Source organism: Sphaerodactylus townsendi, linkage group LG04, assembly GCF_021028975.2.
Source record: "Sphaerodactylus townsendi isolate TG3544 linkage group LG04, MPM_Stown_v2.3, whole genome shotgun sequence".
Lineage (NCBI taxonomy): Eukaryota > Metazoa > Chordata > Lepidosauria > Squamata > Sphaerodactylidae > Sphaerodactylus > Sphaerodactylus townsendi.
Genome location: NC_059428.1, coordinates 88971113 through 89259470, shown reverse-complemented (window position 1 = coordinate 89259470; position 288358 = coordinate 88971113). Strand labels below are relative to the sequence as shown.

The 288358-nt window shown below is 41.9% G+C and overlaps 2 protein-coding genes across 3 annotated transcripts; one reads left to right on the top strand and one right to left on the bottom strand.

The window, feature by feature from the left end:
- Nucleotides 1-66755: 66755 nt before the first annotated feature.
- On the bottom strand, nt 66756-151944 carry LOC125431942 (pseudouridine 5'-phosphatase). The gene is made up of 4 exons (XM_048495185.1): nt 151896-151944; nt 125164-125382; nt 117611-117840; nt 66756-67132 (listed from the first exon to the last, which is right to left on the bottom strand). The coding sequence occupies exons 1-4, from the start codon at nt 151942-151944 to the stop codon at nt 66956-66958; spliced, it is 675 nt and encodes a 224-aa protein (XP_048351142.1). The 3' UTR covers nt 66756-66955.
- On the top strand, nt 151752-286477 carry STS (steroid sulfatase). 2 transcript variants are annotated; one of them, XM_048495184.1, is made up of 10 exons: nt 151752-151926; nt 181892-182068; nt 188733-188854; nt 192686-192808; nt 194178-194601; nt 201101-201237; nt 210946-211083; nt 213667-213826; nt 226929-227050; nt 286397-286477. In XM_048495184.1, the coding sequence occupies exons 1-10, from the start codon at nt 151913-151915 to the stop codon at nt 286426-286428; spliced, it is 1449 nt and encodes a 482-aa protein (XP_048351141.1). In that variant the 5' UTR covers nt 151752-151912; the 3' UTR covers nt 286429-286477. The 2 variants fall into 2 exon arrangements, with proteins under 2 accessions (XP_048351141.1, XP_048351140.1); XM_048495183.1 differs by lacking the exon at nt 286397-286477 and adding an exon at nt 244907-249425.
- Nucleotides 286478-288358: the final 1881 nt, after the last annotated feature.

The following is a 288358-nucleotide window of genomic DNA, read 5'->3' as shown; positions in this document are numbered from 1 at the left end:
CATGACTGGAAAGCCTGCATCTGGGGACATGTGACCACACATGTCCCTCTGGCAGGTACACATCTGGGTTCAGCAGATAAGCCTCCCCAGCTCAAGTGACAGAGCAGGGAATCAAATCCGGTTCTTCAGATTAGAGTTCACTTGCTCTTAATCACTGCTCTTAACCATGCTGGCTCAGAGGCATCACTCATTAATTTCTTTCCATGTTTTGTGATTCAATATACCCAGAAAAGTTCACCAGAAAATATTCATAATGTTTGAAGCTTTGCTGTTGTTGTTTATGATATACAAGTGTGGTGTTTTCTTCCTGCAGAAAAAAAAAATGAGGAGAAAGGTATGTGTGTGTTTTATACAACAGTGGTTTTTAATTAATTTTGAAGAGTTGGGAGAAGGTCGTTGCTTTATTTTATTTATCTTGCTAAAACACAGGTGCTTTTCAGTGAAAAGGTGACAAAAATAAATAGGACACTATTCTTCCAGGAAACCTATTTTTAGTTTTGCTACATTTATAAAGCTCAAATTAAATCTTTTTGTTTGTTTTGGGTTTTTGATCCAAGATGTACGGTGTTGCAAAATTTTCCATTCCAGAGAGAAGGCAACAGGAGCAAACACAATATGTGATGGAACAACAAAGCAGAATTGAGATTCATTGTGATCCTGATCTTACCCTCATAAGGCACTTAAACGCCCACTAAAGTGCCTTCTAATGTAGAGCTAGGATTCCTTGTAACAAATTAATAAGGAATATACAGTTAATGTAAAAAGAATCAAATTCTGTCTCAGAAAACTATAGATTATTTTCCATAATCCATGCTGTACTGTTTCAGAAGCTAACTAGGGGCAGAGGCAAGAACGAAAGGGGCCTTTCTTGAACAGCCCTTGATATATGTTCACATATTTTACTTGTTGATAAAAAGAATAAATACATAAGGAAGTCTGGCAGCCCAGTCCAGATGGGGAAAGGGGGACACCACAGTGCTCCAAGATGCCCAAACGCAGCACTGGGCACTATGTTAGTGTTCCCGTGCCACAGCCAGCCCCATCAACACAGCAAGGTGGGCCTCAGGTGTTCCTGGGGTTGGAGCCAACTGGAGCTGGCTTCCACCTGGTCTTTAGAGCTGAAAATGCTTTGTCCCAGGCCTTGGAGTTATACCACTTAAAAGGGTGGTGAAACTCCATTCACCCCAAAGGGTGGTGTAACTCCATTCAACCCTATGGAGGGTTTCAGGAGGTTGACTCCCCCCCCCCTTTTTTTTGCAGCACTCCTGCATCTTCTGAACGTTTTCTGGAGGTGGCACAATGGCATGGCAGCAGAGTTGTCCCTGGCCGCAGCAGCTTCTGGATTGGGCTGCCCATACAATAAGGTTGCACTTACCGAAAAATCTTGTTCATCCAGTGGTCTGTGCATTCATACATAGTTCTCAATGTAAGACTGTAGAGAAGCCATAAAAATGAACATTATGTTCAGCAACTTATTACAAAACTACAGATGTACAGGGAAACAGAGATGAAAGATCAAGTGTGCGTCTGCCAGGTTGTCCTGGGGATGTTATTGCCCTATGATCTTTAGTTGTAAAGATATAGTATTGGCATGAACATTTTGACATTTTTTGTCCAGGTATTCCCATTTAAGAATATGGGTTGGTTCTTGCCAGCTGGTCACAGATTTGGCCAGATCTATTGCTTACTATAGCTCTTGACCCATATAGCTTCTGTTGTTAGGTCTAAGCATCTTCAACAATGGTCAAAGGGGATCTTTTTTCACCAGCAGAATGCCTGGTTGAATACAAATCTAGAGTTTTTTAAGTCAGATGTTTTAGTCAGATGTTAAAATACCTTTTAGGCTCAGTTTTGTTGTGATTCCATGTTTTAATGTAATTAAGCCATTTTACATATTTATTAAAGTTTTTGAGTTCACATGACACATTGGTATCCTGATTGTATATTGTCATGGGGAAAAGACAGAGAGTAGACTTTAATTATCACCAAGGTTTTCATTTCTCCTTCAAAACTTTTTATGTTAAAAAAAATCAAAGGCAGAATTAATAAATACAACTGTAAAAATACTTCTTATATTTAGACATGAAGTTAATGTTGAAATAGTTAAATTGTTTGTAAAATCCAAGAGCGACATGTTTAAGCAATTACGACCTCTTAATAAACTGCCAATCCAACTTAAAATAACAATTTATTAAAAACACAACTAGTTAAGAGCTTCTTTTTTCCTTTTTAAAAATATCCTTTTGCTGCTATTCTACCTAAGCAGTTGACTGGTAGAAAAGAGCTTCAGAAATATAAAGTAGCAGCTTATGATGACCTTTCAAGACCTAAATGCTGCAGCAAATTAAAATTATGAACCAAATCCCAGATCTAATGAAAAAATATGTTCTACTATTCTTTCATTACAAAAGCACTATTTTTGAAATGAATTGTATGGAACCTAAGCTAAAATTAATTTTCACCCTGAAATAGTGAACTCTGGTTCTAAGAAAAATGGGCAGAAAGGGCCAATTTTGTCAATCACTCTTTGAAGAGGGGTCATTGTGTTAACATATAGTCTTGGTTTTCTAATCATTGATAAGTCAGCACTGTGACTCTTTCAGCAGACAAGTGGAAAATTAGATAATTTATTCTGTGGCCTCCACTCCTCCTTGAAAGGCTTTCATGAAAATCAGGCTAAATTTAATGGTAACATTGCTAGTTTACTTGTATATGGTCAAAAGCAATAAATATATAGAAAAATAGAAGCAGGGTCAATGGAACTGTCCAAAAAGAAGCATATGATATGATTCAGCACTAGAAGTGTTATGTGTGGCCATGAACTTGTTAATGTGAAGTTCTATTTTGAATCCTGGTGGGTTGTTTGCATGGTAGCAAGTGCGAAGTTTGTCTGCCTGTTCATAAACTGGAGGTGAAAAATATCACATTATTGTTTCTCAAATGTTGTAAAATCACACAGAGACTTCAGCACCGAGTATATGTTGTACAAAATCAAACTAAATAAATTTCTCTTGTCACATCACAATTTTTATGCTTTTCATCCAGATCTCTTCAGCAGTTTCCTATGTAGAAGAAAATTCCATATTTGCTGCAAGATTTACCTTAGATGTTTTGCATAAGGCAGCAACTCTACATAGATTTTTTAAAAAAAGGAGTCCAGATTAAGTACTCCCTTTGGAGTTTCACAAGACTTGCCAAAACACTCTTTGAAATTTTTGGCAGCTGCAGCAGGAAGTGGGTAAGTGAGCCCAGAGTGATGGAAGCATAGGAAAAAAAACCTTTGAGCTGATATTGACAGGAGCCGAAATCACTATATCCATGTCTATTTCCTGCTCATTGGCATACTCCTCAGCTGTTCCTTCTTTTCTTCTGGACCTATAATTCAAAGAAGAGCTAAAAAAAAGTCTACCTCAACTAACAACCAGGATATTTTGTCTGTTTTGCTGCTGGAGAGAGCCATGTGATCTCATTTGGCTGAGGGCAGGTATTAAATTATAATGCAATTCCCCTTTCTGTTTTTTTTTTCCCTTGAGAAAGGCAGCCAGGTATATTCTGGCTGGCTGGTCTGAGAATACATTTGTCAGGCACAGTTAACAACCAATCGAAGACCCAATTTGGGAGGGGGAGAACATGAGGTAGCTATCAGCAACGGGATAAAATCCCTTCTTGGAAAATTTGGAAGTGTTATCACCCTTCTCTATGACCCAAGAGACTCAAATCAGTGAGCCATATCACTCCACAACTTAATGAATGTGGGTGGCCTATTAGTTGAGAAGAAGACAAAAAACAATAGGGTTTCATACTCTGTAACAGAGCTTGATTCTCTGACCAGATTCATCCAAAGTCTTCTTCAGCTTTGATTGTTCAAAATACACTTTGTGACATGCAGGTACTATTAGGTCATCTTGATTTCTAATTCAGATTTATCACAACAGGCAGAATCTTCTTAGCATGGCTAGCAAAATCCACAGCTGGAATTTCTTCCCTCCATCTGTGATGGATTGCACAGAAAATGTAATTTTAAAATGCAATTCTGACAAAGCAAACTTACTGTTTACCTTCACAGTGGAGCAGGAAAGGCTTAGGAACAGAGGAGCCACCTGATTGGTTGTGGCCTCCTGCATTCTGATTGGCCAAGTAAGAGCATGATGCAGAGGGAGGAGGAGGATTTCTTCCTGTCACAGACATTCTAGACAGATTTGGGCTCATTCCGCACATGCAGAATAATGCACTTTCAAACTGCTTTCAGTGCTCTTTGAAGCTGTGTGGAATAGCAAAATCCACTTGCAAACAGTTCTGAAAGTGGTTTGAAAAAGCATTATTTTGTGTGTGCAGAAGGGGCCTTGAATTGGAATTGTTTGGTGGAGTTTACTGAAAGACCAGGTGAAAACTTCATAAACCAGGATAAGGACTTCTCCTAGAGAGAGAAGAGTTCTAGTAAATCAGTTTTTCTGGGGTATAGGCAGTGGTGGGATTCAAATAATTTAACAACTAGTTGCATACAAGCACCATTTTAACAACTGGTTCTGCTGAAGTGGTGTGAACCTGCTGAATACCACCACTGGGTATAGAGATTTGCTTTAAGTTTGCATCAGCAAAGAGTTTTGTTTGAGGGTTTTACCTGAGAGTAATGTGTATGCGGGTACTGAGTAAATGTACCTAGCTTATGTTAGGACCCTGTATGTGAATAGCCATTAGCCAGAACATCTAAACAAAGGAACCATACATTTTGTGAAACATCCTATGAAAAAACATCTGAGATAAACTGAATTAAGTAATCTTAAGTGCTGTGCCAGAGAAACCAAAACTATAAGTCTCTGGGCCAAGCTCTCTTGTGAACAGTGTAAATATATTTCTCTAGTCTCTTGCCTTGTTGACTAAGCCATCTGTCTCCAAGTTTAAATATCTAGTCCTTTACCATTTCCACTGCCTGTAAAATAAATCTATGTTCTTGTTTTAGTTTCCTTCTGCCTCAGCATATTTATTTAAGTGTGCCTAGTGTGGAAAGTGTCCAAGAAGGAAATAAAAATAAAATTCAACAGGCATCCCTTCGTCTTCTGGTGTGTGATAACAAGGCTGAGGGAAAGTGGCTGCCTACTTCATGCTACCATATTTTTGAGTCACCTCAGTCCTTAAAGTGAAAAGGTGGAGCAAAATAGAATCATTGTGAAGGCAATATGTTGTAGAAGGCTGAATTCTAGAGAAAGGGGTAGTTAACAGTAAAAAATCAGTCAGATAGTAGTGCATCTTGTGAGGTAGCTTATGCTGCTTTGTTTGTATGCCAGTATATTGTTTTCAGCCAGCCATGTTATAGGTGTAGACAATGGCATAGCAGATGACTTGTCTCATTTTCAGGAAAGGAGTTTCCACTCTGACACCTAACTTATCACAGACCCTTTTCTGGATGACATCTGGGCAGTTGCAAACAGACAGGGAATGTGACAATCTGAATCACCCTCAACACTGAAAGCCCATATGACAGAACTGAAATTCCACCTATTTTTGTCATCCCAAAGCATGAAGGGCCATCCCTAAGACATTTGTGAACTAATTATGTTTCTAATGAAGGTTGGTTATGTCCACAAGACTCAAGGAACAGACAGCACAGCTATCTCATTTTTCAGTAAAGCCAATTACTTTAAAGATCCATGTAGGTTTGCTAGGCCTCCTACTAGGATGGGAGATCTTCTGCTGGAAACCTTTTTTGCCAGAGGCAGGATATTTTTTTTAAAAAAGATTCAGCGGCATGTGCATTTTGATCTCACTTCTGGTGGAGACCTGAAAGTGAGATCAGTTAGTTCTAGGAATTCCTGGAAACACTATGGTAAAACTGTAGACCTAGAGTTACCCAACATCATATGTGCCATAATGTCACATCTGGGGAAAATCAAGAAGAGACATAATGGCACAAATGATACTATGGCCCTCAGGGTGCCACTCTCTAAGCTCTGTTGAATGATTGCCATACACAGCCTGGTAACTCTATCCAGGCATGTAAAGGCTGGAATTCTCACATTCACTGCAGCTCTGATTAAAGGATTCTTCTGACCTATGAGTTCTTATGTCATACCTGCCACAATATGCCATTCCTGGTATGAAGCAAAGTTTTTCAGAGTGGTCTTTTGCTTAACTTTCCTTGGGAATATAAGGGTTGGGAACCGGTAATGATCTCCCACTCAGACACTCTGGGTCCCCATTAGTGTGGAAAATGGAATACCGATGAAATAAATAATGTATAAAGTAATTCTAAAATAATCAAAAGAGGATGAAACAGTCAACCAGCAAATGTCATGAATGGTTATCATGCCCTTTGATTAATGGTCTTGGGCAGCCAAGTCATGAAAAAAATCAAATTAAAAAATAATAAGTATATTAAAGAATAACAAGACAAAGTCTCAGACCCATCTTGAGTAGAAATCAAAATTTAGTTGTTTTATGTGGCCTTTTGCTTGAGCTTACTATTTAAAAAAGAAAACAATTTATTCTTCCACATATGAAAATAAAAATAAAACAAGAATTCTAACAGCATTTCGTTAACTATCTCTTCCTGACAAATGGAAATGACTTCTTTCTTCCCTGTAAGCCTTATCCAAAGGAGGTGTCAATCTCATGTTAGCTTTGGCAGGTCTTTTAGGTGAAACATTGTAATTCAAGCTTCAAAAAACAGACAAAAAACCCTTTTGATAAGCCTGGCCTCAGTTCTAACAAAGTCACATCAATTATCCTATTCTAACTACGGGTAATCAACCAAGTAGAACAAATTATTGGTTCACCTTTATATTCAATTGAATGATGAGATAAAAGAAAAATCAGCTTTTTCTTCCATATTTTTATAAGCACATGTCAAAAATGCTTCAGACCAACTGTACACCAAGTTCAATTCTCTAGTGCTTTCAAGAGATCAGGTCTTGATGTGTTTGCAATTTTAAGCTATTCTATGGCAAAACTGCTTTATAAGTAAAATACAGGGAAAGCTGCCATTGTGGGCCACAGCAAAAGAGTCTGGCAGATCAAAACCTGCCACTGATTTCAAAGGACTTCGACTGAAGTAACTTAGTAGAGGACTGCATTGTTAGCTGGGTTGTAGACTCACAGTGTCAAACATATTTCCCCCTTTCAGTTTTTCTTTCTCCCTTTAACTAGGAGCTGTGAAGAGTAATCAAAAACATAATAAACAATGTCTGAAAGTTTTAAGTCCAATATAATGCAAAGTTCACTGGATAAAGGAGAAACAACAGTTGCATCTGATCATCACTGAATAAATTATTGTTTGTTGTTTCACAACTGGACTGTTTCATCCACATCTGAAAATCTAATTGCAAAATTAGTACTATTAAAACATTATAGCACTATATCCAACTATGTGTAAAGGCAACCCACATAAGAAAAGCAAAAAATCTTAAATATATAACTGAAGAGAAGACAGTTCCTCTCCAGACTCCAGTGCAAGAACCATACTTCAGCAAGCATGAACCAAATGGATCGTACTTAATGGCAGTATGATGAACAGAAGAATAAGACAACAACAAAAAGACAGAAAAGGTGCTTCAGGGAATAAATCCCACCTAACCCATGCTGTGGTAGGTCAAACAATTTAAAGACAGCCCTGTCCATCAATCAGAACATAAGATCTGAAACTCCCAACAGAGTTTTAATCTTGTCTTCACTCTAAACAGCTTGCTGTTAATTTACAATAAGGAAGAAAAGCTACTCCCCTTCTCAATTTATATGTCAATTGTTTAAGAAAACCAACCATGTATTGGAATGTAAGTTTAAATGAAAATAAAACTGTGTTCTATAGATAAATAAACGTGTTTCAGAACAAGGAACATATGTGACAATCTTTACCCACAATCTCTCTTTTGCCTGTACAGCAGGTATATCTGCTAGGACCTACCAAAACAAAATCTGCCCTACCACATGTTTGAGAATTTCACATTGTTGCCAACTGATGCTTGTGTCAAAACCCTGGAAATTTATGAGAACCCTCATGCCAATCAGCTAAGAAGTAGCTTGGTGGATCTCAGATTTAGGGCACATTTATCATAACATATGTTGTATACTTTTAATGAGTTAGGACTGTTAGATACTCACTCGTTCCATATGAATAGGAAAATATCGTATTTATTTATTATTTAGGGAATATTTATGCCACTTTTCCTATGAAATCTACCTGAGGCAGATTTTAAAATTACATAATAAAACATAATACAGTGGAACCTCGGTAATCATCTCCTTCAGTTTTCGCCAGTTTTGGTTTTCACCGGTCGCCCCTGCCTCGTTTTTCGCCTCAGTTTTTGGCTATGCTGTTTGCGTAAATTTACGCTTTTTTAGTAGTAATAGAGATTTAATTTATGCCAGTTTCAATGTAAATTCTCGCTTTTTGCATAAATTTGCTTTATGCGTTGTTTCTTTGTAACAGCATGTCACATAAACGGCAAAGCTTCGGTTTTTGCCAGTTTCGGTTTTCGCCAAGCGTTGCCAGACAGATTACTGGCGAAAACTGAGGTTCCACTGTATTTAAACTTATAAATGAAAACCCAGAATTAAAAACTCAGAAAATAAAAGAAAAATCATTCAGCAATGTAAAATCCATTTAACAATCAGATAAAAGTTTGCTATAATCATTTTAAAAAGATCAGCCCCTCCATTAGAACCTATTTAAATAATAACTACAAAAGTAATATAGGTACCAGGTGAATTTCAAGAGGAGAGCCATTCCATAAGCGAGGTGCCACTACTGAAAAATCCCTGTCTCTGCTTGCCATCTGCTTCACCTCTGAAGATGAGGACATAAAGACCAAGGCTTGTGAGTCAGATCTTAACTAACAAAATGAACAAAATAGGAGGAAGTCATGCTTAAATACCTGGCCTTAAGCTATGCAGGCCATTACCAGTAAAAGCCAGCACTCTTAATTGTGCCCTAATTTACCAATAAGCTGTATTTCTCTGTACCAAAGTATTGAGACAACCTTCAGCAGTAATTTACCAGAAGGTCAAATCGAAGACCTGCTTTGGTGCAGAGTGAGAATGGAAAAAAAAATCACTCTGGGGTATCTATCACCAGGAGGGGAAAGTCAGAACAGCCTGGTGTGTGAACAGGATATAGAATTTCATTCTTGGCCTCCTTTCATTATAAACAACTTTCCCCAGCAGCTCCAGAGCTTAGTTGCCAAAATGCTTTACATGAAAGCTGCCTTGCTCAGCTCAGTTACCAACCAATATAAGATGCTAACTTAAATTAATTCAACAATCTCATTCCTCTGTAGTTATTGTTTCACAAAATATCATGAAGCTTTTGAGACACAGTAAAATTGCTTCTGTTATCCATACTTGAATTTAGATTCTTGTGAATTTCCCACATTCCTTCCAAGTAGATGAATGCAAAGGAGGATCTAGTTTGACAGTACTCAAATCTCTGGCAAATTATTCAAAGAAGTTCTAATTACAATACAACATTGAAGGCAATCACTGCCCTCTACGCTTGGGACCAAGTCAGCACTGTGCATATCTGCTTACCTCAGTCTGCTATATGAAAATTCATAGTCAGGAAGTTTCTCTGATAATGTATCCACAGTAGCATGGGGCTAAATGTCTCTGGGTAACTGGTCACAAAGACACCTTTTTTTGGAGACATTAAAATGCAACTGTAAATCTGGGTTGCCTCATAAAATGAAAAATAAATGGCTTAATCAATGACTGTAAGATTGATAGCAATTAAAAAGTCTTCCCTTTTGTCAGCAGCATAGAAGCCTTTGCAGTTGTTGACTTTACATCCCATGCTTGCAACCTCCCTCTTTTGTCTTATGCATATCCTATATACTTTGAAAATATCCTCAGACCTAGAGCCATTGCATTACTTGCCTTCCCTATTGTGTGCCACTGAGGTCTGTTCTCAAGCAGATAAAAAGAAAATTAAATGTATTTCTGCTCTTTTTTTCTTACAGTCATAACAGCTGCCTGAAAAGAGTGGCAGTGAGTAACAGAGTTGAAGCTGAATCAGATGTAGTTCCAGGGAGAACTAATTATTGAAGATTCCTGAGCATTCTATGGGGATAACAAGAAAAAAATATGATCCTAAAGAAAAAAATATGTGAAGATGGGGGCAGAAAAACAGTTTAATCTTCTAGCAATAACATCCAATATATAAGAGGTGTTTGATATTCATTAAAAGAGGAGGCAGCTCATAATCAGTAACAAGAAAGTGATTAAACGTGTATAAAAGTGCAAGATTAAATTTGGCTTGAATAGGGGGGGGAAACCATTTAACCAGAGTTATGCCAACTTGCTAGACAGTTAATGAAATTAGTATGCTTCGAATGCAACAATTTTTTCCTGCTCCTGTAAGTCAACCAGCTATCTTCTGACAGGACTTGTAATATGTTGAATAGCTGTGAATTTACTCAGGCCTTGTTGCTGTTATTGTTGTTGTTATTAATTTGATTTAATACCCCACCCTCACCAGCTGACATACATGTTTAAAAATAGTAAAACAAAATCATTAAATAAGCAATTTAAAACATTCCCAGTAATATCCATGATGGCAATTTAAACATTTCCTCCATATCCTATTTCCAACTCACACCCTAACTGTATAAAATCTAAGGGTTAGTGGTGGGGACACCAGTTTGGGGGCCAGGATGACACTATGGACTGGCATGACAATTATAGGTCCAGCAGAATAATTTGGTCTTACAGTTCCATGTGAAATTGATTTATATCTCTCAGGGGGCTGATGTCTGTTGGGAGGGAATTCCAACAAGTGGGAGCCAGAAACAAAAAGTTCTAATCCCCTCCGGGGATGGGGCGGTATACCAAATTAAATAAATAAATAAAATAAATAAATAAATAAATAAATAAATAAATAAATAATAAATAAATAAAATAAATAAATAATAAAAAAAATAAAAAAATAAAAAAAATAAAATAAAATAAAAATAAAAAAAGGCCCTGGCTCTGGTGAACGACAGCCAAATGTCCTTGGGGCAGGGAAGAATAGCAAATTACTATCAGAAGATTGGAGGGTTCTCAATGAGTGATATGGTGAGATGTGGTCCCAAAAATACAGCAGTCCCAGACCACTCAAGGCCTTAAAGGTTAAAACCAATACCTTGAAAACGATCCAGAATTCAACTTATTGTTGAAGGCTTTCACGGCCGGATTCAACTGGTTCTGGTGGGTTTTCGAGGAAGCTGTTAATGGTTTCAGCCCAGTAGCAAACCCACTCAGAATCCAGCAGAATTCAACTGGCAACAGTGCAGCTGCAACTGGTAAGGTTAGTTAGAATCCGAATGTCCTCTCTCTCTCTGATGTCCCAGTGAGTACTGCTGTGGTCACATTCTGGACCAGTTACACTTTCCAGAGTAGTCTTAAGGATAGGCCAGCAGAGAATGAGTTACAGTAATATAACCCGGAGGTGACCATTGCATGGATCACTGTGACCACTTCTATAAGGGACAGATAGGGGGCAGCTGCCTGGCCTGATTGGATGTTAGTCCAAATGGGAGAGCTGACATTTGAAAACATTTTTGCACTCCTCTGAAAAATGTCCCATGTTTCAGCAATTTTGCAGGAGGTATGAAATGGAAATATTGACTGAAGAGGGAATATATTCCTGTTGCTTAGGTAACCAGACTTGTTTTTTCGAGACAGTGAAAATGTTTAGCTTCTGGCACTTTTAATTACGCCATAATATAATTAAGTATGATTGGTTTCATAGAAATATGATGTCATTATGCTAAAACAAACAGGGACACACAAGGAACTCCACCCAGACATATGCAAATGTGCCTTACCCTCCTTTTGAGGTGGACAAAATATATACTCCACCACAAAATATCAGATCTTATCTTGACATGCCTCTGAAGATGCTAGCCATTGATGTGGGCAAAATATTAGGAGCAAAAACTACTACGCTACTGCCAACCAACCTGGAAAACCCACAATGGCCAGTTGATTCTGGCCATGAAAGCCTTCAACAATACATTATATACAAGGACTTGTAGGGTCATTGTATCCTTTTACATATATTTATTCTTTTGCTACTCCTGGGAGCCCCCTATCTTCTCCCCATTCCCTGCTTCTCACTCACCAACCAGCCTTTATTTTATCTATCCCACAGTCTTCCATTTTATTTATTTAATTATTTTATTCATACCCCACTGTTCTCACTCAGGTGTGTTGTGTGATGGCCACTGCTGTACCCAGCCAAGTTGTGCAAGTTGTACAGAGGCTGCCATTTGAGCCCAATCAAATTGTGTGGCATCAAGTTATCCAGTATTCAACCAGTGCACCTGAATGAGTTATGCAAATTGTACGGTAACAGACTAACACACTTATCTCTTTGCAAGCATCACTGTGCTAACCACATAATCCATCATTAGCTGTAATTAGCTATTTTTAAATATGACACTGAAGCAGCTGCAGGGCAGGGGGAAAATAGTTGTAAAGCCCAGTTTTTAAAAACTTGGAGAAATGGGGAAGAATCCTGATATGGCCCATGACCTACTTTTTCAGTTAACATATGTATACTTCACTCTTCCACCAAAGCATGGTAATTCATAAGCTATTCATGGGGCACTTCAATGAGAGACAACTGGGAAGGGAAGAAAAGTAATCTCAGGACAATGCAGTATATGTTAAAAAGTACCCATTCTCTGTGTTTAAGTATGATTGAGAGTCAACGAAGACTGGCATTGCAATTTTCCTTCCAAAAACAGAATGCAGCAAGCATCAAAATGGTTGCCATAGTTAACTAAGAATGGTGTGTGATGCACAACTGAAATTCAAAATAAAACCTCTCACTAGTATAAGAAAAATGTCTACAGCTAGGACAATTACTATTGAGTTTGAATATTATTCAAGTACCAAACTGAATTAGATGGTGAACCCTTTTCCCCTAAAATTCCATCTAACTGTTGCTTTGAATATAAAATAAAATTAAGATGCATTTAACACAAATAGTCCTTCCATGAAAACTGTTTCAGAGGGTAGCCATGTTGGCTACCCTCTGTATAATAGCTAGATTTGAGTCCAGTATAACCTTAGAGATTAACAAATATTTTGGGGCATAAGATTCCCAGGATCAAATCTACCTTACCAGACTAAATGAGTGCTGACTCTTGAAAGCTTATATCCTAGAAATCTTGTTGGTCTCTAAGGTACTGCTGGACTTGAATCTAGGAATAATTCTGCATCTTAAAACTTAAAAAGAAAAGAAGGAATATTCATCTTGGCAATCAAGTAATTAATTTTCCCAGTGTAATTGGAATAAAGAATTTTGCATATATTTGGCCTAGGGGCTTAATTTAATTACCCAGTTGCATGCCTTCCAGTTCTTTGATGCTGTAATAATGTGTTGGTTGGTAAAGGTGAATATTCAAGGACACTTTCACAAAGGTTCTTCCTCCTGATAGAATGAAGGGACGATCAGCAAGTTGAACCCCTCTCTGCCTTAGATGAAGGTTGTAAAAATGAAATGTTTTACTCTTTGTTTATTTTAAAAACAAGTTGTTCTACATTGCCAGATCTTGATCTAACATAATGTTTATGTTGGATAAGGATACTGGAGGTGAAGAACACTAACCCTGAGATTCTACTCTCTAGTCCCCAAACATTCCTAGGATAAGAGACAATGTTTTGTATTTTGTAATGTCTGGAATTGGCTGCTGGCACTGAGAGGGAACTCAAAAAATTCTACATTTTTCCAGGGAAAACCTGGAAATTGAGCAGGAGGTTTGCGGGTGGATCAGGAGACTCACCTGGGCTAGAAGAGGCTGGTAGCCAGACCTTGAAGAAAGGTATATAAACACAATGTAAACTTGTATGAGATTACACAGGATCTGGAAATTAATTTCCCTTGTGTCAGTTTTGATACCTGTATAGATAATAAAACTTAACAAGAATTTCCATGGCTTTGTGTGATTATTGGCTGAATTGGTAAAATGGACACCCAGGCCTTTGGGGCCATCAGTTTTTCTCCACTGCCATGGAGGGGCATTCCATGTAGAAGACTAGAGATTAAATCCTGATATTTCCAGTTAAAAAGGTAGGCTGTGAGCTACTTGATCAGAAATCCATGTGTACAAGTTGAATTTTGGTGAAGTATATAAACTGTTAGCTATTATTTAATATGGATTTTAGGAGCTAATGGGGCTAAAAATGCTAAAAATCACATGCAGTCCTCACCTCAGAGTCAGACAGTTGCATTATCCTGTCTCATGTTGGATGCTTCAGGGACAGATGTTATAAAAAAACCCTCCACCTGAGAAACTAGAGGACAATTCCCAGTCAGAGTAGATAGTACTGACTTCGATTAACCAATGGCCTGGTTTAGTATTAGGTAGCTTCTTGTATTCACCACCTCCAGAACTGAGATGAACACAAGCCTGAAATCTGTATCCTTAAAAAGAATAACCTGTCTGCTTCAATAGTTCCCACTTATGTAGTACATGAATATACCAGTCTCTCCCAAAAGTGCTTGATAAAGCATACCCTTCCCTCCACATTTAAGCACTGGACATCCCTGATCAGGAATTGCGGGTGGATTGGTGGCCCTCCCGCGCGGTCCTGCTTCCCCCAAAGACACTACCGACACAATTTTAAAGTGGATAAGTAAATGGCCATAGCCAAAGGGAATCTTTATTAGCTTAAGAAAGCATGGGAGAATATAGATGGCGAAAGCATGTGGGGGTGATCCAAACCTTAGGCGCAGCACTGATTGCTGACCCAGGGCAAAACCCGATTCCTCAGCCCGCGTGCTGGAGGAATGAGCTAGCAGGCGAAAGATTGGAGTGAGCACAATGTCCAGATCCGGCTAAAATGCCCATCGCTGGAGGAATCTGACCTAACTTTGACAGCTTAAGGGCGCAAGCTTCTCAGCCCCCCACAGGGCGTTCCTTCCTTGAGCTTGCTCCACCCCCACCTCTTAAGGAGGTGTGCCAAAACAGGGAGCTCCCCAGCTCCCCTTTCCATCAGATCATCCCTGCATGCGCCCAACTCCACCAATGGCTATGACTAAAACAACAAGTAGCTACCATAACCCAACAAAGCAGGCGTAACCCGGGTGGGAGGGAAAATCGGCTTTCCTGCCAGGCTCCGACTGGAGCCTGACAGCCACGAGGCAGGGCCTTCCTTAAAGGCCCCCCTGCCACACCCCTTAAATGACGCTTCGGCGCTCGCGCGATGCGCAGGAGCCACCACCAGTAACGGCTCCACTCGGCTGGCCCTCCCAACGGGCCAGCCGCCGTTGCTGCTGCCGACCGCGCATGCGCCCGATCCGGTGCGCGCGCATGCGCGGAAGCCTTCACCGACCGGCCGCATTGGCGGCCGGGCAGCAGCCTCCCTTGTCAGGCCCCACCCCCGCAACGGCGGCTGCGGTAAGGCGCGGCCGCGCTTTATTTTCTTTTGGCCAACAAAATTGCCTGGATTCCAGTAAGCAGAAAAACCATGACAGGGATGGATTAATAGGAAACCAATTAACATTATTGCTGTAACATGGAAATTCCAAAAGGTAGCAACTGGATACTCTTAATATAGTACAGAAACTAACCTTTAAAAGTAACTGTACTCTTTGGCAGCATTTCTGAAAGGACATTTGCACCATTAAATGTTCTAGCTGTATAATATGTAGAAACATTTAGCATTTTATTACCAGTTTAAAATCAATCATGTCCTTCTCAAGACTAAAATTACTAATTGTTTCACTTAAATCTTTTTTAATTAGCCTGTAGAGTAATACTTTAATAATGCTATTTTAATTTAAATGGCATTTTTCAATGGTTAACAAAAAAAACCCCTAACAAGGTTTTGTTTTGTTTAAATTGGAACACACAGCAGACTAACATTCAAATTGCAGAAGTGACTCACACAATGCAATTGATTTTACAATTGGTTCAATTTATGGCTCAATACTAAGTGAAACAATTGAACATATGCTCACCATAGCCCATAAAATAGAATGGATCAGCACCTCAGTCAGCGTAGCTGGAGTGAAAATGTTTCAGGTCTAATTGCATGCAGAATCCTTTTTAGGTCCCATTCACTTTTACCTGAAAGGTGTGTGTGTGTGTGTTTTGTCATCAAGTCAAGTTACCACCATGATTTATAGTGACCCCATAGAGTTTTCAAGGGAAGAAATGTTCAGAGGTGGTTTGCCATTGTCTGCCTCTGCATCATATCTCTTATATACGTTGGAAGCCTCCCATCCAAATATTTGCTAGAGTCAAGGCTGAATGTGTGAGACTGATCCAAGTTTCCATGGCACAGTCAAGGCTGATAGTGTGACTGATCCAAGGTCATCCAGCACATTTCCATTGCAGAGTGGTATCATCAGGAGAGTATCTGGAAAACACCCTAAATTTTTGGTGCTGCTAGTTTTAAAAATCGTGCACCGGCCACAGGCCACATACAGGACATTACCAAATACACCTTCGAAATTCCCCCCATTGACTGCAATGGAGCCACTTCAGAGCACAGAATCTCTCTGCTCTTCAGCAAGTTCTATGGTGGAAAAAATTAATTGTTTTTTTCACCACATACTTCAATGGGGCTTGCTGTTATGCCCAGCTGGCTCTGTGCTGTATATTTTATTGGGGGCTCTGAGGGGGTCTTGCTCTGGGTAGGGGCACCTATTTCCTGCAGGGCTGTTGATGTGTCTCCTGAAAGGAATCAGCCAACTTTGCTGACATTTGGATGGCTGGGCATTGGTTCTCTAGACATCAGGATCAATTGGATTCTCACAGCATTTGCCCCTCCCATGCAAACTTCAGCAAAGTTGGCTGCTGGTTCCTTTCAGGAGACTCACCAGCAGCCCTGTTGGAAATTTGGTGCCTCTACCCAGAGCAATACCCCCAGCAGAGCCCCTACCCATTGAAATCTGTACCACAGAGCCAGCTGGGCATAACAGCAAACCTCACCCCATCCCACATCTCCCACTGCTTTTTTGTGCCACTGCGGCACCATGGACCATGGGATGCATGATTGTTGTGTTCACACATGTAGCTAAAGGCTCAGGCTGTAATGTGATGGTGTTTTGGGGGTGACAGTGCAAAAATCATGAGGATCCATGTTTTAAAGCATGTTTTTGTGCCACTGCAGTGCAACAGTGTGTGGGATTGTGATAGTTGTGTTCAAACAAGTACCTAGGGGCATGATCTGATGGTGATTTTGGGGTGACTTAGAGAAAAATCAGGAGGATCCACGAGGATCTGTGTTTCTACCACATTTTGTGCCACTACAGTGCCACGAAACATGGGATGCATGATTGTTGTGTTCAGACAAGTGGCCAGGAACATGAGCTCTGATGTGATGGTGATAAAATTAAATAAATAAATAAAAATGTTGGGGTGACCAAGTGGAAAAATCAGGAGGATCTATGAGTATGTGTTCTTTTTACCACTTTTTGGTGCCACTGCAGCACCATGGAGCATGGGATGATTTTTGTGGGGGATGGCAAGCAGGGACATGAGAGGGGAAGGTGAGGGTGGCAAGCAGGGGCCATGGGAGAGGAAGGCGGGGTTAGCAAGCGGGGCAGTGGAGAGAAAGGGAGGGTTAACAAGCAGGGGCAGTGGGAGAGGAAGGTCAGGGGTAGCAAGCAGGGGCACTGGGAGAGGAAGGTCAGGGGTAGCAAAGGGGCACTTGGAGAGGAGGGTGTTGGGTGAAAGCAAGGGCAGATGGGAGACAAAGGTGGGGCGTAGCAAGCAGGGGCAGTGGGAGAGGAAGGTGGGGTAGCAAGCAGGGGCACTGGGAGACGAAGGTGGAGGAGTGGCAATCTGGGGAAGGGGAGGGAGGGGAAGGAGAGGATAAGAAGCATCGAAAGCAGCATTGTTTGGCTAAATTCATTGTGGATTTGGGGAGATTTAAGGGTGAGCTCCCCATAAACCCCCCCATCCACACCAAATTTAGGCAAACAAAACAACGCTGCTTTCAGCATTGTTTAAAGGGAGCCCACGAGGCTCCCCCCCCCCCGAATCCATTTGAATGCCCGAATATGAATCGCGATTTGGGCATTCAAATGGATTTGGATTCGGCTTGGATTCGGTCCAAATCAGAGCTGAATTGGGCCCGATTTGGCTTTTTTGGCCATTCAGCCATGCGGAATCACCGTGCCTAATACAGACCAATCTTAAACACTACCTTGCATAGCCCTGCATGTTGAAATATGTGACCCAAGTACATGGAGAGAAACAGCACCCCATAGAAGCATAATGAGATTTGTCTGAGCACTCATGTGGGTGAAAGTATACACTACATATGAAAGCAGAGTGTACGATTTTTCCAATACATGGTGCCATATAAAACTACAAGTGTTGTTATTGTTCTGTTATGCACCTGTTTTAAAAAGTTTCAGATAACTGATGGGAGGGCTTTTAACGTAGCCGTTCTCCTTGCAGCACTTCTCAGTCTCAACAAGTGATGGAACACTTCCTTTAAAAAAAAATTAAAATCTTTATTGAATATAAAAAATATTACAAAATAATAACAAAATAAAGTATAACAGTTCAAACTATAAAGTAATTAATATCAAAAATATTTAAAAAGTGTTCTAAGCAAAACATACAAGAGAGCTAAAATGACATTTCTAAATGTTAACCTTAGAAATAATTCTTACTGTATACTTATAACTACCTATTATATCTCTAAATCTCTTCCCATGTCATGCATACAAAAGTAAGTGGTATCTAAGTCTACGTATCTTCTCTTAGAAGAAAAAAGTTATAAATTGACTATATAATTGTCTATAGTTACCATTTACAAACACATAGTTCTCATAATGATAGAGCAAAAAGCAATAGTATAAAGAATCATCATTACTATCAGCTATCTATGAGTTTCTCATACAATGTTTTATAATCATTATTTAACATGAAAGGAGAAAGGGAGTGGCGAGAGGTCAGGAAAATATAATTATTAATCATTCCCTCTGGTTCTCTAAGTATTTTAAATATAAGTCCCGATTTTATTTAAATTTCTCTGGGTCTTCTCTCAACTTTCACGTCAACTTATCCAGTGTCATAACATTCTTTATTTTCTTTTCCCAGTCTTCCAACGAGAGCACTTCCGGATTTTTCCATATTCTTGCAATCTCTATTTTAGTGATCGTTATTAGATATAAAAACAAATTAATATTTTAAACCACCTTTTCTTTTTTGGACAATCCTAACAAAACTACTTCAGGTTTTCTTCAATTTTTTTCAAATATCTTATCCATTTCTTCCAATATTGTCAGTCCCCTACTCAGACAAAAAAATGTTTGTGAGTTTTCAAGGATTTTATTGAAGACATGTAAGGAACAGAAGAAAACAGTTTTGGCGAAAAAGGTACCAAGCAGTTGATAATATGGATAGCATAATCCCCACCCCCACACGGAACAGAAAGGTCGTTTCCACACGGGCGGAATATGGCGGCCTGGGGAAGGCAAAAACGCCATCCCCAGGCCGCCATTCGCACAGGGGGCACAGCTACTTCGCAGCCACGCCGCCGTCGCGCTGCCTGCCCGGCACCGATCCGGCATTTTCAGAGTGCACCTGCAAAAGCATTACCAGATATTCCCCCTCCCAAGAAGAAGAAGAAGAGTTTGGATTTATACCCCCCCTTTCTCTCCTTCAGGAGACTCAAAGGGGCTTACAATCTCCTTGCCCTTCCCCCCTCACAACAAACACCCTGTGAGGTGGGTGGGGCTGAGAGAGCTCTGTAGAGCTGTGACTAGCCCAAGGTCACCCAGCTGGCATGTGTGGGAATGTATATGCTAATCTGAATTCCCCAGATAAGCCTCCACAGCTCAAGTGGCAGAGCTGGGAATCAAACCTGGTTCCTCCAGATCAGAGTGCACCTGGTCTTAGCCACTGCTCTTAGCCACTACGCCACTGCTGCTCCCAACAATATCATCCTGACAAATATTCTATTCCAATATTGCCTTATCTTATTGCATCACCACCATATATGTATAAAAGTGCCCTCTGTTTGGTTACATTTGCAACATCTATTTCTTTCTGGATTTTTTAAATTTTAGCAATTTTTACCGGGGAGAAGTTACATCTGTAGAATGTTTTTATAAAGTTTTCTTTTAAGTTTAATTGTAAAGTAATCCTAATTTGTTGTGTCTTTTGCAGGATTCCTCCATTCCTCCATTAATATCTTCTAATACCTTTGGCCCATTTTATCATCACTTCCTTTACTACTTCCAATTCTGTCTTATATCTTTAGAGTAATGTGTACATTTTGCTGACCAATTTTATATTATCTTTGCATAAGTTGTCTTCAAATTTGTTAACTGTCCAATGGTGCCCCCATTCTTTTATGTCTCTTTTGAAGACATCTCTCAGTTGGGTGTAACTAAACCAATTGTTAATTACACCTTTTTGTTGTAGTTTCATTTTATCCTTCATTTTTGTCTCTCTGTTCACTTGTTCAATTAAATCCTCATATCTGGGCCATCTCTCTTTATCTTGGAATTCTTTTATTTGCAAGGCTTCTGCCCTAGAAAGCCACTTTGGTATTTTATTATAAAATCTATCTTTATATTTTCCCCAAACTTTATGCAGGGTTTTCTTATTATATGATTATTAAATAATTTTATACTCTTCTGTTTGTTCAGCCACAAATAATTATGCCATCCTCTGGGTAAATCATGGCCTTCCAGTTCTAATAATTTTTTATCTTCTAATACTATCCATTCCTTTAGCCAAATTAATAATTCGCTTTGTAATAAGTTTGTAAGTCCGGGACACCTAAACCTCCTCTTTCTTTATGATCTATTAGATTTGTATATTTAACCTGAGTTTTCTTTCCATTCCACAGAAATCGTTGAATATCTTTTCTCCATCATGATGGAGCACTTTCTAAGGTAAGTCCCCAAATGGAACATGTGATTGCAAGCTGGCTTAGGGGCAATGGTGGGATTCAGCAGGTTCACACCACTTTGGCAGAACCGGTTGTTAAAATTATGCTTGTAAACAACCAGTTGTTAAATTATTTGAATCCCACCACTGGTTAGGAGACTCCTGATCTGACTGACAACATATGTTTTGTGTAGCCAGATCCTATACACAGTCTGACAGGAAACATCTCCAAGGATTTTTTTTCCTTCAGAGGTACATTTGTGATACCAAAGACAGGTAAACTGAATGTTGCCTTTATTTTATTTTTTGTTTCTGCTTTCAAATGTAGTGTTTACTTTTTCTCCAAGTGTGCTCAGACAAATCTCATTATGCTTCTATGGGGCGCAGATTCTCTCCATGTCCTTGGGTCAAATACTTCAACATTTAATATTGTACTGGAGTATACTTGGTATATTCTGTCCAGATAAACCTAGTCATGCTTGCTCCATTTATATTAACTGAATCATCAGCCACATTGATCTCAAGAAGAACTAATTTCTCTGGATCTGAGACAGTGTCTAGGAACTGCAGAATTAAAACTTTTCTTCAGTTATTTAAGATTATTAGCTTCTGCACTGAATTCATTGTTTCTACAACTGCCTAAAGTTCATTATAAAAGAAAAAGATTTCATTAAAATAGTGGACCAGTTTTGTATCTAAGGAAGGCACCCTTTCTTTGAAGAATTTGTACTTGAATGAAATCTTGATATGCATCAGTTCTTCTCAGTTCAAGTCTCTTAATACTACATTGCCCAAGGCACAAGGCTGCAGACTGTCCTGATGCAGTTGACTCAAATGTCATAATTTGTGTGAGACTTGAGAGAAACTTTTTCATGCTTCAGGAAGTACCAAGCCCCAGATAATAATCAGACTGAGTATAAACCTGCAAGCTGCCCTATTTGCAATAGAGAGAAATTATATTCGTTTATAGTCTAACCTAGACCCCATTCTTTACTTCCACAAGCATAACACTGCTTTCTGTTAATGATAGTCCCTTAGGGCCAGTTGCTTCCATTCATGCAAAGACAGTGTCCTTCAATTAGATGAAGAAACATCTACCACCAGAAGAACATGCTTCACAGCATAAGGCTGCTTCTGCAGTGGATAAAAAACTGCATAAACAGAAGTAAAGCATTGGAACATAGAATCTAAACAAAGCATCTTAGAACTCTTGAACATACAGTAATCAAATCTGACTATTTAGAATACATTTGGATCAAATGGTTTCACCATAACCATTCTATCTCCATTATATGATCCTGGACCCTACCAGCCTATCTGTCCTGCTATCTTTGACACCATATTAGAACTGTTTTGCCTTCCTTTGTCTAAAAAGATGTTCATTAAAAGAATGAGGTGAATCTCAGTTGGATAACATATTTGTGCAGGAAAAAAAGTAAATTTGAATGGCTGGAAGACAGCCAGGAGTGGTCTGTGTCTGCATAACTGAGTTCTAACTATACACTGTAACTGCTGGCTATTCTGGCCACCGAAAGAAAAAGTCTTGGTGCAAAAGGATAAGCAGAGAAAGCTGTCCACAGTCTCCATAACTATTATTCAAAGAGATTTCAATCTTATCAAAGTACACTAGCTTCTTTTCCCCTGGTCCTTACTTCCTCAGGGTCAGTTTGGCACTCCAGAGTGGTTTTTACACTCCACAATGTGACACATAAAAATAATATTGGTCTTACACTTTTCTTGTCTAGAATTACCCTGATGTAGCCTTACCACATCTCAACTTAATCTACAATCTACAATTTAAATAGTACTTCTGCTACTAAGTACACAAATTTGCCCACAACAGCAAAGGATATAAAAACACAGAACTAAACTGAAGTGGCATATATAAACCACTTCTGGTAGGTAGAAGAATGTGGCTATGGAAATCTAAACAAAGGAGATGTTACTTTATTTCCAAATTGAAAGATAAGCACTGCAGAACAATATAGTGACTTTTGAAACTATTAAAAATCTGCATATTCACTTCCAAAAATCTCTCATTCATCAATAGTGCTCTGCCTCATAGAAAGACATAACTGCATCTGAAACAGAGAAAAGAGACAGTTTCCCCTTTGCTTTTTTCCCTGCCAGTATTTCTCTGCCAAGATTAGTTCATTTCTTCCTGCTGCTTTTTTATTCAGGTAAGGCTGAATATAAGGCTAAAGTGTGAAGCTCTTGAAATGTGTTTGGTCAAACTTCCCTTAGGATAACTACCCCTTCCTGATATCTCACTAGTTCATACTCATCTGTCTGAAAGCTGTACAGTCCAAGTGACCAATTATATTGGACATTCCAAGCTGGAAGTATAATGACAACTTCAGGGCATGAAGACATATTGTTCTCCTACCATTATTGGAAGAACTGGTTCTATCAATGATGAAAGAGAATGCAAGTTGAACCTTACTCAAAATGGTGCTGAAATGGTACCTATGTATGAGGTACAAATCAGTTGCTTGTAACAACAAGAAAATCTCTCTTTCACCACACAATAGAAGGTCCAGGGTCAGAGAAGTGCACGAAAGGCCCTAACTGAAGGGATTTACATGAGGCCAAGCTATTGATCTATCAAGCTTAACACTGTCTATGCTGGCTGGCAATACGACTCTGAAGTCTGGAGAATGAAAGACCTTTCCCAAAAGATTTTGCCTGAGATCTTTTTCCAGTGGAGATACCAATGATTGAATCCGGGTGCTTCTGGATGCAAAGATTGTACTGAACTTCTGAGTAACCTCTCTCCCCTTTCCCAATAACGCACTTTTCTCTATGAGACACTGGGCAAATCAGTCATACTCTGCCACCACACATAAACAAGTCACAAGTGGAATAGGGCAATGTGCGGAACATGCATAAAGAGGAGCTGAAGATGCTTCTGCATAGTCTAGTGCATCAGCATGCATATGAAATATTCACAGAGTAGTGGGATGATGGGTTTGTATAACATTGGTGAGAGACATGCCTCTGCATTCTGACCTTGTGTTTAGTTGGACTACAGTGTGGTCAGAATTATAGAATTTACTTGTGTGTGTTTCACTGTGCATTAATCTTCAATATTTCCCAGACAGGAAAAACCACTCTGGAGTGCCAAACTGACCCTGAAGGACCAGGGGAAAAGACATTTCAGTAGAGAAAACTGGTCTAAGAACCATACAACTGCTATGTATTACCAGTTTCTATATGTTTTAAACTTGTTCTGACTGCATTATATTTCTACTTACATAGTCTTAGTAGACCACAAACTGAACATGAGTCAGCAGTGTGATGCAGCAGCTAAGAAAACCAATGCAGTTCTGGGCTGCATCAACAGGAGTGTAGTGTCTAGATTGAGGAATGTCACATTTCTGCTTTGTTTCAGATTTCTGTGCTATTATGCCTTGACCTGGATGGCCCAGGCTACCCCAATCTTGGAAGCCAAGCAGGGTTGGATCTAGTCAGTATTTGGATGGGAGACTACCAAGGAAACCCAGAACTACAACAGAGAGGTAGGTAATGGCAAGCCACTTCTGTACATCTCTTCTTTGACAACCTTGCAGGGTTGCCATGAGTCAGCTGCAGCTTGATGGCACTTTCAACCAGTGTTATTGTATTGCTTAATAGATTTCTCCTCATCCTGTTGTGTATTGACTGAACATTATGTAATTTGCCTTGAGTCTCAGTGAAAGAAAAATAAGTGAACATGCAAGTTTCTGTTACTGTAGCAATAACATTGTAAGTAAATATCTAAATATTGTTAATTTTTTCCATGTGATTACATCTGTACATATAATCACCTTGTTTGCATTGTAGGCTTTCATTTAAAAGTAATATCATTTTATGAGTTCACTCATAGGTCTTTCAACACTTTTCAGTTCTTAAGCAACTCACCATAGTGTAGTAATATCTCAAAAAACATAATTACAAAATACATAAACACAAAATACATAATTAACTGAGTACAGTTTTTAATTTTGCACTTAACTTTGGTGCACTTGCACTTAACTTTGGTGATATAAAAGTTTTGCTTTCTTTTCCATGAAGGTTTCACACATGCAATATTAGGAATCGAGTAACCTGTTGGCCTAGTGCACAGCGGAAGGACTAGGTGCCAACTCACCCTTGCTAGAACAGGAGGTAACTGCTTGCAGTATAAGAAAAAGAAACACTCAGACAGTAGATTTAGTTCCAACAGGAATACTTTATCTCTTGTTTCTCAAAGGAACAAAAATAACAATAACTATATCCACTCTCTACTCTGACAACAATCTGAGCCCGAACCTGAAGGTGAAGGAGAGGTACTGAATTGGGTATGCAGTCTTCTTATATAGTTTTGTCCAGCAAATCATTAGCTAGATGATCTAATCATCCTGGCCTGTGACCTTTTCACTTCTGCTGACTGTTACATGCCAATCTTGCAGACCCAGACAGAGAGAGAGCCTCCGACCTTTACAATTCTGCAATATTTACATGCCAATCACTGCAGACCCAGACAGAGAGGCTCCGACCTTTACAATTCTGCTGACTGTTACATTCCAGTCATTCTAGACCAGCATATGACCACCTTGCAATTTTCAATATCCTGACATAACCAACTAATGGGTTCTTGTTAATTATAAAGGGTTAAATCCAGTCAACATTAAGTCATTAATTTCAATGGGAGAGATTCAAGCAGATGCTTAATTCTTATCCTGTAATTAATTAAACCTTAAAGTATATAACATTTAACATTTAACAACTATAGCTTGTATTTTATTTAAACATTGTTAACAAATTTTAGGAATGAACAGGATATGAACGCAGATAAAGGGAAAACAGCACTGCAGTATAGGCACAAGCAAATGTGTTTTATTTTGATTCTTTTCATATTGAATTATATTTAAGTGATTTTTTTCTGTATTGGTTTTGTAGATTTGTATTTCATATGTGTTCTGTTCCTCAAGCAAAACTGTTTCTGGTGCCCTGTGCCCGGCCAGAACAGAGTGGGGGAGTCACAAGCAAGGTTAAACAGTTCAAACAAAAGGTTTAATATAGAAGAATGGAGACCCTAACTCCTCCCAGGATCTGTCTTAAAATAAAGTACTTGCTTGACTGGACAGTAGAATCTGTAGTGTTTGTTCTTTCGTTGGCCCTTTCCACACTGCGGAAAGGGTGCCCCTGCACCGGCAGGAATCCTGCCAGTGGAGGGGTGGCGGCCGTTCACACGGGAGTGTGCGAGCGGCTCCCGCAGAGGCTGGCGTGGGAGAGGCGGCTCCGCACAGAGCCGCCTCTTCCCCGTCCCTCCCACACTCACCTCGTCGTCCTGCATTGCCCTGCTGGACTACTAAGACCCGCCCACATTGCCCTCCAGGGGTTGGAGGACAGCGAGGGAGGGTCTCAGCAGTCCAGCAGAACAACACAGGACGACGAGATGAGGTGGGGACGATGGAGAAAATAGCGTGTTCCCGGCGGTGCCGTTCGCACCGCACCAGCGGGAACACGCTGTTTTTCAAAAACCTCCCTCCAGGAGGTTTTTTGTGGCTGACCCTAGACAGCTTGCGCCCTGGGGAGGAGGTGGAGGGAAGCCAGGTGAGCGGCTGCTAAGAAACACCTGTGCAAAGCGGGCACCTTAGGGACAGCATTTTTACTCGATCCCTAAAGGCGTCATATTTAGGAAGCAACGTGCAAGTGGAGAATGGCCTCTTGAAGCTGCTTTCAGGAAAGTCCACTTCTTTAAGTTCTTTGAGTCTTTATCTGGCTACTAGTCTCTGTAAACCTCAACTTTGTGCTCACAGAACTCCTTTGGCGTGGCAAAATACTTCTGCCTCCTAACTCCTTGGGCACCTGTACTGAACTGAATTGAGTTAAACAGGGGCATTGCTGGGAGATAACAGAAAGACTGCCTCTTGGGAAACTTCTTAAAGGGACAGGGGGTAACTAAATTTCCCTCCCTTTGGAGACTATACAGAGGACTAAACCCGTGCTATCTATGGGAAACTTATACTTAACAATGAAAATAATAAAGGCTCCTGTGGGGGCATAACAATATGCATGTACATGGCTTTTAAATTAATTTATATGCTATGAAAGGGAATCCTGAAGTATTCACAAGATTAGTTCCCACTTCCTTCTTTCTTGTTATGGCTTTCTGCAACCTCCTGTCATAAGATTTCCCCCTCCAACCCTTCCATAATTCAGTATCCACCCAAATTCATAGAACTGTCTCCACATCTATTTCATAATGCTGCTTCCATTCACCATCGATAATAGACATTGCTCAACAGGAGCAGAAAACAAAACCAACATGAAGAAGAGTTGGGAGCTTCTGTTTTGTAGTGTAAGCATTCCTGCAGAACTATGTTTCTTTCAGAGCAAAGCTGCCTCCTTGACCTATAAAAAAACTGTCCCATCTTTTCTGTTGTCAAAATATAGAGCAAGTTAATGGGCCACTCTGATAAGGAAGAGGAAAAGTGGATCCTTTTTCACATTTATTCCTATTGCTTGTACTCTTTCCTGGCCTTTTACAAGCAATAAAATACATAACAAGCCTTTTTCTGCAAGTGCAGAAATTTTAGAAGTTTTATTTGAACCAGCATCCAGACTTTAAGAAGAAAGGTGTTCTGCTGATAGGTCAGACTGTGATTGAACTAAATACATATTGTGAGGGTTCAGTATGGCACCAACAGAGATACTATTTTCTCTCCTGGTAGTTAGCTAGTTTTTAAACTTTACTTTAGAGCTGAGACTATATATAATTGTATGGGTTGACCACAAATAGTTTCTTGTCCATCCCTATCTATGTGAGACTGAAAAAAGTTCTTTCATAGTAAAATATTTAAGACAAATGGGGATAAACTGTGACTGCCGAATGAGAATCTAGCAGATGTGTTTGTCTGAAAGGTTTCAATATCCAGTATACACTGGAACAAATTTTCATTGACCAATTGTGTGTCCAGCAAATGATTTCTGTATACAAATGAATGAGACCCATAGAATCCATGGATGTTGGAAAAATATGTTCAATTAGTTCCATCACTACAGTCCTAATCTTGCTATATTTACTCAGAAGAAAGTTCCATTTATTTCAATAGTTAGATATTTTCACTGTGACAAAAATGTCACTTCAAGAAACTGGCCAATCTTTTCATGCAATGAGCAGCTGTATCACACACAAAGGTGTCAAGGTTAAAGACAAGTGCTAGAAGACTTATTTACATTGGATGAACTTATTTTTTGGACTGCAGCAAATCTTCCACTGCTAAATTCAGTTAAAGTCAATGGTATAGCTCACATATGAAAAAAACATGTGGGAAACAACTTCTCTCACTTTTGATGAAAACCAACCACAGATTAAATCCCATCTATATTTGAGCACATAAAGTTATGCACCATTACAATACACTGTTCTCCAAACTTACATCTGGGTAGCACAGCAAACCTAGGTAGCATAAACCTCTCAGACATCTCTCATGAATAATTAGAGCTGTTTTACATATTACAGTTATGAAATGGGCATAGGATTCTGGAATCCCTTCTGTCTGTGGAGAATTTCTTCAGGATCTAAATCTATATGTATATTATGCAAGTACCATGGACAAATGTGTTCAGAAAGTGCACACAATATAGTACAGATCTGCAAAACCAGCAATAAAAATACAGAACTGCAATATTCGATCGATAGATAGATAGATAGATAGATAGATAGATAGATAGATAGATAGATAGATAGATAGATAGATAGATAGATAGATAGATAGATAGATAGAACTGCAAAATATCGATGGATAGATGGATAGATAGATAGATATGGAATGTTAGTAACTAATGGAATGTTAGTAACTAATAAGGGAAATTAAAGGAGCAATGTGTGCATTCAGGCTCTCCTATCATTGCTACTTGTCTGCAACTCACACGATAAGTCATTAAATGAATCTTTCACCTCATTCCTAAGCTTACTGTAAAATTGCTGTTCAACCCACAAAGCAGCATTAACAGTGACTGGGCTATTGAGCACTTTCACTTCTTTTGTCCTGTTATGATGGTTTCAGGGTTTCTTTTAATTTACTGTGCAAGCATTTTGTACATACTTTTACTTTCAAAGCTGTATTTTCTTCTCAATCAGTTTGGGCAGAAAAAAATGCAAACATTGATGTGTCTTCCCTGGGAGATAACTGAACCTAAGGACATAGAGTGCCATAAAGATTTGCAGTCAGTATGGGAGACTATGCAAAATGTCTCAGTGCATCACAGTGAACTATTTAATGCTGATTATTGTTCCCTGAACATGAACACTCATGAACTACAAATATGTAGCAACCATTTTTGGTAATAATATTATGAACATTATAAATGAAATTTGAAAATCCAGCATATACTACTCACAATGTCTGATTTCTCTTGATGCAAGCACCTTATGTGGTCATACTGAAGATCTCTTCGCAGCGGTGGTGGTTAAGCATGGTGTGGCATGGTATAGTGGTTAAGAGTAGTGGACCCTAATCTGGAGAACTGGGTTTGATTCCAGTCCTCCCACATGAGTGGCAGACTCTTATCTGGTGAACTGGATTTGTTTCCCCACTCCTACACATGAAGCCTGCTGGGTGACCTTGGACTAGACACAGTTCTCTCAGAACTCACTCAGCCCAATCTACCTCACAAGGTATCTGTTGTGGGGAGAGGAAGGAAAGGAGTTTGTAAGCCACTTTGAGACTTCTTACAAGAGAGAAAAGCAGAATATAAATCCAAACTCCTCTTCTATTTTTCTTAAAATGAACTGTATTTCAAGTGTATTTACATCTGTGCAGCTGGCAGCGTTCATTATCAGCTAACAAACAGTTACAGTTGATACATGCCCCAAACTTATTAGGGCTGCTTTGAATTTGCAACTTTATAATGCAGTTCAAGGTGTTGCACATCACCTTGAATTTATACCAATTCTAGCAGGAAGTCATATATTGGAAAATATAATTTACTGTTACAATTTATAATTTACTATTACTATTATATTAGGAAATATAAGTTACAGAAAAAATAAGCTCCAAATAGATGCTATTCTCTGTTTAAAGTCAGTTTAAGGTTAGATCCCTTCCCCTTTAGAAAAAAAATAAGGACTGGCACTTGATGATGTGGGACTGACAGGAAAGAGAGATGTTTCTCTCTGTATGCACATAGGCTCATTTTGTGTTCATTCCATTGGTTGTCCAGCAAACATATTTGAATGTTGAGTTGGGATGCTTGTTAAAATGTAAGCTGTTTCAGGTCAAACATGGGGATGTTTAGCCATCACTAATTTTCAGTGGTAGCAACATAAATTATATCATCCTGGCTAGGTATAGAATAACAGATCACAAAATAGTAGTTTTACAGCCCAATCCAGAGCCATGGGTAGGTGGGGGCGGTGCTGCTACTGTGCTGACCCACCACCTCCAAAGACCATTTTTTGGCAATGTAGGGAGGCAAAAAATAAAACAAAACCTCCTCGCTGCTGGAAAGCTCTCAATTTGACTGCATGTACTTATACCTCCCAAAAAAATGGCATAAGTTGGAGTCATGGAGGCAACGCCAGGGTGAAAGCTGACCAAAGTCAGGTCTACCATCGGCCATGTCTCCAGAATGTCCCCACTATGCTGATGGCCAGTGGCAGCAGTGCAAATTGGAGGGCTGGGGTGGCTACCCATCAGCGAATGGGGCAAATGCCCTGTGGAGGGCAAATCCACTCACACGGCCCCATGCTTCCTCCAGGAGTTGCATCATCCCCCTCTGGATTGGGCTGTTAATAGTTAATCTTTAATTTAATTTTTTAATCTTCTAACACATCTGCATACACCTGTCACTCACTTGTCTCCTTCCACTGATAATCATTGACTGATGGAATATCAGAGAACTAAAGTGCTGAAGTATTTGAAATTAGAAGCAGTCTAATAAAGACATAGCATAAAGACACTTACCCTGGAGAAATTATGTCCTAGAATGCACTTGAAAGTTATATGCAAGTTGACCCACAGAAGGGAATTGCTTTAAACACTGCTCTGGGCAATGGTGTGACCTTAAAATGTACTGTAGCTGCATAACTTGCTTTGCATTTCTTGGAATTACTTGGAGGAAATTATGGCACTGACAAAAAGGATTTAGCTGGATTATCACTTGCTACTGTGGAATTCATAATGTAGAAGGGGGAAAATACATGAAAACACATGAGTAGCCATGCTGGATTAGCCCAAAGTTGAGTATCCTGTTTTCAACAGTAAACAGTCAAATGCCACAGAGAGGCAGTATAATAGCGCGATTCTATTAATTTGTAAATTTAGAAGGAAATAGTAAGTGGATGGACATTAAGGGGTGGTTCGTCATCTAAATATAGTTTTTTACCTAGAAATATGGAATTTTATACAGCCTTTTAAGGAAGTATTCTTTCTGAAAAACTGCATAATTGTCTTCATCATAGCCATAGACTTCTGAGTAAGCAATTATTTATGACATCTACATGACAATATGGAATGTAATATAATATGCAGTTACCTAAAAAGACAAATCTTCAACTCATTAATTATCCAGGTCTCTCTTTTGGTTGAAGAGCGAGGAGCAAACTTAATAATTTTAGTTTTAGTAAAATTTATAGACAATTTCTCATGCAAACCATCGGGATGGAATCTTTTCAGCATGTTTCAGTAGTTAAGATTGGTGGACTCTAATCTGGAAAACAGGGGTTTATTTCCCATTCCTCCACATGAGTGGTGGACTCTTATCTGGTTAACTGGATTTGTTTCCCTACTCCTTCACATGAAGCCTGCTGGGTGACCTTGGGCAAGTCACAGTTTGTTCAGAACAAGGTGTCCGTTGTGGGGAGAGGAAGGAAAGGGTTTTTTAAGCTGCTTTGAGACTCATTACAGGAAAGAAATGTGGGATATAAATCCAAACTCTTCTTCTCTTCTTCAGAACCCAAAGAAGACCAACCCAGGTTCAGGAAATTAAAACTGGGTCATCTGTATAAAGTAAAAGAGTAATTTTGGCAAATGAAAAGGATATTTTTTTAAAAGCTGGCAAATCAAACAGGTATGAATTAAGTAGACATGGTGCTAAAAGGCACCTCTATGTAACCCCCAGACATTGGGAAAAGGAGTAGTTAAATAACCCTCATTTTTACACCACACTTGGGCTGAAGAATCAATATAAACATTTTTAATGAATCACAACAAACTTCTATCAATTGTGGTCAGTTTCAGTTTAGTCCATACTTGGGTTCTAGATATAGAGTCAAATGCATAGGAAAGAACTATAAAAGCTGCATATATCCTGTTTCCCCGAATATAAGACAGTGTCTTATATTAATTTTTGCTCACAAAGATGCGCTATGTCTTATTTTCAGGGGATGTCTTATTTTTCCATGAAGAAGAATTCACATTTATTGTTGAACAAAAAAATGAACATTTATTATATACTGTACAGTAGTTGTCATCACAAACCAGCATAACTAGACAAAATGTGAATCCTATCAAGAATTTATTGTTACTACTTGTACCATTATTTCTATGTACAACCATCTATGGTACATTTACTGATCCCGATATTTATGAACACAAAGCAAAATTTATTCAATGACAGTCATGTCATCATCTTCTGGAACATCATCATAACAATCCAAACCCTGAATTTCCTGGTGAATTTCTTGTGACTCCATTTCTTTCAGAATCATTGACCCATATCTCTCATGTCTAGCAATAGCACTGTCCTTAAATGAGTACTTCTTGTCAAGGTAGCCTGATCGTAGTGCATTTGCAATGCAACTGTCAGTGATTTTCTCCCATGAATTCTTCACCCAAGTCACAACCTCTTGCAGTTTAGGCTTCACAAAGTTTCCACGCTGATTTCTCTCCATTCTGTTTTCAATGTAGTCATTAATTTCCATGCGCAAATTGTCCTTAAATGGCTTGTTTATTGCAAGATCAAGAGTCTGGAGATAGGCCGTCATTCCTGCAGGAATCATTATTTGATCTATTTTTCTTTCATGAAGAAATTTCATGTCTTCATGTGTGTGCTGGCTGCATCCCAGACTAGCAGACCTCTTTGGCTCCCGCGCATAACAAGCGGCAGCATTAAATCGACCCACTTCCTTATAACTGCTTGTGTGGCCCAGGCTTTTTCAGTTTCAAGAATAAAGATGCCTGAAACACGTTCAATCTTATCCTTCTTGCCCTTGGAAATTATTAAAGGTGGAACTTTAGTGCCATCCAGACGAATTGCCAAAATACAGGTAACCCGTGCACTTTCGTAAGCAGTGGAGGGAATGTACACTGAGGAGGCACCCCGCTGTTCAATTGTTGTTTGAGATGTTTGGCCCATAAACACTGCAGTTTCATCCATAGCAATCATGTTGGAAAGATTGTATTTAGAGAAGTCAGCATCATCAATAAAGGACTTGAATGCAAATGCATGTTTAATAATTTCAGCATCTTCCACCCTAAACAGTGTTGTGGATCTTCTTAAAGACAGTTCATTTCGCTGAAGGAAACCATCCAGCCAGTGTTGCGATGCTTTGAATTCTTTGGGGGCTATTTCGAACTGTGGTGCCATTGCAAGGGCAAATTCTTGAATCTGAGCCCTATTCACAACCAAAGCCTTTGATCTTCTGTCAACAACCCATTCACAGACCAGGTCTTCCAGTTCAGAAAATAATGGTTGCCGACCTGATCCACACTTGCGCTTTTTAGCATTTCCCTTGTCCACTTGTTGATTGAGGTTACCATAATCTGCTCGCCATTTTTGGACCAATCGGATATTCAACATCTTCTCTTTGCAGAAAGCAGTAAGATTTTTGCCCCAAGAGTCTTCCACGATCCCTTTCTTGAAGTCGAAGGAATAGCTCTTTCTTTTTGCAGTCATGTCTAGAGGTAAAAATATCCCAGCACTGTTTATTTCTTGTACTTTAGACTCTTCAGCAGAAAAGCAGACACCCCCTAAAGAATCAAAGTGACACACTGGTTGCTTGACTCACACACAGGGCCACAAAAAATAAGGGCTGTAAAGTACCTGGCTCCCACACACTGTCTGGAGACTGTAAAGATCTTCCACAGCAGTTCCAGTGCTAGGGACCCCATAGTGTTATCCAAAATAGGGCGAGAGAGAGCAAATTTATTACATGTTAGAGACCCTTCTCTATGTAGCAGTACTTTACTTGGCTGGTGTGGATGCCACCTCCCCAGGTCCCGCAGGTGGGATTTGTGCCTTCCCTCCTTCCCTATCTGGGGTGGTCTTGTCCCTGTCTGAGACCCCGGTTTTAGGGAGTCTGTCATTCAATAAGGCTGTTAGCCACAGAGTGATTGCTGTCCCACCCGTCTTCCAGACTGCAGGATGTCCCGGGAGTTGTTGAAGAGGCACCACCCAGGGTTTGCCTCTTCCCTAGATACCCTCCTCTTTTCCCCTCCTTCTGACTCTCAGGGCTTCCAATTCCCCCTTCCCTTCCTGGTAGCCCTTTCTTGCAGTTTCTCTCTGTTCTCTCCCTGTCTTGCTTCGTCTTCTCTCTCTCCCCCTTGCATTTCTCTCTCTTCTGTTTTGGCTCCCTCTCTGCTCCGTTCTCTTTCTCTTTCCTTCTGACTTTCTCCCTGCTCCGTTCACTCTCCTTCCTCCACCCCAGCGCCTCCTGCTTGCCCCCAAGCTGTCCCCTCCGGCCGGACTGGCTGCACGCCGCCAGCCTCCTCGTCTCATCCCGCCCGCTTTCTTGACAGCCCAGTGACCCTTCCTCCCCCTCTTGGAAGACTCGAGGGGCTTGGGCTGAGCTGTTGCTGGGCTCTGAAGTGAGCTGCAGGTTAGGGCTGCTAAGTCCTGAGAGGGGAATCCCGTCCGCCCCTTTCCATCTCCTGCATGAACAACCACACCCTAAACCTCAAAAGTCACTCTTTGCTTCTTCCAACGGGGCCTAAAAGTACGCTAATTCTCCCTACTGGCCTAAGCAGCGGTGCAAAAGCGCTGCAGAATCCAGCACCGCTAGGGAGCTGTTTGGTCCCCCTTCCCCACTTCAGCCGTGCATGCAGAAACCGACCCGGTGCGCCTTGCAAGCCGCGCGCCGGACCCATTGCCAAAACAAACCCCGGCCTGGGCCAGTCTTTCCAACCAACCCAAATGTGCCCAGGCCCGGGGGCAAGTTCGCAGTTTTGCATCTCCAGGCATCCCTTGCAAAAAAAATGGGAGGGAGCAATACCCAAGATCCTTCCAGCGCTGCTTGCAAACCGCAGGGCGATACTTGCAAGTTGCAACCCCCGGGCCGTTGTGGGGGGTGCAGGGAAAGGCTGCAACTTTGGGGTCTTTTTGCAAGCTGAAGCTTGCAAACTTGCAGGGTGTGGGGGAAGGAGGAGGAGGTGGTGGAGAAGCGGGCTGGTAAACAAGAGGAGGAAGAAGGAGCCCTGCGTGTGCTTGGTGAAGCTCCTGACCACCGCCTCTACGACCTCCCTCAGCACAACAGGCGTCCCTGTCATCATCCCTCCTGGGGAGATAGGGGCAGGAGCAGTGGCGGGAGAGGCAGCAAGGGTGGCGGAGGGGGCAGCGGCCGAGGCCCCAAGGTGAGCCCGAGCCTTGCAGGCGTGGGGAGGGGGAGAGGAAGGCAGCAGCAGCCCACTTGCTCCTGTGCCTGGGCGCTGCCATCGCTGCCGCCGGCGAGCCCCACCAGCCAGAAACAGAGGCTGGACTGGCCCTCGGGCGCAGGTTTAAATGCCCACTTGCTGCTCGGCCAGCTAGCTCTGGGGGCGGGCAGCAACGTCTCAAAATATTAGAAGGGTTTTTTTTAACTTACTAGAAGAAGAGGAGGAGTTTGGATTAATAAACCACCTTTCTCTCCTGTAAGGAGACTCAAGGTGGCTTTCAAGTAGAAGGCGAGAGGGAGAAAAGAGGCACGACGACCTTTCCCAACGTGCACAAAGAAGCTGCTCTTTCCTCGGTGGCCCGAGGTTTCTTTCTATGGGAAAGAAAGGCGGGGTAAAAAGCCAAACGTTGCTGTTGCTGGTGCACTTCCTCCAGGGGCCGCTCCACAGCTTCCTGCTCTGGTGTTCTGTTCCGTGGCAGGCAAACAAAAACTTTGCTACGCCTTATTTTCGGGGGGTGCCTTATATTGATCACTTCAGCAAAACCTCTACTATGTCTTATTTCATGGGTATGCCTTATATTCGGGGAAACACGGTAAAAAGCTCTTTTTTGAGTTGCCTGGCTTACTAACTATATAGGATAGAACATGACAGTGATCAAGTGTGCTATATCCTTTACTAAATCCCATTTATTCTGGGCCAATGATCTTGGAATTGGCCATCCAAGACTGAAGTCTGCTCAACCAAACTGCTGTACAGATTTTACCAACCATTGACAACAAACAAATAGGTCGAAAATTGTTAGTTATCCTTAGCTCCAGTTTACGAGATAGGAACCATTATACTGGAATATCATTCAGGGGAATCACACAAGTAAAATTCACTTAGGCAAAAAGGTTAGTCAAAAGAGTCACCTACCAGTTCATGTCATTAATAATACATTCTGCTGGGATGTCTTCACTTTCCAAGTGTAGAAACCTTTAGTAAGGTTCACTATCTCTGAACATAGAACTGGTGGCCATTCTGGAAAATCAAGAGACATTGTGTCATTTAGACTGTCATCATAATTCAATTTAGAACACAGATATGAAAAATCTGATAGTCTGAGCAGTGATAGCATAAGAAAAATCTACCTCTTGTTTTTTAGAGAAGAAGAAACAATCAACCAGAATCTAGAACAATCACTGTATCAAATCGCTTAATGAACATGTGCCATGAACTCATTCGGGCAGAAGCTTTCTTTTCCTTCAGAATGTGTTTATAAGCTCTCTTAGCAGCCAGTAGATCTTTGACTGAACTATCGGTCCAAAATTGTCTCATATGTCACGAATTATGAGATATTGATGCTTAGCAGTTGTACAAGCTCCATCAAACCAGTTGTTTTTTGTGACTACTTTACCAACAGGTATCTTAAGCAGGAACAGTGAGAAATTTTGCATTGAGCTTTGGGCTGGTCTTTTTCATTGAGCTTTGGGCTGGTCTGTCACCAATATGCGGATGACACCCAGCTCATTCTGTTGATGGAGAGGGGGGCAGCCTCTCCCCCTGCAGCTCTACAGCATTGTTTGGAGTCGGTTGCTGGTTGGTTGAGGCAGAGTAGGTTAAAACTTAATCCAACAAAGACGGAGGTCCTCTGGCTGGGCCGGGGGGAGAGACCGAGGGAACTCCAGCCGCCTATATTGGAGGGCGTCATTTTGGCCCCGACATCCCTGGCTCGTAGCCTGGGGGTCCGCCTGGACTCTGCGTTATCAATGGAGAGCCAGGTGGCCCATGTTACCCAGGTTGCGTTCTTTCATCTTCGCCAGGCACAGACGTTGGCTCCCTATCTCTCCCAGCCCGACCTGGCCACTGTGATCCATGCGACGGTCACCTCAAGGTTAGATTACTGTAACTCGCTTTATGCGGGCCTTCCCTTGCAATTGATCCGGAAATTGAAGCTGGTCCAGAATGCAGCAGCACGGCTTCTTACAGGTGGTGATTATTCAGACCATATCACCCCTGTGCTACACCGTCTGCACTGGCTCCCAGTGGAGTTCCAGATCATCTTCAAGGTGCTGGTAATAACCTTTAAGGCCTTACATGACATGGGGCCCTCATACCTACGGGACCGCATCATCCCTTATGTCCCACATAGGCCACTACGCTCAGCGGTGGCAGAACTGCTGGTGACCCCTAGCCCCGTGACGATGCGTCTGGCCTCGACCCGGGCCAGGGCCTTTACGGCTCTTGCCCCTGCCTGGTGGAATGCTCTACCTCCATCGGTCCAGACCCTGCGGGACCTTGGTGAGTTCCGCAGGGCCTGCAAGACAGAGCTATTCCACCGGGCGTTTGGAGAGGCTGGCTGCGGCTTTACTGCCCCCCACTGAAATATGAATTGAAATTGAGGCTGCCAATTTCCATCTTCTGTCATCTTGGTCGGGCCTGCTGTTGATTCCATCTGGGCCCGCCTGTTCCCTCCCTTTCTTCTTCTTATCTTTCTCTTCTTTTTTCTTTTCTTTTTAGCCTTGGGATCGGGTGCCTGTTTTTAAACTGTTTTAAACTGTTTAAACTGTGTGTAACTGCTGCTGGAGTTTAAAATGTGTTTAAGTTTTATGTTGTTTGAGTTGCTGTTGGAGAACAGCCATGTTGTGATCCGCCTCGGGCCCTCCGGGGAAGAGGCGGCCTATAAGTCAAATAAATAAATAAATAAATAAATAAATAAATAAATAAATAAATAAATAAATAAATAAATAAATAAATAAATAAGTAAGTAAGTAAGTAAGTAAGTAAGTAAGTAAGTAAGTTCAAAAAAGAAACCAATCCACTTCCTATGGTCAGTACTGCGCATTATCACTGTCTAAGTAGTCCGACCTTTCTTTGAGTTCAGGACTACTTTTAAAAGAGAGTCTACTGTTGGGGACCAGAGAATAGCTCTCAAGCCCCTCCCTTGAATTTCAACTGACGAATTGGACCTTTTTGCTAAATAGACCAGGTAAATAGAGAGTGACTATCAGAGGTGAATGGCCATCTTCCAGAAACTCCCCACTGCCAAAATCAATGATTAAAGGAAGGCCATGAGGCTTAAATAAACAATAATCTACAATACATCTCATTGAAGAAATGAAGGTAAACTCTCCAAGGAATTAAGGCCCATCCTTCCAGTATTAGGCCAAACTGAATAATTAACTTGAAAAATTGAATCCCAGCTTGGTTAATCTTTTGATCTCTAGTCTATCTGATAGGCTGGTGGACAATGGCAACAGTGACTTGCAGGTCATTCTAACTTGATTAGGCATTGAAGAAGAAGAAGAAGAAGAAGAAGAAGAAGAAGAAGAAGAAGAAGAAGAAGAAGAAGAAGAAGAAGAAGAAGAAGAAGAAGAAGAAGAAGAAGAAGAAGAAGAAGAAGAAGAAGAAGAAGAAGAAGAAGAAGAAGAAGAAGAGTAGTTTTGGATTTATATCCCCCCTTTCTCTCCTGTAGGAGACTCAAAGGGGCTTACAATCTCCTTGCCCTTCCCCCCTCACAACAAACACTCTGGCCGTTTCCGCACGGCCAAAAGCAGCGGCTTAGCGATGGCGTGCGTGCATAAATTGCGGCGCATCCCAAAAGCGTTCACATAGACGAAGCGGGCTGCGCGAGCGTCCGCAGCCCCGCTTAGAAATGTAACCGGTTACGCCGCAGGCGCTGCTTGAGCGGCGTCTCGCTGACGTTAGCCTGCGCACTTCTTGGCCGTGCAGGCCCGGCGCCATTTGTGGCGACAGCTCCGTGGCGGCTGTTAGCGCAGTCGTCGTCACATGGGGAAAAAGAGTGGTTTTAAGCGTTTTCTGAATACACCGTCTTCGCGCCGGTTTAAGCGTGCTCCTGGCCTTCTTTCGTTGCGACGACGTCATATTTTGCCCGTGCGGAAACGGCCTCTGTTTTTCCTTTCTCCTGTCATCTACAGAGCAACCTCTTTGGCACTGTTCTTACGTTCTTCCACTGCACAGCCTTACTCAGGCTACCATGGGATGTAACACCCATCTATCCTCATCCATAATTCTGTTCAACTCTTATTACATCTATTGAAAACAGTGGGCATCACCACATCTTATGCCAGTGAGCTGCACAAATCAATTGCCCATTGTACAAAGTAGTACTACTTTTTGCTGCTTTAAATTTAATGCCACTAAGTTTCACAAAGTGACTGATGTTCTAGCACTATGGGAGAAAGACAGAAGCTCCTCTATATCCACTTCCTCAATACCAAGCATAGTTGTATATCCCTCTTGTCATACTACTACTCAATTGCCCCTTCTCTAACCTAAAATGTGTAGAATTTAGCTTGGTTTTCAGACAGGCTCTCCTGTTACCAGAACAACCCATAGTTAGTGGCTTTGTCCATTAACTCTAAGCACCAAACGCTAATTTCAAGTATTTTGCCGTCAACTTCAGTATTGCCACTGAAGTTGATCACTTTTCTCTTGTCTTTTTTAAGAAAGGCAGGACTTCCCTGAGGGACCCTTTTTTCCCTATTAGAAGTCCCCTCTCCCAGTAGCCAGTGTTCAATATCTCTGGATTCCTCTCTGTTGTTATTGTGCCCAGTGCATTGTTTCTTCTTCCAGAACTAGCACAGGTCGCTCAGCTGTGTTCATCGGACCATTCTGCTCCAAGATCTGGTACAGTATTACCCTAAAAATCCCACCAGTTCCCTCCATCTATTCCATACCTATCCACTCAACAAGTGGTGAAGGGAGGGGGAGCTGCACCCAGGGCATGAGCTGCTCGCGTGCCTCCTCCTGTCCCCGATCCAGTTTTGATACACACAAACACACACACCATCACACACACCTGGGGACTTAACTGTTTGCATCTCTCACTGTGAAAACAATTCATTTATTGCTATGCTCTCTTTCCTCTTTTTAAATAGTTGCTAATCTATGAAAGGCCATGATCTGTTTTCTCATGATAATCTGAATACTATTAAGTTTACTCAGAAGCCTTTTGTGAGACACTGTGCTTGGAAATCTGAGTACATGATTTGGACTCACAGTCACTCCTGTCTGTTTATGTGTATAAGTGCGGTTAAGTCAAAGTCAACTTATGGCAACCCCATAGAGTTTTCAAGGCAAGAAAAAACAGAAGTGGTTTGCCATGGTTTTTCTCGGCACAACAACCCTGGCATTCCTTGGTGGTCTCCCATCCAATTATAACCAGGGTTGACTCTACTTAACTTCTGAGATCTAACAAGTTCAAGCTAGCCTGGGCTATCCAGGTTAGAACCACTCCTATGTACTTGCTTCCAAAGACTAAACTTTTAAAACACTGATTGTATAATATACAACTCATTGACAGCACTTTGGAATCTACAGTGGCAACCCATAAGAGCAGATAATTGACATGCAAATATACACAAACTTTTTTGCAAATTAAAGATTTTTTATCACACTTAGCAAGGACTTCGTGGAACCAGCACACAAGCCTAAAAAGAAAATTAAAAGAAGAATTGACCACATGTAAAAAGTAATGTGTCATCAGCTCAGATAAGCTAAAAGATGGAAAGACAGCAGCCCCTTTGAGATTACTGTTCTAAACTGGATGTTATCTACTGCTGGCCTAGTTTCAAGTAAAACTATACAGGGGCAGGCATTTCATACTGCTCAGTTCAATTCATTTATGAGCTATCTCTAAAGTACTCTGAACATTTCAGACAGTACTATGCTCTTCTCCTCACTTTTTTTCACAGCATGTTCTCTTGGGGCTTTAAAAATGTTTTAAGATTAGTGCTATGGTACCATAGTGCTAGACCATCATAACAATCCAATGTATCAATGCTGGTGATATATCCTGAATTGCTGTTGTCATCAATATTCAGATGCATGGAATTGCTATGGTGGTCTAGCGCTATGGTCAGTGGTGGGATCCCAAAATTTTAATAACAGGTTCCAATGGTGGTGGGATTCAAACAGTGGTGCCGCCGCACACATGCACCTCCAGTCCCTATTGAGCAGGGAGGTTGCTTTAGTAACCCCTTCTTGGCACTCAGAAAAAATTAGTAACCACTTCTAGAGAAATGGTGAGAACTGGCTGGATCCCACCTCTGGCTATGGTGCTTATCACACTAGTCTTAGAACACTGCTGAAAAAGGCAGTTGATGAGAAGATAATAGTTCTTTCAGAAGTATGGGTAGTTTGAAAAGGGCTGGTGAATAAAAAATTAAATAGTTGGGTGTGTAATCTGAAATAAGAGAAGATATTTTAGCAAAAGCAGTTGTGAGAGCCTCACCAAAAATATTTAATTATATGTCCAGAATCATCTTGGTTTGGAATGAGAAAATGGTGACCAGGCAGAAGAAAAAAGAGAATCTTAGAAATGCAGATAAATCAGGTTCATTAATAGACAAGGAACATTAATCCATTGAACTATTTTCTTCAGTAGAACCTGAACAACTAAATAAAATAATGACGCTATTTTCAAAAATAAGGGTTTATATAAGGAATCACTGAAAAGAGCAACATGACTTTCAGCTTGCAGTTACTCCAGTAATTTTAGACATTCTCCAGAAGTAGAAATATAACAGCTTTGGTATATAAATATGAAAATTTCAGCACTTTATAAAGTGCGTTTCCTGCCATCTTTTGAATATGCTGCCATTCTTTTACTGATGTACTAAAATTACAAAGATATTATACAACAAAGAATGAATTGAATAGTTTATGAATTTGGAGTACATATTTATTTTAGAAAATAAAAGAAACTGCAGCAGGCCTATGTTCAACACTAAACTGAAACACAAACATCCATATTGGGTTACACAATATGAATACAAGAAGAAGAAAGCTATTTTAATTTCAGTCAGAAAGAAATGAAAGTTGAAATGTGAAAAAAAGGGTATTGGTCAACCAAAAATGTGAGCACTGCATGACAAAATATAACTGCACAGAAACATCAGTGTTAAGTTTTGCTTCTGATTCATTATTTGACAAATAATCTACTGATTCTTTCCTACTGAACCTTCATAGGAACTAGTTTAGACATGAAGGGGTAGAAAACATCTGTTTGTCAGAGTGCTATGGAGACTTTCAGATTGGGAGAAGCTCACAGGATCCTTGGAGTTGTAAAGGCCTGCTCTCTGGATCTGAACCCTTACTAGCAGATGTGTAGTTTGGAAAAATGGAACCTGGGGCAAAATATGAGTTCTCCCCCCCCCCCATGGGCAGCTGCCCTCCCTCACCATGACCAAACAAAGTTTTTTTGCACCAGGGGATCTCAAAGTCACCATCACATTATAGAACATGCCCCAACTCACAAATCTGGGAAAATGTTGGATCCAGATTATTTTAAATAGATCCTCGTGAATTAATATGAACATATAGAATATATAGAAAATAGAAGTATAGAACTATAGAACATATAGTCTACAGGCAGTACCAAAACAATCATGCATCACACACTCTGTGGCGATGCAGTGGTGCAAAAACCTGTTTGAAAAGCATGGATCCTCAGGATTTTTTGCACTAAGCCATCCCAAAATCACCAGCCATTAGCCACATGTCTGAACACAACAATCACACATCCCATGCTTTGTGGTGCCACAGTGGCACAAGAATCTGCTTGAAAAGCATGGATCCTCATGGATCCTCGTGATTTTTCCACTTGGTCACCCAAAAATCACCTGCACATCACAGGTCACACCCCCAGACATAAGAACATAAGTACATAAGAACTAGCCTGCTGGATCAGACCAGAGTCCATCTAGTCCAGCATTCTGCTACTCGCAGTGGCCCACCAAGTGCCTTTGGGAGCTCACATGCAGGATGTGAAAGCAATGGCCTTCTGCTGCTGCTGCTCCTGAGCACCTGGTCTGCTAAGGCATTTGCAATCTGAGATCAAGGAGGATCAAGATTGGTAGCCATAGATTGACTTCTCCTCCATAAATCTGTCCAAGCCCTTTTTAAAGCTATCCAGGTTAGTGGCCATCACCACCTCCTGTGGTAGCATATTCCAAACACCAATCACATGTTGCGTGAAGAAGTGTTTCCTTTTATTAGTCCTAATTCTTCCCCCCAGCATTTTCAATGAATGCCCCCTGGTTCTAGTATTGTGAGAAAGAGAGAAAAATTTCTCTCTGTGAACATTTTCTACCCCATGCATAATTTTATAGACTTCAATCATATCCCCCCTCAGACGTCTCCTCTCCAAACGAAAGAGTCCCAAACGCTGCAGCCTCTCCTCATAAGGAAGGTGCTCCAATCCTTCAATCATCCTCGTTGCCCTTCTCTGCACTTTTTCTATCTCTTCAATACCCTTTTTGAGATGTGGTGACCAGAACTGAACACAGTACTCCAAGTGCGGTCGCACCACTGCTTTATATAAGGGCATGACAATCCTTGCAGTTTTATTATCAACTCCTTTCCTAATTATCCCCAGCATAGAGTTTGCCTTTTTCACAGCTGCCATGCATTGAGTTGACATTCCCATGGAACTATCAACTAAGATGCCCAAATCCCTTTCCTGGTCTGTGACTGATAGCACTAACCCCTGTAGCGTGTATGTGAAGTTTGGATTTTTTGCCCCTATGTGCATCACTTTACATTTTGCTACATTGAACTGCATTTGCCATTTCTGAGCCCACTCACCTAATTTATCAAGGTCCTCTTGGAGCTCTTCGCAATCCTTTGTGGTTTTCACCACCCTACATAATTTGGTATCATCTGCACACTTGGCCACCACACTACCCACCCCTACTTCCTGGTCATTAATGAATAAGTTAAAGAGCTCTGGTCCCAATACGGATCCTTGGGGGACACCACTCCCTACATCTCTCCATTGTGAGAACTTCCCATTTATACCCACCCTTTGTTTCCTGTTCCTCAACCACTTTTTAATCCATAGGAGGACTTCCCCTCTTATTCCTTCATTGCTGAGTTTTCTCAACAGTCTCTGTCTGAACATGTCTGAACACAATAATCCTGCATCCCATGCTCTGTGGCACCACAGTAGCACAAAAATGTGGTTAAAACACATGGATCTTCATGGATCCTCCTGATTTTTGCACTTGGTCACCCCAAAATCACCAGCTCATCACAGCTCATGCCCTTGGCAACATGTCTGAGCACAACGATCAAACATCCCATGTTCCATGGCACCACAGTGTCACAAAAACCTGTTTGGAAAACACGGATCCTCATGATTTTTGCACTAAGTCACTCCAAAATCACCAGGACATCACAGCTGAAGCCCCTGAAGAAGAAGGAGGAGGAGGAGGAGGAGAAGCAGCAGCAGCAGCAGCAGCAGTGTTGGATTTGTGAGACTGCATTTTAGCTTTTGTTTCCTGGAAGGCTAGAAGAGGGAGGGGAGATGAGCCAAGGGGCCCATCCTGACAGGATTTATATCCCCCCTTTCTCTCCTATAGGAGACTCAAAGGGGCTTACAAACTCCTTTCCCTTCCCCCCTCACAACAAACACCCTGTGAGGTAGGTGGCACTGAGAGAGCTCAGAAGAACTGCGACTAGCCCAAGGCCACCCAGTTGATGTGTGTTGGAGCGTACAGGCTAATCTGAATTCCCCAAATAAGCCTCCACAGCTCAGGCGGCAGAGCGGGGAATCAAACAGTGTTCCTCCAGATTAGAGTACATCTGCTCTTAAGCACTATGCCACTGCTGCTCTTGGCCACATGTCTGAACACAACAACCACCCATCCCAGGCTCCATGGCATTGTATTTGCCCAAAAACCTGCTTGAAAATCACAGATCCTCATGGATCCTTATGATTTTTGCACTCAGTCACCCCAAAATCACCACCTCTCAGGACAATGCCAGCTGAGTTAGGGGAGGAAGGGGGAGGGAGACAAGAGTTGGGAGGGATTGGAGAAGGTGGCAAGGGATGGCTAGGGGTGGGGAGGGTGGGGTTGGGGAGAGTGCCAAGGGGTGGCTAGGGTTTTGTCTTTGTGGCTTTGCAAAAAAAAAACCTTTTTCTTTGGGCTGCTGGTGAGTTGCTCTGTTTCCCCAATGGCTGCTTTCTCTCTCTCCTCTCTTCTGCTCTGCAGCTCTTACCAGTTTGTCATGACTCTTCCCATTCTTTTAAATCCAGCTGGCTTCAGCACTAGTGGTGGCTGGGGGGGGGGATGTTGGCAAGGGGTTGATAAGGGTTTTGACTTTGTGGCTTTGCAAAAAAAAACCTTTTCCTTTAGCTTTAGGCTGCTGGTGAGTTGCTCCATTTCCCCAACAGCTGCTTTCTCTCTTTCCCCTCACTTCTGCTCCACAGCTCTTACCAGCTCATCAAGACTCTTCCCATTCTTTTGAATCCAGTTGGCTTCAGCACTAAGAGTGACTAGGGAAGGAGGAGGGTGGCAAGGGGAGTGGCTATGGGTGGGGAAAATGGGAAGGAGTGGCAGGGGGAGAGAAATCTTCTGCCAGGCTCCCAAGGACTTGGCTGGCCTTTTGGGGTGGTGGAGGGTGGCGGGGGATGGCCTGTGGAGCTGCTCCGCAGGCCCGGGCTTCTTGCAGAGGTGGGGAGGGAGGCAGAGGAGGGTCCACAGAGCTACTCTGCAGGTTGGCCTTCCTTTGGGGGCCAGGGGGAGACAGGGGAGGGCCTGCGGGGAGAGGCAGGGGAGGGCCCTCTGCCCATCCTGCCCAGGCCCAGCCAGGCCAGAATGTGGGGAATGATTTTCTGTTTCCCATGTGACTCAACCGGGCAATTGTCCCCGAATGTCCTGGGCAATTGTCCCCGAATGTCCTCGTAGCTACGCCACTGCCTACTAATTAATATAAGCTTATCATGAGAAAGTAGCTATCCTCACAAAAATAATTAACACCTTGCTAGTGGAGAAGCAATCACATTTAACAAATCTTCTCTGACAAGGGTTTATACTGGTGATTATAGCCTTGTTTCCAATCTACCTTTTTTCGATAACAGAACAACTTCAGGTGAACTTAGATGAAGCATCTATCCATTTCAATCCACCAGGTTTTGGGCATGGAAATTGCCTTGACTGCTATGGTGTCCCAAATTAATTAGATTATGAATTATGTTTATGGGTTTAAATTAATTAGATTATGAATTCCAGGAGACCTAGAAACATCAAACGTAACAAAACCTAGTGGCTTGTGACCATACATTTCACCTGTACTTGGATAACATAATTCATTCTGTACTCGTTTCTGAGTTCAAATAAGTTTCTGGCTCTTATCTTCAAAGGTCTATGACTAGGAGTCCACATATTTGAAGAACTACCTCTCCAAACATGAACTGACCTATCAGTTGTCTACTGTTTGTGATTATTTTTCCATCCTAGAAAGAAACAAGCTTTTACTGTAGTCTATGTTTTCTAAGTTGCAGGAACAAAGATGTGGAATAGCCTGTTGGAAGGGCGCAGGAGAATTCCCTAAATGCCGGCTTTTCAAAAAATTGTTAGTGTTTTCCAGTAGTGCTTGGAACATTGTTTTCAAGAAAGTCTCTGGAAAAAATGGAGATTTGGGGTACAAGATGGACTTTTTTTTATTATGATGTATTATGTGGCATGTTATTATTTCTTTCTATTTATGTTTTTATTGCTGTGAATACAGTGACTATTCTTTCGTGAACCACCTTGAAACACACACTTCCAATTTGTCTACTGGTTCAGCCATAAATTAATTGGCTAGACTAAGAATAACCAGTCAGTCTCAGCCATCTCATATGTACTACTAAATACCAAACATTTATATAGAGGTTTTTTTAAAAAAAATCGAAGTAACGATGGGTGAATTCCATTCCAGCTCATTTTATATTCCACCTTGAATGATCAAATTATCAAAAAGCTGTTCAAAGTTACAGCTAAAATCTGAATACCCGGAGACCTCAGAACACCATGCCAAAGCCAGTGAAGTTATCAGATGTGCTATCAGACACCATCCTGAATTCCCTTCTCAGATATCCTGCAATGTTTGGGGAGCAGCAAGATGAAGTGAGATGCTTCAAGTATTTTCCTCCTTTTAGTGTTCACTGATCAATAACTCCTTGCTCCTTATGAACAGGGTAGGCAACTGGGAGCAGGAAGAAAAGGAAGTGAGGAATGTGGGAATTCAGGGTGGTATCTGTAACACCATGGCGTTACTGAAGATATAATTTGCTGTGACATTATGTTCCAAGTTTTCCAAGACAAAGGAGAATAAAGCAGCTGTGAACCTTAACTCACTTTGAAAGTGGGATTTCTGAGCTGCTGGTGCTTGTATTCTGAGCCAAGAACTTTGACAGCATCTCTAAATGTAAAGTATGAGGATAACTCCTCAACAGCAGATGTGGGAGATGGGTATGTGTGTTAAGGCTGAAAATGAAAGTAGCTTGCCTGAGGGTACCCAGTGATTGCATAACAACAATTAGATTTTTCATAACAACAACTAGATTTTCACAAGGGACCTCCTGATTTATCACTTGGTCTCTCAACACTATGCTGTGATAGTTAAATAACAATATTAGTTCATAGTTGACAAACATAGTAATGGTTACTGATCTAATTATGCAATTCACTTTGATCACTAAGGAAAAGCACAACAGACTTATCACCATCTTATCAGCACAGGTGGAAAAGCAAGGTTGGCTAGCAAGAATGCATGAAGTAAGTAGACCTTCTTCTTGGACCTTCTTCTCCACCTCCATTTAATTATTCATTCCTAACACCTATTTGCATGTACCAGGCGTGATATGCACATTTAGCACCCAGAAACAGTAAGATGAATTGCTCCACTTCAGAACTACATAAAATGGAATCTTTTTTATTTTAAATTTTAAAAATTATTTTAAATAGGAAGAGTTAGAATCTTTCTTTAGTTTTTCAGTTGTGGGAATTTTTCTTTACATATAGCAATATTCTAATATGTTATTACCTTCTTGCAGTGAAACAGTACAACCCAGACTCCTACCACTTCAGTCTACTATATATGTAGGCCTAGTATTAGCTATATAAAATTTAAAAAAATTAGACAATCACTAAATGGTTGCAATGGTTACCAAAAAAACCCTGTGAGTAACAAAAAACATGTGCAGAGTACTATGTAAACATTCAATTAAGATCTCCTTTTTTGTAATGAGGAGGAGAAAGTAGGAAAATATTGGAAATGTTAATGTGTACATGTGTTGTACTGTCATTGCTAGTTGTTAATTAGTATTTCTTTGAAATAGTTGAAAGAAAGGAAAGAACTATTATCTCAGGACACTAAACAGAAAACTGTCAAAAAGAGACTCCACACATGAAAAATACCCATTTTAATATGTTCCAATTAGTATCTAACTATTAGGAAATATAGAAACAAACAAAAAAAGAAAATAACTAGTATTATTTTCTCATAGTTCAACCCTGCCAGCTCAATGGGGAATTTCTGAGTGTGTAAGCAGCCTGCACATTTTTCAAGGTAGAGGCACCAGACTTTCAAGGTGGCTCCAGGAGGCCCCCCGGTAATAGCAACCAGGCTTGGTGAACTTTGCGTCTGGGGGTTCAATTTTATGGGGCCTCCAAATGCTTATTTTGTTTCCCCACTCCGACACATGAAGCCTGCTGGCTCTCTCTCAACCCACCTCCCCCACCCCCCACTGCCCCCAGAAGCAAAGTTCACCAAGCCTGTATGCTATCACCAGGAGGGCCTCCTGGAGCCACCCTGAAAGTCTGGTGCCTTTACCTTGAAAAATGTGCAGGCTGCTTACAAACTCAGAAGTTCCCCATTGGCTACAATGGAGCCACTGCTGAGCAGAGAATCTGCCAGGCTCTCCAGCAAGTTCTATGATGGGAAAAATTAATTAACTTTTCCCACCATAGACTTCAATGTGGCTTGCTGTTGTTATGCCCAGCTGGCTCTGTGCTGGAGATTTGGGGGGGGGCCTCTGGTGGGGGTCCTATTCTGGGTAGGGGCACCTAATTTTCCACAAGGCTGCTCATGAGTCATGACTCTCCTCAAAGGAACCAGCCAACTTTGCTGAAGTTTGGATGGCTAAGTACTCCTTCTATGGGCATAAGTTTCACCTTCTGGGTGCCCCCATAGCATTTGACCCTCCCAAGCAAACTTTAGCAAAGTTGGCTGGTTCCTTTCAGGAGACTCACACCAGCAAACCAGTTGCAACAGAGGCCCCTCTTTTAGTGTCCATGTCCAGAATTAAGATTTTGCATCCATCTTAGCCTGAACTGTTTATGACACAAATAGAGAAGTGATAGCTGGGGACATTTCAGAAACTGGCCCTCCTGATTTGCCATGGGCTTCCATGCCAACAATGGGAGACCACCAAGGAAATCCAGGCTTGCTACACAGAGACTGATACCATAGTGAATAAACTAGTGAATAAAATAAGAGAACCCCCAACATAAGCTCTGTGCTTATCTATTGCCCAGTGCTCTCCCAAGGATTATGAAAATGTGTGCAGCAAAATCAAAATGCAGTTCCAGTAAAATTCTAGCAGCCCACAGGCACTCCCAGCATAACAAAGGAGAAGCAACCTGCAATGCCCACTCTTATTTCTTTCCAGATGTAAAACAATGTGTTTTTTAAAATTCCTTTCTTCCTCTATATATTTTGCTGCCACCAGGAATTAAATTTCAAACTGCCTTATACTTTCTCTCAAAATAGTTGTCCGAGCTTAAAAGCAGTTCTGAAGGTCTACAGGGTCCAGAGGAAATTACTAGTGTGGAATTCCAGATTACATTTAACAAAAGAAAATTTTATTTATGTATTTTCTTTGGCTTAAATATTTCAAGAAATAATTTGTAATAAATAAAACAAACTGAGGCCACAACCTCTGTTGAGGTGACTTTCAGTTTACATCAATTCCCGCTCTCCTTTACATATTTAAGATCATATAAGAATTTGACTCCTCTTCTAGTCTCTCACGTTTAGTACAGCACAGACTCTCTCTCTCTCTCTCTCTCTCTCTCTCTCTCTCTCTTCACTACAGAATATTGTCTCTCTCTGTGTTCAGCACATAATATTTTATCTCTCTCAAGTTCTGTACACACACTGATTCAGTTTAGCTCAGGCTGACCCGCTATCAGTCTCCAGCACAGACTGCTGTTTCTCTCCAATTATGCACACACACACACACTGACTCTGCTGAGTCACTTTCCAGTGTTAACCAATCACCTCACTCTCTCATCCCCCTTTCACCCTCTTTTTTTTACAACTTACCTTTCAATTTAAAGAAACACACATTATTTAAAATATTACATGTACTATTGCTCAGAATGATTCCACTTGAAGGTAAATGTACCTCCACACATAAAATTCCACATAAAATTCCAGCAGCAATTAAGTCTAGTCTGCATATCTATTAGTGACATATGAACCTCCCTCCACCATCTGCAGATACCTAAATCCATGGATTAAGACCACACCATTGTTATACATATTTTACTGCAAACTTGGAGGACTCCCCAGGTTTGCAGAAAAATCTGAAATAAATTTTAAAAAATATAGCTGAGGGTGTAAATGCCTCCACATGTACAGACAGCATTTTCATGGTTTGAACTGGTAGCAGTGCCCACTGCAGAAATTCCCTCTAAGCCCAACTGCCATGCTGGAGGACACCAGGAGCAACTCTGGGCCTGATAATGGTGGATGACAGGAGTAGTTCTGTGCTGGCAGCAGATGACTGGAGCCACTCTCGGCCTGATGGAGTCAGTCATGTTGCCTGGGAGCAGTTAGAAGCTTAGAACAACTCCCAGCATCCTCTGTCAAGGTAGTCAGAACTGAAGCAGAGCTTAAGGTTGGTTGTGAGGCCTGAAGCTGCATTGGGGAAGAATAGATGGGATCACGCCCCCATATTGCTCATTTCATGGGCTATATATGCTATAATAAATTTCCCTTTTGTCCCTTAAGGATAGGAAAGGAGCATGGAAGTCCTCTGAACAATTAACCGCTTCCTACTTATCAGACAGTTCAGAGACAGACATAAGCTAATTAGAACTTAAACATTCATTCTACACCCAAGTAGTAAAGGGGTTTTTCTTTTCAGTTTCCAATTAACATTCAGAGAAAGTATAACTGAAATAACTACACATTTGTTGCAATCTGTGTATTCTTAGATAGGGTAAGTATATTGAGTGTATTAACCTAATATAAAATGAAAGGCCAGTACAAAATGGCAATACTAAAACCCTGGGTTCTGCCAGAGAATAACTTCACCTTGGGCTTTCCTTGAGGTGTTCTGATGTCCCATACCTTATCAAAACCATCTTTTCTGCCCTCCTGGAACCCACTGTAGTAAATGACCTATTGGCTGTAAAAAAAAACCCCATTGTAGAAAACCAGTTGCAGAAAAAATCTTTTTAGAAATCATGTTAGATATCCTCAATTGAAATTCATTGTATGTCAGTGAATGGGTACACAGAAGTAGCTATGGGTTTTTGTTCGGCTGAAATAGCAGGTACTAAAGAGTTAAATTATTTGCAAACCATCCAAAGCAAGACTTTCTAATAATCAAATACCACTCTCAAAATTCATTTATAGATCAGAGAAAGCACCAAATCAGAGAAAGCACCAAATCAGAGAAAGCACCAAAACAAGTAGGCAAGGAGGAACATACCATATATACTCGAGTATAAGCCAACCTGAATATAAGCTGAGGCACCTAATTTTACCGCAAAAAACTGGGAAAACTTATTGACTCAAGTATAAGCCTAGGGTGGGAAATGCAGCCGCTACTGGTAAATTTAAAAAATAAAAATAGATACCAATAAAATTACATTAATTGAGGCATCAGTAGATTAAATGTTTTTGAATATTTATTTCAAAGAAAAACAGTAAACTAGCTCTGTAAGTGGAAAAGAGGGTCAACAAAAACAATATGGTCTCAACAATAACTTTAAAAGTACAAAAACCTTAGTACAATCAGCAACCAAGCTAAAATGCAAGAGTTAAAATACTTCAGAACTGGATTCCTCCTCCTCATCTGTATGTCCAAATGTAACCCAACTTAGATTTTAAGAGGGATATTATCAGAAATGGAAAAGGAGTTCAAGTCTTTGACAGTGTGATCCCACCTTATGACCCTTAATATTCACCAGACTTACAACAAAAGAAACTTTAAATCTGTTTTCTGTTTCATAAACACTAGTGTGCAGTATAACAATGAAATATGGCAAACCAATACAGAAACAATAATCAACATATAATAGTTCTGGCCTGCTATGCAAAACAGACTAGCAGGGTCTCAGTCCTTTACAATTCTCTCTATCTGTGTCCTATGGCACTGTTGATGAACTTGCAGCTTTGCTGTTCTTTGCTGAGCCCTCTCTCCTTATTGTCAAGTGTAACGAACTTGCCCCACCCTGAAGGGCTGGCGTACAGCAGGCCAAAGGGAGAAGGCCTTAGCAACAGCCAGAAAAAGAAAAAAAGGCTCCACAAGGAGAGAACCGACCTGATTGGCTGAAAAAGGTCCAGTAACGTTTGGCAAGAGCTAGGGGGAGCCAGTGGGCTTACAGCACTGAGAGGAGAGTTGAGTGCTGATAGGAGTCGGTCAAGGAGAGCAGAGCAGAGTCTGGCAGAGAGGAGTCTGTCAGCTCTGGAAGAAAAGGATTCTGTCTCAGCAGAGTTGGCTGACAGAAGTCCAGTCCCTGTCTAAGCGGTGTATGCTTGACAGAGAGAGGAGGCCCTGACTGGGTGCAGATTGAAGTGCCCTTCAGGAGCCTGGCGGTTTTAAAACTGCCCAGACCTATCTAGTCTGCCTTGCCCCTGTGTGAATCACCAGAATCACCAGTCTGGGAGAAGCCGTCCAGAGGCAGTGAAGTTTACATAGGGACTGGGTGGGAGAGGGAGGCCAAGTGTGCCAGAATCTCCTGGGGCTTCTGGACTGTGTGCTTGGGTGTGATCAGTGGGTATTGGAGCAGTGAGGAATAGTGTCTGTGTGCGTAAGGGAATTTATTAGTTCAAAGCTAAATCTTCCCTTAAGAGACACCCGCGTGTGTCGGTGTGCATATGAATCTGAAGTAACATCTTAAGACAAACTTATTCTGAAACCAACAAGCGTTAAACCTCTCAAAGTTACCGGAGAAGCCTCTGTTAAACCGCAAATAAAAGTTTTCAGTTTTGTTCACCTTTTAAAACCTTTCCAGTCATTAGTATTTTCGTCTGTGTGTCTGTGTTCCCAGTCAGGGTGGTGACCTTGTGGAAAATCAGTATTGAGTGGGCTATATAGAGGAAAAATATTATTGGTGGCAGCGCAGAAAGCAGAACTTATATATGAGTGGCCGGCTTTCGTTACATCAAGCCTTCAAGGGTACCCCTGAACTATGCAAATACAATGTATTGTGTATCCCTCTGTGATACACCTCTGAAGATGCCAGCCACAGATGCAGGCAAAACGTTAGGAACAAGATCCACCAGACCATGGCCACACAACCCGGAAAATGCACCAGAAACAGTATGCAAATACAGTTCATAACAACTGAATTCTGTGAAGTTGACTGGCTTCAGCTATAGGCCTCTTAACAATTCTGAGGAAAATAATATTTATATAGCACTCATTATAACATTTTATTACAGGAAACCAAAATACAAACTAATGGTCAATCAATATAAACACAATATCCCCCTCTCAACAATTAATACAAACATTCTCATACCTGAAATATGCAAATACAGTTCATAATAACTGAACTCCTCTTAACAATTCTGAGGAAATTGAGCCTTTTCTTCCTTATATGGAAAATCTGAGGTCTTTAGCTCCCCCTAATGGACCCTGGGTTACACAAACAGAGTTTCAGTTATAGCTGGTGTCCGGCGCCCTGGGTGGGGTCCCAGCCGGGACCCCTGTTGCCAACCCGCCTTCCCCTGCCCGGATGCTGGAATTCCCGGCCTCACTCCCGTTGTCCGGGGAGTGGACTAAGTGGGACAGCCGCTTTAGCCACAGCTTGAGCCGGCTGCCCACAGCTGACCCAGGGCACGTAGGGAGCTTGGGAAGAGGACTGGGGAAGTTCCCCTGTCAGCCGCTGGACTGCTGGCTGCTTCTCCCCTCTCAGCTCCTGCCCCCTCTACCCAACCACCAACTCTTCCTTTCCCACTGTCCTTTTTCCCCAACGACTGGTCCTTTCCTGACCCTGGGCGTTCCCCTCGTCGTTTCCCTCGTCCCTTCATGCTTTCCTCTCCTCCTTTCCACGCACCCCCCCACACACTCCTCCCCTCCTCCTCCTCTGTTCTCTCCCCCGTTGCCCATCCTCTTCTGCTTTTTATCCCCTCCACTGCCTGCCTGCCGGATAAGGACCCCACCCCCGCACTCAGCCCGACAGGGCTCAGCTGGCCCGCTGGGCTCAGCTGCGGCTTGGTCCCATCGGCGCGGCGCTCCCAGCCGCCCAGGCTCCCGCCTGCCTTACCAGCCGGCGAGATACCGGGGAAACGCTCCTGTTCCCCGTCGCCCGGGCGGCCAGCCCTGGAGGGCTCCCGCGTCTTGCCGGCGCTGCATCGGTGTTCCCCCGCCGTCATCCTGTCCTGAGGCGCGGGGGAGGCGCCGGCCGGCCGGCGGCGTGGGCGCAAGTCCGGGGAGGGGGTGGGGGCTTCCCCTGCTCCCGGACAGCTGGTGTGAGGTTATCAGCACAGACTAGGGCACATACAGTTGTATATAAATACCATATATACTCGAGTATAAGACCCAAATATAAGCCGAGGGGCACTTTTTCAGCATAAACAATGTGCTGAAAAAGTCGGCTTATACACGAGTATATACGATAGATCAAAACAAACCCCACAGAACAACAGGCAACCATACTACTGCTTAGTCAAATGGTGAAAATAAGTATGAATTGTAAAGCCTCCTGCTTCATTCCTATTGTCCCATCAGTGTTGAAGACCAATTAACCCCTCTACCCTTGCCACTACAAATAACCAAAAATGTGCTTCATCACCGACTCATAGTTGTAGATTTATTTAAAAGTGATATTATCAAATTCGTGATGATTGAGTTTCTTTTTTCAAGTGCAAAATTTCTTTTGTGGCTTCCCCATACATGGGATAAAGTAAAGTTTTCTTTTTTTCCAACTGAATATTGCTATGTTTGGTTCCTGGTTTGGGATCAATTGCATACAAATAACAAATGATGCAAATGATGCAAAAAATCCATAAAATAAATGAATGAAAGTAGGATATTTGCTAAAGAAAATAGAAAGGAAGAAAATGATCATCCTGACCATACATGAAAAGGAAAAAAACTCTGTCCATCTCTGCATTTATGACATTTTTCACGGACTAATCTCTATTTGGAATACATTGGAAACCATCATTAGGAATAACATAGGGCCCATAGCAACTAACATTAAGTTGGCTGGTATATAAAATATCTGATATCCAAGGATTCTTCTAAGCAAGTTTGTCTTATCTATGTCTTCCCTCATTTTCCATTTATAGTATATATTGAAAAAGTTCTGTCTCTCTTTTTCCTTGAGAGCTACATAGCAACTTCCTCTTCTCTTCATTCAATGACAAACGTCAGCTATTAGCTCAGGCAGAAGAATCATTAGTGATGAAAAAGCTCATTTGTCATAGATATAATGCACTATGCATGTTTCATACATCTCATAAATCATCAATTAGTCTAAAGAACCAAAAGTCCTCACTAGAGAATAGCAAATTCACAAGTTGTTCTCTCATGGCTGGTTTAAAATTTAAAGTAAAAATGCAATAAGTGTATGAGTGTACACAGTCAAGTCTGCATGTTCAAGGAGTTTTATTGTCCCCCATTGCCACTGAATAATTAATATCTCTTGATCGTAACAGACCATGAAGATTAGTCTGGCCCCTGTCAATGGCCAGGGAGTAAATTGCTTCTCTGCTACTGCTTGAAAGAAGTGCCAGTTGCCTAGGTACTGCAGATGTCAGGAGAAGGATACTTTGCCTTTACCTAGGGGCCCTGGTGGGGTGGGTTTTTTAAAATATGTTTTTAAAATGACTTGCTTATATGTCACCTTCAGGATCATTTGACTAGAAGTAAAAGTCAGGCAGCCCAATCCAGTGGGATGGGGGCAGTTGACTTACCTATGTAGCCCCCACAGCCTTGAACCAGTGTGGATACCTACCCTTCTGACACAAGGGATAAATGCACCTGGGGAGGGTCAGATATGTGGGCAGGTGGGTGCCCCTCAGCCCCGTGGCTGCAAAAACCAGAAGTCCCAGCTGTGCTAGTTTCTGAAATGGACACCAGTATGGGGAAGGGGACTTTCCTACCAGTTTGCAGCCAGTTGCCTCACAGCCCTGACCCCAATGGAGGGCGCTCTGGAGGCAGGGAGGATTTTTGCTGTTTTCTCTCTCTTTGCATCTCTGGAAATCCCTCTGGAGGCAGTGGGGAGCACAGCAGAAGCACCATCCCCAGCCACCTCCACTATCTGGATTGGGCTGTAAATCTTCAAAATAAGCAAATAAATTCCCCAGGTCTTCAGTGAGTGCGAACATGACATTTAGATAGTATGGGCAAATAATTAAGGCCTTGTCTCACTTTAGAATTCCCCATGTAGAGATTGCTAAAATGCATCAGTAGTGCCACATGATGGCGTAATGTTTGCAAGTTGCTTACTATATGGATCAGCTTGAATATATAGTGGCCACTGATGTTGACAGTGGCTTGCAAACTATACCACTGTAGGCTATAATATGAGAATCAGCCCAGCTGTAAGCATGAATTATGTTAGTTTGAAAAGCAAAGGCTAACCTAGTTAGATTTTCTGCTTTTTTCAAAGTGAGCTTACAATGAACAAGGTGCTTGACTGCTTTTAAAATTGGGTTAATCAGGGGAATAAAATACACCTGGATTAAACTCTGATCATGTTTTAACAGTCTCCAAACCACTCCTACAAGGTAGAATATTACAGTGTTTGTTTCCAGTTTCTCAGAAACCAGAAAATATGGATGACTGTTGACTTGCCAAACATCATATTGATACTTAATTTGATTTATGGAACTGAATCCAGAACTTTTATTAGGTTTTGTTCCAATTTACCTTTACTTATACCTTAGCCTAGTTCTTAATTTTTAAAGTGCCTTCCCTCACTCAAGTCCTCTTTTTCACATTTTATACAATCCTTGTCCCACTCTTTCATCTTACACAGTTGTGATGTATGGAGCTCAAGGAACTGGCCACAGCTACTGGAGGTGCTCCCATGGCAACTGGAAATTGATTAGCCAGCTATAGAAGTACCATTCCAAAAATCTGGTCAGGATGCAGACAAAAATCTCTCTATAAAGCAGAAGCAAAAAAAGCAAGAGGACATTCAGAATAAGGTTTGAACATCACTTCTAGTCTACATCCTGTTTCTGAAGAGATGGAAACCTCTCTGCGACCTCTGATAAGAATTTCTGAGATTTATTGATACCTGCAGAACTTAATTTGGGCCCTGGATTATTTCCTTCATATTACAAAGGCCATCTTCAATATTTGTCAGGTCATATAAATATTCCAGATGACTCATTGCCTCACTGCCCCATAGGTACTGTAATCTACAACTTTTTAAAAAATTTAATGTGAGACTAATTGTTGATATTTGGATGACATTCTCAGTTGGTTCAGTTAACAAAACAGACATGAAGCCAATTATGCTGATTTTCCTTGGAAATCCATGGCCTGAATCAAAGGAAAACAAAGAATTCTACTACATTTTTCTGGAGGGAAATCACCAATCTTTAACCATTACATCACATTGTTTGCAAGTAATTTTTTAGTTCATTAGTACAATTTTTAAAAACAATTTCATAAAGACTTTTTTTAAAAAATGCTTACCTTATGTTTCTTATGCTTTCTGGCATTGATACTAAATGGGAGGGGGGTTACTGTAATATGGACAAGTCTAATCATTATTGTTACAGCACAGTGAATAATTAAATTCAATACTATGCAGCTTTCTGTTTCCTGAACATATTAAACAATTAGACGAAGATTAAGCGAGTGCAGGTATAAACATATTTTTTTCTTCATGTGACTTCTTAAGTCACAACATAATTTACATTGTGTGTGTACAGAAGATGTATGATCTTTTTTATTAATTGTATCTCAAAAATTAGGGAAATGCCAGTTTTTGTAACTTGAAAGTGAGTTCAAGTAAAGTTGAAAAGAAGTATGAAGAAGGATATAAAAAGAGAAAGACTGGTAAAATTTCTCAGAGGAGACTTGTGCGTAAAGGTGAACAGACTGGTTTCAAAAACCAACATATTTTACCTTGCTTTACTTTCTGACTCCCTCAAACATTTTCTTTTGAAGCTGTTTGCTTCCTACTTCAAAAGATGCTCTGGGGTGGGCTCAGTACAAGTGATGACAGATCTAATATAAAGACGAGAACTCAGTGTACTTTCTTCAGCTGTGATACAAGCCCAATTTTGAATTGACAGGCAAGGTTTTCCAGCCAATATATGTTGTATAAGTTTTTATCCTCCCCACACATTTTCTTTCTTACCTGCTATCACTATCGCCTACTGCTAGGTAGGAACAATTAATGAAGTGCCTCACAGTTGAACGGAACATCCTCCTGGCATTTCATATGTTTAACACATGTGTGGTCTCCTTTGCATTGAGCATATATTCCCTTGAGGTTCGATTCTTGGTTACACACGCAGTTCTCCCTCTTTGGCAGACACCTCATTTTCAGATCAGAAAATCCCTGCTGTTTCTGGAAGCTCTTAAAATGTGACTTTTTCACACTCTTCGCAGGAAAAGCAAAGAAGATCAGCATGTGTTAGGCTTTCTTTGGGCTTTTTCACTCCTCTCTTTTCCCCTACTCGTACAACACAAGTCTCTCCAACTCTTTGGACCACCTTTTCAGAATAATCAGGAGGGCTTTTTTATTCTAACATTGAAGGTTTAAACTCTGTAAAATTTATATGAAATTGCCATGGTCTGGCAAAGTAATGCTAGACAAAAGATGGCAAAAAGGGAGGGAGGGAGGGAGGGAGGGGGCAGGCATAGAAGCAACAAGAAAGCAGATAAAATGGCAGATCAGCTAGGAACATTTTGCAGGAGAAGGATCTGTGTAACAAAAAAAAACTGTGGGAAAACACCACAGCAAAACAATCAGCTGCAGGGGTAAGTAGTGCATGCATAATGGCCTCAGACATCAGACTACCAAGTGCTTTGTTAGGTTTTTGCAGGTGGAAGGAGAAAAGAGAAAATGGCAACAGTGTGTTTGATTCCCCACTCCCCCCACGCACACACACACACACACTTATATACCCACTGAAATTTGTGGAGGGGAATTTATGGAGGCTACTCATAAGCAACATGGAGGCAAAGCCCCTGATTGTTTTTGGCACTCTTGACAGTCAAATGATATTCTGGAGCTGCAGTGGCCAGGGATCAGGGCATTGGTGGCTTAAGAAACTACTATGTTTGTGATATTTCTTGGCTCTAAAAGCAGAACAGGAGTTTGACACTTCATCTGGCCTCACTCTCATCTCATCTCAGCCAGTCAGTGTGGGGATATACCACTGTGAAGGATAAGAACAGCTCAGAAAAACAGTGGCAGCAGGGACTCTTTTTCCCAGTGTCTGCAGACCTAGGGTGCCTGGATTGTTGTAATAGCTCATTGCCATGTATTGCAGCATACCTAGATTCCATGGAAGTGCCAGAAAGGTGCAAGGGAGTGGTTCCTATCTCCAAGATGGAGTGACCTGTGGGGTCATGTGATCAGGGCTGGAGTGGAATGGAGTCACCTAGGAGAGTATAAACATGAAGGAAAATCCACCATTCCTGGGCTGTACTGTCATTCCTCTCCAAATTGTTGCCCTACCCTTTTTACCCCACTTTATTAAATAACAGATTTAATATAATTTTTCTTGTTCATACAATATATATTGGTAAATGTCAGCAGCCATGTGTGTGTAGCAGAGTGTCGAAACCAGAAACAGGCCAAGCATACAAAAAGGCCTGTCAGCAAAATTAAATCACTGAAAGGATTAATCCAGCCAGCAGAGACTGGAAGCCTCATGGACATATCTTTGAATACCACACCCTGCCAAGGTTGCTACAATACAAAGGATCTAGGAAATTCCCTGCCATAAGGATTGCATCTCACTGCCTTTAGCAACCAACTCCTTTACAATTGCTCCTTCCCTGATCAACTCAAGCCTCAGCCAAATCTACATGACATATCTGGACAGAGACTCCTAAAAGAAACTCTGCCCAAGCCATTTAAGGCTACCCCTGATTCAATCACAATTGGTTCTACTGTCCCGACATTTGGAAGTAAGCTGCTAATTAGCTCAACCCAACAATACCAGCATGGAAATCCAAGAATTCCAGGAAGAGAGCTCCTTGCTCCTGCCCCAGACTATGCTATGGGGTATAAAAGTACAGCACACCACAAGTTCCAAGCTGGCGTGCACTCACACTCTCTCTGTCTAGAGCTCTAGCTTTAGCACTAGCTGGCTAGCTACCTAGCTCCTAGCAAGCTCGCTGGCTCATTCCAGCTCTTTACTAGCCTCTCTTGTGTCTAGTTAGTTTTGAGTCACAATATCATCCTTCACTTGGATTCACATGCTGGTCATATGAATCCTTCCCTTCTTCAAGAACTTTTCATCTGAACCTAGGTAACGTATAAGTCCCTGCTACTCCCCTCCTAATCTTTCCTCCAAACCTGTTTTTCCTCCCTGTTTATATTTCTCAGTAACTGTGTGTAAACTTCTCCACATCTCACTGTATGAATGTTTCTGCCAAAAACCTATAAAATATTTGAATTCATTTTGGTCTCCTGGCATTCTCTGTAGAACGTTTCAAGCCATTTTCTGGTATAGTTGTTCTAAAGATCCCTCCGCTAGCCTACTTCTTGCTGCCAAGCTGAGTTATTCCCCACCGCCATTTTTTAAATGTTTTAACTGTTGAGCTCGTGTAAAAGTGCCACAGGCAATCCAGGGGGCTGCATGGCCCCATAACCTCCCTTATGATGGAGGCAACAGAACGCCATTGTCAACTACCCAAATGCCCAATCAATGATCATGCCTGTCTGAAGGTGGACTGGGTCATAGGCAATGCAATTGGGTGGCTATCTTAAGGGTACAACCCCACCAAATAAGGGAGGAAGAGGTATCCATGGTCACCTGGTATGGATGTAAAGACATCCACTAGGTTGGGGGAGTTGTCCCACCCCCAACACAAAATTTTTACCTACAGCCACCCAGTCCATGTGGAAGCAATCCAAGCAAGTGTTCTCAGTACTGCTCAGTATTGCCAAGCATGATGCCTTCTCCACTCTGACTGTGCCACCAAAATATATAGTGCTAGCAATAGGTGAATAAGTTAAACCCCTAGCAGAAGAAGGAGAGGCAGAAAGGGCAGTGACTATGGAGAGACAGAGCCATGCCCCCCTTTGGAGCCAGTGTGGTGTAGTGGTTAAGAGAAGGTGTACTCTAATCTGGAGAACCGGGTTTCATTCATCCCCATTCTGCCACTTGAGCTGTGGAAGCTTATCTGGTAAACCAGATTAGCTTGTGCATTCCAACACATGCCAGTTGGGTGACCTTGGGCTAGTCGCAGTTCTTCGGAGCTCTCAGCCCCACCCTCCTCACAGGGTGTCTGTTGTGGGGGGGGGAGGAAAGGAGAGAAAGGGGGGCTATAAATCCAAACTCTTCTTCTTCTTTACCGACCCCCATACCTTGTGGCTGAGTCTCATGTCTGCACAGCCCCTTCCTGATGCCTGGTGCCCAGAGGGAAGCAATGTGGGACCTGGGGTTCTGAAACTTCTCTCAGTGCCTCACCCCACCTCTGCATTCTTTTGTGTGTGTTTGGCATGGTCACCCCAGCATCTGCTAGCAGCAATAGTTACCAGCAGTCTGATTGGTCCGAAGCTGAGTATACCCTGGTGCATAGTTTGATTTTGAAGTGTACCAGAGCTGTCCTTGCTATCACCAGCACAAGTTTGGCCACTGCACACCATTGTGCTTTTTGACACATGGTGGCAGAGTGGCTCTCTGCTCTAGGCCATCCTATCTGGATGGAGATGACTACCATGAAGCAGGAATGATCTGTTTGTCCCACTCTGGAAATGTGTGTGAGATCTCATAGACCACAATGTACTTTATGAGCTGATAGTAGCAGAGGGTCTGCCTGCAGCTGAAGCTGTCGGGGCTGTACAGCTGCACATCAAGAAGCTGTAGGGGGAATTACCGGTGGCCCTATGAGCCTCCACATGACACCCCATCCATGTGGCTCCCTTCCTGCCCACCTCCAACAGAGGTGGTCTGGGACTTAGCCTGGAGGCACCCTTGGCAGCACGGCTGGCTGCTGACATGTGAAGACACCCATGACTACACAAATTCTCCTTAGTATCTCCCTGTGCCCTTTTTGAGGTGTTTGTATCACTTGGGCAAAGAGCCGGCTTAAAATCTCTGTGTAAGAGGGATTGCTAGGGTCATTGACAACTTTGTCAACTGCCCAGTGACTGATGGCAAGGCTCAGTCCCTTTAAAAGTGGTGGCCAGTGTTGCATTAACCCCTGGAATGTCCCTTTCTGGTATCTTGGCTGTGATGAATGCAGGACTAGTACCCTGGACCTGCCATTCCTTGATAGGCTGTGATGGACAAGGCAGGCAAAACCAACCTGATGCAAAGAAACACCAGAGTAGAATGCCATGGTGCAGTTACTGAAAACACTGACACAGTTGTGGCCTCAGAAACCTAGCTACATGCTATTTTCTTGCCGCCTGGTCATTAATAGAAACCTTTTAAGAAACAGACTAGCGGTGCCTAGTTACACTGATAGCTGGCTGAAGCAGCACAGGCAGCCCTTAGGATTGCACTTTCAGTTACATAAACAAAAGGCACTGATTCATATTCAAACTCTTGGTTTAAATGGTCAGCATACTTATATGAACAAGCACAATGATGTCATAAGGGAGAGTGGAGGACTTAAAAGCTTAGAATTTCAGTAATATGGAAATACTGTTTTATCATCAGATGCTCAAGTAATTAATCAGTTTTACTGGATTCATCAATAACTGGGATTTGCTCATTAATAGAGCCATGTTGATTATGACTACTACTACAGGTAATATATCAGTGGTAAAAAGATAGCTCTGACCTAAGAAATTCTCTCCTTACTTGGACATTTTGGTCTATGTTAGTTTGGAAAGAAGTTCAATTCTAAACAAAACAAGATTTCAGGAGTACATTGAGTCTTAAGAACACAGTGACCTTAAAGAACCCCAACAGCATTTGTTTTATAATTGCTATCTAACATTTCTGAAAATGAGCATGCTGTTAGCATTCCTCTGCAACAATTTTGTAAGTGAGATCTGCCTTGGATTTTTTATTCCCCATCAAATTAAATATAAGCAGCATTAGTAATTATGACTTACTAGTGTTTGTGTCACCTAATAAAGTATTCAACTAAAACTGAAGTATTATGATAGAGACACATCCCAGAAGATAAAACACATCCCTGTTTTATATTTCTAAGCTCTTTCCAAGTATACAGTGACATTCATCAGGAACAATGTAATTAGTTTTTGGAACAATCTGTAGAAAAACTCCCTTCATATCTAATTTGTACTGATTTAATACACTGAAAAATGTATTTTTGTAGGCCAGTGGTTCTCAACCTGTGGGTCGTGACCCCTTTGGGGGTCGAACGACCATTTCACGGGGTCGCCTAAGACTCTCTGCATCAGTGTTCTCCATCTGTAAAATGGATAAATGTTAGTGTTGGGGGTCACCACAACATGAGGAACTATATTAAAGGGTCGCGACATTAGGAAGGTTGAGAACCACTGTTGTAGACAGAGAATTAAACACTGTGTTTGGAGAAGTGTGGCCTACTACCTATTTGCATTATCCTTGCCCTCTTGGATTATAAGATCTTGCTGAGTTTGCCTGGCTGATTCTAGTAAATATTACTTTAAGAAAGAGGATGATCCCCTGTGGCCATGGAAATTATCACTAGACCACATTTAAAGGGCCCAGTTGTGGATCCTGATTATTGTTTCAACCATTAACCAGTAATGAATATCTTCCTTTGGCAAATGCCTAGAAAGCAGAAAACAAACAATTTGTACTTCACTTCCAGAAGCAGTCTTGAACAGAAAGGCTGATGTGAACTTCTGTCCTCAGGGCATGCACAGTTTGAAGCTCTGTTTCTGAGGAAAGATTTTTGTCCTCAAATCCACAGTTTTCCAAATCATTAGCTGTGCACAGGTGCAAAACCAATCAATATGATGCAGAAGAAACACAAAGAAGTAAATAGTTCTATATACAGAATAAAGTCACATTTAATGTAACTATGTTCTGATAGATTTGAACAAAGTTCAATAAGCTCTAATTATGAATGCAAGGATGGAATATAAACACACTAGCACTGAAGCCCATTGAGCTGAACAATTCAATGTGATCTAGACAGTTCTAGACAACGGATTAACAGCACCCATCAAGGGAGCTAATTCCTCCTGCCTTTCCTCCTACCTTTTTCATCTGTTCTTTCCCTTCTTATCTGGGGAATTCAGATTAGCCTATGCACTCCCACACATGCCAGCTGGGTGACCTTGGGCTAGTCAAAGCTTTTCAGAGCTCTCTCAGCCCCACCCACCTCACAGGGTGTTTGTTGTGAGGGGAGAAGGGCAAGGAGATTGTAAGCCCCTTTGAGTCTCCTCCTCCTCCTCCTCGTCCTCCTCGTCCTCCTCGTCCTCCTCTTCTTCTTCTTCTTCTCCTCCTCCTCCTCCTCCTCCTCCTCCTCCTCCTCCTCCTCCTATACCTGTCACTCTCTATCCTGTTATCCTCCATAGGCACCCTCCATTTGCAAAGCTGGATCCTAGTTTTGCAAAGGGGGGGGGGAAGCACGGTGCCTGTGAGCATGGGGAAAAGTCTCAGCTCCAGAGTGCCCCTCCCATTTGCGAAGATGGATCCTGGCTTTGTAAAGGGAGGAAGGAAGCCCACCTGCCCAGTACACTGTCAGCCAGCCCTGGAGTTGCACCAACTTATTGGTGTGTGTGCATGTGTGTGTGAGCCTGCTAGGACATGTGAGAAACAGGCAATCTGGTCAACAGGGTTCTGTGGTGTTTTGCAGACTGTTTGTGGAGGGCATCTGGCAGTTGCCACAGTAGAAAGAAAAAATGAGGGTTAACACAGAAGTTCTTCTTTCCATACTCTTAGGTTCTTGTCCCTCATCCTTTGCGGCTCAGGTGGGTTAGCCGGCAGATGGACAGCAAACAACTTCCTTCTTTCCCTCATCCTCCATCTCTCCCTGGTACAGGCAGGCCTGTCCCTACCCTCCCATTTGCAGTTGGCAGCACCCAGTCCTCCTTAGGACTTGTCTCACCCTCTTCCCCATGTACAAAACTAGGGGTGTGCTTGGTGGCAGGGGATGGAGAAGCCTAGCCAATGCTACTTCTAATCATTTCATTTCAAGAGAAACCACCACATCCTGCTGCTTGGTTTGTGGTGTTGTTTTTTTACCAGTTTAGTGTAAGCCTCATCCCCAAGCCACGTGTGCATGGTGATTGGCTGGAACTGAGTCATGCACAGTGATTGGCTGGAAGTGAGTTGTCTACACCTTCTAGGTTTGCTCAGTTATATACAGAGATATGAAGGTCTGTATCCTTACCAGTTTTACTGTTCTGTATGTGGAAGGATGTGTGAGTATGTTTAGGAGGTTGACTTCATTGTTCTGTGTAGTTCCCTATTGATTCTTACTAATTAGCAGAAACAGAACTACTCAAAACAAAACATATGCAAATATCCACAATTTATAATATTTATTCAGAACAGAATCTGTGGTGAGTATTAAATTCAGACAACTCTATTTTCCATAAACAACACTGGAGATGTGATAACTGAACATATGCTTGTGCCATTAAATGTTTCTTTGAACTTTTTTTGAACCATACATATGGTGGATATGACTGAAACCAGCAATGTCCACAGAGCCTTTACAGAATATGGTAAAGAAATCAGTTTAAATTCTATAATGGCAATTTGGAGGGAAGAGAAGGAGGAGAAATTATATCTTACATGGCAGAATTCTAACAACAAAGGGTTTGTGAAAACTTGAAGAAATGTTTTATGTACTTTTGGAACTGAAAGGAAACAAATGCCAAATATAATTGTGAAAATAAAAACCAAAAAATATGAAACAGGAAAATAAAATTCTTATACAAGAAAGACAAGATCAGAGAAATACTTATGGGGCTGGTTATAATTATCTGAATAATGAGGCTAATACTACTATTTCTAATCAATTGCTTTCAAAATGCTTAAAACTACCAAGTATCAGGCATAACATCTTTCATTCAAGCTAAAAATGGAAATTTCATGTGATATGCTTAGCATACATTGAGCAGAAGATTGCAGAAATGTGGAATGTCAAACAAGGCAATAGAACAGAGATGTTTCAGAGCCCTTTTAGGCACCCAAAAGAGTTTTTAATCCAAGGATTTCTCTGTTTTACTTCCAGCAGTAGCTTATTGCACTGAATCAGAGGTGCTTCCCAAAATGGTTCTAAGATCTAGGAGTATGGAAGGGTGTTTCCGAAATGAGGAGGCTGTAATATACGCTCTGAATGGAGAATAAATGGTTACTTCTAACATTAATTATAAAATAGAACATATACTTGCACTAGGATTTGTGTGCACTCTGAATAAGTAGTCTCTCTCTCCCCACAACTATATGAAAACAACAGTAATCAAACACTGCTCAGGGAAATGGTGGTAGACCAAACAATTCTGGCTTAAAATGATTCATAGACTTAAGTACTAGAGTTGCTTCTTTTGTGAGATCTTTGTTCATTTTTTCATCTGGAACCATGACCACTTGCATCCCAGCTGCTCGAGCTGCTTTGACTCCATTTGGAGCATCTTCAAATACAAGGCACTGAAATTTAAAAGAAAAAAAAATCAAAGAGCTGTCACTGGGTAAGGTAAATTCAGATTTTCGCTCTCATGAAATAGCAATAAAATAGTGTTTTCCAAAGATGCCACGGTGAAAAAACTTATTCCACAGAACATTATTGCAATGCTATGATTAGAACTATGTATTACAGTTGTCAGTAAAAGCCAAGCACATTGCCACTAAAATGTTTTTGAACTTGTATTGATATATTGCTGACTTCTGAGCTTGAAACAAATGTTCAAAACAAACATTTTATTTAAGCCATTCTTATTGTTTATTAAGCAATAAATAAGCAACAGACCTATATTTTGAAAATTAAATGTACTCATTTTGGACATACAATATTGCTTCTTTGCATTCTCTTTGTTCTCTTCCCTCTAATTATGTCATAACTATGAGAATTTTATATCCACAGATATACATATTTAATCTACATTGTCTCAAACATGCTAGTAGAAGGTAAAGGTGACAATGAAGAGTGTAACTGTCAACTTTGCATTTGTACAATGGAAATACTCAGCAAACTCACCACACATTGCTAGCTTATATTCTACCTCTTCACTTAGTGAAACTGAGAAGTCTTGATCCAAACTAAGACTCTCTCCAAATAAACTGAATTTTCTGCCAGATAAAGGCTGCTTCATTCAGAGGAGATTGATTAGACTGGAGGAAGGCTTCAAACATTGCAGAGCAGAGTGGTGGTAGGGTTTGCAACCACCAGGAATGCTCGCAGAATGATTTCCACCAGAATGTGGCTTTCTGACTTTCCCTTTCCATTTAACAACATAAAATGCCCTCCAATATTTTGGTTGAATTTTGGGCTGCAATAGAAGTGGGAGGTGAGAAAGCTCCCAACTTAGGGAATGCTTTGCGGATTCAAGCCTACGGCTTTTGTAATATCAGTCTAAAATATATCCTTCATAATAGATAAAAACTTGATTTCATCAGTCAGAATCTATGTATATAAAAAGCTAACAGTAACTTTGTTAGTCACGCCCTAACACCGAAACGGCTGGACGGATCGCCCCCAAATTTTCACATGACGTTCCTCCCTGTTCTGGGCAAGTAATCGGACCTTCAAATCGCTGAAAGTCCATACCTGAGCCAGGTAAAACATCTTTTTCCTGGCACACCAGGCCATGAAGCTGGCTGTGTTTAACTGTCACCCTTAGAATGTTCGTGCAGCCTGTCTGTGGCCTGAGGGCTTGGTATGAGGGCTTAGAATGTTCGCGCAGATGGGCAGAGATGAGCAGTGAAAACGGTAAATAGGTAATACTGGTAGGTAATAGGAGTGGAAGTGAAACACATACACACTTTGCCATGTGCGAGGCGTCCAGGTGGGGTCCCCCCCCCCACTCACACGCAGGTAACTTTCACTCTCTGTGCCTCACCCACTGCCTTACCTTTGCATAATACACATCCAGCTCTCATCCCCTCACACACCCCTCACTCTGTCACTCCCTCACATCCAACCACCACTTACCCACTTCCTCACATCCATATTCGCCCACAGCTCTCTTTTACTAAAAGCTGAGCTGGAGTTTACTCGCTACTTTTCTTCTAAGAAAATCCTAAATGGGGTGGGGGAGTGAACCAACCCACTACTGGCTCCGCTTCTTTTGCACGTGGCCCTTTAAGAACCCAGGGAGCTGGCCTGCCTCTGCTGCCTGACTGGGATAGCCTCCTTGTCCCAGTTCTGCCTTACCCACGCCAGGACTGTGCGTGTCAACCAGCCTCATGGACAGCGGGATTCGCACTCTGGACAGTTCTGTTGTGGAATGGAAAGGGTTACCTTATACTAAAAAAACAAGACACCACCATATAACAATGTGAATTGAAAAGGGAAAGAGGGATTCCATTTGACCACCTCAAAAGTCTATGCTGCAGATCATTGGACCTGCATGGACATCTGTGTGGGTTGCAGACTGTGATGAGAAGGACAATTGCCACAGAAACGCGTGACCAGGCCCCGCTAGTTGTATTATATATTCTTTCTAAACATGCCTTGAGAAAATATAATCAAATGTGTTGGGCCAACAATCTTCTGGAAGTTTTATTGAATGCTATATTACAGGTACACCTGACTACAGCATTTGGAAGTTACAACAGATCCACGTATTTGAAGAATTCCATCCTCTTATCTACATTTTCAGTATTTCAGAGCTTTTATTTTCCCCATCCCTTATTTAAAATCCATTATGGCATAACTGCTTTTACAGTGGGCTTCTCTCTCACTCTCTGATTGCTTCAGTTAATCTCCTGATTTTTATACACATTTTTGTGCCTTTCATTTTCTTTTTACATTTCTTTTTTGAGTGTTTGTTTTACCAACCATTTCAAGGCCACTTTTATCCCAGTGTTTTTCTGGAAGTTGATTTTGGATCAGTTTCTTTCTAATGTGTAATGTTTCTATCTGTTTATTCAACCTACTGTCAGATGGCTGTTCAGTGACTGAACTCTCGTCATCATTAAACCACTCCTTTTCTGTCCCACTCCCTTTACCCCTCAAGACAAATTACTTCATTTTTTTAAAAAAGGTCTTAAAATATTGGGCCTTTCCCCACTTACCTTAAGCCCCACGCTACTCTCCTCAAGTAGCGTGGGGTCCCCTGGCACTCCCCACTACTGGGGCAGCAACAACGCAGCTGCCCCGACGCTGCCGCTGTTGCGCCCCCTCAGTGCATGGCATCCCTGGCGCTCTTGTGCTTGGTAACGAGCACCTGATGACCACGCAGAAGCGGCGGGGTCGCGATGGGGAGGCACTCCTGAAGCATGCACCAGAAATGGCGATCGCCGGCTGAGGGCCGCGCGCGCAGCATAGGGAAGTGCGTGGTAGAGTGAGGGAAAGCACCCATTGATATAATGCTTTAGTGTTATAGTGATAGTTTAAGCAGGTTCTCTGAATTCCTAGCATTCACTTTAAAAACAAATAGTCTATAGTTTCTTCCCTTGTGGAGATATAAGGAAAAAGACATGTCTGTGAGAGAAGATGCTAGAGACTTATCTTATATTTTTTTAAAATGCAAGTTGACAATTCAGAGAACCTGCTTAAACTATTATTATAAAACAATGTTGTACTTACCTGTAACTGCTGTTCATTGATTGGTCTTCTATGCAAGCACACATTGGAAGTGTGCATGTGAAGAGCCAGTGACAGAAAGATCTGACGCTTTTCTCTCCAGAGGGTGCTCTTACCATTAGGCATCCTCATGTGTTTCCTTCCCAACTATCATATGCCTAAAAGCAGAGTGCCCTCCCTTCAAGTTCTGCCAGAGTCACCACCATCTTTACAGTGAGAACTCAAGTGGGGCAGGAGGGAGGGGATGTGTGCCTGCACAGAAGATCACTTGATGAACAGCAGTTACAGGTAGGTGCAACCCTGTTTTCATCATCATGGCTTCTACGCAGCCCCACATTGGGATATTCCCAAGCTATACATAAAGGGAGGTGGGTAGAGTTCTCAAACCAAAAAGAACATAACTTTATTGAAAAGTAGAATATATAACAGCCTTCCCAATAGCAGCCTCTCTTCTTGCTTGCAGACCCGAGGCATAATGATGGATGAAAGTCTCCTCTGATGACTACGTCACTGCCTTACAGTCCCCTTAAAGCGACACACTTTTCAGGAATGCAGCTGATGATGATTGAGATCTGGTGGAATGTGCATGTATTCCTATAGAGCACTGTACCTTTGTTAACTTGTAAAACTCCCTAATACAACTAACAATTCCAACTAGAATGAGTCTGAGATGTAGCCCTTTTCCTCTATCTTTTCCTCAATGTAACACAAATAAAGATCTCTCTACCTTGAGTTCTCTTGGGCCTTGCAAATAAAACAGCAGTACCCTCCTAACATCTAAGCCAGTGATGGCGAACCTTTTCTAGACGAGTGCCCAAACCGCAATCCAAAACCCACTTATTTATCGCAAAGTGCCAACACAGCAATTTAACCTGAATACTGAGGTTTTAGTTTAGAAAAAAACGGTTGGCTCCGAGGCATGCGTTACTTAGGAGTAAGCTTGGTGGTAGTCGGTGGCTTTGCTTTGAAGCAACCATGCAACTCTTCCAACGGGTGAATTACGACCCTAGGAGGGATTACTCAGAAGCAAGCCCCATTGCCAGCAACCGAGCTTACTCCCAGGTAAAGGATTGTGCTTTAGTTCTTCATATGAAAATCAGTGGGGTTTAACAGTGCTTAACAGGCTTACCTACACTGCTTCCCCGAAACTAGGTCTTAGGTTTAATGCTAATAATCGAACCCAGTGGTCCAGGCCAGCCTGGATGTGTGTGGGGGGGGCACTCTGTTTGTGTGTGCCCAAAGAGAGGGCTCTGAGTGCCACCTCTGGCACCTGTGCCATAGGTTCACCACCACTGATCTAAGCTATGTAGCTTCCTCTCAGCCTCAGATATAGGGCTTGGAAAAAAAACTGGTAGGACCATATCCTGGCCCAAGTGAGACTTAGACACTACCTTAGACACTACCCAAGTGAAACTTAGATACAAGGCAGCCAATTCACTGACCCTTCTAGCAGAAGTGATTGCTACTAGGAAACACACTTTCATAGACAGATAATGTAAAGAGGCAGTTGCCATAGGTTCAAAATTTTAATCATTAACATAGTCAGCACTAGTGGCAATGACCATTGTGGAACAATAACAATTCAAGATGGGTACATGTTCACTGTTACCGAAAATGGTAGAGTCTGTCCCTTTTAGAGTGGGGGAATTAGCTAGGGCAGACCTTAATAGAGCAAGAAGTTAGGTAACCTCGAGATCTTGGTTGTCAACTTTTAGTGGGGTTAAGGTTTCACAAGATATCCATGGGGTGGTGCAAGGCAGAGGGTTTCAGCTTTGTCAGGAACTGGGGAACCTTTTGGGATAAGGCAGGCCTGTACAAAAGGGACGGGCTTCATCTTAACCAAAGAGGAACCAGGCTGCTGGCGCTCAACATTAAAAAGGTGGCAGAACAGCTTTTAAACTGATTCCTGGGGGAAAGCCGACAGGAGCTGAGGTGACTTCGGTTCGGAATACAGAGTCCATGGGGATGCAGACAGAGAAGGAGGTTTTTTTAAATCAACCACATACAAGTGAGGAACATAGCAATGTGATAAGCAAGTGATGAGTGTCTACAAAAGGCTAGAGGGCAAAAAACACATAAATCCCAGGTTAGGACAGGAGACAGAAGAGTATACAAGTGTCTCTATGCTAATAGTAGAAGCTATTAGACCTAAAATGGCTGGGAGCTGGAGTACAGAGTTTTGAAGGAGGACATTGATATAGTGGAGGCATCACAGAGACATGGTGGAATGAGAGGAGAACCAGTGGGATGCTTGTTATCCCAGGTTACAGAGCTCTTACAGGAAGGAGCCGATAGGACAGAGGCGTATTGGGAGTGGGAGTGGCCCTCTACATCAAAAGAGAGCATAGTGTCACATAAAATAGACAATGCAGGGGGAGCTGATTCACTCTACAGAAGCACTGTGGATATCAATACCAGGGGTGAAGCTATAGTTTAACATTAGGAATATATTATCGTCCCCTGACCAAAGCACAAGAGGATTCTGAGATGGAAAAAAAAAAAAGAAATTAGAGAGGCCAACAAAGCAAAAATGTAGGTGGTAATGGGTGATTTTAACTATCCCCATATAAACTGGAAAATGCATGTTCAAGTCATAGTAAGGAGAGAACATTCCTGGATATGCTAAATGACTGTGGCTTAGAGCAGATGGTTGTAGAACCAACCAGGGGAGATGTGATCCTAGATCTAATTCTATGTGGGACCCAGGACCTGGTGCGGGAAGCCAGTGTTGTTGAGCCGATAGGGAACAGCGACCACAATGCTGTCAGATTCAGTATCTCTGCATGCGAACAAGTGACAACTACTAATGTAGTTACATTCGCCTTCAGAAAGGGAAATTTCTCAAAGATGAGGGGGATAGTGCGCAGGAAGCTGAAAGGGAAAATCAAGAGAGTCAAAAATGTCCAAGATGCTTGGAGGTTATTAAAAACACAGTCTTAAAAGCTCAACTGGAATGTGTTCCACAGGTTAGGAAAGGCAGCGCCCAGTCCAAAAGAAAGCCACCATGGTTAACAAGGGAGGTTGAGGAAATTATTAGGGAAAAAAAAAGATGTCTTTTAGAAAATGGAAGTCCAACTTAACTGATAAAGAATACCAGAGAGAACACAAATGGTGGCAAAAGAGAAGCAAGTTAGCTGTAAGGGAGGCAAAAAAGGATTATGAGGAACGCATGGCTGTGAACATCAAAACCAGCAACAAACAGTTCTTCAAGTACATCAAAGCAGGAAGCCAGCAAGGGAAGCGGTAGGCCCGTTAGATGACAAAGGAACAAAGGGTGTGCTAAAAGATGACAGGGAGATTGCAGAAAAGCTGAATGAATTCTTGGCATCTGTCTTCACCCAAGAGGAGGTGAGGAAAATTCCTGCACCTGAACCAAGCTGCTTAGGAGGCAAAACCGAGGAACTAACTTGAAGATAGTGGTAGACAAGGAAGAAGTTCTGGCAGCCATTGATAAACTAAATGCTACCAAATCACCTGGCCCAGATTGCATTCACCCAAGAGTTCTTAAAGAGCTCAAGCATGAAATTGCTGATGTTCTCACTTTAATATGCAACTTATCCTTGAAATCAGGCTCCATCCCTGAAGACTGGAAGATGGCCAATGTCACACCAATCTTTAAGAAAGGGTCTAGGGTCTGGGGGGGACCGAGGAAATTACAGGCCAGTCAGTTTGACATCTGTTCCTGGTAAATTAGTAGAATCTGTCATTAAAGATAAAATTATAAAACATGTACAAAAGCAAAACCTGCTGAGAAAGAGTCAGCATGGCTTTTGCAGAGGCAAATCCTGTCTTACAAACTTACTAGAGTTCTTTGAGGATGTAAATAGGCATGTGGATAAGGGGGAACCAGTGGACATTGTCTGCTTGGATTTCCAAAAGGCTTTTGACAAAGTTCCTCACCAGAGACTATTGAGAAAACTCAGCAATGAAGGAATAAGAGGGGAAGTCCTCCTATGGATTAAAAACTGGTTGAGAAACAGGAAGCAAAGAGTGGGTGTAAATGGGAAATTCTCACAATGGAGAGATGTGGGGAGTGGTGTCCCCCAAGGATCCGTATTGGGACCAGTGCTCTTTAACCTATTCATTAATGACCTGGAAGTAGGGGTGGGTAGCGTGGTGGCCAAGTTTGCAGATGATACCAAATTATGTAGGGTGGTGAGAACCACAAAGGATTCTTGAGGAGGTCCAAAGCGGACCTTGATAAATTAGGTGAGTGGGCTAAGAAATGGCAAATGCAGTTCAATGTAGCAAAATGCAAAGTGATGCACATAGGGGCAAAAAATCCAAACTTCACATAACAGGGGTCAGTGCTATCAGTCACAGACCAGGAAAGGGATTTGGGCGTCTTAATTGATAGTTCCATGGGAATGTCAACTCAATGTATGGCAGCTGTGAAAAGGCAAACTCTATGCTGGGGATAATCAGGAAAGGAATTGATAATAAAACTGCAAAGATTGTCATGCCCTTATATAAAGCTGTGAGATGCGACCACACTTGGAGTACTGTGTTCAGTTCTGGTCACCACATCTCAAAAAAGGATATTGAAGAGATAGAAAAAAGTGCAGAGAAGGGCAACAAGGATGATTGAGGGACTGGAGCACCTTCCTTATGAGGAAAGGCTGCAGCGTTTGGGACTCTTTAGTTTGGAGAGGAGACGTCTGAGGGGGGATATGATTGAAGTCTATAAAATTATGCATGGGGTAGAAAATGTTGACAGAGAGAAATTTTTCTCTCTTTCTCACAATACTAGAACCAGGGGGCATTCATTGAAAATGCTGGGGGGAAGAATTAGAACTAATAAAAGGAAACACTTCTTCACGCAACGTGTGATTGGTGTTTGGAATATGCTGCCACAGGAGGTGGTGATGGCCACTAACCTGGATAGCTTTAAAAGGGGCTTGGACAGATTTATGGAGGAGAAGTCAATTTATGGCTACCAATCTTGATCCTCTTTGATCTGAGATTGCAAATGCCTTAACAGTCCAGGTGCTTGGGAGCAACAGCCGCAGAAGGCCATTGCTTTCACATCCTACATGTGAACTCCCAAAGGCACCTGGTGGGCCACTGCGAGTAGCAGAGAGCTGGACTAGATGGACTCTGGTCTGATCCAGCTGGCTTGTTCTTATGTTCTTATGGGAGAGTGAAATAAAGTTTAACAATTCTATTGAAAAGGTAAAAATAGTTAACATACAAGCACTCAATAATGAAAGAAACAGAGCAAGCACATAGTCCTAGGATGTATAGGGGATAGGTCTGGAAAAGCAGAAAAAATTGTGAGAAAGGGCTGTACTACCTTGAACAGGACTGGTTTGATGAACAGAATCCAGATATCAGTGCTGGGTTCCAGTAGAAAGAAGAAGCAACACATTGGGAACAATACAACAGACAGATAATTGTCTAGGAGATGTTGAACACTGAGTGTTGATCCCAAGAGGAGGACCCAAGAAGAACCCCCTACAACAAATCTGGAATGTCTGACCATCAATCAAGTGATTACAAAATTGTCCAAAGGATGGACAGGTATTTGCACTTACTATTCCTGGATGGGCAAAAATATCACACAAACCAATTCTGGAGCGGACGAAGATGGAGACGGGCATATAACATTTCCTTCCAGATTTTTTTGCCTATCAGGAAGTATCTGGAACAGAGTCCAACACTCAATTGCTCAGGGGGAATCAGATCAACAGTGCCTTTAAGAAGCAATACCTCCACCTCCTGAAGAACCTACAGAGGAGGATTAGCAGAGTAGAACTGGGATTCACCATCCTCAGGAAGACAAATCCATTCAAGAAAATCATCATGTCTTATATTAAAGACCCAGCAATCAGCAGTAATAGATTCCCAAGCATTGAAAAAGAGCAGTAATCTATCAAGGAAAACAGATGTCTCTAATCATGCCTTAGACTTAGCCTTGGACCCTCCCAAAGAAGGGGACTTGGACCTCTCTTATTATTTTGATAATGAGGGAACCATTTAACAGAACCAAGAGGATTGTAGGGCTGATGAAAATGGCTACAGTACCCTGAAGGTACTGAAATGAAGTTTGGTGGGTGATCAGTCAGCATCTCTCAGCCTAACCTACTTTACAGAGATGTTTTGTGGATAAAACAGAATAATCTTATGTACCTCTCTGTGCTCCTTCTAGGAAGGAACTGATAAAGGTGTGATGGATTAAATACATAGATAAGTCGGTTCACAAACAACATTCATCTGATTAATTTCCTAAATGTTATTTGTTCACATAAACAAATGACTTATCAGATGTTAAATCTGAAGGAAGATGTCTTCCTTAGCCCTTATTCAACCTTTGTTTAAACTGAAAACATGTTTAAATACTGTTGCCCTCTTGCACTGCCAAGTCGAGTTATTCCCCATTGCTACTTTAAAAATATTCTAAATGTTAAGCTAGGTAAAAATACTTCATAATACTCACTTGCAGACTGTGTTAAAATACTGTTCATTCAACAGTTTAATAATATGTTTTTATGTATCAGTGCATTACCAAGCAGGGGTTCTGCTCTTGATGGATATATGTAGTTTTTGCTCTCCACAGCTAAATGAACCATGGTCAGGAGTATCTCAAGGATGGAGAAAATTGATATACTGAAGTATTTTCATTCCAGATCAAAATTAACACTTTTTTTAACAGAACTTGAAATGACTCCCCCATGAATAAAAGTGTTTGCTATTCAAACTGTAAATGGTCATAACTGTGACTATCTACAGAAGAAATTCTCAGAGAAAAGGAAAAGAAATATTTTAGATAAAATCTAGAAGCATTTGAGGGTCCCCAACAGGGCATCCACCTTTTTGTAGCTCATTGACCAGGTAAAAATATGAGACCAATAAAAAAAAAGTATTGATACTACCTACTATAAAATATTTCCTAATGCAACAATGCACCCATAAAACATAAATCCTTCCATCTTTATGCAGAAATATCTGTTTTCATATGGGAATTTTCTCCCCAGGTGGAACATAGCATGCTCCCATTTCACATGGCTTCCTTATGATGCCTTGATCTTTGCAAACTCATAGGGCTTTTGGGACATTCACTTCTAAGCTAAAGGAAAATCTGCTTTGTTCTGACTTAAAGGGGAAGTGGCATTACAGCTATAGACAGAGCCTCTGAGTGAAAGCTGTGCCAGCAGCCAGTGGCATAAAGGCATAGCTTTGTGTTGCCTTTGAAATGGTGGAGCAGAACTCAATTTTTCTCTTCCTCTTTCAGCTCTGAGATATTTGCTTCAACAAAATAGGGGCAGGTCAGCTGCAAACTGTGTGTTGGTTATTGGGAGAAGGTGGATTGTCATCAGGCTGCAGGAGGGCATTTTTGTGCCCCTGCATGGAACCAGTGAATGCTTCACGGAGAATCGTTAAACAATGCAACTTATGATTGCACAAACTGCTTGAAATCTTTAATCAAGAATGGCAGAGAAATAATAAATAGTAATCATTAGCTGCATTAACAAAAAAAACAACCACCCAGAACTTTGTTGTATTCTTTCATTAGTTCATAAACAAATGCAAGATGTTTAGCAGGGGCAAACTTTCACTGAGCCAAAGAACTTCAGTCATCATAGGGCTTTTTCGCACACACGGTTTGTTCTTGATTTAATATATGTTGTCACGGTTTCTGCCTTTTTTTCGCACACATTTGAGCCATAATGTGGCCCGACCCCTAATCTGTCACTCATTTCAGCCTTTGTCTCACATTTTTCCTGTCACTCGATAATTGTGCAACTTTCTTGGATAAAACAGATTTCCCGCACAATCTGGTGCCTAGGTGCAAAATGCAACTGGAACAAGCGACTGCGAGGGATCACGCCCACTGTGTGATGTGATTTCCTCCAACCAATCAGGATGCGGTAGAGCTTGCCAGTTGTGCGCACACATTTCACTGTTTCGTTTCCAGCTCACTCTCCTCCCGCCCCTCCTCGCGGTCGCTCATGTAGTGCATTGTTTCCAACGCCGCCCTGATATCTCGAGATAGCGAGTTCTCAACGAAGTGGTACACTGAGATAGTGAAATCACGCTGACTTGTTAGCTCGTGATGATGGGGGCCAAGAGTCACACGGAACACGCCCTTGGACGGCACAACAGCCAATCAGAACTCTACTTTGTACTGCATTCCAGGGCAATGCAAAACCAAGGGGTTTCTGAAGCAACAAGAGCATCCACAACAACCTGGTGATGTGTGAATGATCTCGAGCGACGAAACAGCAACAAAAAGGTCAGGATGTCGATGCGGATTGCCTTAATTCAAGAACAAAGGCACAAAGGCACCTGGTGGGCCACTGCGAGTAGCAGAGAGCTGGACTAGATGGACTTTGGTCTGATCCAGCTGGCTTGTTCTTAACAAACCATGTGTGCGAAAAAGCCCATATACTACCAAATAATTTAGCCAAAGTAATTTAAATATATTGGGTTGGACCCAACCAGTTCTTCCAGTAGCATAATAATGAGCAGAGGATTTCCTTTAAAAATGGGACCAAGATGGCTAAAAAGCTTTATGGAATAGAAAATGAAATTCAAATTAAAGACATTTATTGGCATATAAAAAGGTTCCAATGAATTAAAATATTAATAGAATAAAATCAGTTCAATAAAATTCAAGGTTTAGGCATCAAGATAATGATATATTAGATTCACGACTTCTCATTTCTTGCTGCAAGAACTTAGCAACCAAGTCTATTATGTCCGTATCCTTGGAAGTAATAAAAAAAGATACCTTACACTCATCAGAGTGCCATTTCTCATACCCAAGCAATGGGGTTATGAACTTGGACTGGATCACCTGGTAGAATGAAAAGTACAGAAAAATGTGCCTCTGATTTTATATGATGCTGGCTGCAAAGGCATAGCCTAGCTGCAAGTAGTGTTTTCTGGAATCTCTGATATAATATTGCTGATTATGGCACATGAATGCCCTATGTTGTAGTGAATCAGTCAGATGGTAAAAATAGATCACTAACGATTGATTTCCCTAAGCTCCAGAAGGAAGTAGTTCTGGCTTGACTATTAAGTTCTTGAAACTCGGTGTCTAATAACCTGCACTTAATTATATCAAACACCAGTTTTTCCAAAAGGCAATATGAATCTAGTGAGATTCCTATCGATTTGATTTTGCTTTCAATACATTTAAGCCACACCATCCTTATACATAATTCCATAAGGGATGTAATGTCTGACGATGAACCTCCATCCAATGGGTGTGCAGGACTTACGAAGAGTGTCCTGTGTGGCCATTGATGGGTGACATTCCATCCCCTCCCTGCCAACCTTCCCTGCAACTATGGAGCATTCTCCCCTCCCACCACTCCCAATAGCCATGCCAGTCTGCTGGAGCAGCCACGCCTTGGCATCTGCTGGGCCACCAGCACATTCCTGGTTCCCCCATACCCCTGACAGCCAAGCTGGCCTGCTGGACCAGCAGTGCCTTGATACCCTGACCTGGGCCTGGCCAAGAAGCAACACCAAGTCACCCTCCCATCATTATCAGCTGCACTTTTGTTGCTAGAAGTCGTTGAATTGTTTTGAGGCACAGAACTGTGTGACACATTTTGGAACACCAAGAATTTTGCAAAGAAAACATATATCATATACCATGGGGTTTTTTTTTTGCAAAATTCAACAGCCTGATTAAAAACATTAATCCAGATGGGGATATCATAAAGTAGTTGGGTATCTAATTTGATGCTAACCACCCTAAGGGTTTCAGGAACATACTGATGGCTCTTAGTGTAGTAAAAACGAGTAATCACTAAAGCATGACTTTTAGTGATTTTAAACATAGATTCTCTATGGGTGGCTAATTAGCATTTATGATGGAATTATATGCTGAAATATTTAAACCACTGGACTTGTTCAGTAGTGGGACAAAGTAACTGACTGAAAAGATTGGCTGGATTCAACATAATGTTGTCTATACATCAAATGAAACAAAGACTGAATATTTTCTGATGAGTCTATATGAACTGTCATCTTTGCATCATCACTGAATTTTCACTTTGTTTTATTTTCAAGCTGAAAATTAAGAACATTTTCATTTATAATGCTTAATGCTACTATTAGCCTGGAATGAGACACTTGCAAATATGAATGCAGTACATGAAGCAGAAGAATATTTTAAAATGGAATGTTATTTCTAACTGTTGTGGTTCTGCACAGCACGAATAAAATGTCTTGAGGATGTTAAAAGAAGCATTTTGGAAAAGAACTACGCACAGCTTTTCCCCCCAAGATGTTTTTAGAACCTTTTATTTCTGCTAGTTTAGTGGGGGGTTTTTAAAACCCACTAAACTAGCAATCTTTTTTTCCCCAAGACGGGGTCAAGACATTTCCTTGCTGTGTGGAGAGCAGGATACATCTTATTTTTACCTCCCAACTTCTAACATATCTTATTTTCATTTTTCCCCCAGCTTGCAGCCACCATTCTCCCTGCTACCCACCATTTGGCGAAGGTTTCCCTTGGAGGTTTCCTCTGCTTGCAGCTCATCCACCCACCATTTATGTATAAAAAGTACACAAAGTTATACAAATAAAGTACACAAATAAAAACAACATGTGTTGTTTTTTCTTTTTTTGAGGGAGGTGTCTTCAAAGCTATGACGACTTGAAATATGCATATATTGCAGACTCTCGTTTCATGTTGTCATGGCTTTGAAGATACCTGATGGTGTTGTAGTTTCACCAAATGGCAGGTGACACAAGCAGGAAAAAATGGAGGGTACAAGCTATGGAGAAAACAGATATGAGAGCTGGTGGGGGGAAAGATGGGAAAAAGAACCACTTTCCCTGGCAACACTTTTTTTGTGGTGCAGGAGATTAAGAGCTCGTGTATCTAATCTGAAGGAACCGGGTTTGATTCCCAGCTCTGCTGCCTGAGCTGTGGAGGCTTATCTGGAGAATTCAGATTAGCCTGTACACTCCCACTGACGCCAGCTGGGTGACCTTGGGCTAGTCACAGCTTCTCGGAGCTCTCTCAGCCCCACCTACCTCACAGGGTGTTTGTTGTGAGGGGGGAAAGGCAAGGAGATTGTAAGCCCCTTTGAGTCTCCTGGAGGAGAGAAAGGGGGGGAAATAAATCCAAACTCTTCTTCTTCTTCTTCTACGTTATGCAAAAAAAGAACAACTCAATATGGTCCTTTTTAAAATGTCTGCAAGACTGTGATGTGTAGAAAGGACCTCCTCAGTTTTTCATTTGAATTAAAAATGCCACACAGATTATCCCCAACAGATTAGGCATCATTTATGATAATGTTGTGTTACCTGTTCAATCACAGTCCACTTGATCACTATCAATAATATGCATCCAACAAATATTGTCATGCTTTGAACAATTCCAGTCAACTTCCAGAAGAACTGTCCTGTCTGTGAGCTTGTTTTATGGAGGAACTGTCTTGCTTGTCCATTTGTTTAGTTAGAAACATAAAACCATGGTGTTTAATTTCTCACAGTATTTAATCGTGAGCAAAACATGATAAACTGCAAATACTAGGTCCTTTTTAATGCTTGTATTTCACAGAAAACATTATCAAGTTTGTTCAGAAACTTTTTCTCTAATCTGTACCATACAAAGAAACATACTTCAGTAGAAGGACCTAACTGACTTCAAAGCTTATTGTATGAAAGATAACAATGACTATGGAATTCAGTATGCATACTGAAAATGTGCACCTAATTCTCTGGAATTGGAGGCAATTAAAACACTTAATTACCAGAGAAGCTAGAAAAATGACACATAATTATAGCAGATTTTAATGTTACAACAAATAAATGAAGCCCTTTAGTTTTCTTTGGCCACTTTAGTTTTCTTTGGCCACAAAAGTGACTTCCAGCAATAGAATTCAAACTGAATTCACCATGATGACTGACTTCCTTTTTTGCCTACTAATCTCTTAATCGAGAAAAATGCACGTGAGAATGGTTTTGACTATGAAATAGACACATGATCTTACAAACAGCTTGGTTGAAATGTCTGTGTTTCTCTCACTGCTTAAATATTTGCATCAGATCCAGCATTGCTTCATTCTCTCTTATCTGCTTACAAAATTTATAAATTCACCTTTTTGCTAGCTAAGCTGGAAGCCAAGGCAGGTAGCAGCATAATAATCACAATAAAACAATTCTAATTATTTCCTTAAAACAATAAATAATTAACAAGCAGAACTTTAATCCTAAAATAACTATAATGATATACCTGAAAAGATACTCAGTCCACACCAAATCCTTCCTGAATAACATATAATGCAGCCTTTTTAAAAGGCAACCAATGTGCTCATTCCAGACTAGGGGCACTGAAAAAGTCTGTGTATTGGTAGCAGCAGACAACCAGGCTATAGATGGAACAAACTGCCCTGTTGGTATTCATTTTTATCCAGGTAATGAAGACATCAGTGAAAAGGTGATCTATGGATGGTGATTTTTTGATTAGGGCTGGGATACAAGTAGTAAGGGATGATAAATCTGAATTAAATTCTTCTTTAATGCTAACATTATAAACTGATTTTCATCTAAACACAGGAGAAAATGTAAATATAAACAAAAGAAATTTGTGCGCAGACAAAAAGAACAATGCTAATGTACATTTTGTTTCTTTAATTGCAAAGCCCAGGATCAATAGAAATCTAGCACATTTGTTTTGTTCTTACAAATACTAGAGGCACTTGACATACTATTCATTAATGCCATCTGAAGCCATAAATATGGCAAAGTGCCTTTTCAGTGAGCTTTGCAAATACCTCCTATACTATCACGCTGCCAATATTTATTGGGCTAAATAACATGGTTTGATGGCTATGAAGTTAGTTGAGATTGTTCTTGCCATTGGATATGAATATAATTTGTCTAGAAAGATTTAAATAATTTAAGAGAGCAATCACTAAGGAAGTAAAGTTGTTCTGCTTAGCATCCTCTCGAACTAAGCCATTTGTGAATGGTCCAACAAACGCGGAGAGTCTATCTTAGACATTCTATTAAGCTTTTACAAATGCACTGATCAAAGTTACATAGTGTTCACAATGATTTAACATTATGGCATCAAAACTATTTCTCAAAAAATATGTGCTTCTGATCCATGTTTAAAAAGTGATCTTAGACTTTTTAAATAATCTGAAATAAGTTAGAGTGGTTTGTCACTGAAGCTTCATTTAAGCATTGATTAATTAATTTTTTACAATTTGTTAGAATGGAGTATGGACATTAAACAAAATAGTCAACCAATAGTGGATTTTTTCCTTGGTGTCTCTCTGCTGCTATACCAACTAAATGAATTAGTTTGGTTATAATTTCATCACAATAAAGTAATTCCATGTGCATTTCAACATCACACAAAGACAACTGAATTGTGTTGGGTTGGCAATTGTAAATGTACATGGCACAGTGCCTCCCACAGATATTACTCCCAAATGCTACCCAACACCCCCTTTTAGAGTGGGGAATTAGAAAAGGGCAGACCTGGCTTCACAGGAAGTTGGGCAAACTCAGGCAGATTCTGCATGGGCCAAAAATAGCAGTGTGAAAATAGTGTAAACCCTTTTACACTGTTTTAAACCATTTAAAACCATTTTCACACCACTATTTTTGGCCCATGCAGAATTCGCCTCAGAATCTTGACTGCCAATGTTTTTTTAAATAGGGTTTATTGAGTTTACAAGTTATACATCAACATAAACAGTAACAGTGTTGTTTAAAATAGACAGTTAAGAAAAATTTTAATATATTCCCCTACTTGGGAAATTATCTTAATCTACAAACTTTACTTACAACCTTCAGACTTAGACTTCGTCCAATCGTTGATTCGTTTCTCTAAATCATATGCTCAATACTAGCCTATCTTTCCATAGTTGGTTAACTCATATAGCTAATTAACTTTTATCGCTATTTATATACCTTATACCAAACTGCCAATGTTTACAGAGAGTTGCTTTTGCAAAAAATCCACAGGAGAGCAAAATGAAGTTTAACATTAATAAACGCTTAAAAATAATAAACGAACAAGCACACAACTTAAGAACACTGTCCTCTCCATCTTCATTTTCTCACAACAGTGTGAGGTAACCCAGGCTGAAAATTTGTGATAAACTCAACATCATCCAGCAAGCTTCCCTGGTAGAAGTGGTGATTTAAATCTGGGATTTTAATCCAACACTATCCAGACTCTCCAGAAGAAGCCAGGAAAAGATAACTTTCTTATAGTTATTTAACTGAAATAATTTGCTCCAGTAAATGACATTCAGACTGAAACATGATTTTAATATAAGAGGAAAGTCATATCAACATGCCAGGTTACCCTCGTTTATCCAAATGGCTGACATAACAGTGCAATGACTAGCCATCTCCAGAACTTTAAAAAAATCTGGATGTCAGTTGTCAGTCAGTTGCTCAAACATACGCAATCAAATTCCAATATCTAGATAAAAAATGCCTCAACTATGTAGATATTTATTTATTTATTTGTTACATTTATATACCGCCCTCCCGGAAGGCTCAGGGCGGTTTCCAACAAGAATAAAAGTTTAAAACATCGTATATATAATTTAATTAAAATACATAAAATACTAAACTATAGATGGCTTCAGCTATTTAAAATGTAAACAATGTGTTGACCACATGATATATCATGTGAAAAATATGATTCGTCTTATGCATGAAGTAAATTTCATTAGCAAACTATGCGCTGGCATTATTGTTTGTTTTTAAAACAAAATTAAATTCTATTGTTAAATACCTGCTTATTAGAAATTTCCTACTGTTGTCTCATTGGTTATTAGACCAAACATTTCTTGCTATTGTTTCATGTAAAATCTATTATTTGGCGGAAAATATTGTTTGGAAAGTACATTATTGTGTTTGTCTACAGAAAGTTATTCTCTACAATTTTATATTCTTGACCTTGAAACAGATGAATCAAAATGTGTTCTGTAACTATGGCATTTCATTTTCTGTATGTATATATGTATATTTTTTAATACAAGAGGATATTAGCCAAGCCTTGAATGTAAACTGTAGGAAGGAAGTCACATAGAATTTCTGGCAGATATACCAGCTAATCTTCAAATCTTTTTTGGGGGTGGGGGGGTCATTTTCTTATCTCTTTACTTTTATAATGGTAAAAAGCTGCATAATTTCTAGTTTTTAGATAACAATTACTATCGGTCTTCAGTGTTTTTTGTTTTCTCATTACAAAGTCTATTTACTGACCTTCCCAGCACTTGTCTCAAATGAGATTTGCTCCCTTGCACGGGATTATTAAATTCTTACTCTGTTTTATAGTGTATTTGTATTACACTGTCTTTATTACCAGCTTGAAGTTAGTGAGCCATTAAGAGGGGGCAAAAAGTGCATTTCTGTCAGGCTCAAGGACAGAGGTTTTCCTTAATATTTACAAGGGCATATTGTAAGAAGGTACAAAATGAGAGGAGACACTTTAGCTAAAAGGTGTTAGGCAACTCATAGTAAAACAATAGTTTTTACATGGATCAACCTATTTTGAGGAGAGAATGTGAGAAACATGACTACATAACCCTCTCTTATAATGTTAGCATTCTCATCTTCTGAAAGAACATTTTCAACTTCCTTCCCCACCCCAGGTCTGGGGAGAGTCAGCATAATGTGGAGGGGAGTATTAGACTAAGACTAGAGAGATCTGGGATCAAAACCTACTGAGCAATAAAACTCAGAGCGAGTATCTTTTCTGGGGACCACACTGGAACAAGGCCCAGAAGGCCCAGGACATGGTCCTGGAGGAAGAGTTACCCAGTCTCCAGAGGCACACAGGGCAGCAGACAACAGTGGTGGCGAACAGTACTGGCAGCACAAGGCAGTTCATAGGGAAGAGCCCTGCCCTGGGCCAGTGGCTGTAAGGACTCCAAAGGTTGCACAGAAGAGGCCTGGAAGGCAGGCTGAACTGCATCCAGCAAAGCCCAATGCTGAGCAGAAGCCCAGGCCCTCAGCAAGTGGCCTGGCTCAGACCCAGAAGCCTAGCTGAGACTTCTGTCCTGGAGCAGTAACAGGGAGGAGGATGGGCCCAGTCTGGCCAAGAAGGAAGGGGAAGAGAAATTGGTCTGGATGAGGGCACTTACTGGCTGTGAGGGAAGAGCCAGGGGGAAGGACCAAGGTGGAACCCATACTGAGGGGAGGGAATAAAAGGGGAGAGGGTTTAATCAGCCAAGGAGGATGCTCTTATGTAGTTATGGTCTGACTCAAGACCTATTAGCCTTGAGAAAAGGGCCAGTGATGTGCAGTTGCACCCAGATGCCCTGTTTGAGGCCAGAGAAAGGGCTTCTTAGACCCTGGTGCACCCACAGCGGTTATGGGGCTCAACATATTTCTTAGCCTAGCTCCGTGGTGGCGAACCTTTGGCACTCCAGATGTTATGGACTACAATTCCCATCAGCCCCTGCCAGCATGGCCAATTGGCCATGCTGATGGAGGCTGATGGGAATTGTAGTCCATGAACATCTGGAGTGCCATAGGTTCGCCACCATTGGCCTAGCTTAATCAGAAGGTTGTTGTGGGACTAAAATTGGTCAAGGTTTCCTTTCCTTGTTGCTTCTTAAAAGAAGGTGGGATAAAAATATTTTAAAAATGAAATCAGTTCATAAATGACTGAGAGGTGTTTCCTTGCCTCCCCTCTTCAATTAGGCTTAGCAATACAGGAAAGCTCATGGTCTGTTTTATTTGGGTGTAATGAAAATGTCCTTTCAATTATCTAAGTCATTGAGTCCTAGAATAGGAAGTATTAGAGAAGCCTTGAAATGTTAGGTTTAGAGTTTAAAAAAATTATAACCAGCAGGCATTGACATAAACAGATAAGGAGCTAGGTCTTAAATCTGTAGTTTTTTTCTGATAAAAGCAACAGCAAATAAAAGAAAATGGCCGAAATTCTGTGGGCCACCTGGAACTAGACAAAGCCAATATACTCAATACTTTTTAGACTTCATGATAGTGGCTTCCATTGGTTTCAGGGCAGGGATCTGGATTTGTTTACTACAGCTGTTATCATCTTGTACTCTTATGATTTTTTACAAAGCAAGAATGTTTTTGCTGCCATATTCCTTATTTTCAGATTTGTACTTGGATCTTACCTACTTCTCCCTTTGGACTTGGTATTCAACACTGTCAATTTCTGGTACAGATTTTGATTTCACAATTTTATTCTGCCTGTGACACCTACTGATCTGAAGTAATGTACCTCAGAAATTTCACAATAAAATGGGTCTAATAAAAATGGATGAATGGTAGACTAGCCTTAGCTAATATAGATTAAAATAATTATTTTTAAGTTCTGAAAATTCATGTAGAGGGCTTATAACTCATTGTAAGATCCCTTCTTTAGCTAGAAGTGTTTAAAATTCATTTTAATAAGAACTGTATGATCTTTAGAGGTAAAGTTAATATCAAGGAACCATCATGGTTACTAATCACTATATGTAGGTAATAGCACTCACCTTCTTTGAGATATTAAAGTGTAGTAATAAGTAGAAAGATTACTACACCCAAAATAGGACTGATTTTTATTCAGTACTAAAACATAATCTTTCGTTAAGTTATAATAATGGGCAGCCCAGTCCAGATAGAGGGGGGTGAACACTCATAGGGAGTGGAGGAGAGTTGTGCTGACACGTTTGCATTCTCTGCTGGTGCAAGGGCACCCCCACTGGCAGAGTGGGCAAAGGTGCCAGCAGCCAGCCATCCCACAGCCCCACAGTAACAAAACCTGTAATTCCAGGCCACATGAAACAATGCCAGCATCTGTTCAGATGCTGATGGGGGGTAGGTCGGGGCATTCCTACATTACTTAGCTTCCACTGGCATTCCAGCCCAGGAACGACAGCCCCCAGACCTTTGAGACTTATACCGCACACAAGTGTGGTGCAAGCCATTGTCGGCAATGTGGTGATTCAGGCATCAGGAAGGATTTCAAGTTTCCTTCCCTTCTGCACCACCAAAGCCCCTTTGGAGGTAGCATAGTGCTGCCTTCACTGTGCCACCTCTGGATTCTGCAGTGCTCCCAGCCCAACTGGATTGCACAGTTAGCTTTTTAATATTAATTATGAAAGTTAAACTGAATATACAATGTCATGCTATTGAAGTATTTCCTATCCCTGCCTGTATAAAATATATCTGCTAATATCTGTCATGTGACCAAGGAAGGCAGCATATGATAGAGTTGTGCATGCAGAACCAGGTTCAATTGAGCTCATGGTGGGGACCCAGGTAGGGTGAAAAGGAAGAAAAGATGAGGCACAATACACTGTGCATGTACAGTGCTATTAAGTTGCAGACAATTTATGATATCTCCACAAAAGGCTTTTGATGTAAGTGAGAAGAGCAGGTAGTTTGCCATTGCCTTCTTCTGCAAAGTCTTCCTTAGAGGTCTCCCTTTCCAGTACTGACCCTGCTTAACTTCAGAGTTTTGCCGAGATTCTTTCAAATCTTCCTGGTTTAAGATATTTGGCTCAAAGTTTCCTCTATTGGTTTAAGCCGTGACATTGTTCACAAACTTGATCCTAAACCTCTAGACTCCTCCATTACATATCATAGCCAGGAGATGGTTTATTTAAATACACATTTTTGTGCTCATAGGTTTGTTCTTCACTATTTTGGGGCATCCTTCCATCTAGATTATTGCCTTCTTATGCCTTCCATTTGTCTGTCTCAAATTATTTCATAGCTTTTTTACTGACTTAGTAAAATGCACAGTCCACCCCGTTATGAGTGGTAGATTAATGAAGATCCCTTTTTTCAGACTGTTTCTGTAATTATTCTTAGGGAAGGTTGGTATATTGATGAATATTTTATTGATGAATATTTTCTGCTTAGCTTAAAATCTATCTTCTATCTCAAATATAGTGATTTCTGAAATATTCATTCCCCTGCCCATTATAAAATCATACATGTCAATAGTTTGCAATAATGTATTGTCGAAGGCTTTCACAGCCGGAATCACTGGGGTGCTGTGTGGTTTCTGGGCTGTATGGCCGTGTTCCAGCAGATCCTATGAAGATGCCAGCCACAGATGCAGGTGAAACGTCAGGAGAGAATGCTGCTAGAACATGGCCATACATCCCGGAAACCACACAGCAGCCCAGTTTGCAATAATAATTTATACAGGACCTGAATAGAGGAAATTAAGAAATGACAAGCTATTAACAACAAAAAATATCAAATGTCATACACATATTGGCTTTTTAATATGAAGTTTTACTCTGACTTTCTTGAATTGAAAATAGGTTGAACATTAGAGCCTGTGGAAAAGACATTCAACATTTAAAGATAAACTGTTTCAATAATGCTGTTTTATGAACAGTAACTTCAAAATAAAATTTCAGGCTTAATAGGCTCACACAAAACTGCTGAAACAAACACTGAGATATTAATACTCATTTTATTCTTAAAATCCACAAAATACAAGGTTACCAAGAAGTATCTTTCCTCTCACTTGTTTTATAGGAAAGGGGATGAGAAAAAGAAAGACACAAGATAGCGACCAGGATTTTAAAAAAACAGAACATGAAATATGGGGCTTCAAGTCCACCATATCTCCCTTTCTCCAAGAATTTCATAGGAAAACACTTTCAAAATTGAAAAACGTTTCCAAAAGCAGCAGTAAAAATATATATGAAACTCTTTCCTTGAATGTGATAAAACCTGATCTGTGATATCAAGGAGATGACCTCTGTGAAAGAATCAAAGACAAAAGAAAAGGTTTCATAGGCCCTTTCTGCACGGGCCATTTACGGCGCCCTGGGGATGGCAAAAACGCCGTCCCCTGGAGGGAGGTTTTTGGAAAACAGTGCATTCCCGGTGGTGCGGTGCAAATGGCACCGCCGGGAACATGCTGTTTTCCCCGTCCCTCTCCCACTCACCTTGTCGCCTTCGTCACCCTGCTGGCCTCCTAAGACCCTCCCTCGCTGTCCTCCGACCCCTGGCGGTCCGAGGGCAGCGTGGGCGGGTCTTAGGAGGCCAGCAGGGCGATGAAGGCAACGAGGTGAGTGGGAGAGGGATGGGGAAGAGGCGGCTCCATGCGGAGCCACCTCTCCCGCGCCGGCCTCTGCGGGGACCGCTCGCATGCTCCCGTGCGAACGGCCCCCACCCTCCACCGGCAGAATTCCTGCCGGTGCAGGGGCGTCCTTTCCGCTGTGTGGAAAGGGCCTCAGAAATTAGGAACTACATTTTGTATTTCGAATACTGAAGGGAAGAACAGGGAAGCAAGTGTTCATTTTCAGTCATATTAGAAGGAAAGCCATGAAGACTCTCTCCAGCCCGGGTCTGAAGACATAAATTCTATTGTCAGAAGGTCTACCTCAAGTCTAAAATTGAAATCATCTGCTGATAAAACCAAAATAAACTTTGCATGATCAAAGAACTCTCCATATTACCCTGTCACTGCTAAGAACTGCTTAGCTGGTTAACACTAGTGACTAGGTTGTTATATGCTGTAGTCTTCGTTATAGAAGAGGAAGTCACCATCTATGTCCACTTGGATCATTTGTTAGGTTAAAACTATTGATGTTGTGTTAAATGATGGTATTATTATGTTGGTATGTGTCGTTTATTGATATTCTTTGCTATGTGTACTTTTATGATTATTGTTACCTTGTTTACATTGTTACATTATATGCTAATGTGCTATGTTTATTGATTTTTTTCATTTTGTGATAGTATGGTTCTATTTTTACAATGTGTAATGTTATGATTTGCCAATTATATTCTTTTTTTTTTGATGTCTTGCTATTCATAATGTCATGCTTACCATGATCAACTATGCCTAACTGATGTTTATGTTATGATTACTGTTATTGTTACTTTCACTGTGCACTGCCCTGAGCCTTTTGGGGGAAGGCAGTATATACATTAAGTATATGATAGAATACGATATTTCTTTCTGCAAGACAAAGTAAATACAATACAATATCTTGAATATCAAAATATGAAAAGATAATTTAATACATCAATCATATGATAAGTCAATACAAGTTCAAGTTAGTAATAATATAATGTAACTATCTAAAGAAATGCTTGACTAACTAAATTAACTTGGTTGTTCATCTACTATTACTCACTCTATACTTCTATATAGAAACTCAAGCCAGACTACATAATGCAAATCAATCAATATGGGAGGACAGATAGAATAAACAAAGTAATTGGACTAGGATTGCAGAAATCGGACACAAGACATATGTATTAAGCATGATATGTTCAACCATGCAAAAATGATATTATGCAAGTAGAAATATAATGCAGTGAGGGCAAAGATATGGCAACAGAGAATATATATTAGTAGTAAAGTCCATAATCCTGTTCCTTCTATTCAAGTATCTTCCTCAGTCATTTTTATTATAATGCAGTCCTATTTCCTTTATTAAAAAAAAGCCTCCTGAACTGTTTTGTGTACATAGTTTATGGAAACTTGAGAGCATGGGAACCTTTCAGATCTCCTTGGGCAGGCCACTCCATATAGTGGGTGCTACAACAGAGAACACTTTTGAATAGGCAATTGATGGTTTTGCCTATTTGTAGGGTGGCACCGCTAGATAGGCTGTTCATATGAGAACTATTCTTGTGGCGACATAAATGTTTGCAGTTAAAAAAACTGAGTTACTAACAATCAATTATAGTCAGAATTATTTTTAATTAAAAATTTCCAGCTAAAATGCTCAATTAAATATTTATTAACATGCTTTGTGTGAAATGCATGCTACTGTTTTCATCATAATTACTATACAATATGCAGATTAAACGAAATTTGTTGCTGAAAAGCAGCATTTTGTAGACTAGCATGACATGGTTTAACCTGCAGTACACAGCTGCTACTTTTAACTAGAGCAAATCTTTCTGCTTTCTAACAAAGCTTCCACTAAGAATGGTTATCTCGTTTCCTTACAAGTAAATGGCATAGATATCTTCACTTACTACAATTACCACTAAAAAAGAGGGAAAAATTAAATCTAAATAAATATAAAGGAAGTCAAACAAATAATGGATTTTGACACTGTTAAAATGTCACTTTAAAAGTTTCATAAACATAAGATAAATAAACTAATAGCGTAATCTACTAATCTACTGAAATGGTAAAAGAAAACCCTATGTCCAAACACAGTAAAGAGCAGGATGGTTCTGCTGCCCCCTGCTGAAGCAACCCCTCTTATCACACACTTTTTCCCCAGGAAAGTTGTAGACAGAAATGAGCTAGGTTCTTTTTTACCCTTTTTCCAAATTTGGTGCATTTTACTTCGGGGGGAAGAATGAATCTTACACATTGCTGTTATTTGCAGCATAGCACGGTTTCTTGTTTTGCATTCTGCAGGGCCAGATAAAATCAACTTAAATGAAATAGAAAGCACTTTTTTTTAGAACATCAGGATAATCAAATCCTGAAGCAGAAACTGTAGAGACATGGCAGCAATCTAGATATCTTGACATGCAGGTCAGTGGCATTCTAAGCAACTTTCTGTTGTTAACTTGGAAGATTGAACTCAGAAGCAGTTATAAAACTCCCGAGGGAAGCTTACCAGCTTGAAGCATGTCAAGATGACAAAGCATTCCCTACCACACAATCTATTGACTGGACTTTTTTGGGCAAAAGGAAAAATACTGTGACAATAGCAAACATGGCGAAAAATTGTGATTACATATAGGTGAAGAGCAATGTTATTCTAGTTCACAGAAAGTGAGTCTGGATGTACTCAACTGTAGCTGCTGTTATTTTAAAAACAAACTTTTGCAGGCTGCAATCAGAAACATTTTAACTATAGCTAATGTTACAGAAGCTTTTTTTCCTGATGTGTGAATTCCTTTGAAAAATAGCCACGAGGAGGACACACTAATTTGAAATATGTCAGCAAATCTTACTTTCTTGGAGATTGGTGGTATAGCTGAAAAAGCCTAAATCATGAGCACTATTGTACCCAATAACAACAGCAAGTGGTACCCAGTGCTTTTGCTTTAGACTATGTCATGTAGATATAGCTCTATGGTTGTTTCCGCACGGAGGCGGAAGCAGCTGAGTCGGCGCATTTCGTGCCGACCCAACGACGCTGGGACCGTCCTCATGGACGGTCCCAGAAAAAGCTGGGACGACGGCGCCACAGAGCGCTGTCGCCCGGCCGACCCGGCATGTCCCCGGGCCTCCGGCACGTCGCCGAGGCCTGGGGACACGCCCCCCACCCTGCGCGCCTGCTCCAGCGTCGCAAGGCAGGGGGGCGTGTCCCCAGACCTCGGCGAAGCACTGGAGGCCCGGGGACAAGGTAAGTGCAGGGAGGGAGTGGGGGGGAGGCGCCTTGAAGCCGCTGCCATGCTTCAAGCTGACGTTCCCGGGAAAGTGTGCTTCCCAGCGCACTCCGGAAACGCGGGCTTCACGCCGGTTGGGCTGCGCCCCGTGTGCGAATGGCGGCCTGGGGACGGCGTTTTTGCCGTCCCCAGGCCGCCATATTCTGCCCGTGCGAAAACGGCCTATGTTTGTCAAGGCAAAGCAAACAACAATTTGCAAGGCTGTTTTAGCATGGGGAAACTATGTTGTGATTTTGATTGGGGTTGGACCCCTATTTGTCGGATCATTTATGGGGAAAACACTTGGGGAGTGCCACTTGTCAAACCCTGAGCATCATGTCTAGTTTGATCCTCACATAAGTCTGAGCATCTTCAAAGAAACATTCCTCTGTGTGAGAACTTATGTAGATTAGAAGCAAATAACTAACTAGAAAACTGTTAAAATGACATCAGTTTTTTGGGATGGTAGAAATGCCCACTGTGAAGAGTTTCAAAATTATTTTTCCAAACAGGACAAATGAGTAATAAAATGGCAAATGAGGTTCAGTGTAAGTAATATAATCTATATTGAAGCAAAATGTTGAACTAGGCATACATGCTAATATCTAAACCAAAATAAATCTGGGGAGTGATGGTAGGGTAGTATGGTATGTGGTAACAGTGAATAATACAACATTCATGTTAGGGCTCATAAGGAAATGCATATCAGCAGAGTTTAAAGCGGAGTCACTCTGGTAAGATGAGAAGGTCTATTAGTCTTCTTGCACTCACTGCAACCTCCTACCACACTTGGAAAAAATACTCTCTACTCAAGATATTCTTTCCATAGGAAGGCTTTTACTTTAGCAGTTCCAAAGTTACACAAGTCTATTCTATATAAGATTATAATACTATACAGAACTCTTCAGCTATAACAAAGTTGAACACATACTGAACTAAACTCAGACTCTATCTCAACTGAACTTAGCATAGCATATACAATACATTGCTTATACATCCCACTGGATACTTTTCCCCACCCCTGCAACAGCCTCTCATTGGTCTAGAGTTACAGTTGAACTAACCAATCATGTTAAAGGTTAACTGCTCCTTCGCCCCTAGACTGACTGTCTCCAGCCACTGGGGTTGGCAAACTTCTGCTAACTTAGAAGATGACCCTTTAAGTGAACTTTTCTCTGTTTTTATATATCATGACAATGCATTGTACATAAAATTGTGAAGAGAGAAAAAAGGATAGCTCTTCCGCAGAAAGGGAAAATCTTTTCTGAAACTGAGCACATCCACAGTTTGTCTAAGTACTTGTTTTAAAATGTAATTGAAAGTGTTCTAAAAGTCTGCTATCAAGGGCAGTTTGACAGACAGCAAAATTGTAGCAAACTTTACAGTACAGGCACAACACCTCTCCACCTTAATAAAACATCCTGATCTATTCTTCTGTTCGATTTGAAACTTGTTACAATTTCATTCCATACAGATGTGCACAGAGAGACAAAAACAAATCTCTTAGAAGAGGCAATGTCAAGTTCTGAAAGGTTGGTAGATTTAAATTTTCCACAGTTCAAAACACAACTGATGCTGCAAAGAGCTTATAAGGTCAACAGAAGGTTAGCATTTCAACATCTGTACTTTGTATGTGTGAGCTATTCAACCAATATTTTTATTTTTAGAGATTTTGCCAATTAAGGTAGTTTGTATTTTGAACTACAAATGTGAACCAGGCAAAGATCTGGAAACAAACCACAAGTGATTGTGATGTATTTGTAAGAAATACAAAAGGAGAGAAAGGGTTGTTGTTTTGTCAGGCTATGCATGCTTTTAATATTGCTAGTCATTCAGACTTTCAATTGAGATTTATTAACCTGTCAAAACAAAAAGCAATTTTACAACCTATACAATTGCAGTTCATTTTAGCACATTTATTGCTCTATAAAGAAAACATCCGGACTTGCCTTTAGCAAGACTAAACCCTTTCCCCCCCTGCCCGAAAAAATAAAATTCTGAGGAAGGAGACAGAGAAGAGATTGCCATCGAATGAGGAAATTCTCATGGGGATTATGCTGCCTAATTTGGGTTGGTGAGTGTTTGTCTTGAAGGTTCTGTGAAAAATTTAGAAGTGTTTCTTGATCCAGCTGCACTGCTGAAGAAGTAAGTTAGTATGGTGGCTAGTTATGCTTTATTCATTCAGTGGTTCAGGCACATTTGCTTCAGGTAAGATTCAAGACTCTGTTGGGAAAGCTGGGGGTGACAATTAACCAGCGCTTTATTGACTAAAAATGTCCTAATTTATGCCTTTTTATAAATTGCTTTCTCCAGCTAGAAACTAATACTGGCCAGGTAGATGTTTCTGCAGTGAGAGGAAATGCACTCTGCAAATGTGTCAAGTATTTGAGATTTAGCATCCATGAGAGGGATTGTTTGTGTCTCAAATTTATTTAGATCATCTCAAAGACTTCAGTTTTTGTCTGCCTAAGTATTATACATTGGCAACCCAATGTGGGTGAATTCCCCTCTAGAGCCAGCACACCCCTGCACCAAGATGAGGGCCATTCTACTGGCTCAAGGGGTAAATGCACCAGCAGAGGGGCAACTTACTGGGGCAGCTGGGTGCTGTGCAGCTCTATGGTGTCTGACCCATAAACTACCTCCATCGCTCAGGCCTGCCAGTGCAAAATGCTGCACCAGCATGGCTGGGGGCATTCTGGAGGGTGGGGTCAACCCTAGTTGACCAGGTTGGCACCCATGTGCTGCTAGAGCCGCCAGTGGAGATGTGCCATGATTTTCGTGGTGTATCTCTGTTCTCCTCTATGGGGGAATCTTCAGTGAGGGTTTTTTTTTTGGACTTCCCACAGTGCTGGAAAACCCTGTGGAGCTAGCGGGTGATGCCGAAATGATGCAATCCCAGCTGCTAGCCCTGTCTGAATTGGGCTGCAAGTCCTGTAGCTCTAATCTCAGATTTTAGGGGAGGTGAGGACAGGCACATGAAAGTGATTATTCACTGGTGAGGAAAAAGAATTCTGCACATTCTCAAAGTGTACATTCTTCAAGTTACAGACATGCTATGCAATTAATTATTAAAAACAGATATCAGGCTGAATCCATTCTCTAGAATGGACTTCCAGAAGTCAGGAAATAATTTTCCTTGCTGTTCTTTAGAAAGCAAATGAAAGTCAGTACAATTTAGGGATATGCAAAAAATTGATAAATTTGGGGTTTGGGTATATTGAACCTGAAAATTTTCAGAATTCTCAAATATTTCCAAATTCCCATATTGGTATTAATTTTTTTTTTCAGGAATCCAGAAAATGTCAGCTTCATTATAGCCTATGGAGATTCTTTTGGGGACTCGGGGGGGAGGGGGGGGAGGGTGTCTGTTTTTAAAGTTGCAGCACCTTGTGTACGTGATGAGAAGGGGCCTTTACTAGCAAGTAAATATTTTTAGTACTGGTTGTCACCAGAACAATTCCTCAGTAATTTAAGATGGTACACAAAGTACCAACTTTGGCCTTCCACCAAGAAGTAATGAATGAGCACAGCATATGAAATGGTTCAAGCTACTATATATTGTATATGGTATTCTGCAATTGAACTGAATTACATGTGGTTTACTTTCAATATCTGATATTAAGGAAACAGTACAGCGTGTTTCAGACATTAAGGTTTTGTTCACCACTGACACTAAAATCATTTTTATTAAAATGTAAAACATTCACCGATGAATTTCTTTATACTTGAAATGAAATGACCTTATACAATGAAATGACATTGAGCCTGAAGCACTTTTCCAGTAATTGCTTTACACAACACCCAAAATCACATACTGATTTTGCATGGTGAATCTAAGGCCGTTTCCGCATGGCAGCGGAAACGGCTGGGTCGGCGCTTCTCGCGCCGACCCGAAGACGCTGGGACCGTTCGCACGGACGGTCCCGGGAAGAGGCGGGCAGCCGGCGCCGCGGAGCGCCGGTGCTCGCACGACCCGGCTTGTCCCTGGGCCTCCGGCACGTCGCCGAGGCCTGGGGACACGCCCCCCTGGCCCTGCGCGCCTGCTCGAGCGGCGCAGGGCAGGGGGGCATGTCCCCAGGCCTCGGTGACGCTCCGGAGGCCCAGGGACAAGGTGAGTGCAGGGTGGGGGAGTCGGAGTGAAGCCAGTGCCGTTCGCTCGGCAGTGGCTTCACTGCGGAGTTACCCCAAAAAGAGCGCTAGGAAGCGCTCTGGGGAAACGCCGGCTCCAGGCCAGGCGGGCGGCGCGAGGGTGGCGCGGCTGCACTGCAGCTGCGCCCCTCGTGCGAATGGCGGCCTGGAGACGGTGTTTTTACCGTCTCCAGGCCGTCATTTTCTGCTCGTGTGGAAACGGCCTTAGAATCCACTATACCAATCACTTGTGTTTAAAACAACAGGGTGAAAAAGGCTGTTTTGATTTAAATTCTTTTTTCAGAAGCTGTATTTTGATTGCGCAAAGACATACATGACCACATTGTTCAGAAAAAGATAGTTTGAGCTCTTAACATAATTCAACTCTCTCTTGTTCATCACATATATCTTAACAATTTAGCTTGGTAGAAAGCCCCCATTATCATTTTTTGTAATGCAATAAAAACATGACACTGCTCTGTCATGGATCTACCAAATCTGGCTGATCTCAGTCTGCCATTATTTGTGGTTGCCAATTCATTTCATTTCATTCATTTATTAGATTTATATCCTACCCTCCCCCGAAAGGCTGAGGGCGGCTTAACAACAAACAAGTCAGACATCAAACATCATCAATCATAACTTATCAACAGCAAACAGCATTTCATGACATTACAGCAAAACATCAATGGAATCTTAACAGGAAGTGTCAATAGACATCATATAACAACAAATTGGAACACCATAACATAATATAAAAATAATACATCTTAAACAGCGAAAATATCCACAGGCATAATATTGAATTACAAAATGAACGAAGGAAGGAAGGAAGGAAGGAAGGAAGGAAGGAAGGAAGGAAGGAAGGAAGGAAGGAAGGAAGGAAGGAAGGAAGGAAGGAAGGAAGGAAGGAAGGAAGGAAGGAAGGAAGGAAGGAAGGAAGGAAGGAAGATGGTGACTTATCAATCCAAACTACAACAACATAACCTAGGACTAACATTTCTCTGTAGTGCCGGCATAGTAACTAAGACTAGTAACTAGTTTAAACAACATCTCCTCAATCCCCCCACACCAACAATACCCACAGGCTACTAGCGGTACAACTATTTACTAACTAGAATACTGACACTGGCCTAAAAAATACAGCCTAAATGCTAAGAAAAAGGAGCAAAAAATTCATTACAACTGATTAAAATTCTACACTAAACCTCCTAATCACAATACATCAGTATCTACAACTAGCTATACTAACTAAAAATAATATCCACAAACTCTGGAGGTGATTGTCTTTGGCTTTCCAACAAGGTCTGCTGCCATTGCCGCTGCCGTGTTCCTGCTGGACACACCCAGCCTCGGCTATTGAATGAAGATGTCTTGCGTGCTGTGTGGGGGCCTCTGCCACCGGTCCCCACCATTGTTCAAGAGTCTCTGACATCATAATGGCTCCTGAGTTGTCAAGCTGATTGGTTGCTGCCACAGTTCCAAAGTTTCTGCTGGTGGTGGTTGAGAAGTCAATGCAAGGGAGCCTCTGCCACTGGTTCCCCTCTCTAAAATTGCCAAACATGCCCGGCCATAGCTTGCCCCTCTTCCAGGCTTGTTTGCTTCCAGGCTTGCCAAAGATGCCCAGCCCCGCCTCTCCCACAGCTGGATGACTGTCGTCGGCACAGCCCAGGGGCTCCCGATGTCTTCAGAAGCACCCAGCTGACTGGTGCAGGTGGGGCCTCTGCCACTGACCCCCCTCCAAGCCCACCAAGCCAGGTAAACTCACTCTCAGGACCACCACAGCCCCAGAAAATTGCTCCATTCAACCAGCCGCAGCCCAGGAAAGCCTCTCCACTCGGCTAGCTGTCAGCCCCTGTTGGAAACTGCAAGCAGACCGAAGCAAAGGGGGCACAAACATGAGTGAGTCTGGCAACCCCATTCCACGATGTTCCAAGTCTGTTGTCCTCCTAGCTTACACTACGTCTATCCTTGACTTCAAAACAAAAATCCACCGGAACCTCCGCAAGTAGCAACTGGCTCAGGGCGCCATCTTTTTTCGGTTTCTGCCAGGGACCTTTCACACTCACAATCCTCTCACATTCTCAGAGGATTTATAGATGTGGATTTTCTCCAATTTTCTTCTTAATGTTGACACAAAAAGCCATCAGAATGACTGTTTAATTGTATCTGCCTTCTCCAGTACTTGTAATAATAATAAAAGCACATATCTGCAATGCACTTGGGTATGTGTGTCTCATCCTGTGGTATGGAGAGGAAGAAGGTCCACAACCATTTGTACCACTTTTACCTGCTTCTCTGCATTATACAATAATATGAAACACTTTTTAAATCCTCAGAGGATTGGGGGGAAGGGGACGGCTTTTATAATGTGCTGAACTATGGAGCAGGCAGATTCCGTACATGTTAATTTTGACCTCTTCAAAACTCAGTGTACTGCTGGGGTATGAGCACAGCTGGCTATCAAATGCCAAGACAGCCAGGGAGTAGTTGCAGCTCAGAGGTACAAGACAGGTAACATCTGCAAGCAGGTAGTTCAGGGGTCAAGACAGGTGGCGTTCATAGGCATAGGTCAGGCACTCCAGAGCCCAAGGCACAAACTGGAGGCAGAGGCTAAGGAGGAGTCTAGACACATGCTGCTTTCCAGGGAATCATAGCTGTTGCACCCAGACAGAGCCAAGGCCAAGACAAGGCTTACGTAAAACACCCTTGTCAATGAGGTCAGAATCCTGCTAAGATTTTATACTGTAATGCTGTATCTCTTCTGATGCTGATGTTTCCAGTTCGCAGAGCCTTCTGCTATATTGAGCTGCAATGCAGGCACTTCTACTTTTAATGTTTAGCTGCTGTTTCTGTCTTTGCCTTTTTTGAATGAATGATTCATTAGCTCCATTTGACCCTTCCTCCTGTGACTCTGCTTGCCCTAAGAGCTCATCTGGCTGTGATTTGTTTACCTCCTCAGCTGTTTTCAGAGCCTTCGCTGTTTGATTTATTTCTACTGCTTCTGGCTCCTCTTCCATGGGGCCCTCATGGTCAGAAGGCTGATTCACGACACTTAGTGTGATGTGAGAGCACTTAGAAAGAGAACCTGTATAGTGACCTGGCAAGGATTTGTACACACAAATAGAAATGTGTCCCCATGATATAGCATCTGCTTTGCATGCAAAAGACAGCAGGTTCAATACCCAGCATCTCCAGTTAAAATAATCATGTAAAAAGTGATATGAAAGATATATCAATATAAAAAGAGCCAGCAAATTGTTCCATATAATGGGCAAGCAAACAGAGTCAGAGTTTTTTCCTTGATGCTAGCTTCCAGCACTTATAACCAGAGGTTCATTGCTTCTGCAAATTAAAGTTCCCTTTACTCACAATGGCTGGTATCCATTGATGGACCAATCTTGTATGAATCTATCAAACTGCTACTGTAGTCATGGACTATCACTGCCAATCAAAATACATAATATTGACCATGACAAACCAATGATTTTACTCAATATAGGGCAGTTTCATGTGTTCTTGCTTGAACACAGACCAAAAATAAAAATGGTAGTCAGAATCACTTCAATTAGCAATGCTTAATTAAAACAGTACACCTTCTAATGCTGAATGTCAAGCAGTTGCTATGGAAACTATGGTACATTTACAAAGAAATGAAACTGAAATAAGCCTTAGCTAAATAAATGAAAGATTTACTAATTTTATTTCATCAGGTGCATCAAAAGTCATCCAGAAGCTTTGAAATATTATGGCTTGGTTTTGGCACAGTTGAAATTTTAGAAAGTAGACTGTTTTAAAGAGAAAGAACAGGAAAAGGAGAACAAAGAACTAGAATTTCTATTTAATACTAGCGGGCCCGGCCATGCGTTGCTGTGGCTCAGTGTGGTGAAGTGAGAAAGGGAGGAAAGGGAAAGTGCAGCTTTCCAAGAAGTTTGGCTTGTAAGGGTATCATGGCATAGAGTCCTCCCAGTGAAGCAGGCGTTTTGTCCAGGGCAGCTGATCGGAGTGGGCTGTACAGCAGGTGTAACTGGAGGAGATCCTCAGTCCTCACATGGAGGGTGGGAACCTGAGGGTCTGTGAGCAGCTGAGCTTTGTGTGTTTGGGGAGTTGTGTTCCACAGACTGCAAAGCAGAGTTGGAGGAGGGACAGGAAGCATAGTTTTGTTTCTCCCTGCTTCTGTCATTGCAGCGCAGGGAGCAGAGCAACCTGTGTCCGTGGGGGGGGGGGGTATCCGGCTGGGCTGGTGTTGAGGCTGGGCAATCCCTGCAGGGGCCGGTGGCGATCAGCTTCAGAGTGGTGGGAGGGGTGTTGGTGAGTGTAGCTGTGGCTCAGTGTGCCTCCCAGTGTGCTGTGGCAGTGCGCTGGCAAGGCGACACTCCCCTGTGGTGCTGGCAGCGGGCTGGGGAGCACGTTGGCAGGGGCCGGGGTGTTGAGGGGAGGGGAAGGGCCCATGAATGCGCTATCTGCACGGTTGGGTGAGTGGCGAAGGGCATTGAGGGAATCATCTGAGGGGGCGGGGGGGAAGGCCAGTTGGTCACCACAGCGATCGCCCCCGCCCCCACGGGCAGCGGCATCCTGGGCCCACTCTTGGCAGTGCCTCCTGGTGTGACGTGGCTGGGTGCGCTGGGCACAATGCGCACGCGCTGCCCATGGCGGCAAAGGCACATCGCCTGTCGCCCATTGCCGTGCAAGGCGGCCCCTGATTGGGCCCATGCTGGATTTGGAGGAAAAGATGGATTACCTGGTGCAGGGTGTAGAATGGCAAGTATGTGAATGTCTGGAAATATGGACGGATGGGTAAGCTGGTGCGTGTGAAAATTTCAGAGGCATTGGTCCAGCCGTTTGGGAGCTGACCTGTCACCCACAAACGCACAGTTAGCTTTTTATATATATAGATTAAAAATAAGCAATTGCTATCAGACAGTTAAGGTGTACTTTGGCATTGCAAAGTTTACCTATTCATGATATTTTTCAAAGAATACATACCTAGGAACATTACATTACTTTGCACAACATCCTGCAATGAGAAAATGGCAGACAGGTTTGTAACACTGAGCCAGGCTACATTTGATCATATTCTTTGGGGAGAGTATATTGATTTAAATTAAGGAAATCAAAGCCATCAATTTAAATAATAATCACTATGACAAAAAAGTAAATTTAAAGCAATTATATTAATGTAATTGCTGCACCATACCAGAGAATTACCAGCAGAAAATCAGTTTGTATTTTGTAGAAGTTTTCAACAGTGTAGATCACAAAAAGTAATGAACATTTTTAAAAGAAATGGATGTGCTTCACTGTCTGAGAGTTTGATGCATAACCTATACTCTGGACAAGAGGCCACCACTGGAACAGAATATGGAAAAACAGAATGGTTTTCAGTGGGCAAAGGTGTCAGACAAGATCATTCCTAGGGAGTGGAAAGCATGTTTGTTCCATTGCTTGCCTTGTTGTTTCTTGCCTGACTGACATGGGGCATAAGATGGGTGACAGTGTATATCCTGGTATGGAGGGTGGAACCTTTAAGGGCACTGAACCTGTCCCAGGTTTAGGAACATACTTTCACTTGGAGGTCCAGATGGGAGGACCAGTTATGCCAAATGTCTTTATTGTCAGCTTATTTTTACGCATCCATAACACCTCATCAGTCTGCACACTGAGTAAGTCTTTCCTTCAAATGATTATCATTTGGCATAGCAGTACATCTCAACCAGGAATGTCTTTTTGGCTGTCCATTGCCAATTTTTTTTAAAAAAAATTCAAATGTTAAACAAGGAAAAAAGCTTCAAGGAATCACAGGACAGGTAAACAAATATTATATGTAATGGCAAAAAGTAAAGAATTAGATTTAAAGTTTTAAAAGATGAGGAAAAAAAGAGGGCTAGCAGTATTTAATATTAAGTTATACTATCAAGCAGCTGGTCTGGTTTGGATTGTGGACTGGATAACAAACCCAGACCAGAGAGTAAAACAATTAGAAATGGCAGATCTGGAAGAAGGACAACATAATTGGTTGTGGTGGGTTTTCCAGGCTGTATGGCCGTGGTCTGGTAGATCTTGTTCCCATGGCTCCAGATTGTAAAAGTGTCATCCACAAATTGGAACCAAGTTTCCTAGGTGCTGTTTTGAGGGCTTGTTTCTCAAAATGTTCCATGTAAAAATTGGCTATCACCAGGCTGAGGGGGCTTCCCATGTCTACCCCATCTGTGTGCTCATAGTAATCATTGTCCCATTGGAAGTAGCTGGTTGTTAAGCCGTGTTGAAACAAAGCTGTGATGTTGTCAGGAAGACTACATAATTATTTATGGATAGAAAAGTCAATTAGGAGAAAAATACAGTGAAAAATGGAAGCCACGTAATCAGAGATGGATTGTTTTAAATTTGGAAAGCTACAATAAAAGAATCAGCCCTTCAATATCTCCCTTAATGTCACCTATAGAAGTTTATTATAAGAATGGGATGAAAAAATAATGATGTTATAACATATGGAGATATGATATATGTTTAAGGAGAAATTAAATCTTTGCAAAAGTAAAGGACAAAGACAAAAATTAAAATGATGATGATATTTTCAACTAGTTTCAAGACTAAGAAAGGAAATTAAAACAGCAAGAGATGTAATAAGGGGACTGACAATTTTAAAAGGTGATTACACAGTAAAAAGAACATTTAATAGGATGAATTTATAAACCATTAGTTCAATTCAATACAGAAACTAAACAAATGAAATCATGCATTGTTAGATGAATGCAAAACTTTGAGGTGGAAATATCTCTTCAACAAGGGAAAGTATTATGGACAAAAGTTCAAATTTACAGCCAGCCAAACATTAGCGCTAGGCAATACTTCCATTAGGAGAGCTTTATTCCAGCAATTTTATTTAAATAAATAGACCCCTTTTATTGAAGACATGTAAGGAACAGAAAAAGACAGTTCTGGCGAAAAAGGTGCCAAGCAATTGATAATATGGATAGGTGCTTTTTTATGTGAGCATTTGTAATTCTGGGAATACTAGTAGATGACTAGGTTTTCATGCATAGCCACTCAAGTGGAACCTCTCCCAAGTGATCATAGGGTTTTTTTAGTAAGGGCTCAGAGCACTACATGTAGCCTCAATGTAAGGAATCTATGAATGATTGGGGGGCTACTCTGCACCCCTTTGAGGAAGAATGTGAGAATGCCTAGCTAGTGAAACGCCAAGTACCTATTATGATAGCTATGACCACTACTTGCAGCACAGGCAGGGACGTAGGTATAGATTTTTTATGGGGGGGTTGGGGGGGGCCACTCCCCCACCCATCCTGGGGGTGTGGCCACACCTCCCCAAGCCCTGCCACCAAGCCTCAATGCTTATAAAAGCAGCTCTCTGAGGCTAAGGGCGGCAGACTCCCCTACCCCTAACCCCTACTCCTAACCCCTAACTGCTGGCTGGGCTCCCAGCCAGCAATCCCTTCTGCCCTCAACTCCAGGCAAAGGAGTAGCTAGGGAAAATGGAGCCCAGTGCAAAATCTGAGTTTTGCTCCCCCGCCCCCTGCCCCCAATGGGTGGCCACTGTGATGCCGGAATCCACCCCCAAACAGCATCACTTTCAATGGTGTTAAACTAGGGAGCCCAGATTCTCCTTTTAAATCCACCTTAAAGGGAGAATTTGGGGTCCCCAGTTAAAACAACTTTGAAAGTGATGCTGTTTTTGGGTGGATTATCCCCCACCCTGAAACAGCATCACTTTCAATGTTCAAACTGGGGGCCTCAAATTCTCCCTTTAAATCCATACCGAAGAGGGTGGATTTAAAAGGAGAATCTGGGGAAATTTGGGGGGTGCTTGCTGTCAGGGGTGCAATTGTTAAGCTAGCAGCACGAAATTTCAGGGTATCTTTAGGATACCCTCCTGCTTATACCACCCAGATTTGATGAAGTTTGGTTCATGGGGGGCCAAAGTTATGGACCCTCAAAGGTGTAGCCCCCATCTTCTGTTAGCTCCCATTGGAAACAATGGATGATGGGGCACCCCCTTTGGGAGTCCATAGCTTTGGGCCCCCTGGACCAAACTTCACAAAACCTGGGTGGTATCAGTAGGAGACTCTCCTGATGATACCACCCAGGTTTAGAGAAGTTTGGTTCATGGGAGCCAAAGTTATGGACCCTCAAATGTGTAGCCCCCATGTCATATTAGCTCCCATTGGAAACAATGGTGGATGGGGCACCCCCTTTGGGAGCCCATAACTTTGGACCCCCTGAACCAAACCTCACAAAACTTGGGTTATATCATCAAGAGAGTCTCCCAACAAATCTCTGAAATTTTGGTGCTGCTAACCTAAACCCAGCGCCCCCTGTAGGCCACAAATGGAAAAAACACTAAAAAATTACAAAAAACCCACAAACGGGGGTGGAGCTTTAGAGATGTAATGTGGGGGTTTGAACCCAAGAACCCTCCCTTACCTACGTCCTTGAGCACAGGGTCACACCTTGAACTGCTGATGGACCCTGACTTGGAGAAAGCATAATAGTTGATCCAGACCCAAGTTTACTGTATTGACATATTTGTAATGGCAATGCTTTTCATGTAGAATTGTAGTTTCATTAAGTGGATATTTTCCTGGACATCATGATGGTCTCTGTAACTTTCAGAGCATAGCCTAGGTCTAACAACCAGTTCCATTCAAGATCCACACAGTCAGTTGAAGCCACTCTGGATCTGGATACCATATTCGACTTTGTTGTTGCAGGCCTTGCATCACTGGAATGTGCCAGGGCTCTTGTATGAATAATTCAACTAGGAAAGAGAACCAATGTCTGTCAGGCCAACCTGGAGTCACAAAGTTAACTAACACTCACTCCTGGCATGTCTTCCTCAATGCCTTTGGAATCACTGGAAGTGGAGGGAAGACATACAAGAGGTCCCTGGATCGCAGAGAAGTTAGGGTATCATTTGGTCCATGGATGAAGGTATATGGAGAGTTGTGATACTAATCATTGGAAACCAAGGTAAAGAAGTCCACTCTTGCAAAACTAAATTCAATCTCGAGTTGCTGGAAGGCCTCCATCTTGAGAAACCACTCATTCTCATGTATCATCTGGCTGCTGAATCAGTCTGCTTGCGTACTGAGGACTCCCTGAATGTGCTCTGCAGATATCAACTGTAGGTGTGTTTCTGCCCATGAAAGAATGCTTTGTGCTTCTTGATGCAAACTGGAGGATCTGTATCCTCCCTGTTTGTTGATATGAGGCTCGGCAGAGATGTTGCCCATGATGAGGACATGTTGGTTTTTGATTTTTTCTAGAATTCTAGAAGAGTCTTCTTGATGGCTCTGAGTATCAGAATTTTGATATTCAGCTTCTTCTCTTCCTGTGTCCAGGATCCTTGGACTGGATGCCGTGGAAGTGATGCACTTCAACCTGACAGACTAGCATGCATGAAGATTAGCATGCGGGACGTCTGGATATAGGGTTATCTTCACCCTAGCTTGCTGATTTTGATCCACCAGATCAAGCTTTTCTCACTGGGTGCGGTAATATCAATTTCTTGTCCTTTTCTGTAAGATCTTCACCTGTTGAGGATAAAGGAACCGCAGAAGAGGTTGGAGTGCAGACAAGTCACGGAACTGATCCTATAAATGAAATTGTAAGTCCCAGGACATGGGCCAGTGACTTCAGCTGAATGGACTAGTACTTGGCTGTGGTCCTGGCTATATTGCACCTTAATGACCTGGTCCTCTAGCAGAAATAGCATGTTCTTCTGAGTGTCTATTACGACCTCGAAATGCTGTAGTCTCTGAGTCCGAATGAAGTTGCTTTTTTTCTCTGTTCAGGAGATAGCAATGAACTTCCAGGATCTGTTTTGTTTTGTTTATATCCTTGATGGTCTGTTCCCTAAATGATAAACATCAGGATGGTGTGTACATGTGTGTCCAAGATATGGGGATATGCAGATATGCTTCCATGAGATCAATTGAGATCATGAGGACCCCAGGATTCAGGGCCCCAATGATTGATCATAGTTTCCATGGAGAATGTTTCTGTGTCACACATCAATTGATATATTTGAGGTGGTAATGGCCCTCTAATACCCATTTTTCTTGAACACAGAGAAGAAGGTGGAGTAGACTCCTAAGCAACACTCGATTGGAAGAACAGACTCTTTATTTTCAGAAGATGTTCTATGGCACTTAAGGTCCTGGCATATATTTCCTTCCTTAAAGGATATGGGGTAGAAACAAAAATGGTCTGGAGAAAACCTGGTAAATTGTATGGATTAACCAAATTGTATGAGTTGCTGCACCCAACTGCGAATATAGCCACTGAGTTTGAAACTGCTGTAAACTTTTCTTCCATTGGTAAGGACCTGATGTCAGATTGGAAAGGTCAGAACTAAGATGGTCTGTTGAAGTGTGAGCCTCTGCAAAAGAACCCTCTGCAATTTGACCACTGTGTCCTTCTTTAGTTAGATCTGGAGTCTGGTAGTATAGGTTGGGAGCAAAGGGAGGTCAATGAAAATGTTATTCTGCCATCTTTCTATAGATTTTTAGGCATGGCTTTCTTTGTCTCTCATCTTGACCAGGATCATATCCAACTTGCTTCCAAATAGTCTGTCACCTTGAAAGGGGTAGGTCAAAACTGCTTACTTGGAGTGAAAGTCGGGTTGCCAGGCTCTCAGCCACAGAGAGCATCTGTGGTAGCTGTAATAGTCATTGATAGAGATGCAAAGGACATGGTGTCAAAAATACATTAGTGAGGAAGGTGATGGCCTTCAGTATACAATTAGAACCCAGCTGACCTTTTGTTGTAACTCGAATCAGTTGGCTCAGTTTTTGAGCCCAAAGTATAGACGTCCAGGAAATGAGGGCTGATGAAGCTGCCAGCTGCTACTAGTTATTAAACTAGTGCTTCATGGGATTTCTGAGAAGCACAATCAGCTACTCTATCTAGGGCCATGGTGGTGAACCTTTGGCACTCCAGATGTTATGGCCATGCTGGCAGGGGCTGATGGGAATTGTAGTCCATAACATCTGGAGTGCCAAAGGTTCACCACCACTGATCTAGGGGGCCCTTGATGGATCCGATTCCATCCTCTAATAACAGATCAGTGGACTATAGAGTCACAGTAAGAGCTGCAGCATTTCCAAGGCATAAGGGGCTAAAGAGTAAATCTCCTTAGTAGCATTTGAAAACTATCTGCTAGCCAATGGTTTGGCCCATTCAATTCTAACTAGCATTTCAAAAATACTCAGGATGGCAACCTGGGAAAAAACTCTTTGGTCCCACTGGATCTGAATTTTCTGCCTTTTACTTCCTCTCCCAAATTGGGTTCATTGGAAAGATTCAGCATCATGGTGGTTTTCGATGACAAGGACTGATATTCACCCCCATCAATCAGCTATCCTTCTTAGCGAGACCATTGACTCCTACTCCCCATGTTCACTGCATGTACTCCAGATTTTGGCTTGTGGTTTTTTTTGGGGGGAGGGCGTGGGGGAGAGACACTTGGATGCAATTTGTCACATTCCGTAAACTGGGCATCTTGCTTTTTATCTTGGGTGTTAATCCCCACAGTATTTACATTACTCAGCAGTATTCACAGGTGTGCTTGTGTTTGATTTCCCCCTCTCTCTCTGTTAGGCTTTTGACAACTCAGCAACCCTGCATATTTCCAGACTTTTCTCTAAGGATAAATCAGCTTCCTTCAGCAATCCCTTTCATACTCATGTGTCCTGAATTCCTGACACTATTCTGTCTTCTATCTGTGAGTCTTTAATATCTTCAATGTTGTAGCTGGCTACATTCATTTTAAATTTCGTGCAAAATGCATCAGTACAATTGATGCTTGATTCTGAGTTTTTTTTAAAAGCACCTTTCTACTATTTTATTCTTTCTGGGGTTGCAACTGACATCAAAGCAGGCCAATATTGTAGTCAGATTACACTGTGTTTGGGGAATATTTACATAATGTGTCTCACATATCTCCAGCCTTTTTTTTTTCTCCAATTGAGTATGAAAACAGTTTCACTTAGGAGCCTCATCTTTATCTGTCACTTCAATATTCAGGTACTAATTACACTCCCATTTCCAGGTCTTTCATGCCTTTCACGGGCTAAGTTTAAGACTTGGAAGCTCAATATCTCCAGTAGTTAGAGATCCTCCATTTCCCCTCTTTTCCCGCAGACAGTTTCTTTTCTCTCTCTCTCTCTCTGTTTTCAGTTCTACTCACTGATTTTGCTGGTCTCATCTAGGATTCAGTCACAGCTGCAACCATGTTTCAAAGTGTCATTTCTACATTTATATTAAAACAGTCTTTTAACAAACTTTAAATTTTATAATAACATTTACAGAGCTCACTCAATCTTGGCCTTCTCTCATTCTTCTCAGGCCCAACTGAGGAGAAACCGAAAGTGGGTGTTACATTGGTCCAATTCCTGGTTCCTCCAAGAAACTACAAAATTTCAGATGGCAGAAGAGAAATAGGAGCCTTTGTAAAATAATATCAAAGAAATGTTGGCAGAGTAATGAATGGCACAAAGCTGTACAAACTGATTGAGGCAGAGGCGTATCTAGGCAAACTGGGGCCCGCGGACAAAACCTGAGTTTAGCATCCCCTCTGGTATGGGCGGCCACCCTCCCCCGCTATGATCAAGCAATGATTTTTTGCACCAGCTCACAAAAAAAACCTCCCACCCCCAGCAAAACATACATGGCTCTCTCCCTACCAACTCTCTTTCTTAATTTTGTCCTCACATAAACCCTATGAGATAGGCTGTTAGTCTGAGAAGCAGCTCCAAGCCAGTGCAAGTGGGTATTAAGCATGTAAATCTCTCACAAATCACCCCCCAGCAAAACATTTACCAAACAAATGTCAGCATCATCTCTCAGAAAATACCTCCAGTGGAATCCACCCCCAAACAGCATCACTTTCAATGGTGTTTAAACTAGGGAGTCCAGATTCTTCTTTTACATCCACCTTAAAGGGAGAATCTGGGGTCCCCAGTTAAAACAAGATTGAAAGTGATGCTGTTTTTGGGTGTTTAAACTGGCCACCTCAGATTCTCCCTTTAAATCCATGCTGAAGGAGGTGGATTTAAAAGGAGAATCTGCGAAAATTTGGGGGGGGTGCAATTGCTAAGCTAGAAGCACCAAAAAATCAGGGCATCTTACTCTCCTGATGATACCACCCAGGTTTGGTGAAGTTTGGTTCAGGGGGTCCAAAGTTATGGACCCTCAAAGGTGTAGCCCAAAGCTCCTATTAGCTCCCATTGGAAACAATGGGGGATGGGGCATGCCCTTTGGGAGTCCATAACTTTGGATCCCCTCAACTAAATTTCACCAAACCTGGGTGGTATTGTCAGGAGAGTGTCCTGAAAATTCCCTGCAATTTTGGTGCTGCTAGCCTAATAACTTTGTCACCTGCAGGTCAAAAACTGAAAAACACTAAAAATTACAAAAAAAAACCCCCACAAATGAACCTGAATTTTTTGCATCCCCCACGTGACCAAATGAGGGTGCCATTTGACTCCCCATGTCCCTGGATTGAGATGTAAACAAGATTCAGGAACCAACATACACTAAAGAGAAGAGACAGGCTCCTAGCTATATCACTAGCCGAGAGAGAGACAGAGAGAGGGAGTCTGAGACTGGAACTTCTGAAAAGAAACAGGATATTGCCCTAAGAGTATCAATCTGGAGAGATATGGGGAATGGCATTTAACAGGAGACAAGGTGCAGACCTTACTATCTTAACTATTCTTCTGCTGCTCCGTGCAGGGTCTGCTTGGCTTATTCTAACCAGAAATAATTGAAATGTCCAGGAATTCAACATCAGTCCAGGATGAAAATCTGTGGATTTCCTGACTCTGAGTTAACAGGGGTGGGGTGGGGGCTTCCCAGAAAGGTAACAAAAAATGGTTACATCTGGGCAGGGTGGACAAAAGGGAACCAAGTTATGAAAAATGCCAAACCTATTCCTTTGTTCATCAAAAGAATTTCTCAGACCTCTAAGATGTATAAAATTGAAATGATATATTTGGCTTCCCAACTGTATTTATAAAGAATGGTCTGCAATCATCTTATAATTGTACTAATTCATGGCCTCTGCCTGCTAAAAACTAATACCCTATAAGATGCTTGGCCCCCTTCATGCAGTAAATATTTTGTTAGCATTAATAAATTGTGCTGCATTCATGGCTTTGTTGCCAACATAGGAAAATTAATATAGAACAACAAGAATAAATGCATCTCACATAAACAGCAGGCAGACAAGGAAGGATGAAACGTGGAGGCCCAACTATTAGACTGCCTTTAAAAGCAAGTTTTTACAATAAGGAATTAATTTGTTTTGACTTAAAAATTAAGTCCATAACAGAATACATTTAGTTTTCCAGATTAAGCTGCAAATTTTATCAAACCATAAATTACGGAACAAGAAAAAACCTAACAGTACAATTATTTGTTTTAGTAATCCTTAGTTCTAATAATGTGAAAGTGCACAATAGAGCTATCAATACAACAGATGTTTTTACAAAGGGGATTTATTCATTGTTTGTTATAATCTAGATATATCTTAATACATTTTATGAGTCAATTCTTGTAAATTAAACCTAACTATTCCAACGATTGTTTTGTTAACATCACCAAAAGTGGTGAAGGTCTAGATAGAAGAGAAAAAATGATAACTCAGAGACTAGTTTATCATAAAAGGAGGATTTTGGTCACCCTTCTCCCAGCCTTTCTATGTATAGTATGTGACAACTACAGTGAACTTTCTCAAATAATTAGCTGCATATCTCCCATGACCTGCTAATCAGAATACAATGTTTATTACAATTGCGCTCCTTCATACCCATATCACATAAAGGAAAAGAAGTATACATAACATAATTTATTATTCTGAATCATACTTCATCTTGTCCCATACCCACAGATTCACATACTATCAAGACAAATGCAAGCATATACTTTCTCCCAAAAATAGGCAGACCACAATGAATATGTGCAAATTACATTCTTTCTTACACCATTCCTAGCACCTGGGAAAAAATAGTATTGACTAAACTGCTTTGCTCAATATTTGAATTTTTGGCCACATACAGAAACACAGACTATCTTATAAACAAACATGGAGTGAAGTGATATGGGACATATGTAGAACACTTTGCTGCTAAATTACACTTAAGGCAGGCTATATGACACTGGATTATTACTATTTTTTTGGTCATCAAGTTACAGCCAATTTATGGCAACCCTGTACAGTTTTCAAGGCAAGTGACTTCACGGCTGGTTTGTCTTGCCTTCCTCTGTGTAGACTGAGAGAGTTTTGAAATCACTATAATTAGCCCAAGGTCTCCCAGCATGCTTTATGTGGAAGAGTAGGGAATCAAACCCAGTTCTTCAGATTAGAGTCTACCACTCTTAAACACTACAGCATGCTGGCTATAGACTGAAGGGAAATAAGGGAAATAAGATTGCTTATATGCAGAAAGCAGCAAAGAAACAGGAACATGCTGAAAATAACAAGGAAAGATTATTCAAGGCTTATAAATCTATGCAAATTAACAAATCAATAGAATAGGGGAAGCATTATTTTTAAAATGTCAGATTATAGACAAGGAAATGGCAGAATCAGTTGAACTAATGTCTGTTCATTGATCAGACATAAGAAATGAAAGAGTAGAAAAAGATTAGCAGGACAGACTTTACTTACGTGTTGCTGGAACACATAATATGCCTTCGCATGTTAAAGAAATAAAAGATCAGAGAACTGTACACATAATCTAGTTTGATATAGGATTCATCATATATGATTGTCAGTGTTGCTCAGTCAAAAGTTCAGATGTGAAGAAAAATGGTATTTATTACATATCATGCTTTCATAGTGGAAAAGGCATTATCTTATTTTTTTACAAAACCTCTTAACTAATGAGCAGCATTTTCAACAGTATTTCCTAGGGATTATTTAAGAGAGTGCATTCTTTTTTATTCTATGGGGATATATTTAAAATTACTCCTACAGAATAGACAAAAGGAGTGGAATAAGTTGCTTTCAAATATGTAGAACTATTAGAAGCTTGTATCTTTCAGGTGACACTATGCCACCATATGCAGTATTTAACTCATTAAAATGATTACTTTATATTTAATATACTAAAAACAATAAACACAGGATGTAACAAAAAGACAGATGCAAAATTAACCAAAGCACATATATTTTCATTCCCTCGTTGTTTACCATAAATATCAGTGGCAAGTTGTATTCAACCACTGTTGTTTTTCAAAAATTGCAAAGCATTGTAGGTCTATATTAAAAGTCTTTAAAATTTGTTTTACTTAAGAATTCAACTTTATAGCTTCATGCATTCTACATTTTTGAAGAAACAAATTTATAATTGATACATATGCAGTAACACATTTCAAAGTTCATCAGGAATACTATACAAATTTGTTTCATCAGATGTATTTGCATAAAAAGGAATATTCCTTGTTTACATACAAGTTTAATTCTATGGATGCAACTCATAAGGAATAGTTAAAACAGTGTTACACTTATCTGTAATTGTTGTTCATCGAGTGGTCTTCTGTGCAGGCGCACATTGGGACTGTATGTGACCAGGCCAGCCATGGAAAAATATTTCCAAAGGTTTCTAGTAGACTAGGACCACTTGTCCTCCCTCTGGCAGTTAACTGCCAAAACAATCACATGAACAGGAAAAGGAGGAGGGATGCTTCTCCCTCGATTTTCTTCATGCCACCACCATAAAACCAAAGAAAAAAGAGTGTTGGACTTACCTATAACTTTTGTTCATAGAGTAGGCACACATGGGACTGGGTACATACAGTTACTGAGAAGAATAGCAAGCTTTTCTGAGGTGTTTTCTACAACTCTCCAGAGTGCTTCTTCCCACCTCCTCCACAATGCCAGAGGCAGGAATATATCCTACCTGAATGGTCACATGGGAAAGGAGGGAGCAATCCTCTCAGTCCTCCAATTGCCTCTGTGGAATCTGTTCCAATACACTCAGGAAAGAACCAGTGACAGGAACAGTCCATAGCAGGGAAGGAGGGAGGAATACGTGCCTGCACAGACAACCACTCAATGAACAATAGTTATAGGTAAGTACAACACTGTTTTTAATATTTGTGATCAAGTGCAATATCACACAGGGGAGTAGCAAGCTAAACCCACAAAGTAGAGATAGGGTGTGACTGTTACTGAGAATGACAAACACACAAAATGTTGCCATGGGATACAAAGTTTATTACTGTGGTCATTTCAACAGTTCCTACAACTGCTTCTCACCTTGAATCTAGACATGCCCAAAACATAAACGTGTTGATGCTAGAAAATCAAATGGAAAACACTTCCTCAATAATTGAACATGCAATTTAATCATAACATTTTTGTACAGTTAAATAAATAAATATTTTTAAATTAGCCATTAGATATCATTGGTCAATAAAGCATGTATGTAAAAAAAAAAATCAGACCAAGATCAAAGTAGCTCCTAATATAATAAGACAGCATCCAAAATAGGTACAAAGTAACTGCCAAAATATCAAAATCTTCTTGTTAACAATATATATTTTCAAGACTATAAGACAAAATCATATTTGTTAACAATACGCAATATTTTTAACCTATGGTAGCAATAGCTGTATAAAAGAGAATAGATTTCATGAGAGTGCTGAGGAGTCTTTCCCAGAGCCCAAGAGATTACCGGGTTTCACTTACCTGTGACTGGTGTTCATTTATGTATTCTGTACAGGCACTCATTAGGACTGTACAGACACAGGCCAGCAATGGTGAAGGTTTGATCTTCCTAGAGGGTGCATTTACAGGCTTCTCATGAATGTTCTCTCAAATGGCCACATGCCCAACAGCAGAAAGTATTTTCCCTTAGTTCTGCCTGAGTCACCACCAGATTCTCATACCACAAACTTGTAGCTTACCACTCAGAAATGTCTGAGGCTACTGATGCAATGCAGGAATGGAACATCAAGACTACTGAAGTTGTCAGCAGGAGTGAGAATAAGCGGATCCACACCACAATAATGAAAGCCAACAGTAAACGACAGAGACAGTTTGAACCCAGTTGAAAAAAGATTGCTGCTTCTCTACCAGAAGCAGCAATAAGATTGAGAACCATGGGGAGAGTCAGTGCTATTCCCTGATAGCAAGAAGGAAGAGTGAGCATGCATGAAACTGAAAGGAGGAAACTGTTTACAAGAGGATTTGGCTAAGATGTGCAGGTTTACCAGGTTTACTATGGATATTGAAACAATAGCAGTTTAGCAGCACCAAGCCATCATTGATGATCCTGAAGGCTACTATGGAACTGAGTGAAGAGCAAACTGCTCAAACTTGCCTCCAAAAAGCATACTTGGTGGTCAGTTCTGAGCTCCCCATGGAGAAGGCAATAGCAAGCCTTGTTCTCGGCTTGAAATGGTACCTGTGCTTATAGCCCCCTAGGATTAAGTATCAGCGCTGAGAGACTGAAGGAAAATGGTAAGCTGAAGCTACTGTATTGAGTACTAAAATGAAGTGCATTTATCTGCTTGTTGTCTCAGCACATAACTAACAAGAACAGGAAATTCATCCATTTCAGCAACTCTCCAAAAACTACAGGAGCTGAAGAGATCCAAACAACCCAAAGTAGAAAGCACAAAAATGTCTTGAGGAAGGCCTTTAGTCAAGCAAGCATCTGCCAGGCCATGCCTCCAGGCCTTCTTCCATCACTTCTAATGGGCTATAACTCCAGGCTCTTGGATACAACAAAAGACTTTGGAACCAACAAAAGGCAGAGGAAAGAGCACTTTCACCAGACAGTTTGTGCCAGACCATGTCTACAATCTTATCCTTTTGGAACCAGCAGGGAAAAGAGAGAGTCTTTCAGTCAGGCAGTCTCTGCCAGGCCATGTCTCCTGGCTCTTGGATCCAAATGAGGCCAGGGAGGAGACAATTCTTTCATTCAGGCAGGTTACAGCCAAAGCCTTAGAAAAGAGCCATTCTGAATGAGATGATCTGCAGGCAATACCTTCTGATTTCTCCCCTCAGAGCTGACACAGCCTTCCTTCTGGCTCCTGTGCAGCCAAAACCTTTGAAAAAAGCCAGTGAATCCAAGTTTCTGTCAGATCCCCCCCCACACACACACACTGCCCACTAGGGAGGGAGAAAGTTCCTTCATTCAGGGTGACACACAGGCAAAGCCTTTGAAAAAAAGAGCTTTTTCTAATCCAAAACTCTTTGTAATCCAGCTCCATCAGATTATGCCTTCATGGAAAATTGGTGACAACAGAGCAGCTGTTCTGCTATGTGATCTCCCAAGCAATAAGGCATCATTTTAAAGCTACAATTAGCACAATCCTGAGAAGGTATTACAACAAAACAAAAATCAAAAAAACATTTCTTCTTTAAATAGTTTATTCTTCGCTAGAATGACTTTTGATGAAAGAAACAAGTCTCATCAGCCTTAAGAATGAGATGTGGAAACAAAGAACAGCAATGGAGATCTTCTCTTCACAGTGGCAAAAAGAGAGGTGTAGCAATGTTTCTCCTAGTCATGTGATCATTTTGGCAGTTGGCTGCCAGAGGAAGCAGGGGTGCTCCTAATCTACCAGAGTACTTTGGAAACTTTTTCTGTGGCTGGCCTGCACATATTCAGTCTCAATGTGAGACTGCACAGAAGTCACAATGATGAAAACGTTCTTATTCCTTTGAAGTATATACAGCAAAGGAAGACAATTTTGCATTACAAGAGATCATGTAATGAAGAAATAAGCCTCTTGCCAATGTTTTCTGAAACACACTATTTATTTCCATTTTTAAACAATCATATTCCACCCGCTTAATGGATAATATATATATTTTATATATGCTATAGAAGTTCACTTGAAACAAATTGTCCTGAAAGAAAATCAAAACATAGTGCATATTTGAAAATCAAAACATAGTGAATCATTGTCCCTGTTAATTTTATTATTCCTACCTTTTCTGGAGCTGCCGGTGGTTTAAATCTGTTAGAACAAATCAAGTATATATCAGGCTCTGGCTTGCCTTTCTTCAGTTCAGAGTCATCTCCCACCACAATATGATGAAATAATTTAAAGAAGTCTTTGTGATTAGTTGTTTTCTTGTCGAATGCATCTTGAATTGAACTGGTGGCAACAGCTATGGGTATGTGGTGTCGATGTAGGTGACGGACTAGTTTTTCAACTCCTGTGAACCAAAGATATATGAAACACAATATACTGATAGATTAAAACTAGAGGAGGGTCACAATTATTGCTGATTTATGAAAACTTGTTCTACTCATAACCTCCTCCAAAGGTTTATCTAGTTTGATTAAAGTAGCTTACATGAAGGACAAAAAGAAAGTAACTTGCTCAACGTTACTCAGATAGTTTTTTGTCTAACCAGAATTTTCAATCACAGTCCTCGCAAACTGGCTTAGAAATGTAGTTAGCCATTTAACTAATTAAGAAACCTTGGTCAGTTGATCAGCCAACTATTATTAAACAATAGTTAAACATTTTAAGCATTAATGTAGCATATCTATAACAAAAATTGGAACTTCAGTTACAATATTTAAATTAACTGGTAGGAAACAAAAGAATTGTTAAATTAGTGCAATAAATTCTTTTTTTAGCTAATATTATACAAATATAGATTACGTCACTGACATTTCAGAGATCAAGCAGTTATTCCTGTCTTCTGTTTGGACAATCTAAATAGTTACAAACTATGTTTAAATAGAATTAAACAAATTACAATTATTAAAGGAAAGAAACAGTTTTTGAAGGTGTGAGTATAGGTATGTATATGTAAAATAAATCCTTCAACGTTTGTTTTGCTTTTCAATGACATAATTACATAGTTAAAAAGGGAAAGTGCCAGCCACATAATGTCATTTTTCATACTGAAATATCTGACCTTGATTATGGCCTTATTAAATGAGATTCCATTTCAGCTCATTTGGCACCCAAATAAGTGAACCTGAAGTTCTCTAGCAAAACAGAATATACATTCCCATGTTTCTCATGTGGCAATTGCAGCATGGGTGACAGCAGATTATATTTAGAAACCAATGCAAAACCATGGGGGATAGGGGAGGAATTGAGGCAAACTCCAAATAGTATCCAACTTTTATTAACTTAATAACCCAGCTATCAGAACATATAACAAACTAAGTCTTAACGAAGTTACTCAACTGATTGAGAAACTTCAGTGACTCAAACGCCAAGTTTTTTTTAAGAAATATTCAGTCATCCAGAATGTTTTTTGTTAGACCTGTCAGGGGGATGATCCAGCACCCCTTTCCCTTTTTCTTTACTCTGATTCCTGTCCCTTTGCAGCTGAACCTGAAGAGGACAGAACTGCTGATTTTGGCAATTATAATTAGACTTTCTATAGGGCCTGTTGGAAAAATACCTCTGGGAGAATTTGTACCTATTTGTGTAGAGATAGATCCTACAGCTGGCCCTGTCTGAGTGATGCCTAGCGACGTAACTGTGGCAATGTCCAGGATACCCTCAAGGAGGGATAGTTTAACCTGAGATGTGTCAGAGTTATTGAGAATGTCCATAATTGGATCTTGTGGATTATTGTTTGTTGCTACATAAAAGATCTTTGGCCATGCAGATAAGCTGATCAAGATACTTCTGCTAATCTTCCAAAGATGGCTTGCAGAAAGAGTCCCCCAGGTCAGTATCAGGATCTGGGCCTCTATCTGTATCGGGGTTGCAGTCCATTCTATCATCAGACACTGGCCTCTTGTCAGCTCCCAAATGTCCTGCTGGCATCAAAGGTGATTATATATATGGGTGATGGGTGAATTCTTTAATAAATTAGAATGGATTTTTAAAAATCCTTCAAATTGGCCTTTTTCCTATATCCTCTCCTAGGATATTCTCTATATCCCAGTAAGTCAGAAACAATCACAATCAGAAACAATGAGTGAATGCTTTCGTATAATTTTTCTAATTTGACTGGTTAGTGGAGTAAAATCAAAAGCACATGTTAATTGAGGAATAGACTCTTTTGGCTTGCTTTCAAAAAGTTGGTGTCTATCCAAATTTATAGCTTTTTGCCAAGAATGCTTGAATACAAGCCATGGGCAGCTCTATGAGAAAAGCACTATATTAAGTCACCCCCTTGTTTAGAAATTCATGTTGTTGGTTAGAATTTCTCTTTATTCTTAAAAGATGGGAGTAAGGATGACATCATTTTAGATATTTAGGGTGAAACAAGGTGTAATGCAAGGACACCTTTTAATCAACTAGTTTTGTATAGGATTTTACAGAGGAAACAAACACAGTTGTGTCCAAAAAATTAATGGAATAGCAATCTGATGTGTAAGCAAAGTGTATAGAAGTACAAAAGAATTATCTATGGACATATCAGAAAGGATAAATTACCAATATAGTGTTTTAAAAGGGTCACCTTGGCTCAGATTGGATTCTGCTTGGGGTTGCAATAGTATTTAATTTCCAATTGATGCATAAACAAATTTGTGACCCCGGGGGCCCAAAGAACTCCCCTTGGCCATGCCTCTAATTTTCAAATAATATTGCTTTTGAAAACAATTTTTTTCCCCAAAAATCAAGTCTACTATCTCCAGCAAAAAAAAAAGGTAGGCAGGAATGATTCTTCAGTCTGATCTAAGTTGCATGCAAGTATTTCTCGTGCCTCATCTATCAGAATCTATATATATAAAAATCTATCAGTGCGTTTTTCTGCTGACAGGTAATCTCCCAAACTACTGGACCGATTGCTTTGAAATTTTCACACAACGTTGCATTCACGTGAGGCCAGGTTTCCATGCTGTTTCCGTACCTCCTGTTGTGTACATGTCACAACTGTGCCCATTATTGTGTGCATGCAACACCTGTGACAGTTGGAACCACAGTTCTGTTCCGCAACAGTGCCATCTGCTGGCCGTCAAAGCAACACCCTCTGATACAAGGGAAACAACCATGCCTTCCTTGAAAACCACTGCCATCTGGAGTGAAAGGGATGGGGCGGGCCATCTGCACATGGCCCACCCACCCTAGTGGAGGAAGGGGAAGGTGAGGGAGGGTCCGGGGGTTTGCTGGACCAAACGCTCTGAAATTTGAACACAACGTAGCTCATGCCTCCCAGTGTGTTTTAAATTAGATAATTTGCTTGCAAGGGAAGGGAGTGAAAGGGCCAGGGCCAGCCACCTGCACATGGCCCACCCACCCTAGCAAAGGAAGGGGAACATTAGGGAGGGATGGGTTGCCATGCAAGGGAACGGGAGAGAGGGAGGGGAGTGAGGGGCCCCTTGCCCCTCCCCTCCCTTGCAATCATTGTGCAATGACACATGTTTGAACCGTTCACTTCCCCTTTTCTTTCTTTTCCACTTCACCAGACTCAGTCACAGCAACGCGTGGCTGGGGCCGCTAGTGTTTGTATATAAAGTATTCATTTCCATTGTGAGTAATATACCATTTGATGGAAAAACTATTCCTTTCATTTTAGTAACAAAGTTTCTAGTGTCCCTTACATAGACAGGCATTTTCTGGAAGCAAGGCTGCCCAAAAAATCAATATACTTTGCAAGTGGCTCTAAAGTAGACCCTGAATCCAAAATTATGGGTTTTCTGGGCTGTGGAAAACCTGGCTTACAGACCTATGGAAGGACATAAAAGACTGGAGTCCTAGGATAAGGTCAAATAAAAAACTTACAGTGATGCTTATTTATGAGTCCTAGAACTAAAGTCCCCTCAGCAGTAATCTTAATTATCCTTATTATGTGTTAAGTGGGGTCCCCCGGTATTTTTAAAAATAATATTGGGTGCCAACTGATTGTTTCATACCCTCTTTGATATAATCAGAGATATGTAAGAGGATTAACACCCCCCCCCCTTTTAGTTGCTTCTTTTATCATTATGTCTGGGTCCTCAGACCATTTCTCAGATCTGAGCGAACAGCACCGGGTAGAAACTGCTATTTTCCCTGTGCCACTAAAGTTCTCCTCTTACCTTCTTTCGGCTGCCGTCACCCTGCAGAGCCCAGGGGAAACACTTCCTGGCCTCCAACCCCAGAGGCATCGCCATGGCCATGGGGGCGAGTCCCCTGGCCTCTGCAGAGCAACGGCAGCCGAAAGAAGATAAGAGTGGACCTGAAGCAGGGAGCCTCATGTGAGGGGGCCCTGTGAGCCTCTGGGGCATGGGCGCCATTTGCAGGACAGTGTGCGAACTGCCCTGGGGGGTGCACCAGCATCAATTATGCCGGTGAACCACCACTTGTCTGGCCCATGCGCAACAGGCCTTGGAAATGTTGTGTCTGGAGAAGAGGAGGTGGGGGTACGTGATTACTCCTCTTTCTAAGTATTTGAAGGACTGTCAAAGAGCTGTTCCTGTTGACAGTGGAGGATAGGATATGCAATAATGAGGTATAAATTATGGGTGGAAAGGTATTGGCTGAACATCACATATATATGTAGTAGTCTAGCAGTGGAACTGGATGCCTAGGACTCCTCCTCACTGGTAGTCGTCAATCAGCAATTGGATGAGCATTTGTCAGGGGTGTTTTAGGGTGATTCTGCATTAAGTAGGGTGTTGGGTTGGCTTATATGGCCCTTTCCAACTCTACAATTCTGAGAAAGTCAGATAGTCACAGTAATATGTTGTACTAGAGCCATGGGCTGGCTAAGAAATTACTTTGACTTCTGTTCTACCACTTTGTCCTCATTCTCCCCAAAAAGAAAAAAAAAAGAAAACCATCATTTAAATATGCCACTGATGCACTTGCCAGTCTCTCGTCTTTTTAAATATATATATAAATTGTTTTTAAAGTACACATGATTTATTAGAACTAAGGGCAAGCTAGGAAATTACTTTGAGTCCTCATGTACCTCCTTTGAATAAAGAAAGGGTAAAAAAAATCATGTACCAGAAAGGAGCATGAAATTAAAAAAAAATTTTTTTTTGCTAATCTGCATATTTTAAAAATAAGTCACATTTCAACAAAAATGTAAAGGCAGCTTTTGACATTGATGGAACAGCATTTGTTTTTATATATTTTTACCATCCATTCATTTATCAGCAATTATTTCTAATAACATTCTAAATAATTTATCTTATGTGTGTTGGTTTTCTTTTAGCATGGTAAAATCCCTTCCAATATTTTTATATTAGTAATAGCCTCAGACATTCTAGAAAAATTAATTGTTTCCACTCAGTTTTTAAAAGGAGCATTGTTAAAGTTAGAAAGTCAAATGTGATTCCCCCCACCCTTTACAAAGCAGGATCATGGTTTATTCAGCAAAATGTAATCAGAAAGGCAAGCATGCAATATCCCTCAATCAACTTAACCACTGGTGGCTTTGAATAAATATTCAATGACTGATGTAGACCTTGCATATGTACTGAGAAACTTAGAAGATTTCCTGCTTTTGCTATAATGTATTAAGTGACTCATTGACATTACAGGAATGTATGATCATGTTGGTGTCATAGATACATGTGGCCCTTCCCCTCCAGGGTATGTATATTGCTGGTAGAAAAGAAGACCTGGTTTTTATACATTACTTTTCCCTACCTTTATGACGTCTCAGATTACAGTCCATCACTCATGTAGAGGAGTAAAGAACAAAACCTGGTTCTCCAGTTTACAGTCCACCGCTCTTAACCACTATGCCACATGTAGTGAAAGAGGGAGATAAAATGGTTGCAGACATTTGTGTGACTGCAGTGACAGGCAAGTGCAACCATAGAAATAGGTATCCTGATCAGGTTTTTTTTACATGTGTAGTTGATCACTTCATGTACTCAATCATATGGAGAAAACAAGTGTTCTGAGCAGCGGCAGTGCTATGAGATTCACTGGGTAAGAATTGCAATTACATCATAGAACTGACATAAGATAAATTATCATAATTTTGGGGAAATATTTTATGTTTATTTTTCTCACTAACGTTGACTTCGGGTTTTGAGTATTCTGAGTATTTATATAGGCACTTTTTCCAGCAAAAGAGGAAATGAATAGGGACAATGATTCTGAATGCAAAGATTGAGTTTAGATACATATTTTTAATTATTTCAGTCAGTTAAAAAGTCAGTGTTTAATTACTTTATCAGTTTAACTATTCAGTATTATGTTGTGCGAATAAAAGGGGACTGTTAATGTTGGTTATTTCCAAGCCAGGCACTTGTGGTCACAATTATTCCCCTTCCCTCAACCAATCCTCTAACATACTTTCCCATTTGTACTGGGCCTGTGAAAGAGGAAAAACAGCAGAGGGTGCTTGAGCTGTTTCTCCTCTCTCCGAAATGTGGCAGAAAATGAGAGAGAAAAGACCTTTTCTTCCCCGTTGTGAAAGTCTTTTCTCTCACTTGCTACTAAACTTTAGAGAAGGCAGAAACAATGCAAAGTCAAAGCTTAAGCCTTTCTATACTAGTTTCTTTGTTTTTGGCATACCCAAGCACTTAATGATAGGAGAAGGGATAACTCAAAAATTAAAAGAAGGATGTAGAGCCTTTATACTTGGACATTCACAGCCCAGGGGAGTGTTCAGTTGTGAAAGGTCAACTGTCAATGTGAATGCTCCAACAGCAGCATGAATATGTTTCATCTGCAATTGAATCACATAACAGGAATTTTAAACAACATTTCATGTTTTGAATCTATCATATATGAGCTAATAGATAAGATCACTGAAAAGTGCATCATATTTATTCCTCTGTTCTTGCAAAATGACTCAGTATAATGTTCAGCATCATTAGCTGTGTTGCGCCGTCTGCACTGGCTCCCAGTCGAATTCCGAATCGTCTTCAAGGTGTGGGTTTTGACCTTCAAGGCCTTACGCGGCCTGGGACCCTTGTACCTTCGGGACCGCATTACCCCATATGTCCCAGCTCGGCCTCTGCGTTCGGCAGAGGCCAATCTACTGGAGATCCCTGGCCCCTCAATGATGCGGCTGGCCTCCACTCGGGCCAGGGCCTTTACGGCTCTGGCCCCTGCCTGGTGGAACACTCTTCCTCCAACTGTCCGGGCCCTGCGGGACCTTGGGGATTTCCGCAGGGCCTGTAAGACCGAGTTGTTCCACCGGGCTTTTGGAGAAACCAGCCGCTGAGTGCCCCCCCCCCCACAAGCTGGAATCCCAATATTAACAGGATCCACTATTAAGATCTATGGGTTCCTCATACCATCGGGACCTCTCCCCCTCTTGCTAAAGGGATCAGGTTTAGGAGGGACGCCATCTAGATATATTGTAACTGCTGTTTTTATTATAATTTATGGATGCCTATGATGTTTTTATGTGTTTTATGTTGTACACCGCCCAGAGCCCTCCGGGGATTGGGCGGTATACCAAATTAAATAAATAATAATAATCATTATCATTATTATTATAGACTTTAAAGTGATAAGTTCCTTCAAACCATCCATGGCACTCCAACAAATGAGTGAAATGAATTACTAAAATTCATATATGAGAAAAAAAGTGAAATGAATTACTAAAATGAAGACTGACAGCATTAAGTACTATGATTTCTACATATAACAGTTGAAATACAACCTGGCATCAGCACAGATGTGGGGAGTAATGAATTTAGCTTAATTTCACATTGATTCACTATTTCTTCTTTGGTGATTGGAAGGTCTAGGCTTTTTCGCATGATCTCCACTCCATCCACTAATTTTCTACCCATCATTGACATTTTCAAATCCCAGGTGAAGGTCTTTCCATAGCTTTCACAGATTTCTCTAAATGCAGTAGTATAAAGAGGTTCAGTATCTGATAAAAAAAAAGAAAATTGGCATTACTAATATACTGAAAAAATGTGATATTTTAAAATTCCAATTTAACTGAATCTCTAGACCCAGAATTTAACTTTAACAAGTTGTAACAATAGAACTTTATTTAAAAGATCTAACGATTACATCCCTAACTTTGGTTCAAAGGAATTAGTATTAATGCAAGCGGGGGACCCAGAAGGTCTCTCACTCCTCTCCATTCTAATCTGGAGGAACCGGGTTTGATTCCCTGCTCTGCCGCCTGAGCTGTGGAAGCTTATCTGGGGAATTCAGATTAGCCCAGGCACTCCCACACACGCCAGCTGGGTGAACTTGGGCTAGTCACAGCTTTTCGGAGCTCTCTCAGCCCCATCCACCTCACAGGGTGTTTGTTGTGAGGGGGGAAGGGCAAGGAGATTGTAAACTCCTTTGAGTCTCCTATAGGAGAGAAAGGGGGGTATAAATCCAAACTCCTCCTCCTTTTTCCTTCCCTGAAAGCCCCTATACCTTCTTCCCCTTACCTGCTCACCCATCAGGAAAACTCTTTTACCCACTTTCTTCTGTATAGTCTTTCCTACTTACCTGCTCCCAGGAAAATTCTGGACAATTTGTGCAATAGGGATCCCACAAATACTGGCATGAGAGTATCTCACTTTTTCCTTATTTCTTCTTAACACTATTTCCTCTTTCCCCCCTCTTGGCAGTCCTCATATACTCATCTTTCCCTGCTTCTTTCTCATCTGCCAAGCAACCTACCTTTATCTGTCCCTATCTTCAGCTATGAGTAGTCTCCCCACTACCTCATCCAGATCATTTATAAGAATATTGAAAAGCACCAGGTTTAGAACCAAGCCCAGGCACCATATGGGATACCTCCCTCCATTCAGATGAAATGCCAATTGTCAGCTACTGTTTTGAGTGCAGTTCTCCAACCAGTTCCCTATTCACCTACCGTAACTATCCTAGACTCCAGTCTGGAGTCCTCCAGTTTATCCATCAGAACGCCATGGGGCCCTATCACAAGGCTTACTGAAATCCAGATAAACAACATCAGTGGCCTTCCCTAGATCTAGCAAGCTCATCACTCGATCTAAGATAGAAAAAAAGGTTGGTGGCAACACCTGTTGGGGAAAATCAATTCTGACTTTCCTGGATCATCAACTTGTCTTTCAGGTGCTCACAGATTGATCCTTTAAAATTTGCTCCAGAACCTTCCCTGGGGGAAAAGTAAAACTAAGTGGCCTCTTTTTTTTTTAAAGTGATAATATTCACTCCTCTCCACTCTGCTGGCACAGTTCCCATACTCCAAGAGCTCTTGAAGATGACGGACAATGGTTATGCAAGCTCTCTAGAAAGTTCTTTGAGCACTCTTGGGTGCATACCACCTGGTCCATCCAGTGCAGCAGGTGCCTCTCAGCAAACTCTTTGTTCATGTCAAACACCAGCCTGGATGCTGTGCCCTGCCTTTTCCATCTCTGGATGAACCTGTTCTCTTCTGAGACAAAGTAAGCATTGAGCCGTTCTGTCTGCCAGTTTCTCCATTTTCACCCAACAGTGACAGTGGGGCTATTGCCTCCTTTACCTTGCAATTGCTCTTCACGTATCTGAAGAAGCTTTTTTTGTTATAGCAAGTCTCCCTGGCCAGCCCCAGCTCAACCTGACCTTTGATTTCCCTGATGGCTATAGTGCTTGGCAACCTTCAGATACTCTTCTTTAGAGGTATGTACTTGCCTCCATTTTGTTCCTTGAACATTTCCTTTTTTCTTCCTTGGCTCCTCATGAAGTCCTCTGTTTATCTACATTTGCTTCTTAGATTCCCTGCCACATTTCTGCCTTCTGGGAGTAGTAATGGCATGTGCTGCAAGAGTCTTCTTTAGGAAACCCCACACTTTCCTTTCCCTTCCAGAATTCTTTTCCATGCAATGACTGTCATTATTTCTCTGAGTTCATTAAAGTCTGCCCTAAGATCTATCATACAAATATGGCTAGAAACTTCCTTGGTCCGCCACGGCAAAAGAAATTCCAGGATGATATGATCACTTCCCCTTAGGATCCCTCCCACCCCCACCAGTAACGTAGGTATAGATTTTTTACAGGGGGGTTTGGGGGTTCGGTCACGCCCCCACTTGTCCCTGGCAATGTGACCATGCTTTCCCATGCCCTGCCCCAGGGACGTAGGTATAGATTTTTATGGGGGGGTTGGGGGGGCACACCCCCACCCACCCCCAGGGCATGGCCACACCTCCCCAAGCCCCGGCCCTGGCCTAGCGCTTATAAAAGCAGTTCTCTGAGGCTGGGGATGGCAGACTCCCCTGCCCTACCCTAACCCTCCCCCCTCCAGGCAGCCACTGTGATGCTGGAATCCACCCCCAAACAGCATCACTTTCAATGGTGTTTAAACTAGAGAGCCCAAATTCTCCTTTTAAATCCACCTTGAAGGGAGAATCTGGGGTCCCTAAAGGGAGAATCTGGGGTCCCTAGTTAAACAACATTTAAAGTGATGCTGTTTTGGGGTGGATTATCCCCCACCCTGAAACAGCATCACTTTCAATGTGGTGTAGTGGTTAAGAGCAGGTGCATTCTAATCTGGAGGAACCAGGTTTGATTCCCTGCTGTGTGCACTCCCACACACGCCAGCTGGGTGACTCTGGGCTAGTCACAGCTTTTCGGAGCTCTCTCAGCCCCACCCACCTCACAGGGTGTTTGTTGTGAGGGAGGAAGGGCAAGGAGATTGTAAGATCCCTACAGGAGAGAAAGGGGAGATATCTTCTTCTAAAATGAGGACCTCAGATTCTTTTAAATCCATGCCGAAGGGGGTGGATTTAAAAGGAGAATCTGGGGAAATCTGGGGGGTGCCTGCTGTCAAGGGTGCAATTGTTAAGCTAGAAACACCAAACTTTCAGGGTATCTTTAGGAGACTCTTCTAATGATACCACCCAGGTTTGGTGAAATTTGGTTCAAGGGGTCCAAAGTTATGGACCCGCAAAGGTGTAGCCCCCATCTCCTATTAGCTCCCATTGGAAACAATGGGGGATGGGGGCACCCCCTTTGGGCGCCCATAGCTTTGGACCCCCTGGACCAAACTTCACTTAACCTGGGTGGTATCAATAAGAGACTCTCCTGATGATACCTCCCAGGTTTGGTGAAGTTTGGTTTGGGGGGGTCCCATGTTATGGACTCTCAAAGGTGTAGTCCCCATCTTTTATTAGCTCCCATTGGAAACAATGGAGGATGGGGGCACCCCCTTTGGGAGTCCATAACTTGGGACCCACTGAACCAAACCTCACCAAACCCTGATATTATCATCAGGAGAGTCCCCCAAACAATCCCTGAAGGTTTGGAGCTGCTAGCCCAAACAATGCACCCCCTGCAAGCCAAAAACAAAAAAAACAATAAAAATGTTTTAAAAACTCACAGAGGGGCAGAGCTTCGGACATGAATGGGGGGGTCTGAACCCAAGAACCCCCCTTACCTATGTCCTTGCCCTGCCCTGCCCTCAGTACTTATAAAAGCAGCTCTCTGAGGCCAGGGATGGCAGACTCCCCTGCCCTGCCTGCTCCCCCCCAACCGACTGGGCTTCCAGCCAGAAGCCCCTTCTGTCCTCCCCTCCGGGGAGAGGTGTAGCTAGGGAAAATGGAGTCCGGTGCAAAATCTGAGTTTTGCGGGGGGGCCCATGGGGGCCGCTGTGATGCTGGAATCCACCCCCAAACACCATCACTTTCAATGGTGTTTAAAACTAGGTACCCCAGATTCTCCTTTTAAATCCACCTTAGAGGGAGAATCTGGGGTCCCCAGTTAAAACAACATTGAAAGTGATGCTGTTTTGGGGTGGATTATCCCCCACCCTTAAACAGCATCACTTTCAATGTTTAAATAGGGGACCTCAGATTCTCCCTTTAAATCCATGCTGAAGGAAAATCTGGGGAAATTTGGAGGGTGCCTGCTGACAGGGGTGAAATTAATAAGATAGCAGCACCAAACCTTCAGAGTATTTTAGGAGACTCTCCTGATGATACAACCCAGGTTTGGTGAAGTTTGGTTCAGGGGGTCCACAGTTACAGACCCTCAAAGGTGTAGCCCCCATCTTCTATTAGCTCCCATTGGAAACTATTAGCTCCCTTTGGGAGTCCATAACTTTGGACCTCCTGAACCAAACCTCACCAAACCTGGGTGATAACATCAGGAGAGTCTCCCAACAAATCCCTGATATTTTGGTGCTGGTAGACTAAAAACTGCACCCCCTGCAGGCCAAAAAACAAAAAAAGATTTAAAAATACAAAAAAACACAAATGGGGGGGTCGAGCTTTGGACATGTAATGGGGGGTTGAACCCAAGAACCCCCCCCTTACTTGCATTCTTGACCACCACCCCATGTACCAGTTCTTGCCAGTTCGTTATTACTAAGTCGAGTATAGTCAAGCCCTTTGTAGCTTCTTCCACCATTTGAAAAAGGAAGTTGCCTGCTAGGCAGATCAGGAAGTTGTATGACTGTGGATGCTTAGCAGAGTTCATCTCGCAGCACACATCAGAGAAACTGAAGTTATCCATAACTCCAAGGTCATGTTGCCTGGATATTGTCAAGCTGCTCAAACAGGTCTATTTATTTTAATCAGAATATGAAGATGACTGTTAGCTTGCTGACATGCATATCCTACAATAATTACACAAAACATTTTTTCAAGAATTTGGCTGGCCAAAAGGCCGTAATAATAAATATCTATCTATTTTTTCAAGAATCATAATTAATTTCTTCAAGCTGAAAAGTATATTCACACCACCTAATTTTCATACTTAATATCAAAATAAATTATAGCACCTGCTTATCTGAGGCACCCTTGCAACCTCGGCTATTGGTTCACTCACCGTGAAGAGCCTTTCTCCAGAGAGACGTAGGAAGTCTCTAATGGGTATTCCTATGCTCTGCTTTCAGGAGGCAGGACGTAGTTAAAACGAATCACTTCCCGTGTGACCTCTTGGAAGGTTGAAGTCCCCAGAACGTACTGACCACGTAGTCTCAACAAACAACGAACAAGAGAAACAACCTTGCAACAACTAAGAACTTTAACTGTCAGACTAACCACTGAATTTGGATGGAAAACTGTTTGAAGGGAGGGTCGAGACTTCCTACGTCTCTCTGGAGAAAGGCTCTTCACGGTGAGTGAACCAATAGCCGATTCTCCAGGAGACGTAGGAAGTCTCTAATGGGACCTACAACGCAGTGTCCCTGCTCCCTGGGTGGGAATATCGGTTTTCCTTAACCAGGTCCAAAATCCTGGAACCAAAAGCAGTTTGAACTGCCATCCAAGAATCTAACCCGTAATGTTTTACAAAAGTTGAGGAAGAAGACCAAATGGCTGCTTTACAGATATCCTCAACCGGAATTTGTTGCCTAATGGCTGCATTTGCCGCAGCGCACCTGACTGAGTGAGCTGTAATCCCAGTAGGGACTGTCAATTTTGTGGAATTGTAAGCTTCTGCGATACATGTGCGGATGGCATTGCTTATGGCTGCCCCTGACATCTGATCGCCTATTCTGGGATGAGATACATTAATAAAAATACTATTTGAAACTCTGAACGATTCAGTCCTCAGCAGAAAGGTTTTTAAAGATCTGCGAACGTCCAGTTTGTGCCATAATTTTTCTTTCTCGTTAGAGGGCTTTGGATAGAAACCAGGAAGGATGATTTCCTGTCTCAAATGGAAGGAGGAACTTGCTTTCGGCCTGAATGACGGGTCAGATCTGAGGATCACTCTATCCTTAAGGATTTCACAGCATGCTGGGGAAACATTGAGAGATCTAAGTTCTGAAATCCGTCTAGCTGATGTTACTGCTACTAGGAACAAAAGCTTCATTCGGAGCCATCTGAGATGGATCGAACTGATAGGCTCGAATGGGGATCTAGTCAATGCTAGGAGTACTGTATGCAGGTTCCAGGATGGAAACCGATGAATCTTGGGTGGCTGTGTCTGGGACACCCCTTTTAAAAAGGACATCAGGGTGAACTGTAATGCGGTGACCGTGGAACTTAGGCCAGACTGTAGCAAGCCCTGCTAATTGTCTCCTGAGGGTGGTAGCCCTAAGACCCTTTTTTACCCCATCCTGTCGGAACTGTAAAACCTGGTTTAGGTCTGGTCTCTCTGGATCTAGGGACCTTAAACTTGCCCATTTTGCAAACAACTTCCAAGTATAATCATAGATCCTAGTGGTGGATCTCCGTCTAGAACCTAAGATGGTCTGAATAACTTCCTCTGAGTAACCCTTCCTTTCTAACCTTGCCCTTTTCGATAACCAGGCGTTCAAATGTAAATTGCCTGGGTCTGGGTGCCAGACCGGTCCCTGCACAAGGATGTCTGGCCTGGATGGTAGTGCGATCGGTTCTCCCACTGCTAATTCCAGAATGGTGGAGAACCAAGGTCTCCATGGCCAGTAAGGGGCTTCTAGGATCATGGTCGCCTGTTCGAGGAATAGGCGTCTCAGAAGTCTGGGTATGAGAGGAACCGGAGGAAACGCATAAAGCGTTACCGAGGGCCAGGGTGCAATGAGAGGGTTGGTGGATATCGCTGTTGGACAAAAGTAATGGGTCATGAACTGAGGCAGCTGAGCATTGTTCTGCGAAGCAAAAAGGTCAATCTCCGGGGTTGGAAAGAGGTTCATAAGTTGTTAGAATACCTCCGGGAGAATTGACCATTCTGAATTGTCCAAGGTCTGACGATTTAGCCAGTCTGCTCTGATGTTGAGCTGTCCCTTGATATGCTCCGCCTGTATCGAGAGAAGGTTTATTTCTGCCCAGTTCATGATCTGGTCCGCTTCCTTTTGAAGAAATCGTGATCTGGACCCTCCCTGGTGGTTTATGTAGGCCCTGGCCACTATGTTGTCTGTTCTGATCAGGACATGCCGGCAAAAGATAAGATGTTTGAAATGTAGAAGGGCCAGAAAAATGGTTCGTGTCTCTAAGATGTTGATTGGGAGGGTACTCTGAGACTTGGGCCAGAGGACCTGTGTTAATTGCGACCCAAGGTTGGCTCCCCACCCTGTCAGGCTGGTGTCAGTGAAAAACTGGACTCTGTCTCTGACTAGGTAGGTCTTGCCCTGGGTCAAATTGCGTGGATTGGTCCACCATCTTAATTGGACTTTCAAGGATGGAGGAATTGCAATGTTTTTGTCTATTTTGTTTGTGATGTCCCACTGACACTGCCTCAAAATTTTTTGAAGAGGCCTTGCATGCATCCTTGCCCACTGGGTTGTGTCGATGGATGCTACCATCAGTCCTAGGATGCTCGCTAGACGCATCAGTGGCAGTTCTTTCTTGGAGATCAAGTGGAAGACCTCTGATTGGATTTTTATCGCTTTGGCTCTCGGAAGGAAGCGAGAGTTTAGATTTGTATCTACAATTGCACCCAGATGCTCCATTCTGCGTGTGGGTAGGAGGGAACTTTTGCTGATGTTTATTATGAAGCCGAACTGTTGCAGTGTGTTTTTTACTAGGTGGACATCCTACTGGGCTTTTGTTTTGCTGTTTGACCGAATTAGAATGTCGTCCAAGTAAGGGTGGACGTGGATCCCTTTTTGTCTTAATTGGATTATGGGTGGCAGGAGGATTTTTGAGAATACTCAGGGTGCTGAGGCTAGCCTGAACGGTAATGCTTTGAACTGGAAATGTTCTCCGTCCACCGCAAAACGGAGAAATTTTCTGTGTGCTGGGTGTATTGGGAGATGTAGGTAGGCCTCGGTCATGTCTAAAGAAGTGAGGAATTCTCTTTCTTTTAAGGATGCTGTGATGGTATGCAGGGATTCCATTTTGAATTTTGCCAATTTTAGGTGCTGGGTTACGTACCTCAGATTCAGTATTGCCCTCCAGTCCCCTGATTTTTGGGGGACTGTGAAAAAAAGAGAATAGATACTTGCATGTCTGAATTCTACAGGAACAGGCTCTATGGCTTGGATTTAGAGCAGATGCTGAACCACATTCAAAGTCCTGAGACGTTTTTTGGGGGAAGAAGACTGATTGGTGATGGGAAGAAATGGTGTTTGGGGAAGTGTAGGAATTCTATCGTGTAACCTGACTGTACCACCTCCCTGGCCCAGGCATCTAATTGGATGTTTCCATTGATCTTTGAAATGGGATAACCTGCCGCCTACCGGAACATGAGCATAGTCATTGTCTCTGGTTCTTGTCAGATTTGGGGAAGCGGTCACCTCTCCTGTAGGGTCTGAAGCCTCCTCTGCGTGGCATCGAACCTTGAAAGTATGGTGTTTGCCAGTTTGATCTGGTCCTGTCGTTACCTCAGGGGAAAGAGCGAAAGGCACAAAAGAAACGAAAGAAAGCTCTACTTGCTGTACCTTCCTGTCTAACAAAGCAGGGGAGTGTCTTCCTATCCTCCTTGTCCTTAACCAGGATCTGATCCAGTTCCTCCCCGAATAACTTCTCCCCCTGGAAGTGGTAACCAGATAGTGCAGTCTTGGAAAGGGTGTCTGCCTTCCACGATTTTAGCCAGACCGTGCGTCTGGCTGCGACGGAAGATGCCATGGATCTAGCTGCCATGGACAGGGCATCCCAAGTGGAGTCTGCCAGAAAAGATGCCCCCATTCGCACTCTGTCAATGCCTTCCTTAATCGCCCTATGCTCTGGAGGGAGAAGCTCAGCAATTCTTTTAAGCCAAGCCAAAATAGCTCTGGCCACAGTGGCAGAAGGCAGGAGAGTTTTCATGGACATGGCCAGATAGTCATGTGCTCTTTTAAGATGCACGTCCGTTCTCCTGTCCTGAGAATCCTTAATGGACCCATCTCCATCTCTAGATACCAGGCTACCAGATTGTATGGAAGCAACAGGGGCGTCCACTAAAGGAACTTGAAATAATTTATTTACGTAAGGAGGGAGCGTGTAAAGTTTCTTAGACGGGGGGGAATGGCTTTGCTGGTTGTAGGATTCTGCCATTCTTTTCTTATGCGCTTTTCAAAAGCCTCGGGAATGGGGAAGCATGATCTATCAGTTCCATCCTGGGGAAAATAATCCTGATTTCCCTTAGGCCTGCCTTTTATGAGCTTGAGTTGCTGCTGATTTGGGACCTCCTCTGCCTCCGCAGAGTCTTTCAGATCTAATGCTGAGATAGTCTTGGAAATGAGGAAAGGTAAATCCTCCACCTTGAAAAATCTTGGGGTGTGATCTGCAGGTTCTACCTGACTCTCCTCAGTGTCAGAAAAACGCTCCACCTCTTCCTGGCATTCTCCCTCGCTAATGTCTTCCTCACTTTCTTCCCCCTGTTGATGAGGGCCTAAGTTAAATCTAGCCGGGCAGTTCTGTTCATGCAATTAAGTTGCTGCACAATAAGATTGGCAAATTGAAGGGGAGAAAATGAACTCCAGGCTGTGGGACTGTCTGAGAACACAGGGTTGCTCTGCCCTCCCGCTACTTGTGTACTGGTGGGGGGTTGTCCCATAGAGCCCGCTGCCCCTTCTATATTATTCACTTGCCTTGATTCAGAAGACTTTTTGTTGGCTTTTTTTGGCCTTCTTTGGTTGGTCCTGGCCAACTGATGGGGACCCAGAACGTTTTGAGCCAGTGCCCTTTTTTGTTTGGGTCTGTTGGTCCCCCGATCTACAGTCCCCTGAGTTGGGTGGCAGACGGTCGGACATGGCAGTTGAATGCTCTGGGGGGGCATTTCCAACTGGCCCCGGCTGGGGAGTGGAAGCCCTGGCTGCTGCTGTCCGCGTAGACTCTGCCACGTTTGGGGCAAAAACCTCCCTTATGGGAGAGAACCTGCCGTCTGCCATTGTGTTGCAGTCGGAGAAAGCAGCCACAAACCGCCTCAGTAATGTGCTCTGCTAGGCAGGAGCACTGCCGCAATACTCTCCTCAAGAAAGCGGCGTTCAAAATGGCCCCGACTGTTCAAAGCGGCGTTCAACTGGCCCCAGCTGGGGAGTGGAAACCCTGGCTGCTGCTGCCCGTGTAGACTCTGCCACGTTTGGGGCAAAAACCTCCCTTATGGGAGAGAACCTGCCGTCTGCCATTGTGTTGCAGTCGAAGAAAGCAGCCACAAACCGCCTCAGTAATGTGCTCTGCTAGGCAGGAGCACCGCTGCAATATTCTCCTCAAGAAAGCGGCGTTCAAAACGGCGGGAAAATAATCCTTCGCCGTGAGAAGAATAAAAATTCCTCCCCCTTTCCGATCGTCAGCTCTTCTCTAAGTCAAAAAATGGAGGGAAAGGTGGGGGAAAGGAGGGGGAACACAGACAAACAAAACTAGAGGGGAAAAGACACATGGGATAAAACAATTTAAGGCTCCTTTGAAATTAAAACACGGAGCTCTGAAAGTGTCCGTGCACTCCTTACAGAGGCAGGAAGTAACTGGGGGACTTCAACCTTCCAAGAGGTCACACAGGAAGTGATTCGTTTTAACGACGTCCTGCCTCCTGAAAGCAGAGCATAGGAATACCCATTAGAGACTTCCTATGTCTCCTGGAGAAACTGCAGATCCAGTAACATCTGTTATGGCAGAGAAATGCAAGATACTTGATTAAGTGAAGGAGGCCCTGATGTCAAGAAAAAATAAAAATCTATTTCCTTGGAAAAATAGCTCAGATTTTGGACCAAGAGGATATGTGTTTCCTTTAAGGAAACAAACAGGTTGGACTGAGATGACAATTTGGCCACCCGTCAGGAAAGATTAACATAGCTATGGCTCATTCCGCACATGCAGAATAATGCACTTTCAAACTGCTTTCAATGCTCTTTGAAGCTGTGCGGAATAGCAAAATCCACTTGCAAACAGTTGTGAAAGTGGTTTGAAAACACATTATTTTGCGTTTGCGGAAGGGGCCTATCTGGGTATCCTGAATAAAGGTTTTGGGATTTGTACCTTTATTTGACTGGAGAAAGAATGCAGACCAGTACATATGGAACCCAGTCCAAATTTCATTTGTTAAAGTAAAACCTTCCCAGCTGGAACAGGAAGGGGTAAAAAGTCTCATGAATGTTGATTCCCCTTTGCCTCTAGGGCAAAGGCAGTTGGAAGAAAGGGGAGGATGGCTTTACAAGTTCAACTCCATATTTCTAGATTTTTCGTTCCTAGAATCCTATCAAGCAGGTTTTCACACACCTGAAGTCAGATGTAGTTTGTCAAGCTAAGGTCATGTCAGCAATTGATCAACTTTATGTTATAAATGAAATAATGATACTAAATTCAGATCCATATGCTACTGATATAAGGAGTACAAGGAAACTAACTGAAGAAACTCTAAGCCTTTCCAGTGTAATCATTGGTGCCCCAAAAGCACAAGAGTTATATATAACAAGGTTTCTCAGTCAGCACAAATTTAAGTGACTCAGCTCCGAAAGGTGCTTTAGATTGATAGCTTGAGGATGCAAGCGTTAAAAAAAATTCCATATCCTTGTTCACTTGGCACTTCTTTATGATGCTCTCAACAAGCTTATGGGAAGAAGCATTGGCAGGATAATGATTAAGATGTCTCACACGGAGTTCTCTTCTGTTTCGGAAATGCTAAGAAATTTCTGCTGCAGCTTAAAAGAATGCCTGATCTACTTACAGAGAAACCACTCTATCGACTGTTAATTGTCAATCATGCAAACACATTGATATAAAGTTAATAACAGTATAGAAATTACAGTTTAGAAATGGATTCATTTATTAAAACATATATAATCTAATCTATATTTCTAATTTCTTTTCAGAGTGGCTTATAATACATGGATGCTAAAAGTAAAAAATAAATTTCCAATGTTTAATATTGAACAAACCTATCTTTAATATTGAACAAACTTACCTAAAAGGATGAGACTGTACTTAAATATGATCCAATCACTCTCAGTTTAGGCATTAATCAGAAAACAGTAACAAAAGGGGGGGGCACAAAAGTTCTGGGAAGGAGGAATCCCAGCTCCCCCTCATGGGGCGGGCTGCAGAAATTCCATTTCCCTCTTGCAGGGAGGGGTGGAGGAACGACCCATTGGATACTCACCGTGAGGGGGTCTTCTCCTTGCTGGTCGCAGGCCATCTGGTTGGGTTGTTCGCTGCTCTGTGGCGAGTAGGCAGGAAAAGGCTCTTTGGTGACTTCCTGTCAGGTGTTCGTGGTGGTGCCGCCCCAGTATCTGACTAGCCAAGCTTAGTGGCACACAGCAAAGAAATATAACACACAACATGCAACACCACGGCCCTAACGTACCGTGTAAGGAATAACTTCTATTTAACTAGGACCAAAGAGCCCAAATTATTAATAGGCTGAAGACTAAAAAACGGAAAAAACTAGCTTTAGCAAACTGTATTGTAGGAACACATTATTGGTAAGCAAGAAAACCGGGTGGGCCCAGATGGCCTGAAACCAGCAAGGAGAAGACCCCCTCACGGTGAGTATCCAATGGGTCGTTCTCCTTGTTGGTAGCAGGCCATCTGGTTGGGAACTACCCAAGCAGTGCCCTAGACGATAAGGGGGGGTTTGGTTACTCCCCGATAATGTGTTCCAGGATGCGCCTCCCGAAGGAGGCCTGGACAGCATCTATTGATGCCAACCTATAATGTCTGATGAATGAGGAGGGCGACGCCCATGTGGCTGCCCTACAGATCTGTTCTAGGGAGATGTGTTTAAGGAGGGCCGCATTAGTGGCCGCGCTCCTTGTGGAGTGAGCTGTGACTCCAATGGGTGTGGGGAGCCCCTTAGACTTGTGGGCCTCCTGAATGCAAGCCTTAATGTTGGAACTAATGGACGAGGCTGCCATGGGTTCACCCAATCTCGGGGGGCTGATGTTGATGAACAAGGCTTCCGATTTGCGGATCTTTTCAGTGCGTATCAGAAAAGCCTTGAGAGAGCGCCTCACATCCAGATGATGCCAGAGGCGCTCCCTAGGATGTTTGGGGTTCGGGCAAAAGTTGGGCAGAACTACCTCCTGTTGTAAATGGAATTTGGAGGCTACCTTTGGTCTAAAGCAGGGGTCGAGCTTTAGTACCACCTTGTCCGGAAAGAACATACATAGATTGGAATTGGCGGACATAGCCCTAATCTCAGAGACCCTCCTAGCAGAAGTTATAGCCACCAAAAATAAGAGTTTCATTCTAAGCCATTTTAAGTGAATGTCTTGCACTGGCTCGAAAGGGGGCTTGGTAAGGGCGTCCAAAACTATGTGTAGTCGCCAGGTGGGAAACCGATGCTGTACTGGCGGTTGGGACTGAGCAACACCTTTAAGGAATTTTAGGACATCTGGACGTATGGTAATGGGGAACCCCTGTGACTCTGGTAAGACAGTGGCAATAGCTGCTAATTGCCGCCTTAGAGCGGAACTTCTAAGTCCAGATTCAAAACCGCTCTGCAGAAAGTCTAAAATGTGAGCTAAGGAGGGGAGCTCTGGATCCTTTCCCTTTCTACGGCACCATCTCACATAAGCCTTCCATGATGAATCATAAATTCTAATAGTGGACTTCCTTCTAGCAGACAGGATGGTACTTATCACTCCCTTAGGATAATCCCGTTTTCTAAGCAGTCTCCTCTCAAGTGCCAAGCGACTAATTTTAGCCAGCCTGGGTCTGGATGTAGTAGGGACCCTGGGAGAGCAGGTCCGGGAGTTGTGGAAGAACTAATGGTGGTTCGATGGATAGTTGCCTGAGCACTGAATACCAGGATCTCCTGGGCCAGTCTGGTGCTACTAGTATGATTTCCCTCCTCTCCGTCTGAATGCGATGTAGCAGTCTGTGGAGGACCTGTATGGGAGGGAAAGCATATAGTAGGCCCTCCTGCCACGGGGCCAAGAGCGCATCGGTCGCTGCTGCCTGAGGGTGGTAAAATCTGGTGACAAACACTGAGACTTGAGCATTCAGGTGGGAGGCAAAGAGGTCGACCGATATCCTTCCGAATCGTTCCTGAATCTTCCCGAAGACTGACGGTTTCAGTTTCCACTCGGAGCTGTCGAAAGTGCTGCCTACTCTGACCGAGGCAGGAAGATACTGGGGTGGCACCACCACGAACACCTGACAGGAAGTCACCAAAGAGCCTTTTCCTGCCTACTCGCCGCAGAGCAGCAAACAACCCAACCAGATGGCCTGCTACCAACAAGGAGAATCCCAACTCCCCCTTGTGGGGAGGAGTGCAGAAATTCCATCTCCCACTTGCAGAGAGGGGTTGAGGAATCCCATCTCCCTCTCACAAATGGGCACAGGAATCACATCTCCCATGTGCAGAGAGATGGGATGAGAAAGAAGAGTTCAGATTTGTACCCCATTTTTCTCAACTGTAAGGAATCTTAAACTCCTTTCCTTTCTCTCCCCACAACATATACCTTGTGAAGTAGGTAGAACTGAGAGAGTTCTGAGAGATGTGTGATGAGTCCAAGGTCACCCAGCAGGCCTCATGTGTAGTAGTTGGGAAACAAACCTGGCACACCAGATTAGAGTTCACTGAATTAACCACTACATCACACTGACTTTCATCCCATCTCCCTCTTGCTGGAGGGAAAGTGGGAAAGATGACTCCCCATCAATTTTTAAACAGAGCTTCAAGTAATTTTCAAACCTCCAGAGAAATCTCTGCTGTTTCGAACATGTAACATTGAAGACAGACTGAAATGGACCCAAGACAGAAATATAATTCAACTGTTCTGCTACTTCCTGTACAATCACCTTGCTCCCAGAAATTGGCCACTCCTTCGTAGACAAGAAAGACTTCTTAAAATCAAAGAGACACAATAGCTTTTTTGGAACTTCCTGCTTATTACAGATGTATTAATTATGCTGGCAAAAGTTGCTATTATCTGTTTCTGGCAAGGCTGAACCATCTATTGCATGTGATGTCTCTCACAATCCCAAGAAACCTGCCTCTTTTAATCAGGGAGAACAATCAAAAACTATCCTTACACTTCTGACAAAAGGATGCTGCTGATGCCTCTGGCATAATCCTTAATAGAATCTCACTCAACTAAAGAATACAGTAGATACAAATCTTTACAAAGAAAACATCCAAAATGCAGGATATCATGTTGTTGAACCAGAACCCTCCATTTTAAACTGGATTTAGAAACATGCTATTCAGTACATTTAAGCAATGAAATTATATCACAGAGATGGAAGAGACACAATGAATGCATAGCATATTCCATCCCCCCCCCTCACGTTAAAGTCACATGGGCCTCACCATAGCAGGACTCTCATTTAAGTTCTAGTAGAACCACCTTCGTGACTGTTCAGCCAGCCCCTAGAGACAGGACTCACAAACCAGGCAAATTATACATATTTAAAAAATCTCTTTCCTGGAGAACATTGGTGCAGTATTACAAGCCAGCAATGCTCCTTCTGCCTCCTCCTTTGCCATGTCTAACAATGGCCAAATGGCCAGCTGAAGCCAGTCTATACACACGGGGTCAGGGTGGTTGGCTGGGAGCAGCCCAGACCATGGCACCTCCAGAAAGCAGCAGGCTTTCCCAGGTCAAGGGGTCTTCAGCCAGACGTTCATCTTCAGCTCTGCTGAGTGGTGTATCCATGCTGCAGGGCATTTCAAAATCCTGGTGTGTCTCACAGAGAATGTAATACAACTTGGCTCTCTCCCTCCTGGCCATGAGGCCCAAGATGATCTTGTGCCCCCCCTCCCCTTGTCAAACACCTGATCTGATCTTTGGGTGGTAGAAATGCCAAACCCTGGGCCATGAACCACTACTCCCAACTCAAATAGAATTTTTATATTTTTAAGACCTCCTCGTCCTACTAATAAATTGTAGGAACAACTTTCTCCAGTTAATCAGGAAGAACCAAATGGAACATTTAATCACTCAATGGGAACATCTCCATTCTGCAATAACTTCTAACAACTCCAAGCTACTCTGGGCTGCCCTGAATAATTTTAACCAAAGCAAACCTCCTACTCCTACCTGTATTACCCCTGATATTTGGCATGACTATTTTAGCAAACTTTTTAATGATTATATTTTAAGCAATGGATCTCCTTCACCTATCCCTTTAGATTTGCCAAGATGGCCTCCTGTCTCATCTCAAGAAGTAGTTGAGCTGTTAGAGGACCTCAAAGGAAGGAAAGCCCCTGGCCCTGATTCTATAATTCCAGAGATTCTGAAATTTCATACTGACTGGTGGGCCCCTATCCTGGCCACTCCTTTACTCGAGTAAACAGCTCAGGTATGATACCCAAGACTTGGCTGTCTGTGACTGTGTTTCCCATTCATAAAAAAGGAAGTCATGCAGAGCCCGCCAACTTCCGCCCCATCAGCTTTCTCTCGGTGATAGGGAAGATTTATGCTAAATTGTTGCTGAAGAAACTTCAGCTGTGGCTTTCCCATTCTGGTGCAGTGGGGGCTGAACAAATAGGCTTTCGTAAGGGGAAATCTCCTCTGGACCATACCTTGGTGATATCACACCTAGCCAGTAAATACTCAATCAATGCAGATAAAAAACTCTACGCTGCCTTTATTGATTTAAAGGCTGCCTTTGACTCTGTGCCGAGAGTACTTCTCTGGGCAATACTGGCTGCCCTCAACATTGATGCCAGACTCTTGTTCTTAATTAGGCAACTGCACACAAATACCAGTTGCCGGATCAAGTGTTCCCACGAAGGCCTTTTGACAGACAGTATTCCAATTTCCAAAGGGGTCAAACAGGGCCCAAGGCCCTGCCCCCACTCTTTTCAATCTTTTCTTAAGTGACCTCCCCTCTGCTCTCTCAGCAGTGAACAGCCATGCCCCCAAACTGGGTACATCCCATGTATCAATTCTGCTCTATGCAGATGATGCTGTCCTTCTCTCTCGATCCAGAGTTGGCCTCAGACGCTTAATGAAGTGCTGTGTGGATTACTGTGAATCCAACAGACTGACAATTAATTATGAAAAAACCAAGGTTTTGGCCTTCTCAAGGCGCTTTAAGAAGCTCACATGGGCAATGAATAGCACCCAAATTGAACAGGTTAAGTGCTGTAAGTACCTCGGCCTTTCAATCTCCTATAACCTTTCATGGGCAACCCATAGGAAGGCCGCTCTCCTTGAAACATCTAACAGTATGTCAGCATTACCATGTTTCTTCTACAGCTGTGGCCATTCCTTTATCCCTCCTGCCCTCAAATTTTTCAATGCCAAAGTCGCCTCGAGATTACTTTACGGAGTCCCAATTTGGATTCAAGCTATTAACCTCTCCTTGAATTCCCTTCAATCCAAATTTTTTCATAAGATAACTGGACTCCCAAATTGAATGCCCTATGTAGCCCTTTGTCTGGAGTTAGGTCAAAACTCCTTGGAATCAGCCGCTTGGCTGAGGGCTTTTAGATTCTGCGAATCCATTTTCTCTTGGACTGTAATTCCCTGGTCCATTGTCTGCTCTCTGACACTCATTCCAACCCCTGGTTTTCCATAATAGAAGAAAAAATGGCTTCTATTGGACTGTCAGTGGATTCCCTTTGCCCTATTCAGAAGCCTATAGAAAATTAAAAGGTCAAGTTATTGGATAGAGAGTTCTCTACCCTAATCACCGCAGCTAAGAAAACATGCTTCCCCCCCTGTATTTTTCTATCCCATTTGAACAGGGCCACTTGGCACACTTCCTGTATTGTTTAATAAACTCTGCTCAAAGGAGAGCCGTAATGCTTGCCAGGTTTAATGTTATGCCTTCTGCCTTGTTACATGGCAGATTTATCAAGCAAGAAAAGGCTAAAAGATTGTGCCTGTGTAATGATGGCTCAGTTGAATCAATTACTACACTGTTTCAGATTCAAGGAAATCAGATCCAAGTATGTGAATCTTACTCCTTTACATTTACCCAATCTCCCCGATTTATTTAGATTACACTACTTGCTGATCCTTCTCGCTGTATGATAGTGGCAGACTTTCTCCTGGAAATTACTAAATGCCAGTAGATTTCCTTCCACTTAACATTTATTTCCTGTACTATATATGTTTTTAATCAGTTTTGTTTTAATTGTTGTACTGTTGTCTATGCCAATAAAGGCTTGCTTGAAAAAAATATTTGTATTAAAAGAATGGTTGTAAAACAGAAGTTTAAAAAGGATACAGTGAAGACAAAATCATAAGGTGCACTTCAAGTACACAATAAAACAACAAAGGATATAAATTACTAGAAAGAACACTTCCAAAAAAGCTGCAACAGAAGTACTCCGTTTATGTGCAAAGTTCTTCAAACAAAGTAGAGGCAGAGCATTGACAAAGAAAGAAAAAGGAAAGGTAACAGGTAACATTGAGTAACTGATTTATGCTCCTAGCTAGCCACATCAAAAGATCATCAATGAACTAATCAGGTTACAAGTTGCTCCAAACATTCTCGCAACAGGCTCATTTCCCCTCTTCTTGAATTCAAGCCACAGTAAAGAATAATTTACATAGAAAAATAATGTTATTCTGAACTGGTTATCTTTGCTGTAGTGCAGAAGAAAATTCCTGTAATGTTTTATTCACAATAGAAATATATATATCAACATGATATACAATAGTACTTGTATCCAGTGCTGTAGGGGGGGAAATTGGCGCCCGGGGAAAAATGGTGCCCACGCCCCCACAACACACCTCGTCTTTAAAAGTTAAAAGAGCAGCATGCTCCAGGCTGTGGGCAGCGGGGGCAGCCTGAGGCAGGGACATAGGTATAGATTATTTATGGGGGGGTTAGGGGTGGGGCCATACCCCCACCCACCCCTAGGGCATGACCACACCACCCCAAGCCCCGCCCCTGGCCTAGCGCTTATAAAAGCAGCTCTCCGAGGTCGGGGATGGCAGACTCCCCTGCCCTGCCCTGCCCCTCCCCTGGCAGAGGCATAGAGGGAAAATGGAGCCTGGTGCAAAATCTGAGTTTTGCACACACCCCTCCCGGGCAGCTGCTGTGATGCTGGAATCCACCCCCAAACAGCATCACTTTCAATGGTGTTTAAACTAGAGAGCCCAAATTCTCCTTTTAAATCGCCTTAAAGGGAGAATCTGGGGTCCCTAGTTAAACAACATTGAAAGTGATACTGTTTTGGGGTGGATTATCCCCCACCCTGAAACAGCATCATTTTCAATGTGGCATAGTGGTTAAGAGCAGGTGCATTTTAATCTGGAGGAACTGGGTTTGATTCCCTGCTCTGCCGCTTGAGCTGTGGAGGCTTATCTGGGGAATTCAGATTAGCCTGTGCACTCCCACACATGCCAGCTGGGTGACCTTGGGCTAGTCACAGCTTTTCGGAGCTCTCTCAGCCCCACCCACCTCACAGGGTGTTTGTTGTGAGGGAGCAAGGGCAAGGAGATTGTAAGCCCCTTTGAGTCTCCTACAGGAGAGAAAGGGGGATATAAATCCAAACTCTTCTTCTTCTTCTAAACTGAGGACCTCAGATTCTCCCTTTAAATCCATTCCGCAGGGGGTGGATTTAAAAGGAGAATCTGGGGAAATTTGTTGGGTGCCTGCTGTCAGGGGTGCAATGGTTAAGCTAGAAGCACCAAACTTTCAGGGTATCTTCAGGAGTCTCTCCTAATGATACCACCCAGGTTTGGTGAAGTTTGGTTCAGAGGGTCCAAAGTTATGGACCCTCAAAGGCCCCCATCTCCTATTAGCTCCCATTGGAAACAATGGAAGATAGGGGCACCCCCTTTGGGAGTCCATAACTTTGGAACCCCTGAACCAAACCTCACCAAACCCGGGCAGTTTCATCAGGAGTGTCCCCCAAACAATCCCTGAAGGTTTGGTGCTGCTAGCCCAAACAATGCGCCCTCTACAGGCCAAAAACCGAAAAAGCACTAAAATGTTTTAAAAACCCACAAACGGAGGGGCGGAGCTTTGGACATGAATGGGGGGTTCAAACCCGAGAAACCCCCCCCCTTACCTACATCCATGGCCTGAGGGAAGGTGTGTGGGAGCAATTCTCCACCCCCTCACGGCTGTGCCTGGGGCATTTGTCCTCCCCCAGCCTGTGGTAGCTCATCCTATGCTTTTAACAGTTTCCTCTTTAAAACAGCATCAATCAAAGTAAAAGATACGAAGTAGTCCATTAGTTTTGAGTCGATCAGGATTAACACAGCAAGAACATTTCCAAAGGGTAGTTCAAACTAAGTATACTTTTGAGGGTTAATTTTTTCTGCAGTTTTTCTTTTTATATTAACTGTAATAACAAGAGTGGAGTAATAACACTAAAGTCCTGAGATTTAGAACCAAATTGACCCTTCTTATTAGAAGGGTTGCTAAGTGATCTCTAAACTACAAAGATCAGGTTCCCTGGAGGAAACAGAAGTTTTAGATGGTTGGCTCTGCGGCATTATACTTGCCAAGTCCTTTCCTCCTCAACCCTCCCAAGGCTCCACCCCAAAGCTCTAAGAATTTCCCTCCCTATTTATTAGGGAGGACCTCATGCCAGTGAATGAATCCATCTTTTACAAACACAAAGTCCAGATGAAACCTCAGGACACTGGGCTCCCAGTTGGCTTGACTTGCTACCAATCATCGTCTCACTTGTGCTCAAAATAGTGGAAACGATAAAAAGTCTCAAAATTAGATTCTTGATTATCATTGTATTTAAATCATTTCAAGTCAGGAATAAACTTCTGTTTTAATACTGATCTAAGAAAATGAAATGCTTCATGTAAAACAGTGACTCTTAATGTATCTTCTCATTATCATGCAATACTCTCATTATAAACACAATGAAACAGTTTACAGAGATTACTTTCTTCCTAAATAATGTATCCATCTAGATACTTATCTTTGGTAATGCTGAATATACTGCAGCAGAAAATGGGTCTAGTTACTCAAATTAGGAATTTAAGAAGCAGCAGCCCTGGACTCACCCGGGGCTGTGTATGCAGCTGGCTGCATGGGGCGGAAGACTGAAGGTTGGCAAGCCCCATGGTCACATGATGGGCTTGTCACATGATCAGGGAGCCTGTGAGGCATGCCTTTAAAAGGCAGTGCCGAACAAACCTCTGCCTCTTTTGCAGGCGAACTGAGAGCAGATGGAGACCTGCCCTCTTGTCCCTGGCAAATGGGTCTGTCTGCTTATTTGATTGAGCAGGCCTCTGTGGAGGCTGTAATTAGCCTCCCGGCCGCTCAGCAGGTCAGAGGAGGGAGAGGGGGGTCATCTGCGCGGCCTTCCTGTGGCCATGGCAGCTTCCTGTAACGGAAGCGGCACTTATATATAAGTTCTGCTTTCTGCGCTGCCACCAATAATATTTTTTTCTTATATAGCCCCACAAAACTGATTTTTCAACGGACACCACCCTGACTGGGGAACACAGACACACAGACAAATAAAAGACTGGAGAGGTTTTTATATAACAAAACTTAAAACGTTTATTTGCTGGCTTAAACACAGAGGCTTCTCAGGTAAACTGGAGAGGAAACAAGCGTGCTGGTTTCAGAGAGAGTTTGCTTAAACTTAACGGTTGCAGAAGGAAAAACTTATTTCTTGAGAGGTTACATCACAGACACTAGATGGTCTCTGTTCCACACACCCCTTTCTCGTTCATATACCCCCAAGTCTAAGTCTGGTAGGACTGGCACACACTAGCCACCTACCCTCTCAGTCCCCTACTCAGGCCTAAAATGCCCCCTTTCGGACTGGACTTCTGGTGACTGGGTTTAGAACCGGGGATGGACCGACTATGTCTGGGCAGGCTAGCTGCCAGGCACCTGACCGGCGGTTCACACTCCACCAAGATTCAGGGCCTTCCACACACTCCCTCAAGCTTCCTCAGCTTGAGTCAGAATCCTTCTCTTGTCAGAGCTGACAGACTGCCCAACTCTGCTCTGCTCTCTGACAGACTCCAATCAGCACTCAACTCTCCTCTCAGTGCTCTAAGCCCACTGGCTCCCCCTAGCTTTTGGTAAACGTTACTGGACCTTTTTCCACCAATCAGGTCGGTTCTCTTCTTGTGGAGCCTTTTTCTCTTTTTCTGGCTGTTGCTAAGGCCTTCTCCCTTTGGCCTGCTGTACGCCAGCCCTTCAGGGTGGGGCAAGTTCGTTACACTTCCCCCCTCACTTTTATCCAATTTAGGGCCTCTTGGTCTCCAGGCAGCCTGTGTTTACATGGGGCTGGGTTGGTTCTTGGTGGTATTGCTCGGTGGTTTGCCTTTCCTTTTTCTGCTATAGTCAAAAGGGGGTGGTTTTTAGCTGGCCTGGGGTCTTGTTGTAGTGGGTTAGGACAGGCCTGGCAGTTAGTCTGCACTGACTAAGCTGAGCCTGCAGGGGCTGTGCTGACTCTAGTGGGCCAATCAGGGCCTGCCACACAGCGCCCCCAATCATTCTTCCTTCTCACTCACAGCAACAGCACACTGGGGCAGGAAACCGAAATTGGGGGCCTTGCACCCCCTCAGCAACCTCAGGCGCTTGCAGAGGCGGGCTTTGCATCTTTGTCTGTTAAGCCTGGGGTTCCCCCCCCAGGGCACCCTATGGGACCCCTTATGCACCAGCTGGTGGCCAGGGACCGTCACTACCAGCTTGGTCACCCCTGTTGTATTCCACACCTAGCAACAGTGGTTCGCAAATGCAGCTTTGGCATCCCCCGGACCAATTTAGTGGTGCTGCCACTGCTGGCATCTTGGGAACAGGGCCCGTGCCTGCGGCAGCAACTAATGTGTTTTTACAGGGGTTCTCACAGACTGTACTGCAGCTCTCCCAATATGTTGGAGCGAGGACTGTTCCAGGCCTAGGACCTCCTGAACCAGTGGCCATGGCTTTACCACTTCCCCATTTGACAGCGGGGTTGCCTGAAGCAGGGCCAAGCATGGAGCTCAAGGCAGCCAAAGCGGCTGGTGAGGTCAGGCCAGCAGCCAGTAGGAACGACACCCATGGTGGATGCGGTTCCAAGCAATGCCGTCGGTCTGTATGCCAATGTCTGAGTTCTTCGTAGTTGGGTGAGTAATTGAATGAGGATGCAGCGCAAACTACCAGGGAGTATTGGGGTCTTGGTGAACTCATCCCCTCTCTCCCACTGTGGCTGGCCAGACGGGTGGAGGAGTGGGGAATCAAACCCGGTTCTCCAGATTAGAATCCACCTGCTCTTAACTACTGCACCACACTGGCTCTCAGAAGATAGATAAGGATATAAATAAATAATCAGCCAGGGGATAGATAAGGGTATAAATAATAATCAACCAGGGGCTCTTTCTTCACTTCCTCCTTAATTCTCCAAATTATTGGATTAAACATGTAAACCAAAATTAGTTCAGAAATAATTAATTTAAAAATGATTAACCAACAAAATGTCCACATAGGTTTAGAAGAATACTCTCATTTGAATACTTTGAAAATGGGTAAAAACCTACACAATTATGTTCTGCATAACTCTGAGAAAGCAGAATCATGATTTCATAATTAGTATTTTCAGTACAAATCCACTAAGTGATGTTTACTTCAGGCTGATAAATACATAAAAAATAATTTCTGAAAGCATACTGTAATAGAGTGAAAGTTAGTAACCAAAGTCATATTTGAATTCACAAGAAGTAGCAGAAGTATTCAAAATACAAAACACTGTAAAGTTACTAGGAACCTAAAATTATTTGATTATTAGGGCATTACTATTAAAAAAGGTTTCTACACAGCATATGATTCAAGTTAACAATGCTTATAATGGAAAAATTCCATTTAAGGAAAAGAGGAAATAGCTCCATTTTGGAATGGAAAAAAAGGTAATCATTGTTTTAATAATGCAGAATTCTCAATAGTATCTTAAAATGTTACATTTATTCAAGGGCCATAAGCCAAAACAATTAGTTTTGATCAGTTAATAACAAAACACACTGTTTTCTATCCTAGGAAATGTGTATGACAATAAAATAGATCTGAACAACTTGGGACTTGCCAAGCTGCACACAATGTAGCAGCCTTATATTGTTGCCTGACATGTGCTTGACACTCGATCTTGTATTTCTGCATTACCATTCATACAACAAGAGCAGGTTTGTGCCCCACTGCCATAGATGAGGGGAAAGGCTATGTGTGAGTTAAAAACTACCGTATGTGTAAAACATGTATGTGTGGAATAAGAAATAAAATGAATATGTATGTGAACAATACAGGGGGAAAACATATAACAGAAAACTGTAATGATCTCAGGTCACTTGCCTTGATAGAAGAAGGTACGAGATCTTTTAAAAGGGACCCTGAAAGAAGACTTACAATGCATATTAGGAATTTTGGTAGCTTTTCCTACCATTTTTTCATGTATTTTTAAAGCATCAAATGGGGGGGGGGAACCTTTTGACAGGTGACTTATGCCAATGATAAGAAAAAGAAACAAGTTAGTTTGTATAATCAAACAATATTGCTATGTATTGTCCTCTGAAGATGCCAGCCACAGATGCAGGCGAAACGTCAGGAGAGAATGCTGCTAGAACACGGCCATACAGCCCGGAAACCACACAGCACCCAAATATTGCTATGTTTCTATTCTATTTATAGTCCATCTTTATTTTCTCATGGAATGCTGGATTCCCTGAAAGTTTTTCTGAGACATCAAAATACCTGCTTTGCTTCATGAAAGCCATAGTATTATGTAGCTTCAGACCATACCTTGCTGCTTAAGTGCTCGAAGAGTAGACAGCTAGAAGCCTACTCTCCTACTCTTGCAAATCATGTCCCTATGATGAAAAGAAAGTGAACTGCTACATACACAGCGGTACTCTTGGTGTCAGAACCACCAACCATCTCCCACAAATCAGCCAACCTGACACTTGGCTTCATATAACATTACAATTTTTAATTGCATTTCTATCCCGCTCATTTCTGACCACAGCTCAGGGTGGCTTACAGGCACATAAAGACATTATGCATAATAAGTCTACAATAAAACTAATAGCGCTAAAACCTAAATAATATCAATAGATATCCAGTAATACATCATTTAGCCAACAATCTGCACCTCCCAGCCTTTCAATGATCCTTTATAAGCTATCATCATGGGGACAGAAAGGCCCGGATTGGGAAGGGGAGGGCGGGCACTCGATTAACAGCACATGTATTTGTTGGTGGTTGATCACAGTGTTATATTAAGTTGCTGGTTGACCACTAACACAAGTTTTCCACAAATAGATTTTCAGTATATATTATGTGAAAAATTTTCAAAGCATTTAATCAAAGCTACACAACATACATTTCCTACAAGATTATCCTCCAGAAAATAATCACATCCGCGTGGCTAGCGTTACAAATGATGCCACTCCCTGTGATGGTTCTTAAAGGTCACTTAAGAGTGATTCGGTACAATGTATTTATAACGTTGCATTCGTTATAAATGAACTTGTTTTAAAGGGGAAACAAGTTCATTTATAACAAGAGCAACTCATTATAAACATTCTGTGCAGAATCACTTAAAGTGTGACTCCCTCACTATCTGCGAAATGTTTTTGTAACTGCACCTATTTGATCAAAATGTTAAGTCACAAGCTTACTTTTAAAAAACTATTTAATCAAATACATGGCTATCTCATTTGAACAAATGGAACAGACTGAAATTAGAACTCTCCCATTTCAACATTTACCAGAAGCAGGCATTAGCATACCTAGCTTGTTCAACAACTTTTCCTCTGGGAGAATATATTCCTCAAATATGCTAAATCATCAGTATTCTCTGTAGAACAATACCTTCTGATAAATAATGTACTCTCAAATCACAGGAGGACTGGGCATTTATAACTGTCAGCCAACTATTTGCCTTGGTAGCAAATTTATCTCACTGGGTTTCCCAGTAACAGAAACCAAGAGATACAGTATCATTTAGGGAAGAGTGGTATTTTCCGGCACGCCTATAAAAACTCTATATCATATTACTGGTTTTTTTTAATGAACCTCATGTTTGCATGTAGCTATATATAATGTCCAAATATTCAAATGAAAGACTGCACTGTTTCATGCATTTGCTAGATACGCTCCCAGTCCCAAAGAAGAATCTACATACCCACACTCGATTTGACTCCCCTACCTTTAAATCCAAACTGAACTCCTATGCACACCTATTTGAGAATGAATGCCATCGAAATCAAGGGGCCGCTTCAAACCACAGGATCCAGCATCAGAACACACTGACAGGGTGTGGATTGCCCAGTTCTTAACATGGCATGATGTCCTACTAGTTCCCGTACCAATAAAAGTATTTAGCTCAGAGAATAAAGGTGACTCAAAGTTATGCAGCGTTCTCCATATAGTAAGTGAAATAAAGTGGGGGAGGGGAGAGAGAGAGAGGGCTCTCCCATGCGCTAACTTTCAACATTTGAAGTAGTGCAGGGGGATTAAACGATATGTTTCTAAGGGGGGGGGGGGGGGGGCTGTGCTCATGGTCGACTGCCCTATTGTGAGATAGGAATCTGTATGCTTACTGAGAAAAATAGGAGGAACCAGAACTCCAGCCTCCGGCTGCTAAGAGGGGAGGGGAAGAATAATCGCTTCTTGCATTTTTGCAGCTTGCCAGCGTTGCAGGCGATGGCAGCCGAGAAGCAAGGCGGCTGTCCTCAATAGAAGCCTGCAGCGCCAAATAAATAGCTCACACCTGCTTTCCTTCCCCCAAGAGCCAGACTACCCCACACAGAAAGGAGCCCGCACGCTCACACACCCAGAAGGGTGCCGTCCATGTCAAAAATGAGGTGAGTGACGGGTTTCATCGACGTAGGACTCAAGGACAACGCGGCCATTTCGCCGCAACAACGACCTTCGCTGAGCTGCTAACCAACCGCATACTAACGGCGTTGGGCCAGCTGCGCAGGCGCACTGCCGCTGGCCAACTGTTATAAGGGTTGGAGTTAGGAACGGCGTCGGCTGGGAAATGCGATTGACTGCAAACCGTAGTGCACGTGCGAGGGATTTGATTAGTATTCGACTGAGGTTCGAGCGAGGTTTTTTTTAAGGCAGCGAGGAAAAGAGAGGTCTTGTTGCGCGTGCGCGCTGTTTTACTGAACCCGTTTTGTGAGAGAAGCCCTAAGCTGCGTCAGTTGCATGAGGGCGGGGGAAGATCTTGATTTACACGCATGAAACTTAGTATTTGTGCCTGTCCTTCCGTAGAGAGATCGCTGTTGTACTTTGAGGAGTTGCTGGCGAATAGTAAATAATCGTACGTCATGACACACACACACAAAATAAAAGAAACAATCAAATAATTAATGTATACCTGACTAGCAGCCCAAATTCCTGTTTGCTTTTAAGTGTCAAGACCAGTAGGGCTTACTGAATACCTGTGCTTAAGCGTGATTGCTTCATTGGGCGAAATGGAGAATGCTGATAACTCAATAAAATGCTAATATGCACAGACAGAGAATGAGGATGGAGGAAGGGAGGATATAATACATGCTTCTATTCCAGGAAAAATAGTTCTTTTCCTACCTGTCAGAACCTGATCCCTGTTGTTGGTTTGCGGTTTCGAAACCCCACAGCTGTATAAAATTGTAGAGAGAAAGGGAGTTATGGCAGCTCCCTAGTATCTTTTAAATTATGTGTCAGTACTGTATCTTACATCTCTTAGCATGTAAATAGTCTGCATTTTGAACTGGGGCAAGGAATTTGGAGAGCATTGTGTGTGTTTCCCTTGGCAAGGAACTACTGCCCTCCACTTGCTTAAGGGTCCATTACGCATGGAACACTTAATTAAGGGCCCATTAAGGGACAACTACCCATTAATTAAGGGCCCATTACGCATGGAACACTTACGTCCAGCCTGTTCTCTGTGCAGTGGGCTCCTAGCCGGCTCTCCTTGCATTTCTCTGTTTACATGCAACAGGCTGACCCACAGTCTGCAGGGCAGTTTATCTGCTGAACTCTGCTTCTCTGTTCTCTTAACTTCTCCCATCAACACTCTTAAAGGGGAAAAGGTGATATTCTCTCCCCCACTTCCCTCCCCTCCATATACGCATACTCTGTCGCCCTCACAAGAAAAGAGAGAGATTTGTTTTAAAACACAGTCATGCACGAAAGAAAGTTTTAAAAGCCCTCTCAGCCATTGGGGAGGGCAGAAGCATAGTGGGGGAGGTGAGGTGGCGGCCAAAAGATGCCTTGCAAAAGCCCTCTTTGTTGTTTGTATCGAAAGATTGATCTCTCAGTGTCTCAATATGTGCACTTTAAAGAAGCAGGAAGAAACTGGCAGGATGGAGGGGGGAAAGCTCCAGGCCACCTGGCAACAGAGGCTGTGCTGGTGGAAGAGAAACTGAACACAGACATTCCACAAAAATGGGGGGGGGATGTTTCTCTCCCTCCCCCGGCCAATATACATATGAGAGATCGATCTCTTGATATGTGCATGTAGGGAAGCAAAAAGGAGCCCACAGCATGAAGTGGAGGGGGTGAGAGGGAAGATGTGCAAAGTTCTGTGAAGGAGTGGCTGGCCATGGGTGGAGAGAAGAGGTCCGGGGCAAAGCTGTGCCCACTGGCAAATTTGTTCTGCTCTCATGGTGAAGCAAGATTTAAATTGTGCTATCAGTGGTTTTGCTTGCTGCGAAAGGGCTCCAGAAATTATGTCCATAAACCAAAAAAACAAATTGGAACCTTGTGGAACCTTAAAGATCAACATATTGTTATTTGTTGACTAAGGCCTTTTTAGATGGGGTTATGTAGTTCTTCAGTAAATCATGTTAAGAGCTTGGAGAAGCTCTTGGCGCCAGCCTTATTAACTGATAAACAATTTGTCACTATTTGCCAGGAGCACCTTCTTTTGATTACATTTACATCATAAGGTAGCACTCACTATTTCCTAACCTACAGACTAAAGTAGCTTAAGAGGGACTCCCTTTGAAGATGACTCAGAATGTTCAGCTGGTTCAGAAAGCAACAAGACTATTGTCTGGCATTAGGTGGTTAAAACATGTAATTGCAGTGACATAATCTATTTGCGTCAGGACCCAATTCAAAGGACTGATTATAACTCTAAAGACTTTGGTGGCCTAGAACTCTGATACTTATTGAATTGCATCTTCCAGTACACTCTCATCTACTTGTTTCTCAGCGCCTTTACCTTGTGGTGTTGGTCTTAGATTGTATGGCAACAATTAGGTCACAGGCTTTCTATATAGTAGACCCAGTTTCTGGAATGGCGTATCAGAGTGGGTATGTAGGATGCCTTAACTGGCTGCATTTTTCCAAGTGTACTGGGCAGTGTTTTTTTTTCAGAGGACATTAGAGTGAGGTTGAACTTTTTAGGCAGATTTGGTTGCATTTCCAATCTATGACTTTAAAAAAAATTGTTAATAGACTATGCTTTTGTTTCCTTGCAACATGTTGTATTGTTCACTGCTTTGAGCTGTTACCCAGTGAATGGAGGGATGACTTTGCCGTTCACTCATACACACCAACTCTGGGCTTTTTGGGATCTGGGAACTTTGTATATAGAGACGGGTGGGGCATTTTCCAATGAAAAGGTTAAAAAAATTGTGCTACACTAAATTATTATCTGAAAGGTAGAGACAAGGTAGAGACAAGTAGAATAGGTAGGTAGAGACAAGTAGAAAAGCAGTTTGAAAAGCAATATAAATGGCAGTTGGAAACAAAATACTTGCCAAGTTAAAATAAAATCAGTGGCAAATTCAAATCTAAATTTGCAAGTCCCACATGCTTCCTAGAATATTTCACAATGAAGATATCCATTTACATCTCTTCCATGAGACAGCTGAATGAGTTTGGGTGTGTGTCTTGACAAGAACAGGGAGGAGAACTAGACAGGGGAGGGAATGAAGGGAAATGCATGCAGGAGATATGGGGGGGTGGGGCTAAAGCCAGGGGAGAGACAAAAGCCTAGAAACTAGAAGATCTGAAGAGGGACTTTGGCAGAATAAAACAGAGGATCCATGGCATGAACCAGGAGCTGCATCAGAGCTATGGTGAGGAAGTATAAGGGACACCATAGTAGACTAAAGGTGGGGTAGATGAGGGGAGAAGCTATATCATAGCTACTGGTCTTGAATATGGTGATGGCTGTAGGCTTGGGTAGAAAAACCTGACCTGGTGTTTAACTGAATCAATAGTTTTATTTCCAGTTTCCTGCAATTGTTGAGGGGGTGTCTCATGACAGTTTCTGGAGCTGTTTGAAAAGCAATTGAAATGTTACATTAGACAGGAAATGATTTTACCTTTATTATTAACTCTGGAATTAGAATAGATTCCCTATCAGATGTGTCGGGTGTTTCCTTGAAAATCTCTTCAAGTCTTCTATATTGTTTGTCTTCTTTGCGAAAAACACTGACCCTTTTTACATGGTCAGAATCTAAAGTGTTCTCAGCTAGTCAGAATGTGTGCTCTTTACAATGAATGGTTCACACCATCTACCTGTGATGGCTGGCTTTTTCCACCAAGTACGCAGCTTCTGGAGGGATGCTCATGGAGCAGTGAGGGAAGCAAGGGACACCCACCTAGTCAGCCAGATCAGCCAAATCAACCTCAGTAGGAAGAGTCCACTATTCTTCTGTTAAGAGTATATGATAGTTGCATTCCCCTGCTAGAACCTCCAAACAAGTTAAATGCCTTTTAAGATGAACCTTTTTGCAAATGACACCTTATTGCCTCACCTTGCAACATGCTAATTTTAACTGCCACTTTATTTCCTTAACAGCTTTTACATCTTATTTAAGTATGGTTTCTTCCTCTTCCATTTTGGCATGCTGAGCTCTGGGTTACTGTGGGAGAAAAGGGGATTCCTTTAAGTTCCTTTCCATGGTGTTCTAAGATGATATAGGTGCATGCAGCAGAATAAAAAGTTGCAAACATACGCAAACCTCTGAAAAAATTCAGATGTGATCAAGAAAAGTACAGTGTCCAGTCTCAATAGCAGAAATGGGTAATAAAAACAATTTTGCTAATCTGATTAGCACGAGTAGTAACTAAGGAAGCCTTGTTTTCTGTTTGGAAATACAACCTTGTTTTCAGTTTGGAAATACAATCATATTTCATGATAAATTGTAAATCTTTTTTTGGGGGGCTGTAGCCTTTCTGTGATGTTGTTTTGGGTTACTCATCTGTTCTTTGGTGGAATTCAAAATACTGGTTCTAACTCAAAGGTTTGGGACCAGGGTACTTCCTATATCATCCAGCGGCCCATCAAGTTCTAATTTCTGTGACCCCCACCTTCACAAGTGAGGCAGGTGGTGACTAAACATGCAACTTTTTCTGTAGTGGCCTTTAGAATTTCATCTCCCTTCAGGTTTACCTGATATCAACTTTCTTTTAGGTTCCAAGCCAAAACACATCTTTTTACCCAGTCCTTTAATTAGAGATTGTAACTTATCAGCTTTCTAATCGTCTGCTTCTGTTTTATGGATAGGTTTTATGTTGCTTATGTCTAATGGCTTGTTTTAATATTGTGGCATGGTTTTAATTGCAAGCCACTTCAAGTAGTATTATGAAGAGGCATTTGAATATCTTAAGTAATAATAATCAATAAAGCAAGCAAAAAAAAAGGATCCTGAAATGTCATCCCACATTCTGAATTTTGCCATTTGTTTGTGTGTGTATAAAATTTCTGTGCACATTTGTTTATTTGAATAGCTACGGTATATATATAGCCAAAGGGCACTGCTGACAGATTATTGCATGTATCACATGAGAGAATACATATATGCCCTTGATACTAAGGTAATGTTATTAAAACTTATAGTGTCGCTGGAGTAGACCTGGAGACAGACTTGTAATCTGTGTTTGTTGCACCTATGTACCTAGGTTTGTAACACCTGAATCTCCTGGTTTAGACAAAATCAATGTATCATGAACATACAGCACATTCTGGACAATGCTACAGGGGACTGAAGGGAAGATCAATGGATCTTCCAAATGTGTTTATGTTTCAAATACCAGTTACTTTCTTAGAAAAAAAAAGCAATGTTAATTATGGCATTCCTTAGGATGAAGAGTCTAGCTGCCCAACAAATGAGCTCCTGCACACTCAAAGACCCTCTAGTATGAGACGTTACTTACAGAACAGATGGCTCTCCATTCCCAGGCCACATGTATAATCAATAATGAATGTTTCATTTCACATTTGCAATAATGAAGGGTAGAAATCATTAATGTGATACAACTACAGGAAATTTTTCTTAGAAAATACTGAGGTATTTACAAGTGAGACTCATGAGAATCGCTGTGAAGGGATTCTATCCTGCATCTCCTTAACTGCCTGCACTTTACGAACATGGCAGGAATGACTGCCCTGCACTCCTGCAGAAGCCTCTCTACCTCTCCAGTGACAGGGATGGCTTTTCTGCTTACCTGGACTTTGCTGCTGCAGCAAGGATAGCCACCTACAGCTTCACCAATGGTGAGGATAGTTACTCCACTTTGGTGGTAGCAGGGATAGCTCCCTTGCCTGCCTGCAGCTTCACTATTTCAGTGATTGTTCAAACAGCTCCTATGCTTTGGCAGTGGCAGAAACAACTCAGCTGTTTGCAGCTTCACTGCATCAGAGCACCATCACAGAGTGTTTCCTTGACCAACTGCAGTGGAGATGGCTCCTCTGACTTAAACAGGGGTGGTAGGGGTAGGGGGGGTGGGGGTGGGGGTGGAGATGCCTTCTCTACCTGCCTTCCCCAAGGTGATGGGATCAACCTTGTCTCCCTCCCTTGCAGCTTGATTGTGTGGAGTGTAGGAATATTGTTTGTGCTCATGCAGACAACATTCTTGCTGTTGGGGGGAGAGGGATTTAACCCCCCTCTACTTCTGTAAGTTTTCAGATTTTTCTGTAAATCTAAAGGTCTTCCAAGTTGGCAAAACTATCTGTTTAGAGTGAATGTGGCCCCCATTTGTGAACTTAGATATCTGAATATGGGACCACACTTCAGTATTACAATATATTAGTGGGAACCCTCAAGGACTTGCAGGAGGAATCTCATATCTCCCTTTCCCACTATTTCTCCTTTTTCTCTCCTGGCAGCCCCATAGCATCTCCCCCTTTCCTGCCATTTTCAAGTTGTTTTCAGGTTTGTCGAAAGATCTGCCTTGTCTGTTCAGAGCTCCAGTTACTGGATTCAGAGTTCCAGTCACTAAATTCAGATTTTGCTGACTTCAATTATTAGAATATACGATGGTATAATTATTGGTTTGAATAGCAATTGTGGGAACATTCAGTTGGGAAAGCATTAGAGTAGAGCCATTTGGACCCGTTTTCCATGGGAAAAGAAAACACCTGGAGCCGCAAATAATTTTTGACATTTAAAATAAAGATAACACTGTATATATTGGGGTTTTTTACCTTTTACACCGCTCATTCTGAGAAGCGCATGGATGTGTCCGCCCTGCTGCCTGCAGGGCGGGCAAGGATGGGGCCAGTGGCTCGGCCTTCCGGCCGCCGGGAAAGCACCCACCCCGCTCCAATGGGGCAGGCGAGAGGGGAAGTCCGTGGCGCGGCGCGGCCGGCTGCAGGCAGTTGGTGCGCCCACCGTGCTGCCTGCAGGGCGGGCAAGGATGGTGCCAGCAGCTTGGCTCGTGGAGCCACAGTGCAAGGGCAGAAGAGCCACACGCGGCTCTCGAGCCGCAGGTTCCCTACCCCTGGAGTAGAGTAACACATAATGAGCTATGACTAATGAGGCATGCCTTTTTACCTGTAGAATACACAAATATACTTTGAATAGGCAGATCACATAAGGATGTTCACTTATATTTAGTGTTATATTTGTAATAGTTTAATTTCCGTGCACGCAATATTTTAGAAATAACAATTAAAATAATGGTCTTAGTTCAAATTATTTTTCTACCCAAAACAGGTGTGGCATCTTACAAAGAAATTCAAGTAAAAATATTAATAAGCGTATCCCAGGCAATAGCCCTGACCAAGATAAACAGACTAGCCTGATCTTTTCAGATCTCAGAAACTAAACAGGGTCAACTCTGGCAAGTATTTGGACAGGAGACCTTTAATTAATACCATGGCCGTGATGCAGAGGCAGGCAATGGCAAACCAATTCTGAATGTCTGTTGACTTGAAAATCAGCTTAGGTAGGGAATTTGGCTCTCAGATGGGGACATATTCTTATCAGTTTCTACCAGCATGGCCAATTGGCCATGCTGACAGAGGCTGATGGGAATTGTAGTTCCTGAACATCTGGAGAGCCGCAGGTTCCCTACCCCTGGTTTAGGGTCACCATAAATCAGATGTGGCTTGACAGCAAAACCTCAAACAGACAAACAAACAAAAGATCCCATTAAATCCAAACAACAAAAATCCCATTAAATCCCATTAAAAATCCCATTAAACCCATGGTCATTAAATCCAAATAACAAAAGCAAAAAAATTACATCAGTGCAAAAGGAGGAAAAAACAATAAATATATTAAAACAAAGAATCAGTTCTCTCCTGCTGCTTGGTAGTGATTGACCTAAATTTTAATGGATCTGGCACTCAGGCAGATCTTCCTGGAAAAATGTAAAGCTTGCAAAGCTGGGTTGATATAGGCTAAAACAGTCTGTAATTGTGGAGAAACCCCAAGTCAAGGATCTCTTTGTACAGGGGAGAATGTTCCAATATGCACTTAAATAACTTTGGGGTCTGAATCCAGAAGACTCAAGTCAATAGCTGGCCACTAGCCCTTTTACTGTCCCACAAGCATAGAAGCCAAAGAGCAGGCTTCTAACTCCAGTAAAATTACCAAAAAGAAAAGTCAGCCTTGCAAGGTAAGCCTCTACAGTGTGCTGCCAGCAGGCAGGGGCGTGGCCAGGTCTCACCCCGCAGGGCAAAGCAGGCAGCAAGCACAAGCATACTCAGGTCATAATTCAATGAGTCAAAGCAGGTGGTAGGCAAGACGTAGTCAGGTCACAGTCCAATAGGTCAAGGCAGGCAGCAGGCAAGGCGTTGTCAGGTCACAGTTCAATAGGTCAAGGCAGGCTGGGAATCAATGAAGAACATGGTGGCAACAGGTAACACACTTGTTGCAACCAGGCAGAAGCAAGCTCCCAGCAAGGCTTATATAGAGAGCCTTGTTCAAGGGGCTGGGATTCTGCAAGGAGTTAATCCTCTTTAGATGCAGAGGCTTCTAATCTCCCTTATCTTACTGCCAAATGAGCACTCCTTTTTTGTTTCTGCAGTAGCAGCCTCTGCTTCTGCCTCCTATGCACAGCTGGCTTATCACTGGGTCCCCTAGGATGATCTGGGGGCTCCTCCGCCTGCATGCCATCAGGCAGAGAAGGGCTGGGCATTGGGTCTGCTCCCTGGTCTTCCTCAGGAGTAGCCATCTCTCGCTGCACTATGTCCTCATACTCTGCCTCCGAGTCCTCTGTGTCCTGGTAAGTACCCAGGGGCTGGGTCATGACATACAGAGTGAAACGGCAGTTATGTGGTAACATTCAGGCACTGGAATAGACACTGGATTTTGATTGAAGCCAGCTAGGAGACACCAGACACCTCTCAAATGAATAGTTGAAATGTATTAAAGTTGTGCTGAATACAGATAATAAGAACGAAAACAAAGAAACCTATTCTTCAGAAAGCAGCTAAATATGTGGTGGCCCAAAGTAATACACCCATGATGCTATCCCTCAACTCAGGCTGCACAATCCAGAGTGCCAAGGGATTCCATCGATCAAAGTTTTGAAGCATCAATCAATATTCAAAATGGTAAATCTTTAAACCTGTAGAAAGGCTGAAATAAGTACAATGTGCATAGAATTGGGTACACATTTTTGCGGAGAGAAACCTGAAGTGGCAAGATACCAATTAACCAATCAGATCAAGGAAAAGTGATCTAAGATCTTACTAAATGACCACTTGACCAAGTGGCACAAATGGCCAGGATGGATATAGCAAACAGGATTTATTCCATGACTATACCCCTTCTTTGTGGATGATCCAGCAATAATCCTGGTGTTATCCCAGGATTCTGCTGTCCTTGGGAAGCAGGGGGAGAGGTTAGGAATTTCTCACCAAACCACCTAACTGTTTTTCAGGATGTTAGAAAGCTCTGGTGTTTTGTTAACCCAAATTAATGGACTCTTCCATTAATTTTATTGTAGATCTGCATTTGTTAAATGTGAATCGAACAAGGATTTAGGGGAGCTTAAATCCTTGACAGTTATGTACATTGAATCAAGTCATTTAAGGACTAACAACCCAAAACTAAAATCTTGCTTTGTTCCTCAAAATTAGCTGGAAACCAATGAGGTGTCTTTAAAACTAGTATGATATGTACTTAGCAGGATGTCATCTTTCTGTTTAAGAACAGCCTCCAGTCACATTCAAATATCTGAAACCAAGATTTCTGATAGTGACAAGAGCCTAAACTTCCACTAGGAACTATACTGATGCATTGATGCTTCATTGGTGTTCTTCCTGTAATTGGCTCTTCCCCCCATCCTAGTTGTTGAAGTGTCTACATCTCTTGACAGTTCAGTCAGTGACTTAAAGGTGGTAGCTTCATGAGCAGTATTTCAGAATAGGCTAAAGACATGTTTAAACTTGATCTCCAGGGAGCTGATTTTGAAAAGAACAAGAAAACCTATGATATGGTCACACATTATAAAAGTGGTACAAGGTTTCAGAAATTTGGCAATTAGCCTCTGAGATTTGAATGTGTAATGTAGTAGTTCAATCATCCCAAAGGATTAAGAATGTGTATGGATAGGATGACACAACCACAGTTTTTGTGTGACTGCATATATCTTGTGATCTCTTTTTTTTTACTGCAATGCCCACTTTCCATTGAATCGTATTGTGATTACCTTCAGTATATTGAAGTGATCTCAGGAGAAGTTTCACTATGATGACCTTTTAAGTGAGCCACCATGTTCACTTCTGTTTTTTTTCCCAGAGAACATCTAACTAATCTTATTCTCATTTTGCTAATTCTATAGAGTAAACCTTGCAGATTGTAACATATAAAATAATTACAGGGGTCCTGTACATTCTTTTACTTTGACTGTGGCAAGTGTCAGTTGGGGTGTAATTAGGATTAGCTTTAGGCGGAACACAAAATGGACTTCTAACACTGCCTTCACTAAACTGCTCAGGGCTCTTTTTCTCCCATAGTAAAATTACTATGATAATCCTAGCATAATAGCATTAAGTAATTGTGTCATTTACAAAATAATAGTGCTAGAAGTATTTTAAAATAATTTAAACTGGAAGAAATGGCTGTTGTATATAAAAATAACATACAAATAACTCTCGGGCTTGTAGCCCCACAACTTTGATTTACAATCTGATAGGAGAACAGATGTGTGGTTTTCTTTTGATTCATCCACACCTTGCAGGAAACAGTTGTCACATCAGTAGAAGAGAACAGAGAGTCTCATTGGTAATGGGGTGGAGGAATAATTGAACAGTAGCCACTGGGTAGCAACAGTAGTGGAAGGTGATATTGTTGGAGGATCTTTCATAGGTAGTGTCAATACCACTTCAGCTAACCCTGGTTAGTATTGCACAGAAGAAGACAACGAGGAACCACTTGTAAACCCTATGATGAGATAATCCAAAATGAAAAAAGATATCTGCTAGAAGACAGAACCCACAGGTCTGATAGTATTCTGTTAGCTGCTAGGGAAGAACTGAGTACAACTATGAGCAGGGTCATTCTTAATGACACAACTGGATTAAAACTAAAAGAAGTTCAGTTATTTATGACAATAGGTATAAAGGAGAATTCGGAAGCTGCTTGACACATAGAATGGCAACATGGAACATGAGAAGTATAAATCAAGATAAGCTTAAAATCATAAAAGGAGAAATGGAACATTTAAATATTGTAATTCTGGGAGTAGACTGATTTGGAAATTTGCTGTTGGATAATTGCAATGTTTTGCACAGGAAATGACAAACACAGAAGAAACGGAGTTGCTCTAAGATGAGGCAAGATGTAACATAAACAGCCAGGGACTGTAAAGCAAAGTTTAACTAAATAATATCAAGCAGACTTCATGAAAAACCTATCAACATAACCATCATTCAAGTTTACAGGCCAACTACAGATGCTAATGAGGAAGAATTGAAAGCTTTTATACAAGTGTCCATGAAGAAATTGATTGGACACCTGAACAAGATGTGCTGATAATCACATGTAATTGCAATGCAAAATTGGGAAATAAAAGTAGTCAAATATTTTGTAAGATTTGGGTTAGGAGTACAAAAGGAAGCATGAGAGCAACTCATGTAATTTTGTGAAGACAACAATTTGTTCACTGCAGGTTACAGTAAAGCTTTTCACAGTGTGGATTATGAAAATCTATGGTTGGTTTTAAAGAAATGAGTGTGTCACAACATCTAACAGCCCGGAAACCACACAGCATCCAACATCTAATTGTTTTGATGTCCAGCCATACTCAGGACAAGAGGCTACTGTTAGGACAGAATGGTTTCCAGTAGAAAAGCAGTCAAGCAAGGATGTATTTTATCTGCTTATTTCTTCAACCTATATGCAGAACATATCATAAGGAGAGCTGGTTTAGATTTAAATATTTAGATGAAAATTAGATTTGGATAAAAATTGTATTGTTAACGACTTGAGAGATACAGATGACCCCACATTTCGGGCAGAATAGCAAAGATTTGAAATTATTCCTAATTAAGGTTATAGCAGAAAGTGCCAAAGTTGGATTACAACTGAACATCAAGAAGACAAAGGTAGTGAGTACTGAAGAATTACACAACTTTAAGGTTGATGGTGGAGGCAATGCCACAGTGCTTTCGCCAGCCACTAGTCTACCGCCCACCTCGCACTTTGGATTGAGTTGTTAGACTGGGAAGGGTAGCCATGTGCAGGCACACTTTCCCTCCCTCCTGCCCTGTTCTGAGCACTCTATCTTTATTCCGGGGTTCCAGGCAGTTTAGGAGAACTGAGGGGAAATAGTGCCTCTCCTTCATGGAGTGTGATGATTTCAGCAGAAAAATGCATATAGGATGGGCAAGGAGGACCTTTCCAGTTTGCAGAAGCTAGAAAGTTCTTTCTGAGGCAAGCCTATGTTCAGTCCCCAAGTGTGTGCGCACGAGACAAGTCAACAAACCACAGTTACATATAAGTGTATCCCTGTTTTAGAAGTACATTCCTGTTTTCATCAATGAAATGTTGCAGAGCTTGTTTTCCCTTTGGAGCAGAAACTGGAGTTCCTTAAGGAGGATGAAATTTTAGCCGATGGTTTTGCATATAGACCACATGCTTTCTGTTCCAATTACTCTACTTTGACAATTTCCCCTTTCAAAAAAGACTGTGCTTTCTGATGCTGCTCATTCTAATGACTAGCTACAGTGGTAATTAAAGTTATTAATTTAATATTATTCCTTGTTAAAAGTGATCATAGTTAACCAAGCATTAATGTAAAATATAAAAGAATTTGTTGAGCCATCCAATATGATTAATGAATTCATCATCATTATCATGATGCCATTATCCAGCACACACACACACACACACACACACACACACACACACACACACACACACACACACACACACACACACACACACACACACACACACGTAGACGCTCATGGAATGATTTGTTGTATAATTATTTCATAAATGCTAGACCTGCAATTTAAACCAGTACTTACAAGAAGTTCTAACAAATTAGTGTTGTGTTAACAGCTAAGTTTGACAGCTTTCTTCTATAATCTAATGCAGTAGTTTTCAGCTGCATATTTTAGCTTAACAATTTTGCACTCATCTGGAATGGAAACAAATGGGGTTAATGCAGTTTCCTAAAACTACATTAAATAGCAAGATATTCAATATTAATACTGATGTATGTTCTAATTAAATAGGAAGTGTTATCCTGAGGCCAACCATCTTGTGTTATGATCTCTTTTTTTTAATCTTGAAAGCTTCAAAGGGGAGTAATAAAGTCATATCTCTGAAAAGGAAAATCCCAATGGTAAAACAAAAGAACCAGGAATAACCGGTATGATTGCCACCTATTTTCAAATAGATGTCCAAGCTTGTGTCTTTAAAAGCTGCATAATAAAGCTGTGCATAGGTAAACCATGGCAGGGTTTATCATTAAATGTTAATGTTAATTATTATCATTAAATGTTAATGATTCTCTAGATTTAAAGCTATATCCATCTTTTTTTCATAATAAATTCTTGTATCTAGGCCATGATTTACCTATGCTATTATCTTTAATTTGCAAGGTTTCAAATCTTGATACCTAACCAGGTAATTTATCATAGAAAATTATTTGATATTTGGACCAGATTTTTAGTAATATTTTTCCAACAAATTTTTTTTAATAACCATAGATGTTCTTATTTTGCCTTTTTTTTTGTCTGGCCATAATTGACCATGCCAGATAAATTTGTTTGAAAAGATAATGAATTGGACAAAATACTATTAAATGAGGAAAAGAAACAAATCAGCAGAATTTACAAACTATTATTAGAAGTTAAAACAGAACAAGAATTAGTCAAACCAGTAATGATTAAATGGACAGACACTCTAGGCAGGAACATCCAACTGGACATCTGGACAAAATACCGGTCAGATATATATGCATTCACGCCTTGTACCATTTTAAGAGAGAATAATTTGAAATTATTCTACATGTGGCGCTTCCCCTCCCTGTGCAGGGCTCTCGGGCCGTGGTTCCTTCCCACCCTCCCTTTCCTGGGGTTTTTCCTCCCCAGAGGTGTCTTTTTCCAATTGGCCCAAGGGGCCAAGAAATAGTTTAGCCCACAGGGTGCCTGATGTTGGAGGCAGCCCGTCCCTGGTTTCCCAGCCTTCCCTTCCCAAACCCTATGCGTGCCAGCCAAGGTCCTGTCGCAGTTGCCTCACTGTCAGCTGGACCCTGCACACCAAGCTACAGCACGCCCTGCCCAGTTGCCTCACTGGGCTCCAGCTAGTTCCCTGGCCTGAGCTGCCTTTAGTCTGCCCACGCGGCTCAGCTCTCTCACGCCCTTGCTCCTGTCACCAAGAATCACCCTCCTGTCACCCTGCTGCAGCGGCAGCTCCAGCGCCTCTGAGTTTCCCCGCTTAAATGCACTTCTAGCTCTCAAAAGCCTCCCTTTCCCCAGCTGGAGTGACTGTGAGCCATGCCGAATGGGCTCAGCTGTGCTCCGGGCGCGGCTGAGGCTACGGTCCTGCACAGCCTCCGTGCGCGCTGTCATCCCCTCGCCCGGTTTCCCCATCGCTCCTCCGACGTGTTCCCCTTTCACCTGGCCGGCCAACTCTCTCGGGGTCACGTCAGCCCTTTAACCAGCCGGCGTGGTTTCCTCCCGCCCGCCTGCCCGCACACCCCAGTCCAGGCACGGGGGTGGCCGGAGTCCCGGTCGCCGAAGCTCCGCCCGTGCCCGGACACTACAGATGGTACCATACCCCACAAAAACTTGCTAGAATGTATAAAGGATACTCACCAATATGTTGGTAATGCGGGAATAAGTTGGGTTCTTTTATACATAGTTGGTGGTCCTACAAAGCTGTTAAAAATTGGATTAAAATACACACACAAATACAAAAGGTACTAAAATTAAAATTTGAGAGATCATTAGAAACTTACCTTTTAAGTCCTGCTTTTTCAGAACTTAAACTGTCTAAACATAATCTTCATCTTCTCCTTTACCTAATATCAACAGCAAGACCCCTACTAGCGACCAACTGGAGATCTTCGATACTACCTACTACAGAAGACTGAGTACATAAAGTACAGGAATTTAGCTAAGCAGATAGAGTTAAGCAGCATCTTAGTTATGCCACCACATCTTCAAAGGTTCAAGAGTTCGAAAAAAATGAAGTGGGCCCCCTGGAAAAGCTATATGAAGGCCAGATATAATTTTACAAATTAAAGTTTTGTATAATTTAATAGACTTTCAGTTCTGACATCCTTTTGTACATCTTTATGATTAGATTTATAGAACTGATGAATTAACTTAACTTAAGGATAAGCAACTGTAAAGTTGTTTTACTAGAGATTATATATAATAAGTTACAGAGAATGACTAAGCAAAAGTCATACAAAGATCTCTTGATGTACTTTTTTATCTTTTCTTTTTAAGTGTTTGGCTTCACGGTAATTATGAATGCATAATAATAGAAATGTTTAAGAGGTGAAAACTTCATTAACGAATGATATTTAAAGCAGTGAGTGGTGGTGGGTCTATTTTTTCTTTTTTAAGATTCTTTTTTATTTTCATTGTTTAAGAATCTTTATCACATGGGAGGAGATTTCTCCCTTCCTATAATTATGGTTTATTTTATGCTTCATGCTGGTTTCTAATGCTACTGTATAATTTGATATAATTACTTAAATAAAGTATGTTTTCAAAAAACCTGCATAATAAGTGGAAATTTAATGTTATTCCAGTATCTGCACTAATCCTGATAGGGCATGTTTCACACTTACATTTTTTGTCTATCAAGCAATTATTAAAAGGAGAAAAACTTTGCCAGAAATAAAAAGTAGTGTCATACATCTCACACACATACACACAGTTTCTTTACTGCATAAAATGTGGGCATGAAATAAATACATCATGTCAGAAAAAACAATTGAGGGAGAGAATATAAAATAAAATACAATGATAATTTAATAAAATCCTCTTAAATATATCCATGGAATAATTTTATGGCACAACTCAAGAATTGTGCCACATTTTCAATTATATCAGGCATACATCAGGCATCAATCAAAAAAAGAACTTTGAGAGTGTCAGGAGTATTGATATTTTTTATCAGAACTTACATCCCAATCCTGATGGGGAGGGAGTGGCTTTAGGAGCCAGTGCAAGGCTGTCCCCCTCCCTGTGGCACAAGTGGCATTTATGCCAGTGGGGAGGGCAAACTGAGAGGCGGGCAGGACGGAAGAGTGTTCCCAGGGGTAGAGCCAACCATAGTCAGCTTCCACTGGGCTTTTGCACTGGGAACACCCCTGGCGCAGCCCTCAGACTTATGCCAGAAAAACAGTGATGTAAGTCTGTTTCCTGGATGGGACTCTTTGGGCAGCAGGGGGATTTTGAATTTCCCTCCTGCCATCAACTTGAGCCCCTTTGAAGATAGCATAGTGCTGCCTTCACCACACTATCTCCAACCACAGCACAGTTCCCTCCACGCCCCATCTGGATTGCACTGTTAAATATTTACCACAAATGTCTACATAGAACAAGCAATGGAACAATGCATACAGATTAGTTTCAATGCGATTTTCTCCACAAGGATAATGCCTATCAGTTTTGCTTCACAAGTGATTGTTATAACTTTTCCTTTGTAATTACCAACAACAGTATTCTGAGGTTTGGTTTCAGGAAGAGATAAACATCAGTTTGAGACCTGAAATTTGCTTGAAAGAGACATCACTTCCTACAGTGCACTGTATACATACACTTCATAAAGCTTTGCTGATTTTTTAAAAATATGTAAAAAATCTTTCCAGAGGTAAAAGTGGGATGAATAAATGTACTATAAACAGCATTTCCACTTTTAAACAGTGATTCTGTGGGGAGCAAATAGCTGTCTGCAAATTCATTTGATGACATTGGCATGCTTAGAATGTGAGTTGAGAAGAGCCACACAGTTCAGTGCATAGTAAAATGCCTGAATGATTATTTCATCATCTCAGATGCTAAGCTTGCACTTCATCCATATTTACTGCGCACAATCTTGATTTGACAAATTTGAAGTGCTATGATAAATTTGATAATAAGACAGTTTCTTCATGGACTCATTTGACTTGTACACTGCATCATCACATCACATATTTTATATTACTACACTGTTCCACATGAAGATGGTAGTTGATTGTATGTTCCTCTACCACAGTGGCATAGTGCCAAGGGGATGGGGTGCAATGCACTGGGCGCACGCCGGTGCGGGGGCATTCCGGGGGCATTCCGGGGCAGGCGGCAGCATGACAGGGGCACAGGACGCAGGCATGCCCCGGGCGCAGTCCCCCCTCGCTCCACGCCTGCTCTACCACGAACAAAACATGCCAGACAGTCTTTATTATAAAATGCTCTGTCCTAGTGCCTACTTATCCCTGCTCCTCACATCTGTTTGAAAGTTAAAAATACATTTTGGCATAAATGCTCTTGTATCAAAGTACTATGTTCAATAATGCACAAAACAATGGTTTTGACAAAGGCAGTGTAAAAATGAATAATTTTCATATTTGTTCAAGACTATATTCTAATGCAGAAGCATACAACTTTGTCAACTAGTGCACCTCTACTGACAGAACTATCATCTTTCTGTTAAACACTGTCTAGACATTAGAAGGGATAAAAATGAAGAGTCTGTTACATAAATGCTGTTTTCAGTACTGGTCATGCTTTTGCCATATGATTATAGTCACTATTTCATCTATGGCTTCATATTCAGAAACATGTATGTGCCCTAAAGCATTTATTGTGAACATATTCTTGTTCAGATTTCAGACTGAGATGGCCTTTTCCCCAGTACAATGTAATTTCTTGTAGTTAACCATGCAGTGGCAGTCTAAATGGATCATATGATCATGACCAGTTCAGAAAGTGTTTTGAATAGGCATTAGTGAAGAAAATAAAGTTTATTTATTTTTAAAAGCTGTTTATTGTATGCCGAAAAATCCAACTAAAAGGCTAATCTATATCGGAGTGGTAGACCAATGGGCATAGGAAGCAGCTGTAGGCTATGCGGATGCATTAGCTTTCCCTGCCAGTTTAAGGGAACCTCCTCCAGCTGAGAGAGTAAAGGCACCGGCGACCAGGTGCTTCATAGTTCTGTGGTTGTGAACCCCAGAAGTGGGCGCAAGCATGGAGCAAAGCAGGTATTTGACTGGACACCAGCATGGAGCGGGGGGGAGCAGCAAAGGCATTCCAGGCCGAAGCCAACTTTAATCAACTCCCACTTGACCTTTAGGACCAGAAACACCATGGATGGGGTAACTCCATTAAGCCCTATGAAGGGCTTTCAGGCAGCTGGATTGTTGTTGTTTTTTAGTCACCTCCCTGCACTGTCTGGATGCCCTCTGAAGGTGGCATGGTGGCATGGAAGCAGCACCATCCCTGGCCACCTATGGTCAGGATTGAGCTTTTAGATCCCTTTCTTTTATGTAGTCACTGCACACTTCATTCTTGCTTCTCTTATCTGTTTATCTTCTCTTATCTGTTTATCTTCACGATTACATCGGGCATCGCAGAAATCGGGCCCGAGGCTGTAAGGACGACGAGCACAGCAGTGAGGTCTGACTGCGGAGGCGGGGCCACGCTGATCATTCTAGGGACGTTGAAGGAGTTGGCCCTGCTGGTTTCAGTGTGGATGCAGTCAAGGAGCGACGTCTTTAATCGGGAAGCACTTCTCCGCATTTTTGCTCACCTAAAGCCGATTGCCCAGTATACAACTAACATATTGAGAAACCAGCGGCAGCAGCAGCAGCAGCAGCGTTTTTGCTCACTTAGGACTCAGCAAACTGTAGATGCCGAGCTGTTGGTGGGCGGCGATATGGCCGTGACCTGAGAGTCAGTGGCAGTGGCTCTCCCATCGCTGCACTGACCACCCGCCTCTGCCGGTATCCCTTTTTTGGATTCCATTGTCTGGTTTTAGATCTCAAAGACCAACTTCGGAGAGTGCTACCCAGGTGGTGTGAGCCCTGGGTGGGGACTCTTTGATGAGATCTATATAGCTAGACAACCACATTTCATAATTATTGGTATACTTGTCATAGCTGGAAATTAATTAGCCCATGGAGTGGGCAATGTTGTGAAGTTAAATCTGGAACTGTAGCTTAGTTAGTTAGAGGTTAGTCGGTTGGGAGTGGCGAATACGAGTCCACTACGGTGGAGAGCTCTTCGCCAGGGTGATAGGTAAGGAGAGGGCTATAGGAAATGGGGGCCCCACCTAGGGGTTCAGGGATCCCGGTGTTAATGGGACGGGGTAAGTATGATGGTAGGCGGCGGCCATATGAGAGAAGGTGGGGGAGAGAGAGATATACTCGCCCACCTTCTGACCTCCAACCTATCCTGAGGAACGTAGGTGGTATGGTTCAGAGAGACTCCGCTTCGTCATTGGTGCTGATCAATGCCAGGTCCATAAACAATAAGACCACAGTTCTCCGGGATTTTCTCGGAGACCTACAGATGGACCTGGCTTGTATCACCGAGACCTGGGTGCGTGAAGGGGAGACCGTAGCCTTAGGTGAGGTCTCACCCCCAGGTTTCGCGTGCCTGCACCGGTCACGAACACGGGGCCGGGGGGGGAGGCGTGGCAATGTTCATCCGTAATACCATCCCTTTTAGGGCAGCCCCTGTCCCGGAGATCAATGGACTGGAGTGTGTCGGCCTGGAGTGGCTGGCCCAGGAGAGGTTGGCTGTTCTCCTGGTGTACCGGTCGCCTAGCGCACCGGGAGATAGCCTGCCGCGGCTATTAGAGGTGGTGGCGGACTGGGCGTTGCGGTTCCCCAGGCTTATCGTTTTGGGGGACTTCAATGTCCATGTCGACGCCGCCTCATGTGCGGTGGCTGCGGACCTGGTGTTATCCATGGCAGCGCTGGGCCTCTCCTTGGTAAATTCTGGCCCCACTCATGAGGCTGGGCACACATTGGACTTGGTCTTCGGGTCAGGGGTTAATATGGTCATGTCCTCTATAGATAGAGTGCCATGGTCTGACCATTATGCCCTGAAGGTTCGGATGGACATGCCGCAACAACCCTGTCTAGGCGACGGACGAATTTTTGTCCGCCCGCGGAGACTTATGGATCCTAATGGATTCCTGAATGCCCTGTGGGACTCTGAACCTACCGGCACCCTCAATGAGCTAGTGGAAGACTGGAACTCCCGCCTTTCTGAGGCCATCGAGGTGGTTGCTCCCCGGCGCCCTCTAAGACCCCGCTCGCGGCTGGCCCCTTGGTATACTGAGGAGCTACGCCGTATGAAGCGGGAACTTAGACAACTAGAGTGAGTGTGGAGGAAAGCTCGTGACGAGGCTACACGAACACCTTATAGGACGTTTATGAAAGCCTATGAGGTGGCGGCGAAGGAAGCGAAGAGGGTGTTCTTCTCTGCCTCCCTCACGTCTGCTAGCTCCCGCCCGGCACAATTATTTCGCATTATTCGGTCCTTGACCTCATTGTCCGAGGGGTCTACAAATTGTCAATTGGCTATCAGCTGTGAGGCATTCATGAGCTTTTTTGCAGATAAAGTCATGTCGCTCCGCCAAGACCTCCCTGCCACCTTAGAGTCAATAAGTGAACTGGAGGCTCCCTTGCCGTCTTCTGGCCCTTGCTTGGCCCAGTTCTCTCCGCTCTCGGAAGCCGCTGTCGACAGGGCCCTGGCTGCTGTTAGACCTACTACCTGTCCTCCGCCTCCGTGCCCCTCCTGGCTTATTAAAGCGTGCCAGGGGGAGTTACGACCCCACCTGTTGAGTATCATCAATAGCTCTCTTGAGCAAGGAGTCTTTCCTGGTGGGTTGAAGGAGGCAGTGGTCCGCCCACTCTTGAAAAGACCATCTTTAGATCCTGGCGATCTGGCCAATTACCGCCCCGTTTCGAACCTACCGTTCCTGGGGAAGGTAATTGAGAGAGTGGTGTTGGAGCAGCTTCGGGGTTTCCTGGAGGACACATCGGCTTTTGATCCCTTCCAGTCTGGTTTCCGTGCTGGGCATGGGACGGAGACTGTTCTCGTCGCTGTCACAGATTTGCTCCGCTTACAACTAGACCGAGGCGGATCGGCGTTGCTGGTTTTGTTAGATCTAACCACAGCGTTTGATGTGGTGCGATCCGACCTTTTGACCCACCGCCTGGCCGCTTCGAGTGCGGGGCGCTGTCCTTGAATTGAGTGCCTCGTTTCTCCGGGACCGGTCACAGCAAGTGTGGTGTGGGGACCAAGCATCCCGGAGGTGCTCACTTCATTGTGGTGTGCCTCAGGTAGCGCTGTTGTCCCCACTATTATTTAACATCTATATGCGACCCCTTGCTCAGTTGGTGCGGAGCTTTGGGCTGACGTGTCACCAATATGCTGATGACACCCAGCTCATTCTGTTGATGGAGCGGCCGCCGCCCCTGCGGCTCTCCAGCACTGTTTGGAGGCTGTGGCTGGGTGGTTGAAACAGAGCAGATTGAAGCTGAATCCATCGAAGACGGAGATCCTCTGGCTGAGGCGTGGGGGGGGATTTTCAGCCACTGGAGTGGGAGGGGGCTATATTGGCACCAACCCCCTCCGTCCGCGACCTGGGGGTCCACCTGGATTCGTCTCTTTCAATGGAGACCCAGGTGGCCCATATTACCCGGGTCGTGTTTTACCATCTTCGCCAGGCCCAGCGGCTGGCCCCCTTCCTCTCCCAAACCGACTTGGCCACAGTGGTCCATGCAACGGTCACCTCCAGGCTAGACTATTGCAACTCGCTCTACGCAGGCCTTCCCTTGCGCCTGATTCGGAGATTGAAAATGGTCCAGAATGCAGCGGCGCGTATGCTTGCAGGGGGTGCCATAAGAGAACACATTACACCTGTACTTCGCCGCTTGCACTGGTTACCCATTGAATACCGAATCATTTTCAAGGTGTTGGTGTTAACCTTTAAGGCCTTGCGCGGCTTGGGACCTCCGTACCTGCGGGACCGTCTGACCCCATATGTCCCAAATCGGTCTCTGCGATCAGCAGAGGCCAACTTGCTGGTGATCCCTGGCCCCTCCATGATACGGCTAGCCTCTACCCGGGCCAGAACCTTCACAGCTCTGGCCCCTGCCTGGTGGAACGCTCTTCCATCAACTGTCCGGGCCCTGCGGGACCTTGCTGAGTTCCGCAGGGCCTGTAAGACCGTACTGTTCCACCAGGCCTTTGGGGAGGCTGGCCGTTGATAGGGCCCCCCCTTTTCTCCTTCCTCCTCTGCTGCAATAACATCATGTGGCCCTACCGCCCTTCCCTTCCGATGTATGGTTTTACAGGGAATTGATAGTAGGCGCCATCCTAGTTGATAGTTGATATTAATGTTAATATTATATAAATTATAGGCCGTATTTTTAATGGGGTAGGGTTTATTTTTATTGGAGCCATCGTAACTTATGTATTTATTGTATTTTAATCTGATTGTGCTCTACTTACATGCTGTACACCGCCCTGAGCCCTTCGGGGGAGGGCGGTTTATAAACCCAACAAACAAACAAATAAATAAATAAATAAATTTAAGCAGAATAAAAAGAAAAAGAAAAATCATCTAAAGCCTAACAAACAGTAAGTAATGTTTGTTGGAAGTGAACCAAATCTCCATAGATACAGTTGCTTACAAAATAGTTTGGCCCTTTTACAGTGGAATTTGTGCAGTTATTCCAGTCTAAACTCATTGAGTGGAATGGATTTAGACTGGAATAACTGCATAAGATTCCAATATTAGTTCTACACAACAGATACATTCCTGTGATCTTTTGGGGACTTATGTGTAGCATAACTGCATGCTGAGAACTGTGTTTAGCTTATGATATAGTTGGATTTTTATTTGGATATTTTTACATTACAGTGTGCATTTATAATTGGGAATTCGTCATCTGCTGGTACGCTCTGATTACTGGTATTTCAAGCTTTTTAAATAAGGCCTTTGTTGTGGTCAGATCACTGTATGCTGAAGATATGGGTGATGGCATCTCCATGTTCTGCCAAGAATTTGGATTGTTTTATGAATTTAAGAGAAATAAGCTCACAAGGAAATATATTGTCAGAAGGTTGTTTTAAGAAAAGCAACCAAAGACTATACCGTTATAAAGGCAGTATCTCTCATTTGTTCTGTTGCTGAGATCTCCTTGCACCAACAAGCACACCCCAGGGCCCTGTTCCACATAACCCCTTTGTTTAAACAGGAGAAACTCACTGTGAAGCGTACACAGTCAAACTGATCTGCCATTTGGCCTGCCTCCCACTTTCTTGTTCAATCCAAGCAGGAGTTACTGCTCTGGTGTGGACAAGCAAAGCTGGAGGGAGTGAGAAAACCTAAAGTAATGGAGAAACATATTGATTCCTGGAAGTCATACTTCGAGAGCTTTCAGAAATGGCAGATTCTCAGACCTGAGAGCAGGTGAGTTCCAGAGAGGGGGATATGTGTGAGTAACTGAGAATTCAACCCATGGGAATGTGCACTCAAGGCAAGTGCATAAAAGCCCATTGAGTCAATCAACATAATACAATCAACAGAATGGGTTAGTCAATAAACAGTGCAATAGGATTAGGATTGTAGAAATCTAGAACCAACCAGAAATCTGAAAACAGAATTAAAGCAATACCATAAGTATTAGCATGACTCATAAAATGATGCAGTGTTACATAGTAATGTTACACACATAAAGCAAGCAATACCAATAGTATAAACAGTTCCAAATCAGTTATCCAAGTTAATTTACAACAATTTTGCATAGTGCAACTCTATTGCTTGTGTAAACAAGCCCTTTTGCATAGTATGCAGAAAGCCAGGAAAGTGGGAACCTTCGTGATCTCCTCAGACAGATTATTCCATACTGTGTGGGCCACAACAGATTTACAAATCTAGGTATAGTACTAATTTATTTCTCAACATTAAAAAACTTGATGTGTTCAAAATATTTACAAATGGGCAGTATGTAGTTAAATTTCTCTTTTCCACAAAGCGAGTGTCACTAGACTGAATATGTAATAATCTCTTATAAGGTATTCTGATGTAGCAAACTTTAAATTTCAAAATAGGATATAGTGGTTCTTTCAAATCTAACCAAGTTAATTTTTAACGTACCATAATGGGATCAGATTGCTCTGGTTCAGAACAAGGAATAAGTTGATTAGTTAAACATTAACACTTTATGCATTTCACAAGTCGAGGAAATAAAGTTCTTTGGATTTTATATCTCAATTGCAGATTCTAGCAGAAGGTAAGAATCCCTCTTCAGTGATTTATTTATATGTGTTTAGTGCCACCAAATTGCTTCTGACTTCTGGCTACCCTATAAAGGCAGTGTTCTCCAAAACATCCTATTGTTAACAGCCTCGTTCAGTTCTTGAAAACAGGGGGCCGTGGTTTCCTTTACAGAGCCAAACCATATCATATCGAGTCTTCCTCTTTTCCTGCTACCCTCAGCTTTTCCAAGCAATGGCTTTTCCAGTAACTTGTCTTCTTATAATGTGACTAAACTGTGATAGCCTCAGTTTAGTAATTTGGTTATCTCTCAGGGAATGGGAGGTGTTAGTGGGACGGTCAGTCTTTAGAATTGTAGTGAGATAAGTCTGTGACAGTATTTTGACAGGATGTTTTTTCCCCTGCTTGGGCCAAAGATGGCAGGTGTTGAATAATATCTAACTAGGATGGTTTTCTGATTGAAGAGTCAGTGGCTGTGTTATAGGACAGCATCAGCTATATTGGAATTGCTAGACTTGAGTCCAGTAGCCCCTTGTAGACCAATGAGGCTTTCAGGGTTAATCTTTGCTGCTGATTTCAGTAGTTGGTATGTGTTCCTGTCTGTTTGGAGTTGTGATTTTCTCCATGTTAAAAATGCCTGCTTCTTTTTCTTGATTGCAATTTGTACACTTGCACACCACCACCAGGTTTGCTTGTCAATGTACTGACATCCTGGCTTTGTTTTTCCGACAGTTGTTTCAGCAGATAGGTGATTTTGGTTTGCAGCACCCTTCCACATTTTACCTGCTGACTGGCCAGGGTTTACTTTGAAGTTTTTCAGAGCAGCAGCTGAGCTCCCTGAATGTTCTTTTGGTTTCCACCATTTGAATTTTGCTTGCCCAGTTTCAGGTTTTTTCTGTTGCTTCAAATGGTTCTTTTGAATGTCCAAAATGAGTAACCTATGCTGTGGAGCTATGTTTTCAGAAAGGACAACTTTTGTGCAGGGGCCTACCTAGGAAAACTGGCGCCCGGGGACAAAACCTGAGTTTGCCCCCCCCCCCCCCGCATCCGGCGTATGGGCGGCCACCCTCCCCCACCATGTCCAAACAATGATTTTTTTGTACCAGCTCACAAAACACCTCCCACTCCCAGCAAAACATACATGGCTCTCTCCCCACCAACTCTTTTCCTAATGTCCTAATCACAACAACCCTATGAGGTAGGTTGTTAGCCTGAGAAACAACTCCAAGCCAGTGCAAGTAAAGCATATAAATCTCTCACAAATCACCCCCAGCAAAACATTTACCAAACAAATGTCAGCATCATCTCTCACAAAACACCTCCAGTGGAATCCACCTCCAAACAGCATCACTTTCAATGGTGTTTAAACTAGGGAGCTCAGATTCTTCTTTTAAATCTACCTTAAAGGGAGAATCTGGGGGCCCGGTTAAAACAAAATTGAAAGTGATGCTTTTGGGGGTAGATTCTCCCCCCCCCGGAAGCAGCATCACTTTTGAGGGTTGGAGATTCAGATGAAACAAATAGCAGATTCGGCTGGAATCTGGGCAAATTTGGGCACATTCGGACAAAAATTGTCCGATTATGTCCTACCCAAGTATGAACAAATGCAAATGCAAGGTATTTGGTGTTTTTTTGGGGGGGTGGGGTATTTTTGGTGTTTTTTCGGCCTGCAGGGAGCACATTTTTAAAGCTAGCGGCACCATGATTTCAGGGCATCATCTAGAGATTGCCCTGATGATACCACCTGAGTTTGGTGATGTTTGGTTCAGGAGCAGCAAAGTTATGGACGCCCAAATGGAATGCCCCCATCCCCATTGTTTTCAATGGGAGCTAACCTGAGATGGGGGCTACTCATTTGAGGGACCATAACTTTGGTCCCCCTGAACATAACTTCACCAAACGTGGGTGGAATCATAAGAATAGTTACCAGATGATACCCTGAAAATTTGGTGTCACTAGCTTTAAAAATACATCCCTTCCAGGCACCCCAAGAAATTTGCCCAAGATTCTTTGTTTTGCAGTGACTTTGCTCCATTGTAGCCAATGGGGAATTTCTGAGTGTGTAGGCAGGCTGCACATTTTTGAAGATAGAGGCACCAGACTTTCAAGGTGGCTCCAGGAGGGCCTCCTGGTAATAGCTTCCAGGTTTGGAGCCCTTTGCTTCTGGGGGTTCAATTTTATGGGTGCCTCTATCGTCAAAAAAGTCTGGTGCCTCTATCTTCAAAAATGTGCAGCCTGATGAGACCCTGAAAGCTTTGAGACTGTGCCTTCAGAAATGTGCCCCCCCCAGCCTGCAACCCCCATTGACAGCAATACAGAAAACTCAATGCAGAACAAAGATTCTTGGGCAAATTTCTAGGATGTTCTTGAAGGGGGCGCATTTTTGGATGTATCAGCACCAAAATGTCAGGGTATCATCTGGAAACTATCCTAATGGGACCCCCACAAGTTTGGTGCAGTTTGGTTTAGGGGGTCCAAAGTTATGGACCCTCAAAGGGGGTACCCCATCCCCCATTCTTTGCTAAGGAGATGGGGGCTACCCTTTTGAGGGTCCATAACTTCGGACCCCCTGAACCAAACTGCACCAAAACTTGGGGTTGCCATCATGACAGTCTCCAGATGATACCCTGAAATTTTGGTGCTGATACGTCCAAGAATGCCCTCCCTGCAAGAACATCCCGAAATTGGCCAAGAATCTTTGTTCTGCATTGAGTTTTCTGTATTGCTGTCAATGGGGGTTGCAGGCTGGGGGGGGCACATTTCTGAAGGCACAGTCTCAAAGCTTTCAGGGTCTCATCAGGAGACTACCCTAATGATACCCCCCAGGTTTGGTGCAGTTTGGTTCAGGGGGGCCAAAGTTATGGACCCTCAAAACTGTAGCCCCCATCTCCTATTAGCTCCCATTGGAAACAATGGGGGATAGGGGCACCCCCTTTGGGGGTTCATAACTTTGCTGCTCCTGAACCAAACATTACCAAATTTGGGTGGTATCATCAGGGCCGCTAGCCTTAAAACTGCGCCCCCTGCAGGCCGGAACGTGAAAAAACACCTTAAAATTTTAAAAACACACAAACGACCCTGAAATGTTGGCTCCCCCCCCACATGACCAAATGGGGTCATAGGGTACCCCCTGTCCCTAGGCAGGAACGCCACTGCTTTTGTGTCTTTAAGGGGTTTCAAATCCGTTCTTCTCACCATCCAGTAGTCAACTTGTGTCAAGTGGCCACTGCTTGTGTCTGTAGCTAAATGTGACACCCTCTTCTGAAAGAATGTGTTAGCTATGGCCAAGTTATGGGCTTCCACACAGTCCAGTATTCTTTGCCCATCTTTGCCCATCATGAGAATACAGCAAGATGCTGATTTCACCAGGTAGCTTGCAAACATTTAATGCAGGAGCATATGCTACTTTTGCTACTAGGTTAATCTGGCACTGAACTATTCTCCACAAATCTGTCTAAACCTCTTTTAAAGCCATCAGTGCTTGTGGCCATCACTGCATTGTCTGCCAGTGAATTCCACATTTTAATAACTTGTTGAATAAAGAATTATAAAGAATTATAAAGAATTACATGATTATATCCTGTTGTCTCCCCTGAAGCTACTGCAAATCAGCTTCAGTATTTTTGTTCTAGTATTTTTGGAAAGGGAGAAAAAGTTCCCTGTATAATTCCAAGACTTTTCAGCCTTTCACCATAGGAAGTTGCTCCAGCCCCTTAATGATCTTTGTTGCCCTCTTCTAAACTTTTCTAGCTCTGTAATGTCCTTTTTGAAATATGGTGACCAGAAGTGTATATAGGATTCCCAATGAGGTTGTACCATAGAATCTATGCAGGGACATTAGAATATAGGCTGTTTTATTTCCAATTCCTTTCCTAATAATCACCAGCAATTTTGGTTTTTCTTCTTTATCTATTTTTGCTGATATCCCCATACTGGCGTTTATCTTCAGAGCTAATAGCAGGAGGGGTAGGAGATTCGTATTGACTAGTGAACCCATGTGATGGAAAAAACTTAAGTTTCTCCCCAATATTAGTTAAAATTCAGTTCCTTAAAGGTGTAGGTAAAAAGAAATATTTTGACTTGGCACCTAAAAAAGAGTGGGATAGAGACGAAGGGTGACCAGCCATAGTAGTCTAGTAACTTCAGCAGTTAATGTGTAAAATGATTTCTGTGGCTCAAAAGCTTTGTTATAGTTTCTTCTAGTGTCAATTTTTTTCATTGTTCAAACTGATACATTTATTACTTGCCTTTTATGAATATTAATAATTAATGAATACCATTAACAATATCATTAACAAGTATTTTGATTACTTTTCTATTTCTGTGTATATGAGTACAGAGCAAGAATGCACAAGCAGCATTTCTAAAACATTTCCAGATAAAGTTGAATGAAAGAAATATTGTAAAGTAAAGCAGTTACTCAGACTCTGAAAAGTGTTAGGAGGTGTGAATGGATTTGAAGGTTGTTTAAAACAAACCAGGCTGCATCTGCTACATGTTTCAAGAATGATAAATTTGATGACAAGCAACTAATAGGTGAGAAGACTGAGCTTATTTTTTTCTCAGCCTGTGAAAGTATATATATATAAGATTACAACTACACATGAAGTGTCAAGTTATTGTATTGAAGACTAGAGGGACGCAGAGAGATAGCAAATACTACATAGCTCATTGTAGAGGAAAAACAGCTGGTGGATGTTTCAGTAGCATATCCCTGGATATTGTTGGGAAGGGGGACCTTTATGTAGAAAAAAAGTAGCTCTTGATGGCTACTTTATACTATGTCATTTCTAGAACTGTTATATGTATTAACAAATTCAAAAATCATCTTTGGCAAGTCCAAGTCAAACAATTCCTAAAATCTTTTAATAATTAAGATGACCATATATTTCCCTCAGTACTAGAGAGATGTGTCTCTAAAGAACACAGGACTAAATGAAAGGGGGAAAAGAGATTAAACAATAGTGCATGGAGGGAGCTAATGGAACACAGTAAGACAGCTATGCAGCTGACATGATAAAAAATGGAGACAGAGGTCTGTCAGGTGCCAGGGATCCCATGCCCAGGTTAACCAAAAACAACACATATCTCACTCCTAATGGAATGGCTGGTCACACTTAGAATGACTTGAGACCAAACTGGGCTTTTAATCCTACTCTTTCAACAACAAACTGAACATGCTTTACTTTCCTTGCTCACCCAAAAACTCAGGGTGCATCTGGCCTTAAAATCTTTGCAAAGTGTAAGTATTTACAAGCCAGACACTCACATAAACAGGAAAGCCATGAACAGGAAATAGGGATTTTCCCTACCATGTGTCCTAAGTGACCAAGGTTTCCCTTTTGCTCAGACCAATCTCAGTCCTCTGGCCAGTCCAGAGCAATATCCAGTGGAACTTCAAGCAGCTTGTGATCATTCCATGGCCAATCAAATGAAATGGTCACACTAGCTGAGGAATTAGTTTACAAAGCACAGTCTGATCTCAGAAACTATGGGCCCTTCCGCATAGGCAGCAGCATGTTCATGAAACCTGTTTCTCACCTAAGAATCCTTCTGTGAAATAGTGGTCTGAATGTGGAATTATTTACAACTGGCATATCTGTGATTCACAGATGAATTACTTTTCTGAATATGCAGTGTCCTTGACCACACTCCAGTATAAATGGTAATCTCCCATTATGTGTTAAGGTTTAGCTTTCTGTTTCAGTACATCTGTTGGGAGAAAATATGGAAATATTTACAAATATGAAAGGTACAGGAAAGTCAAATATATTGCTTTTAAATTTTAATATTGGCAATTCTAGGGAACAAAAGTTCATGGTCTGTGTGCGTGGCTCTTATTATAACTGGTAGTGATGTTTAAATTAACCACTGGGATTTTTTTTAATCCTAGTGCATTTGAAATGTTTTCATCTACAAGCAAAAGGATGATACTGCTTTTTCATGTGCTATTTTGTCTCTGGGATGCAAGCAACGCTAATGGAAGTGTTTCAAAGCCCAATTTTGTCATATTCATGGCCGATGACCTTGGCATTGGAGACTTGGGATGCTACGGGAACAGGACACTAAGGTTTGTTAACTGTCTTGAAGCACGGGGTGCATGTTATTTTTATGCGTAATATGTTTAATCTAAAATGCATTTGGTCTAGTGATTTGTAGCTTTGCAGCTTTATGCAGTCTACAAACAGAGAATGGAATTACATGGTCTCTGGACACCTCATGTATTAAAAACCGAAGCATCATTTCTGTTCTACAGAGAGGGCCAGTTTACAAAATTAAACTGTTCAGTGATACATAAAACTTTCCCCGTCCACTAGCAATTCAATTCTCCCACAATACAGTCCCCAGCCAAAATTACAGATGAATGTTTACCTTGTAAACAGTACAATAATACAATAGAGAGATGGAATTTTACAGGAAGAAACTGGCAGGCAGTGCCAGTCCCTGCCATGCCTGCTGCTTTTCATCTGCAAAAACAAATTTCTGAATTCCTCTTTACCTGATTCCTCTGTGAAATCCAACAGTCTTTTTCCATGACCATTTTTTTTTAGAAACTTGGAGTCTGTTTCTAATTAATTTCATCTTGATCAAAGATAAATTGAAAAGAGGAGTGTTAGGAGGGAGGTTTTCTAAAATTTCAGAATTTCATTCCCAAACCTGCTAACATAAAACAACTGCAAGCTGTCGTTATAAAAGGGTGCTTTGCTTTCTCCACAAAAATACATCAAAGAGAAAGGGGGGGGGGAGAGAATAAAACAAATGCCTATCAGTGCAATCCTGAAAGCCATTGAGTTTGAGGTGGCTGGATGCTGTCACATCCTAAGGGGAAACTGCACAGACTGGGCTCCAGGCAAATGCAAAGCAAAGCAAAGCCTTTATTGGCATACATAGAACAACAGCAACAAAACACAGCAAACATAAAAAATTTAAAAGGCAAAAAGGATAACCTCAGATATGTACATATTATTACTGGCTCTGAATTATTTCTATAACAAAACTTGCAACCTCTTCACAAAAAACAGAATCAGAATTATTCAACAAGAGAAATAATCTAATCGAACCTATTAACTCAGATTGGAAGAGAGGGTGTAGATTGACATATTTAGATCTAATTTTAGCAAATGTAGTGCAATGTAATAGCTGGTGAGCCAATGTTTCAACTACCTTAGAATTACAGCTACACAACCTTTTAGATTTTTCCAGGTTATTAAACCTGCCATGTAGTAAGGCAGATGGCATAACATTGAATCTAGCAATTGTAAAGGCTCTCCTTGAGCAGGGGTTAGTTAGAAAATATAAATAGTGGGCATACGACCCTGCTCAAATGGAATTAAAAATTGTGTGGGAGAGCAAGTTCTTTTAGCTGCTAGATACAGTTCTGCAAATTCCCAAATCTAAAGAGCTCGGTCTTTGAGTAGTTTGTACGCTTCTGAGCAGGAAAGAGAGTAGAGTGATTTGAGAGACAAACCGATAGATACAATTTTATTTTCAATCAGAGAAAACCAGGGGTTAGCCTGTGTGTCTGGGAGTATTAAGGAAACAAGGGAATGTTCCGATGGAAGATAATGAAGACACAGCCAAAATCTAAAAGCTCTAAACCAGGCTTTAAGTTCCAAGGAATTTTGCCCAAGTTCCAAACATAGGGCTGCGTAGGGGACACAGTTAGGTAATCCCATAATTTTATGGAAAAACATGGATTGGAGAGAACTGAGTGAATGGTTGACAGCCTGTATCCAGATTGGAGCCCCATAAAGTAATTGGGATTCAATCTTCGCATTAAAAATCTTCAATGCGGCAGGAATAAAAGAGTGCCCTCTGCTATAGAAAAAAAAGCGGAGGGATTCCTTAGATTAGTACTAGATGATTACTGGGTAAGTATTGCTTTTTTATGGGGGATCCATGAGAGATTGTGTGAAAAAAGAAGGCCAAGGTATTTAAAACGATTGACCTGTTCGAGAGGGACATTGTTTATTTTCCAGTCATATTTCTTCAAAGATCTAGTAAAAACCATTATCTTGGTCTTCTCATAGTTTATTGTTAGTCTATTGGAGTCACAATACTCTGCAAAGCGCTTCATAAGCCGCCTTAATCAATGGGGCTGTACAGGCCATGGCTGCTCCAGTATTCCAGCAGCTGCACTGTTGCACCTACAAGGCATCACAAGGGTAAACTGCATGTCCATGATGGATAGGGGGCCAAGCAATCATGGCAGCAACAGGGACCTAGCCCCAGGGACACATGAGGAGAGGGGAGGAGAGGGACAGGTTCACACAGTACCTGCCCATACCTGTAGACTCTGTTTCATCCCCTTAAAGCCACAGACCTGCACCAAAAAAAAATAGTGGCAGTAGCTAAAAACAGAGGAATCATCACCACCACCCCTCATTTCCTAATCAAGCTTGCACACCATTGTGTTCTATTCTTAGAGTCCCAGAGATGTGGTAGCAGGTATGGTGTTTGGGGTGTTGTAGCAGGTGGGAACAGCAGTGGCGTAGTGGTTAAGAGCAGGTGTACTCTAATCTGGAGGAAAAGAGTTTGAATCCCCACTCTGCCACTTGAGCTGTGGAGGTTTATCTGGGGAATTCAGATTAGCCTATACACTCCAACACATGCCAGCTGGGTGACCTTCTCTAGTCACAGCTTTGCAGAGCTCTCTCAGACCCATCTACTTCACAGGATATTTGTTGTGAGGGGGGAAGGGAAAGGAATTTGTAAGGCCCTTTGAGTCTCCTACAGGAGAGAAAGGGGGATATAAATCCTTCTTCTTCCCCAGACACCATGGGTGCTTATTTAGTGTCATAGTCAGGAGGTTTTCCAGGATGGGATGGATGGGGGTGGGGGGAGGGGGGCAACCAAACATGCCTCATCCACAGGCCCTTCCTTTTGCCCACCAGTGTGGAGTGTGCTGATGGCTGTCTGGGGTGAACTTATCTCAGGGATTTGCTGGCATAGTGGCTGGTTGTATCCCTATGTGCTTTTGGCTCCTCCCCTCAGAAATGTGCTGTATATCTAAAACAATTAATTTTAGAAAAAGAATTTGTCTGCAAACTATTGGTGCAGCAGGGCCAGAGCAAGAACAGCCACCTGGGCGGCTGCAACAGCAGCAGTTTCTCCTGTCCCCAGCCCTGACTCTATGTGTGCATGCTCACTTGTGCTCACAGCCCTAGACCAAATTTGTCAGGACTCCTCAAGAGATGGAGAGAAAAAATAAAGAGAGAAGGGGGGGCAAGGAAACAGCTGGTTCCAATCTAATTGTTAACGCGTTAGGAGAACCACAGTGCCAAATGCAGGGGAGGGGGGAGGCTTGGGTTTCCTCTCGTAGCTGAGGATGCACGTTGGAGAGACAGATAAAGGGAAGCAAGCGCACCTCCTCCTCGCCCTCCCTTATGAAACGGAGGGGGTGAAGAAGAAAAAAGATGCAGGGGGAGCATAGGGGAAATAGCAGGAGCAGATCCATCCTGACCTCCAGCCCAGGGGATGGAAGTTAATCTGGGGAAAGTGGGCAAATGACTCTGAAGTTGCCAGCAGATGGGTGGGTCACTGGGGAGCGTTCCTAAATCGTAAGTGAATGTGAGTGCAAGAGGAACAAAAGAGAGAGAGGTCCCTTTGCATCCCCTTTCCTTCAGGAGAGCAGCAGGGGGTGGTGGAAGGGAAATGTGGGGAGCATTTCACAGTCATTCTTGTGGGGTGGGGATGGATTTTGCAGCCGCCCCAGGAGCTGGAGAGTGAATTCTTGACTCTTCTAAAGGACTGTTTGGGGGGATGCCTAATTCTGGTGGGAGCCACAGCAGGGATTTGGGGCAGTGGGAGAAGGTGGGGTAGGGACCCCTGCCTCCCGGGTGGGTTTGTGTGTGTGTGTGTGCTTATGGGTTATAGTTGGAAGAGTGTAGGGAAAAAGGACTTTTCCCATCCAGATTGGGTTGCAGCGGGATATACTGGTTGAATGTGCAGCGTGCATTTTGTGTCTCCTCATCTGCAAAAGACCTATTCTGTTCCCCACACAGTTGCCGCCGCAAGCCCTGCAGGGTTTTGCTTACTTGCTTTCTCTCCCTGTCTCCAATTTGTTTTTAATTTTTTATTGTATCATTTGAATATTCCATTTTATATTAATACTTTTCTTCATTTGTTTTCAAACAATACATTTTCCCCCTTTTCCCCTCCCCCCTGTATTTTCTTCATAGTTTTATCAAACAAACAGCAGTAAGTTCATTCTTTGTAATCTCTTCTCCCATATCTCCTCATTGACTCCAGCTTCTTTCATCCAGTCCACATATATTGTCCATATCTTCAGAATTTTACTCTGTTTATCTTGCCACAGTTTATTTTTTGTTATTATATCGAAAATGTCCAGTGTCACTTGTTCCCAGATATATTCCAACCATTTCTGGATTGTTCATTTTTTCTTTTCTTTCCAGCCTAAAGCTATTGTTGCATGTGCTGCTTTGATCATTATTTTATACATACAGCTATATTTTTATCTACCCTTCTATCCTCCATTACACCCATGAACATTAAATCATTATTTATCCCAATATAAATCTTCACCAGTTTCTCGATATATAACAATACGGCTGTCCAAATTTTTTTCACTTCTATACATTCCGTCCACATATGGCTATAATATGCCTCCTCTTCTTCCCAGTGCCAGCATTTAGGACTAAGTCCTTTAATCATGTATGCTAGTTGTTTTGGTGTTCTATACCATTTCAATATTACTTTTCTTTCCAACTTTATATATTTCTCAATCTTTATGTTTTCCCAACTGTCTATTAAATTTTCAGTTTTCCCAGTGTCTAGAAAACCTTCCTTCTCCCATTTTTATTCAGTGTTCTTATCATAAAGTCTTTGTCATCAACCATATACTTATATACATGTCCCAAAATTTTCCCTTTACATTTTTCATATAGTTCAAAACATTTAGCCATGGCCGTTTCCACACAGGCGGAATATGGCGGCCTGGAGACGGCAAAAACGCTGTCCCCAGGCCGCCATTCGCACAGGGGGCGCAGCTGCTTCGCAGCCGCTCCGCCCTCGCGCCGCCCCCCCGGCGCCGAGCCAGTGTTTCCAAACCACGCTTCCCCACGCTTGGAAACGCCGGCTGGAAGCCACTGCCGTGCGAACAGCAGCGGCTATCACTTTTCCCCCACCTTTTCCGGCCACGCTTGCCAAAGGTGCCACATCCAGAGTACCGGGCATCCATTTACCTCTCCCATCTCCAATTTGCAGCTCCTGAACTTTGTGACATGAACGTGCCCCAGGCGGTGTGTGTCTCTCTTATGTGTTGGTATATAGCAATCTAATAGGGAGCTCCCCAGGAAAAAAAGAGAGAAACTGGCACCCCGGCTGCTGGACTGGGAAGAGGGGCTGCGAGTAAGCGGTGCTTACTTGCGAGTAAGCAGTGCTGTGTGCCGGGGTGTGTGTGTCTGGAGTGTTTTTTGCTTCCGGGTTCCATTTATTTGTTTGTTTGTTTGTTTGTTTATTTGATTTAATAAACCATTCTCCCCATACGCCTCTGCTGTGACACTATTTTGTAAAGAAGAAATTATGTCTGAGGTGGCCTGAAGGGAATTTATTCTTCAACCCTGCGATAAAGTCCACTACGAAGAAAGTCCTAGTCTTAACTACTAACACTCTAATTTTCTTTTAATAAAGACCCTCAACCACAATTTCAACACATGACCAATGTCTTAACTTAGGGAACATATTCAGTAACATATGCCAATCATGATCCACAAAGGTTTTAAAAAGATACAACAGTACCTAGCATTGGGCTGAGAAGCCAGAAGCAACTATTAGTTATGTTCTAACTAAACTACATTTGTATGGAGGCATATTATTAACTGTGGTATTGTTCATTGGCGGAAGGTTCTGAAATTATTTGAAGGATTATCCTGTGACCACTCCGTAAATAATTGCTGAGTGGTTCTAGTTATTCAAAAGGAAGTTCAACCAGATTTAAGAACTTCTCTAAATTGCTTGTGTTGGTTGATTATTCCTCTGTTTATTTTGTAAATAGCTTGGACCAATGTGATTTAAACTATTGCTAAATTCACTTGCAAATTCCTTCTGTAGAATACTTTGTAACATAGCAGTTGTATTAAAAATGTAGTATTTTAGTTTAAACTATTATAATTGTTGGCTTAATGGAAACAATGTTTTGGTAACAAATATGAATAGTATAATGCACTAGTTATACAATATATGCATGTTGTTGATAATTGATCATAAAGTATAAGAATGGGGAACCATTTCCTACAAACAACAGTAGAGACCAGGTATGAATTAATATATTTAGTGTATATATTTTTAAATACACTGAAATTGCATTTGATAACTGCAAATGAAATAATGATTCTGTGATTTAGAGTATCCATTTTAAAAAGGCTTCATACATAACACTTCATGCCCCAGTTCCTGCAGTCATCCATGGGAATCAGTCGCTTAGCTACTGTGGGGTGGGGAAGGGAGGCACAGTGCCCTGGGCATGTGCTGTTGGGGAAGGGCAATGGCAAACCATTCTGTAAGCAAAGACTTCCTAGGAAACATTGTGATGTGAGTCACCCCATGGATCAGTAATAACCCAGTGCTTGCACAGGGGGTCATTACCTTTAACTTCACCTTTAACATCACTTTTAACTTTAAGTCCATTAACATTATCAGAATGGTTATACTGACACATCTCTTCTCTGTGTATCTCAAATGCAAAACCATTTAACATTTTTCTTTTCATCCAGAACTCCTAATATTGACAAATTAGCTAAAGAAGGTGCCATGTTGACTCAACATATAGCAGCCTCGCCACTTTGTACTCCAAGCAGAGCTGCTTTTTTGACAGGCCGGTATTCAATTAGATCAGGTAAGGTGTGTTTCTAGGTTATTTAAATATTTTTATGTCATGTTATTTGTGACTGCAGTTGTAAATATTGCAAAATAATTTAAATCAGTTTGATAATTATGCTGTCATACATTTTCAGTTTTATTACATCAAACTTAATACCTAAAATGCACTTAACAGAGGAAATTTAAACTTTCTCTTGTTTGATTATACTTTGGAGCAGAATATTCCAGTATAATTTCAATTTATAACATTGCAGTATTAGTGTTATTGAAACCATACACTACCAGAATGTTCCAGTATAATTTCAATTTATAACATTGCAGTATTAGTATTATTGAAACCATACACTACCAAAGAGAAAAATAATACATTTTTCAAACTGAAATTAATTGTTCTAGTATATAACAAACGGAGCCCATCTTGAATCACAGTTTCTATTTTCAGTCTGAAGATGTATCAGGTCAGGTACTTCGTCTATTTCATTTACCCAAAATGCACCATCAACAATTCTGTCACAATGATTTGTTTCCAGTGCTTTGTAACAATAATCCTTAATGATAGAAATATATTTTTTCAAGGAGGACTTTTTAATTACATACATCAGAAGGTTTTTAAAAATGTGATACACATGAACAAATTCAGTCTCTTATTTCATTAATTACAAAAATGCACCTTTTGTTCCAAAATTTCTAATCAAGAGGCATTTCTCCATATATGTTGAATTTAACTTCACCCTCTCAACACTTCCAATAATTAAATCAAATCACTTTATAGATCCTGTTAAATCTTTGTGGTATAAAACACCCCATGTGAAAAAAAGTTATACTGCATGTCTCTCAGATTCAAATATTAGAAAATGATCTAACGGATTATAACAGATTTTCTACCTTATCCCATAATTGGAATGCCCCATTAAATAATATACCCATTTATTATATGTCTACCTTTCAGCCTAGTTTAGGGGAAAGAAGAAATCACAGGAGAGGAATGAAATTTGGGAAGCTCCTTCCCTGCAATGCAGTTGTATGAGAGTTCCAGGCTAAATGATAGTTTAGCTATGACATTTTTGAACTTGGCACAGTAACATCATTAACATCATTCTATAGTGTTGAAATCTGAGTAGAAACAGGTAATCAAGCCTTGCAACTTAGTAGAACAACATACGAAATATTTTTTTACTTCTTCTGCCTCATGCTATAGGGCAGACTGCACCCCTGATTTCACATCGAGACACCTAATTCCAAGATATTATGAACTGCATAGGTGGAGCCCACCCTCACCATGGAACACCCCGCCATGTCCCCTCGACCGCCCAACCATGCCTCTGCCACTGCTTTGCCTTGGGCATCACGCCCCGCCACCCCATGGACACTTCACCACTGATGAACTGTATTGTTTTAAAAAGTCTTTGAAGAGTGGGATTAATTAGAATCAGAGGAAGCCCTTTTTTTCCTCCTGATAATAAATCCAACACACATGCACATGTTACATGCTTGTAACCTCCTGGACTCATAGTTGGACTTAAAGTCAGGATATGTTCATGTCACAGCATATATTCCCATCCTAGGCAACCCCTTCAGGATACCAAAACTATTCCAGTGTCATTAGTCCTTTTTTTAAAAAAAAATCTACTTTCTAACTGGCATTCAATTCCATCAACATTCCATTGCTATCTGAGAAAAATAAGCCTGTTTATTCAGTGGGCTTTAAAAAATTCTGCATGTGTAAGTAAGAGGGGAATTCAGATTAGCCTGTACATTCCAACACACGCCAGCTGGGTGACCTTGGGCTAGTCATGGTTCTTCTGAGCTCTCTCAGCCCCAACTACCTCACAGGGTGTTTGTTGTGAGCGGGAAGGGGTAAGGAGATTGTATACTAAGTATACTAAATAGACTTGCTCTGAGCTGGATAGCCCCAGGCTAGCCTGATCTCATCTGGTCTCAGAAGCTAACTAGGGTTGGTCTTACAAGAATTTAGGGGCATGACCTCCAAGGAATATCAAGGTTGTGATGTGGAGGCAAGCAATGGCAAATCATCTCCAAACATCTCTTGCCTTGAAAACCCTCAGGGTCATCATAAATCAGTTGTGACTGATGTCACACACACAAACACACACACACAGGGAAACTACCCAGAATTCCAAAACCCTAATTTTTTCTATAGCTGACCTCATCACCACAATATTATCCTACTGATCACAGGATGATAAAGCTTGATTTTATTATTTATGTTTTCAGTTTGTTAGCCATCTCAGTGGTCCTTCTGAAGGCTGCAAGGCAGGTTATACATTTTGAAAAATAAAAATAAATAAAATACGAGTGAGAACAAAATGACACAAAGGGGTGGCTTCTTCATCTTTGAGACCATTTGAATGTAATCTTTGTAAGCTGAACTAGGGACAGCACATTCAGATGATTCCCCTATCCCTTTGCAAACGTGCCCATTTCCCCATATGCTATTCTTAGCATTCAGTGATACCCAGAAAGAACATTTGGAAGGATCTCAGAGGATTGTAGCAGGAGCAGGAAAGTCTGGTTTTTTGGTTGGTTGACAACATACTATTAATCTGATTACAATAAAAACTTCATAAAATTCTCAAAGGCTATTTTTGCATGGTCAAAATGTCCCGGGATAAGCACAGAAAGTAGCCCTGTGCAGCCAGGAATTCTGCACAGTTCCCAATATTGCACAGGGTCTGTCCCAGTGTCGCCCCGTGTTATTTACCTTAGCCTGGGATTTTCAAAAATCACCAGTTTCAAGGTTCTTTTTAAAAATCCCGGTGTGACCCTGCTTGTACCTGTACCATGCAAAAACCAATCAGCAGCAGGACCAGTTTATTTTTCCCACACAGGCGGCACGTTCATTCAAGTTGCCACTCAAAAACAACAGCCAATCAGAACGTGGGACATCAGTCAAGCTCACAAGTGCTTGCACTGCCACTCAAAAACTACAGCCAATCAGAACAATCACTTGGTATATTTTCCTCAGTACAAGCTTTATTTTAAATCAATTAGCTGACCTATTTACTAGTTTTCTCTTTCTGACAGCAAAATCTTACTTTAAACTATTAAAAACAGATCAGTTTCTTCTATTCCCACAGCACATACACAAAAACACCAATCGGGAGTGAACCACACTTATTTTTCCTGCCCCCCCCCCCCTGTTCATTCAAGCTGCCACTCAAAAACAACAGCCAATCAAAATGCAGGACAGTGGGCATGCTGAGACATGCTTCTGAAGTAAATACAGAAATATGGCTCGTGCAGAGCAAACTAGAGCATTTCCTACTGGTCCTAACTCTGCTCCTGGGCAGAAGCAGGGAGCCGTGCAAAGGGAGAAACCAGGATAAAAAAGCCCAGGTATATATGATCCCAGTTCAACCCTGATGTAATTGTGCCATGCAAAAACAGCCAAAATGTTTACCAGATGTATTGTTTCTTTAACTCCAGTCTTACTATTTATATAGCAAGCAGGTTCTTTTTTCTTACCTATCCCCAAATGGCTGATTTGTCTCACACATTTCTGCCTGCAACACATGTTTGTCATATATTACAACTAAAAGCAATATTATCAAACAACTGAACCTTGTTATTTTTCCTGTTTATAAAGTTAATTTTGTTCAAAAGTAAAAAAGGCAGAAATGTACTGCTAACAATGTAAGGTAAAGTAACTGGTTATTTTACACTTGATCTTAGCCGATAGGCCGAGAAGCGATAACTGTTTATTTCTTACTTTGATATCAGTACTCTTTCAAAGTCAAATACTGTTCTCTTTCTGTATTTTGAAGTATATATATTCTACTAATGAACACTTAAAAATATGTTTCCAAAGTAATTTTTATTTCTTCAGGAATAGCTTCTATACATCGAAGTGGAGTATTCTTGTTTGCTGGTGCTTCTGGTGGATTGCCTCCTGAAGAAATAACATTTGCAAAACTTTTACAGCAAGAAGGTTATTCTACAGCTCTTATAGGTATGATCAATATGTGCTTGTTGGTGTTTCTTGTCACCACCCACTGGGTAAAATTATCCAATTTGGCTTCTATTGATTCTTTATCCATCACATCATATAAATTAATACCCTGTTTTGTTATTATAGGAACTTGCCTTTCACAGACAATCCATTCCCAGAATCACCACAGGTGGCAAAATACGTTATATTTGAAGGACTGGGAGACCAAAATGACCTTGAAAAATCCCTGTTCTACCCCCTTTTCTCCACCACCTTTCCCAGTGGGTGAAAACCTAGGCAAGTTGTGTGTGGCACCTGGCTTGGCATCATGATTGGACTGGCCATGCAGGTGAACTGGCTGCTGACACGTGGGGCAAGTTTCACAACTGCACAACCATGGGGCTGAGCCCAGATGAGTTGTACGGTGGCAGTGGCTGCCAGGCTCTTCAACAATATTCACTAGATGAGGGGTGGCCACCAGACAAGTTTTAAGGCTAAGCTTCACAGATAATCCAGGTCATCCATCAATGGGACTGGCCACATGAGTCATTTAGTGGCATCTGCTCAAATCAGGGTGATTGTTAAGAGGCAGGGTATGCAGCCAGAATTCTCATACTTACTCTCCTTCTCTGAATGTTGACTGAGCACAAAGAAAGATGGGATCTTGTGGTCAGGATTAACTACATCACATGGACGATCTGCAGATTGTTAATGGATGAAGTTGTTATTGGTGAATCTGCAAATGGTGGTGCCCTGTACCTCATCCTCCCTCTAGTTGTTGCCTTTTAAAAGACATGTGTGCTCTATTTGTTGCTAGGAAGAGATTTTGATCAACTATTAGTTTAAATATTTTGAAATGTCTATAAAATTATGCATAGTGTGAAGACAGTAGACAAAAAAAGATTTTCTCCCTCTCTCATAGTACTGAAACCAAAGATTATCCACTGAAACTGAAGGGTGGAAGATTTGGGACAGCACATAGTTAAATCATGGAACTTTCTGCCACAGGACGTGGCAATGGTCACCAACTTGGAGGGCTTTAAAAGGGAGTGGGCTAATTAATGGAATATGGGACTGTCATTGACTATTAGTCATGATGGATATCTACTCCCTTCTGTGCTACAGTATGGCTCTTTATATCAGTTGCTGGGGAGCATGGACAAGAGAATGCTGCTGCAGCCATCCCACTTGTGGGCTTCCTAGAGGCAGCTGGTCAACTACTGTGTGAACAGGATGCTGAACTTAATGGGCTGCATCCAGCCTGGCTCTAGTTGTGATCTGATGTTGGCAATAAAATGATGGATTACTCAAAACAGTAAGAAGAAATGTTTTCATGAGTATGACAGACTAGCCATCTGAAATCTGTATGTGTGTACTTCTCTGCATTTAGGCAAATGGCATCTTGGGATTAACTGCAATAGCAGTAATGATTTCTGCCACCACCCTTTAAACCATGGATTTGATTACTTCTATGGGATTCCTGTCACCAATATTAGAGACTGCAGACCTGGACACGGAAGTGTGTTTGTGAGAGGAGTCAAAATGTACATTAATACAACTCTCCAGATGGTTGGGATTGCCCTAATTTCTTTAAAGACTGCACGCTATTTTGGTCTTCTCAGAGGTCCTATCAGAGCTCTTGGCTACTTCTTCTTAATGACCTCAGTGTTACTTGGACTATTGGTGTTATTGTTGTATAACTATCGGTATTTAAACTGCATCTTGATGAGGAATTACACTATAATTCAGCAACCCTGGATCTATGAAAACTTCACACAAAGGCTTACAGAAGAAGCCAAAAGGTTTATTAAAAGGTATGTGAGCTAAAACTTCAATATATTGGTACTGTGCTGAGTTTGTTACAAGTTGAGTTTGTTACAAGGCAATCTATAATGTGGTGGCTCAGCAAAATATTAATTTGAATCCCTGTTCTGCATTATTATTTTAAAATCAAAGAGCAAGAGTGAAGATGGGAGTGCAGGATATGTGGCCAGTTGGGCTCCCTCACAGAATCCAGACTGCGGCTTCAAACAGCACTGCTCGAAGTGAACACACCTAGGCTGGAAGTGGCATGCTAGAAGAGCAGGGCCATGCTCAGCAACTGGAGCCTTCAAAGGGCTATAGTGGGCAAGGATTATGGGGGGTTGACTGGAGTTGCCCTAGAGCAGCAGTGGCGAACCTATGGCACGGGTGCCAGAGGTGGCACTCAGAGCCCTTTCTGTGGGCACACATGCACAGAGTTCATCATGTGGGAGGGGGTGGAAAATTACCCCCCCACAAACACACACATCTGGGCATGATCCTTTACCTGGGAGTAAGCCCAGTTGCTGGCAATGGGGCTTGCTTCTGAGTAAACCCTCCTAGGGTCATGATTCACCCATTCGAAGTGTTGCACGGTTGCTTCACCAAGCTTACTCCTGAGCAACGTGCTCCTCAGAGCCAACCTTTTTTCTAAACTAAAACCTCAGTATTTAGGTTAAATTGCCGTGTTGGCACTTTGCGATAAATAAGTGAGTTTTGGGTTGCAATTTGGGCACTCACTCTCGAAAAGGTTTGCCATCACTGCCCTAGAGGTTTAGCAATCCCCACTCAAGCTACCCTGGGGGGCTGCCTGCCAACCCACCCCATTGTCTGCCAGCTCTGCCCCCCAGCCTTACCTCTATCTGGCTTCACCCTATGCCTCCCAGCCTCAACACCCCATCGCTGTCTGTGCCAGTTAGAAAGGCCAAGGCAGCATGAGGGGTGGGATGCAAAAGAGGGCCTGGGAGTATCTTTCCACTCTACTCCTTCAGGCCAGGCCAGAACAAGCCTGCCTTCTGTGCCCCAAAGCATGGTGGCACTCACTTGGCAGTGTGCATCATGCCTGAGATTGTGTCTTTGGGGTGTGATCAGGCACTGCCTGAGGAGGCTCCCCAACAAGGCTGAGGTAGCCATAGGAAGTGGAGGCACAAGCCACCGGCTGCAGAACAGCAGGAAAGATGGCAAGCGGGCTAGTGAGGGGCCAGGTGGCCAAGGGGGAGGTGGGCAGCAGCCTCCAGTGCCTGGGAGTCTCTTAGCCAAGTGCCATACTGCTGAAAGTAATTTAAAAACATCCTTTTGGAAGAAAGCACAGACTTGCCTCTGTAAAAGCTTGCATACTATTTGATCAACCACACTTCTTTTGATTCCCCACTCCTCCATCTGAGTGGTGGAGGCTTATCTGGTGAACCAGATGTGTTTCCGCACTCCTGCATGCCTGCTGGGTGACTTTAGGCTAGTCACAGTTCTTCGGAACTCTCTCAGCCCCACTTACCTCACAAGGTGTTTGTTGTGGGGTGAGGCAGGGAAAGGACCTTGCAGGCCACCTTGAGTCTCCTTACAGGAGAGAAAGGTGGGGTATAAAGCAAGTGTCATCTGCATGTGATTTCACTGTAAAAACTAGATGAATAAAGTTTGTTTTGCCTAGCAATCCCATGCAAGTGTCATTTTGTCTTTTTTGTTTTGAGGGGACTGTCTGCAAGCTACAGGGACACAAATATGTGCACATTGCAGCTTTTCTCATTGTGTCACTGTAGTTTCACAGTTATCCCTTTCGAAGCAAAAAATGAAAAAAATGACATGTACACAGGATCACTAGGCAAAACAAACTTTATTCATCTACTTTTTGCAGCAAAATCACATGCAGTTATGTTGCAAGCACAGGAAACCTTTGTGGTGAATTTTCATGGAGAATCTGTAGCAGCACATAAAATGGCGGGCACAACTGTGAAATTGACAAGTGTTCCATGCAGCAGGCAGGAAAAGTGATCTGTTTTGTCTGACAACTTGTGTTCTCCTGTGCTGTGGGAACACAAAATGCCAAAATGGATCTTTTTACACCATCCTAAAGACAACATATTTGTGCTGTGCCGGATCCACCTCTCTCATTTTCTCTCTTCCTTCCATTTACTTCCTCATCCTGCCGATAGAGGCTTTATATCCTCCTACAGCTAAAAACCCATTGCATAGTTTGCAGTGTTTTTTTTTTAAAAAAAAGGTTTCTATTTCTACTTCATCCGTTTAAAAGCAAGGAATAAAACTAAGAGTGAATGGCAAGTCTGTGCTCTCTTCTTCCAAAAGGATGTGTGGGGGGGGGGGGGGCACAAAACCGCTTCCTAACTCTTGAGCCTTGTAGACTAGGATGGGTGGGAAATGGGTAGGATTCCAGAAGGAGGCAAGGATTTGTTTGCAGTTTTTTAGGTTGTGATACTTTTTATGGAGCAATTGATTCCTTGTATTGTCGAAGGCTTTCACGGCCGGAATCACTTGGGTGCTGTGTGGTTTCCGGGCTGTATGGCCCTGTTCTAGCAGCATTCTCTCCTGACGTTTCGCCTGCATCTGTGGCTGGCATCTTCAGAGGATCTTCTGAATGCCAGCTAAACATCGCCATACATCTGAAACCACACAGCACCCAAATTGATTCCTTGTTCCGTTTTCTCAGTATATCCATCCCCCTTTGCTTTCTTGAAAGCAACAACCCAGAAGAGAGTCCAAACATAAGGCAGCAGGATTGAAAGGCTCGGGCCACCTCTTTGTCATTGATTCCAGTGCTCCTTGCTCTCTGAACATAGGGAGCCTTTCCAAGCATCCTATACTGAGAGTCTGAAGGAGAACATCAGGCGGCTCTACATAGGCTTCGCTCAGGGGAGCAGGGCTGCCTATTCTGGGCTCCCTGGAATGGTGTGTGTCCCCAGAGTATGTGAGTGTGAGCAGAGGGAGCTGGAGAAGACCTGCAGGATAGATCCCAGTTTGGAGAGAGGGGGAACTCAGAGTCCACTGGTTCCCAGCCAAAGGCAAGTCTGGAGGTCCCCTCCCCATCCTCCTTCCAGCCAGCCATGTCCCCTTGCAAGCAGTGCAGTTCCCCAGCAGCTCATCTCTGGCTGTGAGGGCTTCACAGTCTTCAGGAATGGTGGGTCTCCGAGACTGTGCTGGGAGGAGGGGGTGATAGCCACCAACAGGGAACTCCATTTTCTTTTGCTTTCTCTTTCTTTTCATTTCTTCTTTCCTTCCTCTTTATTTTCTTCCACTTTTCCTCCCTCTTTCCACTTCCTCTCTTTTTCTTTTAATTGCTATCTGTTCCTTCCTTCCTTCTACTTTTCCAGCTTCCTTTCACTTTTTCTTTCTCCATCCCTTTGCCTATTTTTCTCTTCCCCCTTCTCAGATTACTAGATGCGTAGACAGCTAAAAAAAGCTGCCAGGTTTCTGTCCTCATTGCTGAACCTTCTGACTCACTCTCCCATGTACCCATGCAGTCCAGGCCTGTACAAGTTGCGGTGGAGGGGGCGCAATTTCACTTCTTGTCCTGGATGCCATTTGCTATCGATAACGTCCCTGCTGCCTACTTACCATACCAATAAATGTTCAATTCTGTCTTTTCCAAAAGGAAAGTGATCAAGTAAATTCCTATGAATTAATTCTCTCAGGACAATTCAAGAAGATCTGTTGCTTAGTTTAAATCATCAGAGGTGCATAACCTGTGACTGCCAAGCCAAATGCAGTCCATATGCAGTTGGGATAGTAAGAACGATCTAGTATTCCTAAATAAGAGGGTTGTCAAGCTTCAAGAGGTCTCAGTGTATAAAAGGGGGATTGTATTCAGATGGGTGGATCACAGATTGTGCAGAAACACTTTACAAGTAGTTCCTAAGTCTTCTTTATGCTGAAGTCAGTGGCAGTGTTTGCCTAGAACAGAAGAATATGTGTGTGCATGAGTGTGTGTCTCAGTCGTTATCCAATTGAAATTATTATTCATCATCTGAATAGCACATTTATTCTAATTTACAAGGGGCTAATCATGAAAAGACATAAGTACTCAAGTGCTAATTATTTTAATTTAAAACTGCCTTCAGTGCACTTGACACTCATGCCTAACAAGAATGTCTCATGCCTTTAGAAAATGGCCCTCTGTATGAAGGGCATTATGAAATTCTGAAAATATCTGAATCCTGGTGTAACTTGGTTACAGTTAGGAAAAAGCACTTTTGTTGTTTGCTCAGCCCTTCATTAAAGCTAACAAGTTGTTGATCCATTTCTTTAGTGTCCAGTGAGGTTTATGTATTGATCAATGACAGCAATTGGCATGTTGGGCTCTTCTACTCTTATTTAGCACAATAGTGCAATCCCAAGGGGACATTTTTAGTGATAATCCCAACTGAATAGACCTGAGTGGGATGACATGACAAGAAAACAAACCTAAAGAGGACTATTCAGAATCCTACACAATGGGGCTTACTCCACCGAATGTAAATCCTGGGTCTTTTCCACCCGTCACCTAGAAAATTTCCAGAACATTTTGGACACCCTGCCTTTTAACATGATGTTTATCTGCACTCACCTCATCAAACATTTCATGGGCACCATGAGGGATTTATTACTTTTTTTTGCTCATTCATTGAAACAATGCTTCCTTGATTCATTGCTTCAGTGCTCTATAGCTCTGTTTAACCAGTGCTTCGTTGATTCAAACAGCAAACACACACATACACAATGAAGAAAATAGAGGGATAAAGGAGTGAGGTGAAGGTTGGCACCAAGGGGGAGGTTGCGCGACGGCACAGAGGCATGGAAAATGGCAGCAGGAAAGAGGAAACATTTAAAATATGATTACACCATGGGGGAAGCTGGCTCAGAAATGTTTCAGCAAAAAGAACCATTGTAAAAGGGTTTTCAGAAACGACGGAAGAAAAGTGTTTCGGAAATATTTCCAAAGGGGAGAAAAAGCTGCATGGAACAGTGTGGTGGAAATATTTTACTTCCAGCCTGAAAATGATGTAAATATTTTGTGTGGAAAAGGCCCTGAAAATATATATGTAGAAACTAGAAAAGATCTATCCACCTGAGTTCACATCTCTATTGAAACTACCATTTGAAGGTTGCAGGTTTAATTTTTAAATAATGCTTGTAATTAATTGAACAGCTCATAATAAAAACTGTTTTAATTAGGAAAAGCCTAATGAGTATCAACATCTCTGAAACTGTTTCCTAATATTTGGAAGTAGCTCATGAAATTCCTTACCGCTGAATGTCTCTGCCAAATTACATCTGTTTATCTTCCAGCAGAACACACTGAATGTACCCATATGTATTTTGTATTTGTTCCTCTCATTTGAACCATATTATAAATTGAAAAACATGCTCATATTTTAGTGAAAAAAGTATTGTGAAAAACACTTATATTTTTTAAGAAACAAATGTGTCAATGTATATCAGTATATACATTGGATAATTGCCTTGATTGCCAATGCAAGCAAAATGATGCTCTTTTTCAACCTCTCTGTTCACATTTTCCTCATATTCTGACCACAGAGAATATGGGAGCATTGTCCACAACTGATCAGCTGCAGAAACACTTCTCCCAGTTTAAACAAGAACACAAGCAGTGATATTCACTCGGCTTTCCTTCTTCCTGATCCCCACTACCCCAATCCTGCTTTGACTTGGATTCATCTCTCCTCACTTCCCCCCTCCCCTCCATTGCTGCAAAGGAAGGCAAGGATTTGTTTTCCCCAGACTTATTGACTAAGCTGATTATTTTTCCAGTGGGCAAAACCGGGCAGGGAGCTATAGTGAAAAGAAGAGAGCAGCAACAGTGGGGGGTTTTCATATGTGCTTCCCTTCCCCTTTGGGGAAGGAATTTTGAGCACTAAGGGGGAGTTGGGCAGTGGCACAGAGGCATGGAAAATGGCAGCGGGAAAGATAAAACATTGTAGATATGACCTCAGAGGGAGGGAAGACAGCTTGGAAATGCTTCAGAATCATTGTTAAAGGGGTTTCGAATAAAATGAAGAAAAAGCTGCTTGGAAATGTTTCAGTACCAAAGGGGGGACAAAACAGTGTGAAACTCCATGGAAGAAGCATTTCATTTGCTGCCTGAAAATGTTTTAAATGGATTATGTGGAAAAGGCCATGTACTTTGAAAATGGGCTCTCCTTTCTCAGATTCCCCCCCACAGGGTCACCTATATTTGCAAATGGGCTCTTCCACATCATCTGTGGCTTGACAAAGTTTTTCCTGTGTTCCCAGGCAGGAAATTTTTCAAAGTTCACCAAAAATCCTGGCAGGGAGAACATATTGTGGGCCAGTAGGACACAGCATGATTTCCTATATCAAGGGCTGCTGGGAAGTGTAGTCCTTGCCCCCACCCAGGAGGAGCTGGAATTTGGGCCCTCCCAGATGGCTGAAAACTACACTTCCCAGCAGCCCTTGCTTTTTCTAATTAGTTGTCGAGAACACACTGCTCAATTATATAATAAGATACTGCATGTTATATTCTCTTTCCTTCTTTTTCTGTTTCAGAAACAATGAGGCACCATTTCTTCTTTTCCTGTCGTATCCTCACGTCCATACAGCTCTTTTTGCCTCTCAGGATTTCGAAGGAAAGAGCAAGCATGGATTATATGGGGATAATGTGGAAGAAATGGACTACAGCGTAGGTATGTTGTATGATTACTTGCAAGGTCTACACTTTTGGAGCTAACTACTTTTTAAAGATATCAGCAATACTGAACCCCACTCCCAAATGTTTGATTGTAAGAAAAGTATTATGTCTGTTGTGCTAAATCATTCACACAGAAGTAATCCAAATTATTTCAGGGTATCCATCTGAAGTAACCTAGAAAATGATGGGCAGCCCCATCCAAGTAGCAGGCCAGTGCGGTGGCACAGGGAAATGCTTATTGTCAGCGCAGGAAGATTTGCAAAACAAAACAGCCTCCTCATCTCCAAGAAGCCTCCATGAGGATGAGTAGACTTATGTTACCCAAAAGGGCCATGTAAGTCTGAATCCTCACCACTGGTGTAAACCAGCAAATGACTGAAAAGAAGCTAATGTCAGCTCTTCCCCTGGCCATGTCCCCAGATAACCCCCAGTGTGTCATTGGCAGGGGTGCTGGGACATTGGCGTAGTATCCTGCACCACATTCCAGCATTGGGGAAGGCCAGCAGCAGCCACACACCGATAGTTTCACCCCTCCACTGGGTAAGTGTCCCAAGGAGACCATTTCCACCAGTGGAAGCCTGCATCACTTCCATCAGCAGATTCAGCCCCCCTACTCTGGATGGGGCTCAAAGTCTGTATGATGTAACCCATTTTAACTGTTAAAAAGAAAGCTGGCAAGAAAGTGTAGGCTGAAAGAGATCTTGCCACTATCTTCACAAGAATTTATATAACAACATGTTTATTTTGATGGTAAAACTAGAGGTTACAGGAGATGTGGGGATGCTATCACTCGGTCTTTCCCTCTCACCAGCAATGGCCAGCATGAGGATAATTTAACCTAGACTTTATGAAGATATGGGGATCAAATCAAGCAACATAGACTACTTGCAGACATGTAGCATATAAGCCTCAGATCCACCAAATTTGGAAAACCTCACAACAAAATGATGCTTCCATATAAGTTCTGACAAGAATATGCTGAGCATGTGGATGGTGATTTAATTTCTTAAAGTGTGAGTGAAGTGTTTGTTTTTCCATTCTCTTGAATTAGGGGGAAAAAAGAGTTTTAAGTAGTCAGGGTTGAATACATTTATTGGGAGCTTGTGGGTCATAGCCATATCCAAGGAAGTTCCACAAGACAATGTTTAGGTGATGTGTAGTAGATCAAGTAAATATTTTTTCCTCCTCTGGGTATGTCATAAAGATTGAGATTGATTAGATAATGAACTGTACCATGCAAAGTATTGGAAAAGTGGGGTGAGTAACATCACATAAACAGTTGGTAATTATGTTGGAGGGTTATGGAACTAAGATGTGGCGAATACGAAAAGTCAATTACATTACCATTCTACAACATGACAGGAGACAAACAAATTCAGTGTTATTTACTTACCTCACAACTTCTTTTGAAGATCACTGTGCGAAACAGAGCACCACTGAACAATGAGAAAGGACTATTGTTGGCTGTAGATATAATAACAATGCTGTTAATAGAGTTGCTTCATAGACTAAAATGTGGAAGTGGGTCAATAAAAGACTGAAAAATTTCTCCAATTGATTAATTTTAATTGGAGAGATGCAAGTTTTTATACTTGGCCATGGTATGCAATGATAAGAAAAAGGATTATTCCAAGTTACTCTGCAACTTCATGTTGCATCAGAAAAATCAAAGGCTGAATGAAGGGCTCTTTATTTGAAAAGTTTTGTCAAGATTTGGTGCTATGCTGATGTGATATGTCTGTTGTGGCCACACAGGCCAGAAAGCCCACAACAACCAGTTGAGTCCAACCGTAAAAGCCTTCGACAATACATTGTCTTAGGGAACTTGGGACCATGGGTATCGAATCATGGGGCCAAGACATACTATACATCATGCTCAGTAGCATCTACATTTGAAAAGCCCTTTCCAGAGATCAGTCCAAATACACCTGGTCTGTTATATGCAATGGGTTAAGGACCAAATTTACAACCTGTATTGATTTTCAGGTCATCCAATAATTCTGATTTATTTCCACTAGGAACATCAGAATAATTTTGACAATTTATGCTGTTCCCTAATGTTCATGAAAAATCTCATTTTTTTAAAAAAAACGCAGGTAATAAAAGGAAAGCCTGTAGCTTTAAGCAGTGGATTCCCTCAGTGATCATTGCCAGGCAACTACCACATTCCAAGGCTTGGTTTCTAGAGTTAAAGCCATGGGGGCAGGGGCAGGGTTGTTTTGACCTTTGAGGGAAGACTCATTGGAACCAGGCCTGACAGCAACCGAATGAGTGACTCAATACCAACTGACCTGCAAAACTCACTTAGGACTGGCTGCTTGCCCAGCAGCAGCCACTCTATGAAAGCCAGTGGGGTATAGCAGTTAGAGTTTCAGAGCAGTGGGGTGTAGCAGTTAGTTTCAGAGCAGATTCTGTGAAAACCAGGTTTGAATCCCTATCTTGCTGTGGAAGCTCACTGGGTGTTTTTTGACCAGTTACATACTTTCAATAAGACAGGAAAAGAAGAAATGGTGCCTCATTGTTTCTGAAACAGAAAAATAAGGGGAAGAGATAGTGATGGGATGGGATGGGACCGCAGAAACATGGGCCCTTTGCACACATGCAGAATAATGCACTTTCAATCCACTTTCACAATTGTTGCCAAATGGATTTTGCTATTTCACACAGTAAAATCCAGCTGCAAAGTCAATTGGAGGGAGAAAGTGTGAGGGTAGAGAAGGAACAAAGGTAGTGAGGGGAATGGGACAGCTGCTTCCTCAGGTCACTTACACTTATAGATATAATAATAATAGTTTTGGAGCTAGGAAGTTGAAAATGGCTTAAAACAAATAATTATGTGTTATATTTGTCCAAGTGGGAAACAAAGTCAAAATGGGAATTTTGTGATTGAAAGAACAAGGATTATAGATGTGAATGCTTTATGTTCGATATGTTGCCAAATATACCATGGAATGTAAAGGGTTCTGTTGTTTCCCTGCTTTACCTGCCAGCATGTTAGTTTAGATCAAGCAAAACACATTACTGGCCAAACTGAACATTGAATACAATTGATGAGAGTTTGGGCCAGCAGACAACTGGCCTAGAATAGTCCAAACTGGAGGCTGTACACAAGTGCATGTGCGATTCTGCAATTTGGAGCTATTTTTATTCTGAAGTAGAGTACAATCATTCTTGACAGGAAAGGTCCACTCCCACTTGCTGTGCTGAAGATCTATACCAGTCTAACCTGAAAATATTTTACAGATGATAGGTGCATCCGCAAAAAGAATATAGTAATCCTAAGTAAGTGAATCTAGACCAATGTTATAAAAGTATTATCAGAGTGGAAAGTGAAAATAGACTTCAATTTCTGGAATGCCTTAAATGGAAAACACAGGAGAGCAAAATAGGTAGCATTAAAAGACAATAAGCATCCAAGATTCCAGATTGTTCAGTAACTGTTTTCTCACTGAATCTTAATAGTTACCATTAATTGTGAGGTGCAATGAGAGCAGTTTTACTGCTTCTGGGAAGTGCGAAACATTCTTGACTTCATATACATCTCTTTGCTACTGAAATTAGAATGCAGTGTGGATATTTTTGGAGCTCACGTGCTTATCCATCTGTGCCTAAACCTTGCGAACTTTAATCAGTATGCAACTAGCACATAAAGAAAGGAGGTAAAACATCCTGGAAAGCTTATATATTAAACAGAGAATTGCAGACAAGAGACAAACCAAGAGACAAGAATATCCTCTTTGAGAAGGGTTGGTTGAGACATAATTTGAAACTATAGTTTATATTAAGTACAATTAAGTAGGAGAAACCAGGAATCCACTCACTGGCTATATTCATCTCCTTGTTTGTTTCACCAGTTTTTGGTTCCATCACCTTTGCTCTCTGTCACCCTTTACTCCATCAGTGGTTTGGCTGGCATTCTACTATGCTTTACAGAACTGAGTTGAGGACAAGCCTTACCATGTGACAAATTGGAGTTCTCCATGTGACAACTCTTCCTGTAAATTTTCCCCCTAATATCCAGTTAAAACCTTTCTGCCCATAATTTAAACCCATTATTGCAAGTCGCATCCTCTGTTGCCAACTGCTAAGTAACAGCCCTTTAAATACATAAAAGACCAATCATATCCCCCTTAAATTTCCTCTTCTCCAGGCTAAACATTCCCAAGTCCCTCTGACTTTTCTGATAAGGCTTGATTTCCAGGCCCTTCTCAGCAGTCTCCTCTGTACTTCATTCTGTCCACATCCTTTTTGAAGTGAGACCGCCAGAACTGTACACAATACAATGCATACAGTATACAGTGGGACTATGACATCTTACAATTTTTATGCCCCAAAATCTCATTCGCCTTTTTCATCACTGCATCACATTATCTGCTACCAGTGGACAATGTTTAACTTACTGTCCACTTGTTTCCCAAGATCTGATTCACACACACTGCTACTCAGAAATTTATACCCCATCCAGTACTGGAGAATCGCACTCAAAGGATAGTAGTTAACCACCTTTCATCTAAATGGAGGGAGTGTCCAGTGAAGTGCCAGAAGTTTCGATTTTGGACTGGGTACTTATCAGTATTTTTATAAATGATCTGAATAAGGATGTGGAGGAACTTCTCAATAAATTTACAAATGGTACCAAATTGGGAGGCATAGAGAACACACTAGAAGATAGAGACAAAAGAGGATGAGATCTAAACACACTGTAAAAGTGGGCAGATCTAAACAGGATGCAATTCAACAATGTTAAGTGCTGAGTTCTACATCCAACTAACAAAAATGAGTAACACACATACTGAATGGGGGATAAAATAAGTAGCAAGTAATGAAGGATGCTTCTGTTGGTTGCCAGATCTCAAAATAGCCAAGGCTCCATTTATTTTGCATTTTTTTCCTTTAGGGATTCTTAGAAAGTGTATCTCCCATTGTTGGTTCTTTAAGAGGATGCTAAATTTTAGATCTTGTTCCTTCCCAAGCAGCAATGGCTGGCCCCGCTAATTCGGTGCCACTCTATAAGGAAGGGCCACTTTCAGTTCAGGTTTTTATTTCTGTGTGGCTACCCATCAAGTCCAACCCCCTGCCATAAAGGAATACCAATGAAAGCACTCCTGACAGATGGCCATCCAGGCTAGTCTGTAGGAATTGCTGGTTAACAGGGTCTGGAAAGAATTTTACCCAGAGCTCTGATACTCTAATAGACCCTGGGTTTTTTTAATTCCCCACAGCAAAAACAACATACTGTTTATGTTTGATTGTACTTGGACACTGAGGACTCTGATGTAGCGCCTGTAGACACTGTGGAGCCAGAGCTGGCTCCTCATGAGGTAATGCACATGGCAGAGCCAGCTCCAAGCTCTTCCCTGCAAGCCAAGACAGAGCCTGATGTCACACAGCTGGGAGAGCCCTTAGGAATCTCAGAAGAGCCAAGTAACAAGCCAGCTGCTCAAAGGAGGCAAAGTCTACAAGTGCAGAGTAAAATGAGAAGTGTTTGCATTGCTGCTAGGTATGGCTGTGTGAAATGGAGCCATCTGCATCTGTGGAGGACTGAGTCTTTGCAGGATCCTAGCCCCGATATCCAGAATCTCCTTCATAAACCCTGCCTTGGGCTTGGCTCTGCCTGCATACAATGAATGTAGTTCCTAGTTAGCTCTATGTGCTTGGTCTTCCTCTGACCTTCTGCTCTCAGCCAGCCTACCTGCCTGGCCTCCTGCCTATGCCTTGACTCTGCACCACCTTGGCCATGCTTTTGCCTTCCTATCCTGACTCTGGACTGTTTTGGACTATGTCTTTGCTTTCCATCTGCCCTGATTCTGGTCTGTTTGGGACTGTGCTTTTACCTGCCTTCCCTGACTCCGGACTCTGGACTACACCTTTGTTTGCCACCTGTTCTGATTCCATACTGTTTTGACTGTGTCTCACTTACTGCCTGGACTCTGGTATATCTGGCCATGTCCTAGCTAGCAATTGCCAGTAGCACAATACTGTTAATAAAAGCATGATCATCACAAATGCCTGCTAGTGTTGAAGCATTAACTTGATTTAAGCATTGACTAGGGTTAAGCATTGACTGGGTATACAGGGTGCATGGCCAAAAGAAGAGCTGTTTCAACAGCTAGCTCCCGCCCAGCACAATTGTTTAGTATCATTCGATCTTTGTCCTCTTTGAATGAGGGATCTAAATCTACTCAATTGACTCATAACTGTGAGGCTTTTATGAGCTTTTCCGCAGATAAAGTCACATCACTCCGCTGCGACCTTCCTACCACATTTGAGACAATTAGTGAACTGGAGGCTCCATTGCTGTCTTCAGGTCCTCTTTTGGACCAGTATTCCCTGCTTGCCAAGGCTGACGTGGACAGAGTCCTAGCTGCTGTTAGACCTACTACCTGTCCTCTGGATCTGTGTCCTTCATGGCTTATAAGAGCTTGCCAGGGAGGGCTGCGGCCCCATCTGTTGGATATCATCAATCTCTGCATTGAGCAAGGAGTGTTCCCAGATGGGTTGAAGGAGGTGGTGGTCCACCCACTCTTGAAAATACCATCCTTAGACCCTAGTGATCTGGCCAATTACCACACCATTTTGAATTTGGCATTTCTGGGGAAGGTAATTGAGAGAGTGCTGTTGGAGCAGCTTCAGGGCTTTTGTGAGGAAATGGCAGTGCTCGATCCCTTCCAGTCTGGCTTCGGTGTGGGGCATGGAATGGAGACGGTGCTCACCACAGTCACAGATACACTCCATGTGCAGCTTGACAAAGGCGGATTGGCTCTGCTGTTACTACTAGATCTTACTGAAGCATTTGATATGGTCGACCATGACCTTTTGACCCACTGCCTGGCCATCTCTGGGATCTGGGGCGTTGTCCTGAAATGGCTCACCTCGTTCCTCCTGAATTGGAGTCCTCAAGTGAGGTTAGGGAATAGGGTCTCCTAACAGTGCCCACTCCAATGCGGGGTTCCACAGGGGGCCCTATTATCCCTTTTGTTATTTAATATCTGCATGCGACCCCTTTCTCAGCTGGTGCAGAGTTTTGGGCTGATCTGTCACCAGCATGCTGATGACACTCAGCTCATTCTGTTGATGGAGGGGAGACCAACCTCCGCCCTGTGGCTCTCCCAGCACTTTTTGGAGGTGGCTGCTGGTTGGTTGAAGCAAAGCAGGTTAAAACTGAATCCATCGAAGATGGAGGACCTGTGGGTGGGTCATGAAGGAAGAGAGTGGGATTTCATCCCCCACTGCTAAAGGGGACTCCTTTATCATTAGCCCCCTCAGCCCGTAGCCTGGGGTTTGCCTGGATCCATCTCTTTCTATGAAGACCCAGGTTGCCTGTATGGCTCAGGTGGCATTTTTCCATCTGCGCCAAGCATGCTCCCTAACTCTCCCAGACTGACCTGGCAACCGCGATCCATGTGATGGTCACCTCCAGGCTAGACTATTGTAATTCGCATTATGCAGGCCTTCCCTTACAGTTGATCCAGAAGGTGAAGTGGGTCCAGTTGAAGTGGGTCCAGAATGAAATGGCACAGCTTTTCATGGGTAGTTCAATGTGGGACCACATCTCTCCCGTGCTGTGCCAACTGCACTGGCTCCCATTGGAGTTCCAGATCATCTTTACGGTGTTGGTTTTAACCTTTAAGGCACCCGGGCAGACTGGGGCCTTCATATCTCAAAGACCATCTGTCCCCGCTCTGCCTCTGTGCTAGGAAGAGGCCAATTTACTGGTGGTCCTGGGCTCCTCCATGATACAGCTGGCCTCCATTCAGGCCAGGGCCTTTAGCGTTCCTGACGGGCTGCGCCAGACACGTCCCTGCTGGGGCCACCAGCATCTGCCTGTTTGCTTTTCACTCCTCCCTCCTGTTGCTGCAGCCGTGACTTTTTTAAACGCGTCTCCAGAAGATGTGTCTTGACTGGGGCTTACTTGCCCATTCTGCCATCCTTCTTCTCGGTAGGGACCGGTTTATCCTGGTCCGCGCCCTTGGAATCCGCTTGTGTGCGTTCCGCCAGTGAGCGGACGAATGCTTCCTTGTCCGGTGAGAAGGATTTGGTGGCCATTTGAGGCTGCTTAGGTCCTGGGGCCCCCACTGGGTAAATCTGCCATGGAGGGTAGGGAGGTGAAGAGGAGGAGAGGATGGTGTGGGGAAGCAAAGGAAGGAGTTAATACAGATGAGGTAAGGTAAGGAAAAAAGGAAAAGAAACACATAGCACAGCCTAGATAAGGAGCTGAGGCACCAGAGAACAGGTAAGTGGGACTTAAGTATAAGCCAAGGAGGGCTTTTTCAGCATAAAAAATGTGCTGAAAACGTCGGTTTATACTCGAGTATATATGGTAGTTATGTACATTTTGATCTCCCACTTCTAATCCTGTGCCTCTGGCCCAGAAATTAAATATACACACAATAATTGGGGGTGCCATATTGTCACAAAGATAATGGAACAAAATGTTGTGTTTTAAGTGGGAAGTGATTTTATCTAACCAAGAGTGATTTTACTACTATAAATGTAAGATGCTGTTGCATTTTTGAAATGTATAAATTATTACGAATGTGATTGTTGTTGGAAGCTGCTCTGAGCCCAACCTTTTGTCAGATAGTGAAGTATAAATTGAAAAAAATTAAACGTTAGTCTAATCTATTAATCAACTTAATAGTATTGATTTACAATAAAGTGCTAATATATATTATCTAGACAACATGCATAACTTACTTGGTGCATTCATGAATTTCACCTATTTAGAAACCCTTGTTGTGGTGTTTTCTGAGTGTTAAGAAACACTTCAAATAAGTTACTGCCTCTGTACAGAACCCTTTTCTTGTGATCCCATCCATTATATCCTTCAGAAAGCAACTGTTGACCTTTAAGGCCTTACGCCGCCTGGGACCATCGTATCTTCGGGACCGCATCATCCCATACGTCCCTACACGGCCTCTTCGATCAGTTGAGGCCAATTTACTGGTGGTCCCTAGCCCCTCGGCGATGCGGCTGGCCTCCACACGTGAGCCAGGGCAGCTTTACTTGGCTCCTGGCCTCGGCCTGGTGAGCAGCTCTTCCACTCCAACTGTCCGAGGTCTCCTGCGGGACCTTGGTGAATTCCGCAGGGCCTGTAAGACAGAGCTGTTCCACCGGGCCTTCGGAGGATCCAGCCGCTGATGGTGCCCCCCTTCTTTGGCCCTTGACATCTGGGCCAACTGCCACCTAATGAGACTCGCCATTCCTCCCTTTTGGGGGGGAGGGAACTTATAATCAGTATGCTGGACGCCACCCCTCCCCTTTATGGGAGGGGAGGGAGCTTTTAAAATAGACTGTTGAACGCCATCTATTTTATTTTATTGGGTTTATGGTTTATCTATTAGAAATAGCTTCATGGTTTTATCGCTGCTTTTAAAATGTTTTAATTATCCTACATTGTTATTCCTATGTTGTACACCGCCCAGAGCCCCTCGGGGATGGGGCGGTATAAAAGCTTAAGGAAATAAATAAATAAATAAATAAATAAACTCAGAAACATGTATGCCAGTTATCTTTTGGGGCAGCAATTTTTATAATTGATCCTCAGAGTTCTCGCCATGGTGTCAGTTAGTATATACAATAATGTTTTAAAGGGGAAACCTCTGGAAAAAATTAAAATGATTACATAAGGTATCATATGCTGTGGAAGATTTTAATATATGTTTATTTTAATATATATTTTCTTTTTCCTTATATTTTTAAGGAGAGATTCTCCATATGTTAGATCAGTGGCACCTAAGTGAGAAGACTCTTGTGTATTTCACATCAGACCAAGGAGCACATATTGAAGAAATATCTATCAATGGAGAGGTTCATGGTGGTTATAATGGAATTTATAAAGGTATGTATAATGTAGTGTCTCTCAGTATCATATGCTATAGAATCATAAGAGTTTAAGAAATCACCAGCCATAGAGTCCAGAACAGCCAAATTTTCACTGATCAACCTGCACAATCCATATTATAGGACATATTCAAATGGAGATGAAATGGTACTGTAGAAAGGTACTGGCAAAACAGAATCTTTCAGATGATATAAATTGGTTTCTTCAGCCAAAACCAATTTTGATGGAACTGAGGAGACTTTCTTCAATTAAAATATTGTCAGACTTTGAAGTATAAATAAAATTATCGTAGAATCATAGAGTTGGAAGCAACTACAAGGGCCACTGCCTTCAACCACCTACCATGCAAGAGGGCACCATCAAAGAACTCCTGACAGCTGGCCATCCAGTCTCTGTTTAAAAACCTCTAGAGAAGGAGACTCCACCACCCTTCAAGGCAGAGCATTCCACTGTTGAATAGCCCTTACTGTTAGGAAGTTCTTCCTAATGTTTAGGTGAAATATTTTTTTCCTGTATCTTGAACCCATTATTCCTTTTCCTAGTCTCTGGAGCAGAAGAAAACAAGGTTGTTCCATCTGCAAAATGATATCCATTCAAATATTTGAACAGGGCCATCATGTCACCCTTAACCTTCTCTTCTCCCAACTAGCGGAGGGAGAGGAAGGGGAGGGAGGGGAAGGGGTGGCATGCTAAGGAAGGGAAGGGAGGGGTGACATGCAAGGGAGGGAGTTGAAGGGGCCCTGGCATGTGAACATGACCCACCCACCCTAGCGGAGGGAGGGGGAGGGGAGAAAGGGGTGGCATGCAAGAGAGGGAGTGGAGGGGAGGGAGGGAAAGGGGATCAAAAAATTAAGGATAAAAAAATAAAAAAAACCACCCCCCCATAAAATCCATGATCAAATCTCCATATTGTTTTTGTTTCATAGATAGCATCTGTGGGGAGAAGGTAATATATATTGGGTCAGCAGCATGTTTTGAAGGTGGTTAATGCCTCTACTATATTCCTTTTGTACTGGGTCAGCAGCATGTGTGGGAGATGGTTAATGCTTTTACTATATTCCTGACTTCAAATTATCTTCTACCGAAGGTGTGTCAAACATGCAGCCCAGGGGCCAGATTCAACCCCTTGAGAGGTTTATTAGGCTCATTAGCTAGCTGAGGCAACTGCCCCCATCCCCATCCCCTCACTCTCAATCTGGCCTGGTGAGCCTGCTTTGGGTTGACAGCTAATGTGGAAACACACACACATGCAGTGCTGATCTGGACTGGTGAGCCTGCTGGGGGCAGCCACCCATCCTGTGGCCCAACTAAGTCACGTTTATTTCATATCTGGCCCTTGTATCTTTGCTCAGGTCTTGCAAATTGAGGTCCATGACTTCAGTTATATAGTCAATCCATTTTATGTTAGGTCTTCCTCTTTTTCTGCTGCCTTCACATTTTCCTAGCATTTTTGTGATTTCTAGTGAGTCTTGTCTTCTCATGCGGCCAAAGAATAATAGCCTCATTTAGTGATTTTAGCTTCTAGGGACTTGATTTGATCTAGAACCCCCTTATTTTACTTTTTGGCAGTCCACGATGTCTGTAAAACTCTTCTCCAATAGCACATTTGAAAGGAATCTATTTTCTTGCTGTCAGCATTTCTTCATTGTCCAATTTTCACACCCATATATAGTAGATAGATGAATTAATTTGATTTTGATCCTGATTGCCAGTGACACTTTCTTACTTTTAAGAATCTTTCCATCATGGCTGTCTTTTCCAGTCTCTTTTTGATTTCTTGGTTGCAGTCTCCCTTTTGGTTGATGACAGAGCCAAATAATATAAAGTCTTTTTTTTTTGGCATTTTCTGCTTTAACTTTCACAGTAGTAGTTTCAAGTCTTCACTGTTTTCAGTGGTATCATCAGCATATCCCAAATTGTTGATGTTCTTCCCCCTCAGTTTTCACTTCATCTTCATCTAAACCAACAGCTAGCAGCTTCTTCCCCCAGCCTGTGTGAGTGTCAAGCTGAGGGGCATAGAAAAGGGTGGGTGTTCAAAAGAAGCCTTCCCCACAAATGGAGACTTTCACTAATTGTCATGGGTGCATCATGGCGCCAAGTACGGGAAAGGCAGAAATGGCATGTGAAGGGGTGGTGATGATCCTGTACAGATAAAGGTAAGACAGTGGGCCTCTGCCCATCCTGTGGCTGCTGGATCATCCCTTCCCAAGGTTGCCAGAGAGTTCAGAACCCTAAAAAACAGTCTGGGTGGCAAGAGGCTTCCTTAACCAGATGTGCTGCTGTACCAGCTTATGCTCACTATGCAAGGGACCAATTTTGGTTGTACATGATGAGGCAATGCTGAGGCCTGTGTCACCACTGGCAGGTGGCCAGATACTTAGGAGAGGAGTTGGTCCCTTTAAGTGGGTGAGCTGTGCCTCTAACAGCGAGTAAGCATTCCTGCCTCTGGACTGTGATGGGTATTTGGCTTAGCTCCTTTGTCTGGCAACTCTACTATTAGTTTGTAAGACTTTAATTTATTTCTAAAACTTTTGTCAAAAGGCTATTTCTGCTGTACTGTTGAGCTTTTTTTTTTTTTAGGTGGAAAGTCAACAAATTGGGAAGGTGGAATTCGTGTGCCTGGACTTTTCCGCTGGCCAGGAGCTGTTAAGCCCAATACTCTCATTGATGAACCAACAAGCAATATGGATATATTCCCTACAGTAATTAAGCTTGCTGGAGCATCTTTACCCAAGGACAGGTATGAGATATCCTAAAATCATTATTTTTCTTCTTCTTGGGTTGTTATATACCAATAACTATTCTTCCCTTATTGGATACAATGGCTAAATAACCTTTTGATTTTTGAAAATAAATTGTCTAATCGGTGTCAACATCCAGCACACAGATCCATCAGAACCTAGATCAGTGGTTCTCAACACATGGGTCGCGACCCCTTTGGGGGTCGAACAACCCTTTCACAGGGGTTGCCTAAGACTCTGTGTATCAGTGTTCTCCATCTGTAAAATGGATAAATGTTAGGGTTGGTAATCACCACAACATGAGGAACTGTATTAAAGGGTCACAGCATTAAGAAGGTTGAGAACCACTGACCTAGATGATCCGAATGGTTCATGCCTTAGCGTCCTACTGTTAGTATGAGATGTTAGTATGTGATGCAATAGTTTTGCCAATAAGTTTACCATTGCCTTTTTCAGTGCTTTCCATGAAGTGGCACTACCATTGCCAATGTCACCTTCCACTATTGCTGATATCCAGTAGTCATAAAAGTGCAAAGTAGGTAGGCTGTTGGGTGGAACAATAATTAAGTGCCCTCAAGTCATAACCATTTTATGGTAATTCTTCTTGTAGCATTTTAAAGCAAGAAAAGAGCATGGGTAGTTTTCCATTAGTTCCCCCCACCTAACAACCCTTATCTTCCTTGGTGGCCTCGCATCCAAATAATAACTATTGCTGAGCACACTTAGGTTCTGAGGTCTGACAAACTTGAATTAAATACTTGGGATCAAATCTTTACTGAATGGTGAAAGAGTTTGTTAATACGCCACCTCTATTTTAAAAATGAGATACCGCAGTCCTCAGATGCTCAGGAGATAGAAGGGCATATAAGTATTGTAACTGAACTGAACTTAATAATTAAATTCATATTTTGTTGTTTTGTACATACAAGTAATTACTTTACATTATAGTTATTAAAAGGTCAGATTGTACCTGTAAATTTACTTTGATCCGTTAAGAAAGTGAATGGTCACTGTGTAAACCAAAGAATATAATAGATTTGTGGTCAACATAAAATCTGGGAAGAGTAAAATCTGAGCCATCTTAGTGGTACAGGAAAGAATAAAAATTCATTAAAGAAGTGTTGGTCAAACATTAATGTACTAACAAAGACAACTCTCAGCACTATTATATGCAAGACTATTTTTTTTAAAAGTCCTTAAATGCTTGACATCAATCTAACTTAAGTGTGCTTTTCAATAAACCATCAGCTGACACTATCAGAAATCTCCAGTTAAAGGATCAGATAGTAGGATCACATGCAAGGATGTAGGTAAGGGGGGGTCCCTGGGGTTCAATCCCCCATTACATGTCCGAAGCTCCACCCCCCGTTTGTGGGGGTTTTGTATTTTTAGTGGGGTTTTGTTCAGTTTTTGGCCTGAAGGGGGTGCAATTTTTAGGCTATCCACACCAATTTTTCAGTTTTTAGGCTATCAGCACTGAGACTCTTCTGATGACACCACCCAGGTTTGGTGAGGTTTGGTTCAGGGGGTCCAAAGTTGCAGATTTCCAAAGGGGGTTCCCCCATCCCCCATTGTTTCCAATGGAAGCTAATAGGAGATGGGGGCCAAACTTTTGAGGGTCCATAACTTTGGACCCCCTGAACCAAAATTCACCAAACCTGGGTTTTATCATCAGGAGAGTCTCCTAAAGATACCCTGAAAATTTGGTGCTGCTAGCTTAACAATTACGCCCCTGACAGCAGGCACCCCCCACATTTCCCCAGATTCTCCTTTTAAATCCACCCCTTCAGCATGGATTTAAAGGGAGAATCTGAGGTGCCCAGTTTAAACATTGAAAGTGATGCTGCTTCAGGGTGGGGGATAATCCACCCCAAAACAGCATCACTTTCAATGTTGTTTTAACCGGGGACCCCAGATTCTCCCTTTAAAGTGGATTTAAAAGGAGAATCTGAGCTCCCTAGTTTAAACACCATTGAAAGTGATGCTGTTTGGGGGTGGGTTCCAGCATCACAGAGGCCGCCCATAGGGCCCCCCGCAAAACTCATATTTTGCACTGGGCTCCATTTTCCCTGAGGGGAGGGCAGAAGGGACTGTCAGTTGCCGGCTGGGGATGGGGCAGGGGAGTCTGACATCTCTGGCCTTGGAGAGCTGCTTTTATAAGCACTGAGGCAGGGGGGGGAGCTTGGGAAGGCATGGCCACACACCCCGGGGGCGCATGGCCTTACCCCCAAAACCACCCCATTAAAAATCTATACCTATGTCACTGATCACATGTGAGAGATCTCAGCCTGAAACCATGAAGAGCTGCTGACAGTTGTGTAGACAGGCCTGACTTTGATGTATTCTAATGGTTTGATGCAGTTTAAAAAATCTATTCCTGAAGGTTACAGGGCCATGGGAAATAGCACAGAAGCATTCAGCTTTAAGGGTAAAATATGCTCACATAAGGGCATCTTTGGATTCAGACCATTTTCTGTTAGGAACCTGGGGAAAATGCAGTGGGGAAAAAAAGTTAACCTAATGCATATTCTCTTACTTTCTTATGACCATATTGGGCACAACAGAAGCATTCTTCATCTTAGCTAAGTGTTACTTTGTCATTTCCACAAAGTGCTAAATAGCGGAACTTCCAAGTCATTCTCACAAGCCTTTCATGTGTTCTAATCATGCTTTGGTGGCAATGTTTTAATTACTTTTCTCTTGTTGCTGAAGAAGATGGGTTTGTCTTCCCAACATTACTTTCTTACCTCCCTTACCTGTTCATTTTGATCGGGCTATAGATGCTTAGGCAGGATGCCAGTATCTTTCTGCTTTTTCTGATATACAGTCAATAAATCACCAGCTGTGAACTCCCCCTCCCTCGAATTTAAAGTAATACCATCCTGACAACTGGTGTTCATTTACATCATGCAAATTTAAAGGAGACTTTCCTGAGCTGAATTCAGAGTGTTTTTCCCCCTCTCTTGTTACAGCTAGCATATTTTTAGAGTAGATTTACTCTATTTTAACCTGTATTTAAAATTTAAGGATACCAAACCCTGATACACAAAATTCTTAATGAGGGTTACATGTGTTATGCTCAGAGGCAGAATCTAGCAGCATGAATGAGTAGAGTCCATATGTCCGGGGCAGACAGAGCAGTAAAGACTCAGCATAGAAAAAAATGTATTTACCCAAGACATATAGTGATACATTTATATAGGACACCAAACTAACAATACTCTTTGTTTGGCTTCTGCAAAGGGAAGTCCTGTCTCACTAATTTTTTGGAGTTCTTTGAGTAAGTGAACCAATGTGTAGACAATGATTTTTGATAAAGTATTTCATGACAGATTCCTGAGTAAACTCAGTAGACATGGGATAACAGTACAGGTTCTCAGTTTCCTCTGTGTTTCTCATTTCCCAAGTAAAACACTTTATAATTTTTTGAGTGAAAATTCTCTAGTTTGGTCCACATTTATTCACTCAATCCCAGGATTGCATTGTTTAAACGTTCCATTTCTCAATTTTATGATTTTGAGCTTACCTTCGTTATTACTTTTCACATTCCATGTTCCTATTATATACATTGAACAGCTCTGAACTTTCCCTTCACATTCCTTCACATCAATGATTGAATGTTCTTTTGGCTTTAGTCCAGTTGTGTCATTAAGAACAGTGCTACTTGAACTTCTCTACTGTTCTTCTCAGTAGATGAATGAATGCCATTTGACTGGGGGGGGGGGGTTCCCATCTTCCAGACCTATGCTTTTGTTCATTTTGGATTGTCTCATCATGGGGTTTTCAAGGTAAGAGTTGATGAGAAGTAGTTTACCATTGCCTTCTTCAGTGCTTTACTTGAAGTGGCACTACTGTTACCAATGTCACCTTCCACTATTGCTGCTACCCAGTATTCAGAAAAGCACAAAGTGTTTTACTTGGTAATTGAGAAATACAGAAGAGACAGAGTTGCTTTAACAGTGAGGTGAGATATAGCAAAAGCAATCAGGCGCTATAATGCAAAGTTTGATTGAATACTATCAATCAAACTTCAAGAAAAGCTTATCAACATAACCATCATTTGAGGTTGTGCCCTAAATACAGATGCTGAAGACAAAGAAATTGAAAACTTTTATGCAGGTGACTAAGAAGAAATTGATTACACATCTAAACAAGATGTGCTGGTCATCATAAGTCACTGGAACACAAAACTGACAAAGTAAAATCAAATTTGGTTGGAAAATTTGGGTTACCAATATGAAATTAAGCAAGTGAGCAATTAATAGAATTCCATAAAGACAAGACGTTTGTTTATTGCAAACACATGTTTCAGGTAGCCAAACACAATTGTATACATTGACATTATTGGATGGTCAACAGAAAATTCAAGCATAAAATTGGAAATAAAAGATGAGGAAGCTCTATCTTTTCTGCTAAAATAAGAATAGGAGCTGATTATGGTACAGATCATGAATTGTTAGTATCAAAAATCAGAAAAAAACTGGAAAAAATAATTCACAGTGTCAAAATACTATCCAAACAACATTCTTGAAGAATTTAAATATTATCTAAAGAACAGAGTTGTATTGCTAACTAGTGAATATGAACCAAAAGAACTATGAGTTGAAAACAGGTAATTTGCACAAAGGAAAAATGCACAAAGGGTATTCCTTCTACAAAAGAAAGAAAAGCCTCAGTGAATGTCTGACGAAATTCGTGATTTTGCTGATAGATGAGAAGCAGGGGTGTATCTGCCAGAGGGACAGGTGGGGTAACATGTCCCCGGGCACCACCCATTTGATCACGTAGGGGGTACAAAATCATGCCCCCCAATGTGATCAAGTCATGGTAAAGACTGGGAGCCTGCCTATACCTCTGGCAGGTACCAAAGCCCCTGCCGGCATCAGACGGCGCCGGGTTGCAGCAAGCCCCTCGAGCAAGGCAGGTGCGGCCTCTGATGGAGGTGGGGGAGCAGCAGCAGCCAGTGCTGGGCCAGATGCCTGCCGAGGGGTGCCCCTTGATGGGCCTGCAGCAGGCTCCCAGCCCGGCACTGGCTGCTGCCACCTGCCAGGCCCCCCCACGATAGGGGTGTGCGGAGGGAGTGAAGAGCATGCAGGGGGTTGCCCTGGGCACCTATTATTGCCGGTACTCCTCTGATGAGAAGCAAAAGTAAAAAGTTGCAGGAACAGAATCAAAAGTATAAATGCAGCATTTCAGTTATGTACACAAAGTCGAAGAAAATTAGTATAATACCACTGTAAACAAATAAATGAAAACAAAAAAGAACAAGATATCTATTCCAAAAGATTAAAAAATAAAGGGAAATGTAAAGCATTGTTAAGCATGCTGAAACATCAACATACATATGCATAAACTGAACAGGACAACATTTTTAAAAAGATGGCAACAATACACCGAAGAACTTTTCAGAAGGCATGGAAGGTGTCATATTCATTCAAAGAAGAATCTTTTTGAAGAAGTCACGATTTTAGAAAGTGAATTAAGAGCTATACTCCAAGTAGCTGGAAAAAAAATAATGAAATGCAGATGAAATAGTCCAAGTCACAGAAACGGGGTTCAACAAAATCTTAACAAAAAAAAGTCACCAAATATGGAAAACAAAATTGTGATCCACCAGCTGGAACTGCTCAATCTACAGTCCAATTAAAAAAAGAGATTATAGAAACTGCAGCAACTATCGGAAAATCACATTCATTTCTTAAACACTTATAACCAAGATTGTTATCATGTATAGAATGAGAAATGCCAGATATTCAAGCTGGATACCAAAAATGGAAGTGGCGGTAGAAATCATAGTGTAAATTTACCTTTGTTACTGGTGCATACTAGAGAATTTCATAAGAAAATCAGCTCGTACTTCACAGATTACAGCAAAACTTTTGACAGTATGAATCATGAAAGTGTATGGTTGGTTTAAAAGAAATGGATGTGCCATAATATCTAATTGCTTTGATCTGTAACTTATATTCTGGACAAGACCTACTGTTAGAACAATATATGGAGAAATGGAATGGTTTCCAGCTGGCAAAGGTGTCAGGCAAGGATGTATTGTATCTTCCTATCTGTTCAATCTATATGCAAAACAGATAAGGAAAACTGGATTAGATTTAGATGAAGCCAGAGTGAAAATTGGTGGAAGGAGCATTAACAATTTGAGATATTCAGATGGCACCACATAACTGGCAGAAAACAGCAAAGGCTTGAAACAGCTACAAATGATTGTGAAAACAGAAAGTGTGATGTCATCTTTTGAGAAGAAAATGACAACTGCAAATGCACTGTTTTATTCTTTCAAGAATGTAGATTTTAGCTTTTCTCAGAATAAACAATAGCCCCCTCCCCTCTGAACATCCTTTGTATACTCCTATGCGTGCAAAATGCATGTTTTTTTCTGTTGGCTGAAATGCTTATGGGTAAAAGAATTAGCTTATATAGTGTTTTATTTACAGCTAAATGTGCCACCCATTCATATCATGTTGTTTAAAAGAATAGCCTTGTTTGTTAAGCTGGAATGGTTCTCAGAACATGAGTACTTGAATAAGTAGTAGGCATCTTCTCTCATATAGAAAAAGCTGTAGTTTTTTCCCTCTATATTCTTCTTCAGTAGATCTTAGAAAATAGACTTTACATGGGACACCTTAAACAATAATGTCTACATTTTAAAGTTTTTTCCTTGCCAAATAAATGCTCTGGTTTTCACCCAACTAATGGTACACTGGGCCCTGCTATAGAGAGTTCAAAGAAAAGCCCTGGTAACATAACAAAGCTGCTGTTAGAGAGATGAGGAAAAGTGGGTGTTTTTCACACTCAATACTTCCTTGGGTAGCTTACATAGACATCCTGTCTTCGTACATTTCTGCAAAGTAATAATAATGCCAATGTTCTTTGATCATAAAGTGGACGATGGGAAAAATATGTTTGTTTTGCTAGAACATCCCCCCAGACTCCAGAATAAACCGATCAGTATTCGGCTTCGTGGCGTTTTGGCCTGACCTTGCCCTCATTTCCATATAAAATCTCCACCCAGGAAAGGTACCTAGGTGCATCTTTTGGATCATGGATCATATGAAGGGGGATTCACATGTATTAATATGTAAAGGGTGGGTCTATTTCACCTAACCAATGATGCTGACCTTATGACTCTGTAAACAGTATAAAACCTGGAAATATTTTGTATTCTTCACTTCTGCCTCAATAAAATTTGGTGCTGCAGCCACAATAAATAATTATTTATTTCACCCTAACTCTCGCCTCTTAAGTCCTTCATTGGGCCAGGGCTTTGGAGAATGTAACTGATGGAAATTCCTAGACACATCAAAAGTGCCAAAGCAGCATCACAGATGAATATCAAGAAGACAAAAGAGATGTCTATTGGGAAATTACGGATCTTCAAGGATGACAATGAAGAAACAGAAATTTTTCAAGGGGTTCTATTCCTTGGCTCCTTCATCAACCAAAAGGGAAACTGCAACCAAAAAATCAGATGGAGATTGATACTGAGAAGGGCAGCCATGAAAGAACTAGAAAATATCCTGAAGGCTATATAGCTCATGATCAAGATCAGGATAAGTCATGTTGCAGCATTCCCTATTATTATCTATGGATGTGAAAGTTGGACAATTAAGAAAGCTGTCAGGGAGAAAGTTGACTGATTTGAAATGTGGTGTTAGAGAAGAGTTTGGCGATCATATTTTTGTCGTATTATAAGAAGACAAGAATCACTGGGAAAAAATAATACTAGGTAGTATATTTATTTACATAGATCAGATACCAACAATTAATTAAATAAGACTTAAAATTGTTAATAAAAATCTATATAATCTTTAAAACAATACATTCCTCTATATAAATAACTAATGAATTAAAAGTATTAACCAAACAACCGCATACAAGATCTAAATCAGCTTATCTTAATTATTTATGACATTTAACAATATAAGCACAAAATAATGCTACTTGGTTGGATATGAAACTATCAGTGTCCTCTATCAATTTTTCTAAATAAGTTTCCTGGGAACAAAAAGGAAATTCATCAGACCCGGCTGCTGGCCCCCTACCTCTCCCAGGCTGACCTGGCCACTGTGAGCCATGCGACTGTCACCTCGAGGTTGGACTACTGTAACTCGCTCTATGCAGGCCTTCCCTTGAGACTGACCTGGAAGTTGAAGCTGGTCCAGAATGCAGCGGCTCGGCTTCTTACCGGGGGGGGGGGGTACTTATCAAGATCATATTACCCCCATGCTATGCCATCTGTACTGGCTTCCAGTGGAATTCTGGATCGTCTTCAAGGTGCTGGTATTAACCTTCAAGGCCCATCGCGGCTCGGGGCTCTCATACCTGCGGGACCATCTTACCCCATATGTCCCTAATAGGCCGCTGCATTCTGCAATGGCGGAGTTGCTGGAAGTCCCCGGCCCTTTGATGATGCAGCTAGCCTCTACCTGGGCCAGGGCCTTTACAACCCTGGCCCTTGCCTGGTGGAACACTCTTCCCCCAGCTGTCCAGGCCCTGCGGGACCTTGGTGAGTTCCGCAGGGCCTGTAACACCAAGCTGTTCCACCGGGCTTTTGGTGAGGCTGGCTGCGGATTGGCTGCCCCCTTGTGAGGCCCTGCCATGGTTTTGTCATCTCTGGCAGTGCCCCCGCTGGTTTCATCTTAGGCACTGCTAGCCCCTCCCAGCCTTAAGGCCGGCCTTAAGACCAGGTGCCACCGATATGCTGCATACTGAACTTCAAATGTTTTTAGATGTTTTAATTAATGTATTGGGTTTTGTTGCAATGTGAACTGCCTAAAGCCCTTTGTGGATTAGGTGGTCTATAAAATCTAAACGACAACGACGACGACGAAAAGGACATCGGAAAAAAATGTGGCTCCTGGTTTCAAAGAGAATGCATATAACCTTTCAGCTAGAGATATTCTCTCATATTGACCATCCATCACTTCTGATGGTAATGCCACACACATGGCCAAAGTAAAAGTCCTTCTGATAGGCTGAGCATCAAAATTTACTAAATAAGATGCTGGAGACATAATGTATCTCCTTGTCTCAGGGCTCCAGAAATCTGGGACTTTAATTAAATCTTATTGACGTTCCAGTCTCTGTTTAATGAGGCTTTTTCCTTGTATCACATTAATTGACCTACATTTTTTAGTTGACAGTCCCATTTTTGTTAGTCCAAGATGTACTATACTCATCCATCTAGCCTGAAAAGAGTCTTGTGCAATTAATTATAACAGGCCTTTAGCATTAGGATAGTCTCTGAGCCATTGGTAGGCTGATAGTAGAAGAATTTTTGCCTCTATTCTCATCATGCCCATTTCCAGGCATAGAATTGCACTGGAAATTCTGAGAGGCATCTGAAGAATTGTTCTGAGAAATTTAGACTGAAATTTTTCTAGGAGGGATAAAGACGAAATAGATATACCAGAATTAGTACCGTACAATAGTTGCACCAATATTTTAGAGTTGAATAATTATAATGCAGCAGGTCATATTGACCCCTTTTAGTGTAGAAAAATCTTAATAACACCTGTTATGTCCTTTCAGCACATTCTATTACAGTTGTACAATGTGCTATATTTGCTCCAGAAGCGTGCAACACTACCCCTAAATATTGGAATTTGGTAACCTGTTTGATCTCATTACCATTTACCCTCTACTTTCTAATTTTTGGGTAATTACCAAAAGCCATTATTTTAGTTTTATTAAAATTAATTCTGAGATGTTCCCTTTTACAGTATTCTGCATAGATGCTTAAAGCTCTCTTTAGACCAATAGGTGTTCTGGATAAAAGGAGCATGTCATCAGCATAGAGTAATATTGGTAAATGTCTAGTGCAAACTTTGGGGAATTGTTTTCTCATGATTCCTCATATGTTCTACTACTATATTTATAGAACAGTTAAATAGAATAGGCACAGGAGGCAACCCTGCCTCACTCCTTTGGATGTGCCATTTTTGTAAATTTTCTACAGGACCCATTGAGGTAGGAGAAATATAGTCATCATACTGGTTCGGAAAGAATGCTATCCATTCATTTGTATAGTAGTCATCTGAAAGATGGTGAGATCCAAGGCCCAACAGAGGGGACATGGGCAGGGCCTCTGGAAGCTCTGAAATCAGACTTAGTCCCACCAGATCAATGCAGGAATGGTCTTCGGACCTTCTGATTCCCATAGCAACGAACCTGGCTGGAGTATGGTCTCTGGAACTAACAGCTACAAATCCTGCCTATCCCTTCGCAACTGAGGCAAGTGGCAAGTTCCTCCCTCAGGCCCAGCAAACTGGCCAACATTTGTAATGGGCATGGGGGCAGGACTCTCCCTTCGCAGACATTCCATTTTGGGAGCATGAGTTTAGTCCACAAAGTCTGTGACTTGTAGTTGCTTTTGTACTGTGATTAATTTCCAGTTAGAGGTGAGACCTGCTGGCCTCTGATTTCTTTTGTGGGTCATCCCTACTGCTGTTACCTTCCTTTTTCATCATTCTCTGTTTTTCATCCTTCTATGTTTACTTTTATGAGCTTCCTCAGAAAAATGTGATTTTTTCCCTCCAACAGTTATAACATTTTAGTATGTGGGCTAGGGTTGTCAACTCTAGGTCAGAAAATTCTTGGAGATCTGGAGGTGGAGCCTGAGAAAGGCAGGATTTGTGGAGGGGAGGTACCTCAGCAATCTAAAATGCCATAAAGTTCATCCTCCAAAGCAGCCATTTTCTCCAGGGGAACTGGTTTGTTATCTGGAGATCAATTCCACAAGATCTCCAGGGCCCCACCTGGAGGCTGGGAACCATATGGGGAAATCACTAATCACTACTCTGAAGATAATTACTTCTAATATTAATTTGCTTAAGGACCTTGAAATAAGCTTCATGTTGCAGTCAGTTCCATTTTTCCCTCTTTAAATTCTTTTTTATCATTATTATTTAAAATCAACATCAACATTTGTGGGTTAGAATAGATGATGAAAGGCTGTTTAATCTATCCCTCTGGTGTTTTTCAGCTCAAAAATAAACTCTTCAAACAATGTCTTAACCTGTAGGGAGAAAGATCTAGCATTCCTATACCTTGCCTCTTTCAGTGAAAAGGCTGTTTGGCAATAGAGATTTTTAGTTAAAAAGTGACCAGAGGAAAAAGGGTTTTACTTTATCTATATCTTGTTTTCCTGTTTGAAAAGAAGACCCAAGGCAACTAACAATAACTGTCAAGCATCCTCTAATGAAACAAACTGTTGTCATCAATTAAAATTAACGGCAAGAAAATCTGAGAGTACCAGGTAAAAGAGTCTCTTTCTCCCCCAATATTGTAATTAGCAGCTTATTGAGAATATTGCCATAAAAGTGGGGGGCACAGAACTATCTTTAATTTGTGACATCATAAACCATAAATAACCCTTCCTTATGCCTATGAAAAAGCCTCATTAAACTCTCCAGGATAAAGTCAATTAAGTGCTATTGATAAGGTTTTTACTGAGGAATGATTCTGTATGCTAAAGATCCAACTTTTTCATTAGGTGAAATCCCCTGGTAAATTTAGTATGGGGAACATCTTCTCCAGTAGTAAAAGAGATAGAAGTTCCTTTATATAAATTCTAGGATAAAATCCTTTAGTTTAAGACAAAAATTAATGCTCTCACAAAATTTATCAAGCTCCAAGCAGGATTTCATTCAATCACATATTTTGCCTCTGGGCAATTCAAGTTGTTTCTGCACAGCAAAATTATAACAGGTTACATCCATTATTTTTGAATCTGGGTCTATTTTATTCCATTTTTGTCTTTTCTGTGGGTGCCCATTTTCCATGAAGGAAATAATGTTTTCTTTCTGCCCCTTTGCATGAACCCGCTTTTTTTTTTCAATGCAAATGCGAATATTCCATTCTTCCTGTGTTCTGATTGGCTGTTCCACCACCACAGTCCTTCTTCCACCCACTCCCACCCTCTCCTAAGGGAATGCTTCCAATTGGTGGAAAATCTACAGCAATCCCAGGAGCTTAAACAGGACCTCCCCCTTCCATTCCTCCAGTGTGGAAAAAAAGTTTTGGGCCTTGAAACCACAACACTTATAAACATGAAGCATGCAACTCACACACACACACTTAACATGTGATATACAAAATAATAAAATATGTTCAAAAAGGGGGGGGGCAAAGAAATACATCCCATCCATATCCAAAAGTGTGCCTCTGCCTAGCTACATGCTCTGAGCACCCAAAAAGAAAAGGAAACTGGGCCATTGCTCACAATAGCCCCATTTGTTGTGAATCCATTGCCATGCACACTTGGGTGAAATGGCACTCAGGCCCTGCCTTGGGAAGAAAATGTGTTTGGGGAACGTTTTGGAAAGGGTGGGCTGCCATGCCAGTCAGCAGTTCAGTAGAACATCAGGCAGGGAGAACAGTTGGGGGGGGGGGAAATAAGGCAGGTAAGCATTTGTAGTGTTCCCACAGAAGCGGGTTCAACATGGGATTTTTTGAAAAAGATCGGTATTTTAGTGTTTTTTGAAAGACCCAAGATGAGGGAAATATTGTGGGACAATCCTGCTTTAGGGACAGGATCAGTTAAATTATTTGAATCCCATCACCAGAACTAATTGTTAAATTATTTGAATCCCACCACTGGAGGATAGCATTGATTGTGATACTATAGGAATTTCTCCTAATCTGCATGTTAAAGACCACAGAGATTGGTGAAATTCTTAGCACATCATCAGCAGTGACATAATATCCAGGAACCCTATACCTGAAGTGGCATTTCTTCCTCTATTCTACTCTAGAAATTTTCCCAGTTTTTTATTGTAAAGACTGTTGATATTGGGGAAATTTCAGGTGTGGTGCATTTCTTTAGATAGGAAATAATGTCCCTCCCCAAAACATCACAATTCCCAATCACAATCCCTAACATTTCCCAGAGTAAGACTGGCTAGCTTGGTGTTTATTGAACTGCAAACTTAAATTTGCTGAAATGCAATGTGGTAGAGTCCTAAAATCACAGTGTTGATTGTACAATGCCATTTGTTAGAAATGGAAATGCATAATTAAAGTTTCTTTTCACTAGGGAACATATGGCAACCTTCTTCTCACTTTAAAATGCTTTTTTTTCTTTAGAATTATTGATGGACATGATCTGATGCCCTTGCTTCAAGGCAATGCTGTCCGATCCAAGCATGAATTTCTCTTCCATTACTGTAATGCACATTTAAATGCAGTACGCTGGCATCCAGGAAACAGTAAGTCAAATTGCCTGTTCACATTTTAAATATTTTATGTAATTTTTATTACAACTTGAAAAGAATCGGGTGGGGGGTGGGGGAGACCCTTAGGCTATAGTTTCAGATAATTGCTTGAAGTGTCTAACCCTTTTTCTTATCCCTTTCATCTTTTTTCTTCTTTTATCTTGGGTCTGTTTCTATACAGTTCAGTATCAAACAATTAGTTTGATGCAGTGCAACAAAATTTTGCATTATCATTTATCCTAAACTTCTGGCATCAATAAACATTTTGAAAGCATTGAGGCAGAAGGGAAAAAAATATTTTATGTGACCTATGGCTATGTCAAGACCTCTATAGCATTCCCTGTCTACCAGATGTATGAAGATACCCTGCACTATGGGGTCATTGTTCAATTTAGCCCAGGAATATTTACTTGCTAATTTCCTTTGCAGGATGTCATGATTTCCTTCAAGATCATTAAAAAACAACAACCCCACAATCTTAAATTTTGTGCTGTGAACACTGAAAATTGCACCAAAGGTTAAAAGAACTGATCTTTTTCTAGTGACTGGTGTGTTTTATCTAGCAACTGGTTTCCCATTCTCAGGCAATTACTCTCCTAGGAAAATGTGAAAGATTAATTCTTCAGAAGTGATGAGGTAACTACAACTCAGAATTCAAATTGTGCATGCTGTTCATATGCAGAAGGATCACATCCAGCCAGATATCTGCAGTGAACCTAACATATGTACAAGTGCATTTCTGTGGACTTTGAATGTGCATGAATCATATGTGTATGCCTATGTGTGCACAATCAGTGGTGGATGTTCAGCTTTATGGATAGATATCCAGAAATATGTGATCCCACTCCCCACTACACATGTATGGCATACATGATTTAGGACATTTTTCTCAGGGTTTTGGACCTCTATTACTTTCAGTCTCTTGATAGACGTGACTAAAACACGTGAACAGTGCTAACTAAAGTGTTACGTGCTACCCTTTATAACTATGATGAAAGCTGTATAGAAGTTATCAGCAAAGAAGTTATCAGCAAAGAATTTCAAAGAATTGTCTTAATGCTTAATATGCATAGCATTCTAGCCATACTTCATCTAGACATACAGCAGAATAAGGCAGTTAGAAAGGGTAGAATGTGGCCTGTACCACTTCAAGTACAGTTTGGTGGTATCATTTTGATGCTTTGAGGTTCTTCAAATGTGAAAGTCCTTTAAAAAAAAGCAGAATGTAGAAAAACATTTTAGTTTAACTCTTTTGATTTGTATGGAACTTATAATAGGAGAACATTGAAAAATGTGATACCCACATGCAATCTGAACCCTACTAAACTGTCATGAGTCAGTAGAGATAGAGAACATTTTACACATGCACATGCACACACAATGCTCAGTTTCTAAATTTCATTCATTCACTCATCACTTGCATTATTCTTCCTCAAGGGAGCTCATGGACACAATTTAATTTTCTTTTGTGTTAATAATGCTGGGAGGTAACTTGTACATGAAATGAATATCACAGACCCTGAATTGTAACAGATCTTAGGTGGAGTTATTATTCCTTTAAAGGTTTAGCCAGAGATAAAGCATCCACGGGAACATCTGGGGTCAAATGCCCCAGGTTCAGTCACGGGGGGTGGGGTGGAAAACCACACGGCCACACCCATACCCCGGTGCCTTGCCGGAACTGCTCTGGGGCATTAAAAGTCCTATTGTCCCCCCACCCAACCTCCAGCAAGCCCTCTTTGGCACACCCACCCCCCATCCCCACAAGAAAGCCCGGATCTGTGGACCAGCTCTGCAGGCCCTCCCCTGCCTCTCCCACCCCACAAAGAAGCTTGGGTCCACGGAGCAGCTCCGTGGGCCCTCCCCTGCCTCTCCCTGTCCCTGCAAGGGCCCGCAGAGCAGTTTTGTGGGCTCTCCCCTGTTTCCCCCCACCCCGCGAGGAAGCCCAGGCCCTGCTACCTCCACCCTAACCTACAGCTTCCCACCCTCCCCCCACTGAAGCCTCATTTTCTAACTTTCCCACACCCCTACCCTCACTTTGCCTCCTTCCCCCCACCCAATACTAACTCCCAACCCTCCTCACCCTCATACTCACCTACCAGCCACTTTCCACCATCCTCCACCCCAATCCTAATCTTTCCACCCTCCCCCCACCCCTAGTCACACCTTCCAATCCTCCCCACCTCAAGCCTTATCTTCTAACGCTCCCCCACCCCAAGCCTCACCTTGCCAACTCTCCCATTCCAGCCCTCACCTTACCACTCTCCCCCACCCAATACTAAACTGTCAGCCCTCCTCACTTTTATACTCACCTACCAACCCTCCCCTAGCCACACCTTCCATCCCTCCCACCACCCAAAGCCTTACCTTTCAACCCTCCCATATCCCAACCCTCCCCTTGCCACCCTGCCCCTCCCCAACACTAACCTGCTAACCCTAACCACTGTCATGCTCTCCTACGACCACCCCACCCACTTCTACCCCCACCACCCTAAACCTTACTTTTCAACCCTCCCTTATGCGTCACCTTGCCACCCTGCCAACCAGAACACTCACCTTTCTTTCCTCCCCCACCTGAAGCCTCCCATTCCACCCTCTCCCAATCTTCCACCCCAAGCCTGCCCTCCCACCACCCCAAGCTACTCTGTTCTATCCTCCTCCACTCCAGTCCACTTTGCCACCCTCCCCCCACCCCACTCCTCTTCACCCTCCTCCATACCTCAAGCAACACTTTTCAACCTGTCCCACCCACAAGCCACAGATGCACACCCAGGTAAGTGTCACATCTTGAGCAAGGATGGGGTGAGGGCTGCTACAGCCCTACTAAAGCCCATTGCTGGAGAGATCCTTCCACCCTTTTCTAGGGCCCATTGCATTTTCCCAGCAATCAACTTTGATGCTAGTAAATTGTTTGGTCATGGTGAGGGAGGGTGGCCACCCATGGGGGGGGGGGGACTCAGATTTTGCCTGGCTCCATTTTTTCTAGCTATGCCTCTGGGTCTAGCTCCTCTCTAGTACCATGAAAGCTGAGAGACATCTAAACATGACCACTGATATACTTTAATACAAATTGGAAGGAGTCAAATGATGACACAGACCCTGGAAATTGGAACCAGAAAGCAAGGTATCTTAGAAGATGAAAATTGGAAGACAAATTTAACCCTTTGTGGGGAAAGCAGCAACAAAGATCCAGAGATCTTATTGCCTATTTCTGATTCCTCTGAATGTACTTGCCATAATGCCATTTGCAATACAAAATAGAGAAAGTTCTTCAGATATGCCTTCTAAATTGATTGATATGTATCTTTATAGAATGAAGTTCTCCGTTTCTCATGTTATCTGTAGTGAAGAAAGTATTGTGCAATACACAACAGCAACCTCCGAGGTGTGTGATCTGCCATTTGTTACATAGCCCACTTGTACTTATTCTCATCATATAGCAGATCATCACTCGGTAGATTGTAGTCCTAATACTTTAAAGTTGCTTTATTTTGAAAGCATAGGCAAATAGTTAAACATTCTTTCACGCCACTTTTATGCTGGCCCCCAGAAAGAACTTGATTGACTGGTCTCTTGTCTGGTACCAATCTTCACAAATACCTTTTCTCTAGACTCAGTAGAAGAGCATTCATAAAGAATATTCTCAAGGTGCCAAAAGTTCTATACTTCTTATCTTCTTCCTGCAAGCTACAGTTGCATAGAGAAAGGCTTACACTTCTCTAGCTTACTCACTGTGATGTGTGGCTGATTTTATCAGCATTGCCATGGGCATTCACAGGGACTCTATACAGAAGAATTGTGAGCTGCATTCTAACCTTTTTCAGTTGCTCCTTAAGATACCTGACATTTCACTGGGTACTTTTGACAAGTATGGCATAAAATTATGGTCAGTTATATGCAATAATTTTGTAAATGAACAAGTCAGAATGAACCTTTGAATTTAAAATCTTTACAATTCAAAATCAGGCAAAATATAAACTTCTGCCCAAAATACCAAATATGTTTACAGCTCATGCCTCAACCTCATCAATATCCTGTAGAACTAAGTTTGTCCTTCGATCAGGATGATTTTTGTTTCCCAGCTTTGCTATAATCATTGATTTCCATAGGTGCAGGCAAGGAAATGTAAAATGGCATGACATCAGAGCATGGGTAACTCTGTGGTAGAAGCTAAAGTTTTGACTTTTTTTCTTTTTGGGCCCCTGTTAAGCAAGTTGTATCACTTTTAGTCTGACCTTAGTCCTAAACACGATTGTCTAAAAACAAACCTCCTTTATTTCATCAGGTGTAATTACTAGATGTCCAGCAATTAGTATTAGAGAGGCATTTCTTCCGAGCATAGGAGTTAAAGTTACCCATCATGGATTATAACAAAAGATCTATTCTGCAGCCAGATCTATCCTCTACCACATGTGACCACAAGATCCTATTATTTATACATTGTGATAATAGCATTTTATGTTTTTGTGTATCCCTGCCCATTCAGCTCAGGTGGGCAGGGATAGCTGTGCTTCGGCACTGCCCTGACCTCTCCAAAGGGCTTTTCCATTGCACGTGAAGCCCCCAAACAAATACAAAATAGCTGGCAAAAATCCTCCGTAGGGAATAATGGAGATACACTACAAAAACCATGACATATCTCCATTGGTGTGTGGGGGCTGGATAGTGTGGGGGCTGGATGTCTAAGGTCAGCTTCACCCCCTCGAACAGCCCCAACCATGCTGGTGCAGCTTTCTGCACTGGCAGGCCTAGGGAAGGACAGCGGCTTTCAGGTTGGGTGCCGTGGAGCCATGCTGTGCCTGTCCACCTAGGTAGGTCATACCTCCACAAGCACAGGATACTACCAGATGCACCTTGTCTTATCCTAGTGTTGAAGTAATGAGAGCTGTATGTAGTGGAATTCTCCTTTGTATACAATTCATAACAGGAATCCTTTAAGCATTTATGTCTAGCCAGCCATAGTATAACATTTTTCAAATTTTGGTTATGGTTGAAAAATTAAAATAAAATCGTGTTTTAAAATACCATGAGCAAAAGCTCTGGGACATTATTGGCCTATGAATCAGAGTTATTAAAAATGTATTGCTATGACAACTTCATTACAAGGAGAGCATTCACCCGATAAGAAGCAGAACTGTAGTTACATTTGCATCTTTCAAACTCAGGGGTTGGGGTCATTTAATAGCCATTTATAGAGCTGTGGACACACTGGAGCAAATGAATCTACAATAATATATATGACCATTGAGCCACATTTTCCAAGCTCTATTTTCTTCTCATTCTGGACAAAAATAGTTAATATATACAAACTGCAAGACTACTGAGTAAGCCTGTATAATAAATTCTTTTGTGTCTCATACTTTTTTTTAACAACTAAGTAGCATAAATACCCAACAACTCTAACATTATTTTGATACTCTTAATAAAAAATATATTGTGATGCTGGTAAATGCCAAGGCAATTGATTTTACTAGTAACTATGTCACTGGTTTTAAATCAAGATTCCTTATCTACTATTCAAACCTCTCTTTTATTGAAAGAAATAAGCTTTTATGTCCCCATTTTACAACATATGCGTGTATGTCTTACTGGGATATTTAACAGAAGTAATACAGACATGATACAGGCAACAGAAAGAAGAAAATAGCATCGGTCACTAGTGATAGGATGAGTTCAATTGCCAGAGAAATATGAGAAATGCATGCTAGATTGCCATTTCTGTTTCAGTATCAGAACTAAGTTTGTAAGAGTAACATCATTTTTTGTAGCCAAAAACCTATCTATAATACAAATTCTGTACTGGAAAGCCATCTGATAGCAGAGATAGCAGTCATGGGGTGGGGGTGGGGAATGAATATGTGGTTGTGGCACTAGGATTGCCAATGATGACTGGAAAAATTCTTGGCAGTTTGGAAGGCAGGGTCTAGGGAGAGTAGAGTTTGGAGAGGTGATGACATAGCACTACCTTGAAGGTATCCTGGGGTTTTTTTTGGGGGGGGGGCAGGTTTAAGACTGTTTGATTGTGGTTGAATATGGAGCAGCCCAGCCCTGTGTGTGAGTGCAGTAAAAGGAGATCTTCCAAACAAATATATGCAAAAACGTACATTTATTTCAAGTAACTTCAGATCACAAGCATTGTTCCAGGTGACAAGTAAATAGATAGAAACTTTATACTAAAGAGATAACTTTCCCTATAACAAGTGGGCATTCTAACACGCCGTCACGTATGTGCAAGTATGAACTGCTTCTGTGGGAAAGCCGCAACAGGAGCCTGTAGCCATTGTCCTCGGTACAAAGGAGAAGGAAAATGGCTGCAAGGTGAAGAACTCCTGCTGGTGGGCAGAGCCTAGACAAGGAGAGCAAACAATAAAACAGCTTAAAGATACATAGCACCCCCCCCAAAAAAAAAAATTGTCCAGGCATGCAGAAGTCGCTTATTCCAACAATTCTGGACCCCATCTTGAGGTTGGCAACTCTAGTGAGGCAGTCTCTCCCACAGCAAACCAGTGCAAGTCTGTACCTCAGCATCTGAATCTATTAGAATGAGAAAGCTCATTTCCTTCAATGTCATGGTAAGATATTCAATACCTTGAACTTAGACTACTTAGTCTAATAAAGCTTTCCTATGACCATGGAACTTTTAGAGGAAAAAAGCTCTCACTTTTTTCATCCTTGGAGTCATCATGGAAGCTAGATACCTACTCTGTAGCACTTCTGCTCAAGTCATGAAGTGCCTGGCTCCAACCAAAAGGACTGCTATGGGCCAAGTCGCTGAAATTTAGAACCACCACCAATGTAGTTGCTTTCCATATTGAGTAAGAGGGTGTAGCTGCTCTGTGGCATTGTCCCCAGTGCTGTTTTTGTGGACCTGGTAAATACTGATGGAATGAGGAGGAAAAAACAACGTTCTTTGTTTGACTTTTCCTGCTATGAATTTTTGTAGACCCAAGCTTAAATTGAAAGCATTAAAAAAGTAACCCCTTTATTTAAGTTATACCAAAATGAAATGGGGCAAGAAGTAATATATCAAACAGTAGGAATAAAATACACAAATGCTGATTTTTTCCCCCTCAGGGGTGACCTATGTCTGTTTAAAACTGAATTCTATTTCAATCTATTGGCCTTTTCTTCTATATTTTAAAAACAGGCACCAGCTAGTATATATTTGCTAAGAGGCTCTATATTACATATGTGCCTCTTAAAATTCAAGGACAAGAACAAAGGGAAAAGCTCACTGTTTCAGGGTTTTGATTTTTAAGCATGTTAATCAAAGTCCCAATCATGCAATATACCAAATTGTTGTTATTTTTACTATTTGTTTTGTATTATGTGGATGAAATGCAAGCCATTTTCACATATGTAACAGCTGCACATATACTCCAAGCCAGAGCTAAGTAATAAGCTAGGAAAAAGAAATGTTGACAGGTCTGAATTATCATATATCAACACAGATGTTTTAAATATGCTAATTATTTTTATTTAAATATCAGCAGTGCTATCACACTGTAAAATATATTTGGGACTGTAAAATTTATTTTAGAGCTAAAAAACAATCTGAATCAATCACAGATGTTCATTGTAAACTAATTTAGAACATTAGCAGACACAGAAAGGTAACAAGTAAAAACCTTTTTTTAAATGACAAAATCCATTAATTTCCTTAATTTGCTTTTTAATTAAAAATAGTCTGAGATACATATAAAAACAATTTAAAATCAAAATTCTATTAATAAATCTAAAAACTTAATTCTGAAAAAAAAAGAAAGCTAATATCATTGATGAGTAGCAGAATCCTGAGGGCCACTGCAGGGGTAGCAGCTATCCACTTTGTCAAAAGTAGTGCTAATAGACTGTTACCTGAGGACATTCTGTGTGGAAAATAGGAAGGCATAATCCTCTGCAAGCTATAGCAAACATGGCAATTCCACAGCAACCTCATCAACATCCACCAGTCAGGCATCGCCAGCAAATGATGCCCTCATGAGTGGCAAATAAGCACCACCATTCACTACCTGCCAATCCATCTGCTGGCACTTGATGCCACCCCACAGAGAGCCAATGGACAGGGAGGAAAAACCCAGCAGCAGCACAAACCCAACAGGCATGTGGCCGGCGTGCCTCCTAACCCATAGAGGAAGAGCAATTGTATGGCAGACAGGATGATCACCCCTTCTCCAGCAAAGTGCCTGTTGTGAGGGGAGGAAAATGATTGTAAGCTGCTTTGACACTCCTTGTGGTAGAGGAGTATGAAAACCAACTTCATCTTCTAGCTGCTCCAGCAAATTTCATGCAGCTCCCCACTTGTCACATATAAGAACCTAGAGTAATGTGCCCCAGTGTTCTCATACTAGCAAGGCTACATCCTCTTGAAACCACTGCGGTCAGCAAACAACTTGCTGGTTATCCTTAGGTTGAAAGAGATCCAACTGAACTTACCCAGCCCTGCTCCCAGCCTGGTGGAATGCTCTGTCAGATGAGACTCAGATGCTGGGGGATCTGATGGAATTCCAGTCCTGTAAGACAGAGCTGCTTTCCAGGCTAATGGTTGAGGCAATAATGGGGTGCCATCAACAGCTGCTCTTTTCTCTACTGTACCATTGTTCCCCTATTTTTTTAGTCATACGAATGAAAGGTTAGTTGCCATCAAGTTTTTAATGTTTTATGATTGTTGTTGTTATAAGTATCAGTGTGCTTTTAATTTTTGTCTATTGGATTTTTATTAGCATTGTATTATTATAAACTGATGGGAGCCGCCCTGAGCCCGAAGTGGGAAGGGCAGCCTACAAATATAATAACATGAATGAAATGAAAGTGTCTAGGGGAATATACACTTGAATTGGAAGATTTTCATTTGGTATCAAAAGAAGGACTTTATTCATGCTTCAGACTTTGCTAGGCCAGAGAATCTTGGTTCAAGAGACATGACTTCAGTGGTGGTGGTGGAGGGGTGTTATGACTGCAACATTAGCTAATGTTAGATCACACATTAAATAACAGATGTAGTAAACAGTCTGTTATATGGAGTAAAGAAAAATCAAAGAAGTCATCTTTGGGAAAGATGGGGAGAGGGTGTGATGTTGTGGGATGTTGTGCTTGCCTTTGTCCTTAGTATGAGATATGATTCAGTTGCTTGAGTCCTCCAAAGCTATCAGTTTTTGTCTCTACATATTAAATATTATGGTTCAAATTCCATCCACACATCTATAGAATAAAAATTAAGAGCCTTTTTAGTCCCTTCCAGATCTACTGTTTTATATAGTATACTTTCATGTAGACCCATGGCAATGCGAGTTTATATAAAAAGAATTATCTTGAACAGCTCATTGCACATAGGTTATTATTGCACAAATGAATTTCACAATGCTTTGCTATTCTCCCTCAGAAGTTTTTTTCACTCTTTTTCTTTGAACCATATTCAGTTTCTTAAAATTCTGTTCCCTGATCCTGTATAAGTTTGTTTTTGTTTTCTCTGTAGCTCGATAAAACAACAAAATCACAATAAGTAACAGAAAGTCCTAGCTTGGTTCTTGTAGCATTTATTACCCCTGTCAGTCAAAAACGCTGGAGGAGGTAAGAGTACAACTCAGCTAAGCTTTCCCATTATACTTTTTATTTATCATTTTAATGGCTATTGTAGAACAGCCACAGCTGAATTTGTCTGACTCACTTCAGGTACTTTACTTTGTAAGTGTGAAATTACATAACTGTCAATGGGGAGCAGAGCATTTCCCTCTTAAGCAGATATTGTTAAGATGGTGGCTAAGAAAAATTTCCCATAATCAACTGATGCACGCTTTACTAATGTTATTTTCTCTGGAAATGTGTTTTTCTTGACAAGCATAAAAAAGTCATATGGAGCTTATGCCTCTGTGGTGTCAGAGGCATTCCCATTGTTAAGAACCGAGAAAGAATTGCTCATAATCTAACACATTTTGGCCTTATTTGACTACTGGCGATCTTTTATCTATTCCAGGAAATAAGCCTGTTGAAAAGCAATTAATTAATTTGTATGTTTAATTATGTAAGTGCCAGTTGGATTAAAAATGATATCCATGTAATAAGCCTTAATGGAAGATGTTTTCCTCTTCTCAAACACTACTGATTACATTAAGTAGTTTGTAGTTTTGCAATATAATACAATATGTGGTATCATGACATGAAAGGCCCATAAGTGTTGACATCTTCCTGAGAACCTGACTGCAGAACTGTTGTGATAATTGTATATGATGATGTAAGCTTGTCTTGTAGGTGCCACCTGCTTACAGTACTGTCCAATTAAGAAAACTTCATGATTAAATTCTGACATGGCCTGATAGGCGCAGCAACAAAATGGTTGCCATAAAATGACTGCCTTGGTGATGGAACTATCCACAAAATGATTGCCAAAGCTTGACTTCAGTAATAGTGTAGATGCTTGTGCTATGGTGACACCTGCTGCAAAACAACAGTTAGAAAAATCTGCACAGATAATCAAATCTCCAATAGTCAATCAAAAGCCTTGCTGGGCAAATGCCCTACCTGGTCCCATCTGCTTCCTAAAAATACTCGTTGGGCACCAGAAAAGGTGTTGGCAGGTGCCATAGTGTCCAGGGCCACCACATTAGGGATCCTTGTTCCAGACTTCAAGAGACAAAGGCTTCGTCAGAGAGGACAGTCCTAATGTTGTTCTTGATAGGAGAACTGCATCATCAGCAAAAAGAATAGGAATTTAACATTAACAGTAGATCGAGAATAACAGTCCTGGTCAGAGATAATAGAAATATCATTAATATATTATTTGAACAATAAAGTGGCCATTACACACCCTTGGCTCTCTCCAGCTGTAGGAAAATGTGTCTGAGTGCCACATTTTTCTGAGTGATTACAGTTGCCAGTATATCCTTTCAACAATAATTATTGACTTGACACTTGATACTGAAGCAGGCTATACCTAAATGTATTACTTTAGTGTAAACTGTGGACAGCCAATGGCTTGAAACTCTCCTATGACACTTCCAAAACTGTCTTAAGGAACATTACACATACATGCACACACAAGTTGATTTTGTTCAGAATGTGTGGTGATCAAGCTGGCAGTTATAACAAAATATGGACAGTATACATATATTTGCTATTAGACCAGGAATTACAAAGAGTTAATGAGGATCCTTTCTAACCATGTCAAATTGCCTTGTATCTTAATTGCTTTAAGAAAAGCTTGTCAGCTCTAGAGACAGAAATGAAGCCTAACATGATGTTAAACATAACCAGTATTTGAACTGAAGCTAATTAATCTTTCAATCTGTTCTTTTGGCCCTTGTATTCTGCATAGTTTCCTCACAAATTGTCTAGTTGCCATGGGATAAATTTGTTGCTTCCATAGCTCAAATCAGTTCATGGAAATTAATTTTATTTGCTTCTTCTGTCAGCAGTCCCCTTTTCCCTCCAGAAAGCTCCTGGTGTTGCAGGAACCCTCCACAACAGGAAGCATGAGTGGCTTAGGAAAGAAAGCAGAATTGCCCTTCCTTCATGTTGCATGGTAGAAACTTGAGCTCACTGAGCTTAGAAAAAGCAGTCCCTACTCCACAGTGAAGATTGCTAAGTGAACTTGGATCAGTTATTCTCTCTTTCAGCCTCACTTAGGCACTCTGTTTTAAGGATAAAGGGAGAGATGAGACACATGTATGCCAGTGGTGGGTTCCAAAAATTTTAGTAACAGGTTCCCATGGTGGTGGAATTCAAACTGTGGTGTAGCGCCAATGGGACTGGGCGGGGCACAAAGGGGGGGTGGCCGGGCATTCTGGGGGTGGGGCATTCCTGGGCGGGGCTGTGGCAAGGACGCAGCCACTGCACCGGTCCTTGGGCGGGAAACAAATGCACGCAGGCGCAGGCTGCCATGCACGCCGATGCACCTCCTGCTAGACTGCTTCAAGTTCTGTGTGCTACTGCTGAGGAGCGAAGGAGGGGCGTAACTAAGGCAAAAGTCACATGGCAAAATCACCAATTAGTAACCCCCTCTCGGCACACACAAATAATTAGTAACCTACTCTTGGGAACCTGTGAGAACCTGCTGGATCCCACCTCTGTGTATGCTACTCTCAGCTCCTTGAAAGAAGGGCAGGATGAAAAATGGATAAATAGTTCATGTCAGACTAAGATCTGAGAAATCTCAATTTCCCTGTCAACCATGAATTCTCTGGGTGACCTTGAGCCAGTCACGCTTGACTCACCTAGTTCTTGGGGTTGTTGCAAGGAGGGGAGAGCTTTGTTGTCCTGCATTTCTTAAAAGAGGGGAGGAACAAAAATAGATTGATAAAAAATTACAGCTATTGTTTTTGTACATTTATTTCTTTGGTATTCCACATGAACACATACTATTGTAGAAATTCAGTCAGTTCACGGAAACACTGGATTCAAGAGTTATATGTTTAATATATTGATACATTTGATTAATAGACATTTCAAATGCATATATTTCATTTTTATCATTACTATTATGTTTCATGTCAAAGTATCAGAACATCTGTATATAACAGAATAGGATTTTTTTTTGCGGTGTTTAGGAATTCAAAATGCAGTCACATGCTATGTTCCTGGAGTGTTAAGATGTATGGATAATAATGCTGATAATGTCTTCCTACTATGCAACACATGTAATTGCTGACATTAAACTGAAAACATCTCAAAAATTGCAGTACTTTGGTACCACAGGCTTTCCTAGACCTGGAACATGGAATAGGAGTGTTTGCATGAGAGTCCCTTATATGTGGCATGCCTTCTATATAAAATCATTTTACTTGTCATGTGATACTGTAATGACTCTCCTAACCCACAAATCCAGAGACTGAAGGGAGATGACACAGCATAGAGCTTAGAGAAAGCTGTCTGAAGCCATGACTGGGTATTGAATCATAAGTCTGATTTAAAAAATAGCCCTTTTTTCTGAGGTCTGCAATCAGACAATGTGAAGGTAATCAAAGTGTTAAAATCATCTCATTCTTATATATATATATATAATTACAGATTTCACTTAAGAATGACATTTAACAGTCCCAGAATCTAATGAGGCTTTACGCTTACAGGACTACAAAGGGATTATTAATTGCTGGAAGATTAATTCAATCCTTGCAGCTCTCTTCTGGCACATTGAGATTATATACCAGTTGGGAGAAGAACAGAAAGCATTCTTTGTTTTAATGACCAGCCTTATAACAGTTCATCAAATTTACAGATTACAGCTCTGACAGCTCTTTGTGTCTGACAGCATATTATATTGGTCATTCTGCTAATGCAGCATCTAACTAATGCATTTTACTTTTCTATAATGATTAAAAAGTCTCCATTGCTTTTTTTAAGCAACAGAGCAGTGTCTCGTAATCACAGAGTGAAGCATTGTGCCATTGCTGAAAAACAAAAATGTATGATTCTTCAAACTCATTGTTGTTTGCTTTGGTGAGGCTTGGCTCCTTTTCAAATCAGTTTCTTTGACTCCTTATCATGCCTCTTATTTTCTGCCTTTACTTTCTGACAAAGCTTTACAAATTCTCTGCTGCGTTCCTTGATTCCACAAGGACATTTTCAGTCTATTTCATAACTGCCTAGATTTCAAAGCTGCAAAAAGAAAAAGCTGAAAATATCAGGGAAATGATATCTCTCTATGCATCTCTCTATACACTGGTATATCCAGCTTTGTTTCATAAAACCCTGTACAAACTGGTAAATTATAAAGGAGTGTGAAATGCCACACCACTGACAGACTCACTAGTGTCTCCTTACCCATGTCTTTCTAGTTGGAAGCAAATACATCCAGGGCAGGGATTCAAGGGTAGTACTGATGTTATCAATAGCATTGACTAAGGAGTCAAATTGACTCAGATAATGATGGAAGAACCAACCAGGGACAGCAGAGAAACCCATTAAGTACAGAAATTCAGTGGCTAAGGATATCTCCTAGGTGAGTTTTGATTAACCATGGACCTCTTAATGAGAAAACATATGGGTAGATGGTCTAATCTAGAAGTCCTTTCCAATGCCCTAGGCACACAATCCATACTTATTTGGGTCCAGCTCACTTTTGTGTTCCATAATAATATCTGTAGGGGAACATGCAGTGGGATATGTGCAAGTTTTCATTCATAGACACAAAACAGTTCATTTTTGAGAATGGAAAGCTGGTATTCTTAGGATATTGAATTTGGTAACCAGAACAATTTTTTGCATTTGAATTCACAGTACTCTGGCTGTTGGTACAATTAGAATATCATTGCAGAGATTTCTTGTTATAGTCCGATAATAAAAGTGCCCTTTGTTCACATTATAGTTGTCAACTGGCACTGGCACACTGGCTGGAGAATTTGATGTGTGGCATTGTACCAATGTAGAATGTCACTTCTGGCATTAAAATGTGGTTAAACCTAGTTTTAGGTTAATATTAGAGTATCACCCAGTCCAGTGACATCATTTCAGATTTTCACAGCATCATATTGCCTCCCCCACCATTTCCCTACCACCCTGTAAAATGGCAGCAGGGAATGAAGGTTCAGGCCCAGGAAGCTGGTTATCTAGTTCATGCAGTTTCTGTTATAGCTAATGCATTTTCTGCTATAGCTAATGGAACATTCCTCTAGAAGAAGAATGATACATTGTATATAATGGCATATCCCTAGAAGAGGAATGCTCCAATAGATATAGATGAGGAACCACTATATGTGAGTAGTTCTTAATCAAATCTGACAATAATTCATACAATGATGAGGATGAGATTTTTTAAAAACCCTACCAATTGGGCACATAGGCCTTCATATGACTTGTACGATACTGGATTGTGTCTGAATTTGCCAGATGAATACCATGATCATTTGATTGTGTGATTTATTGTCCTTACAATCACTTTTGTCTCAGCCTTGAAACATCCTCTGCATTTTCAGAGGTCTAAAGACCCATCCAGAGTGTTTCTGGTCCCATCCATATCACCTTCTCTCAGATGACATTGATTATTGATTGTGGGTGGAGTGCAAATCAGTTAGACAGCTCTAAGCTCTTTCAGCTTGTCAGTCAACAGCTTTTCCAAACACTATATCATGAGGAATGATATATGATTAGAAATGTCTCCTAGAAAGTTAAATACAATCATTGTGATGAGTATTATTATTGGGTTGTGTCTAGTGGTCTACAATGCAAGAAGCATGGATATTTGCCATATTTCTCTTCCCTAACAATCCAAGAAAAGTTGATTCCCATGGTAATGGGACTTCCCTGGATTAATTGCCACACAAAATAGGGAATTGTAAGAAGGGGGAAAGGGATTAAATTGATTCTTCTGTAAGTGCAAGTCCACTAACAGAAGAAGGAGATGGGACAATATTATTCTTCCCTCTCCTTATCACATCATCTTATCTGCAAGGTAATTAGTCCCATGTAGCACCTGTGACTCCAGGCACCAATGCTCTTTTGTTAGAAAGAACTATTCAGGTAAGAGATTATGGGAAACATCTTCATCAGTTCATGCCTTTTACTGACATATCACTGTAATCGAATTGCCTCCTCTCTCTCTCTTTGTCTTAAATTGTGTGTTCAAGCAGAGTGTTTATGATTTTATGGACTTTATTGGTCTTATATTGTTGGAAGTCATACTGAGCCCACAAGGGGAAGGGCAGCCTAGATATTGAATCATTAAATAAATAAATGAAATCCTATTCTTAATGTGTTTAATGTCTTGGGAAATTAGAAGAATAAGCATTGTGCTCTTGCCTGTAGTATAAGATATATTTGTTTCTGTTATCATATGCTTGATTTTTTCATTACTTTTTTTTTAAAAAAATCACCCTTTTCCCTTTTTAAAAATTATTGCACTGTTTATTTGATTGCAACCTTTTGGATAGGACCTTATTTTTATAGGCATGTAACAAATATTTAAGATTATTCTTACTAGTAAAAGCAATAATAATAAAATAGTTTCTAGATGCAAAAGTCCATAAGACTTTCAGTAGTCTTCTCAGAAACAAATTTCCCTTTAAAAAGTTGGGCTGTGATTTCTGATTTAAAATGGTTATTCGGAAGTGGAGATGCTTGTAGGTCATAATGGAATGTAAATAGGCTTAAAGGTGGTGATGGCTAATATATTGTAAAAGGATTGTCTTGGGGACAGAGTTTTGTTGGTGTTAAGAAAGAAGTATTTTAAGCTATACAATGCCTTAATACACTTAATTAGTACTGCAAACAGACAAAGTCCTAACACTAGGTGATTGGGAAATAGGAGACTATTGTGTTGCTTGCATTTGGAACATTAAAGACTCACACAAAGGGAGGGGGTGAATCTGCCATTGGCAGTGGTGCAGGGCCATGATGGTGGATTTGCCCTTCCCAGGGCACTTGCCCTGGCAGAGGGTGGATCCTCTAGCGGGCTGCCCCTGTGACCCTCCACAGTGGTGGGACATGGCACTGAATGTTGTGCCAGCATCCCTGTGCCTCCTCTGCTGGCATAGTGGAAGTAATCCAGGGCCAAGGTCAGGGAAGGAGCCAATGCTAATCAACTTCCACCTGGCCATTACCCCATTATGCTGGCAGCCAGGGCTTTGGATTTTCGGTGGTATAAGTCCATTAAGCCCAGTGAGGGCTTTCCAGTGGGAGGGAGAGGATTTTTTGTGTTTTTTGCTTCCTCATGCCACCAGAAAGCCCCCCTGGAAACAGCGGAGTGGCACAGCTGCAGTGCCTCATCCAGGTGCCCAGCCCTTTGGATTAGGCTGCCTATAATATAAAAAGACATTGGGGGTCACTATCCACTCACCATAAGCCGTAAATACGTGAAAGTAAATACGTGGTGCTTCATAGTTTTCTGGCTAACCAGAGTGTCCTGAAATATTACTGGCAGCCATCAGGGGCAACAATCCTGAGTTATATAACAATTTAATATATTTTTAAACTATTTGATGTCCTCAGCAGTTTGTTAAGAACATTCTTCTGAGAGGATTCAGATCAGAAGTATATATTAATGAAAAGTATAAGTATAATAACAATAGTATGACTGAAAAGTAACAATAGTATGACTGAAGGCATAAGATGTTTCAGCTAATCAGAGTAGCCGTTGAGAGGGTCTACTCTAAACAACTTCATGGTTAAATGGAAATGTCATTGAAATGCTTCCATTCTTCTAAGTAGCATTATGTGGGGCAGATTTACGAAATATATGGAAGAGACAAACTAAGCAGTCAACAATAGGTCAGTGTTTGGTTAAGGACCTTGTAGAAGAATGTGACACTTCTGTAGAAGTTTCTTTTATTTTACCACCAAAGTATGAAACTGAGAGCACAGAAATTTACTAAGAAGGCGTACTATTGAAGTCCTTTACAGAACAAGAAAATGCAAGATACTTAAGCTTCATGCTGGAAATTGTATATATTTTGTGGAGTAAATATATTGATAACTTGTTTATCTAGTTTCTTTGATACAAACACTGTTCATTTGCTTCATTTATTAACCCAAAGTGTCCATATGTTATCCTGTCCTACTTTTATCCTCACCACAACACTGTGATGTAGGTTAAGCTAAGAGTGTGTGACTCTCTGAAGGTTACTCAGGAAGCTTCCATAGCAAAGTGGGGTTTCAAATTTGGTGTCTTACATTCCAGTCTTGACACTTTTACTAGAACCCAAGTGGAGCATTTTGGAACAAAGCAAGTCAAGCATGTGGTAGATTAATATAAAATTCTACTTTTATCTTTCGGTGGAAAAGAGAATAGCTGCAGTTATTACACTTATTGTACATAACTCACACAGCCCTTACAATAGAAGATCATAAAAATAACTTTAAAAGCTGGAACCCTTCAGTTAAATGATATATTCTCATAAGGAATTTTTTGTTCTTATTTTTCAGGTAAATCTATTTGGAAGGTGTTTTTCTTTACTCCAAAGTTCAGTCCAGAAGGCTCCAATGGCTGCTATGATTATCATGTGTGCTTTTGTCAAGGTGATTTAGTCACATACCATAATCCACAATTACTCTTTGATCTTTCCAAAGACCCAGAAGAAAAAAATCCACTAACTCCAGAAACAGAGAGTCAATTCTATGAAATTATTCAAGTTGTTCAACAAGCAGTAAACAACCATTCCATGTCTCTGCTGACTGTTCCCAACCAGTTTTCTTTGGACAATACTCTGTGGAAACCCTGGCTTCAGCCTTGTTGCTCTTCCTTTCTGCAATTTTGTTACTGTGACCATGAGACCGAAGAAAACAATAATGTTCCTGAAATGTGATATTACCAACATGTAATCATACAAATACTTTGGCACATGCTGCAAGTGAAAAATACTTGCTGAATCTGCAAAGGGTTACACAATTAGTGATATAATTCAAAGACATATAATTTGCTACAGAATATTTTGGGAGGAAAAGCATCATCATATAGCTTGATCTCATCTGATGTTGAAAGGTAAGCAGCATCAGTACTTGGATGGGAGACCCCTAAGAAGACTCTGCAGAGGAAGGCAATGGCAAGCCACCGCTGCTTCTGATTTGCCTTAAAAGTTCCTTTCTGGGATTGCTGTGAATCAGCTGCAATTTGACAGCAATTTACACCCACATGGAATATTACAGAAATGTTTCTTTATCATACAAGATTCATATATTTTTATTTAGTTAATCAGTAATATACAAAAGCTTTCTGCCTTTCTTTTAACTATCTTTGGATTGGCAGTTTTCTTAATATCCACAAATCAACAGGATTGTCCAGGATCAAACGGGGAGATTAGCCCTTAACATACCTGCATGACCTAAATTACATCCTCTTATGTGCAAGTTGGGGAAATGAATTTTACACAGCCTGCCATACATCCTAAGCAAATTCAGTCTGGGAGAGGGATAATATGGAAATCTGTACCTCTGAAAAATTTCTCCTTCTGTGAACCTGTGTGATCTAAAAGGCTGCATGTGTAGGAGAAGGGAGACCATCACCCTTTGCCATCCAACTTCCCCCATCTGCTCTCAACACATCATCCTGCTGGATCATTTGATTAATTTACAAAGTCACATTTTTCTGCATATCTACGTAGCCCCTCAAATATGAAGAAATCCCTATCTTATCTGAGAGCCAGCAGAGTGTGGTGGTTAAGAGCAGTGGACTCTAATCTGGTGAACTGGATTTGTTTCCCTTCTCCTACACATGCAGTCTGCTACATGACCTTCAACTAGTCACAGTTCTCTCTCAGAACACTCTCAGCCTCACCTACCTCACAAGGTACATGTTGTGGGGAGAGGAAGGGAAGGAGTTTGTCAGCCACTTTGAGATTTCTTACAGGAGAAAAAGGCGGAGTATAAATCCAAACTGTTCTTCTGTTGTGATGATTTTAGGATTCAAACAGAGGCCATTGATATTGCTATTAGACCAAGTATTTTGTGCAAAGGACTATCAGAACTAGCTATGCAATAGTTGAACTGCCTTGATGTGTTGTGTTGGAGAGCCATTCAATTTCTTCTCTCCTATTATACACAAACCATGTCTGTTAGTGGGACCAATAGCATCAGTATTTGTTCATATTTTGAAAAGGAACTTAATGTACTTTGTCCTTGGAAAGAATAGTGAAAATCATCAAGAGAAATATTCTGCTGATTAATATTTAATATTGTCACTTGCTTCTTGTGTTAGGAAATGTGTATTTCTCCTAAAAGTCAATGCAGTTCATTGAAGGATATTAATAACTTATTAATGTCTTGGTATAATGTTATATTAATATTTATTTTTATGATTATTAGGTATTATATAATTGTGCATCACAAACAGCCCTTTGTGTGATAGGATATATAGGACATAATTTTAGTCTATTATTGCTTGTACACAGTGCCAAACAGTTTGTTACAAATGTTTCACAAATTTACTGCATATTTGTATCATATTTTAATCTTTGGAACGAAACTTTCTGGGAAACTTACAGTGTCATTCTAAGCAGATTCATGCTTTAAATGGACGGTGTTCAGTGGACTTAGAAGAGTGTAATTCTCCTTAGAATCATATGGTTTATACCTGAACCTGCACAGGTTTGGTGGGAAGTCACTGAGGGCAGTGGCATTAAGTTCGAAAGAGAAGCATATGGAATTGAGCCTGATTAAGATAAATAATAATAATGTATTAAACTATAAATGTCATCATGTAACCTAATAACATTGGTCCTTTCTGCACAGCACAAAAAAGATGTATGTGGGATGTCTTAAAAAGGGGTGACCATCTCTTTTCACTCCACACACCCAAAATAAGATGTCTCGGGGACATCTTAAAAAGAGGTGGCTTCTAATGTGCTTTCCAGACTGTGAAGACATTAGAGGGGAATAGAGGCTGTTTCCTGCCTGACCATTTTGCTCTCTGGTAAGTTTTACCCTCAGCTTATGCCCAACATTTTGTGTGCAGCTAAAGGGATGCTCCTTGCCGCCATTTCCTGAAGGTTGCCCAGGATATTTGCTCTGCAGGCTCCAATCCTGGGTGCCTATTTAGCACAAAAAGTACATAGAAGTACTCAGTGTTCCAGCCAATTCCAATAATATATGGTTTTCCTGAAAACAAAAATTTTTATGAGCTGCCTCCTTAGCTATGTGGACATAAATACAAGAATCTTAGTCACTTGGAAGACCTGCCTACTTCCAATTGAGAAGCACTGGGTTGACCTACCTTCCATGGATCAACTACTTTTAGAGCTGAAAGATGCCCAGAATTGGAGCCTGCAGAGCAAATGTTCTAGGTCAACCTTCAGTAAATGGTGGCAGGGAGAATCCCTTCATCTGCACACAAAATTTTGGGCAGAAATCAAGGGTGAAATGGAGTGGAGCGGAGAGCAAAACAGTCAGCTGGGAAAAATAAAATGCTTCCTGAACTCTGCATTCCACACAGCCAGGCAGGAGACATCTTGCAGGCAGCTTAGAGGAAAAAATATGCACTTTGAAGCATTCTCAAAAAAAGATACCTTGAGCTCAAATAAGGTGTCCTGAGGACATCTTGGGAGGAAAGCTGTGTGGAGAACCTTCCCAGAGCACCTTTTTTAGCATCCCCAGGATGTCTTATTTAGGCTGTGCAGAATGGAACATGGTTCATCATGGCAGTACTCACTAGTACTAAGTACCAATACCTTTTGGGGACTCTCCAGAGTTCTGATGGGGAAACTGATGCATCCTTATTTAAGTATTAGCACTTTAAAAAAGATTAAAAGCACGGTTATTAATCACACAACCACACAAGTAAACACACAAGTAAAGGCAAAATTAATAGATAATTTTTGAAGGAGTCTACGAAACAGCTACTTTGTCAACATTAAATGATGTCTTTATTGTGAAGCACTAAGTAAGTTTTGCTCACAGCAGTGATAATACATTTTCTGTCAATGGCTTACTGAGCTTCCCTAATTTACAGAGATTTGGGACAAACAGATAAGGCCCTTGCATGCACATTAGTTGAGCTGTTCTGATCCATGATATTGGAAAACAGAAGGATTAGAAAATGAATTGGCCTAGGAAAAGAGATCTGCTAGAGAGGTCCATAAGGTCAACAACCAGCCCAGCCCATGGAGTGGCTGTTCTGTGGTCCCAACAAAGCCCTTCCACCTCCCCATCCCTCCCCTCAACAACCACCCCAATTGGTGAATCAGCTGGTCCATGGGCTGGACAAGCCCTCCCACCTCCTTCCACCCCCAACAATCAACTCCTGCTTCCCCCAACCCCTAACCATCCCCATTCCACTATCACCCCATCCTAAGCTATACCTTCCGACCCTCCCACAACCCAAGCCATACCATCCAACCCTCCCCCACCCCTAGCCAGAGGCAAAGCAAGGGGAAACTCTGCCTGGGGCACATGCGTACCCTGTGCCCCTGCTGCAGCGCCCCCGCCCCACCCCTGCCATGCCCCCTTTGTGGTCTGGCTGCGCCTCTACCACACCCCACCCTGCCCCATTGGCACTTTGCCTCTGCCCTATGCCTTTTGACCATTCCCCCACCCCAATATTTACCTTCCAACCCTCTCCCATAGAATTTTGAAAATAAGGTTATATAAAATGTGCTTTAAAATGTCTCAGTTTTTCTTCCATGATTTTGAATCCTCCCTCCCTGATAAATAATGATAAACAATGTTTTTAATGCACTGGGGAATTATGCATTGGGAAATTAATGAATTCATAATATAGTATCCATTGTTATATTCGTTGAGAAAATTATTCTAAAAAATTGATGCAAACTTGTGCTTTCTGACTATATTGATAGTAAAAGGACTGCAAAAAGTGCAACTTGAAATTTTAAATATTAATTAGTAAACTGTAGGAAATAATGCTAATGTGCCTCACAGTTTATCACTGTTAATTTAAAAAAATGCAGAAGACTGAAAAAGAACTGCCTGGTTTGATAGGAATAAAAATGATTACTTACAGAGTTTCAGGTGTTTAAGTATTTATTTCTTTTGTGGTTTCTTTTTTTTTTTTTGCAAAGGCATGCAATGGATGTTAAGAAAACTAACACACCATCTATTGCCATTTGATGACAACTCTGCTGATCTTAGATAACACTTGAGGACCATTTGATTAATGTGCTTGTTCATATAAGTGTTCATATAAGTGCTTAAGCTCCAGAGAGATTGTTAGGAATAGGAAATCCTGGCCTTAGCCCCTCTCTGTCAGCTACATATGAAAAGTGCAGCAATTCATTGCCATGTCATCACTCAACAGGTTTTTAAGAAATGTATTACTTTACAAAAGGACCACCTTGGTATTCCAGTCATCTTCATTTGGATGATTGCTAAAAATAAATAGTGATCCTCTTGGAGGTTCTGAGATTTATGCAGCTAAATGACAGCTCTCTTTGATTATTTTCTATGAGATGCTGTCATGAGCAGGAGTCCCTGGAAGCTAGATGGCATTCTGTCCTCTATGGGAAATCATGACAATGACAAAAGTGTTTCCCTAAAGCCCAAGCAACTGCACTCCTGTGAAATGTGCATGCAACAGATTATATTTCATTTTCTGCCTTTGAAATTTGAATAAAAAATCTCTGAAATATATAGCAGGCTCTAATGGTTCTAAAAAAACCGCTAGCACATTCCATGCAATTATTTTATTTATGGTCTCAATAAGCCCATTAAATTGAATTAAAAACCAAGCCCCAGTTGAATTTCTGCAATGTACTGTACATCATGCTTTGTGTGAATCAGTAAGGCATGTAGTGAGGTAGAGATTGGGAAGAAAAACCCATACAACTCTAGGTTGTGCTTGATTACTACAAATGGTTCACATGTTAGTCAAACACTGTATAACTGTTATGAGCAGCATTATACATGGGTGAAATATCAGATTTTGCTTATGGCTTGACTTTCAGGTTTTAGTTTTCCTTTGAGAATGACATTTTCTGCTGAATAGGGAAGGAGCATCATTCATCTCTGAGTCATCTCTGCAATTGCACATTGGGATCATGCAGGCACAGACTGACCATGGATAGAAAGTTCCAAAGATTTCCAGAGCTTTCTGAAGCTCAAGAGGCACTCAAGATAGAGAGCGATAGCTTCTTCTCAAACTCTGTCTAGAGGGATTGTCACAGCAGTAAAACACTGTATGGACTTGCAGATGTCCCTTGTCCAATTCAGGTGACTTCTTATTCTATCTTGTCCCAGTTTCTTCTGCAGCCTTTCTGCAAGGAGTTGCTCTTGAGGAAATCTGCAAAGCTGCTATGTGGTTGTCAGTGTCCATATTTGTCAAATATTGCTCGGTGGAAATAAATTCCAGATGTGATTCAATGGTGGGAAACAGTTCTTCAAAATTTATTTATTTGTTTATTTGTTTGTTTGTTTGTTTATTAGATTTTAAACCGCCCATCCCAATGAAGAATGAGATCTGGTGATACAGCATGAGCCTGAGCACAACAACAATGCACCTTAATAATAACATTAAACACAGCAAGCTAAAAACAACAATTTTAAAACAAATTTGAAACAATTTACAAATCTATAACCATAAAAAAAACAGCAGCAGCAATAATATATGGCGCCCGATCCCAAGGCCGGGAGGGGACAGTACTGATTAGATAGTATATCAGGCATACCAATGATGGCACGCAACACAAGGGCATCCTAGAGGGGGAATCCGTGGCTGGCCTCACCAAAGACCCGGTGGAACAGAACTGTTTTACAGGCCCTGCGAAATTCACCAAGATCCCGCAGGGCCCGCACCTCTGATGGAAGAGTGTTCCACCAGGCAGGGGCCAGGGCCGTAAAACATCAACAATAAGACCGCGACGCTCCGAGATTTTCTCGGGGCGCAACAGGTGGACCCGGCCTGTATCACCGAGACCTGGGTGCGAGAAGGTGAGACGGTCGCTCTAAACGAAATCTCACCCCCGGGTTTCGCGTGTGTCCACCAGCCTCGAACACAGGGCCGGGGGGGAGGCGTGGCAATGTTCATCCGGGATACCATACGCCTTCAGGGCAGCCCTGCCCCTCAGAATTCCTGGAGTTTTGAATGTGCTGCTTTGGTTTGGAGTGGTTGTCAGGGGAGAGGTTGGCCCGATCTTCCTGGTGTACCCGGTCACCTAAGCGCACCAGCGGCGACGGCCTGCCGCGCGGCTTTGCTTTGGAGGCGGTGATGGCTGAGTGGGCGTTGCACTTCACCCGACTTATTGTCTTGGGGACTTCAGCGTCCATGTGGGCGCCCGCCTCATGCCCAGCAGCAGTGGACCTGGAATTGTCATCCCATGGCGGCGCTGGGACTCTCCTAATGTAATAAACCGAGCGCCACCCATGAAGCCCGGTCACGCACTTTAGACCTGGTCTTTGGGGCAGGGAAGTGGATATGGCGGTATCACTCTGTTAACAGAGTGCCATGGTCCGACCATTTTGCCCTGAAGGTCGGATGGATGCGGCAGCGCCAACCCCGTCTAGGCGGCGGATTCATTTTTTTGTCCGCCAGCGGAGACTTATGGAACGATGTCCGGGTTCCTGGTAATGTCCCTCGCGGGACCCTGAGCCCCTCTGGCACCCTCGATGAGCAGGTGGTGGACTTGCGTTCCAGGCTCTCCGATGCCATCGAGGAAATTACTTCCCAAGCGCCCTCTCGCCCCGCCCCGTTCCACCGGCGAGAGCTCCTTAATGGTATACTGGGGAGGCCTGCGTCCAGATGAAAGCCGGGGAACTCAGGCGGCTAGAAGCTGAGGAAACATGGAGGAAGTCACCGGCTGACGGGCTGGCTTACGAACAACCCTATAGGGCGTTTATGAGAGGCCTATGAGTTGGCGATAAGGAGGGTGAAAGGAGTGCTTATTTTTCATCACTCCCTGCGCATCTGCAAGCTCTCGCCCGGCACGAATTATTTCGGACCCGTTCGGTCCCTCACACCTGCTTTGGTGGGAGAGGGATCACTACAAGAATTCTCAATTGGCTATTGGCTGTGAGGCATTTCCAGAGCTTTTTTGCAGGCACAAAATCGATTATTGCAGCTCCGCCGGGACCTTCCAGCCACATTTGATACAGTAAGAGAACTCGAGGCTCCTTCGCCGTCTTCAGGTCCAAGCTTGGACCGGTTTTCCCTGCTCCGCGAGTCCGATGTTGACAGGGTCCTAGCTGCTGTTAGACCTACTACCTGTCCTCTGGATCCGTGCCCCTCCTGGCTAATAAAAGCTTGCCGGGAGGAGTTACGACCCCACCTGTTGAAAATAGTCAACTGCTCCCTTGAGCAAGGAGTGTTTCCGGGTGGGTTGAAGGAGGCAGTGGTCCGCCCACTCTTGAAAAGACCATCCTTAGATCCTGGTGATCTGGCCAATTACCGCCCCGTTTCGAATCTTTCGTTTCTGGGGAAGGTAATTGAGAGAGTGGTGTTGGAGCAGCTTCAGGGTTTCCTGGAGGACACATCGGCGCTCGATCCCTTCCAGTCCGGCTTCCGTGCTGGACATGGGACGGAGACCGTCCTCATCGCCATCACAGACACACTCCGCATGCAGCTAGACCGGGGCGGATCGGCGCTGCTGATTTTATTAGATCTTACAGCAGCGTTTGATATGGTCGATCACGACCTTTTGATCCACCGCCTGGCCACCTCTGGAGTGCGGGGCACTGTCCTTCAGTGGATTGCCTCGTTTCTCCAGGGTCGGGGTCAGCAGGTATGGTGCGGGGAGGAGGCCTCCCATAGGGCCCCACTTAGTTGTGGGGTCCCCCAGGGGGCCTTGCTTTCCCCGCTCTTATTTAACATCTACATGCGACCCCTCGCTCAGCTGGTGCGGAGTTTTGGGCTGGGTTGTCACCAATATGCGGATGACACCCAGCTCATTCTGTTGATGGAGGGGGGGCGGCCTCTGCCCCTGTTGCTCTACAGCACTGTTTGGAGTCGGTAGCTGGTTGGTTGAGGCAGAGCAGGTTAAAACTTAATCCAACGAAGACGGAGGTCCTCTGGCTGGGCCGGGGGGAGAGACCAGGGGAATTCCGGCCGCCGGTCTTGGAGGGGGTTGAGTTGACCCTGGCATCGTCGGCCTGCAGCCTGGGGGTCCGCCTGGACTCTTCATTATCAATGGAGGGCCAGGTGGCCCATGTTACCCGGGTTGCGTTCTTCCACCTCCGCCAGGCCCGGCGGCTGGCTCCCTATCTCTCCCAGTCCGACTTGGCCACTGTGATCCATGCGACGGTCACCTCGAGGCTGGATTACTGTAACTCGCTCTACGCGGGCCTTCCCTTGCGACTGATCCGGAAGTTGAAGCTGGTCCAGAATGCGGCAGCCCGGCTTCTGACAGGTGGTGGTTATTCAGATCACATCACCCCTGTGCTGCGCTGTCTGCACTGGCTCCCAGTGGAGTTCCGGATCGTCTTCAAGGTGTTGGTGATGACCTTTAAGGCCTTACGCGGCATGGGGCCCTCATACCTACGGGACCGCATCACCCCCTATGTCCCAAATAGGCCGCTGCGTTCGGCAGCGACAGAGCTACTGGAGATCCCTGGCCCTGCGATGGTGCGGCTGGCCTCGACCCGGCCCTGGCCCCTGCTCTACCTCCAGCTGTCCGGGCCCTGTGGGACCTTGGTGAGTTCCGCAGGGCCTGTAAGACTGAGCTATTACACCGGGCCTTTGGGGGGGCTGGCCGCGGTTTTATCACCCCCCACTGAAGCTGTCGGTTACCATCTAGTCGGGCCCTGGCTTCCATCTTGGGTCGACTTACCCCCTCCCTTTATTGGCCTGTGGATCGGGCGCTTGATATTTTGATATTTTGATATCTTGATATTTTAATTAATATACAATCGAAGCTGTATTAAGTTTTATAGTTTTAAGTCTTATATTTTAATGAATTGAGTTGCACCTTTGTATTGATATGTTTTACTGATTGCTGTTGAATGTGCAACTATTCTGTGAGCCGCCTCGAGCCCTTTGGGGGTGAGGCGGCTTATAAATCACATAATAAATAAATAAATAAATAAATAAAAGCCCTGGCCCGGGTAGAGGCCAGCCGCATCATGGAGGAGCTGGGGGCCACCAGTAAATTTGCCTCTGCCGACCGCAGAGGCCTACCTGGGACATATGGGGTGAGACGGTCATGAAGGTATGAGGGTCCTAAGCCATGAAGGGCCTTAAAGGTCAACACCAACAGCTTAAAGGTGACCCGGAATTCCACTGGAAGCCAGTGTAGGCGGCGTAGCACAGGGGTGATATACTCTCTAAATGAGCCACCCACCAGCAGCCGCGCCACCGCATCTACTATAGAGCTTCATACCCACCTCATTGTGTGGATTTGTTATTCCTCAATATGGAACATGTAGTTGTTGTTGATTTTCTGTGCAAGAACACAATTCCTCCCTCCTGGCCCTGCTGTAAGCTTTCCATGATTCCTTTTCTCCTTTTGGAGTTCATTCAGTGGTGGTGATGAACTGAGGAAATGGTGCTCTTCCTCCTAGACTACATGACAGTTTCAGTGGGAAAACTCTTTTTTTGTGTGTCTGGTCAGGTTGTGTATTCCTTAAGATTCAGAAAGTTCTAGAAATCTTTGGAATTTTATCTCCATGGCTGCCCTGCACATATTAAGTCTTAAGTGTGCCTACACAAAAGACTCATGATGTACAACAGTTACAGATAAGTTGCACCTTGTTTTCTTCCTGATCTATGGAAAGTAGAAGTAAAGGTACCATATGGATAGGCCTAGGACAAATGCCTCATGTAATCCAGCCAATCAATAGAAGCATGGGAGCAACTATTTTAAGACGGCTCTGCCTTCAACATACAGCTTTTTTTGAAGTTGTGCTTTGCAGAGAGGGTGCTGTTATTTGCAAATCCAAGTTGACTAAAGAAACAGAAGGCAATGTTGGGTGCTCACAGAAGCAATGAAGCTGCAAATTGTCTAGTTCAGTCATTGGGGCATAAGAAGAAGTGGCCTTGGTTGTCTGTTCCACTGCTGGATTGTGTTTTACTGGTGCTAGCAGTTTTTGGGTTAACATAAGCAGAGATAGCCAAGACTGAATATTTGTGCAGAAGTATGGCATCCACTCCTTGAGGATTGGAGCAGCTTCAAATGCTGGGGCAAGCTTTGAAGCTAAATAAGTAGGAAGCTGTTTCTGAAGCTAAATGAGTAAGAAATTCAAAGGACTGGCCTCAGCTGCTGCCTGTTTGGGTTTCCAAGGGAAGCTACCCAAAGTACTCTGCTACATATAATGCATGTTTGGGATGTAAGCTGTGATTCATAGGAGCTGGTGTTTTTGTTTATAGACAAGATATACAAAGGTCACACAATCACTACCTATATGGATTTTTGGAAGCTGATTACTAATGATGACTGCATATTTTGATGCTTGTACATTTTATGAATGATTTACAACCAGTGCCAATCTGGGTTCATTGAGGAAAGCTGTCCAAAGACAGAATAGTTGGAAATATGCTGCTTGTAAAGTCACAAAAAGAAGAAGCTAGTATACTCACATTAACTATCTCAGTGTGTGCATGTTTTTTAATATTGTTTTTTAGTCTAGAGGTGCTTCAACAGCCACCCATATGGTTTTTCATGCAGCTTACTAAAGATGACTGGATGTTTTTAAATAATTAGGGTAAATTAGATAACTTTAAGGAGTGTGTATGTATGTGTATATATATCATTTAAAAATTACAGATACTAGATAGTATTAGAACTCAGTGGCACGCAATGAATTTGATGAGCCAGACAGACCAAAACGAAATACTTCTTTACTTGACAAGTGATTAAATTGTGGAATTCACTGTTAGTAGCTGTAGTGATTGCCGGAGGCATGAATTGCTTTAAAAGGTGGTTAGAAAGATTTATGAAAGTCCATCAGTGACTATTAGCTATGGTGACTGATGATACCTTCACAGTCAGAAAAAGAACACCAGTTATAGGAGGCAATATCAGCAAAAGGCCTGGGAGTATATGCTCTGGGCAAGTGGTGGCTGTTACTGGACTAGATTGATAATTAGTATTATCCAGCACCCTTTTTAAAATGTCGGCTACTTAAGTTTTTTAAATCATTTATATAGTGCCTCAACTGCAACTGCTGTCTGTTTGGTTTGTCTGAGGAAAGCCATCCAGAAAAGTGAAGGTTGACCATCTGCTTTAAAAGCTCGGTTTAGTGGTTAGGAGCAGGTGGACTCTAATCTGGAGAACCGGGTTTCATTCCCCTCTCCTCCACATGTGATGGACTCTTATCTAGTGAGCTGGGTTTGGTTTTTTTGCTCCTACACATGGAACCTGCTGGGTGGCCTTGGGCTAGTCACAGTTCTGTCAGAACTCTCTCAGCCCAATCTACCTCACAAGAGTCTGTTGTGGGGAGAGGAAGGGGAGGAGTTTGTAAGCCACTTTGAGAGTTCTTACAGGAAAGACGTGGGATATAAATCCACTTCTTTATAAGCTATGTATAAAGAACATTATAGAAGTTCTGACACACAGAACCTGTCTCAATGCTTTCACAAGAGTTTTTGAGACAAGCTATTTGAAGACCTCAACTGCTATCTATATGAGTTTTTCAATGTAGTCAGTTTGAGTTTCTGAAGATAGTTTTCTAATGGATGGTGATATGGCACTCTGCTGTCTTCCATGCTGTCATGGTAATATATAGTTTGTTCTACATGGTTGTATATGAAGATAAGTCCCATCAGGATAGCAATTATGGGGTACTTCAATTAAGGATATGCCCCTTCCCAGTTTGAACTGGTTTCCTTGGCAAACACTGCCCAGTGAGGATCTACATGGATGACGTGAAGCCAGTTATGTCCACTTCACCAGCAGCTAGGAATCTTTGTGCTTGATGTTGGAAAGAACCTGATACAGATATCACCATTTAAACTTTTTAAAACCTAAAATAGATTAGGAAGGAGTTGCCAAACATTGTTATTTTTAGACGCAGCTGTTAATTAAAATAATGGGGGGGGGCTTTAGTTTTGCATGAAATAAAGAGGGACACGACAAATAGTAATGACAACTGGGTGAATGCATTCCTCATCTAGACATCCTCTTTGATTTGCCACACCTGATTTCTACTCAGCTTTCTACTGAAGCAGTGGTGGTTTTGGAAAATCAGGAACAGCTGTCCCAGGAAGACTGACTGTCCATACCCCCATTCCCTTCAAAGTGCGTGGAAAATAACATGAAAATCAGGCTGCTGACACTTGCACATGCCCCATCTGGGACTTGGGCAGCTGGGTTTCTGGTGGAGGCAATAGCTACCCCCCCCCACTTTGCATGGTGCAATGGCCACTCCTTGTTTAGCCTAAGTGGGGGAAGGGAGGGGTAGCAGTTATTCCGGGTCCTCATTCTATGGTGACTTCCTCACTGGCGATTAATCCTGGGATAGTCATCCAAAATATCCAGGTTCCCTTGAAATCTCCTCACAGTCGAACCATGGAACACATATCTGTCCTGTTTCTGGTGCTCCTCCCACCCCCCTTATCACTGGATTTTCCTGGACCTGTTTGTATATGCAACTTTTTGAAAAAACACTCCAATGGGAGCTAATAGGATAGGGGGGCTACACCTTTGAGGGTCCATACCTTTGGCCCCCATGAACCAAACTTCACCAAACCTGGGTGGTATCATCAAGAGATTCTCCTACTGATACAACCAGGTTTTGTGAATTTTGGTCCAGGACTATGGACTCCCAAAGAGGGTGCCCCATCTCCCATTGTTTCCAATGGGAGCTAATAGAAGATGGGGGCTACACATTTGAGTGTCCATAACTTTGGCCCCGATGAACCAAACTTCACCAAATCTGGGTGGTATCATCAAGAAGTGCTCCTAAAGATACTCTGAAATTTTGGTGCTGCTAGCTTAACAATTGCACCCCTGACAGCAGCACCCCTCCCAAGGGGCAGGCCTAGATGTCTTCACTAGAAACATGCTGCAGTGAGGATGTTGGAACCTGGATGAAAAGGTGCCAATTCTTTTGAAACTTGGTTGTATGTAGATTAAATATTCAGCAGGAAATTGGCCTATAGCTTTTTCCAGAACTCCGGAATTACTAAAATCATCTCTGCATTAAGGATTGTGATCCTTACTTTGTTGATCTGCATCAGTGTTTGCATCAGGTGGGGCAAGTGGTGTTAAACTAACTCCTTTGTATGGCAAAAATAGTGCAAGTGGAGTATATATCTGTCCAGGGTGTGTGGGGAGTGTCCCCACACACCCTGGACAGATATATACTCCACTTGCTTTTCCAACATCAGATCCTCTGAAGATGCCAGCCACAGATGCAGGCGAAACGTCAGGAGAGAATGCTGCTAGAACACGGCCATACAGCCTGGAAACCACACAGCACCCAAGTGATTCCGGCCGTGAAAGCCTTCGACAATACATTGCTACAATATTGGTAAGGCCAATTGGTAAGCACAATGAGCTATTTAAGAGAGAAGGCTGTTATCAAGCTTGCATATCATTGGGTAGGTGTTTGGGGGCTAAAATGCTTTTGGTGGTTGAGGGCATCAGCTGAGACTTTAGTTGTTGAAATGACATATGGAAGAGGCATATGATGCTTAACACCTCTTAGCAGTGGTTTACATGCAGGTGAGAATAAACAAAGCCAGCTGTAATGCTAAATTTGGAGCAAGAATTGGTTTGTCGTCAATATGGGTAATTGCTGTAGGCTGCTTGATATCAGCAACTCACATTAATTCAGGTATATTAAACTGATGTACTCATGTCCTTATTTATAGGTACTGGTACAAAAGAAATCTGGACCCTGGTGCTAATCTACATTTTGATATGTAACAAATACAGAATCACCATCAAAATAAGGCACCTTCCATGGCTGAGCAAGGGTTGTAGTGTCTTCCAACTCTGTTGTGGCCCTTCATCTTCACAAATGGAACCTTCAGGCTGTTCTCCTTCCTTCAGAATATTGTGATTAAAAAAATAATGGAGAGCGTTTGGTGCATGGAGGGGCCAGAAGTGGCAATTCAATCAGTTCTTCTTCGATCGAGTAGTTTTCTCACTTTTAAAATTTGAATTGTTGATGTGTACAATTTACTGACTTTCTGAAAACAATTCTGTTTCTCTAAATAAGCATGTAGGACATGTTTCCCGATGAAGTGTTCAAAATAGATTATTATTGTATGGAGAGGAAAATGACTGCACCATCCTTTCATATGTAGGCACAGCACGGCCTTGTAGAACCCAAAGGACTCAACCCCCAATTTTCATACCCTGAACAAGTCTCATTAACTTCATTGGCACTGATGTAGATTAAAATTGTTTTGGTTTTCAACCTAAGGAACTTAGAAGTGATAACAGTTTGTGTGCCCTTGAAATCATTAAAGAAGATATTATTGATAGAATTTTAAAGAAGGGTCACAATTGTATAGGTCAAGTAATTTGTTTTTAAGGGCATTCTAATCATTCTGTATGCCAACATTTTAATTGGGGCACTAAGATGAGTTATTTCAAACAGAATAGAGTTCGGCTAGTAGTAAATTAACAGCTTTTCAAATTTACATTAGCTGTTAGCATCCATTCTAAATGGTAGAGGACTCACTCTTCTTTTCATTTGTAGTTGTCCCCATTCATGTAACCAGACTAATTTTCATTTTTTAAATCTTATAATAGAAACATAAATTTATGCCTTTACTGCTAAATAGATATTGTACAATGCAGTTCATGTATTCACTTTAGATTTATACTTTGGGGGGTCAAATACTATGATAAACTAAAATGTAGACACCATGTATGACATTTGTTTATTTATTTAATGCACTGGCAGATATTTCTGCCAAGACATCCCAAGTGGTTTTTAATTTAAAATTTGAAAATACAAAAGTAGAAGTTGTCTTAAGACAGTTGTCTTAAGACAACTTCTACTTTTGTATTTTCAAATTAATGGGTGGTGGTGGTTAGGTGGTGGTGGTTAGGAGTTGGTTTTATCACATCCCTGGATTGGGTATCCTTCTTCCCTCCCCTTTAGGACACAGATATATTGAGGAAATTTAGGAAAAAGATTCTTCAGTCAGGCTCTTGGCTTTCCCATCCCTGTCCCAGATTACATAGTGAAAAGGATGCTGCTGCATTTCCTCTGCAATTTACCAGTCACCAGGATAGAAGGAAAAGACCTTTTACCCATCAGCTGGCCCAGAAATCCCTGTGCTGCCCCACTACCACCCCAAAATTTCTCACAACCCACCTTGATGTTTCTACTGTCCCAGCGGGCAAATCCCTACTGTAACCTGAGTTCAGCAGTTGGCAGGTAGTCAGGACACCTCTGCCCTTGCAATGGCTTCACCCAGCCAGTAGAGACCAGTAACATTTCTCAGTAGGTTGTAACAATAAAATCCCAGATCCTAGTTGTCTCTAAGAAGCCAGTTAAAAAAGCAGCACATTGCAAATAGAAATTGTACCTAACTATTAGAAATTGGCCTCCAGATGCAAGAGTTTTACTAAAAATGCAGTATATAAAGTTCTACATATCGTTTAACTATAATTGACTATTGTATTATTGTTGTGTATAGTGGAATAGGCATATATTAAGTGCTAATTTGAAACAGCATCAGATTTCTGCTCTCCAGAAAAACTGCACATATCTGAACCGCTGTAATGTTTCTTCCTGCTCCTGTTGTACCCAAGCTTTTTTCACTGACTATGACTTTCAAACATATCAGTTCTTTTCCCAACTAAGGGAGCAATACTAGGGAAATAGATCTATGTAAAAGTTAATCCTATTTTATTCTATCTTTGAAAATTGTTCATAGAATTGCAAACTCTGGACATTTATATATGCACTACTTACCTTGCAGCTGAAAAGCAGTTATCTAATTTTGCTTCACAGTGGGGTTCTCCTGTTTTATACCATACTTTTTGTTTACATAGATTAACCTTGCCTACCTCCTTGTTTCTATGCAACCTCCATTTGGGGAAGTTTGCCACCATTTTGTTGTTTTTGCTGTATTTAGTCTAGCATTAGTTTGCAGACATGCCTCAGTTAGGTGCCCAATAAGAAAAAAATTGTAATGACAAATAATAAAAATTTATCTTGCAGGAGGTTAGGAGGCGGAGGGAGGGAAGAAAGTAGGTGGCTGTCATTCCCCTAGAGACACCCTCACTATTTTCCTTATTTAAGCCTCAGTTGTACCCTCAGTTAGAATGGGTTTAGTTGCCTTTGGTACAGTATTTTGTGGGAGGGAACCTGTCCCTTTAAGAAGCTCTCTAGAGGCAAAGCAATAGCAATCTTAGTAGTTAGCAGTTCCTGTTTTACGATTTGTTTAGTTCAGGTGTCTGGGAAAGGCTGGAGACAGCAATATCTCAGACATTTAAGAAGTTAAAGATCCATGGTATGTGAGGAATCAAGTTTCAGCAGAATTGCAAAAAAAACAGAGTCCAGTTAGAGTCACCAGGAGAACTCAGAAAAAGAAGCAAGCAGAACAGACTTCCCTGGAAGCAGTTAAGGGAGGATTGGAACCTGCAAGCTCTTCAGATAATCTCCAATTGTTTCCAGTCAGTATTCTTTATTTAGTTAGACTTCATGGGAGGAGTCAGAGTCCTAAACTTTCAATATTGTTAAACTGTTTTTTGAACTGTTCCTTGTTTGTCTGTGAGTCTTACACTCTGTTCTGGCCAAGTGGAAGGCACTTGATTTTTGTTTGCTTGGAGAACAGAATAGTTTCAGTAGCTAGGGGAGAAGAGAGGCAAGGAAGGAGGGGAGAAAGACCAAAAAAATTTAAATTAACTCAATCTTGGCAATTTCACTGAATTCACCACTCCAGTGATAGACCTCTACTGTGAAAATTAAAAAAAAAGAAGCTCTTCTAATTATCCTGAAATGGTGGTCTGAAAAGTGGAAGCAACTACTGTGGGGAGGAGCAAAAAAAGAGGAAAAATTAACACTTGGTGATATCATTTGCTTTTCCTGTGAAGACAGAAAAAGTCACACTTAAAGATCTTTCAGAAATCATGGGAATTCTCTGATCTAAAACAGCTGACTGCCAACAAGGGGAAAACATGTGCATAACTGAGAATCAAACCCAAAAAGAATGTATCATCATTACCCATTAGTGACCAATCAAGTTGAACAAAACATGCTTCTCTTTCCACTTGACACAATAAAATAGGATTTAGATTACATAATTTTAGCATTCTTTTTCCTTTTTAGGATGGACTAAATTGATCTCTCATTTTTGATTAAATTTTTACCATTATATTTTGATATATCAAAATGTGTTGACTTCCACCATATTCTCTTTTACAGATGCTCTAGAAAACTGACCATCATTATTTTACACATTTTGCTGCTACTTTCAGTGCCTTCCATAACAGCTAAAGAATCTTACTGTATAATTGAGCAGCATGTTCTCAACGATGAACCAGAAAACGCTAAGGGCTCTGGGAGATGTAGTTCAGAGAATGGCATTTCTCATGTACAGAGGGGCTGACAGGACTAACATTTCCCAGACTCCTTCTCACTAAGCTTGTAATACTTCTTAAAGCTTTGGGGTTCTTGCAGGCTATCCTATTCCTTGCCTGAGCCAATTCTCAAGTAAGTCAGTAGAGACCTGGCACCAATGGCCAGGACTGAACAAGCCACCCCAAGCCAGTCTGTTTTTTGGGTGGAAGGCCAGCTAGAACAGTTCCAGCTGAGGCAGTGAGAGCGGAGCTATGAAGGGAAAGGTTTCACCACGTGCACTCAGAGCCCTCCAGGCGAACTACCAAGAATTGGGCTGGGGGAGAACAGAGAAAGAGGGAGTCCCAGTTTTACAAATGGGGTATGTGTGCCTATGGAGATGTGGAAAACTTCACAGGCTCCCTGACCTTTTGCAAAGCCAGGATCTAGCTTTATAAATGGGGGTGGGGGCTACCTATGGAGATAAGAACACTCCCCAACTTCACAGGTACCTTGCTGGCTCCCCACCCCTTTGGAAAGTTGGGATCCAGCTTTGCAAAAGGGGGGTCCTATGAAGTTGGGGAGACCACTCTTCATCTTGCTAGGCACCCTGCTGCCCCCTCCTTGGCAAAGTTAGGATGTTTGGGATTTGTGTGTTTCAATGTTTGTTTCAAGTGCCATTTTCTGTAGATATGCTCCATCCATGTTTTTTGCCCTGGAGCCATTAGTTTTCTAGAACCCATTGTATTTTTTTTTTTTTGCCTAACAGGCTTAATTGATAGTATATATTCTGAGGACTGTTAAAATTACCTAATACTTTTTTGGTCTGTTCTGAATCTTTTAGAAATTAACTTGATTGTAAGGATTTCTTGATTTTAAGTATAGTTAGCAGTTTATACAATAGGGTAAACTGCTGTGCTTATAGATGTTCCAACAAGAGAAAGAAAAAAATTAATGATTTGCTATATTTCTCAGTGTGAACTTGTTAGTTCCCAGTGTGAATTTTTACCTTAATTTTAAAGAAAATTATATTTCATGCATGTGTTAATTTCTGGTCATTTTTAATCTTGTCAAATGTCTATGGTAGTAATATTAATGTCAATCATGTTTTTTCAGTAAAATTGCAGCTTTGCCTTCAATTCAGGAAACAGCATGTGGTTCACAAGAACTGCTTTGGTTATTACATAAAAGCAAAGATTGTAAGTTTGACAATCACCTACAGAATACAATTTTGTAACTTCTGTGATGCCCTGGTACAGTGCACTGCATGGATTTTAACAATGGAGATATCATTGTGCTCCAAAGTGAATTTGTGTATGTGATAAAGAGACAAGAACACTGAAAACAAATATCTTGAAATGGTCCTACTTGGCAGTTCTATGTGTAACATTGCTTGCATATTGTGTGATATCTGCTTCCTAATAACTTTTAAATGACATTGCCCTTTCACACACAAGCCATTTCTATAAGTAACATATTTTCATCATTTACATGTGCAATGTATCTATAACCAACAATGCTAATTCATTAATACACAAATATTATTGAAAAAATGTGTTCATTCCAGTGCAAGAAAACAGAAAACATAGTAAAAATAAAGAATGACAGATTCAATCTGCAAGGTACAGGGATTGATACATGGATTTTTTGACTGAAACAACAGGCATTAGAAATATGAAATCATAACATCATTCAGAGTGTATGTCGACAAACTGTACCTGTAACAGTATCAATTTTATTTTCTTCTGGATCCTGGGTTTTGGGAATCCCAGAGTGGAACATTACAAGTACAAACTGTGATATTAAATGTGCCAGGTAAACAATAAATAAATCTAGCCTTCGGGAAGTATCTAAAGCTCAACCCAGCAAGTAGCAGGAATGGACAACCACTTTTCCTTCAAAATATATATCCTTGAAGAAAGGGTTGAAAAAAGAAATATTGACTCCTAAACAAATCACCTCAAGAAAACAAAGAGTAGAATGAAAAATGAAAAGATACTTTTTACACAGACTGTTAGAAACCAGCTAAGATGAACATTGGCCAACATCAAAATAAATCAATGTTCCCTGAAAATAAAGCATATTTGACTTTACTGTGAATAGATAAAAGCATCAGCTTTTACATCAGCATTGGAAAGATAAAAATACCATTTCAGGAAAGAAATGGCCTAGACCTGCAGAAACACAAGAGAAAACATAAATTTATATCAATGAAGAGAGGGAAATTAGAACTGATAGAAGAAAATGTAAGCCCAGCAGTATGTGCTTTTCCTTATAGAAGACAATCTAGATTTTCTTTTGAATAAGTAAAGCAACAAAATACGTAGCTAGTACTTTCTTTGAAAATCAAGGAAAATTGTTATATTTTTTCATACCAGTCTACAATTTTTTAACACCAGGATATTATATACTTTGATATATTATTAAAGAATCAGATCAGGAAAGATCAGACTTCTGTGACTTATCAGGAGAAGAAGATTCAAAGGTTTTTTCTCATAAAATGTTAAAAACTCAGGGTGTAATTGCCAGTCATTAATAGATGATAAATTAACATGGATGACCAATTTGGGACTAAAATGCCATAGATAATGGAACTTTGCTGCTTTCCTTAATAGGAGGAATTGTGGGTTGTGTGAATTTGTCTACTGCATGATATCAGTCCATCCTGCTTTTCCAGTACTGCACTACTGTCTCCTCTATTAAGTACAAAGAAGCCAAACCAATCCAAAGTTCTAGGAGAAGCATACTAGAGTGGCACAGTCTGTTCCTGTAGACTTTACTTTTGGAATATTTGTCCCCAAATTTGTAAAAGTCAGATGAGGAAGAGATTGCCATATTTATTAATTCACAACAAGATTTCAGAAATGCACATTTATAGAAAATACTGAGAGTTATATGGGAATCTACTCATACAGAGCCTCCTGGACCTGTTGGTATTTTGCTCCTCTCTAGATGCAATACGATCCACATACATAGAACTGGTTTAGAAAAAGTGGAATGAAAAAAGCATGTAATTCATTGTTTCTTTTTCGAGCACAGATTGGCATTCGTCTGTAGCACTTGTTTCATAAAGCCCTGATCTGGATGGCCCAGGCTAATCTGATCTTGTCAGATCTAGAAACTAAGCAAGGTTAGTCCTTGGATAGGAGACTGCTAAAGAATGCTAGGGTCATTATGCAGAGAAAGGCAATGGCAAACCAATTCTGTTCATCTCTTGCCTTGAAACCCCCACTGGCTGCCATAAGATAACTGTGACTTCACAGCATTTTACACTCACGCAGCTGATAAATAATGCATTTGTATCTTTAAAATGCAATGTGGAAAGTAAATTTCAGTTTCACAACTTTTCCTCTTGCTTCCATCTGCATCAGGTGAGGAGTTGTCAGTGCTTGACTGGTGTCTGGAGGCTGTCATGGGCTGGATGAGGGTGAATAAATTGAAATTGAATCCTGTCAAGATGGAGTTGTTGTGTGTTCTGGGTTCCCAGGCCCAAAAGATTAAGGGGTGCCCAACACTGAATGGGATCAAGTCATCCTTGAGGTTATCTTTGTTCCCTCTCCCTGTCATTAGAATCACATGAGGCAGTGGTGATGAGGAGGACCTACTAGGTTCTTTGGCTGGTTTGCCAGATTTGCCCTTACATGGACTGGGGTGATATAGTCACAGTCATCCACATGCTGGTAACCTCCTGGTTAAACTGTTGTAATGCTCTCTGTGTAGGGTTGCCCTTGAAGATGGTCTGAAAGCTGCAGAACATGGCAGCTCAGCTCCTAGCAGATATCTCAGGACATTATCGTATAACACTCAACCTGAGGAAACTGCATTGGCTCCCTATTCACTACTGGGCCCAGTTCAGGGTGCCAATACTACTGACTTACAAAGCCCTACATGGCCTGGGCCTACATATCTGAAGGAATGTATTCTTCCATATAGATCTGCCCAGCCACTGAGGTCAGTGTGGCGGGGGCCTCCTGCCAGCCTGATTACCTTCTGAGATTTGGGGGGTGGGGCCACCTGGAGGGTATTCTCTGTGATGGCCCTCATGGTTTGGAACATTCTTCCCCAGAGATCCGTCAGATGCTGATTCTGCAGGACTTTAGGTACCTGGCTAAGACTCCCCTCTGTACCCAGGCGTATGGATTTCTGGACAGTGCCTCCCCTCCCCCCTTTATACTCCTTGGGGGGGGGAAGTTACCAGCTCTCTAATGTTTAAACCCCAGTCCCAACCCAAACCCTGTAATTTGTAGGGTGGCTCTGTATTTTTAGGGGGGGGGGACTAGGATGGGAGATGGCAGCACTTTAATGGAGTTTTTACAATGGTTTTATATAATTGTATTTTATGTATTTTTTACTCTAGTGACTCTGGTTTTTATTTTGGTTTTACCAGGGACTCTGGTGATGGTTGGGAAAGAAAGGTAATAAATAAAGGAAATAAATAAAAATTTCAAACAGCCTTTATGATGCCCAGTGCATTCTCCCTTAAGACAGAAAAAGAGGTTCTAGATATTTTTGTATCTGTATAGTGAATATCCCACAACTGAATTGGTGATCTACGCATTCATGAGTTATGTAAGAACTAATTTCAATTTTATAGTCATCTGTTTTTATAGACATCTGCAAAGATAGAAGTCTTCCTGCAAACTCATACAAAGCCTCAGCTATCAGTATGCAGATAGAGAAAAAGGTGGAGTGTTTGAGTGGTTGGTAAGAGAAAACAAAAAAGGAGATGAGAACATGTGTTTTCCTGGAGCTGCAGATATCACTAAACATGTCTATTACTGACAAACCAAAGTGCAATATTGGAAAAGAAATAGCAAAAACTGAAATTTTGCAAGTGTGTAAACTCATAGATTAAAATGAGTGAACCTGGGAATACCAAGCCTCCAGTGGGAGTGAGGGATCCCCTGTCCTCAGGTTAGGATAGCCAAACTTCAGGCTTCAGGAGGTGGCTGGAGATCTCCTGGGATATAACTGATGTCCAAGTGACAGAGATCAGTTTCACTGAAGAAAATGGTCTCTTTGGAAGGTGAACTTGTCCGGGCGCGAGCCCCAGCGCAGCACCCGGACTTGTTTCAGAATTGCACGAGGCCACAGCCGCGCCCGAAGAGGGGACAGCGTGTGGCCTCATCAATCCGCCACCTCCCTGCCCCGACGGGACGCTGCCCCGACACGGCGACTCACCGGCACAAGAACCAGATGCCATGTCGATATATTGACCCGTCGATCCTTCAACCTGGCAATCAGCCAATCCGCCAGCACGAATGCGCCATGTCGAGAGAGTGCAGGGGCGGGGCTCTGAGCCCGGGCTCGCCCAGCCTCAGCTGAGCATGATCAGAAAGGACGGCAGCTGGGACGGGGCAGAGAGATGAGAGGGGAAAAGGGATATAAGGGGGTGGGAAAGGAAGCTCAGGGGGGTTGGCTGAGGGAAGATGGTGGAAGGGAGAGCTGTGTGGAGGCAGGGAAACAGGACTGTGACTGTGTTGCCCTGGAGGCAGGGAAAGAGGACTGTGTAGCCCAGGAGGGCCGGGAGAGGGAGAGTCCTGTAGGCCAGCTGTGCTGGAGAACAAGCTGGGGGACTGGAGTGGACTCCCAACCCTGTGAGGGCACAACAGGGAAGGGAGAGTGGTGGGAAGCTTAGTGGGCAGACCAACCCTCGCTCACTGAAGTAACAGAGTGAGGGGAAAGGTGCAGGAAGGGTGTCAGGGCATGCCCAAAGCTGAGGCACCCTGTGGGTGAGACTATTTAAGACATCGGCTGGGGAGGACAGCCCCCAGGTAAAGGGAGGTGGGATGGCATACTCGCCCCCGGTGGACGGGCAGTCAGGGGAGGCGCCACAGAACTGTTGGATTTATATCCCCCCTTTCTCTCCTGTATGGAAACTCAAAGGGGCTTACAAACTCCTTTCCCTTCCCCCTCACAACAACAACCTATGAGGTAGGTGCAGCTGACAGAGCTCCAAAGTACTGTGACTAGCCCAAGGTCACCCAGCTGGCATGTGTTGGAGTGCACAAACTAATCTGGTTCACCAGACAAGCCTCCACAGCTCAAGTGGCAGAGCGGGAAATCAAACCCAGTTCTCCAGATTAGAGTACACTTGCTCTTAACCACACTACACCATTGACTCACCAATCCTCCCATGGAATATAACAGGATTAGTTGATCACTTGCAAAGTACCAAGCAGGATTTTTAGGTGCCCTCAGATTCAAGAAGAGCAGGAGAAGCAGGCTCCTAGTCATTTTATAAATCTCTATTATGTCCCCACCCCAGTTGTCTTTTTTTTTCAGAACTGAAAAGTTCCAAAACCCTCTAGCCTTTCTCATAGGAAACATGCTCCAACACTTTAATCGCTTTGGTTGCCTCTTTCTGTACATATGCTGGCTCTCCAATACCTTTTAGAGATATTATACACAGCACATCAAATGGGGCCTCATTGCAGATCTACACAAGGATATTGCAATATTGGTTTTTTAATTTAATTTCCTAATAATCCCCAGTCTGGTACTGGTCTTTTTCACTTCTGCCACACACTAACATTTTATTTAAGTTATCCACCTATTTTAAATATCTGTGAATGAAATTCTAATGGGTTTGATCCAAAGATTCTCTTCTTTCACTGATGGTGGAAGACATGAATAAATTCTGAAGGAATTTTTGGAACTAAATTAATTAAGATGGGGAAACGAAATCATGCCAGAAAATGATGTACAATTGTGAATGATACGTTCTGTGCGTTGATCCTTTATTTTTAAAATTACCTGGTTTTAGAGGGTTTTTTCCTTTTAGGAAGCTACAGTGAGATTTATTTTACATGCAAGTCCATATTTCTATCAAGAGTGCATACACTTTCTTAAACTAAAGTCAGTTTTTGTACATCACAAAGAAAAGAGAAACACTCTAAATAATTCCAAATCTGGCAGAGAATAGCTAAAGTTTCACATCCCATATTTGTACATTAGCTGTATTATTTTCAGTTTAGAGGACAGTGAAGTTAACAAGCCATAGCACTGTTGCTTTAAGGTTACAACTTGACGCAAATAGTTGTTGCTGGAAGAATGATTTAACCCTAATTAACCACAGCAACTGCTTATTAAAATTTTTAAAAAATGTTATAAAAAAATAAAACTGGTTATTAAAAATTTTTTTTAAATCCCCATAGATAGAGGGAAAACATGGAGGCCAAAAGCTTTGAGGCTTCCATACTTCATATGTGTTTTCCTGAAAGTTTGGGTTCTTCCCCCTTCTTTTGATCAGGTTGGAAATTAACAAAACCCGAAAACAAATAATATTATTAATTATTTTAACAAAAATAGCATGCATATGTCAGGATTTAGTAGGAAGTTTAGGAGCATACTAATTTATTTAAAGATAGTCACACCATGAAACTTACCCAGTGTAACTGATTGCTTAGAAGAGATAATTCACTGTCTACACATTCAGCTAATTGCCTCAAATGAAAATCACATCTAATGATGAAAGTCATAGCACATGTTGTATCTCCTGTGTTTCAATACTCATCTACATTTGTTATTCTTAATTGAAATTAATTGTAATAAATGTGTTAAACTATTAAAGCCTAATTTCAGGAGAAGAATCCAGTCACTTTGCATACATTTGGAAGTGCTACCATATGCTGTTGTTCCTTTGTTATCCTGTAGCCTTACTAAACTAATTTGAAACATTACACATGATATACACATATACGTGTATAAGAAGTTGCCTTTACTGAGTCAGACCATCTCCCCTCTTGCTTATTATCTGATGGGCAGAGTAGAAAATTTCATTAAGGTCATTACTAAATTCAGACTTGGAAGAAAATAATGATAATTGATAATGCTCAAAAATATTTAGATCTGGCTGGTTCAAATTTAAACAAGGTCAGAAGAGTGGGAAGAATGAGGAAAAGATAACATTGTAGATAGAATAGAATAGAATAGAATCTTTATTGGCCAAGTGTGATTGGACACACAAGGAATTTGTCTCCGGTGCATATGCTCTCAGTGTACATAAAAGAAAAATACATTTGTCAAGAATCATAAGGTACAGCACTTAATCATAAGGTACAGCACTTAATGATTGTCATATAGGTCTAGTAAGCAATCAGGAAACAATCAGTAGTAATGAAAACATAAAATGTAAAATCATAAAATAAAATAAAATAAAATGTCAGCACAGGCTATAGTCATACAGTCATAAGTGGGAGGAGATGGGTAATAGGAATGATGAAAAAAGTAGTGCAGTAATTATATAATAAGTATATAATAAATAGTTTAACATTATCGAGGGAATTATTTGTTTAACAGAGTGATGGCATTCGGGAAAAAACTGTTCTTATGTCTAGTTGTCTTGGTGTGCAGTGCTCTGTAGCGACGTTTAGAGGGTAGAGTTGAAACAGTTTATGTCCAGGATGCGAGGGGTCAGTAAATATTTTCACAGCCCTTTTGACCGGTGCAGTATACAGGTCCTCAATGGAAGGCAGGTTAGCAGATATTGTTTTTTCTGCAGTTCTGATTATTCTCTGAAGTCTGTGTCGATCTTGTTGGTTTGCATAATCAAACCACACATTTATAGAGGTGCATATGACAGACTCAATGATCCCTCTGTAGGAACTGTATCAGCAGCTCCTTGGGCAGTTTGAGCTTCCTGAGTTGGCATAGAAAGAACATTCTTTGTTGTGCTTTTGATGACATTTTTGATATTAGGTGACCATTTTAGGTCATGAGATATGATGGAGCCTAGAAATTTAAAAGGTCTCTACTATTGATACTGTGTTGTCTAGTATTGTGTGAGAGGAGGTAGGATGGGAGGGTTTCTCCTGAAATCTACCACCATTTCTCACGGTTTTAAGTGTGTTCAGTTCTAGATTGTTCCAGTGGCACCACGAGGCTAGTTGTTCAACCTCCCGTCTGTATGCGGTTTCATCGTTGTCTCGAATGAGACCAATCACTGTTATTATCATCTGCAAATTTCAGTATTTTAACAGATGGATCGTTTGAGATGCAGTCATTGGTATACAGAGAGAAGAGAAGTGGTGAAAGTACACACAGCTTGTAGGGCCCCTGTGCTCATTTTACAGGTGTCTGATGTAATTTTTCCTAGCTTCACCTGCTGTTTCCTATCTGTTAGGAAGCTTGTGATCCACTTACAAATATGCTCAGGTACTGCTAGCTGATTTAGTTTGGTTAGAAGAATGTCCGGTCTGATAGTATTGAATGCTGAACTAAAGTCAACAAAGAGGACCCTTGCATAGGTCTTTGGCCGATTCAAGATGCTGTAGGATATAGTGCAAAGCCATATTAACAGCATCGCCTCGATCTATTTGCTTTCGGTATGCAAATTGCAAGGGTCCAACAGTGGATCCGTGATGGTTTTCAAATGGTACATCACTAGCCTTTCAAAGTTTTTCATAACTACAGATGTTAGAGCAACTGGTCTGTAGTCGCTCAGTTCCTTGATGGAAGGCTTCTTGGCATCTGGGACGATAGTGGAGTGTTTGAAGCAGGAAGGAACATAGCACATCTCTAGTGATTTGTTGAAGATTTGGGTGAAAATGGGGGCCAATTGGACAGCACAGACTTTTAAGCAAGAAGGTGTTATCTTGTCTGGGCCTGGTGCTTTTCCAGGCTTCTGTCTGTGAAATAGATCTTGCACTTCCTTTTCTGAGATCACCAATGAAATGGGTTCAGTTGTAGGAAGTTTGGCTATTGTTGGATGCGTCTGAGATAGGGGTTGTGGAGAAAGGTGACTGTAGATTGTGTTCAAACCTACAGTAGAACACATTCAGGTGGTCTGCCAATTGCTGATTTCCTTCCGCTTAGGAAAGTGGTTTGCTGTAACCCGGTGATATTTTTGAGAGTTTTCCACATGTTTGCTGTTTAGTTTGGTGAAAACTGGATTTTTTAGCTTTTCAGAGTAGTTTCTTTTGCTGCTCTGATCTCCTTTGTTAATACATTTCTGGCCTGATTATACAGCATTCTATCATCCTTTCTGTAGGCCTCTTCTTTGGAAAAGACGTAACTGCTTAAGTTTAGCGTGAACCAAGGTTTGTTGTTACTATATATCACATAAGTTCCTGGTTGGTATACAAAGATCTTCACAGAAGCTGACATATGATGTTACAGTATCTGTGAGTTCATCCAAAACTGCAGGGGTGTCTTTAAAAATATTCCAGTCTGTACAGTCAAGGCAAGCCTGCAGCTTTAACTTTGCCTCTTCAGTCCAAGTTCTCACTGATTTAGTTATTGGTTTTGTGGCTTTAAATCTTTGTTTGTAAGCAGGTACAAAGGTGAATCATGCAATGATCAGAATATTTACAGCTGCTCGTGGTAAAGACCGATAAGCATCTTTCAGTGTTGTATAGCAGTGGTCCTAAGATATTCTTGCCTCTGGTGGGACAGTTGACATGCTGAAAGTATTTTGGTAGGTCTTCCCTTAAGTTTGCTTTGTTTAAATCTCCCAAAATAATAACCAGTGAATCAGGGTATTTGGCTTCAGCCTCCATAATCTGATCGGCTAGAGTTCTTAATGCCTTTTTTTACAGGCGGCTTGTGGATGAGCGTAAACCAAAAGAACAGAACTGAATTTTATCTCGAGGGGAATAAAAGGGTTTGCAATTAATAAGTAAGGACTCCAAGTTTTCATCACAGAATTTTTTGAATTATTGTTATGTCCTGACACCAGCTTTTGTTGATGTATATACATAATCCTCCTCCTTTTTTCTTCCCTGATAATTCTGCAATCCTGTCTGAACGAAATATCTGAAACCCCGGTATGCACATGCTATTATCATCAATGCTCTCATTTAGCCAGGTTTCAGTAAAGCATAGGGCAGATGCGTTGTAAAAATCAGAATTGCATCTGTTTAAAAGAAGTATTTCATCTATCTTGTTGGCAAGTGAGCATAAATTGGTAAGAAAGATTGAAGGGAGCGGGGTTTTTTTAATTCCCTTATTCCTTAGTCTATTTAAAATTCCTGCCCTTTTACCTCTTCGTCTCTGCCGCCTGTGCTTGTTTTTGCTGATCTGTTGTTGCCGGGAAATGGCAACCGGGAAATGGCAACCGGGAAATGGCAACCGGGAAATGTTGCCGGGAAATGGCAGATCTGTATGATCAGTTAGAACTGCATGCACGTTGTGCCTCTAAGAAGAATTGTGTTTGTCAACCAAAACCTAAGGCTGACACATGAAAGCATTTTCACAGCTGCACATCTCAACAGTCTAGGAATTGCTTTAAGCATGTATAAACACTTGTTTCCATAGCACAACCCTTCACCAAATGAGTTGTAAAGAAAGACACTTCTAATAAACAATAGCAAACTTTATAGACTAACAAGTGGACATATCAAAAGAAAGACATTAATTAGTGACAATTCTTAAATGCAACTATGCAACTAATCTCAGTCCTAGTATGATTATACTCTTATTTTACAATAGCATTCCACCCTCTTTCACTTCCTTTTTTGAGGGACCCAACTGAGAAAGAGGAGTATGTTGGGTCCTAGTGGGCAACGAAAGAAAAAGGTTGCTGAAATGAGAGACTGATATGGAGAGACAGACAGGCAGCAGATGGTGGGTACCAGAAATTGCCTGCGCCTGATTCCACAGAGCTCTGTTTAAGGATGCTGCACGGAATGGAAGTTGGTGGCTTGCTGAAGAAGTGCCTAAAAAGGAGACAAGATGTGGGGATAGAAGGAGAATGTGGCAATAATTTCCCAAAGTCCTTCATCTCCTAAAGGACTCTAAACCAATCCTTGTGATTTGGCCTCATGCACATCCAAGTGCTTCTCAGTCAATCAGAGCAGATGGAATTCGACTGGATGGGAGTGGGTGAGCCAGCCTCAGGTTAAGAACTTCTTTCTCCAGAAAATGATTTTGGTGGCTTTTGACAGGATCTTCAATTTAGCCAGGCTTTTATTTGGTGTTTTGTTAGAGTTTGGAGTTGGTTTAGGGAAGAAAGCTTGTTTCAGTGAAACAAATAAGACCCTATATTCCTAACTTGCATGTACAGGTTCTGTAGAAAGGAGTTCTGTGTGGTAAAAGAGCAATCTTCAACCTACTGGGGTAACCTGTCTGGGCAATCAAATGTCCTCTCAAGATTTGTTCAATTTACTTTAGGCTCAGCTACAAATTGTTACTGTCAGTTGAGAAAAGTTTGTAACCTTTAGAGGTGAAATTGAGAGGATTTTTTTCTTTATATATTAAAGTTTTTCTTTATATATTAAAGCCATGAACACAAAATATTTTCCCTATAAAATATTTTATTTGATGTTAAATAAACTTTTGTTGTTCATCTCCATCTCTGTCTTCTTTGTCTAGTAAAATATTTTGGAAAAAGTTATTTCTATTTACCTCACAAATAATTGCAGCCTTTGTTCAGAAGGTTTCTGAATAAGAGACCTTTAGGCAGAGGCGTACTGGGCGAAAATGGCACCTGGAGCATGACTGGCTCCCCCCCTCCCCACCTGCAGTACCTTGCAGTGGCTTGAAGGGAACCTTGGCACAACCTGAAGGAGGCTGGGAAGACAGTCGGTGAGTGGAAGAGGAAGGGGCCACAGGTGGGGGTGGGCACAGCGAGGGGAAGGAGGGTTTGCCCAGGGACATGGAATACCCCATGTCCCTGTGGCCATTATGACCCTGCCTTTATGGAGAACATAGCTCACATTATGCCAATACTTTAATCAAAACTCATGTGTCCCTTTTTATTTGTCTGTGAAAGTTTAGGTTTAAAGAATCTAAGGCCGTTCCACATGGCCACGCTGGGGGTTGGGTCGGCATACATGACACCGACCCAACCCCCCGGGACCGTTCACACAAACGGTCCCGGTAACAAACAGAGCGCCCTAATCTGATCGACCTACCTTCTCTGATCTGATCAACCTACATGCCCCCCTGCCCTGTGGCTGACCATCTCCAGTCGCTTGGGGCAGGAAGGCAGCCAGCGCCAGATGGTCGCAGAGAAGGTAGGTCGATCGGGCACAGGGGGGAGGGATGGCGCCTTCCAGCTGCTGCCGTTCGCACGGCAGCGGCTGGAAGCCACCGTTTTCCAACAACCTAGCTCGGGCTGTTTCCGCATCGGCGAGATACAGCCCAGGGATGCTAAAACAGCATCCCTGGAGAGCCATGCGGCCTCATGACCCTCGAGCGGCCCTTGAAGCAAACAGCTCCTGGGGATGGCGTTTTTGCGTCCCAGAGTATGTTATTACTAGTCGAAGGGCCTCTAGAAGAGTTCAATCCCCCCTCCCATAGTTGCCATAAGAGAAAGAGAGACTATGAAGAGGGTTGCTGTTGCAAAGTGGTACTTGCAGCATGCTGGTAGGAAGCTTTGGGGGTGGATGCAGTGACACAGAAAACAGAGAGGCTGAATGAGAGAAAGATTAAATCCTGCTTTCATTCTGTTGTGCATATATTGGAGAGCTTTTGGAGATCAGTCTGGAGAAGAAACTGAAACCATTTTGAAACTAAAATCCAAATCCTTATATAGCAAAAAAAATCCCTTTGTTTTAGGGGAGTCTTATGATAATTTTAAAGTAAATTAACTTTATCTGTTACCGTAGTTTATTACTTCAAATAAAATGATTTCATTTCTTAGTGTTTGTGGCAAATGCTGACTGTGAAATGATTCACTAAAACACAACGATTAATATTTGTTTACAAATGTATTGGGATTCAAGAGATGAGGTTTGCCAAATGTTGCCTCGTCTGGACTGGGGAATACCTGGAGATTTGGGGGGTACAGCATGAGGATGGTGTGGTTTGGGGTGGAGGGGAACTTTAGTAGGTTGTTCTCTTAGACATTTTGACTTATGAAAATTCCTCTTCTGAACATTGTTGTCCAACACAGCATCTACTTCATGTTTCAGAAAAATGAACAAGGCTCTTGCCTGGTGGGACTTGTGGTTGGCAGGTGGTTGCCACTTTGAAAGAGCTGTCACTGGAGGCATGGATAAGCTTCAAGCCTCCCTGAGGCACAAACCTCTTGCCAGGTATGGAAGTAAATGTGGCTTTTTTGGTTGACAGTAACAAACTGTGAATGTGGTCCCTGTGAGCCACACATTAAGTTCTGCTGTGTCGTATTTTCTATAATGTTTGTTCTTTGACATCACAAACACTATTATTTTGTGAACAGAATCTGAAATTGTCTTAGCAAGTCAAGGTGTTTGCTAGTAAGACAAACTTTACATATTAACTAATTTTAACTTACCATTGATTTCTTTGTGAGACATTCTGATCCATCCAGTTCCCTCCCATGGCATTTTGGCATCTCTTCTCTGGGTTTAAAATGATAGCTTTAGCTATAGGGATGGCAATGTTACATATTGAAAGGTTTGTCTTTCCAAAATGCTGGTGCTTTACCCAATCACATTACTAGCTGACAGATAAAGGCTCTGAGTAATTATGGTTCTGCTTACTTGCTTTTCAGTTTATTGTGATACTTGGTAGGCAAAGAAACAAAGGCCGTTTCTGCACGGCCAGGAGGTATGCGGCAGGAGTTCTGCGGCGTGGAAAAGTGAGAACTACGCATTGCGCAAGCGTCTGCGAGCAGGCAAAAGGCGAGCGAGCGACAGGCTCGCGGAGCTGCCTCTCTTCCGCCCACTCCGCGGTGTCCTCACCAAAATTAGCCTGCGGCGTCGCAGCCCATACGCTGCCCTCCCTGGAGGGTGGCATTAGATGAATAAACTTCCATAAGCGAAAGGCTTCCGATGAAACGAAGGACAGCGATCTTCCGGCTTGATTGCGCGCTCGGCGCCGCCAGGAAGATGCTCCTCTAACAACCCTTTAAATGGTTGTTGTTTAGAGGCGACAGCCACCACAGAGGAAGAGTCAGGTCGCCGCTGCTGTGTTGCAGCAGCGGCCGCAATAAACGGCAGCCTGGAAACCTTTTGCGCCCCAGGCCGTCATAAATGGGCCATGCAGAAACGGCCAAACATTTTGCTTTTTGTCACCCAGGTGTATAGGGTTTCATATTAATTACCCAAAGTCTCTGATTTTTCTTTAGAGTTGTAGTTTAACTTGTATAAGCTGTTTTGCCTGAATAATGTTCCTTATTAATGGTAACTAAGAAGTGATTCACTGGCCTCAGCAATTTCATAGTTTGAAAAAAGAAGCAGAGTTTTATCACTATACATTTTTCCCCAGCCCATCTTTTTTAAACCATTATAAAGTAACTCAACTTGAAATTTTCCATCCCAAAAGACAAAAAGAATATTCAGTAGAGTCAAAAGCAAGTTATATATGTATGTGATCTTCTTGCACATAGAAGCGCCACCACACACAAATCTCATACACACAAATCATAATTTGGGTGGAAAGTTTACTACATAGTTGGATCCTATTTAGAGCAAGTTGAGGAGAACTCACAAAAGTGGATTTGATAGTTTCTTTCTATTGCATTTGCTCCATCCCCAAGATTACTAAGACCCCAACTAAAGGTGAAGGGATCTGCTTTTGGGAGCGGTTTGCTGGCACACTGGCAGATTCATCCTCCCTGGGGCATTTACCCGATAGAAGGGCAATCAAACTGTGTTTTACTGTCACTGCCCTTCCAGCTGCTGAATACCACACCAGAGTCCCACGGCCCTGCAGCTGCCATTAGTATAGCCAGGGGAGAACTTTATATTAGTTTGCTCTCTCCAGGCCTTTGCTAGTGTTATGTCAGTGAACCGTTTCTTGGACAAGTAATCTTTTTGGATGGCATAGGTCTATGGCGGCCCATATAGACTCCTCAGTGGGAGGAGGCTCTTTCATTTCTTGAGCCTTCCCAAGAAGCCTTTTGGGGGCAGTGGCCAGACACAGGTGCAATGCAGTGACTGGGCACCCAGGTCTTGGATGGGGCTATTAGTTAAAAATTGGTGGGGTCCTGGTATTAGTGCTTGTGTGAGGATCTGCTGCATGAAGGGTGAATGGAAAAAAACTGAAATCCATTTTTGGCTCTGGTCACTGTTTTTAGACAAATAGCAAATTATTATATCCATTCTTACTGCTGGTTTTTGCTTTTGTCTTATACTGAAAAGGGGTGGTATTAAATGTGTTAAAGAAACATAAAATAAGCTATTGATAAAATTTCTCATTTCTATTCTCATTTAATTAAATTAGTAAGGATTTGATTGGCAATAGAAGAGAATTTTTACCCTTTGGGAAAGATTTCTTTTTCTAAATTTAAGTGAAATTGGTACATCCATCACTGTTCCTAACAGATCTTTGATTCCATTTGAATCATATAAATCAAAGATGAAAATATAAATTTGAGAAGCCAAACTTTTTTATTTCTGTTGAATACTACGACTTTACAAAATGTAATTTTTGAATTGCATTTGTCAATCCTTAAATTGAAACATAGCTTCTTATCGAAAATTCTGAAACCAGTGAGATTGTTTATTTTCCATTTTGATACACAAAAATTTGGATGAAGAAAGACAATACTTAGATGCAAAAGCTTGTCAGAAAACTAGTGTCATTAAAAGTTTGAAGGTCATGGTTAGGGCTAGAAAGAGGCAGAAAACAGGAATTTGCTGCAGAATAATCCATACTACTTCACCTTTACTTCCACAACTCATGTGGCATAATTGAACTAACCCTTCATTTCATGAATGCTTTGATGCCAAAATATTAGAAGTAAATATATTTTATTTGATTCCCAGATTGATTGAGAGTTTAGACTGTTACTGTAAAATCTGCGAGACCCTGAAGTCCAAAATACCAGGAGTATTTGAAGCATCACCTCTTTCTAGATGAACCTGCCAATCAAGATCCTTTTCAGAAAGCCCTCTTTGTGAGCCCTGACTTTCTGATGAAAAATGGGCAAGAATCAATTATGTGGATTCTGGAGCTCCCTCTTCATTGAGATCCACTTGTCACCAAATCTGTTTTTAGGCACTAAGTGAAAAAATTGTAAGTTTGTAAAGCCTTTATCTAATTCTTCCACTTTCAAGTGTTATTTTATCTCTATTGGCCTTTATTGCTACAGTTATTTTTTTTCAATTGTTTTTCAGTTGAACTTCATTATGTGCAAGGCATTTGTGTTTGTGTTTTTTTTTTACTTTTTTGTTTTTTGGCTCTTTTATAGTTTTTATTTTTTAATTGAACACATTGAAAATGTTTAATTGAATGAGTAGGATCTAAGTATTTGGAAAAAATATTGATAATGGCAGCTTTGTAATGATGAAGCATTCTTTTTTCCCTTTTTTGGAATTATTTATTCCTTCTTTGAATTGTCTTTATCCTAGACCTGCTCTGGCAGACTTTCTCCGGGAAATTACTAAATGCCAGTAGATTTCCCTCCACTTAACATTTATTTCCTGTACTATATATGTTTTTTAAATCAGTTTTTTACTATTGTTGTACTGTTGTCTATGCCAGTAAAGGCTTGCTTGTTTGCTATACCTGCTCTTTGAGCAGCTTTCTTTTTACATGCTCAGGTCTAATACAGTCATCAATAAATTGCTCCATATCTCTTAAATTAATACAGGTCACAAAGTTTCAGCAAGAGTTTTGCTCTTGATATTTTTTTTTCAGCATGTCAAAACCACTCTGTGATCAGTATGCCCTAGAATAGCTTTTGCATTCACATCTGCAGGATTCACATTCTTAAAGAACCATGAAAAATTAAGTTGACTGATATGACTTTGCATGGTTGACATGAAAGGTTCTTTTTGTCATTGTCAGTTTGATTGACCAAAAAAGTTGCAGAATTAATGTATCTGAAAGCAAGTCTTTCTCACAAAAGGCATGAGCAGTAGGTTTAGTATAAATTATGACTTTTGATTTCTAAAATTCTAAGATTTTTGCAGTACAATAACTCTTGTCAAAGGCTTTCATGGCTAGAATCACTGGGGGTTGTGGGGTTTCCAGGTTGTATGGCCATGTTCCAGTAGCATTTTCTCCTGACGTGTGGCCTGCATCTGTGACTGGCATCTTCAGAGGATCATCTCCAGTACTGTTTAAATATAGGGACCAAACACATGGTTCCTTTCTGCCAAAATGCTGCCCTGTCTTAAAGCTGGAAAATTATTAGTTGGGAAGGAATTGCATATTTCCCCTTTCCTCCATAGTTTCTATCTCCAAATTGTACTTGGATGGCATAGGATGATTTGATGAGATGGCTTCCATATTGCTATTGGACAAACCTAAGTTTGTCCTTAAGACTAGTCTAACTAGGAAATTCAGATGACAGAAGGCCTTCATGGGTGGCCTTCTAGAAAATGGTTAAAATCTTTACTTTACTTTTAACTCCTAATTTTTAAAATAGTGGCTAATACTGTCCTGGTTCTTTTGCTGCTTGTTTCTCTGGATACCCAAGTATTGTTCTTGTTTTTAAGATAGTTGAATTTTAGTGAGACCTTTGCATTTTTCCTTGGCTGTCTCTGTCTGTTCCTGGTTTCTGGATGTTTTTCTTCTATGCTGCTAATTTTTAAAATGGTATTTTTAAAGAAGAAGATGGAGTATGAATTTATACCCTGTTTTTCTCATCTGTAAGGAGTCTCAAAGTGGCTTGCAAACTCCTTTCCTTCCCCTCCCCACAAAAGACATCTTGTGAGGTAGGCAGGGCTGAGAGAGTTCTGAGAGAACTGTGACTAGCCCAACATAGGAGCAGGGAAACAAACTTGGTTCACCAGATTAAAGTCCACCACTCATATGAGGCGTGGGGAATCAAACCTGGTGGTCTACCACTCTTAACTACTTCACCATGCTATCAATCTCACTATAAACATTTGATCGCATTAAAAATCACTGAAAAAGAACAAGCTTTTGAAACTGAAGTTCAATGTAAGTAATACAACATGGTAAAAGTTATGCTGTGATGTTCCAAAATAACCAGATTCTAAATATAGAATTTTTTTGGGATTTTGGTAGAAGACAGAAAAAACTTCAGGAAAAGAAAAAAAGGATATTCTAGCAGAGGCATACCTCCCATTGGGCAAAGTGGGCAGCTGCCCTGGGCGCCACCTTGTGGTGGGCGACAAAATTGCAGGTTTGTGAGGGATTTTGTATTTTCGGGGTTTTACCGTTTTTGGCTTGCAGGGGCGCAGTTTTTAGACTAGCAGCACCAAAATTTCGGGGATTTTTTCAAGAAACTCTCCTGATGATATCACCCAGGTTTGATGAGGTTTGGTTCAGGGGGTCCAAAGTTATGGACTCCCAAAGGGAGTACCCCATCTCCCATTGATTTCAATGGGAGCTAATAGGAGGTGGGGGCTACTCTTTTGAGAGCCCATAACTTTGGACGCCCTGAACCAAACTTCACAAAAACTGGGTGGTATCATCAGTAGGGTCTCACGAAGACACTCTGAAATTTTGGTGCTGCTATCTTAATAATTGCACCCCTGACAACAGGCACCCCCTAAATTTCCCCAGATTCTCTTTTTAAATTCACTCCCTTCCCACCAATGCTTGTTTTCTTTCTTTTATTCTCTCAGTGCCTAATAAAGGTTGTTGTTGTTGTTGTTGTTGTTGTTGTTGTTGTTGTTGTTGTTGTTAAATCTACCCCCTTCGGCATGGATTTCAAGGGAGAATCTGAAGTCCCCAGTTTAAACACCATTGAAAATGATGCTGTTTGGGGGTGGATTCCAGCATCACTTGTTTAAACCAGGGAGCCCAGATTCTCCTTTTAAATCCACCTTAAAGGGAGAGTCTGGGCCCCCCCCAGTTTAAATAACACTGAAAGTGATGCTGTTTCCCCAATTGGGGGGACTGGATACAACACCATAAAATGTTTTCATAGCAGTAATAAAACATTTTGAAAGCATTTTGAAAATGTTTTCCAAATATTATTTCGGCTGTGTGGCATGGCCCATTGCTATGTTCAGATTTGTGAGTTGGGGGATGTTCTATAATGTGATGGTGACTTTGAAACGACCTGGTGGAAAAAAATATTGTTTGGTCATGGTGGGGGCCACCCGTGGGGGGGCATCAAACTCAGGTTTTGCCCAGGGCTCAAGTTTGCCTAGGTACGCCCCTGTATTCTAGGGCTCATTAAGAATGGAATCTGAGTGTCTTTTCTCCTTCAATCATAATAATTAAATTCATAAACATAAAAATCACTCAAATGCAGTGGTGGGATTCAAAAATTATAACAACAGGTTCTGATGGTGGTGGGGCCAATGGGGCCGGGTGGGGCGTGACGCGGTGGGGGTGTGGCCTGGATGTTTGTTAATGGCAAAAGCTATTGTTGCAGAAAAGAGACTTAAGTTAGGGATTGTCTGCCAATTCCTATCTCACTCTGAAATGAAGGTAAGGGGGTGGGGGTGGGTGCCGCGGGGTGGTGGGTAGGGGTAGGGGTGCCATGGGGGGCGATTTTGCATCCCCCACTTGACGAGATTTGTTGTACCAAGGGACAGAGATTACCCCATTGTCCCTAGTGGAGTTAATCATTAACAACCAGTTCTCCAAACTGAGAAAATTTTAACAACCAGTTCTACCGAATAGGTGCGAATAGGCTGCATCCCACGTCTACTCAAATGTCTCCAGTCTTTCTTTATAATCTTCTCATGCATCCTTACTTTAGAATCCTAAGAAATGTTCCAACCCCAGTTTAAGTTGTATAACTATAAATACATCTAAAAAAACCCATCCATGGATGGTTAAGTATGGTGCATGGTAACCTGATTTAAAAAACAAAAAACAGAATCTGTACTTGATCTTCCACCTCTCGTTGCCATAGCACCCAGATAAAATGGTTCACATGTTTTTCCCCTTAGGATAAGCCACAAACAGAATACATTCCAAGGACATTACACTGGCTGTGTGCTTTGTTTTCAAAATGTACAAGGCTTTTCAGGAAAATTCATGTCAATGAAGTTCTTCCAGATATTGTTCAGGAGCAAAGCATACTGAATCTTTTAAAAGTCCTTTTATACCAGTCCCTTTCATCCTATCTATTTATCTTAATGCTCCCATTTTTATAGCAGTTCTTACAGAGCAAAGTTGCAGAGAAATATAATTGATGCTGATTATATATATCATTATAGATCTGATTAGTTTGTGGTGAAAAATGATTTTAATAAGTCTTCATCAGTTTAAGAGCCGGCTAAAGATTCCTAAGCGAACGCGTAACCTTTATAAGGAAATAAGACTTTTGCACAGACGAGGAACTATCAGGACTGCCACAAGCTACTTCAGACGTCCATGTAATTATTTCTCCTGAGAACCCCCTCATACTACCCAAACATCAAGCACAAACAAATTATACTATTTACTGTTAGTGTGAATAGGTTGCAAACTAAGCAACATACATTTTTTCTGTGCTTCACATTCATATCCCACCTTTCCTTGAAGGATTTAAGAGCAACAGATGCCCCTCAACACCACCATTTTATCCTTACAACAAACCTATGGGACAAATTAAGACTCATTTAACAGTGACTGATTCAAGTCTCATTTCTCCCTTCCCTCCTTCTTAATAAAGGCATACCTCCTCTGAGTGCCTTGGATGCCACAAACTCATTATTAAATTTTACACAATCCTCTGTGAGTAGTAATAACAAATTTGGACTAAATCATTTATGCACACAAATGGTTACTTACTTTTGAAGTATATTTTTGCTCTTCTGGAGGCTAAGACCAATTATACAAAGAAACGCTGCCACACAGTGAAGGTATGTTTGCTTTGCAGTATAGTTTTAATTGCAGATGCGCTCACAGTACTATGCCACATATCCTGGCATTCTAGAAGATCTACGAAGATGTTCTAAACTCAGACTGTCCTGGTGTCAGGTCTTTGACTGGAATCAATAAACAAGATCAGAAGTCTTTATTGGACAATGACGTTCTTCCAGATATTGTTCAGGAACAAAGCATACTGAATCTTTTAAAAGTCCTTTTATACCAGTCCCTTTCATCCTATCTATTTGTCTTAATGCTCTCACATGTAAACAAGGGAACACAAGGTGTTCCCACTGCCATACCATGTAAAACAAACAGCATCATGGAAAGCACTCCATCTACAATGGGCCTAAGCAGTGATGTACCACCTATAATGACATGAGGTAACCGATGTCCCCGGGCACATGCCTTTGGGTCATGGGGGGGTGCTGGGCACCGGCCGGGTCCCCACGCCCAGCCTCTCCCATGGCACGGCAACATGTCCAGCACTAGGTGGCTCCCCTTGTGCTGGGGTGCTGTTTGCCAGCACCCAAGGCCAGGCCAAGCCGTATGGCCAGGAGGCCTCTTGCACTTGCATGATCCCCCAGCCTCATGCGCAGCATGATCCCCCAGCAGGGGAAAGGCCTCATGCACTGCGAGAGAGGCTGAGTGCACCAGCGTGATCCCTCGGAAGGGGGGAGGCTTCTCAGCTTTGCAGCTGGGAGGCCTCTCCCACACTGGGGAATTGCACCAGCAGGTGAGACCAGGCTCAGCAACATGGCCGGGAGGCATCTGTTGCAGCGCCCTGCCTCCCCGTCTCCCTGCAGGCTGGCTTCTGCCCTCCCAAGGGCCTGAGGAGGACAGGAGGTGGCCTGCAGGGAGGCAGGGAGGTTTGGACAGGTGACACGGCAGCAGGCTGGCCCAGGAGCCGGCCTGCCATTGCAGTGCCCATCCAAGCTGTGCCTGAGCCCTGCCACCAAGCCCCATCCTCAAGCCCTGCCCCCGAGCACAGGTGGTGGTGGGGGCAGCCAGAGCAGGTGTTGTCCTTTGTCCTCTGGTGCCATTTTCCCCGATACACCTCTGGGCCTAAGACTTGGAAAGGTTGAGGAGGAAATCTAGAATCCAGTGAGATATAGACAAAGCATGAATGCAGACATGACAAACTCTGATATACACAATGGGCTGTGCAATGAGGCCTGATTCCATACAAGTTTTTCCCTTGAGGTAGTCATGTTGCCAGAGCAATTATTGCTCAATATGCACTTATAATATCTCCATCCCACACAGAAAGGTATTTTTCTAAGGTATATTTCTCTTCTAATATTTCCTTTTCATACCAGTAGAAGATTGCATCCCCTGACTCCCTTCCTGCGGTTGTCCGCTGTCATCATGATTCTGTCCTCTTAAAGAAATTGGTGCTACTTGGCACTGCTAAGGAATAATGCAGTGGTGGTGGAAAGTTCTGTCAAGTGGCAGCTGACTTACAGCAACCTCATAGGGTTTTCAAGGCAAGAGAACAGAGGTAATTTGTCATTGCCTACCTCTGCATTGTGACCTTAGACGTCCTTGCCTGCCTCTGCATAGTGACCTCAGATGATCTTGGTGGTATCCTATTGAAGTACTTACTAGAGCTGATCTTGCTAAACAAACCGTGTGTATTTGCATAGTGCTGCTCCAGAATAATGCAGAACTTGAATCCTTTGATAATGCTAATTACTAGAATATTCTAGTTGTCCTATTATGATGAATTTACTGCTTGGGAATAGCACAGTTTTTAGCAGTAGAAATGACTGTTCATGATTGAAATGACATATGAAAACAAAAAAGTGGCATATAACCAGCGTTGCTGAAATTGAGAAAAACCTCCATGTGGAAAAAAGCTAAGTTTATCTATTATATCACACTCCAGATACAGAAATATCTAAAGTAAAAGCTGTTCACTTTAAAATGCAAGAAGATTTTATATCTGAATATTCTCTCCTTATATTCAAAATATTCTACACACAGATTCGGAGCGTGCTACATTTTCTACTCACTGAAGGCACTTTCGTCAGCGGAACAGAATATTCAGTATGAGATGAAAACTGGGGACTTCTGGTAGGAGGATGGAATATTGCAAATTATTCTGTCTCTTCCATTAGGATAAAATTTAATCTTGATTCAAACTAGGGTTGCCAAGCCTATTCTGGCAGCTGGTGGAAGACTGAAGTGGGGCAGGAATTTCTGGAGAAGCCATCAGCAACAGTGTGATGTTAGAATTAGTCTGTTTGATTTAGTGGCAGTCTTCCAGGGCAAGGATAACTTTTTGATATTAAGAAGTACTCAGTCATGGTATATCACTCTGAAATGAAGCAATTCAGTTCTCAAATGGTTGTGCTATGTAATATTTCTGCACATATAATTTGAATGTAAGCTTAATAAAAGTTTTGCTCTGCATTCATGAACGGTGAGTGTTGGGTTTGCTTTTTATGAAGGCATATGTACCATTCTCTGAAGTGATACTTTTTACAAGAAATGTTTACCCTTTAATCACTTTGCATCCCTTGAAAGATAAAGAAAGCAGTCGTGTAGAAGTAGAAAGTACGGAAAGGGATAGTAGAAGGTATGGAAAGCTCAAGGGGGAGGCACTCATTAAACGTTTAATATTTGAATATCTAAACATAGTTAGATATGAAGGCAGGAAGCCAGCAGGGGGATGGGGGCTTACCAGTGTTTTGCACTGAGTGTCACATGTACGACTATCTACCACTAGGACAGAAGTCATGGGTGTGACCTTGCTGCAATGAGCTCCTGAGACTCAGGGAATATGTGCGTTCTCTTGAAGCCAAGGTGGCAGACCTGGAGAAGCTGAGAGAGGCAGAGAGGGTGACAGACAAGGCTTTCAGGGACCTAATAGCCAGGTCCCACTTCCACTGTGACATCTCTTCAGATGTCATGGAGAATGAGGGTCTCGGGACAGAGGGTGCCAGTCTGTGGTGGTGCAAGATGCTCCCTTAGATGGGACTCCTTCCTTAGCTGGTGATCAGCTCTCTCGCACTGAGGATACCTCTTGGGGAGATGGGGGGCTCCTTGTAGTAGGTGATTCGATCATTAGGAACATAGAGAATTGGGTTTGTGAGAGGCATTATGACCGCATGGTGACTTGCCTGCTTGGTGCAAAGGTTGTGGATGCCATGCTTCATCTAGATAGGCTGTTAGACAGTGCTGAGGTGAAATGAGCAGTTGTGGTCCACATTGGTACCAATGACAATGGGAAATGTAGCCGGGAGGTTCTGGAGGCTAAATTTAGGCTGCTAGGTAACAGGTTGAAGTCCAGGACTCACAAGGTGGCATTCTCAGAAATACTACCTGTTCCATGCACAGAGCCAGCTAGGAAAGCAGAGATACAGGGTCTCAATGTGTGGATGAGAAGGTGGTGTAAGGCAGAGGGTTTCAGATTTGTTAGGAACTGGGGAACCTTTTGGGACAAGGCAGGTCTGTACAAAGGGATGGGCTTCATCTTAACCAAAAAGGAACCAGGCTGCTGGTGCTCAACATTAAAAAGGTGGCAGAATACTTTCAAACTGATCCCTGGGGGAAAGCCAACAGGAGCTGAGGTGACTTCAGTTCAGAATACAGTATCTATGGGGATGCAGACAGAGAGGGAGGTTTTTCTGAATCAACCACATACAAGCAAGGAACATAGCAATGTTCATCGATAAGTCATAGTGTCTACAAAGGGCTAGAGGGCAAAGCACATAAATCCCAGGTTAGAGACAGAGACAGGGTATACAGGTGTCTCTATGCTAATAGTAGAAGCTTTAAACCTAAAATGGAGGAGCTGGAGTACAGAGTTTTGAAGAAGGACATTAATATAGTGGACATTACAGAGACGTAGTGGAATGAGGAGAACCTGGGATGCTGTTATCTCAGGTTACAGGCTCTACAGGAAGGATAGGACAGGATGTATCAGGGTTGGTGTTGCCTTCT

Bases quoted from the DNA above. Each gene is read 5' to 3' on its own strand.
- LOC125431942 (XM_048495185.1), bottom strand. From the start codon at position 151,944: ATGAAACCCGTCACTCACCTCATTTTTGACATGGACGGCACCCTTCTG. The intron at 125,383-151,895 runs GTGTGTGAGCGT...TTTTTTTATCAG, and splicing joins CATGGACGGCACCCTTCTGG to ATACTGAACCTCTTTATACT. The intron at 117,841-125,163 runs GTTGTATTTCAA...TTTGGTTCACAG, and splicing joins CACATCTGTGCTGATGCCAG to GAGTTGAAAAACTAGTCCGT.
- STS (XM_048495183.1), top strand. The intron at 192,809-194,177 runs GTATGATCAATA...CTCTGCATTTAG, and splicing joins TTATTCTACAGCTCTTATAG to GCAAATGGCATCTTGGGATT. The intron at 213,827-226,928 runs GTATGAGATATC...TTTTTTCTTTAG, and splicing joins GCATCTTTACCCAAGGACAG to AATTATTGATGGACATGATC.